Source organism: Dama dama, chromosome 7, assembly GCF_033118175.1.
Source record: "Dama dama isolate Ldn47 chromosome 7, ASM3311817v1, whole genome shotgun sequence".
Lineage (NCBI taxonomy): Eukaryota > Metazoa > Chordata > Mammalia > Artiodactyla > Cervidae > Dama > Dama dama.
Genome location: NC_083687.1, coordinates 17,962,403 through 18,225,130, shown reverse-complemented (window position 1 = coordinate 18,225,130; position 262,728 = coordinate 17,962,403). Strand labels below are relative to the sequence as shown.

The window sequence follows — 262,728 nt, the reverse complement described above, 5'->3', positions numbered from 1 at the left end:
CCCCAACCAGGGATTGAACCTGTGCCCCCTGCACTGGCAACGCAGTCTTAACCGCTGGACCACCCTGTGTGGGGGTCTTAAACTTAGTCCCAGACTTCTTTAAATAGCTGTTGAGAGCTATGCATCCTCACCCCAGAAAGATGCCCCCACATGCATTTTTACAGGTTATTTCAGGCACTCCACAAATCCCCCCAGACTGGGCTCCATGGACTTCACGGTGAGAACTCCTGATGAAATCGTGGTCATGGTAACCACCAACAGTGTACTTAATTTTGACAGTTTGGAAAATTCATTCCTTTGCTCGTTTACTCCTGACAGTTGTCTAAGGTGTGCTGGCCTTGTAATACACCTACTTCCATGTTGAGAAATTAGGGCTTCCGTGAGAAAATTAGAGCTCCAAGAAGAGTGAATTGTTCAGAATAGCCCACCTGCCTCCAGCCTCTGCTCCTCACCGCTGCCTGCCTCCCACCATTCCCACGTTTCATCCCTCTCCCAGTCATATCACGCCTCCCCCAAACTGTGTACCTGTCGGAGCAGGGCTGGGGAGGGCCTGAGGAGGGGAAAGCTAATAGGCAAAGTTAATGGGTGTAGGTGGCATAGGTGTTCCTGGATCGGGGTGGTCGCACCTTGGTTTCTGGAGCCTCCTCACTGCTTCCTGGACGTGGCCCAAGTCCCAGTACCCAGAACCACCATCCCCATCTCCCTTTGAGGTCTGGCCCAAAGCAGCAGCGGGTCAGGTCCTGGGGCCTGCAGTGATGTCTGAAGGGCCCTCTTCTCCCAAAGGAGAAAGCTCGGCTTTCTCCAGGGTGGGGTTTCCTGGAAGCAGAGAGGCCTCCTCCCACCCCTGCGGGAGGCTGCAGGAGAGAGAGATGCCTTCCACTGAGGGAGGAGCTCCCTCCATGCCAGGCGTCAGCCGGGCCTGCCCCCGCCTGCTCACCCCCCACCTGCCTCCCCTCTGCCTCCCCTCTGTGGCCACTTTCATCTCTGAAGCTCGAGGGCAGTGCTGGTTTCCCACCGTGAGTCAGTCAGCCGCCCACAATGGGCGGCTGCTGAGTCCAGGCAGAGAAGCTGGGCCTCCTCCTCCCGAAGGCCCAGGGCCGGCCGGCCGCTGCGGACCTGCTGCTGGGGCCTCTAGGGGCGCGTTTGGCCAAGAAGGTGAGAGAAGGAAGGTGCACTTCTGGGAGGGGGCGGAGACCCAGGCGGCGCCTTGCAGATGCGCCATCTTTACCTGGACGGTCCTGTGCTCCGGCCCAGGTCTCAGAGCTCTAGAACCGTTGTCAACACTTGGCACAGGGGAGCCCCTCCCTGCTCCGGTCCTTGAGAACTGCCCTCGGAATTCCTACAGATGGTTCTCTGAGATCTCCTGTCCTTCAGGAGACCTGTCTCCTTCCTTCCTCCGCCAGCCAGTCTTCCTTCTCCATAGCGTCCTTGTCAGGAGACTCAATGGCATCCCTGTCTGGCCTGCCCCCGAGGTCCCCATTTCTAACTTGAAAGTACTCTGCTCCCAGCCATTTCCCTGTGGATCCTGCCGGCCACTCAGATTCGGCCTCTCCTCTCCTCTTCCTTCCTTCTCACACAATCGTGAGGCCGGAGCAGCCAGACCGATGGCCTCACTATCCGCCCCCTCAGCTTCCTCAAGGCTGACTTGCTCTTCAAGGCCCAGACAGCCCTGCGCCGCTCGGAGACCCCTCCCTCCTCCACACCGCGGCACCCACTTCCCTTGGCTGGCTCATCCTTTGGGCCCCCCAAACATCCCTCACGCCCTCCAAACATCCCTCACGCCCTCCAAACATCCCTCACGCCCTCAGCCATCTCAGCTCCTGTTAAAGCTCCCCGGTTCCCCTCACACATCTCCCTCCCCAGCAGCCTGTTTTCTCCACAAGGATGCCTGTCTCATTCATCACATTATCCCCAGCATCTCGGGCTGCTCCTGGGTGCACCAGGTACTAATATGTGTTTGTTGAATGGCTACCTGTTAGTATGTAATCAGGTGCTATCATGCACTCTAAGTTCCTTGGGGGCAAAGGTGTCTCCTATGGACTCGTGATCACACAACCCTCTGGTGTTTTTTTTTTTTTGGCTGCACTGGGTCTTCGCTGCAGCATGCAGGATCTCCGTTGTATCACTGGGGCTCTTTCGTTACAGCACACAGACTCTCTAGTTGTGACACCTGGGCTTAGTTGCTCCACGACATGTGGGATCTTTCCGGACCAGCGATCGAACCCGCCTCCCTTGCATTGCAAGGCGGATTCTCAACCGCTGGACCACCAGGGAAATCCCAACCCTCTTATTTCTAGATGTCTGTGACCTGATCTAATACTGAGGTTCCTGCAGGATGTAAAGTAATGGTTTTAGGGACAGACCTCATGGGTTTCATCATAAAAGCGTCGAGATGCCTTGAAGAGGCTCCTGCCTGGTGCGCTGAGACCTGATGCCCTCTTAAGTGGAGGCAGAAGGAGCTGCGTACTACCAGGTGTGGTCCACCTGGTCCTCAGAGGGCTAGGTCATCCTCAGATGACCCTCATATCAGGTCAGAGCTGCTGCCCCCTGGAGCTGCCAGCACCAAGCAGCCCAACGACCTGCACTGCACGTTCACTCCCCTGCGGGCCTCCCATCCTCAGCGCTGTGATCGGTCTCCAGCCTGTCCCTGTGCTACCAGGGTCACCGGGAATGCTTCTGTCAAACGTGGGCCGGACAGTGAGAAGCAGCAGCACCTCCGGGGGCCAGGGTGGCAGAAGCCAGTCAGGATCAGCCTGTTCACTGTCCCCCCCGCCCCTCCTACAGAGCCCTCCCTCAGGAGGGAGCCTGACAGCTCAAGGGGTTCGGGTTTGTTTTTGCTTCCCCCCCACCCCCCCGTTAAACAGCGAGCTCCCTGCACAAGGTCTTCGGCCTTAGGAGGGACCCACACACAGAATGCGGACCCAGAGACACTGCCGTCTTCCCTTCTCCCGCCGCAGTGTGCCGCTGAGGCGGGATGTCGCTGGAAGCCCGTCTGTGGGGCATTCCCTTCTCATCCCTGAAAACTGTATTTCTTCAATCTGTCTTCCCCAGACCGAGCCTCCGGTCTCCTTTAAGACTTCCTCCCAGGAGAAGTCTGTCTCTTGACTTCTTGTCACTGTCATTTGTGTTCTGAGCCACTCAAAGAGGGTTTGGTGGGCGCCTGCTTCCTCTCTTTCTCTCTCTTACCATATCTGTGAGCTTCCTGCCTTTTGGTTCAAAACTTTCCAGCATTTGTTCCAAATGCCCGAGGCGGCACAAACCTGAGGCAGTTCCCTCCCACAGTGCTAGCGGGCTGCACAGTACAAGGCAAGGAGCCAACAGGAATTCCCTGGCGGTCCCGTGGTTAGGACTCCATCCTTTCACTGCCAAGGGCCTGGGTACGATCCCTGGGTAGGGAACTGAGATCCACAAGTCACCCAGTACAGCCAGAAAACAAACAAAGGCAAGGAGTCAGGCAAGAGGCTCACAGTCGAGTGCAGGACACACATACATACACACACACAAATAACTAGGCTATAAAGCAAGACATTTCAAAGCTCTCCCACCCAGGGGAGCTGGGTGGCCAAATAGAGCAGGTGGCCACACGGGTCACACTGCTGGCCTGGCACCACGGGTGGTCCCCTTTGCTGGCCTGTGACCAGGTCATCAAGGCCGCCCTCAGCCCTGTGACCCCAGTGGGAGTTCATGCATGAGTGGGCAGAGGAAGGAGGGCAGGCATCTCTTTACCTACTTCCTCTACAGATTCTGACACTCAAACCCTTGGGAAAGGGTACCTGTTATTGCTGATGCAAACATACACACTGCTGTCGTCTTCGATGACCTCTCCTGGCCATTTAAGGCTGCCCTTGACATTCACTTTAACCTGATTTCTCCAGGGAGAGTGGAGGGGAGCGAAGAGAGGAAGTTTGTGTCATAGCACTGCTGTCCTTGCCCCAGAGGTCTAGGCTGAGTCCCTCTGTGTGAACCTCATTTTACATGTGAGGTTGGCTGCGCATGTAACCAGCAGGTGGCGCTCTGCTCACAGGTACCTGACCTCAAGCCCAGAAAATGACGTTCCTGCTGAGGTTGACAGGGGTCCCCTTAGAATCCAGGCACAGAGCTAAGTGCTGCCCCATCTGCCAGTATTTCCCAAACTCGAGCTGCATTAGATATATTGGAGGATTTGTGAAAACACAGATCCCTGGGTCTCATTCCCAGCACTCCTGATTCAGTGAGTTTGCTGTGGGTCCTGAGAATTCACGTTTCTAGTCATGTACGGATGTGAGAGTTGGACCATAAACAAGGCTGAGTGCCAAAGAATTGATGTTTTTGAACTGTGGTGCAGGAGAAGACTCTTGAGAGTCCCTTGGGCAGCAAAGAGATCAAACCAGTCAATCCTAAAGGAAATCAACCCTGAATATTCTTTAGAAGGACTGATGCTGAAGCTCCAATACTTTGGCCACCTGATACAGAGTCAACTCATTGGAAAAACCCTGATGCTGGGATTGAGGGCAGGAGTAGAAGAGGATGACAGAGGATGAGGTGGTTGGATGGTATCACTGACTCAACAGACATGAGTTGGAGCAAACTCCAGGAGATAGTGAAGGACAGGGATGCCTGGGTGCTGCAGTTCATGGGGTCGTAAAGATTCAGACACAACTTAACAAATGAACAACAAAGTCCCCAGATGGGGCTGCCAGTCCTGATGACCCAAGGACCACACTTTGAGAACTGCTGCAGTGCAGTATCTTATTTAATCATCCCACTCCTCTCTGGGAAGGCAGTAACCAGTTATCAGTGAAGAAACTAAATTCCCAACAGGCCAAGAGACATGGCCTAAGCCACATGGCGGAGGACAGGGAAGATCCAACCACCCGGGGGCCCGCTCTCTGCCTCAGGCGCTGTGCCTGGGGTGGCCATGACATCACCCCTCCTGATTCCTGTAGGGCAGTAGGAAGAGAGAACAAGGGAAGGATAAGCAGGGTGCTGAAAGGAAGCATGAGGCGCTGTTAGGCTGGCAGGCATTCCTGGGGGTCCAGAGTGTTTTAAAAGCACTTTACTTCTATTGAAATATAGTCTGGGGGACTTATCTGGTACTCCAGTGGTTAACACTCCACACTGTCAATGCTGGGTTCAATTCCTGGCCAGGAAACTAGATCCCCCATGCCACAACTAAGACCTGGTACAGTCAAATAAATAAATATCTTAAAGAAGAAAGAGAGGAAAAAAAATATATATAGCCTCATAATACTGGCCAATGAGCACTCACATCGCGGACCCTGTGTGGCCACCCTGAACCCCTTCCTTTTCAGGACTGAAGCTCTGGCTCCCCCTGCTGGCAGAGATGCTGCATCTGTTCGTGCTCAGCTGGGTCCCTCCCCGTGGCCTTTCCATGTGACTGACTGACTGCCCTCTCCATGAGACAGCCACCTCACCCAAGGTCATGTCGGCTCCCTGGCGGCAGCCCACGTTCGCAGATGGCCCCTCCTTCCAAGTCAGGACAACTCTGAAGACTCCTCACAACTCCTGGGCGCCCCCCGGGGAGGCTGGCCTTCTCTCCCTGCCCTCCCTCACCCCTCCCTACTTGACAGGCATGCATCCTAAAGGCTCTCCCCAAACATGTCCTGTACACAAATCAGGGTGTCCCAGGAACCTGTCCTGCCACAACTTGTCACACACCACGCACTGTTCTGAGCATTTACACATGTTATTTCAAAGAATCCTCCCAATGACCCCAGGACGTAGGTATTTTTATCATCTCCGGTTTACAGATAAGAAAAGAGAGGGAAAGTAACTTGCCTAAGGTCACAGAGCCAGCACGCTGCACAGCCCGGATGCTATGCAAGCTCTGAAGTGTTACACACACTGTCTTCTAGAACATTTCTGTGGTCTAACTTCAAAGAAATTAAAGGAATCAGCCAAAGGAGATTTATTCTGATTTGAGAAGGAAAAAAAAGTCTTGACTGCTCCCAGTTCTTTTCAGACAGCTCTCTCCGGTGTCTGAATATGCAGCCCTGGTGCCTAATTTTAGTTCAGTGGTTCTTATGGCGAGGAGGGGGGTTGCTCCCTAGGGAACTTTGGCAATGTCTGGAGATATTTATTGTTGTTGTTGTTGCCAGATCTGGGAGAAGGGACTTCTTCCAGTCTTGGTCTAGTGGCCAAGACTCCATGTTCCCAATGCAGGGGGCCTGGGTTCAATCCCTGGTCAGGGAACTATTAGTAGATCCCACATGCCGCAACGAAGAGTTTGAATGCCACAACTAAAGATCCCACATGCCGCAACTAAGACCTGGGGCAACCAAATAAATAAACAACAACAACAAAAAAGACCCACGAGATCCTAAGGGCGTTTAGCAGGTGGAAGTCACAGTTACTATTAAATGTGCTACAATGCAATCTAGCCCCAAATATCAGTAGACTACAATTGTGTCTGTGTGTGTGTTTCTGTCCATGGGATTTCCCAGGAAAGAATTACTGGAGTGGGTTACCATTTCCTCCTTGAGGGGATCTTCCTGACCCAAGGATCGAACCCGTGTCTCCACATTGCAGACAGATTCTTTCCTGCTGAGCTATCAGGGAAGCCCAGACTGAGGTTGAGAAACTCCGTAATCTGGCTTTAAAGCCCAGTCTCCCAGCTGCTTTTACCCTCAAGGACTCCCAGTTTGATGACCACTAGAGAGCAGGCTTTGGTGGAGGTGGTCAGAGATGATTGAGCATGGGGGTGGAAAGAAGGTTGGGAAGGCAAACCTCCTACCTGCACATCCATCTAGCTAGTAGTCACATGCAATGAAATCCCAGAAGCACAAAGCCACTTATCACATTAATGCTTGAAATAGCAGGAGGAAGTTGGAAACTACCTATGTGTCCCTCCCCTTGGAATGCGTTAAATAAGTAAGCCATGGTAGAGCCATACAATGGGAATGGTGCGGCCATAAGACAGACAGAAGTAGCGTTTTATTATTAGCATGGAACCACCACCAAATACACACTGGGAAGTCGGGGGGTGGGGGGGAAACGTGGGTAGTTTATACAGCATCTCCCATTATATAAAAAGGGAAGAAAGTATATACAGGCATTTGTGTTTGATGCATAGACTATTTCTTGAAAAATACATCAGGTGATATTGACACTGACATATTGGAGGCCTCCAGGGAAGAGAACTGGGCGTCTGGGAGAGAGGGCAGAAGGGGGATGCTGAGTTATTACTTATATCTTTTTCTGTCTTTTAAATGTTATATTGTAGACATATATTTATTATCTATTCAAGATTAAATAACTTTTTAGTAAACTAAGAAAAAAACACCACCACCATAATAAAATAGAGATGACGGTGAGCCCCCTGCTCCAACAGGAAGGGAAAGCACCTTGAACCCAGTTCCAGGAGTGCGAGTGTCCACGGGAAATCTGTACCCTCAGGCCAGCTGCTCCCCACCTGTACCTGTGCACTGTCAGACGACATCAGAGAGTTAAAGACTTGTTTCAGTAGCAGCCTGAGTTAAACAGAAGCAGGGGAGACCCACTATCAGTAGTTGAAGAAAATGCATACACGAATGCCTGAAAATCCAAAAGAAATACCACTAGAATTTGGGGCCCCAGGGCTTTTTCGTGATGGCAAATAACTGACAAGGCCCGGGTCATCCCTCTGCTCACAACACAAGCACTTCTAAGAGCCTCCGAGGATCTTGGCCCTTCTATTTAAAAGCCTCCCGGATCATCAGCAATTCATCTGAGTAAAGGGGCTGGGCCAGGGCCCCTTCCAGCCCTGGACCCTGCCAGATCAGGTGACCCCTTTCCTGGGGCAAGGCTGGTACAGAGCCGGCAGACACGCTCCAAAACCCAACCTACCCCGCGGGGGTACAATCTCAGGGCCAGTGCCCGGGCAGGGTTGGGAGGACTTCCGCCAGCTCTACCAGGAGAAGTCTGGTTCCCGCTGACAGCAAACCTCACGGGAGAAGACCACGGGAGGGCAGCGCTAGGGCAGTTGAGTCCCCAAGGCCGGGTCACCTGCCTTCCCTCAAGCTCTCTCTGCCCTCCTCAAGCCTTACTCACCTCTTCCGGAAGCTTCACTTGCTCACACCCTCCCTGCCCATTCAGATCTCAGTGCCCCTTTATCCCTTAAGTCCGGCCCTCTATTGACCCTGGCTCCTCTGTCTTGGTGAATGGTGGTAAGCAGGTTCTGGTGTTTTATCTGTCTCCCTGACAACTCTGCAACAGCCCAGAGGAGGGAGTTGTATGAGTGTGTTTGTGTTTCCGCCTCTCCCCTAGGTACAGGACTCAGGATGCAGGGAGCAGTCCCCCTCGGCCTTGTTGGCTGTCCTGGGGCCAGGACTCGCTTCCCCCTAGCTTGATCGTGTTTGTTAAGTGCCAGACCACGGGAAAGTAACTGAAGAGAAATGGCAGCTCTCATGTCCTTCCAGCCAGAAGGCCACCCAGGAGCCAGAATGACCCTTTGACAAGTTAAGTCAACGGCTGTCACTGCCTGGTGATCCATCTCTGAATAGCACCGAAAGCCCTGACTCAGGCTGTGTGCTGTGTGGGCTCTGCTGCCCCCTGGCCCCCTGATCCTCCCCAGCGCCCTCTCCCACTGCTCTCCAGGGTCTAGGGGCCCACATCCTGCCTCAGAGCTCCTGTGTTTGCTCTTCCCTCTCCTCGGAATGCTTTTCCAGGCAGCTGACCCCATTAATGCAGGCAGGGCCCTGCTCTGACAGCTCTCCTTCCCCACCCTGACCTAGCCCTTTTCATTTGCCCCTCCTGATCTGATCTGCTCACTCTCCACCTCTCCACCCTGCATGGGCCCCGGGAGGCTGGCCGCTCTGCCTGCATGGATAGGCTCCATGCCCTCTGGCTTCCATTCAGCAGAGAACGGGCAGGATACAGGAAGGGAGGGGATAGGAGGCCAGGGTGTTAATCCCTGGATCGGGCAGGGTGGCCGCTGCCCACTGGCCCCCCTCAATGGCCTTGGACCCAGCTCCTGGCAGGAGGGTCTCACAAAAGCCTCTCTCCAGGTCTGGTAACTGCGCCCTCCCTTCCCTGTTCTCACCCAGGTCCGGCTACCTGTGTTGCGCTCCCCTGTTACCTCATCCACACCTTAGGAGGTAGTCCCTTGATTAAACCTTCCTCAAATTCCCCAGCCCGAGTATACTGTGTCTTTTCTTTCAGGACCTCGATTTACCACCCACTGCATGTCTATGGTTTGTGAGCTGTCTCACAAACCCCAGCTGGCCCCCAACTAGACCAGAAGGTCAGAGAATGTAGCAGTGTAGTTATCCTCTGCGGTATCCCAATGTCTGAGTCAGTGCCTGCGCATAGTAGCTCAGTATCTGTCGAATAAGTGAATGAAGGGAAGGATCCCTGTCATCTGGAGAAGGGCTATGGAGGCGGGAAGGACAGGCCGAGATTTTAGGAGGAGATGGGGAAGAAGAGCAGCAATGATGAGGATGTCGCCTCCCCGCCAGCATAAAGACCTCTGTGTATGTTCTTCTTAGCACTTCACCATCTGCGGTGATCATAGTTTTGTTTTCTTTGTATGTCTTCCCACTAGAATGGATTCCCTGGGGGCAGTGTCCATGTCTGTCTTGTTTACTCTGGTATCCTTAGAGCCTGGCGCTGTGCCTGACATACATAAAAGGCTCTAGATCCACACTTGTCAGATAAATGAAAGATACATGAGTTATCCAAAAGAAACAGTGAGTTGGCAGAGGACCTGGAAAGCCTGGTTGGGCAGTTTGGAAGTTGCATGCAGAGTGGTAGGGATGAACTTACAAGTCTAATGCAGGAGTGGGGGTGGGGATGACAAAGGTGGAGCTTACAGAAAGACTTACAAAGCTTACAGAAAGAAGGAACTTACAGAAAGCCTGGCGGGGGATGCAGGCTGGGGATGAGCAGGGAGGCTGCTGCAGCCTCCAGTGGGCAGGGAAGAAAGAGGTGGCAGAAACTGGTGAGTGATCAGATGCAGATGAAGGATGAAGAGTCCAGACCGTCTGGAGGATGAGATGATGCTGCAAAGCCGGTGGTCCTGGCCCAAGGTAAGTACTCTGGGCCCAGCTGCTACTAGCCTCGCTGATTCTATAACTTCTGCATCAAGTGGGAAAGCTGGGGAGCGGAAGTGGTTTGTGGGGCAGGGGGTGGTGGTGAGTGAATAAAATCCAATCTACCTTGTTGCTTTGAGGGTATAACCAGATAGCTCAGTGGAGAGCAACAGACAGACGTTGAGGACTCACAGGGTGGTGACAGCCGGGGGTGGAAGGGCAGATGAGCCACGTTCTATGTAAGCAGAGGGTGGTCTGGGATCACACCCAGCTGGTTGGGTTGGGGAGGGGAATAAGAGCCAGCAAAGAAAATGGAGGCCAAGAGGGAGAACAATCAGGAGACGGGGGCAATGTCCTGGAGCCAAAGGGACGACTCTGAAGAAGGAAGGGGCAGTCAGCAGGCCACTCATCAGAAGTGAGGCCGGGCTGGAGCTCACTGAGGGCCGCATCCTCGAGGAGCACCTTTCTGCTGCCTCTGGACTGGCTGGGGGCACCGACGGTGCCAAGCCAGGTGCGGCCAGTGCTGGAGAACAGTTTGCTGCCTGTCCCACCAAAGCCTTCCCGGGCACGTGTCCTAACCCTCACTGTGTCAGATAGCCGGCTGTCTGCCAAATCCATTCTTTCCTTGCTGACAAGCCCCCCACGTTTGTCCTAGGCACAGAGCCCAATTTCCTCAGTTGCTGGGCAACTCGGCAGGGCCTGGGAGGCGGGCAGCTTCTGGGCCCCGGGCTCCCTTCACACACACGCGTCCACCCCTCCCCTCCTCCCCACTGGAGTGTGGACCCAGAAGAAGGGGCGGCAGCACAGACGTGAGCGTCACCTGAGGTGACAGGGGAGCCATGAGACTGACGGAGCCTTGACATCATCAGGCCACCAAGCCGGCCTGGAACACCCACCTCGGCTTTCACAGGAGGCACGTAGTCTGTCTTAAGTGACTCCATTTGGGGGACTTTTTGTGAGAGCAGCCTAACTCAGGTTTGGAACATACCATTTAATCCAGCAGAAATACCACTTTGGATCAGACCAAAAGTCATTCCAGCCCATCTCTGCCAGGGGCCCCAAGGGGAGTGACAGGGGGCCACAGGCATGTCCCTTGACAAGACTCACGCTCTCCACATACCAGGAATTGTAAGTCTCCTTACCGATCTGTTACAGAGCCATTACTCAGAAACCACTCAAAATCCTTGATAGTAAACCTGCCACCTACTTCATCAAGGAACAAATAACAGTGACTAGAAGCCTCACCAACACTCTCTGCAACTGATTTCACTTCCAGCTCCCAGGGACAGTGTGGGTATGTGTGCGGGTGGACCCACGAGGCACACAGTAGTGGCAATGCCTTTGAGGAACAGAATCGTGTGGCCGTCAAGCAAGAGCATGAAAGGTGAACAAGTGTGGACTTGAACGGGATCCCTGTGGGCAGGACCACAGCTCTGCTCCTTATAGCCAAGCAGACTGAGGTGTTTCTGAGTTCTGGGGCCTCCAGACCCTCCACTGCAAGTGGGGACAGTAAGGGCATCTACACTTGAGGTGACTGTGAGGATTAAATGAATCCATATGTGGAAAACACCTATAACAGTGACTGACCAGCATTAAGTTCTCAATTAGTATTCGCTTGTATGTCATTTTTACAGCAACAGAGAAGAAAAAAGTCTGGCAACCCGAGTAACATTGTCACTTACAAAGCACAGGTACAGATGTTCTCATTAAATCTTCTTGATGAGGTATCATCATTATCCATTTTATGGAAACTGATTTGGACATTTAGGGAGTTGCCCTCCATCTCACATCTAATTTCCAGGTGGCTCGGTGGGTAAAGAACCCGCCTGCAATGCAGGAGACCTGGGTTCGATCTCTGGGTCGGGAAGATCCTCTGGAGGAGGGTATGGCAATCCACTCCAGTATTCTTGCCTGGAAAATCCCATAGACAGAGGAGCCTGGCGGGCTACAAGTCTATAGGGTTGCAAAGAGTCGGACATGACTGAAGCGGCTGAGCACGCATGCACACACAGTTGGTAGCTTGTGGTAGAGCCATAAATACAAGTAAGTGTCACTGAGTCTTGTTTTATAGAACCATCACCATTAAGTTGAGCAACTTAAGGTTACCAGAAAATCAAAGTTCAGGAAGGCTAGTTTCATTTAGGGTTGTCCCACCCAGCCGCCAAACCAGGCCACTTTGTATTAGTTTCTCAATTAACTCCACTGATCACCTTATTTAACTGCCTCATGACCAGAAAAGAAGAAAAGGACCTGCCCAGCATCTCACCCCCAGGCCAGAGCTGGGAGGGACTGTCATATACTTTCGAGATGTGAAAACCCAGGGCAATGTGTGGATCTTATTTTGGTCCTGATTCAAACCAGCCAACTATTAAAAAATAAAATAAAAACATCTTTGAGATAATAGGAAAAATTTGAGTATGAACTGGATATGAGAGGATATTATAAAATCACTGCTCAGGGTACTTCCCTGATGAAAGTGAAAGTGCTAGTTGCGCAGCTGTGTCTGACTCTGCGATCCCATGGACTAGCCCCCAGGCTCCTCTGTCCATGGGATTCTCCGGGCAAGCATACTGGAGTGTGCAGCCCTGCCCTCCTCCAGGGGATCTTCCTGACCCAGGGTCTCCTGCATTGCAAGCAGATTCTTTACCATCTGAGCCACCACTCTCATACAAAAACCTAATTTTTGACAAAGACACAAACATCATTCAGTGGAAGAAAGGTAACTTTTCCACAAAGGGTAACTGAATCAGTTACCTGACATCCTCAGGCAAAATAGTGAACTCAACCTAAACCTCAACCTCATAAAAAGTATATCAAAATAGATCAAGGCCTAATCATCAAAAAGTCTACAAACAATAAATGCTGGAGAGGGTGTGGGGAAAAAGGAATGTTTTTGCACTGTTGGTGGGAATGTAAATTGATACAGCCACTATGGAAGACAGTATGGAGATGCCTTAAACAACAAGGAATAAAACCACCATATGACCAGCAATTCCACTCCTAGGCATATACCCTGAGGAAACCAAAATTGAAAAAGACACATGTACCCCATTGTTCACTGCAGCACTATGCACAATAGCTAGAACATGGAAGCAACCTACATGTCCATCGACAGACGAATGGATAAAGTTGTGGTGCATAGTGGAATATTATTCAGCCACTAAGTAATACTGAGTAAATATTACTCAGCCACTGAGTAAAAAGGAATGCATCTGAGTCAGTTCTGATGAGGCAGATGAATCTAGAACCTATTACACAGAGTGAAGTGAGTCAGAAAGACAAATATCTTATTCTAATGCACATATACAGAATCTAGAAAAATGGTACTTAAGAATTTATTTACTATCAGCAGCTCTATGACAATAAAATGGACAACTTGGAAGAAATGGACAAATTCTTAGAAAAGTATAACTTTCCAAAACTGAACCAGGAAGAAATAGAAGATCTTAACAGACCCATCACAAGCATGGAAATCGAAACTGTAATCAGAAATCTTCCAGCAAACAAAAGCCCAGGACCAGATAGATGGCTGCACAGCTGAATTCTACCAAAAATTTAGAGAAGAGCTAACACCTATCTTACTCAAACTCTTCCAGAAAATTGCAAAAGAAGGCAAACTTCCAAACTCATTCTATGAGGCCACCATCACCCTAAACCAAAACCAGATAAGGATGCCACAAAAAAAGAAAACTACAGGCCAATATCACTGATGAATATAGATGCAAAAATCCTTAACAAAATGCTAGCAAACAGAATCCAACAACATATTAAAAAGATCATACATCATGACCAAGTGGGCTTTATCCCAGGAATGCAAGGACTCTTTAATATCCGCAAATCAATCAATGTAATACATCACATTAACAAATTGAAAGATAAAAACCATATGATTATCTCAATAGATGCAGAAAAAGCCTTTGACAAAATTCAAAATCCATTTATGATAAAAACTCTCCAGAAAGCAGCCATAGAAGGAACATACCTCAATATAATAAAAGCTATGTATGACAAACCCACAGTAAACATTATCCTCAATGGTGAAAAATTGAACGCATTTCCCTTAAAGTCAGGAACAAGACAAGGGTGTCCACTCTCCCCACTACTATTCAACATAGTTTTGGAAGTGTTGGCCACAGCAATCAGAGCAGAAAAAGAAATAAAAGAAATAAAAGGAATCCAGATAGGAAAAGAAGAAGTAAAACTCTCACTGTTTGCAGACGACATGATCCTCCACATAGAAAACCCTAAAGACTCTACCAGAAAATTACTACAGCTAATCAATGAATACAGTAATGTTGCAGGATATAAAATTAACACACAGAAATCCCTTGCATTCCTATATGCTAACAATGAGAAAACAGAAAGAGAAATTAAGGAAACAATACCATTCACCATTGCAACAAAAAGAATAAAATACTTAGGAGTATATCTACCTAAAGAAATGAAAGACCTTGAAATGTTGTGAAGTAATTAGCCTCCAACTAATAAAAAAAAAAAAAGACCTATATACAGAAAACTATAAAACACTGATGAAAGAAATCAAAGAGGACATAAATAGATGGAGAAATATACCGTGTTCATGGATTGGAAAACTCAATATTGTGAAAATAGCTATACTACACAAAGCAATCTGTAGATTCAATGCAATCCCTATCAAGCTACCAACGGTATTTTTCACAGAACTAGACCAAATAATTTCACAATTTGTATGGAAATACAAAAAACCTCGAATAGCCAAAGCAATCTTGAGAAAGAAGAATGGAACTGGAGGAATCAACCTGCCTGACTTCAGGCTCTACTACAAAGCCACAGTCATCAAGACAGTATGGTACTGGCACAAAGACAGAAATATAGATCAATGGAACAGAATTGAAAGCCCAGAGATAAATCCACATACCTATGGACACCTTATCTTCAACAAAGGAGGCAAGGATATACAATGGAAAAAAGACAACCTCTTTAACAAGTGGTGCTGGGAAAACTGGTCAACCACTTGTAAAAGAATGAAACTAGAACACCTTCTAACACCATACACAAAAATAAACTCAAAATGGATTAAAGATCTAAATGTAAGACCAGAAACTATAAAACTCCTAGAGGAGAACATAGGCAAAACACTCTCCGACATAAATCACAGCAGGATCCTCTATGACCCACCTCCCAGAATATTGGAAATAAAAGCAAAAATAAACAAATGGGACCTAATTAAACTTAAAAGCTTTTGCACAACCAAGGAAATTATAAGCAAGGTGAAAAGACAGCCCTCGGATTGGGAGAAAATAATAGCAAACGAAACAAGACAAAGGATTAATCTCAAAAAGAATACAAGCAGCTCCTGCAGCTCAATTCCAGAAAAATAAATGACCCAATCAAAAAATGGGCCAAAGAACTAAACAGACATTTCTCCAAAGAAGACATACAGATGGCTAACAAACACATGAAAAGATGCTCAACATCACTCATTATCAGAGAAATGCAAATCAAAACCACAATGAGGTACCATTACACGCCAGTCAGGATGGCTGCTATCCAAAAGTCTACAAGCAATAAATGCTGGAGAGGGTGTGGAGAAAAGGGAACCCTCTTACACTGTTGGTGGGAATGCAAACTAGTACAGCCACTATGGAGAACAGTGTGGAGATTCCTTAAAAAACTGGAAATAGAACTGCCATGTGACCCAGCAATCCCACTCCTGGGCATACACACCGAGGAAACCAGATCTGAAAGAGACATGTGCACCCCAATGTTCATCGCAGCACTGTTTATAATTGCCAGGACATGGAAGCAACCTAGATGCCCATCAGCAGACGAATGGATAAGGAAGCTGTGGTACATATACACCATGGAATATTACTCAGCCATGAAAAAGAATTCATTTGAATCAGTTCTAATGAGATGGATGAAACTGGAGCCCATTATACACAGTGAAGTAAGCCAGAAAGATAAAGACCAATATAGTATACTAATGCATATATATGGAATTTAAAAAGATGGTAATGATAACCCAATATGCAAAACAGAAAAAGAGACACAGATGTACAGAACAGACTTTTGGACTCTGTGGGAGAAGGCGAGGGTGGGATGTTGAGAGAATAGCATTGAAACAAGTATACTATCAAGGGTGAAACAGATCACCAGCCCAGGTTGGATGCATGAGACAAGCGCTTGGGGCTGGTGCACTGGGAAGACCCAGAGGGATGGGATGGGGAGGGAGGTGGGAGGGGGAATCAGGATGGGGAACACATGTAAATCCAAGGCTGATTCATGTCAATGTATGGTAAAAACCACTACAATATTGTAAAGTAATTAGCCTCCAACTAATAAAAATAAATGGAAAAAAAAAAAAAAAGTTGAATCTAAAGACAAAAAAAAAAATGAATTTATTTACAGGGCAACAAGGGAGAAACAGACATGGAGAATAGACTTATGGACATGGAGAGAGGGGAGGAGAGGGTGGGATGTATGAAAAGAGTAACATGGAAACTTACATCACCATATGTAAAATATGGCTCAGGAAACTCAAACAGGGACTCTGTATCAACCTAGAGGGGTGGGATGGGGTGAGAGATGGGAGGGAGGTTCAAAACAGAGGGGATATATGTATACCTATGACTAATTCATGTTGAGGTTTGACAGAAAAAAACAGAAGTCTGTAAAGCAATTATGCTTCAATAAAAAAATGAAAAGAAAAAACAGATCAAGGCCTAAAACATAAAACATGTATTTATTAAAATATTAGAAAAAATATGGAAAAAGATCTTCAGGACCTAGGACTCAATAAAGAGGTTTTAGGCCTGTCAACAGAAACAATCTATAAAAGAAAAAATAAGTTGGATTTCATGAAAATTAAAAACTTTTGCTCTCCAAAAGATCCCTGTGAAGCAAATGATAAGACCAGCTAGAGTGGGGGAAAGTATTTGCAAACCACATATCTGACAAAGTTCTTGTATCCAGAATAGATAAAGAAATCTAAAAACAAAGAAGCAATCCAGTTAGAAAATGGACAAAAGATTTAAATGGATAACTAACCAAAGAAGATATACAGACAGCAAAAAAACACATGAAACATGTTCAACATCTAGCCATCAGGGAGATGCAAATTAAGATCACAATGAGTTTTATCACATGCCTATCAGAATGGCTAAAAAAAACCTGTTTAAATGATAACATCAAATACCAGTGAGGATGTGGAGAAACTGGCTTATTCATACATTGCCAGTAGGAAGGCAAAATGATACAGGCCACTCTGGAATAGCTTTTTTTTTTTTAATGAAACATACAGTTACCATAGGACCCAGTGGTTGCATTACTGGGCGTTTATTGCAGAGAAGTGAAAATTTATGTTTACATAAAAACCTATACACAGCTGTTCACAGCTGCTTCAGCCATAACAGCCCCAAACTGGAAACAGCCGAATGGTTAAACAAACATGGTACATCCACACCCGGGAGACTGCTCAGCAATAAAGGAGCTACTGACACACACCACCTGGATGGCTCTCACTGCTTATGCTGAGTGAAAAGCCAATTTCAAAAGGTTACAAACCTTAAAATTCCACTTATATGATATTTTAAAAAAAAATTAAAGAAATGGAGAAAGTAGAGCAGTGGTTGCCAGAGGGGAGGGATGGGGAAGATGTGAGAGGTGGATATGGTTATAAGGAGACAACATGAAGGAACTTCATGGTTATGAGAATGTTCTATATTTTAAAAAAAATTTTATTGGGGCAAGTTGATTTACAATGTCGTGTTAGTTTCTGCCATACAACAAAGTGAATTGGTTATACATATACATATATCCACTTTTTTAGATTCTTTTCTCATATAGGTCACTATAGAGTATTGAGTAGAGTTCCCTGTGCTATAGAGTAGGTCCTTATTAGTTATCTATTTTATAACTTTTAGGGTGATTTTTTTGTTGTTGTTGTTATACTGGGTCTCCATTGCTGCATGCAGGATTTCTCTAGTTACTGCGAGCAGAGGGCTATCTTCATCGCTGTGCACAAGCTTCTCGTTGCGGTGGCTTCTCGTTGCGGAGCACAGGCTCTAGGCGCACGGGGTTCAGTAGTTGCAGCACATGGGCTCAGTAGTTGTGGCTTGCACGCTCCAGAGCTCAGGCTACTCTTGTTCTGGGACACGGGCTTAGTTATTCCTCTGCCTGTGGATACTTCCCAGACCAGGGACCAAACCCATGTCCTCTGCATGGGCAGGTGGATTCTTATCCACTATACCACCAGGGAAGTCCTATCTTTTTTATCTGTAGTAGTGTGTATGTCAATTCCAACCTCCCAGTTTATCCCTGCCTGCTCCCCAATGTTCGACATCTTGACTGTGAATTTACACAACATGATTACATAGAATTACACACACACAAAAAGATGAAATCTGGATATGCTCTGTGGATTATACCAATGTCATTTTCTTGGGTTTGATATTATACTGGTTATTTGAGATGCTACTACTATTTGAGATCCTTTGTAAAACATTTTTTTGGGGGGGAGGTAACATCCTCTCAATCTGTAATTACCTTAAAAAAAACTTTAAAAAGTCTATCAGAGATGCATAGCAACATATTTACAGATTACATGATACAGCTCTTAGGTGTGTTTTAAAATATATTCTAGGAATTAAAAAAATAAAACAGTAGAATACATAGATGAAACGGAATTGAAAAGATGTTGCTAAATGTTGAAGCTGGGTGAATACACAGGGAAAACACTAGTTTTGTGTTTGCAGACTTTCCAAATAAAAAGTTTTAAACAGCTTAGAAGGACTAAGCCTAACTTACACAGTCTTACTCGATGCTGTAACTTTTGCACACAAATTTGAGTTCAATGCTTGTAACTGTTTCATTCACAAAGTTTATTATGACCTTTTATTAAGAGCTCATAAATCACATGCTTAATCCAATTTCATTGACTACCTTTTCCCTCCACGCATTCTCCCTAAGTTATAAAAAATAAACATTTATAAATATACAGTGAGGATCATGCAGTTTTTACACAGTAAGAGTTGGGTCAATGTTTCAGGTTGTCCAAGCATCTCCCAGTGTCTCGTTCAGGGCAGATTTAGAGCAGCTTGGCCTCTGAAGTCTCAACAGCAGAAGGGCAATTCTTTTCCAAAGTTCACCTCATCACTCAGCATTACAGGATCAACAGGTACTTGTCTGGGAAGTATCAGGAGAAACTGCTAGGATGACCACTTCAGGAAGTAGAATTTTAGCCCTGTACCTGCCATGGCTCGACCCTGGGACTGTATTTAGACTTAACAAAGAGCCAAATGACAAGCTTGGAAGGGGTCAGCACAGGCCCGATCTGACGACTATAACTGGAAGGTTTTCAGATCACTACAGATGGGGGAAACTCTTATCTGGTCCAGAGCTGGGGAATCCGATTTTCTCATTCCGCTTCCCTTGTTCAGTTACTGATAGCAGCACTTTCCTTCCAGCCAGTGGGATGAAGTGTTTAGAGAACAGCGAGGCCTGCACATGGAGCCTGCTGCCTGCTGTCACCAGGTTTTTTGAGTTTTCAAATTCAACCAAGAGGATGGAGGACTAAGAGATGACTGTGGAGGCCGAGTATCAGGAGAGCTCAGGATGGACTAAGGACTTTACCCAGGATCTCGTGTTTTCCGTGTATTAACTTCCAGGTTTCACTGGCATTTCTCTTCCTCTTAGTTTGAAAACCTCTTCCTATGGAGACCAGTCAAAAAGGTATCAGCTTGTCCAGCATCTTCCTTTCTTGGTTTGTAGGCACATCAAGGATGAAGAGGCAAAGAGCCTGGGTAGATTCAGATGTGCAGGTTCTTCTTGGCCCACTTCTGCCGTAGGTGGGCACATGGCCTTCTATCCGTGCCAGCCTCCAGCAGACCTGTGAGGTTTCTCAGCCTTTGGACCATACGGCCAAGCCGGGCCTTCAAAATCTCATCCCCGCCACCTCCCAGTCCCATCGATCCTTTTCCTATTGCATAAAATCAATGATTCTGCTATCAAATCATAGCATAATACAGCCACTGATGTAGCCTCTTGCCAAAGAAAAATCTCTTCTCCCAGGATGGTGCAGAGCTTGGTCATTCCCAAGCACATGCTCCATGACGGGACAGTAAATGATAAATCTCTCAGGAGAGGGCACTGCCCTGCCTCAGGGAGATTTCATCAGATGCTGATGAGAGTCAGTGATGTCTTCCATTCTCCTCCCCATGAAGGCATCTGCTCACTCCTCCTGACTCCTGCTGGCCCCACAATGAAGCTGCAATCGGTGAGTCTCCTGCTTCCAACATGTTGAAGAAGAGCAAGTCACCTTCAAACAAATCAACAAGGCACTTGCAGCCCACGTGAGCAGAGAAATAAGGAGTTTCTAGGATGATAAATTTGTGCCACAAATTGTCGGCCAATGAAAGGGTCCAGATATCCTGAAACACTTTAAGCACATGGTCTTTCTGGCAATGAGCACAGCAGGCAGAGAGCCCTCTCTCTCTGCCACCTTCTCTGGTCTCCCAGGTTTCAAAGAATCAAGTTCCATGATTATAAATGAATTCATCATTCCTGTACCCCATGGTATGGCCAGCTGATTAAAAGTCTCATCATTTCATTTCTTCATCAATCCCAAAATCCAGTGAAAACAGGTAATCATAATAGAGAGTTGGCTATTAAAATCATGCCTGGTTCACACCCCACAGCCTCAGCTCGACCCCGAGACGACCACCTTCCTCTTCCCTTGAGGGGTTTTAACTCGACAAGCAGGGTGGAATCCACATCTCTGTACAAGGCAGGCTTCGTTCTCGGCTCAGGAGAGGGACCTAGAAAGAAGAGGAATCCTTGGAGCCCAGCTGGTGGGGGCTCCGCTAGCTCTCCTTCTGGTGAGGGGAACAAACTGCTGGGCTGTGAGGGCTGATCCCTGGGCTGCAGGATGCTCAACGTCCATGCAACAAGAAAGAGGTACATGCAGGAGACGAGGCTGGAGAGGAAGGGGGGGGAAGCATTTCCTCTCACCAAGTAGCTCTGCCCAAGGCTCAGACCCACCATGAGCCTCTCTTTTCTGCCCAGGAGCAGAGAAGACCACCTCAGTCGGCCGGGGAGGCCTCTCTGCACCCCAGCCTCCAACTCACTTCTTCCTGCGGATCTTGGGTTTCTTCACAGGCCGCAGGTAGGGGTTATCAATGATACTCTCCTCCCCGTTTCGGCTCCCCGACAAGGACGGATTCTGCTGCAGAACAGAGGTGTTCTCCTTCTCGGCTCCAGAATCATCCTTTGAGCAAAAACCGAAATAAAGCAAAACAACCAGCAGCGTGAGGAAAGAGATCATGCCTGTGGTTAAGAACTACTACAAGCACGCCTCTCATTGAGAAATCAGAAGCCGGGCTAATGTGCCTCTCTCTGCCCCAGAGGAGGCCAGGCAGTGGCTGCGATCAGAGGAAGGCGGGAGCACCAGCGGTGACACAGTGGAGCACAGAACACAAGACCCTGAGAAGGCAGGGACAGGAGTCAGAAGGGAACAGAGACCTGGGGGGCAGGGAGTCAGGGACCACAAGTCAGATGCTTCAGGGAGGCATGCTTCAGCCCGTGAGGAGATGAAGTAAAAGAGAAGTGGGGGGACGTCCCTGGCAGTCCAGTGGTTAAGACTCTGTGTTTCCAATGCAGAGGGCATGAGTTTGATCCCTGGCAAGGGAATGAAGATCCCACAGGCCATGGAGCATGGCCAAAAGAGGAAAAATAAATAAATGAAATATTAAAAAAAAAAAAGAGAGAGAAGTGGGACTTCCCTGGTGGCCCGGTGGCTAAGACTTCTTGCTCCCAAGGCAGGGGCTCAGGTTCAATCCCTGGTCAGGGAACTAGAATCCACATGCCACAACAAAGGTCAGAGATCCGGAGTGTCACAAGGAAGCCCAGCGCAATCAAATAAATAAATAATACTTTTTAAAACTTAGAGAGAGAGAGAGAAGAGGCCCTCAATCCCCTGCAGGACTGAGAGGGACAGGACCAGAACAGATGGTGTGCACAGAGCCCCTCCTGGAGCTAACCTCATGTAAATCATAATCTACTTTCCCACAAATTCTTAAGCATCTGGTACTTGCAACATGGTGCCAATGGTCATATCCTGGCAGAGGCCAGAAACTGCTGGAGCCCCGAGAGCTCCCATGAAGGCACCAACACGGGAACGTCATCCACCACCCCCATGTGTGGCCCATGGATCAGGCCTCTCACTGTTCATTTTTTGAGAAAAGTGATTTTTGGAGAAAAGTTTCTAAGTTTGAGTATAGTCAATATGATCTTGAAGATTTTTTAAAAAATCACAATTGGATATAGACATAGAAAACATTAGTGATACTGAAGTTTCACAAACTGCTTCTGGAAATATGGGTGACTGATTTTCCTTTCCTTTTTTACACTCTCTTCTATTTTCCAAGTTCTTTAAAATGAGCAGAAGCTGCAGGAGAGGTGTTGGGGGGAATCACACGAAGGGCTCAGGCCCAGGTGGCAGTAAGTGACCAGAAGTTGCTGGTTGGGCTGCAACCCTGGTGACAGGCTGAAGGCTCCATCACTGAGGTTCCTGTTCTGTACTTTTAGTGTGTTTTAGTCGCTCAGTCGTGTCCAACTCTTTGCGACCCCATGGACTGTAGCCTGCCAGGCTCCTCTGTCCATGGGATTCTCCAGCCAAGAATACTGGAGTGGGTTGCTGTTTCCTTCTCTAAGGGATCTCTCTGATCCAGGGATGAAACCGGGGTCTTCGGCATTGCAGACAGATTTTTTACCATTTGAGCCACCAGGTCAGCTGTTGTGCAACTTGAGGCAAAAGAGGATCTGACCTCAAGCAGGCGATGGCGCTGTCAGAAGACAGCAGAGCAGAGGATGCTGTCATTAGCAATAGGAGGAGTAGATGGAAGAAGTACTAAACTGACAGATTTGTAAAGAAGAGGTGGGAGTAAAAAGGTGTGTCAGGAATGACTTGGGTCCAGAAAAGCCAGATTCAGGCAACGCGTATGCTCTGTGTGAACCCCGGGCACCCAAGTGTGCTGCCTCCAGCCTCACAGGTTCCAACACCATTTCCACAGCAACATCTCCCACTTGAATCTTCCCGATTGTCACCTCTCCTGCACGGCTGCTGTCACTCGACCACCCGCCATCTCCGGGCATCTCAAATTCAATGTGCCTGAAACTGAACCCCAGGCACAAACAGCTCCTCTCACTGACATTGGTGACGGCAACTCCATCCTCCCATTGGTCCAAGCCCCAAAATCCGCAGTCACGCCTGCTTTTTTTCTTTCTCTGATATATCCCCCAGCCAATCTGTTAGGAAAACTTCTTGGCCTTACTTTCAGAATACAGGCAGAATCTACTTCCGTTATCTCTAGTGGAACCCCCTGGTAGGACCCCTTGCTGTCTCCCACCTGGATGAACAGCCGCCCCCAATGGCCATCCCGTCACAGTCCATCCTCTGCCGGCCCTGTGGTCACCAGCACGGCCAGTGCTCCTGGAGAAGCTCAGACCTGCCCCTCCTCCTCCCCACATCCTCTCATGACTCCCACTTCACCCCATGGGAAGACAGCTCTTCAAACTGCTCATAAGGCCCTCCCTGACCTGACCTCTCCCTCTCCCCCACGCCCATCCCACCTTCCTCAGTCACAGCCCTACTCGCCTCCCTACTGTTCCCTTTTCAGGACACTGCCCCAGAGAGCCCAAGGCTCAATCCTTCACCTCCTTCAGGACGGCTCGGATGTCACCTTCCCTGTGACGTGGACCCTGAGCACCCTATTTAAAACTGAAACCTCCCCGTTTTACTCTGGATCTTTCCCTACTCAGGGCCCCCCACCTCCACCCAGAGCACTTTTCATCTTTAACATACTATACAGTGACGGATTTATATACTATGCTTCATGGTCAAGCCCCCACTGCCAACACACGGGCTGCCAAGAGGCAGCTGTCGTCTTTGTGCTGGTCACTGATGTGCCCCCAGTACCCAGAACAATGTCTGGCACCTACCAGGTATTAAATAAGTACTTGTTGAATTAGTGAATGGTACATTGTTCAGAAAAGAGTAAAGGGTGAGGCACCGGGATTGCCTGCAGATGGCAGCTGGCTCAAATATAAGAGAAAATAATCATCTGACACACCAATTTAAAATGAATAGCCCCTTCATGTTCGTGGACAGAGAAACCAGAACCAAGCTCAACAAAGTTAACTACCTAGCAACAGTCCGTGAGAGCTTCGTCCTCCAGAGATAAAAGAACACTTTAACACACCAGTTAGTGAACTCACTGTTAACAACGTCTGTAAACACGAAAGACAGGAAACAACCTGAGTCCACAGGGGACTGGCTTGTAAAGTCCACACGAGAGGGGGCACTATGGGGAGGGGCGAACAGCTCTGCACACAAGGATGTGGAATGACCGCCAAGTAGCTCCACAAGGGAAGGAAGCAAGGGGTAAAACCTGTGATTTGCTGTGTACGTTCAAAACAACAACTAAAAAAGCATCTCTAAGGACTTCCCCGGCGGTCCAATGGTTAAGATTCCACATTTCCAATGCAGGGAGTACAGGTTTGCTCCCTGTTCGGAGAACTAAGATCCCACATGCTGCACGGTGTGGCCAAAAAATAAATTCAAACAAAGTCTCTAGAAGGATTCACAAGAGAGTGGGGACACTGGCTGCTCTGTAGGCAGGAAAGGGAGAATGATAGACGGTCACCACATATCTTTTTGTACATTCCAGATTTCAAATGTGTGATTGTGGCCAGTCCAACAAAATAACAAGCCCAATTGACTGTCCATAAATTGTTCCTGGAATCCTTCTCTTGAAGTTTTTTTATTTCTCTATTCTGTACAGAAGAGCACATGACCATACAATAGGGGCGGGGAGGGGGTGGGCAGGGGTGCCATGGGCTGCCGTATGCCAAGCACCCAACGTAGATGAGTTGATTTTATCTCAGGCTCCTCACTTCCCCTGGAAGTAGGTGTTCCCATTTGTGAGGAAACAGACTCAGATACTGGGTCAGGCAACCAACATCACTTAGCGGGAAAGCAGCCCGGTCTGGATTGGCAGCCAGGCCAGTCTGACTCTCAAGGCTCAGGTCTTTTCACTCTTTGCTGTCTGGCTTGGCCTCCAGGGATCCCGGAGTCCTCAGGCAGCTCCTGGCATCCAGTCCGCCTCGCTGCACTCACCGCCATGGCCTCACCTATGTCACTCCCCAGAGTGTTAGGTAACTCAACTGCAAGCCCTTGAGCTTACTTACAAAGGGATTGTGATGTCTGTTTAGAAGATTCCTCCTTCTCATAAGGTGAACCTCATCTTAGTCCATGACCCAATCACCATATCTCAGACCGACTTAACAGAGTCCAAAACAGAAGCGTAGGATAACAAGCTCCTCTGCTTTACGTAAAGCCATGGGCTGCCAGCCCTAATTCTGAAAGGAATAATTCAACATTAAAGAGGTATGTGATCAGGGAGACAGTCAGTAAATACTACAGTCAGAACTGGCACTCTCCACCTGCATCCCGGGGCTTCGGGCTGCCACCTGGGGCCTCACACCTGAGAGCCCTCAGTCTAGTTATGACCACTAAGCCATCCCTCGCTTAAAAGCCAAGGCCAGCTTTAAAGGATGGATGAATATGGCAACCTCACTCTAAGGGTCCAATAAGCCTTAAAGGCATTAAGAGCTTCTGGCAGGTCTGGGCCTCTACTTGGAACTTTCTCCCCTGATACATAAATAAGAGTGGGTCTTACCCTCTTACTTGCCGAGGACAATACATCATAACCAGAAAGGAACACCCACAAGTTCCCACAAGCATACTCCCCTCCTCAACCTTTGTCTCTGTCCACACTCTGTCTCCTATCCTGGCTTGGAAAAGCCCACGATCAGGCTAACCCCTTTTGGGTACTGGATTCCCTGCCCTACCAAAGATCATCATTCCAAAATGTTTTTCTCTCCTGAATCAACTTTACCAGATCACTCCCATCAGCACAGACATCTTGTTACACCTCTCTGACCTCCTTAATTCTTTCCCTTTAGTTACCACTCCATTTCTCAACTTCCCGTCACAGCAAAATTCCTTGAAACCACGGTCTACATTTAATGGAACTTTCTGTGATGCTTTAACTGTTCATATCTGCACTGCCCAGCAGGCTAGCAGGAGTCATAGGCGGCTACGGAATGTAGCTGGTGTGACTGAGGAACTGAATTTTTTGTTATATTTAATTTACATCAATTTAGACTTAGTTGCCTGTGGACTACTGGCCACTGTGAAGGACAACACAAGTCTGTACTCACTAACTCCAATTTCTCTCCTCCCATTCTCTTTGAATTCACTTGCTCTCATTCTTCCTGAAATGGCTGTTGCCAGATCTAAGGGACAAAGTCTCGGTCCTCACAAGGCTGGAACCAGCTGCAGCTGCAGAGAGAGCAGACCAAGCGAATCACTCTCCTTTTCCTGACACTTTCTTCCCTTGGCCTCCAGGACGCGCCACCTTTCCTGCTGTGCCTTCTTCACATCCGTGGCCGGTTCCCAGTCTCCTTACCTGCTGAACAGTGCAGAGCCCCGGGCTCACTCCTGGTACTTCTATTTTTTATCCTCATTGCTCCCTAGGTGCTCACCTGATCTCTCGTGGTTTTCAACACTGTCTACATGCTGAGGATTCCAAGACTTGCACTTTGAGCCCAAACAGCTCCCTGAACCCCAACTTGCCAATCCACCTTCCTACCTGACATCACCATGACTCTTTGTGACCCCACAGACTGTAGCCCACCAGGCTCCTCTGTTCACGGATTATCCGGGCAAGAATACTGGAGTAGGTTGCCACTTCCTTCTCCAGGGGATCTTCCCAACCCAGGGATCAAACCTGTGTCTCCTGCAGCTCCTGCACTGGCAGGAGGATTCTTTACCATGGAGCCACTAGGGAGGCCCCTACCTGATTTCACCACCCGGATATCTAACAAGCATCTCACACTTACCTCGGTACACCTCAACTCCTGGTCTCCCCCTACCCCTGTTCCACCCAAAAACCTCCCCTTTCTTGGCTGGAGGCAACTCCTTCTTTCCTACTGTTCAGGCAAAAAACCTTGCGTTTGTCTTTGACTCTCTTTCTCTCACATCTCACATCCACTCCATCAGTTGGTTCTTTTCTGAAAATTATCTAGAATTTGACCAAATCATCTACCTGACCATGTCTTTCCCTCTACCACCATCTCTGTTTCCTGCACCAGCCTCCCGACCAGTCTCTCTGCTCGGCCCTCACCCTGTGCAGTCCACCTCGACAACCTCACCACGTCACCGATCCCGAGACCCACCGCTGCTTAGCGGGTCCTGCGGCTCCCATCTCACTGACAAAAGGCCCAAGTGCTGGTGTCCCGTGAGGACCTGAGCCCCGGGAGCTCCCTGCTGCTGCCCTCTTACTCGCATCCCCTGGTCACCCCCATGGCCTCTGCCCTTCTTCAACATAGCGGCTCCCACCTGGGTGCCTTCACATCTGCCGTTCCCTCTGAGGGGAAGGCTCCCCTCCCAGATATGTGTAGCCTCGTTCCCTCAGGCCTTTGCTCACCTGTCACCTTCTTACTCACCCTGTCTAATACCACACCCCCCAGGCCCATACCTACTCCTGTCCCCTAACGTCTCATTTTTCCTTAGTTCTGTGAGGACAGGACATTTTGTCTATTTTGCCTTCTGCTAATTTCCCAGCACCCAACACATGCCTGACTCTGGCAGGGGCTCATTCAGGATTTGCTGGATGACTGAACGAATCCCCAGGGAACGAGAAATCCCGTCACCACAGGCCCATCATGCAAGTCCCTCACAAGAGGCCAGAGACTGAGGGGGTCCTGACCAACCCCCGGGGAGACAGGCAGCGAGCAGCACGGGCTACTGCGGGGGGTGGGGGTGGGGGGGTGCACTGAAGCGGACAGAAGGCTGGACCCACCGGGCTGATGTGAAGAGGGAGGTTCTCTGTGTCCGTCTGCTCGTCCTGCTCCGAGGAATCCGTCTCCTCCATCTGCTGCATCTCCAGCTCGGACGGAAGAAGAGCCGTCAGGTAGGGGATGGTGAAAGGCCTGGCAGCGATCACTAGGGGGTTGGAAGAGAGGCCGGGAGCCTTACGACAGATCAGCGAGCAGCACCGAGCGGCAGGAATAGCTAACATGCTCAGGCACTCACCATGGGCCAGGTAACACTTACGCGTTACCTTTAATCCTCGTCTCCACCATATTAAACAACTACAGTTACCAGCCTCACCTTACAGACAGGGAACCTGAGGAATGGAGGGGTTATGCGACCCCCTCAAACACACAGGAAGTGGTAGAGTGGGAATGAACCCGGGCAATATGACTTCAGAGCCTCATTTACCAAGCATCAGAGAGGACTGGGGCTGAATTCAAGCGAAGCATCAGCTTAGTGATCTTATACCCAAGGCAAGGACTCAAGTCCTGACAGTGGAACTGAGAACTCTGAGCCTAGAAGTATATCCGAGGAGCTAGAAGGCAGTTCAGGTAAAGGAGCAATCCAATTCCTCTAAAAAGCAATGAGGCTGAGGAGGAGAAATTATTGTTTAAAAATAAAAAATTGAAACAAAGTGTCTGTATATATTTCCATGATAGAATGTCATTAACAACAGACACTTGGAAGATTATTTTCAGCATGGCTCAGATGTGGGTCCTGCACACAGAGAGAACTAGGTCTGAATACCATCTACTCGCCATGTGACCTTCGGCAAATTACTCTGTTGCTTTTCTCTAGAAGCCTTGGCTTCCCGAAAGGGCAGTGGAAACAGTTCCTGACTCGGAGGCTCACTCAAGGAGCTCATGAGGTAAAAGAAGGGAAGTGATCAGCACAATTTCTGGACTTAGTAACCTAGCTGCTGTACATCTAGGGCCAGGAACACAGTGAGGATCCACCAGGAGCCTACAGAACCATCCAAGCCCATCACCCTCACTCCCCTAGGGAAACTCTGAGGCTGATGGACAGGAAGGAACTTGGTCTTGAGGAATGGAGGGGTTATGTGACCAGCGAAATGGTAGTGCTGAGATGAGAAATTCAGTGGTGGGCTCTGTGAGAGGACACCACGAAGGCGAAGCCTGGCAGAGGCTCTGTAACTGCCTGGCCCCTGACGCCAGGTCCTTCTACCACCAGGGCTGCCCTCTCACTGGATGAGCCTCTCTGATGCCCAGGGCTCAGTCACCCTCGAGGTGACTTCAATTCCACGAACCTCAAGCGCCCACTTCCAACACAGGTCATGACTATTTTGCAGTCATCAGTTAGAGACAGGCCCTGAAGATCTGGAAAAAGAGCCAGAAATCTGAAGAACAAGTTCCACCCAAGATAAGGACAAAGCTTACTTGTTTCTTCCAACCACAATGAGGGAGGGAAGAGGGGATGATGGCCTCAAGGACAAGGCAGGGTCCACAGAGGGGAGAGACTCACGTGGAAACGTGCTGACGTCATCTTTGAAAAGACTCTGGGTCTCGCCTGTCTTGGCCATGAAACGGGTGAGCGCCCGCTCCACATCGCGTCTCTGGGACGCGGCCTTCTCCCGCAGGACCTGGTAGTCTGACACGGGCTCGCGGTACGTCTAAAGGGAGAGCAGCAAAGACGCTAGAGAAATACCCATGATTGCACTGCTCTCCTCGGGTCCCTGCCTTGCTGTTGCTCTGTCCTCCCACCCTTTAAATGACCCTCTACCATCACCCAAAGCAGAGATCTCCAAGGGCAGTGGAAGGGCCGAAAGAAAAAATAAGACTATCATTAACATTTACTTTGAATCTTAAAAATTAAGAAATGTACAAATATTTATATAGTGATTGATCCTAGGCCTTCATTTAGCTCCCATGAGAGCTGCACTCAGGAGTAAGAAATGTATCCTCAATGGAGAGCGGGGAATCCTCACCCCCCAACCCCCTGCAAGCCCTGATGGGACCACCCTCGATGTAATGTGATGACAAGATTTTCTGACATGTTTGAAATCTTCCCCAAATGAAGAATTTGATGAAATTCTGAACACTCTGGTTAAAAACATTAAAAAGCAAGATCTTATGATTATTTTTAAGACAACTGCTTGACATTTATTATAAAAGTTAGAAATTTAATTAACAAAATTCTTCAAATAATTGGTAGGTAAGAATGAAAAAAAATTACTTTTATGGTTTATTAAGGACAAGTTTAAGATGTCACCTATCTTTGTAATGTATCTTTTTCAACTATGAGAGCTGTCAAAGTTTCAAAATAAACAGAACCTAGAATCAGACCTGTGACTTCGTATTCCATCAAGATTTAAACCAAGATTTCAAAAAACCCAAGAGTACAGGCTATCATGTAGTTGCCAATAAAAAGGAAACAACAGGTTTCCTGAACCTTGAATAAGGGTCAGATGATCTTCCAATGTACATTGTTTTTATATGGAATTACATTATACCATGCATGTAAACGAGCAAATAACGGAGCATTTAATACTTAGACAGAGACGCACTACAGAAGTTAAGACAGGGACTTCCCTAGTAGTCCTGGGACTAAGACTGCACTCCCAATGCAGGAGGCCTGGGTTTGATCCCTGGTTAGGGAACTAGATCCTTCATGTTGCAGCTAAGAGTTCGAATGCCACAACTAAAGATCCCTAGGACTTGAGGCAGCCAAATAAATAAATAAATGTTAAAAAAAAAAGAGAGAGAGAGAGATTGCTGTGGGTTGATTGTAGCGCTCTAAAGAAAGATGTGTCGAAGTCCCAACCTCAAGGGCCTCAGAATATGATCTTACAGTGTTTGGATACTTCCAGGGCAAGATGCACTCAGTGAACATGAAGTGTCATGCAGTAGGGCAGTACAAAGCCACATGACTGGTGTCCTTAACAGAAACGGTCACGTGAAGGCAGAGATACAGAGAGTGGGCCATGTGAGCACGGAAGATTGGAGTAATGCATCTATAAGCCGAAGGACCCCATGAACTGCCTGAAGCCACCAGAGGCTGAGAAGAGATTTCATAGGGAGCCTGCCGACACCTCGATTTTGAACTTCTGGCCTCTGGACTGTAAGACAATGCATTTCTGTTGTTCTGAGCCACCTAGTTTGTGGCACTTTGTTACAGCAGCCCTAGGACACTCATACAGAAACCACTGGTCAAGGGCAATGTCTGTGCTGCAGTGGTGGGTGACTACTTGCTCTTTTGCCCTCATATCTTGAGGTGTGGAAAAATCTCCCGGATGACTTGCTCTAACCCCGCATTGCAGCCATATTTGCACCAGGACACGGGGACACAGGAAATGAGCAGAACAGCCTCTGGAGACTCCTGGCCACCATGTGCCTTCTAAGGGAAGGAGAAATTGCTAGAAGGCAAATTAGGACATATCAAACCACAGAGGAAAACTATACTTGTCCCATATAGACCCAAAGCTCACAGTTATGGTAAGTTGCTGCTGCTGCTGCTGCTGCTAAGAAGCTTCAGTCGTGTCCGACTTGCTGGGACCCCATAGATGGCAGCCCTACCAGGCTCTGCCATCCCTGGGATTCTCCAGGCAAGAACACTAGAGTGGGTTGCCATTTCCTTCTCCAAGGCATGAAAGTGAAAAGTGAAAGTGAAGTCACTCAGTCGTGTCCGACTCTTAGCGACCCCACGGACTGCAGCCTATGAGGCTCCTCCATCCATGGGATTTTCCAGGCAAGAGTACTGGAGTGGGTTGCCATTGCCTTCTCCTATGATAAGTTACATTTCATATTACCAAGTTTTTTTTGGCTGTGCCACATGGCATGCAGGATCTTAGTTCCCTGACCTGAGATCGAATTCATGCCCCTGCAGTGGAAGAGTGGTCTTAACCACTGTACCACCAAGGAAGTCCCACCAAGTATGTTTTAAGTAACTTTTACCCTGATTTCAAAAATAACTCTTACCTATTATGGAAAATTTGGAAAACCCAGAAAAGCATACACAAAACAACAGTTAGCTACACTCTAACCAAGAATTACTACCAGAGTTTTGTGGAATAGGTCTTTTCTTTACATGGCTAGGTAGTTTTGTATCTAGAAAATATTAAGAAGTGATGGCAAGAATACACAGAAGAGCTATACAAAAAAGATCTTCATGACCCAGATAACCATAATGGTATGATCCTTCACCTAGAGCCAGACATCCTGGAATGTGAAGTCAAGTGTGCCTTAGCAAGCATCGCTATGAACAAAGCTAGTGGAGATGATGGAATTCCAGTTGAGCTATTTCAAATCCTAAAAGATGATGCTGTGAAAGTACTATACTCAATATGCCAGCAAATCTGGAAAACTTTGCAGTGGACACAGGCCTGGAAAAGGTCAGTTTTCACTCCAGTCCCAAAGAAAGGCAATGCCAAAGATGCTCAAACTACTGCACAACTGCACTCATCTCACATGCTAGCAAAGTAATGCTCAAAATTCTCCAAGCCAGGCTTCAACAGTATGTGAACCATGACCTTCCAGATACTCAAGCTGGATTTAGAAAAGGCAGAGGAACCAGAGATCAAATTGCCAACATCTGTTGGGTCATTGAAAATGTAAGAGTTCCAGAAAAACACCTACTTCTGCTTTATTGACTATGACAAAGCCTTTGGCTGTGTGGATCACAATGAAATGTGGAAAATTCTTCAAGAGATGGGAATAGCAGACCACCTGACCTGCCTCCTGAGAAATCTGTATGCAGGTCAAGAAGCAACAGTTAGAACCAGACATGAAACAAAAAACTGGTTCCAAATTGGGAAAGGAGCATGTTAAGGCTGTATACTGTCACCCTGTTTATTTAAATTATATGCAGAGTACATCATGTGAAACGCCAGGCTGGATGAAGCACAGCTGGAATCAAGATTGCCGGGAGAAATAGCAATAACCTCAGATATGCAGATGACACCACCCTTATGGCAGAGAGCAAAGAGAAACTAAAGAGCCTCTTAATGAAAGTGAAAGAGGAGAATGAAACAGTTGGCTTAAAACTCAACATTCAGAAAACTAAGATCATGGCATCCGGTCCCATCACTTCATGGCAAATAGATGGGGAAACAGTGGAAACAGTGGCAGACTTTTACTTTGGGGGGGCTCCAAAATCACTGCAGATGGTGATTACAGCCATGAAATTAAAAGACAGTTGCTCCTTGGAAGAAAAGCTAGGAGCAACCTAGACAGCATATTAAAAAGCAGAGACATTACTTTGTCAACAAAGGTCCGTCTAGTCAAAGCTATGGTTTTTCCAATAGTCATGTATGGATGTGAGAGTTGGACTATGAAGAAAGCTGAGTGCCAAAGAATTGATGCTTTTGAACTATGGTGTTGGAGAAGACTCTTGAGAGTCCCTTGGACTGCAAGGAGATACAACCAGTCTATCCTAAAGGAGATCAGTCCTGAATATTGATTGGAAAGACTGACACTGAATCTGAAACTCCAATACTCTGGCCACTTGATGGGAAGAACTGACTCATTGGGAAAGACCCTGATGCTGGGAAAGATTGAAGCCAGAGGGAGAAAGGAACGACAGAGGTTGAGATGGTTGGATGGCATCACCAACTTGATGGATGCGAGTTTGAGCAAGCTCTGGGAGCTGGTGATGGACAGGGAAGCCTGGCGTGCTGCAGTCCATGGGGTCGCAAAGAGTCAGACATGACTGAGCAACTGAACTGACTTTTGTGTCTGGATGGGACAGGCAAAATTGTGCCAGCTTCAATTTCTTCATTAACTCTATTTTTGCCAGCAAAGTGGAGAAAATAATTCTCCTTTGCCAAACTGGAGACATTTTGGAGGAGAGACATTCTGAGTTCTGAACTACCCTGTTACCAACAAACTTCTGGACTCCAGTCTGACAGCCAGGTAGAACTGAGTCTGCTTTTGCATCAGTCACAGCCTCTAGCGTGGCCTTGTCACTCACCGGTGTTTTGATGTAGGTGTGGGGGTCGGGAAACTCAGGGAAATGGCTGGGGATGTGTGGCGGGTGGGGTCGGTTCTGTCCTGCAGTGAGGGCCTTGGGGGTCACTGGCTGATTGGTCACCGGAGCTGCAACAGAGTCACGACTGGTCAGTCTTCCACCCGAGGTCTTGTGTCTCTAACCCACCCCTCCTTTTCTCAAAATAAGCGCTGGACCTCAGTGTTCTATGCAACAGGCACTTTGTACTTCTACCAATAAAAGGCGTTCGATGGCTTGAGGACCTGAAAGGGTACCCCTGCCCCCAACCTCTGCATAACCTGGGGTGACATTCCCATGTCCAATAATCTGCCTGCATGCCTCTCAGCTAGGTGAGTTGGTGGCTGTGACCAGTTAACTAGGCAAAAGAGAGGACTGAGGAACTAAGCAAGTTAGGTGGGCTGCTTGTTCTTTTCAAGAACTCAGGTAACAAAGACAAACATTGAGCCAGGGAAAGTTAAGTGAGGAGGGGATTAAAAACGGCACCTTCCACTGCTGCCTTGAGAGGTATTCCTTAAAAGATGCCAGCCTGAAGAGAGTGATGAAAAAAAAAACAAACTAGTGAACTCTTGCCAGGTTCCATAAGCCCAAACGAGTTTCTCCAACTCAGGTTATGGTACTCAGTGTATCTAAGGCAGAGATCATCAAACTTTTTGTATAAAGGGACAAAAAGTAAATATTTTAGGTTTCACAAGCCATGCAGTCTGTCACAACTACTGAACCCTGCCATTATAGCAAGAAAGCAACCATAGGTAATACGTAAATGTGGCTATGTGCCAACAAAGGTTTATTTGCAAAAATAGGTGGTGGGCCACAGTACCCATAGTTTACTGACGCTTGATCTAAGCAGGAATAAGAACTCTCATATTTTTCAAGTAGCATCGAGAGGGTTTGCCTTTGTGGTGAGTGAATTTCACAACCTAATTCAATTGGCCCAAATAAAGATTACACTGTAGGTAGCCCCAAATAACGGAAAGGAGCCTGCAGTGAGGCAGTAGCTACATACCAGTCCCTGCCCTATTCAATCAATTCACTCCACCAGCATTAATTGAGCACTACTGGATACCTCAGTTCACAGTCACTTACGGGCGGTGATGACCATCCTCTGAGACCGTTTTGCATATGCAGGGAGAGTGTCCACATTGAAACCTAAGAAACAGGAAAACAAAAATCACTGCCTAGGCCGCTAAACACGGAAGGGCAAGTCATGCTGTGGTGAAATAGTTTAAACTCCCGACTTTGCTGCCACTCAAAGGAAGCTCCAACAGAGTCCCCCAAAGGAGTTAAGAGGTCTCTTACAGGGCTTCAGAGGAACCCTCTTTTGATAACTGTCAAGTTGAAAGCAAAGCAGGAGACTCAAGAGGAGAGTCAAGGACATTCAGCAGACCGGGCTGCCTCCAGGGGACGCCTCTCTCTCTCATGTTCCCAACTCAGCCGCTCTGAAGAAATGGAAACTGGAGACGTACTCACCCATCTCGACAAGGGTGACCACAATATCTGACAGTGTGGGCTGGGTCCTGGCTGTGTGCTCACAGTAAGACTTGGCACTCCTTCCAATTTCTGAAATGTCTAAGAAAGGATCGAGAGCAGAAAGTCGTGTTCTTAGTTCCCAAACAGTTAAACACAGAACGATCACCTGAGCCAGCAATTCCACTCCTAGGTATACACCCAAGTGAAAGGGAAACAGGAACTCAAACAGATACTTGTGTGCGCATGCTCACAGCTGCACTATTCACAGTCGCCAAAAGATAGAAACAACCCAACGTCCACCCACAGAGGAATGGATCCAGAAAACGTGGTCTACACCTATACTGGAATGTTACCCAGCCTTCAAAAGGAATGACGTTCTGATACAAGATACAACATGAATGGACGTTTTGGTTTTTTTCTTAACTTTATATTTTATATTGGAGTATAGCCAAAACAATTAACAATATTCTGATAGTTTCAGGTAGACAGCAAAGGGACTCAGTCATAATATACATGTATCTATTCTCCTCCAAACTCCCTCCCATCTAGGTTTCCTGTGTTTTTTAAAAATATTTACATATTAATTTTTAAATTTTTGGCCGCGCTGGGTCTTGGTTGCTATGCGTAGGCTTTCTCTAGTTGCGGGGAGTGGGGGCTGCTCTTCCTTGTGGAGTGGGGGCGTCTCACTGTGGGGGCTTCTCTTATTGGGGAGCACGTGCTCTAGAGCTCACGGCCTTAGCTGCCCCACGGTATGTGGCATCTTCTTGAACCAGGGATTGTACCCGTGTCCCCTGCATTGCAAGGCAGATTCTTAACCACTGGACCACCAGAGAAGCCCATGAATGAACTCTGAAAACATCACGCTAAGTGAAATAAGCCAACCCGTCAAACATTTTAAGATTCCACTTATATGAGGTATATAGAAAAAAAGAAAATCCATAGAGACAAAAATTAGATTAGAGGTTACCAGGAGCTGGGAGGAAGGAGGGATGCGGGGCTACTGTTGATGGATACAGAGTTATTGTTCAGAACAGTGAAAAAGTAAAGTTCTGAAAACGGATAATGCTGATGGTTGACACCACTGTGACTATACTTAACACTACTGAATTTAACACTTGAAAATAATTAAAATGGTAATTTTGTGTTATGTATATTGTGCCACAAAAAAAAAAAAAAGGTCTTATTATTTGGGTGTCAAGTATTTTTTCTTCTACCTGAAGCTGAATCTCTTTTCAGTCACTCTGAAGTCCCTCAGGGGAAAGGGGAAACAGGAAGCTAGGCTCCATGAATGGGCTTCAGAGGTGGATGAGCAGTTTCAGAAAAATTCTGAAACTGTGCTCCATTTTACACAAACAAAAAGTCTGTGGACAAGTTCAAAGGTCAAAAGCATTTCCATAATAAAATGAGACGTTCTTTGACTTTTTTTTACTCTTATTCTCTGTCATGGTTTCCAGAAGCTATGTCACCTGTGATGACATCATGGCTCTGCTGGCTAATGGAATGTGTCCGTGTGCATCCTTATGTTTTAAGATGTTCTCAATTTCATTTTCTATTGTGGCAAAAATCTCTCCATATAAAGCCCATGTTGAGATTTCCCTCGTGGTCCAGTGGTTAAGAATCCACCTGCCAATGCAGAGAATACAAGTTCAATCCCTGGTCTAGGAAGATTTCAAATGCCGCAGGGCAAGTAAGTCCACATACCACAGCCCCCGAATCCACACTCTGCAACTACTGAAGCCCATGCACCCTAGGGCCTGTGCTCTGCAACAAGGGAAGCCACTGCAATGAGAAGCCTGTGCGCTGCAACTGGAGTAGTCCCTGCTCGCTGCATCTGGAGGTAGCCTGCACACAGCAACAAAGACCTAGCGCAGTTCCCCCCAAAATGTTTAACTTTTTTAAAAAAAGGAGAATATTAAGGAAAAAAAAAAAAAGCCCATGTATACAAAATTCCCTAGGACCCTCAATATTTAAGAATCTAGAGGTGTTTGAGATAGCTGCTTTAGGAAAACATTTGGTATTCTGAAGTCCCAAACATCAGCTGCAGAGAGTCATCTCACCCCAGATCACACCCTTCCTGGGGCAGCCCACATCCATGACTGATCAAGACTACAAAGGCAGGGCTTTGGGGGCCTGATGTCAGATACTCTGATGGGCAATAATCGCTCCAGGGCTCCCTGCTGAGCTGGCCAATTCTTTGTTTGAACTTTTCCCTCTCTGCCTAAACCTTTCTCTCACTTCCATTCACAGGGCTGATTCCTCCCAAAACACCTTAATGCCTCATCCCTCATCTCATCCTTCCCTTCCCTAACCAAGGCCCAAAGAGGGAAATACATTGACTATGCACAAGCCTATGTGAGACCATTCCAGGCTCCAAAATCTCAAGATACTTCCTTTTAAAAGCAGTGGTGATAAAAAATAAATAAATAAATAAAAGCACTGGTGGTTCCCCCCCCCCCCATTTTCTAAAACTTATTCACCCTCACTCTTTCAATCATATAATATAGCATTTGACTATATAACGTGTGGCATCTATTTCATGGGACTTAATCCTGACTCTTCAATAAAAGTGTAAATTATTTGAGCATAGAGAACAAACAGTAATAATAACACCACCTACAAGTCATTAAGGGCTTACATTTTTGACTGTTTTACATACATATCTCACTTATACTCAAAACTCCAAAATGTGCAAATTTTTACCCCTTTTCACAAATAAGGAAATTGAGATTCAGGAAGTTTAGTGGTTGACCCAAGCTATTAAGTGGCAGAGTGAGAACTTATACCTATCCTTACACCTAGACCTAATAAGGTCTATCTTGTTCTAAAGCCTGTAGGTCACTTAATAATGTCCTTCCTTTTTTTAAACATTTTCAACACTATCATGATGCAGAACACAGAACAGGTGTTTGTTTGACTGGAAGAGGGCCTACTGTTTCCTGTTGTTTCCAGGTACTTACAGCTCTGCAGCATCTCTGTCAGTGTTTCCACAGACGCTTTCTCTGCACTCTCAAACCCTGCCTCTGTCAGCAGGGAGCTCACAACCACTTGCAGGGTTCGCCTCCGGGCCAGATGGTAGTTATCAGCAGGGTTAGTGGACTGTTTACTTCCTGATCTCTGTGAATCAGCAGCCCAGAAAGAGAGAACATTTTTATTCACTGGACAGTGATGCAATTACAGAGCTCACATAGTGTCACTGGCAATCAAAGGTTCTTTTGCTAAATACTTATCGGTACTTTGGATTTATAGCTCTTGGCCAAATGAACAGTAACTGAGCACCCTAGGGGTTCTAAATTCGGAGACAGCCTTTCTGCCTACCTAACACTTAACAATTCCAGTAACACAAAGCGGCTGTTTTTTCTATTTTAGCAGATTTTCAGAATATATAGCTGAAGAAACATGCATGATGGGATTGGAACTCGTGTCCATCACCCAGGAAAAAAGTGATCTCTCTCTCTCTCTCGTTCTTCCCATCTCCACACCATTTCACTAACGAGGAGAGTCAAAGCAACAAACAACACATGATACTGAGAAGAGGACAGGAAAAAGTAGGAAACCTAAATTATTTTGAAATGGGAATCCCTCCCAACTTTAGCGGGCCAATAAGAAGGCGAAAGCGGCCTCGCTGGACCAATCAGGAGCTGTTCCGGGTTCACAACCCCTCCCACCCAACAAAGAATAGGCCAATCAGTACACAGGTCCACCGACTCCGGAGGCCGCCGCCAAGTCTCGAGAATGGCGGGGGCGGCGGGGGGGTTAGTCATGTACGTCTTGAAAGACCCTCCTCCACGCAGGGCTCAGGGTGGGGCTGGATTTCTGAGTATGGGCTCATAGCCCGGTAGAGGGAAAGTTGCCGAATGCCCCGACTGTCTCGGCTCCGGCCCCGCGCCTGCCTCCCGCCCTTACCGTTCCGGAGCCCGCAGCCCCGGCAGTGGCCGCCGCGTCGGCCATCTTGCCCTGCCGTAATGTGCGCGAGTGTGGGGCACGACGGGACTTGTAGTCAAGGGGCGGGGCGGGGCGGGGCGGGAGCCAGGGGGCGGGGCGGCGCGCGCCCCGCGGAGCTTTCGGAGGAGCTTTCCGAGGCTCTGCGAGGTCCGCAGGGTGACGCCCCCCACCCCCACCCCGGCTCACGTGACCTTTTGTGAGCGGTGGGTTCAGTGAGCCCCGGAAGTTTGCCCCGGAAAATAAGCCCACGGTTTCACACCTGTTTTGAAGTGAAATTGCTTTTTCATGAAAAGCACATCCCTGGGACGCTCCGAACTTGCCTGGATGGTTGTGTGGGGTCCCGCTGGGTCCCCATAATTTGCTTTCTAGGAGAGGGGCCTGGGAATCTGTATTCTTAAGTCTCCAGGTGATTCTCCTGAGCAGGAAACCCTGTTTTGTGCTGGCGTGCCCGCAGCCCCACTTGGAACTAGAGCTTCACAGACCCAATCCCGGTGTTCCGGTGCATCACGCTGCCCTCTCGCCCTGTGTGAATCTGCAGGTGTTTGCGGGCGAGCCCGAAGGCGCCGCTGGCTGGAGGCTGTTGCTTGCCCGTCTACCTCCCAGGCCGTTGTGTCCACGCGGTGCCTGTGGTTTTCTGTGGTTCGCTCGCGGGTCAGCCCCCTCCGGGTGGCGGGGGTGGGGGGGTGTCTTCCGTGCACCGCCCCGTTTGTGGGTGTTTAGCAGGACGCAGAGGCTGGATTTGAACCCCACAACTCGCCAGCTCTGGGGCTTCGGATACATTGCCTGACTTCACTGTGCCTGTTTCCTCTCTTGTAAAACTAGGATAGGATGAGATGGATGGCGGCGTGGGGGGTGAGCTAATACAGACGAATGATCTATGATTGTGCAGACGTAGAGTAAGAGGTCAAGCAGCAGCGCCTAATGTTTATTTCCTGCGTGGCGAACGGATGAGTGGAAAATGCTCAGAGGCTGATGTCTGGAAACCTGCGCCGCGCCTGCCCGCAGGGAGCACCTGTGCCTGGGGGGCACCCCCATCACCCCCTCACCTGGGGCGCGTGGGGCGGGGTCTGCGGGCCAGGGTCGCGGCGCCGGGCGACCGCCGGGAGGAGTCGGGGCCCAAACCTTCGCAGAGCGGAGCACCCAGCCCCTTTGTCTCCCCCGCCCCCTCTTCCCCACTTCCTGCCCAGCTTTAAACTCGGGATTGGCGGCGAGGCGCCGACTTTGTAAACACGCCGCGTCTGCGGCGGCGGAGGCTGGTTCTGTTTGGGCGCCTGGGGGAGGGGTGCACGCCCCTCCCCTAGGCTGGAGGTGGCGACCCCCCCCCCCCCCCCCCGCGACACACACACACACCTCCCCAGAGACAGAAGCCAGAGGCGGCGGCAGAGAGTGTGTGCGGCCACGGTCCGTGCTCCGGGGGGCTCACCTGCGGAGAAGGTAGGCTTGAGGGCTGGAGAAACCAAGATAGATGGGTGTCAGCGACACCCCGCTTTCCTGGAACCTCCAAGCTGAGACTGGCGGGGGATCGGGGTTGGGGGGTGGTGGTTAAACAGGTCACCGCGTCTCATCACCTCCCGGTTGTCTCTCAAAGCTCAACTCACTTTCTGTCTGAGTTGCACGTGGCTGAAGGACAGAGAAGCCCCCCCAAAGCTCTCCGCTTTCTGTGTGTCCGCACAATCCCCCTCCAAGCTGAACTGGAAGCCCAGTGACCTCACTGGGCTGTCTGTCGTCGTTTTGCATACCTCAGAGATGGGCTGGGAGGCGGAGGGAGGGCAGAACTAGGGTGGGCAGGGAGCCTTGGGGGTCCTCCTGCCATCCAGGGCCGGGGGAGCAGGCTGGAGGACAGGACCAGAAAGAGGGGTCTCGCAGTGGTGGTCTCTCTGGTGTCTGATGGGTAGATGGCATCTACCCACAAGAGATGGCTCTAGCCTCTTCTGTGTTTTTTAATGTGTCAACAAGAGGAATAACTGAAGACACTGGTTGCTGTTACTGAGGGAGCCTTAATATATTCATCTGCAGACGACTGATTGAGCACCTACTGTGTGTCTGGGATTTGGCTGGGATGCTGAGGGTACAATGGGGTTATTGTCTCGCCTGAGTCATAGAACAGCAGAGACAAGGTGCCAAGTTGGGGTGGCTGGGAAGGCTTCAGAGCGAAGAGGACATTTAAGTTGGGTTCTCAATGATGGAAAGGCAGCAGGCAGAAAAGTGGTGGGGTCTTTGTGGGCAACTTACTCATTCTACAGAGCTGGACTGAACCCTGACTGAGGTGTTGGGCATTGGGAAACAATGGGGACACAGAAACAGTTGCTGCTCTCTTTAACCCTGCTGTCTAGATACAAAGAAGTGATAGGAATGAACAGGATGGGTTCTGGGAAAGGCATGTTTCTGGGCTGGTTCCCAGGACCCCAGAAATTCCCAAGTAGGTGCAGCAGGGAGTCCACCCCAGGGGTGATATAAGAGTCCACACAATGCTGGGGTACCCACCCCCCATGCCTGGATACTAAGACTGTTTCCTGTAACAAATCTAAGCCCCCAGCTCAGTTCTCCTTGGCACTAGATGTAAGTGGAAAGAAGTGGATCTGCCATTGTTTTCCTGCCGCTGCTTCTGCATTTTCAATTCCCAGGCTCACTTGAGAGATGGCTGACTGAACAATTTATGAATTCATTCAGCTGTCTGCTGAGCCCACACTATCTGCACGGGCTAAATAGTGGGGACATAATGGCAAACAAGTCAGAACTTCTACTCCCCTGGAATTTAGGATCAGAAGCATCTCTGAGGATTCCGCCAAGATCCGTCTCTGCCCAGTGTTTGAGACCATGACCTCCACGGTCCCAAGTGCCTTCTCTTTCCCATTTCCTTCCCTCAAGGGTTCAGAATACTAGCTAAGGCTTATATAACATGCCAGGTACTCTTCTAGATGTTTTAGGTGTAATGTCTCCTTTAATCCTCCCAACAGTCCTGTAAAGTGAACACTAGTATTATCTCCATCTTTGTTGTTTACTTACTAAGTCATATCCAACTTTTTTGTGATCCCAAGGACTGTAGCCCGCCAGGTGCCTCTGTTCATGGGATATCCCGTCTTACAGATGAGGAAATTTAGGCAAGGAGGAGATAATTTTTCCAAAGAGGACAGGGTTGGGATTTAAACCCAAGTTACTTGACTTGGGAGGCCCTGTTCTTAACCACTTGGCTAGCCCACCTCCTTGACTAAACACATGGAATGTGCCCTTAAGCCAGGGGCTTAGGAATTTCCAAAAGGGTGTCTGTGCTCCTGTATCTCAAATGATGCAGAGGAGAGCACTTTGTTAGCTGAGTGTGGGTGCAGGTGCCATTTACAGGGAGCCCCGGCAGGCCTGGATCAGAGTTGTGGGGACTACACAGTGCTTGTATCCCTTCCTGATGACCCTGTGTGTGTGTGTGTGTGTGTGTGTGTGTTCTCCTGAGTAAGCCTCACTCACAAAGAGGGATAATGCAGGAAAGATGCATGGAGGTGATGTGCCAGAATCTAGGGAGATGGGAAACCAAGACACTTCTTTTGTTGGGAATCTTTAAGAAGAGCAGAAACCTTCATGTTCTGGACCCCAACTTGGTAGCTGAGTCAGGAAGATGGTCAGGGAGTGACCTTAGGCAATCTTAAGATGTGCACCTTTCTTCCTCACAGCTGCTGCATCCCAAAGCTGTGTCCCAAAACTGCATCTGCACATCTGAGATGCATCCGTCTAGGCAGACTGGGACTTGCCTATGATGCCAGCCAGGCCACAGGGCAGAGGGTCCATGGATTCCTGCTGTTTTTCCGTTATCTTTCTGAAACTAGATTTCTCACATGAGGCCTCTACACAGATCTGGGGAGGCCCAGAGGCTGTCCCTCTCTGCCTGCAGTCAGACTAGCTCTAGTGTCTGGGGCGGGGGGGCGGTGTTGATGCTGGGAGTTGAGGGTAGAGGGTGGTCACACCTCCATCACAGGTAAGCAGGATGTGAAGATCAGAACTGTGTGGACCTCCAGGCCGCTCCTCTGCGCACACACCCCCTCCTCCTCCTGTAGGGTGGGGTGTGATGGAAGCCTTGGCATGCCCCAGCCCACTGCCCCAGGCGCCGTTCTTTTGCTTGAGAACAGGTTGTACTCTTGAGAAACCACAAGAGGAAGTTTAGGGAGGGCTGGGGGTGAGGAAAGTTCTGGGGCCCCTGCCAAGTTTCCCTTTCTCGGCTGCGCGGAGGTGTGTTTGTTTTGGTGTGTTTCTCCTGCCCTCAAAGACATTTAAATTTTAAACCCTCTGAGTTTCAAAGAGCTGTCAAGGCCTGCTCCTGTACTCTGTGTGTGTGTGTGTGTGTGTGTGTGTGTTTGGTGTGTGTGTGTGTTTGGTGTGTGTGTGTGTGTGTAGGTGGGTTGGGGGGAATGTGGAGGTAGTCAGAGACATTTGTGTGTGTGTGTGTGTGTGTGTGTGTGTGTAGGTGGGTGGGGGGAATGTGGAGGTAGTCAGAGACACCCCTGGAAATGGGGTTGCAACGTGGTACTCATTTGTTGGATTTTGTGCTGGGATTTGTGTTGGTTGGCTAGCTAACTCCACAAAGTCTTCTTTTCTCCTCTGCCCTTTCACCTTACTCTTGCCCACAGCACTCCCTACAGCCCCAAATACTAGAAAAGTGGTTATAGTGGCCACTTAGGAGCTGAATGATGTTGCCAGGAGCTGTTCTACCTGCCTTATCTCATTTCACATTCACCATAATGCCAACTAGTAAATGCTTTTAGTCCCAATTTACAGATGAAGAAACTGAATTTCAGAAAGGCTTAGAAGCTTACCTGAGCTAGTAAGTGGCAGAGCCCAGATTTGAACCCTGGTCTGATTTCAGAGCCTGTGCTCTAGATGTCTGTTTAATCCTCAGATCAGAGCATCAACTTCCTGAACACAGACCCTGCACAGTAGGAGGTTGTGATCCCAAGGTTTTTTTTGTTGTTGTTTGCTGAGCTGCATGGCATGCAGAGATCTTAGTTCCTGACAAGGAATTGAACCTGTTCCCCCTGCTGTGGAACTTGGGTGTCTTAACCGCCAGACCACCAGGGAAGTCCCAATCCAAAAATGTTTTAAAATGGTTCTGCTAGTGTGGGGAGGGAGGTGGCCTGCATATAGAGTTGGAAAAGGGATTCTCTGGAAGTTAATATTAAAAAGGATGGAACTCCCTGGTGGTGGGTTAGGACTCGGCTCTCTCACTGCCAAGGGCCCAGATTCAATCCTTGGTCTGAGGAACAACTAAGATCTCACAGGCCTCTGTGCAGCCAAAAAGAAAAAAAGACAACTGTATAACTGAGGGAAAGGAAAGGAAGATTAAATGGATGCTAAACAACTCTGGAATTTTGAGGCAAATGGGGAGAAGATTTAGGAGGGTTATTGTAGCTGTCGTCAGACATTTGCAAGGTTGCCTTTGGAAGCCCCCAGGTAGGGGACTGGTAGAGGCAGATTTCCACAAAGCATAAACACTTTCTAACAAATAATTGCCTAATCTCTTTCTCCAGAAGTGATTTCCTCATCTAGGGGCATCTAGAGCACATGCTCAGTTGAGGCTTCTGCCAGGGGAAGCCCTCAAACCCCCTCTAAGCCTCTAAGCCTCCCATGCGATTATTGACTGGCTGATCTCCCCAGGGCTTCCCTGGTAGCTCAGCTGGTAAAGAATCCGCCTGCAATGCAGGAGACCCCGGCTCGATTCCTGGGTCGGGAAATGCCCTGGAGAATGGATAGGCTACCCACTCCAGTATTCTTGGGCTTCCCTGGTGGCTGAGATGGTGAAGAATCCGCCTGTAATGCGGGAGACCTAGTTTCGATCCCTGGGTTGGGAAGATCCCCTGGAGAAGGGAACGGCTCCCCACTCCAGTATTCTTGTCTGGAGAATCCCATGGACAGAGGAGCCTGGCGGGCTACAGTCCTTGGGGTTGCAGAGAGTCCGACGACTGAGCGACTTGCACTTCACTTACCTCCCCATGTGTCCACCAGGTGGCGCTGTTGCCCAGTGCGTGGCTCCAAGGCTGCTGGATGGGCTGAAGAGCGCCACCTGGTTCTTCAGCTACCGGCTTGGTTTCCTGGGGCCTTTCCCGATCCCATCCCCAGCTGTGAACACACCAGGGCCCAGAGAACCACTTTTGACCCAGCACCGTCCCCGTGAAATGTGCTGGCAGGTCTCGTGGCTCGGGCCAGAACGTGCGGGCCTGCGCTCCTGGGATAGACTCCCTTCCCGGCTAGGGCAGACTCCCTTCCCAGGTCCGGGGTGCCCTCCCTCCCCTCCTTCTCTTTCCTCTCCCTGGTCTTCCTTTGTCCTGAAGATAGAAGGACCCGCGTTAGGAGCCGAGGGCAAGTCCAGCAGCCCTTGTGAGCGTGGCCTTTCATAGCCTTCAAGGGCATGATACCCGGATCATGTCATCTTTTTTTAAGGTCCTCCAAAACCGCACCTCTCAGAAACTGTTTGCCCTCAGCAACCTGCCCAGTTCTCCCACCCTGCTGAGAACCACCCTAGAACAGACATTCCTAAGGAGAGCCAGCCGGGGCCCAGGCGTTGTCCCTAGGAAGCAGGGAGCAGCAGAGAGGTTGCCTGGTGCCTCGTTTGTTGGCCCAGATCTGCGTTCTAGCCTCTCGCCCAGAAGCACCGGGGTTCCCCGCCCCCTCAGGGCAGGCCGGCTCCGCTTGTGCCAGGGCAGAGCGTGCAGTTACAAACCTTGGGGCCAGGGGGCGCCATGGAGGCCACGCCCAGAGAGAGGGGCCTTAACCGGCCGGTTGCAAGCACTCCCCACCGCTGGCCACCACCCTGTGAGGCGGGAGGTCCATTGTATGGAAGGAGCGAGGCGAGGCGCGGAGGGTTCAGCAGGAGGACAGTTTCGGAGCTGGAAGTCTGTCGTGGCCCTGTGCCTGTCTGATTTGTGCACGTGACCACCTAACCCGTGCTTTCTCTCCTGGAGTGGCTCAGAGAGCCTGGGCTCAAGACAGAAACCACCCTGGTTTGAGTCCTCGCTTGGCCCCTTCCTGGCTGTGTGAAACTTTCCTTACCTGTCAAGTGGCGGTAAAGGTAGCCCCTTCCTCACCGAGTCATCGTGTGGATTTGTTGTCCTGACACTCTTGAGTGCTTTATAATATCCAGATTGGATCTTTTTGTGTCCTCGTAGCAGCTTTGTGAGGGACATGCTATCATGATGCCTTTTTTATTCTTTTGGCTGCACTGGGTATTCGCTGCTGCCCCTGGGTCTGGTTGCGGCGGGGGTAAGGGGCGCAGGTGGTGAGCTGGGGGCTACTCTCTAGTTGCGGTGCGCGAGCCTCTTGTTGTGGCTTCTCTTGTTGCGGAACGTGGGCTTTTTGGTGCCCAGGCTTCAGTGTTTGTGGCATACAAGCTAAGTTGCCCTGTGGCCCGTGGAGTTTTCCCGGACCAGGGATGGAACCTGTATCCCCTGCATTGGCAGGGGCATTCTTAACCACCAAGGAAGTCCCCCATGATGCCTTTTTGTAGACGAGAAAGCCGGGGCACAAAGTGGTTACCCAGAGTCAAGGGGCCGAGGCTTCCGGGCCCACGCTCTGCACCAGGTTTAGGAGATAATATGCTCAAAGCCCTGCCAACTACCAAGCAGGTCATACACCCTTACATGCGATACTTCTGTCACTATCATATCATCCTCATGATCATCCCCCAGCCTGAGCTCCAGGGACTGGGCGTGGGGGCCATCTAGCAATGAGAGGGCAGCCCTGGTATCTTGCCTCACCATCCCACCGATGACTTCATCTCATCCTCTTTTCTAGAATCAAAATCGGCCCACAGTTCTGGCCTGTGGTCAGACCGTTGGACAGAATACTTGAAATTGGGACTGTCCCAGAAACTCCCAGTTCTGGCCCCCGCACTGTCGGCTCCAGCTCCTCCTGCCTCCTCTTCTCTGTCCTCTCCCCTCCAGGCTGCACCTCCCAGCCCCTCCCCTGGGGGCCCCGAGTTCTGGGAAAGGAAGCCAGGAGCAGGGCCTCCGACAGATGCAGAGCTTGGACTCCAGCTGGGGGTGTTAGAGGCTGTGGGAGGAGGAGGAGAGGACGGGCCAGGGGCCGGGAGGATGGGGTACAGAGGGCACTCCCACCCAGGCCGCATGTCCCCCGGAAGGCATCTCTCTGCTCTTCACAGACGCTTCTTCCTAAGCTCCTGTTTATTAAGCTGACTCTGCTGGGTGCTGAGGAAACAGCCTGGAATAAGACCCTGGGGAGGATTTACTCCTCTCTGGCAAGTGGATATCACAAGCTGTCTTTGGATTATGGAGGGGAGAGTGTTTCCTCCTCGCACACGGCCCCAGCGGGTCAGGACTGCTTTTTGCTTTCCTTCCAGCCCTGTTCCCTTTTCTCTAAGCAGGATCTGAACCACAGACCCGGAGACTGTTCAGAGGTGGAATCTATTTTCATCACAGTGAGCAGGGATCTTAGGGTTACGCACTCTCAGATGTACTGGGTGGCCGAGCGTAGGCCAGAGTATAGAACATTCAAATGGTTTCCAGTCTTTTTCTTTCCAGTCAGCTGTTACCTGCTGGTCTTAGGGGTGGCCACCCTCTTTTCTTAGAATTCTGCCTCTAGGACCAGGCAGAGTTCTTCCTGTTGGAACAGTCTCTTGGTCTCCAAGGAAACAACAGTTTTTTTTCTGCCCAGGGCCCAACCTCTTGGGTTCTAACTCAAAACTCTCCTTATAGCTGCTGGACATAGCCTCCTGGGTGGTCCTCAGAAGTCTTGCACGTGGCCTGCTTCACCTCACTTGCAGCTCCTAGGAGTTGGGTATTTCTTGTAGGAATCTATCGTGTGGATTTTCTCTGAACCCTCATTTCTTTGCAGACAGGTGGCAGCGAAGATGTTGGGATAATAGAGCACATGTTTGCACAATACTTCCATGTGCTGGGGCCTGTGGGAAGTGCCTATGTATAATATGTACCATGTGTAAATAAATTTCTAATGTGCTGTGTGTGTGTATGCTCAGTAATATCCAACTATTTGCACCCTCATGGACGGTAGCTCACCAGGCTTCTTTGTCCATGGGACTCTCCAGGCAAGAATACAGGAGTGGGTTGCCATTTCCTCCTCCAAGGGATCTTCCCAATCCAGGGATTGAACCTGCATCTCTTACATCTCCTGCATTGGCAGGTGGATTCTTTACCACTGTGCCACCTGGGAAGCTCATGTAAATTGATAATAAATGTGGATATTTACTAACTTGTTTCTTACGTATTCCTCACAAGAATCTTCTGAGGTTTCCTTATTTTGCAGATAAGAGAAACTGAGGCACAGAGGTTAAATAACTTGCCCAAGATCATACAGCCAGTCAGTGTTGAGAGCCGAGTGGCTGAAAGAACTCTGACTGGAGTCAGACTTCTTTTTATATTTTTTAACTAAAAAAATTTTAAAAACTTGATATTGGGGTATAGCTGATTAAACATGTTGTGATAGTTTCAGGTGAGCAGCGAAGGAACTCAGCCATACTGGAGTCGGACCTTTCATGCACACTGTGTGTGTGTGTGTGTGTGTGTGTGTGTGTGTGTGTGTGTGTGAGAATGTGCACTTTGGAGGGCACTCCCACCAAGGAGTGTGAGTGGATCCCAGATTTCCTGTCGAGATGTCCTGAACACAGCATTAGGATGGGGGAGAACAGGCAGATCGGCCCCTGAGCTGCCTGTGTGTCCCAAAGCCTCCCCTGTCCTTCGGTGCTCCTGGCTAGAGCTGCAGGCGTGTCCCCTAAGCCAAGCAAGATGGCAGGGAAGGAACCAGGAGGACCCCGCCCTGCCCCAGCAGGCAGGTCAGGTGTTGCAGCTACCCAGGAAGCAGGGGTGGGTGGTGGCGATGTGAGCTCTGCTAGGTGGGGCTGGGGCCCTGACCTTTCTGGGGAGCCCTGGATGAATCAGCCCGACCACAGCCGCCCTAACTGCAACATGGTGCAAACAAGCTTTTCTTCCAGCTCCCTCCCCCCCCCCCCCATTTTCCTTTCTGTCCTTGGCAGGGGTGTGGCACCAGAGCAGTGGCTGCTGGCACACCTTTGGAGTTGGTGGTGAAGCTGGGTCCTAGTGCTGGGCCTGCAGCCTTCACCTTCCAGATGCTCCACCCCAGGATGGGCAGCAGCCCCAGCCCAGGGTGGCGGCCACGTACCCTGCCCAGAGGACAGGACTGGGAAGATGTAGGACTCAGGACACAGCCACCTGGCATGTCCCTGCAACAATATCTATGAGCCTCAGAGGGCTTGTCCATTCCTCATTTACAGTAGAACCGCATTTTATATATTTTTATTGTTGATTTCATCTTTGGTTGTCCTGGGTCTTCACTGTTGCTCAGGATTTTCTCCAGCTGCGGAGAGCGAGGGCTGCTCTCTCGTTGTGGTGCAGGGGCTATTCATTGTGGTGGCTTCTCCTGTCGTGGAGCATGGGCTGCAGGGCACAGGTTTTTCAGGAGTTGTGATGTGAGGGCTCAGTAGTTACATCCCCAGGATCTAGAGCTCAGACTCAAGAGCTGCGGCGCATGGCCTTAGCTCCTCCGTGGCGGCGGCATGTGGGATCTGCCTGACCCAGGGGTGGAACCCGTCTCCGGTATTTGGCAGGTGGATTCTTCTACTCCTGAGCCACCGGAGCAGCCCTGGAGCCACGTTTTGTGCTGTGTTGGGTTCACAGTCAGTGTAAAAGCAAAACACATCAACATTACTATTAAGGTCACCTTAAACTGCTCATAAAACACAGTGTGCATGGCTTGGACATTGTCTAAGGATCTCCAGCATAGCTGTTTTCATTGAGACAGATGGCCGCGTCTTTGGTGGAACATTATGCTGAGTTTGAGGAAGGGCTCACATTGTATGAAATCCATGTATGTGGTTTTCTGAGGCTGTTTGGGACCTCCTCCAGTGGACAGCACTGAATTTGTGATAGTTCAATGTGCGTATTTAGCAATTCAGTGTGCATTCACTTACGGACTCTTACTGGTTTCCTGGCTGGCAGGAAAGGTTGGAGTGACAGTGCTGTGGGAATCTGGAGGAAGGAACAGTTTCTTGTGTATGGATTTACTAGGAATGTCTCTGCATAGGTGCCATTTAAGAAGAATGAAAGAGGAGTGGCCTTGGTGGGAAGATACTCAGGAGCAGTTTTAAATGATGGTTGTTTCTGTATCTTTTTCTTCTCTGAATATCTGAGGTTTGTTTTTTTTTTTAACTGAAAGCCTATGGCAATTATTAGGCTTATTTATTCTTTATATATATATATATATATATATATATATATTTATTTATTTATTTATTTGGCTGCACCAAGTCTTAGTTGCAGCACACAGGATCTTTTTTTAAAAAGTTAATTTATTTTAATTGAAGACTAATTACAATATTGTGGTGTTCTTTTGCCATGCATTGACATGAATCAGCTACGGGTGTACATGTGTCCCCCTGTCCGGAATCCCCCTCCCACCTCCCTCCCATCCCATCCATCTGGGTTGTCCCAGCATACTGGCTTTGAGCGCCCTGTTTCATGTATCAAACTTGGACTGGCTATCTATTTCACATATGGTAATATACATGTTTCAATGTTGTTCTCTCAAATCATCACACCCTCACCTTCTCCCACAGAGTCCAAAAGTCTGTTCTTTACATCTGTGTCTCTTTTGCTGTCTTGCATACAGGGTCGTTGTTACCATCTTTCTGAACACACAGATCTTTAGTTGAGGCAAGCGAACTCTTAGTGGCAGTGTGTGGGATCTAATTCCCTGATCAGGGATCGAACCTGGGGCCCCCTGCGTCTTAGCCACCGAACCACCAGTAAAGTCCCCATTCTGTTTGTTGCTGTTGTATTTGACCACCCTGCATAACTTACGGGATCTTAGTTCCCCAACCAAGGTTGGAACTCATGCCCCCTGTTGTGGAAGTGCAGAGACCTCAACACTGGACCCCCAGGGAAGTCCCCAGGCTTATTTATTCTTTTTTTTTTTATTCTTTATATTATTATTGATTCTAGTACAGCTAATGATTGTTTCTATAGTCACTATTATTTCTGTAATAATAATTATTCTTCATAGGTTGTTCAGTCATGTCTGATTCTTTGTGACCTCATGGACTGCAGCACGCCAGGCTTCCCTGTTCTTCACCAGCTCCCGGAGCTTGCTCAAACTCATGTCCATCGAGTCACTGATGATGCCATCCAACCATCTCATCCTCTGTCGTCCCCTTCTCCTCCTCCCTTCTATCTTTCCCAACATCAGGTCTTTTCTAATGAGTTGGCTCTTCGAATCAGGTGGCCAAAGTATTGGAGCTTCAGTTTCAGCATCAGTATTTCCAATGAATATTCAGGGTTGATTTCCTTAGGATTGACTGGTTTGATCTCCTTGCCATCCAAGGGACTCTCAAGAGTCTTCTCCAACACCACAGTTCAAAAGCATCAATTCTTCGGTGCTCAGCTTTCTTTATAGTCCAACTCTCACATCCATACATGACTATTGGAAAAACCCTAGCTTTGACTATACGGACCTTTGTTGGCAAAACAATGTCTCTGCTTTTACCACTACTTATTTTTTTAATGGTTTAAAAACTCCAGCAACAGACTGGGGCAGGGAGTTAAAAAACATGAGTGAGGGGGAAGGCTGGGGCATTTCAGAGACCCCAGGTCTGCTTTAACTGACTTGTTAGATCTCAGGCAGCAGTTCTCAAGCTTTCTGATCTCAGCTCAGGATCACTTTACACCCTTAAAAATGGTTTAGAATCCCAAAGAGTTTTTGCTTTTCAAAGTGGTAGCTACCGACGTTTGACTTCTAATAAAAAGTGTCAAGTGCAAAATTTTAAAAATATTTATTAATTCCTTTAAAGTAACAATAAAAATCATTGCATGTTAACATAGCATCATATTTTTTATAAGATAACAACTGTATTTTCCAAAACAAAAAATTTGCAGTGTGGCCTTGTTTTACATTTTTCAAAAATCTTTTTAATGCCCAGCTTAATAGAGGACAGCTGGGTTCTCATATCTGCTGCCGCTTCAATCTGCTTCAGTATGTTGTTTTGATTGATTTGTATGAAGAAAATCAGGCCTCACACAGATATGTGGTTGGGAAGAGAGGACCTGATGGACTGTGGATTAGTGGACATGCAGCTAGAAAGAAACACTGGGGCAGTGGTGGAGAAGCCAAATCAACAATGTTGGGTTGGGGAGTTTGGACTCGTTTAGGAGGCTGTCTATGGGGTCGCACAGGGTCGGACACGACTGAAGCGACTTGGCAAGGAGGTAATGGGAAGCCACTGAAGACTTAGGCTGTGCTGGGGTTTTATTGCTGCTCACGGGCTTTCTGTAGTTGCGGCGAGTAGGAGCTTCTCTTTATTATGGTGCATGGGCTTCTCATTGTGACATCTTCTCTTGTTGTGGAGCACAGGCTCTTGGTACAAGGGTTCACTAGTGGTGCATGGGCTTCGTTGCCTCGTGGCATATGAAATCTTCCCGGACCAGGGACCAAACCCGTGTCCCCTGCATTGGCAGGTGGATTCTTAACCACTGGACCACCAGGAAAGTCCATCATTGAAAACTTGTGAGCAAAGAAGTGACATGATCAGAATAGATTTCGGTAGGGCAGTAGGCAAGAGAAAGCCTACACAAAATAAAAAGGATTGAAACTAGGGTGACGCAGTAGGAATGGAAATAAGGGGGCGATTTGGCAAAATATTTTGAAGGTAGAAGCAACAGAACTTAGCAGTTACTTGGTAGAAGGCATGAAGAGTCACTGGCTCTGTGAAATCGCTCTGCTCTTCCCTGTTAGGTACCACGTGTACTTTAAAGATGAAGTATGTGGCCATGTGTTACCGTTTGCTGCTCTCTCGTCTTCTGTCCTTCTAGGGTACAGTAGGTAGTCAGTAAATGAATGGAGGAGAGTTCAGGACTAGACTACTGCGAGATATTTCAGCCTAGGTGGGTGGCAGAATATTGGTGCCATTAACAGAAATTTAAAGACCAAGAGGAAAAGATGTCCATTATCATTAAGTATCAAAAAGTAAAGGGTGGGTGGAGATGTCAAGCTATTAATAGAGAGAAAATAGTGGGTGGACCTTGAAATATACTATTCTCTTGGAAAGGAAGTACATTTTCCTAAGTACTAAAGGTTTGGGGAGAAATAGATAATATATCTAGGAGAGATTGCTTTTGATGATTCTTTATTCTCAAGCTACTCAAGTTCAATAAGGGCAGTGTTTTTCAAAATTAGAAGTGTCTTCATTTTAACCTATTTCTTATGCACACATACACACACATATATGTATACATAAAACAAACAAGTTTCATTAACTAGACAATACTTCCCTTTACTTATCTTTTTTATTCTGTTGTTTCATTTTTTAAAAACGCTGGTCAAGATTAGCTTCATGACTTCATGACCCAGTAAAGCGTCCTGACTTGCAATTTGAAAAACAGTAAATTGGCGAGGTATCAATATTTTCAAGGTTCTGTTAGCAACAGAAACAGATTGTCCAATATAAGGCAAAAGGAATTTATTGGAAGAAGGTTGGGAACCCTTAGACTCATCAGAAAGGCTGGAAAACTAGTTTTGGAAATGAGCAGAAACTGACAAAGTGCCTCAGGGCTGAGCAGAAGGACGGACAGCATGGTTGGAATGGTCAGGCCAGACTCTCTGGTTTCCATGATGCAAGTCAGTCAGGTTGGCTCCTGGATTTGCACTAGGGGAGAGGTAACCTCCCAAAAGGAAGTGACAGTGCTGTTGGAAAGGGGACCAGCAGCCAGAAAAGAACAGTCTGCAAAAGGTAACATGACCTAGACATGAAAAAGATACCTAACAGGGACTTCATTGTGGTCCAGTGGTTAAGACTCCACTTCCACTGCAGGGGATGATGTTTGATCCCTAGTCAGGGAACTAAGATCCCGCATGCTGTGTGGTGCAGCCAAGAAAAAATAAGAGAGAGTGGTGTCCCTACATGGTAGTAGTGGATCTAAATGGGTGTGTTCTTGCCTGTTGATGACCTTGCCATGTGATAAATTCTCCCTTCAGAAAGCATCTTGGCTAAAGGTGTCAAATGAAATGGCTCCAGAATATTCTGACCCTCTGCTTTGGTCATCCCACTTTTCCAGGCTCTGTCCTAAATGTAGGGAAAAATTTTGTCCGTGATGATAGGCATATAGTGACACAAAACTGGAACAACTGAAACGTCTCCCAGTAGAGTATGGTTAAGCAAGATGTACTATATCTAGTACGTGGAATATTAGGTAGTCATTAAAAATGGCAATTGCAAAAACCGGTGATATCACAAAAATTACCTATATAGTAATGTTAAGGAGAAAATTAGGATGCAAAAGTGTTCATACAATACGTTTACTGGAGAAGAGAATGACAACCCACTCCAGAATTCTTGCTTGGAAAATTCCATGAACAGAGGAACCTGGCGGGCTACAGGCTATGGGGTCTCAAAATCAGTCAGACTGAGAGCCTGAGCACATTAGCAAAAACTGTGATCTAAAATGGTTGTTTCCTTTTGTATTCCTACCAGAAGAGTTTGGGGCTTCCAGTTATTCCATATCCTTGCCAATATGTTTAGTCCTTTTAAACTTTGGACCTTTTAAATAAATGTGTAGCATTAAAAAAACATTGACAACTGTTTGTTGCACACACATAGAGATATACACACACATAGAGAAAAGACTGGAAGAAACTATACCAGAATGTTAACAGCAGTTGTTTGGGGGAAGCAGTAGAACTATGGGTGATTTCTTTTTTACTTTTTCCCCTTTTTCTAAATGTTCCAGTTCTGTAATAACAAGAGAAATGCAAAACAAGTCATGAGTTGTGTTTCCATAAGTATGTAGAAAATCAGTCTTATTGTTTTCACATCATTGCATTGGAGACATAAGGTGCCAAGTAAAAAGTTGGCACAACGGGACTTCTCTGCTGGTCCAGTGGTTAAGAATCTGCCTGCCAGTACAGGGGACGTGGGTTCGATCCCTGATCCCACATGCTGCAGGGCAACTAAGCCCATGCGCCACAACTCTAGAGCCTGGGAGGTGGAACTCTTGAAGCCTGCGTGCCCTTGAGCCCATGCTCTGCAATGAGAAAAGCCACCGCAGTGAGAAGCACATGGACCACAACTCAAGAAAGCCCGCCCAGCAACGCAGACTCAGCACAACCAAAAATTAATTTTTTAAAAAAGTTGGCACAATGCAACTTTCCCAGCCGTCCAGTGGTTAGGACTCCACTCATCCAATGCAGTGGGTGTGAATTCGATCCCGGGTCAGGGAACTAAGATCCCCACTTGCTGGGTGGCACAGCCAAAAAAGGAAAAAATGTTTAAAAAAAAAAAAAAGTTGGCAGGAGTAGTAAGTGTGACAGCCCAGGGGATAGCCTGGTGTGGCTGGGAGGTGACAGCTGCCTTTGCCTCAAGTCCCCAACTCAGCCAGTACTATCTGCCAAACCTTTCAAGTCCAAGGCCACCACCTATAAAGCTGAAATACCCTGGCAAACCTAGGGTGACAGCTCAGGTTGTCCTGGCAGTTGGGGGGTGTGCCTTGACGTGAGCTGACTCACTTTCAAGAGCCAATTGCCGATGGTCGGTCACAGTGTGGTCTGAAGTATGGAGCAAGCATTTTTGGTTGTGGGGGGTGGGGGGTGCTGCTCTCTCTTCTCCCTTTTAGCAGCTTGGAGCGGGGAGGACTAAGGCGGTGAGAGCTGGGTGCGGGGCTGTGTCCCACAGTATCTGCCTTCCGCAGCTCAGCAACAGGGAAGGAGGTGGAGTCTGGATTGAGCCCTGAGATAAGGAATAGGCTGCAGCTGACTGCGAAGATCAAAATAAACAGCTGCACCCCCAGGAGAATGAACTCCACATTCCATTCTCTGGCCCCACCCCCGATTCCCACTTCGCTCTCTCTCCTTCCCCCCACCACATGCACACTCAGCACCCCCATCAGCCAGAAGGGCCTCCCCTCAGCCTTGGCTCAGATCCCTCAGAACCTTCCCACACTACCCCCCACCCCTTAACCAGAGGTTCCAGGGCCGCTCTCCAGCTGTCGGGAAGGGAGTGAGTGCTCCGGACAGGTGGCCGGAGGCAGATGGAGAGGGACCTCATCCAGGGCCGGACTCTACCTGCCAGACTGGGCCACCCTCAGACTCACACGGGGGCTACCCCAGAAAGGCCCGGGAACAGAAGAGGGTGGTGGTGATGGTGGTGGTGGCCAGTCTTGGGAAGCCAAGGCCGGCGTAGGGTGGCTGGGAGGAGGGGTGTGCAGGGGTCCTGATGGCCAGCTCTGCAAACATCTGGTCCTCGCTGTGGGTGGGCCTGGCCCCGGCCCTCCCGGAGCTCACAGTCCAGTCAGGGGAGGCAGCAGGTCCAAGATGTACCTCCGAGGTGGTCATTCCTCCCTGTAGTGCCAGGGGCAACCCCAGCCCTATGGAACCCCCTCCAAGGCTCCCTGACTCCTGAGGGTTCAAGTCACTACCCCAGGCCACTTTCTAAATGTGCTAACGTGGGACTTAAAATCAAGGAGACATGGGCTTTCCGGGTCGTCCAGTGGTTAAGAATCTGCCTTGCGATGCAGGGGACACAAGTTCGAGCCCTGGTTGGGGCACTAAGATCGCACATGCTGCAACTAAGCCCCAGCGCTGGAGCTACTGAGCCTGCCTGCTCTGGAGACTGTGCCACACACTGTTCCTACTGAGCCCACACAACACGGCTAGTCTTGTGCCACAACAAAAGATCTCGACTGGGGGTGGGGCGGGGAACACTTCCACACACCCCAAGGCCTAGGGAGGGTGTGCATAGGGTTCTCACCACCCTCTCAGTCCCTAACTGCAGGCAACCTTGCAGAGTCGTACATCCCTCTACTTAAATGACTCCCTTGAATTCCCCAAGGCCCTCTAATGTCCCACGTCTCCAGCAGATTGCTGGGCAACTGCCCCGCCCCACCCCAGGTCTAGTCCCCCCAGCCAGCAGACTCAGTGTATGCATGGGGATACTAGCCAGGACCAACGACATACTTTGCAGAGGCCCTTGTTAAAAAATTATTAAGAATTTCAAGATGGTGGCAACAGAGCATCGAACCAGGGGTGGAGCCCTTCTGAGTGAGGGCTCTGTGTGCCTGCATGAATCACACGGCTGTGAAGCCAGCCCTGGGGTCGCTACCCTTCACTGAACACTCGGTGATGCCAGACCCAGTGCTGGGTGCTCACCACGCATGATCTCATTCCTTCCTCTGAGCAGCCCTTTTCTCCCTATTGTGCAGACGAGGAAATTGAAGGATTAGACAAGCCGCATAACTTGCTGAGGTCATCAGCTCTTAAGGGCTCGAGCAGTGGGGGGAAAGAACCCAGCCTGTCTGTCTACAGAGCCTGGGCTCTTAACCACCCAGGAGCTGCTGCAGCCCACAGGGCTGGGGTGGTTGCTGGGCAAGGCAGCTGCTTCCCGTCCCCTTCTTCTGTCCTGTCAGGGCCAGGAAGGAAGATGAGGCAAGCAACAGCAGCTGACGGTGTGGCAACAGCGGCAGTGGCGGGGAGGGCAGCCAACCCAGACAGAAGTGCTGGGTGGAGACGGTGTGAGATGGGCCCGGGGACTGTGTGAGCTGGAGGCGGCTGATAGACACCACAGCTGTGCCCTCCACCCTCTCGCCCAGGGTGGGCATCGCTGAGCCTTTCCCCCACCTCTCCCCTGATGGCACCTCCAGCTCTGCCTGTCTCTCTTCCTCTTTCCCCCCGTGGTCTCTGCTCCCCAGCTCTCTCCTTCACACCCTTTCCAGCCAGCCTTCACTGGGGGTTTTGGGGCGAGCACCACTCAGGACTCTCCTCCAGCCCTGTCCTCAGTATCTCCATAGCAGCAACAACCGCGGTTTAGTGAGCACCTACTGCATGCCAGCTGCACTGCTAGGCACTTAATTTTTTTTTATTTTCATTAAAGAAACATTTATTTATTTATTTTGGCTGCAGTGGGTCTTAGTTGTGGCTCTTGGGATCTCTGCTGGGGCATGTGGACTTCTTAGTTGGGACAGGTGGAATCTAGTTCCCTGGCTAGGGGTCAAACCCGGGCCCCCTCCATTTCGAGCTCAGATTCTTGCCCACTGGCTGGACCACCAAGAAAGTCCCCTAGGTACTTTATAGATAAACTTGAATTCTTTCCACCAACCTATAAACAAGGATTATCATCCACATTTTATAAAGGAAGAAACCGAGGCTCAGAGGGGCTCAGAGATTTGTCCAGGGTTATGTAGGTGTTCTGCCCTTCCGCACTGCCTATCCCACAGGACCATGTTGGCCTGATAAGGTGAGGTGGTCCTGGACCATGGAGGAGTCTTTTCTCAGCGAGGAGGGAGTTTGAGAAATGGTCAGTTTGAGGGAGGAGTGAATTATGTATTGTGAGTGAGGGTGATGGTCGCCTCCTTTGAGTTGGCTGGGGTGGCGTGGCGAGGATTTGATTCCACTCTCTACCTGGAGGACCCGCTCTGACGCTTGGGAAAGCAGACCTGATGGCTTGAGGTGACAGGGAGCTGAAGGGCTGAGGACATGGATGAAGAGGAAGGTCCCTCTCAGATATTTTACCCATTGGCACCAGAGAATGGACTACGGTAGGCACTGGGAGAGGTTAGATTACTAGAATGCGTGCGTGTGCACTAAGTCACTTCAGTCGTGTCCAACTCTTTGTGACCCTATGGATTGTAGCCCGCCAGGCTCCTCTGTCCATGGGATTCTCCAGACAAGAATACTGGAGTGGATAGTCATGCCCTCCTCCAGCGGATCTTCCTGACCCAGGCATTAACCCACGTCTCCTGTGTCTTCTGCATTGGCAACCAGTTCTTTACCATTAGCCCCATCTGGCAAGCCTAGACTGCTGGAATAGAGACCCCCATATCAGGTGTCTAAACAAAATGGAAATTTCTCACGTACAAGTCCAGGTGGGCAATCTGACCCCTTGACAGGGTTGAGGACCCACGCTTCTCCCAGGCTGTTGTTCGTCCAGGCCCTCGGATGTTGAAGACAGCACACCACCCCATCCCCTGGGTCCATGACCCAGCCAGTGGGAAGGGAGAGGAGGGTAGGAGGGGGCACAGCTCTTCCTTTTCAGGACATGACTCCAAGTAGCCACATCCCTTATCCCATTAGCCAAAAGTTGGTCACCCACCATATTGAGCTACAGAGGGTCTTGGGGATCATACTGAGCAGAGCTTCTAGTATGAAAGGTGTAAGAAGGGGAAATGGATGCCGTGGGGGTAGTTAGGAACCTTTGTCCCAGGATCTCGACAGGCAGGGACCAGGAGCGCCTGTGTCACGTGCGTGAGGATGGTTTTTCTACGTGGAACCTCTGAGCACAGGGTTCCCAGATAGGCTTCTCTCTTGGGGAGGCCTAGGGCAGCAGGGCCAGCACCCACCTGGCTACTGCCCTCTCCCCTGGATACCTCAGTCCTGATCACAGGTAGAGGATTTGACTCCACTTGCTTTGACCAGAGCCCCGGTCTCAGGAGCACCATAGGATGTGGGGAGGAGGCTCAGTGAGGGCACCACTCTTGCCCCTTTGGGAGGCTCTGCTGTCCTCAGATAGGGTAGGGAAATGTCACGTTCCCTCACCTTAGTGAGCAGGTGGAATCATCTCAGCATCAGGAGATGGAGAGTTCCGGGGCTCTCAGGGCCAAGTCTCAGCCTCAGAGACAAAGTCCATGGAGTTGAGGCAGGAGGTCCAGCTTTGTCCAAAGGAGGGAAATGGTTCTCTTCCTCTGCGGTTGTGAATTTCTGGATGCAGTCTTCTGGGCCCATTGTTTGTTTGCTAATCCATTCATCCATTCATTTGTTCATTCATTCATTCATTCATCGTTATCTGTGTATTGAGCACCTACTGCACAGATGCTGTGTTCATTTCAGGTGAAAGAGAAAAGAACATGACAGGCACAGCCCCTGACCTCATGGATCTTACAAGCCCTCGGTGTCCCCTTGCTGCCTCCCCACGGAGGACAGACCAAGCCATCGCAGCTCTGAGAGCCACCCTTGTGGCTCAGAGCATGAAAGGCCCGCAGGTAGCTCCTGAAAGCACAGGGCAGGTTTCACCTGGGCGCTGTCCTGGGGCGGCTGGGTGGGACTGGGTGGGGGTGCGTGGGGGGAGGAGCAGGCATTGGAGTGGGTGTTTCACTTCCCCCTCACTTACTAGGCGTGGAATCTGCTTTTTCTCAGTTGGTGAGATTAGTGCCTTCTCTTCTGCTCCGGAGGGACACGTCCCCTCCCAGCCCCTCCTCCAGCGCCCTGGTCTGGGTGGGATCCTTCCTCCTATTACCTGTGACCCCAGGAAAGAGCACAGTATGGGGAGTGGAAATCTGTGTGGGGACACTTCCTCTGTGGGCCCTTTGGTTTCTGAGCTCCTCTCTGGGCCCCTCTTGCCCTGCAGTCCTCCCAGCTAGTCCAGGAAGAGAGGCTGTACACCCTGGCCTCCACAGAGGGCTCACTGGCTTCCTGCTTCCTCTGAGTGCCAGGCCCACACCCAGACCTGCCGTCCGCCTTCTCATGCTGGCGTCTCACTTTATTCCTTGAAGCACAGCCTTGCTCTGGACCCTGAGTGGCCTCTCAGTGTCACTTCATGCGCTCTTCTTACTACCTGGCAAAAGTTTGAGGCCCCAGCTGGAATGTAAACCCAGGGATTCAGGCCAAAGAAAGAAAGAAAACCTTCAGAGTCACGTGCCCCCATCTCTGCAGTTAAGATGGTCGATAGGAGGGCAGGGGTCCTGTTTGCATTACATATTTTTGGCTTTTAGTAGGATTTGCACTTCACAGGTGTTCAGTAGGTGCTGGATAGTGTATGGATGAGTAGATGCAGGCTGGCATTCACTGGAAGCCAAAGATAGGGCTGCCCCATTATTGTAACAATGAAATACAGTCCACTGTCATTATTCACAATACTTATGTTCTATAATGTTGCCGTGGGGTCTTCCCTGGTGGAGAATCCGCCTGCCGATGCAAGAGACACAGATTTGATCTCTGATCCTGAAAGATCCTACCTGCCTTGCAGGAGCTTAGTCCGTGCGCCACAACTGTTCAGCCTGTGCTCTAGAGCCCAGGAGCTGCAACTCCTGAAGCCTGCTTTCCCTAGAGCCTGTGCTCTGCAACAGAAGATGCTACTGCAAAGGGAAACCTACAACTGGAAAGTAACCCTGCTCTCTGCAGCTAGAGAAGAGCCCAGGTAGCAATGAAGACCCAGCACAGCCACAAATAAATAAATAAAATTATTAAAAAATAAAGTCACCATGAACTCTGAATTAAGTGAATCCATAGCCGTTGTTCCGAGGGAAATACAAGGCTGACTTCCTTTGAGCCTGTGGTCCCAACATTTTTCATCAACCAATCAACATGCTTGTTTTATGTGAGTTTCTGTTTTAAGACACTGTTTTTGATTTGTCGATTCATTAACACTGAACTCAGGGCCTAGTTCTGTAAGTCACTGTAAGTCACTGTAAATCATGCCCAAACGAAGCTTAGCTCACGCACACCCCAGCCTTTTTATAGTTAGCCGTGTAGCCATGCTTGGGAACCATTTTAAACAGTGAAATCAATAAAAAGGGCAAAGATGCTGGAAAGGTGGCCCTGAGTAGACTGAAAAGGACACTTGTTTACCGCACGAGAGATGCGGCAAGGAGGCAGAACGTCACCCTGTTCAGCCTCAGCTGAGAACATGCGCCTCAGGTGACTCGAATTTTTCACACCTCTGTGACTGTCCTCGGATGACCACAAAAGCAGCAGGAGCATTGATTTGGGAGTTTCAGAAAAATGTTAGCGAGTAGGCAGATTCACAAATGGAGAATCCGTGAACACAGAGGATGACTGTACCTCCACAGGGGTTGGTAGATACCTGATGCCCTCCCCGCAGCATTCAGCATCTAAGGATGGGCTGCCTTGCCCAGCATGGCTCTCCCTCACCCATACTGCACCACCGCGGCCTCTCTTGGAGGGGTGGGTGGATTTCACTGGCCTGGCCTGCGCTGGAGGGGGGGTGAAGAAGCCCTGCTCTGCCACCCTTCCCCCTTCCCCTACTTTCTCACTGCACATGAGGCCTCCCTGTGAACCAGACCCACACGTGCATAAAAGGAGGTGGGGTGACACGAGCAGGCAGCCACCTGTGACTTCTCCAAGCCCAGTGTTGCACCAACACCTGGGGAAGACCCCCTGGCGGTTTGGGGGAGCCTGTTTTGACCCGATCTTTATTTACCGCTCACAAAGGAAGTAAATAAATAGCTCTTTGTGTGTCTGTGTGGATGTGCGCGTGCCAGACTGTGTGTGTGCCTGCTGCACACCGTTAAAAACCATGGCCTGGCCCCAGAGGAAGTGGTAACAGAACAATTGTTTATTTTCCATTTACCCTCCTATTCCTCCCCACCTCCACCCTTTTAATGTGCACCCAGAGACACTCTTTGCCAGTCCAGGATCCAATCATTTGTTCATCCATTTTTTTTTAAGACCTTCTGCTTTATTTTTAAAAAATATTTATTTATTTGGCCGCGCGGTCTTAGTTGCAGCACTCGGGGTCTTCAGTCTTCCTTGTGGAATGCAGGAATGCAGATTGCATGTGGCACGCGAACTCTTAGTTGCGACATGTGGGACCTAGTTTTCTGACCAGGTATCAGACCTGGCCCCCTGCATTGGTGCATGGGAGTCTCAGCCACTGAACCACCGGGGAAGTCCCTGTTCATCCATTTCTTCATTCACTCATCCTGGTGTCCTCTGAAGCAACGTAGTGCCAGATGCTGGAGAATGTAAAAGACAGATATATAGAATGTATAGAAGGTGGGATGGGGAAAGGACGTTTTGGCCTGGAGGTGTGACTTCTTCCTTTAAGGACACACTCTGCACTTGGGAAGCAAGGGTTGTGGTATTCCCCACTGTGGCTCTTCTCTGCTCCTGTGGCTGCCTGCCTACCCCAGGCCTCCGTGAGCACTTGCCTGGATTACTGTGTGTTTCCATAGCATTGCTGCTCAAAGACCATCAGAGGCTTCCTTCTCTGGGCCTGTGAAATTAAATTCAACTTATGGTGCTCTGGGTCTCCTTGCATCTGGGCTCAACCCCCCTTTCCAGCCCTTTTACCCACAGTCAACCTCCATCACCTTATTCCTGGGCTTCCTAGGTAGCTCAGCTGGTAAAGAATCTGCCTGCAATGCAGGAGACCCCCAGTTCAATTCCTTGGTTGGGAAGTTCTCCTGGAGAAGGGATAGGCTACCCACTCCAGTATTCTTGGGCTTCCCTGGTGGCTCAGATGGTAAAGAATCCTCCTGAAATGCAGGAGACCTGGGTTTCGATCCCTGGGTTGGGAAGATCCCCAGGAGGAGGGCCTGGCAACCCACTCCAGTATTCTTGCATGGAGAATCCCCATGGACAGAGGAGCCTGGCGGGGTTCAGTCCGTGGGGGTCACAAAAAGTCGGACATGATTGAGTGGCTAAGCACAGCACACCTTACTTCTGCCCAACAGGTATGCTGAGACATCCTGGGGAGCCCCCATTTCCATCCCTCATCTCACACTGTCCCCCCTTCTTGGGATGCACCTTGTCCTCCTCTCATCCACTCCTGTCTGTCCCAACTTGGCTGTTCTTCACGTCCTAGTTTAAATCTACCTGGCTGCTCCCCCGACACATCCCAGCTTTTGGATGGCATATCCTCATGTACGTTGAGTGTGGGTGCAGCTCCTTGTCCTTACTAGACCGTGAATTCCTTGAGAACAGGGTCTGCATCTTAGTTAGCTTCCACCTTCTTTTTTTTTTTAAACTGCACCGCACAGCGTGCAGAATCTTAGTTCCCTGACCAAGGATTGAACCTGTACTCTCTGCATCGGCAGAGCCTTAACCACCAGACTGCCAGGGAAGTCCCTCCTTCTTTCTTTCATTCATTTAGCCCATATGAAGGGTGACTGTGCGTGTTGACTCCTGTCCTTGTTTCTGGGCTCCTGTCCTTGTTTCTCTAATGTACCCATCACTGCATATGATATCCTCTTGATCAATGCTGGTCCAACAGATGATGCTGCAAGTCAAAGTCTTGGGGTGCAAGTCTCTATGCTGTGGGCACTCCAAGGCAAGGGAAAGCAAGGAAGGCGGGGTTGAGGGGAGGGCTTCTGGGAGAGCTGAGCAGTCTCTGGAGTGGACAGGTGGAGTCTGGAGGGTTGGGACATGGAGACAAGGGCAGGGCAGGAGCCCTGCGCATCCTGACCAGAGCCCAGGATTCTTGCTCCCAGCTCTCACGACTGTGCCAGTGTCCAGATCTGGGGAGAGCACTGAGGAAGGAGGCTTGAACCATGCACATCTGTGGACAGAGTCCTTCTGAAGACCTGATCCGTATGGTGAAGCAAGGGAGGACAGAGAGACAGCCATGGATCTCTTGCATGTTGGGTCAGATTTAGGCACAGAGCAGGGCTTGGGAAAGTCATGCATTCATTCATTCAGCCTTTATTTTTAAGGTTTAAAAATTTATAAAATGAATACTTGCTCAGTATAGGAAATTTGGACAATATACAAAAATAGGAAAAAACTAGAAAAATCATATTACCATCCAAAGACAGCCTTAGTTTCCATTTTGTAAGCGTTCTCTCTATTATTTAAATAATTGCAGGTCAATTATTTAAATTGCCCTGCAATTATTTAAGCAGCTATTTAAGTAATTGTTAATTTTTGTATTTAATTTTTAAGGAAAAATTCATTAACTTGAATAGTAAGAAAGGTAATTGTGAAAGTAAAACTCCCTCATTTTAAAAACACCTTATAGACAGGAAGAAAATAGAGGTGCCCCACCCTTCAACTTCCATCCCCTGGGGAAAACCAGTGTTAAGGGCTAGTATGTGTCCTTCTGAACCTTTTTTTCTGTGTATATACACTCAGTTTTATTTTTTCCAAATAAGATTATAGGATACTGTTCATACGCACTTATTTTTCTTTTTACAAAGTTAAGATCATTTTGCACTCAATGTTGCATATTCTTTTTTTAAAAAACATTTTTTATGCCACATAAATTTAAATAAGTATCTGACATTATACAAAATGAATCCATACTGTTAATGCATTACATATGATACAGTTATATAGGTTATAATTTACACCACTGTTTGAAAATATGGAATAATTTGCTTGAAAACCCAAAAATATCTACTTTGTGCATTTCAGAACTTGATTGAAATAGCCCATTGATTAATCAAAATTATTTTATTTTTGTTTCTGTTTTTTTTGGCTGTGCCACTCTGCTTGTGGGATCTTAGTTCCCCCACTGGGATCAAACCCATGCTCCCTGCAGTAGAAGCTTGGAGCCTTAACCTCTGTACCACTATGGAAGTCCTGATTTTTTTTTTTTTAGGTAAGAAATAGATTTATTTAGAGAGAAACACACTTCACAGAGTGTGGGCCATCTCAGAAGGCAAGAGGCCCATACCATTTTAAGAAACAGCTTTTTCTATGTGAACATGCAGATTTTTGAATACTTCTATAACTGTCCACTCATATTTTATTCAGAATTCTCACAGTCGTTTCCTAGGCTCTGTGCTAGGCCCCTGAGACAAACTCTGCTCCCTGGAGCTCCCAGGCTGGTTGTGAGACGCCAGCACCTGAGCAGTTTCCACTTAATGAATACATGGCTGGAAGTGGCTTCTGTGCTGCTTGCAACGGAAGCTTGCAAGAGGTGGGGGTCGGGGTGCCATCAAGGAAGGCTTTGTGGAGAGATGATTTTGCTACACTGGGTCTTGACGACGAGTGGGAGGTCCCACTGTGCTGGAGGGCAGTGCAGGGGCCCCAGTAGTGATGTGACTTATTATCAGCCATCCTCCCGGCCCCAGAGGTTTCTTTCTACTTTTCCCTTGGAAATGACAGATTCTGCAAACAAGGGCTCCAGCTGTTTATCTGGGGCCATCCCAGGGCCAGGGGCTCCCACTCCCTGCTGCAGAGGCTGTGGGGCCCTGATTAAGGAAACAGCTGAGGCACAGGACTCAGGGCAGAGGGGGAGGGAGAACCGGAAGGAAGGGCGCTGGAGAGCCGGGGCGAAGGACAGGAACCAGCAAACCGTGCCCCTCTGTGCTTCTGGGGTGGGTCCCTGCCTTCCTCCACCTGGTAGACCCTCCCCCATCAAGGCCCCTTCCTTTCACACCTCCTCTTCAACTCCATTCTTTCATCACACGCGTCCCGATGGCGTCGATCAGAACTGATTCCTCTCTTGTGCTCACTGAGCAAGTCAGCTTGTTGCCATTAACGAGTGTGAACTTTGGAATCAAGAGTCATAGCTGGAGTAGCTCACATGTATGAAACGTTTCACTTAGGTTGGACACTGTGGTGAGGGTTTTTTCTTCTTCTTTATTTTTTGACTGTGCTGGGTCTTTGCTGCAACACATGGGCTTCTCTAGTTCTCTAGCTGTGGTGAACAGGCTTAGTTGCCCTGAGACAGTTGGGCCTTAGTTCCCTGCTAGGGATGCAACCCGAGTCCCCTGTACTGGAAGGCAGATTCTCAACCACTGGACCACCAGGGAAGTCCCATGTGATGAGAGTGTTTTGAATCTATTTTCTCATTTAATATTTTCCAACAGTCAGTGTGGTGGGAATTATGATCCCATGGAGTAGAAGAGGAAACTGGAGGCCAAAGGGGTTAGTAAGTGTGAAATATAACAGAGATTCACATCCCTGTATGAGTCTCGGTTTCCTCATTTATAACACAGAAAGGAAAATAGTACCTTTTCCTCAGGACAGTTTTAAGAACTAAATGAGTTAATACATATCAAGCACCTGGTACACCCAATAAATGGGGTCTCTCACCCTCCTCCTTCTAGCCTTTACCACTATCATTCTGGATCATCATTCTTTGGTTGGGGCTAGTTTGAGTTTATTTAACCTAGTAGAGGGCTTAAGAATATCCATTCTGGATTTGGGCTGCTTGGGTTCAAAATCGAGGCTCAGGGGGACTTCCCTGGTGGTCCAGTAGTTAAGAATCCATCTTTAAAAAAAAAAAAAAAAGAATCCATCTTGCAGTGCAGGGGACTTGGGTTCAATCCCTGGTCGGGGAACTAAGATTGCCACATGCCATGGGATGACTAAACCCACATACCACGATTACTAAGCCTGCATGCTCTGGAGCCCTCGAGCCACAACTAAGACCTGATGCAGCCAAATAAATAAATTAAATTAAAGAAAAACATCTAGGCTCAGCTCCATGACCGAACTCCATCCCGTAAATGACCTTGACCAAATTACTTTAACGTCTTTGAGCTCCAATTTCTTCATCTATAATACAGTAATGATAATGGTACTCTGTGTATATGTCTGTGCTGATGTTGACTAGGCTGGAAACTTCCTGAGGGCCAGTAAGATATCATCTGAGTTCTCACTGCCTTGATGATATGTGTGGGGGAGTAGTCCAGATAATGGTATGACAACAAGAATAACAAGTAGCTATATGTTGATCTTCCTCTCCCTATAGGAGAAATACTTGCTCATTGTAGACACTTTGAAAAACAAAAAGAAAAAATAAACCATGATCCCACTTCTCACAAATAATCACTGTGTTTTTTTGTTTGTTTTGTTTTTTGCTGCGCTGAGTGTTTGTTGTGGCATGTGGGCTTTTCTGGTTGTAAGCTAGTTTCCCCATGGCATGTGGGATCTTAGTTCCCCAACCAGGGATCAAACCCACGTCCCCTGCATTGGAAGGTGGAGTCTTAACTACTGGACCACATAATCACTGTTAACATTTTGGTATATTTCTTCTCAGTCTTATTTCTGTGTAGGTAGCTGTCTTCCTATAATTGGAACTGTTGGCTATCTTACTGACCATGTGCTATATTCTGTCTCCCACTGACGTGGTTGTATATCAAATGAGCCTTTTCGAATGCCATCAAAATATTTTTTGAAATAGTATTAATGGTATTTCATTTTATTTTGTTTTACTGATCCAAAGACAATACACTGAGGGAGTTGATGAATAAATGGATACTGTTCTGGAGGAAGGGAGGTCTGTTCCATCACATTTTTTCACCAGTGACTTGGGAGATAACATGAGTGGCATGTGATCAGCTGGCCTCTTGGTGTCTTATTCGTCTTGATGTCACATACATTCCTGGGTCCTGAGCAGTTGTTCTTTCATTCATTCTGGAAATATTTATTTCGTATCCATTATGTGCCAGGCATTGTTCTGTGTACTTTGGGATACATCAATGAACAAAACGGGCAAAAATTCCTTCCCTTGTATAGCAAGGGGCAGGATTGGTAGGGCAGAGAGCAAACACTACACACAAGAAATAAGCTAGCTTACAGAGCTCTTTGTTGTTGTTGTTGTTGAAGCCCTGATCCCCAGTGTGACTCTATTTGGAGGTAAGGCCTTGTTTGGCTGCTCCGAGTCTTGGTTGGCGGTGTGCAGGATCTAGTTCCCCAACCAGCAATGGAAACCAGGCCTCTTTCATTGGGAATGCAGAGTCTTAGCCCCTGGACTGCCAGGGAAGCCCCATCAGTCAGTCAGTTCAGTTGCTCAGTCGTGTCCGACTCTTTGCGACCCCATGGACTGCAGCACGCCAGGCCTCCCTGTCCATCACCAACTCCCGGAGCTTACTCAAACTCAAGTCCATCGAGTCGGTGATGCCATCCAACCATCTCATCCTCTGTCATCCCCTCTCCTCCCGCCTTCAGTCTTTCCCAGCATCAGGGTCTTTTCCAATGAGTCAGTTCTTCACATCAGGTGGCCAAAGTATTGGAATTTCAGCTTCGGCATCAGTCCTTCCAATGAATATTCAGGACTGATTTCCTTTAGGATGGACTCGTTGAATCTCCTTGCAGTCCAAGGGATTCTCAAAAGTCTTCTCCAACACCACAGTTCAAAAGCATCAATTCTTGGGCACTCAGCTTTCTTTATAGTCCAACTCTCACATCCATAAATGACTACTGGAAAAATCATAGCTTTGACTAGACGGACCTTTGTCGGCAAAGTAATATCTCTTGCTTTTTAATATGCTGTCTAGCTTGGTCATAACTTTTCTTCCAAGGAACAAGCATCTTATAATTTCATGGTTGCAGTCACCATCTTCAGTGATTTTGGAGCCCAAGAAAATAAAGTCTCTCACTGTTTACATTGTTTCCTCATCTATTTGCCATGAAGTGATGGGACCAGATGCCATTTCTGAATGTTGAGTTTTAAGCCAGCTTTTTCACTGTCTTCTTTCACTTTCATCAAGAGGCTCTTTAGTTCCTTTTCGCTTTCTGCCATAAGGATGGTGTCATCTGCATATCTGAGGTTATTGATATTTCTCCCGGCAATCTTGATTCCAGCTTGTGCTTCATCCAGTCTGGCATTTTGCATGATGTACTCTACATATAAGTTAAATAAGCAAGGTGACAGTATACAGCCTTGATGTGCTCCTTTCCCAATTTGGAACCAGTCTGTTGTTCCATGTCCAGTTCTAACTGTTGCTTCTTGACCTGCATACAGATTTCTCAGGAGGCAGGCCAGGTGGTCTGGTATTTCCAGCTCTTTAAATATTTTCCACAGTTTGTTGTGATCCACACAGTCAAAGGCTTTGGTGTAGTCAATAAAGCAGAAGTAGATGTTTTTCTGGAATTCTCTTGCTTTTTCGATGATCCAGTGGATGTTGGCAATTTGATCTCTGGTTCCTCTGCCTTTTCTAAATCCAGCTTGAACATCTGGAAGTTCACAGTTCACATAATGTTGAAGCCTGGCGTGGAGAATTTTGAGCATTACTTTGCTGGCATGTGAGATGAGTGCAATTGTGTGGTAGTTTGAACATTCTTTGGCATTGCCTTTCTTTGGGATTGGAATGAAAACTGACCTTTTCCAGTCCTGTGGCCACTGCTGAGTTTTCCAGATTTGCTGGCATATTGAGTGCAGCACTTTCACAGCATCATCTTTTAGGATTTGAAATAGCTCAACTGGAATTCCATCACCTCCACTAGCTTTGTTCGTAGCGATACTTCCTAAGTCCCATAAAGCTCATCAAAAGGTGATAAGCATTATGGACAACACAAAACTATGGAGCTGGGTAAGGATAGGACTGGAGAGGGGCTACATTTTGCAGTTTTAAGTAGGATGACCAGTGTCAGCCTTCCCGAGAAGGAAACATTTGAACAGTGACCTTAAGGAACTGGTGATATAACTATATGGGGGGTGGGTAGGAGTGGGGAAGGGGTTCCCCAGCAGAGGGTAGAGACAAAGCAAAGATCTTGGGAGTGTGTTTGAGCCTCTTAGAGTGTTTGAGGAATAGCAAGACCAGTGTGGCCGCAGTGGAATGAATGACTGGCTACTCAGAGAGGTAGCCAGTATGCTGGTTGAGAGCCAGGAGTTAGATCTCAACAGGCTGTAACTAATGATACAAATCTAATAAAATATAAACAAGAACAAAGTTTGTGGAATGTCCCTGGTGGTCCAGTGGCTAAGACTCCGAGCTCCCAATGCTGGGGGCACAGGTTTGATCCCTGGTCAGGGAACTAGATCCCACATGCTTCAACCAAGAGTTCACATGCCACAATGAAAGATTCCACGTGCTGTAACAAAGATCGGAGATCCCGGGTGCTGCAACTATGACCCAGTGCAGTTAAATTAGTTGATTTTTTTTTTAAAAGAACAAATTTGCTCTGAAGTTAAAAAGTCATGCAAAGCAAGTCATCTCAAATCCCTCTTGTTAGTAGACTGGGTGTGAATGATAAATAAATTTCACAAGTATAGAAAAAGTGAGATATGGCTTATATGTTATAAATATATATATTCATTTCTTTGGCGTGTATTTATTGAATATCCTTTATGGGTCTGGACCTGTCCTAGGTGTTGGAGATTCAGAACAAGACAAAGCCTCTGCTTTCATGAATCTTAACATTCTAGTGGGTAGAAACTGATGCTGAGCAAACTCAGAGAGACGCAAGGTGATGCTGGGTGGTGATAACTGCTGAAACCAAGAGCAGTGAACCATGGTTCACAAGAGAACTGTGGTTTGACTCTAAATTCATTGAGTCAACTGTGTGATGCAGTTGCCAAAAAGTTGAATTCTATCTGAAGCTGGGCAAACAGAATGCTCAGAACTAGAAAGGTCATGTTTGTCCTGCTTCTGATGGTCAAGCTGGACCTGGAGTGTTGCATTTATATTCTAGAAGGACACTGACAAACCTGAATTTAGGGTAGAATAACTAAGATCATGGGGGTGCAGATGTTGTAACACCATCCAGAAAACAGGATCAGGATCAGTGGGTAGAGGTTCCAGAAAGTAGGTTTCAACTCAGCAAGCTGAAGAATTTTCTAGTGGTCAGAACTGACCAGTAATGGAATGGGCTGTGTGAGAGGATCAGAGTCCATTTTCCAAATATATTTTTAAAAAGCCTGGATTCACCCATTTCAGGATATAAATAAGGATATAATGAGTCTGGTAGGAACTTGGACTTAATTGGTTTGGCTCCTTCGAGTTCCAGGTCGTAATGTGCGTGAGAAGAAGGAAGGATTTTCTGCATATAACTTGTAACATAGATAATTCCAACATCAGCCACATATTATTTCCACAATAGCCAACAACCACCAAGGCCGTAAGTAGAATCTCAACATGTAGAAATCCAAAGTTTCAAGAACTCTTTCACTCATCACTTTAGTTTGGTGTCCAGGTCTGGGCTCCAGAAACTTCAGAGGATTTCTTTAAAAAGTTAAACAGGAAGTCCATGGAATAGCATGGTAAGTGGACTTTTCCCCCTTTACCTTTTTAGTTTGATAATTTCAGATAAGGAAAAGTTGCAAGAATTGTACAGAAAATCCTCATATAGTCTACCCAGATTCCCCAAAAGTTAACGTTTTATCACATTTGTTTTGTCATTCTAACTCTCATATATATATATACACACACACACATACACATATTGTTTGAATGTAAATTGAAGACATAACAATGTCCCTTTACTCCTAAACACTAGTGTATATTCTTAAAACAAGGTCTTCTCTTACATAACCCCAATGGAATGATAAAAACCAGGAAAGTAATACTGATACAATGCTAGTATCTAATCTACAGACCTTATTCAAATGTCACAATAGTCTCAATGATAAGCTTGTAGCCGAAAAAGAAAGAAGTCCCGTATTACAGGTTGTATTTAGTTGTCGTGTCTCTTAAGGTTTCTTTTAACCTGAAGTGGTTACTTGATTTTTCTTTGTCCTTCATGACTTCGTTTTTGATGGGTAGGCAAGACTCTTAAGCAGCCTTTTTAAAAAATGAGCTGAGACTAGGAGAAGGTTTGGATATGGATCCTTAAGCTTCTTTGGTTTATTCATCAAGAATGACTTCCCTGTTCAAGATGCCACAGAGGTTCCATGTTGCTCACCACCAAGAATCCACATGCCCCCAGTATTCATTTCCTAGGGCTGACATAACAAAGGTCCACACACTGGGTGTCTTGAAACAACAGAAATATATTTTTCTCACAGTTCTGTAAGCCAGAAGTCTGAAATCAAGGTATCAGCAGGGCCATGCTCCCTCCGAAGGCTGTAGGAGAGATTCCTTATTTCTTCCATCCTCTGGTAACCCTAGCTGTTCCTTGGCTTGTATCTGGATCACCCCGGTCTTCCTCTGTCTTCACATGGCCATCTTCCTTCTCTTCTTATAAAGACACCAGTCATATCAGATTTAAAGGCTACTCTACTGTGATATGACATCATCTTAATTAAATTTGCAACCACTGTGTTTCCAAATAAGGTCACACTCTGAGGTACTGAGAGTCAGAAATGTCAACATACTGTTTTGGGGGACACAGTTCAAGCTGTAACACTTACCCCCCTCATCTTTCCAGCCTAATCCTGCATTTCCTCATACATGGTCCCTCTGCTGCAGCCACACTCCTCATCCTCAGGGGACATTTCTGACACCTCCTTTCTCCCAGACTCAAGGCTTTCTTCCTGCCTTCTCTGCTCATCTCTGCCAATCGGACCTCCACTTTTTCCTCGTGATGACAGCTTTCATTTGCCTAGCACTTATCCTGTGCCGGGCAGTGTTCTGAACTCTTTACTCAGAGTACACGTTCAACCCTACCTGGTGAAGACCATCATGAGCCCATTTTACGGATGAGAAAATGGAGGCACATAAATGTTAACTTGCTCAAGGCCTCTCAGCAAGAAGATTCTGACATTTTCCTAGCGTATTTCCCTCTTATTTTTGAGTCTTTGCTGGTTGCTGGAGAAAAAAGATCTCAGTGCCGGTGAGCCTTCTGGTTGGTGGCCTACCCCTCTGAGATGGTCAGGGCCTCAGTTTACATTGATCCATACTGTGTGTCCTCAGTTCTCGGGTGGGGATGAGGGATGGGATTTGGGTCTTTTATGTTCACTCTATTCTCCCTTCCCACTGGAGCCCCTGGACCCTTGCACCTTAAATCAAGCCCAAGCTCCTCAGAGTGGGGTCCAGCGTGTCAAATTGTGTCAAATTTATCAACATCTTTTGTGGGTTGTGTCAAAAATATACAAGCCGGGACCCCACTCCAGACCTTCTGAATCAAATCTTTGGTGGGGAGACCCATAGCCTGCCTTTCTAAGAGACTTCCCAGTAATTCTTACAAGTTTGAGAATTGCTGTTGAAAACCCTCATGGGATGTTTACAAAATGATGTTTTGACTGAATGACCCATTGACTGCTTAGATGAACCTCAGCGGTGTGCGTCTATGGGGGACAGACCGAGAGGAAAGTTAAAAGTTTTTCTCTGCACCTAAAACTGCCCCCCAAAATAAAGCCTACTCTTTTTCTTTTAAATGAAGGTCATTGCCCATAGAGTGAGTAAAGAATGTCGTGGGATGTTGTAGAACTGAAAAAACATGGGGCTATGGCTGGCAGGGACGATTTCTACTTAAAACCTCTCTGCAGCATGGCCCCCTTCAGAATCAGAGGGAAATCAGCAGGCCCCTGACCTGGTCTCACCACCCTCTCCTCACCCCTTGCCCGAAACTCGAAGAGCCTGGGGGTGACAGGAGACAGTTGCTGCACCCCCCAGAGGAGCCCAGCTGTTTCCGAGCCCCTCGGTTCAGCCACCTGAACCCATTCACAGTTTTCCTGTCAGTTAACCCGGCCGCGGGGCACTGTGGGAAGGGGCCCCTCTAGACCGGGTGGGGCCGCGTTCCATTTATGGGCGTCTTTCCTCCCGTCTCAGCTGAACAGGTGCAGGCAGAAGCAGCTGGGTGAAATGAGGACAGCCTTCCTCTCCTTTCCTTTCTCCTCTCCCTCCAGCTCCCTCCTCCAACCCAGCCACCCTGAAGCCACAACATCCCATTTCCTCCCCAACATTCAAAAGCATTTCTCCCGCTACCCCACCATCCTTCATTCATCAAAGGGCAGACACCCTCCCTCCACCGTGTGTGTGTGTGTGTGTGTGTGTGTGTGTGTGTGTGTGTGAAGGGGAGGGCTTGCTTTAAGCTGGGGGCGGTTCATGATCAAGGGAAAATGGGAAGCGGTTGGTTTGCACTGCCACCTCCCTTTCTGTTCTGGTGGGTTTTGTTTTGTTTTTCAGGAAGGTGGAGAGAGGGGAAATGGTGTCTTAGGAACCAGGGGAAGGAGGGGAGGGCAGTTGCGGGGCCTGGGTCGCTGACTTTACCTGTGGCCTCTCAGGCACCGAGAAGCCTTGGTTTTGAAGTTGGCCCACCTGTCTCCTTTGGACAGACTCCTCCCTGTCTCCTAAAAGAATGAGCGTGGTAGTGATGGGGAATCGGATCCATACTCACATTCACTAGAACAAAGGTACTCGAAGTTGAGTGTACGTTCACGTCTCCTGGAGGGCTTGTTCTACTGAGATTCTGACTCAGGACTGAGGTGGGACCGGACAATTTGCATTTCTGATTTGCTTCCCAGTTGATGGTGCTCCTGCCGGCTCAGGGGCCACACCACTCTAGAACTACTGTTCTAGAGCTCCCCTTAAGATTTCTGATAAATGGGCTCTGCAGAGACACCCCTGGGAGAACGGGTCACTCAAGGAAGTTGGGTCCCCAGCGGTGGCCTTATCACTCAGGCTCAAATCCCAGCCCTTCCCCCGTGCAATTCTGTGTGATTTAGCTCAGTTTGGGTGGGATTTCGGCTTAAGAGTACAGAAAGAAGACCCTCCCTGTGTGCCTTCTCCTCACTCCCATGGCCAGACCCTCTCCAAGCGATGCCTCCTGCCATCTTGAATCTTTTGTTTCTATATCTTCTTCCCTGCCAGTTGTAGGGAAAGAGATGCCCCTATATTCTCTGACGCTTACCCTTCAGCTATCTGCTATGGAATATTAGACAGCTCTTCCAATCATGAATTTAATCTCTTATATGGTGACTTTGGAGTGATCTACCATGACATATTGTAGAGTAGAAACTGCTCAAGTATAGGCAGAAAATATTCCTGATTTTGTAAAAAAAAAAACAGCCAATTTATAAAGTTATAAATGAACATATACATACTTACTTACATACACGCAGACCAGAAAAAAAAATCTGGAAGGACTCTTTGCAGATCACCATCAGAAGTTAGCTCAGGGACTTCTTTGGTGGCCCAGTGGCTAAGAATCCACCTTCCAATGCAAAGGAATTTGGGTTCCATCCTTGGTTGGGGAACTAAGATCCCACATGCTGTGGGGTGACTAAGACCCGATGCAGATAAATAAATAAACATTAAAAAAATAATAATAAAAAATTATAGAAAACAGCTCAGGAAGATGTGAAATTTCACCGTTTACTTTCTCTAATGCTATATTTTAACAAGCCCATCTCATGCTAATTAAAAGCCAGTGGACTGAACCTAGAGGGGTGGGATGGGGAAGGGGGTGGGAGGGATGTTCAGGTGGGAGGGGGACATGGGTAAACCTATGGCTGATTCATGTTGGTGTTGGGGAGAAACCAATGCAATAATGTAAAGCACTTATCCTTCAATTGAAAGAAAAAAATCCAGTGGACTGCAATAATAAAAAATGGTACAGCTCTGGAAAGCTGTACTGAACTATTAACAGTAGGGAGTAGGAAGTAGGACTGTGGGGTCTGTCACCACACACACAAACACACACTGGACTGTTTGAATTTGTTAAAAGGGGGATTATTTAGTTTTCTGTCCCTTAATTAAAAAAAAAAAAGGAAATATAGGCCTTAAAGGAAATAGATGGCCTCCCCGGCTCCCTCATCCTTTCTCTGGCAGCCCTTGGCTCACCCGCACCAGCTGCTGCCCCCAAGCCCTCCACACTCCTCCAGCTGCTGGGCCATCTCATTCCTTCCTGTCGCCGTCAGATTTCTCCACTGAGTGGCCTTCACTTGTTGCCTCCATTTCTTCCGCAGCCATTCTCTTGATTTTAAAGAAACATCACATGTTTTTGTTTGCTGATGACCAGCATCCCAAAAAAGAAAAAAAGAAAAATCCCATTGCCTTCAAACAGCATCCACAAACTGGACTCAATCCGGTCCAGTCCTATCTGCTTCTCACTGCACCCTCATGCTCTTTCATCATTGTAATCTGCACAAGTACTATTTTGTGTCCTGAAATGTTTTTACGTCACCTAATTTTGTAAGCCTGTCTGTGTATGGACACAGCATCATTTCTTCTCTGAATGGAACTATGGTTATTTCACCAGGCCTTGATTGTTAGGCCTTTGGGTGGTTTCCAGTTTTTTGCTATTTATTCATTCATGATTTCACCCCCTTCTTTTGGGCCCCGCCTCCTGCCAGCCTATAAAAACTGCCCTCTTAAAGGTCACTGCTTTCGGTCTTCCCTCCATATCTACCAGCTTCTTCTCAGTCCTTGACTGAGCCCTTGTCCTAATTTTAATTGGACTTGGCCTTGTTAACCATCCTCACTGCCACCCACCAGCCCATCCATCAAACCCTTCCTGAAATTCCAGTCTCCCTTCATTGGCTTTTTTTTTCTTTCTTTAATCTTATTTTCTTTTAAATACAGACATTTTAACATTTTCATTATTAAAAAAAAAAAACCAACATTAGTGAATGGATACTGTGGGAAATAAAAATACATTTATTTTACATTTCTTGGTTGAATTATGAATTATATTTATATATTTAAATATATATATGAAAAGTGAAAGTCGATCAATCGTGTCTGACTCTTTTCGACCCCATGGACCATACAGTCCATGGAATTCTCCAGGCCTGAATACTGGAGTTGGGGGTAGCCATTCCCGTCTCCCATTCTTCCCAACCCAGGAATCGAACCCAGGTCTCCCACATTGCAGAGACATTCTTAACCAGCTGAGCCACCAGGGAAGCCCATATATATATATAAACTGTGAAGCAGAAATACATAACCAGTTCCATGGAAGCTTCCTGTGTCCCCCTTTCTGGATCATTCATCTAAAAGCTGATAATATTCCACTGAAACACTCCAAAACTTTGTTTATTTTATCCTTCTCCTAATTAATTTTAAGAAGTTGTAAATTTGAAGGGGTTCTAGCTAGAAAAACCTATCATCTACCCATAATGATATTGTTTCTTTGCAATTCTATCCCTTTATTTTCCGTTGGTTTCTGCTTTTGCTAGGATCTCCAATTCACTGTCAACTAGAAGCAGGAATAGCAGACATCCTTGACTTGTTCCTGAATTGAAAGGAAATGCTTCTAATGTTTTCCCACTAATGATAAGGATTGCTCTACATTTTTGGTAGATGCTGTTTAACCGGTTAAGGAAGTTTCTTTTTATCTCTAGTCTATTGTTAAATTTTATGAAGTGCTTTTTCTACTTCTATTGAAATGATCTTTTTTTTAATTGAAATGATCTTATGGGTTTTCTTTTTTCATCTGCAAATGCTGTAAATTGCATTAATCTTTTTATGTTAAACTTTTTTGCATTTCTAGGATAAATTCATTTGGGACATAATATCTTTTTCATATGTGGCTGAGTTGTAGGAAGATCTTAAAGTACTGATTTAAATTTTGTTTATGGTTATATGTAAAGTTGGAGAAGGAAATGGCCACCTAGTCCAGTATTCTTGCCTGGAGAATTCCATGGACAGAGCAGCCTGGCCGGCTACAGTCCTGGGGGTTGCAAAGAGTCAGACACAACTGAGCTACTAACATTACATTATATATAAAGTAGATGACCATATGCAGGGACTTCCCTGACGGTCCAGTGGTTGAGACTCCACAGTTCCCCAGCAGGGTATGTGGGTTTGATCCCTGGTTAGGGACCTAAGATTCTGCATGCCACAGGGCGTGGCCAAAAAAATAACCATATGCATCCTGGTTTTTCTGGGCTAGTATCAGGTTACACCTATTCCCTGGCATATTTATTAATAATGCTCCCTTTCACTTTCAAAGATATCTTTGTTCACATAATAAAATATGTGAGTATTCTATGTATAGGACTATGTAGGTTTTGCTTTTTCTACTTGAGTTAGTTTAGGTAGATCATATTTTTCTGTAATGTTGTCTAGTTTGCTTCAAATTTATTGGCATAAAGTTGTTCATGCACACGTGCTAAGTCGCTTCAGTCATGTCCAACTCTGTGGACTGTCCAGGGATTCTCCAGGCAAGAATACTGTAATGGGTTGCCATGCCCTACTCCAGGGGATCTTCCCGATCCAGGGATCAAACCTGCATCTCTTATGTCTTCTGCATTGGCAGACTGGTTCTTTACCACTAGTGCTACCTGGAAGCCCAAAGTTGTTCACAGTTTTTTCATTTTTAAAACTCTGATGCAGTGTTAAAAATCTCACATGTTATTTATTTGCATCTTTTTTCTTGATCAATATTACCCAAGTTTTGTCTCTCTTACTAGTCTTTATGATGTGCAACTTTTGACCTTATTGATTTTCTCTGTTTATTTTCTATTTCATTTTGCCTTTATTCAGTTTTTGTTTTTCTACTTTATTTTTTTTTCTCTGTAGTTGATTTACAATGTTGTGTTAGTCTCATGTGTACTGCAAAGTGATTTGGATATATATATATGTATATATTCCTATATATTTATATTCTTGTATATGATGTGCTTAGTCGCTCAGTCGTGTCTGACTCTTTGTGACCCCATGGACTGTAGCCCCTGCCAGGCTCCTCTGTCCATGGGATTCTCCAGGCAAAAATACTGCAGTGGATTGCCATGCCCTCCTCCAGGGGATCTTCCCAAGCCAGGGATCAAACCCAGGTCTTCCATGTTGCAGGCGGATACTTTACCGTCTGAGCCACTAGGGAAGCCCATGTTCTTGTATATATGTGTAATGTTTTTCAAATTTTTTTCCATCATAGGTTATTACAATATATTGAATATAGTTCCCTGAGCTATACATTAAATCCTTGTTATTTATCTGTTTTTTATATAGTAGTGGGTAACTGTTAATTCTGTGATGCTAATTTATCCTACCCTCATCTTGTTGTTTTCATTTTTCTTCTCTTAGGGTTTATTCTGCTACTCTTTAACTTCCTAATTTCTATCCTTGATTTATCAATTTTGAATCCTTTTTCCCTTTTCTAATATATGCACTTAAAGCTATATATTTATCCCAATAAGTATTATTTAGGTTGTATCCTGTAAGTGTTTTTTTCTTTATTAACCATACATGCATGCATGCTAAGTCACTTCAGTCATGTCTGACTCTTTGCAACCTTATGGTTCGTAGCCTGCTAGGCTCCACTGTCCATAGAATTCTCCAGGCAAGAATACCGCAATGGGGTGCCATGCCCTCCTCCAGGGGATATTCCCGACCCAGGGGTTAAACCCACATCTGTTGCATCTCCTGCATTGGCAGACATACCTATCGTAAAATGCACATATCTTAATTATACAGTTTTGTGAGTTTTGGCACATGTAAACTTACATGTTAAAATCATCCAAATCAAGATCTAGGCTATTTGCCTTATCTAAGAAAGCTCCATCCAAGTGGGGCCCATTTCAGATCCATCTCCTTTTCACCACCAGAGTTAATCAGCATTAGAACTGTACTTGGCTAGAAGTTTATCTTCATGGAATCATACCATATATCCTCTTTTGTGTCCAATTTCTTTCACTCAGCATATGTTGTGTGTATTAGTTAATTTGTTCCTTTTTACTGCTGAATTTATTCTATTATATGGGAGGCTATACACTATTGTTTACCCATTTTCTATTGATTGATGTTTGGATTGTTTCCAGTTTTTGATTGTTGTGAATAAAGTACTGATGATCATCTCTGTATAAATCTTCTGTGGACATAAGCTTGTTATTGGCATTATTCAAATATTCCAAATGCTTTTTGATTTTTGTCTATTTGATTTGTCAATTACTAAAAAAAGATATATTAAAATCTCCTACCTGACTGATAAATGGTGAATTTATCAATTTCTCCTTATTGTTTTGTCAAATTTGGCTTTATATATTTTGAACCTTTGTTATTGGGGATGTATAGGTTTAGAATTATCATATATCATTCTAGCAAATAAAAAATTATTATTGTAGCAAATTTTTAAGTCATTCTATGGTGACTATCTCTTATAACATATTTTGCCCTAGAGCCCATTTTATCTCACATTATTATTTGGCATCAGCTTTCTTTCAGTTAGTTTTTATTCAGTATATTTTTACCATCATTTAACTTTCAGCCTCTTTGTATATTATTTCTTGTCTACCAATGCTTTTAATGAGGCCTAGGTTGGAAGTCAGAAGACCTCCCTTCTAATTTCATTGTTCAGTTGGGTGTAGGAATACTTGCCTTGGACTTACCTGGTGGTCCAGTGGTTAACACTCAAAATTATACTGCAAGGGGCACGGGTTCAATCCCTAGTTGGGAAACTAAGATCCTACATGCTATGTGGTACAGCCAAAAAAAAAAATTAAGAAAAAAAAACTACTTACCTTTCATGCTCCTCTTCACCAGTGTTATGAGATTCAAATGAGATAAAGTATGTGAAATCACTTTGCAAACTTTAAAGTATTTTGCAAATTATTGTCCTAGCCACCTAACAATGAGTGTCCTCAGAAGCTTGCCTAAAGCCATAGTGGTTAAGAACTTAGTTGGTTAACAGAGTCATGCTTTTGCACTTGCAAATACTATTTCATAGAGTGGTTGCAAGATTAAATGTATTAAAAGTACTAAAGTATCTGGAGCATAATAAGTGTTCAATAAATAGTAAGTCGGTATTTTTATGATTACGATTATTATGTTGTTTTTGCTATTACCTGAATTCTAGCTCCTTAACTTACCAGTGTATGACCATAGGCAAATTCTTGAACCTCTCTAAGCCTCAGCTTCCTCATCTTTGAAGCCAGAATAATAATAACTACTTCATAGTGTTGTTCTGAGAATGATGTAAAATGATGATGAAAAGAACTTGGCACCATCCTGAGTTTCCATGATCTTTATCTTGATGATTTCTTCTACTATTAGAAATCTTTTTATTGTTTTAATATTTATTTAAATTAATTTGTCTGTGCCAGGTCTTAGTTGCAGAACGTGGGATCTTTGATCTTCGTTTCGGCATGCAGAATCTTTAGTTGCAGCATGCAAACTCTTATTTGAGGCATGTGGGATCTAGTTCCCTGACCAGGGATTGAACCTGGGACCACTCCACACCCCCCATTGGGAGCTCAGAGTCTTAGTCACTGGATCAACAGGGAAGTCTCTAGAGTTCTTTTAAATGTTGGCACTTTTCTAACATCTCAAATTATCTCTAACCCCTTACTTGAGCTTGAAGCCCTTCTTTAAAATGCTAGCAGAGTAGGTCCACTTGAATATCTTACCATCAGTTTAAAGCCTTCTGTCTAAAGCTAAATTCTTTATCCTTTCTCCCCACCAAATCATCTCAGCTTCTTGAACACCAGAGTGATGGGCTTATGCCAACCTCCACCCTTAAGGAGCTCACCATAATAGAAGACTGACCCTAAAGCATCTGCTAGAAGTGCCATTGTAGAAATTCATACCAGGTGCTTCAGGAGACTCTACAGAAGAGATGAGCCCCGAGGGGATGAGGGTGGCCAAGTCTGGGAAAGCTTCCAGGACCAGGGGAAACTCATTTCCCCATTTCCAACAAGCATACCAGAAACATCATCTGAGTTTATTCCACTATACGGGAGGCTATACACTATTGTTTACCCATTTTCTATTGATTGATGTTTGGATTGTTCCCAGTTTTGGGCTGTTGTGAATAAAGCACTGATGAACATCTCTGTATAAATCTTCTGTCTGTCAATCTCCCAACATAACAGACTGGGATTCATAAAATTAAATATCTCTTCTCCCTTCATAACTCCCAAGCAGTTATCCCAGGTCAGAGATCCAGGCTTCTTACTTCTGTGGTGACACAGTGTCCATGTTCTGGAAGTCCTTGATTAGCTCTTCTGCATCCTACTCTGCTCAACTGAGCAACAGTGAGGACGGTGCCAGGTGTGTATGTGCCTGAAGAGGCAACATCATTGCTGCCCACGTTCACTCACTGGTCGAACGCAGTGGCTGGCTGTGGCCTAACCGCAAGGGATACTGGGAATTGTAGTTTCTTTGTGTACCCGGGAAGAGGAAAAGGGATTGGTGGACTTCTAATCAATCTTAGCCATAGCTGTCTCAGAGACAGATTTGACAGCAGCCACTCCTGACTTATTGGAAGGACTGATGCTGAAACTGAAGCTCCAATACTTTAGCCACCTGATGTGAAGAACTAATTCATTGGAAAAGACCCTGATGCTGGAAAAGATTGAAGGCAGGAGGAGAAAGGGACCACAGAAGATGAGAGGTTGGACGGCATCACCGACTCAATGGACATGAGTTTGAGCAAGCTCTGGGAGTTGGTGATGGACAGGGAAGCCGGGCGTGCTGCAGTCCATGGGGTCGCAAAGAGTTGGACACGACTGAGTGACTGAACTGACCTGAACTGAGTCCTGATTTGCACCCTTTGCTATGCTTGTCAAAACCCTGGCCGCAGAGCAGAGGGCCATCACCTTGGTAATCCCTGTGTTTAATCCCAGCTGGATAAGACCAAAAAAATTTTTTTCTACTCTCATAATCCTTCTAGCCAAGGAAAAGTCATTTTGGCACCTGGACCAGTGTTTGGCACCCAGTAGGTATGCAAGAAGTATTTTTGAAATGAGTGAATTTTCTCAGCTCTAGGAATTGCTTAGAGACTACTTATAAGTGTAAATTAAACTGAGCACTGGGGTGGGGTAAGAGAGAGCGAGAAATGGAGAGGGGGTGATGGGGAGATGAAGGGGGAGGGAGGAGAGCTTTTGAAAGCTGCATAATCATGGCTGGAAGGACCTCTTTTTTAAAAAAAAGAGCTTGTCTATTGGTCACAGCTGGGCTGCCCCTGAAGGCAAATGAAAACACTTCAGTGCTAGAGGCTTTCCAGCCTGGCTGCTTCCTACTGTAGAATCTGAAAGGATTCTACAGGGCAGAGCAGAGGCCCCAAGGGACTGGAAGTGGAAGAGAAGCTCTCACTGTGCCCTCTTGGCACTTGGCTCTGAAGGGAGCCCTCAGAGCGTGGCCAAGCGCCAAGCGCAGACTCTGATGGGTTACAGTCTACCTTGTCCACTGTGGAAACTTGGACAAGTCACTTAATTTTTTTGTGCCAGTTTCCTCATCTGTACCATAAAGGTAATAATACCTCCCTCCCTTGGTTTTTAGATTAAGCAGGTCAATATAATAAAAAGCATAGATCAGTGACTGGTCCAATTAAGTGCTCTGTAATGATAGATATTGTCATCGTTATTGACATCATTGTCATCATTCTGTCAGGGACAGAAAAGAAGTGGTCATAAGAAATCCTAAAATGATAGACTGGAAGGACTATTAGAAGGGACTTGATTTAGTCCCCAGCTCCATGGGCTGTTTTTGGTGTCTAGTTGGATTCTTGTGCTGCCTCTGGTTTTCAGCTCACACCATAGCTCTAAGCTCTTGGGTACAATAGGTGAAATTTATTTTAATGGCTTCCTAAGTCCAGGCTGCCCCAGCCCAATCCCTGTCCCCACCCTTTGCCTGTTTTGCCCCCAGTCTGCCTTTCCTACCCTGGAACACTGTTCCCCACCACCCAGATCTTCACTCTGCCGCCCCATCACCACCCCACCTTATGTTCTGCTAGATCTCTGGGCAGGGATCACGTTCTGTACATCAGTGCCAACTAGTTAATCTGATAAAAGGATTGCTCTGAAAGTGCTAATTAGAAATGGTGCAAAGGTTGCTGCTTCATACAAAGGTGCATTATGACTGGGGCCCTTCTGGAGCAAATGCCCCACCCTTTGTGTCCTGGTCTGTGGGAGGGAGAGATGGAACAGTGTTCCAGCTGGGAAGTTGGAAAGATTGAAGGCCATCAACATTCCCTGAAAGAAGACAGTTCCTCTCTGAGCTTCCTTCCTGTTGGCTGGGGCGGGAGTAGATGAGGATGTTGGCAGAGACATGGCAGGTGCACATGACCGGGACCTTTAATCAGTGGATTTCTAGACAGAGCTTGGTGCAGGAGTGGGTAGGGCAGGATATGGAAATGGCTCATACTTGTCCCTGCCTTCCAGGAGAGAGGGAAATGCGAGTACCCATTTAATAAGCCTACAGAGTAAACTATGTCACAGGGTAACACAGATACAAATCCGCGTATAGACCAAGGTGAGAGATCCATTCAAACTGGAGGTTCCTGATGATTCCATGAAAAGGCCAATGGTAGCCTTGAAACTGAGTCCCAAAGAGGACTTTAATTTTAAAGTATATTTAACTTTTTGCCAGTAAGTTTTATATGTTGAGTACTAGAAAATCTGTAAATGCTAGGGCACAGGAAGAAAGGAAAATCACCCATGGTCTCACAGTTCAAGGTGAGCTCTGTTATCTCCAGATAATGGGGTTATATGTGATTTTTGTTTACATTTCTGTATTTTTAAGTTTTCTATCATGAGTTTTGCAATTTAAAGGTAGACACTTATAAAAACAAGCAGAAAAATTAAAAACCCAAAGACAACTCAGGCTAACCTTTCAGTGTGTTATCCTCATAGTTGTTTTTCAATGTACAAATTTTTCATTCCATTCATACAATTATACATCCCTGCTTTTTTCAACATCTCAGCATTTGCCCTGCTGTTATAAATGCTTCGTAAATATAACTACATGGTTGTGGATGGAATTCCTATGGTCATTTCCTTCTGTTGAGCTGTAAGCTTGTTTATAAATTTTTTTGCTGTTCTGAATAGCCTTTCCTGTGCATAAGTCCTTTTTTTAAATTAATAAACTTTCTTATTTAGGTTGACAGCAAAACTGAATGGAAAATTCATAGAGTTCTCATATATTTTCAGTCCCCACACATATACAACCTCCTCCACTACCAACCCATCCTTTTTTTTCAACAGTTTTATTTATTTTTTGGCTGTGTTGGGTCTTTGTTGCTGCATGGGTTACTCTGCACCTGCGGTGCGCAGGCTTCTTTCACTGCGGTGGCTTCTCTTGTTGACGAGCCAGGCTGTAGGGCTCTGGAGCCACTCAGTAATTGCGGCTCCTAAGCTCTAGAGCACTGGCTCGGTAGTTGTGGCACATGGGCTTAGTTGCTCCAGGGCATGGGGGATCTTCCTGGATCAGGAATCAAACTGTGTGTCCTGCATTGGCAGCTGGATTCTTTACCACTGAGCCACGGGGGAAGCCCCCAACCCCCTTCTTGACATCCCCCACCAGAGGGTACATTTGTGATCATTGATGAACCTACAGTATTGCATCATTATCACTCAAAGTTCACAGTTTACATTAGGGTTCATTCTTGGGGTCATATATTCTATAGGTTTTGACATGTGTCCACCACTGTAGTATCATACAGAATAGTTTCACTGTCTTGAAAGTTCTCTGTACTCTGCCTGTTCATCCCTTTCTTCCTGCTGAACCCTGGCAACCACTGATCTTTTTTTCTGTCTGTGTGTGTGTGTGTCTGTGTGTTAGTCGCTTGCCACCCCGTAGACTGTAACCTGGAATTTTCCAGGCATGAATACTGGAGTGGGTTGCCATTCCCTTCTCCAGGCAATCTTCCCAACCCTGGGAGCGAACCCCGGTCTCGTGCATTGCAGGCAGATTCTTTACTGTCTCTGTAGTTTTGCATTTTTCAAAATGTCATATAGTTGGGATTACATAGTATGTGTAACCTTTTCAGATTGGCTTCTTTCATTTAGTAATATGCATCTAAGATTCCTTTGTTTTTCCATGACTTGATAATTCCATTTTTTTTGCACTGAATGTTGCATTGTCTGCCTGTACCACAGTTTATTTATCCATCCACCTACTGAGGGACATCTTGGTTTTTTCTAAGTTTGGGCAATTATGAATAAAGCTACTGTACACATCCATGTGCAGACATTTATGCGGACATAAGTTTTCAGTTCATTTGGGTAAATACCAAGTAGTACAACTGCTGGATCGTATAGCGAGAGTATGTTGAGTTTTGTAAGAAACCACCAAACTGACTCTGTGGGAGAAGGTGAGGGTGGGATGATTTGCGAGAATATCATTGAAACATGTATATTACCATGTGTAAAACAGATGACCAGTGCAAGTGTGATGCATGAAGCAGGGCACCCAAAGCTGGTGCTCTGGAACAACCCAGAGGGATGGTGTGGGGAGGGAGGTGGGGGGGTTCAGGCTGGGGGGACACATGTGTACCTATGGGTGATTCATGTTGATGTGTGGCAAAAACCATCACGATATTGTAAAGTAATTATCCTCCAATTAAAATAAATTGATTAATTTTAAAAAAGAAACCACCAAATTGTCTTCTGTGTGGTGGTACCATTTTGCATTTCCAACAGCGTTGAATGAGAGTTCCTGTTGCTTCACATCCTTGCCAGCATCTGGTGTTGTCGGTGTTCTGAATTAACTCATAGTGTATAGTGATGTGAAATAAAGAACAAATGTACACTGATATCTGCCCCAGGTTCCTGGCACAGAGGAAACCCTTGTAATTTCCTAAGTGATAAGAGCACTAGGAGCATCTTTTGTTCCAATATTTGGTCTTTGAACCGCCCCCCATTCCTGATGCAGTTCTTCTAAATCCCTTGGAATTTCCTAGGTGATAGCAGTCTTTTGTTCTAATAAGGTAGCTCTGAGTGGGCTCCTGGATGACCTCAGGATAGGAGTGGGCCACCAGAAAGACTACACCATGATTAGAAGCTTGGAATTTTCTATCCCGGTCTCTGGAGAGGAGAGAGTGACTGGAAATGGAGTTAATAATTGATTATGCCTACATCAGGAAGCCTCCATTAAAAATTCCAATAGCATGGGGTTGGAGGAGCTTCCAGGAGGATGAACAACTTCTCATACCAGGAGGATGATGAACACCAGCTCTGCTCGGGACCCTCCCAGACCTCACCCTATGTATCTCTTCATCTGGCTGCCCCTTTGTATCCCTTATTATATCTTTTAATAAACTGGTAAACTTTTTCCCTGAATTCTGTGAGTTGCTCTAGTGAATGAATTGAATCCAAGGAGGTCATGGGAACCTCTGATTTGTAGCCAAGTGGGACAGAAGTTGTGGGTAATATAGAGACCTGCTACTTGCAGTTGGCATCTCCATGTGGCAGTCTCGGGGGACTGAGTCCTGAACCTGTGGGATCCGATACTGCCTCCAGGTAGATTAGATAGTGTCAGAATTGACTTTGGTAGATGCTCTTTATCAAGTTCCCCTCTATTCCTAGTTTGCTGAGAGTCATAATTATTTTTTTTTTTAATCATGAATGGGTTTTAGGTTTCGTTGAATGCTTTTTCCATACCTATTGTCCTTATGTTAGTTTTCTTCTTTAGCCTGTTGATTTTGTTAGGTAGTTAGAATAGGGAAAAAGAGTCCAAAATGGCCGTGGCTAAAAGACCTGGAAGGGAAAGCCTGCGAAAATAGAACAAAGGAAGGTCCGAGGACTGGAGTGAGAACCTCAGGTAAAACAAACAACGCTCCTACCTAAGCCCAATTTACATAAGACAGGCCCAGGGACAGAGAAACATATAAAAAGAGGAACCAAAGCCCTCTTCTCCCCTTTTTGCTCCCTCTCTCTCCAGCGCGATGGGGCGATCTTCTCTTCGCGTCTTTGGATCGACGTGCCCTCACGCCTCAAAGATGGATTTTCCTGCTATTATCTAAATAAATAGAGCTGTAACACTGAGCTGTAACACTGATTTATTTAAGAGCTATAACACGGTCCCTTCCAGACCTGAGAGCTATAACATGGTCTGTCCTCCGAGAGCTGTGACCGGCCAAGGGGCTTTAATGTCCGTCACTCCAAATTTTTGTTGTGTCGAGACAAAGAACCAAGAAGCATACACTCGCGTGACAATTTGATGGATTATATTAGTTGATTTTGAATGTTGAACCAGCCTTGCACACCTGGAGTAAATCTCACTTGGTCATGGTATATAATTTTTTGTACAATTCTGTATTAGTGGATTCAATCTGCTAATATTTTGTTGAGGATTTTTGCATCTATATTCATGAGAGATTTGGTCTGTGGGTTTCTTTCTTTCTTTCTTTCTTTTTCGGTTATGCTGCCTGGCTAATGAGATTTTAGTTTACTAACCAGGGATTGAACCAGGCCCTGGGCAGTGGGAACGCAGAGTCTTAACCACTGGACTGCCAGGGAATTCTCTGATTTACGGTTTTGTTTTGTAATGTTTTTGTCTTGTTTTGATGTTAAGATAATACTAATGTAATTGAATAAGTTAGGATATATTTATTCTGTATCTATCTTCTGAAAGAGATTGTAGAGAATTTAATTTCTTCTTTGAATATTTAGTAGAATTTACCAGTGAACACATCTGGGCTTGGTGCTTTCTGATTTGGAAGGTTTTTAAGTATTGAATCAGTGTCTTTAATAGATATAGGGCTATTAAATTGTCCTTTAGTAATTTTTTTAAGGATATATTTCTAGAGGTGGGATTTCTTGTCAAGAGTTTAATGTGCGTGTGTGACTCTGAAAGTAGTACATGCCCATTGTTAAATAAATAAACTGGATAGAAATATACCGAGTAAAGAAGTAAAAGTTTCCCAACAACTCCCTTCAGCAGACAGACTCCACCGAAGTGATCACTATTAATGGTTTGCTGTGGATTTTTCCAGACTTTGTTTCTCCTCTTTGGCCATACTGCATGGCCTGTGGGATCTCCAGTTCCCTGACGAGAGATTGAACCTGGGCCATGCAAGTGAAAACATGGTATCCTAACAGTCTGCCACCAGGGAATTCCCTTTCCAAATATTTTCTCTGCCTGGTTTGAATATTTTAAAAAATCTTTGATGAAAAGTGAAAGTGAAGCTCAATCGTGTCCGACTCTTTGTGACCCCGTGGACCATAGCCCACCAGGCTCCTCCGTCCATGGGATTCTCCAGCCAAGAATACTGGAGTGGGTTGCCATTTCCTTCTCCAGGGGATCTTCCTGATCCAGGGATTGAACCCAGGTCTCCTGCATTGCAGGCAGACGCTTTAACCTCCGAGCCACCAGGGAAGCCCTACCTATTGATAAATTGCTTTCTAAAAGACCTGTAATAAGGTGTGACCATTTTTCAAAATATTTAATCATTTATTTACTTGGCTGTGCTGGATCATAGCTGTGGCATACAAAATCTTCCAGAGGTGGCTTGCGAACCCTTAATTGTGTCATGTGGAATTTAGTTCCCTGAGTAGGGATCAAACTTGGCCACCCTGCACTGGGAGCACAGAGTCTCAACCAGTCCTTTGCATGATTTTTTCTAACAGGAGTGAGGTTTACATTCCCCCCCCCCTTTTCCGTAAGTATAGAAATATAGCATATTATTATAGACAATAAAGAACATTTTTAAAGAAAAAACTCAGATCACCCATAATTCTGCTATGTATAAATGACATAGTAATGTCTTAGAATATTCCTCTCTGGGCATAGAACAGGAACACAAATCACAGGTTGTCTTGTGACAAGCACAATGCACCAGATCAGGAGATAGAACCCATCAGTGTCCCCCACCCCAAATTGTGCACTGATACTTTAGTATAGTCAGAATCATCTTCTCTAGCCAAGTTTGTTTATTTGTTTTTGTTTTTAACCATCTTAATCTTCTTTCTCAACTCAATTTTTCCCCCTGAGTTAATATAGTGAATATTTTTCCCTATCTTCAAAAATTCTGTAGAATCTTGGGATGATTATCCTGTTATATGTAAATATTTGTATCCTTCTGTGGCTTCTTTTGACCAGATTCCTGGAAGAATATGAATGCTTTTAAAATGTTTGGTACTAGGAATTCCCTGCTGGTCCAGTGGTGTTAGGACACCTTACTCTTCCTGCCTAGGACCTGGGTTCAATCGCTGGTCAGGGAACTAAAATTTCACGTTATGTGGCATGCCCCCCCAAATGTTTACTTAGCGTCCATTTATCTTCCAGAAGCATATCAGATTTATACTCTAGAGATAATATTTTAATGTGGAGGAAGTGGTGGGAGGAGGTAGGGGATGGCTAACATATGGTCATTATTCATGGTGACTTCACTGAAACATAGCTAGCTTGATGGCTGGTGGCTGCTTCCAGCAGACCAGGGCCCTCAGCTTCATGGATCCATGGCTTAAACATTCATTTATTCATTTAACCAATATTACTGAGCACTGTCTGCTTGCTGTGCATCGTTCTAGGTGCTGAACATGCTGCAAGGAGAAGGCAAACTTCTTGCCTTTGGATAGATGACTTTTTGATGAGTCAGTCAGAACATAAACATCTAAACAAATGAATGTGTAATATGTCTGACAGTGAGAGAGTTAAGAAAAGGAAAGCTGGGTCTGGGCATGGAGAACGACTGCCTGGGCATGTTGATGCCATTTGAATTGGACTGGGCAGGGAGGGCGGTAGCATTAAAGCTGAGACCTGAGTGAGGAACCACAGGAAAATTTAGAGCTGTGCTGAATCTCAGTTCCGGCTGGACATGAGAACCACCTGGGGGAGCTTTGGGGAGTTCCCTGGTTGTCCAGTGTGTGTACGCTATGGAGGAGGGTTCAATCCCTGGTCAGGGAATTAAGATCCTGCATGCTGCAAGGCGTTCCCTCCTCTCCCCGCAGAGAAATATGCCAGGCACCAGGCCCTCTGAACATGAACCTCTGGAGCACGGGCACCTGTATTTTTTTTAAGTTCCCTGAGTGATTCTGATGTGTAGCCAGAGTGGAGAACCAGTGGCATAGGGCAGCTCTGTCCAATAAAAATGCAATTCAAACCACATGTATAATTTTTTTAATTCACGCATTTTTTTGGACTTCTCTGGTTCTTTGTTGCGGTGCTCGGGCTTTCTCTAGTTGCAGTGGGTGGGGGCTCTGCTTTGGTGTGCGGGCTTCTCGTTGTGGTGCTTCTCTTACTGTGGCGCGCAGCCTCTAGGCGCGAGGGCTTCAGTTGCACCTTGCAGGCTCTAGAGTTTGGGCTCACTAGTTGTGGCTTATTAGTTTTTCCATGGCATGTGCAATCTTCCTGGCCCAGGCATTGAAACCATGTCCCCTGCATTGGCAGTGGAGTTTTTTGGCTGTGCAGGTCTTTATTGCTATGCACGGGCTCCTCTCTAGTTGTGTTGCATAGGCTTCTCACGGCAGTGACATCTCTTGTTATGGAGCACGGGCTCTAGGGCGTGTGGGCTCAGTAGTTGCAGCTCCTGGGCTCCAGAGCATAGGCTCAATAGTTGTGGCTTATGGGCTTGGCTGCCCTGTGGCATGTCGGATCTTCCCAGACCAAGGATCGAATCTGTGTCTCCTGCATTGGCAGGCAGATTCTTTACCACTGAGTCACCAGGCAAGCCTGGGAGGTAGATTTTTATATACTGCACCACCAAGGAAGTCCCACATGTATAGTTTTAAACAATCTAGTAGCCTTGTTTAGGGAGGAAAAGGGAACAGGTGACATTAATTGTGGGCTTCCCTAATTGCTTATGGGTAAGGAATCACCTGCCAATACAGGAGATATGGAATTGATTTCTAGGTCAGGAAGATCCCTAGAGAAGGAAATGGCAACCCCTCCAGTATCCTTGCCTGGGAAATCCCATGGACAGAGGAGCCTGGCAGGCTACATTCCATGGGATCACAAAGAGTCAGACACGACTTAGCGACTAAACAACAAGGACACTAATTGTAATAACATTTTAATTTACCTAATACATTGAAAATATTATTTCGCCATGTAACCAATATCAAAATTGATTTGTGTGATGTTTTACATCTTTTGTACTAAGTCTCTGAGACTCAGTATGTATTTTACATTCAGAAGTGCATCTCAGGACTTCCCTGGTGATCCAGTGGTTAAGAATCTGCCTGCCGGTGTACGGGACGTGGGTTCAGTCCCTGGTCTGGAAAGAGCCCACACGCCGTGGAGCAGCTAAGCCTGTGCACCACAACTGCTAAAGCCTGCACGCCCTAGGGCGCGTGCTCCACAACTAGAGCAATGAGAAACCCGTGCACCAAAACTAGAAAAAGGCTACTCACAACAGCGAAGACCCAGAACAGCCAAAAATAAATAAATAATTTAAAAAAAAAAAACCAGAAAAGTGCATCTCAGTTCAGATGAACCACATTGCAAGTGCTCGATAGAAGCTTGTGGCCACTGTATCGACCAGTACAGAGGAAGAGTTTTCTGAGCAAAAGATCGAGACAGATTCTTGAGTTTTAGGTACAACTAGGAGGCAAGTGAGCTGAAGGGGAGTAAAGGAGGGTGAGGGTGGTAACAGAGTCAGGGCATGGCGTTTTGGATTTTATTTCTAAATGTGGTGAAAAGCCGTTGGTCACTTTTAAGGCAAGACATGGTTTGCTGTAATTTACTTCTTTAAAAGACTCTTTGCTGCATTTGAAACAGTCTGCGTGGAGGCCAAAGTGCAGCAGAAAGGCTCAGATATAGGCTATTACATTGACTTGGGTGACAGATATAAGGCAGCAGGGATTTAAGAGGTCTTGGGGCAGGTCCTGAAAAGTGTCTGGATCCCCAGTAGATTTGCTGTTGCTGTTGTTGTTCAGTTGCTAAGTCATGTCTGACTTTTTGCGACTCCATGGACTGCAGCACTCCAGTCTCATCTGTCCTCCACTATCTCTCGCAATTTGCTCATTCTTGACCTTTAAGTTGGTGATGCTATCTAACCGTCTTATCTTCTGCCACCTCTGTCGCCTTTTACCTTCAAACTTTTCCAGCATCAAGGTCTTTTCCAATGAGTAGGCTCTGCACATCAGGTGGCCAGAGTATTGGAGCTTCAGCTTCAGTATCAGTCCTTCCAGTGAATATTTGGGGTTGATTTCCTTTAGAACTGCCCAGTAGATATTCCAATGCATAGCCCGTTGGAGCTGCTGATAGACTGGGTGCGTCACACATGAGGAAGAGAATAGTCAAAGATGACTCCGAGTTTTGTCATGAGCAAATGATGTGGAGCTAGATTTGGGGTAGGGGGTGGAACTGGGTTTAGGACGAAAATAAGAGTTAAATATAAGCATAGACCAATGAACATTGGATGGGTCCTCTAAAATCTAGAACAAATATGTCAGCAAAGACCCGGGGGTATGGAAAAATGCAGGAAGTGTTCCAACAATGGAGATCCTGAAAGCAAGACTATGTATGTATTGGAGCAGGTAGGGAAAGAACAGGAGATAAAAACTCACTGCCATAGATTATAGTGGGCCTTGAATGCCAGACTAAGGAATTTGAAATTTATTTGATAGGCAAGGGGGGAGCTATTGGAAATTTCTGAGCAATAACTAATATGATCAGAACTTAACATTAAAATGAAAATAAAATTATAAAAAAATAACTTTCCAATGACAATTCTATGTTTAATAACATGAAAAATGCCCATGAGATAATTTTCACTAAAATTTTAGATTTGGCTGATTAGAGCCCAGTATTTTTTTTTAAGTCTCATGTATGAATAAAAAGACTCACATATAAAAAAGGAAACTGGAAGGAACTTTATCTAAATGTTTAATACAGATGGTTTCAGTGGTTGGTAAGACTATAAATAGATTGGTTTTTTTTCCTTCTACTTTTCTATATTTTCCAGTTTTTTAAATTGGCCTGTATAACTTTAATTGAGCGCTATTTTTATAGTGCTCAATATATAACTAATTTTATAGTGAGAATAAGTTTAAACTAACAAATGTGTTCAGGACTGGAGGAGTATTTTGAATGGGGAGATTGAAGGTGGGGATGTGGGTTAGGTTCATTGCAGGAGTCCAATAGAAAGGGAAGGGGAGGATGAACTGGGGCAGGGACCACAGGAGGAGGAAAGGGGAAAATGTATTTTGCCATCAAATGGATACATATGGAAGCCTTACCTCAGACAAGTATAGTGGTTAAGAGAATGGGCCCTGGGGCCAGGCTGCTGGGGTTTGAGTCTGAACTTGGGTCATTTACTTGGGCAAATCACTCTCTGCTTGTTTACAATCTATAAATCGGAATAATAATTGTACCTACTACATAAGACTGTTCTAGGAAGTAACTGAGTGAATACGTATTAGCCACTTAGAGCGGTGTTCAGCTCATAGTAGGCGCTCAATATGTTAGCTCTCTTCTTGTTACTCCCAGGGTAACTAAGGCTGTTACCTCCAACCTTAGTGGGATTGGTGCTGAAGGTGGATGCAGAATGTGTATTGGAATGGAGTGGATGAATGAAGGTTATTGAAGCATTATTCCTAACAGCTTAATTTTTATAAGAATACATTTGTACATTATACATTATTTATTTTTATTTTTGGCTGTGCTAGGTCTTTGTTGCTACAAAGGCTCTTCTCTAATTGCGGTGATCGGGGTCTACTCTTCATTGTGGTGTGCCGGCTTCTCATTGCTGTGGCTTGTCTTGTGGAGCACGGGCTCTCGGGCAGGCAGGCTTCAGAAGGTGTGGTTCCCAGAAGTTCCCAGGCTCTAGAGAACAGGCTCTGTATTTGTGACACGCAGGCTTAGCTGCTCCTTTGCATGTGAGATCTTCCCAGACCAGGGATCGAACGTGTGTCTCTTGCATTTGGCTGCCAAATTCTTTACCAATGAACCACCAGGGAAGCCCTACATTATACAGTCTTCTAAAAATCTTAGTAAAGTTTTTTTGAAAATAGGTTGGGCCATCTCAGAAATTGTGAGTTCCCATCATTGAAGAAGTTCCCATAAGTACTACATAGATCATAGGGTTCAGGGACAGGACTGTGACTTCAAATTAGTTTTCATCAGAGGAGGTACTGGGTTTTTGTTTTTTTTTATATATATATATATAACTAGATTCATTCCATTAAAGGTACTGTCCTTTATTCTGAGCCCTCTCTAAGGGTTCAGTGTTCAGATAATCTTTATTTTATGAAATATGGTATATATAGACTAGGTTTTTCCCCTGATAACCTTGACAACTGTCTTACTTTTTGGTCTCCAAAATTTTGGGGGAAATTTTATTGGTCTTTGAAATGTAAATTTCTGGGAACTAGAGTTGTGGGGAAAGTGAATAATTTGGTTAGGCTCAATGAGGTGCCCCTGACTCCCCTTCTGACCCTGAGATTCTCTCATTTCAAGGTCCAGGCTGGACCCCTCATCCAATGAGTCATTCTGCAAATGTGAGCTTTGAGCTGGGAGGATTGGGTAAAGATGTGATTGGATCCACTCAGCTCTGCCACTACAGCTGAGTTCTAGTTCTTCAGACATACCCCCCTGGCAGAGACTGTTTTGGGGACAGGTACCATGTGGCCCTTGAGCAAATAATAGCCTCCGACAGCCTCATATTTGAACTAGCAAGTGGAAGAGGAAGGCTCCTGGTGGGGAGACTCTATGTGTTGTGGGGCCAGGTCAGTCCAACAGGCTCTCCACTCCAAGAAGCTGATAATATGATACCTTTCATGTACAAAAGACAGTTTTGTTTTCCCTACTTTTCAGAGCCTCAGTTTCCTCATATATAAAATGAGAGTAAAAGTGATAATAATACAATCTAGGGAACTTCTCCAGTCGGGTTGTCCAGTGGTTAAGACTCTAAGCTTCCAGTGCAAGGGTTGTGGGTTCAATCCCTGGTCAGGGGACTGAGATCCCACATGCAGTGTGGCTATATATATATATATAAATACATACAATCTAACAGCTTCAGAGATGCATCCCTTTCTACTTCCCTCACCTGCATCCAGAGCTGGAAAACAGAATCAGACTCTGAGACGTAGACATGGGTCAAAAGATAATGGATGGAGCAGAGGTGTACAGAGTTACCTTAAAGAGACAGAACAACTTCCAGACAAATAAGGCCTAATTGTCATGGGACCAGAAAACTAACACATCTACCTACTTTCTGAGAAAGGTCTGTTAGCCCTGGGGAGTTTGTTTGTTTTTTTTTTTTTCCTTTTGGCTATGCTGCATGGCTTATGGGATCTTAGTTCCCCGAGCAGGGATGGAACCCAGGACAGCGGTGAAAAGTGCTGAGTCCTAACGACCGGGCTGCCAGGGAATTCCCAGCCCTGGATACTTTTTCAAAGCGGCAAGGGGTCACTGAGGACACAGGTGGCCTGGCCAAGCCTGGTGATTATTCCCTACTGTGGATAAGAGTCACCACTCAGGCTGTGTGCCCAACACTGAAACCCCTTCCCTTAGTTCAGCCCTTCACCTGCCAAGTTCCTTCAGATTCCCCTCTGCCTGCCCCTGGGGAAGAGCCTCCTGGGAGCGAACGTGCTGACTGGGGGCCCCTGGGTGCTTCTGTCTTGTTCACTCAGCACACTGTGTCTCCCACTGTCAGTTAATACTTGGCTGTGTGGGGTGCACCGCTGTCTTGGAGTGCTGGTTCCTTGGTGTGCCCCCAGGAGTGGAGGCCCCCCTGGACATGCTGGCTGGGCATATTTTAGAGACTGAGGAGGCAGGTCCAGGCATGAAGTGCCCTCGCTGAGGTCACGCTGCCCATGTGGCCTTGAAGCTGCCTCCCCAGGCAACACCCGCTCCGTTCCCCTCGCTCCAGTTTCTCCAGTTCCGCTCCCAGTGTTCTTGTGAAGATGAAACCAGTGAGTGGAGGAGAAAGCCCTTTCTAACGTGGTTCAGCGTTGTACACACGTACATGACGATCGTCACTTTAAAATGGGATCATGTGTGCCTACATTATGAAAAGTGTAATGTGCCGTATGAATTACCGTGTTCTGCTGGAAGCCAAGAACAGTGGGAAACTGGCAGTTAAGCTCAAGAGCAATAGCAGATTGCCCCCCCTCCCGCCACCTCCCTGCCCCCTTTGCAGGGTTGCACTGATGACAGGGCCTGGGTTTACCCAGAGGAAGAGCTAAGGTGGGAACTGAACCGTGCTGTGGTTCAGCAGGTGGCTGCCCCCCTGTGACCCCGGCCGAGCCGGGCTGTTGTTGAGGGTAACGAGGGCGCTTGGGACCCTTCATCAGGAGCCCGCTGCAGCCAGCCGGCGAGCTTCCAGTTAAGCTCAAGGGCCGTGCGCCCCATCACGTGGCCCACCAGACCCTGAGCTCAGGCTGTTGATTTTCCGGACTGAACCCCAGCAGCCCCCAGCTGCTGCTGTCAGAGGGGAAGGGGCGAGGGTTAGTGCCTGCTCAGCCAGCGCGGACGGATGATGGAGGCCCCTGCCAAGGCTCCCCTCTGAGCTGGATGCACGCTGATGGCTGCTCAACTGGAGAGCCTCAGGTGTGCCTTTTTGAGGTGGCATCTTCTAAACGACTTGGATGTGCATTTATATTTAGAAATCACCTGGAGGGGCTTAGAGGAGGGGTGGGGGTGGGAAAAGACGGTATCTGATTAGCTGTGCTGAGTACTGTTCTCAGGGTTTTACATCTTTTCTTTAATTTGCACCTCCCCAAATCCTGGTGGTAGATTTCATTTACAGTTGAGGAAACTGAGGCACAGAAGGCTTAATTTGCCTGTCCAAGATAGTACAGCTGTTAGAATATGGCAGAACTGGGATTTAAACCAGGCAGGAAGTCCAACTGTGGAGTTGGAGCTCTTTTTTATTATTATTGTCCGTTTATTAGGTGTCAGCACACACCTAAGGCAGAGGGAGACTTGTCCAGGCCACACAACTTAGGTGGCAGACCTGGAGTCAGTCCACGGCCAGGGGTCACACTGCTAAATACCAGTCTATTCTACATCCACGGTTGATATTATAATATTCAACCATGATGTATATCCTATTATAGTATAGTATTTTATTGTAAGGTTATAACTTATTTAATGAATCCCCTATTGTTGGACATTTAGGTTGTTTCCATGTTTTAGCATTTTAAATAAATGCCAAGTTGTTTTTTTTTTTAAGAGAGAGAAATGGGAGGAATGTTGTTTGTTTTGCCAGTTTATTTGTTTGTTTTAAAGGATTTAGAGCAGATGGGCTGAGCTCCCTGAGGCTGAAGAGTTGGAGACTTTGAGTTGACTGCTTGAATGGAGAATGAAATTCTGATTAGGAATGGTGCCAGTGTGGAGAGAAGGAAAGAACAGACTCTGTGCTTGAGGCCAGGGACTTGGCATTGCCTCCTGAGATAGAAAATTTGGAATGCATTTCAGAAATATCTGTCATTCCCACTTTGGATATTTTCACGTTCTCTAGCATTTTCCAGCCCAACATCTCGTTGATGTTGTGCAGACACCCGTGGGTGGGGCTGGCAGAGGGTGAGGCCCTTCTTTCCCCCAGATCCTCCAGGTGCAGCCATCCGGAGCCTCACCATCTGTCCATCCCATATCCCTTGCTCCTTCTGCCCCTCTCCAACAATTCAGTCTCCTTTCTGGGGTACTCCGTTCAGTGTCTATGTGCGTGCTCAACTGATAAGTTGTGTCCAACTCTTGCGACCCCCTGGACTATAGCCTGGCAGGCTCCTCTGTCCATGGGATTTCCCCAGGCAAGAATACTGGAGTGGGTTGCCATTTCCATTTCCAGGGGAATCTTACTGACCTAGGGATGGAACTCGTGTCTCTTGCATCTCTTGCATTGGCAGGCAGATTCTTTATTACTGTGCCACCTGGGAGCCATATATCCCAGGTCAAAAACAGATAAGGAAGCTTGAGGACATCACTCACGGTAATTATTGTAATGGCCTTTATTGGTTGAGTCCTCCGTCTGGCACTGAGTGCTTTCCAGGCTCCATCGCTTTTATACTCACATCAACTTTATGGGATGGAATCTCTGTAATACCACCATTTTGTTTGTTTTTTAAAAAATGTTAGCCACACCCTTCAACATGTGGGACCTTATTTCACTGACCGGGAATGGAACCCATCCCTCCAGCATTGGAAGGCAATGTCTTAACCACTGGACCGCTGGGGAAATCCTGAGACCACCATTTTGTAGAGGAGGAAAAGGAGACTTCAAGAGGTTAAGGGCTTGCCCAAGACCATGTGGCCAGGGCCGGGGGCAGCCAGAACAAATCTCACTCTGCAGCCACATCGTGCTAAACACCATGTCTACTTTGTAACCTTCATGATGCACTGTAAATAGAGGACACTCTAGCTCTGGGAGGGAGGAATCTTCAGTAAATCAGCAAGAACACGTTCAGTTACCTACATACATGTACATCAGGTGGGCTCACTTGGAGAGTGTTGGAATTGCAGAGGATCTTGGGAGTCTCTTCCTACCTTATTTTAAAATTGTAGCAAAGGAGGTCCAGAGGTCCACTGACTTTCCTAAGGGCAAGATGGTAGCCCAACCAGATTAGAACTGGAGTCTTCTGATGCCTACCCCATAGCTCCTCAAGAGGCAGGCAGCCCTTGGCTCTACTCTGTGGGGAGGATTGGAGCGAAAGGATGAGTCAGGAGGCAGGTTGAGGGAGGAGGGAGTAGTTTGGCATCACTGGGCAAGGCTGGGGTTCAGGGGCCCTATGGAGGCACGGGGATTAAAATTCTCTAATTGTCCACTCCTGCCTCCAGGACACATCTGAGTTTCAGTTCCCTTGTCCTGAGAAATATGTCCCTGTGCGTGCTAAGTTGCTTCAGTTGTGTTCAACTCTTTGTGAACCTCTGGACTGTAGCCCGCCCACCAGGCTCCTCTGTCCATGGGATTTTCCAGGCAAGAATACTGGAGTAGGTTGCCTTGCCTTCCTCCAGGGGATCTTCCTGATGACCCAGGGATCAAACCTGCATCTCCTGCGGCTCCTGCATTGCAGGCTGATTCTTTACCACTGAGTCACCAGGAAAGCCAGCCGCCTGAGAAATACAGGAGGGGACAGCTGGCAGGAAGACAACGTGGCCTGAGGATGAAGAGCCTGAGCTCTGACGTTAGACAGACCAGGATCCATATCCAGGCAACGTGCTTCACCTCTCGGAGCCTCAGTTTCTTTTTCCACAAAATGGGACTAATAAGTATGGGGCCACTGTGAGAAATGAGATAATGCTGGTACAGAAACTGGCACAAGTTTGTGGAAAAAAGAGAAGAATCTTGGGGTTGTCTGAGTTGGTGGAAAAAAGAGAACATAAAACTGGTAACCAGCTATATGATTTCACCAAAAGGTCGAGTATTTCTTAATTTCATCTGATTCACGATTTTTCACAGGCAGTGTCAGGGGGGTGCTCATTCATGTTCCCCACGTGGAGGTGGGTGGTGCTGGTGGTGGGAAACAACTCTGACCTCTCTTTGGTGAAGAGGGATGGGTGAGTTTCCTGGGCTCAGGGATAACACAGGATTGCTTTTTACTTGCTGTCTTGAAAGGGGTGGGGGAGATGGAGAGGAAGGAGGATTGGTAATATAAACTTGAAATCAGATTTTTTTTTTTTTTTGTAAAGTACATGTCCTCAGCTGTGTGACCTCAAGTGAACCTCTCATGGTCTCAATTCTCTCTTTACCACAAGGTCATGGAAATGGCCACATAATAGCCAGTTTACATGCAGCATCTTATTTAATCCTTAAGACCAGCCTGTGAGATAGATGTTACCATCCCATTTTAGATAAAGGAGAAAACTGTGGTTCAGGGAGAGTTAACTAATTTGTCTAAGGCCTCACCGCACACAACCAGCAAGGGGTAGGTCTGTGATTTAAGCCCAGGACTGACACCAAAGCCCATGTACTTTCTGCCCAGGGTAGATTTGGATTTTTTTTTTTAATGTTTATTTTATTTATTACTTATTTATTTGGCTTCTCTGGATCTCAGTTGTGGCACGTGGGACATCTGGTTCCATGACAAGAAATTGAACCTGTGCCCCCTGCATTGGGAGCACGGGTCTTAGCCGTTGGACCATCAGGGAAGTCCCTAGATTCAGATTTTGTTTGGCCTAAAGCTTATATAATTTGGGGGGCCCGCTTTAAGAACAGTACAAATATCACAAATATAAATGGTACAAGAGTGAATATTTATTTAGATTTTAAAATGAAATCTTGACATACTAGAAAAAAATGTGAAGGCTCAAAAATGTCACAAACATCACAAAATCCAGAAAAATAACAGAACATTTGTGTTAACTACTTGATTCTCCTCTGTGTTACTTTTCCTTACGTCTTTTGGCTGCATCTTCCTTTTTTTGTGTCTTTTTATGACAGTCTCCAGAGAGAAAATAAAAAAGATAACCCAGTGTTATCTAGCACAGTTGATTGGAAGTTTTTTTAAAATTATCAATAGTTTAGAAGTTTATTTCGGCATTACAAGTGACTGGTAATGTCATATAAATATTAGGATTCGGTTCAATTCAGCTCATTCTCTCAGTCGTGTCTGACTCTGTGACCCCATGGACTGCAGCAACCAGGCTCCCCTGTAGTTTTCACATTTGGGAAAGTCTCCATCAGAATTCCTGCCGTATGTGAACCATATGATTTTAGGGCAATTTGTGTTTTCTGATGCAGTGATTTATCGAAAATAATCTTCAAATTAGTGATATGTCTTATGCTCTTTGCTGTCAGCTAAATGTTATCTTCGTCGATAATCACTGTTTATGACAAATCAGCAAAAAAATATTCTAATCTTTTTCAATAGCTTCCCCTTTCCTACTCCTTGAGATGGAATGAAAATTGTTTACATTAATTAAAAAAAAGGCTCATAATTAAACTTCTTTCTCCTAAATCTATGACCTTTTAAAGGGAATTCATTACAAAATACCGGATGTGAAAACATCTGAAGCATTTGGATGATCTGGCCTAGAAAGGGGGAAGGCTGGAGGAAGCAAATAAATAACCACCTTCAAGGATATGAACCTTAATGGACAAGAGTTAGCAGAGTGTGTCTGAGAATTTGATTCTGGGATCTGGGGAGGGGCTCAGGTTAACACATTCTGAAGGCACTTTGAGCAGGTGTCCTAAAATGGATGCGGAGAGTAGCAGAGGAATCTGCAAATGTGTGGACAGCTGTCAGCTGCCTTGTCGTGGACTCAAAGTTTGACCCCTGGTCCCCAGTTGCTGGGGTTGCTGGATAGAAATGCAGAATCTGGACTGCCCTGGTGATCCAGTGGATAAGAATCTGCCTGCCAGTGCAGGGGACACAGGTTCCATTCCTGGTCTGGGAAGATTCCACTTGGCGCAGGGCAGTTAAGCCCGTGTGCCACAACTACTGAAGCCCCTGCGCTTAGAGCCTGTGTTCTTCAACAGGAGAAGCCACTGCAATGAGAAGTCCCCACACTGCAACTAGAGAGTAGCCCCTGCTTGCTACAACTAGAGAAAGCCTGCATGCAGCAACAAAGACCCAGAACAGCCAATAAATAAATAAAAATTAAAATAAAAGAAATGCAGACTCTCAAGCTCCACCCTGAACTGCTGAATCTTAGTCGGCATCTTCACCAAGTCCTGGGTGATTCTGCACGGGGGATTGTCTGAGAAACCCTGCACCAGAGACTTTAGCAGAATCTCCCAGATTTACCCCCATCCCAACTTTGCAGCTGGTCTTTTTCCTCTCTGTGTCCTTCACCTTGGGACCTGGCCTGTCTTCTGGTACCCATTCGTTGTGTTGATTCACTGTATTTCTATTTCCTTTCCCACAGGCCGCCAACTAGAGGGCCGTGGGGGTATCCCTCTTTGATTTCCAGCCTCTCTCAGTGCCTGGCACACAAGAGTTACCATTATGCGATGTCCACTGGGTGCCAAGAACTTTGCCTGTCTTACCTCCTGTGGTGCTCTTCTCAAGCTTGTAGGCTGAAACAAATACCTTCTCCCCATTTAAAATACTTTTTTAGTTATTTATTTGGCTGCATTGGATGTTAGTTGCAGCCTGTGGGATCTAGTTTCCCCACCAGGGATCGAACCCAGGACCTGTGCATTGGGAGCTCCAGGTCACCAGTGGACCACCAGGGAAGTCCCCAAATACCCCTATTTTATGCATGAGGCCCCATCACCTGTCTAGGGTCATGAGTGGCAGAGCTGGAAACCAAGGAGTGTCTGATTCCAAGGCTTTCAGTAGGGGATCAGTAAATGTTACTTACTGACTTGATTATCCATTCAAGCATTCATACGTGTTTTAATTTATTCACTGAAGAGACTCAGGGGAAGACAAAGAAGAAGAGCATAGAAGCTACTTCCTCCTGGTGAACTATTTTTAGAACAGGTGCTGGGTGGTGTCAGCCTTCCAGGGGCAGGGAGTTGGGCTGCCCAGGAGGCCCCCAGCCAGTCCAGCCTTGGGAGAGGGGACATGCTACTCCACCACTGCCCCACCCCTTTCAATGTCCTCCATGACTCAGCAAAGAAACCATGGGTCTGAAATCAGAGATGAGGCCGAAAAACCCTCAAAAATGTTGTCTTTTCCTGGAGGAATGTCTTTTTCATGTTGCTCATTCCTCTGCCAGGGAATCCAGGAAGCCTTTGGCCTGTGGTCAGCTGTGACCACCCCCCTCCCCCCGTCTGATTTCCTGGGACTCACCCCTCCTCCTCCTGCCTTCTCCCCAGGCCTGGGGACAAGGTCAGTTCTTCTTCTTCTGTGGTCTCTGGTTTGAGGCTGCAGGGGTCTTGTCCAGTCCAAGTCTCCTTAGCTTGTCCTTGAATCGTTAAATCTAGATCCTAGGCACAGATTCCTTGGGTTCAAATTTGGCCTCCTCTTACTAGCTGTGTGACCTTGGGCAAGTCATTTCACTTCTCAGTGCCTCAGTTTCCTCCTCTGTAAAGTGAGGATAACAATAAATTTGAGAATTAAGATAATTAATTTATGTAAAACATCTAGAACCACAGTTGACATACAGTATATATAACTGTTGCTATGTAAATGTTGTTATCATGAATTACAAAGCAGATATTAATACCCGGAGGAGACATGGATGAACTCCTGCTAAACGTCTTTTCTTTGCATTGGTTCTAATCTCACCCCAGATGTGTGTGAACTCTGTTCGATCCCTGGGTCAGGAAGATCCCCTGGAGAAGGGAATGGCAACCCATTCCATGGAATGGAGAATTCCTGGAGAATTCCATGGACAGAGGAGCCTGGCGGGTTACAGTCCACGGGGTCACAAAGAGTCAGACACGACTGAGCGACTAAGGCAGAGAGCTAAAGGGGGCGACAGTAAATGAGGGAACATGTGAATACATTAGAAAGCTCCAAGGTGACCTCTGAAAATGAGCTTCTTGTAAACGGATAAGAGGCATGACTCAGTGGATTGTTGGTTTGGGAATAACCACATTCATCCTAGGAGGGGGTGGCCCTCTTCTGAGAATGTCCAATCTTGGGAGACAGACCTGCTTTCTAAGGGATAGTTCCCGGGTCGACTGAGAAATTCAGTGCGGAGGTATATTGGCATCAGGGGAAGAAGAGAGTAATTCCTGGGTGAAGGGGGACTTGTGGCTCTCAGCCCGGGAGGTGTTTTATAGCCACCTGGGGATTAACATACAAACCTGGGCCCCAAGCCTAGAGATTCGGGTCTCCAGGTCTTGGAGTGGAGCAGGGGTATCAGAGTTCTTCACAAGCCTGGGACTTCCCTGACAATCCAGTGAGTGGTTGGGGTTCGGCACTTTGACTCCTGTGGCTTGGGTTCAGCCTCCGGTCAGGGAACTGAGATCCCAACAGGCTGTGCAGAGTGGCCAAAAAAAAAAAAGAAAGAATTCTTCTCAGGCTCACCAGGTGATCAGGTGTGAGGCCAAGCAATAAACAGAGACAATGTAATAATGACAGGATATACTATAAACTGGACATCAGAGATACATTGCCCTGTCTCAGAACCACCCCTGCGAGCAGTTTATACCATCCCCATTTTATAGGTAAGAATACTGAGGGTCAAGGTCATACAGAAGAGCTTCTATTTAAATCTAGGTCTGAGTCGAAAGGCCTAATATAAATATTTATATATATTATAAATTGAGGTATAGTTGCTTTATAGTATTGTGCTAGTTTCTGCTGTCCAGCCAAATGAATCAGTTATGTATACATACATGTACATATATCCCCTCCCTTTTGAACCTCCCCCCACCCCATCCCACCCCATCCCACCCCTCTAGATCATCACAGAGCATGGAGCTGAGCTCCCTGCGATATGCAGCAGCTCCCCACTCCACTCTGCAGAAGGTCAGCCTGGGAGAAACTTCCCAGAAATTGACATTAAGATCCTCTGCTCTGATGTAAACTCTAAAATCCATAATAACGGTCAGAACAGAGGTTTAAACTGATTTAAAGAGATCCAGAGGCTTAGGGAGCCAAGGAAGTCTTGCCCTTAACCCTTGGCCTCTGTTAACATATCTACAGAAAGAATGCGTCAATGGAACTGGTGGGGATGGTGCTTAGGCTGAGGGAGAGGACCCACCCCTGCTGATCTCTGGGAGCATCCTGATCTGGCCTCAGCTTTCTTTAAAAAAAAGAAAAACGTGTTTATTTATTTGCACCTGGTCTTAGTTGTGGCACGTGGAATCTTTAGCTGTGGCATGTGGGATCTAGTTCCAAGACCAAGGATCGAACCTGAGCCCCCTGCACTGGGAATCTTAGCCATTGGACCACCAGGGAAGTCCCTGGCATCAGCTCTTCGCTTCTGCTTTCTTCCTTCTCATCCCACCTCTCTGGCTGTTATTTCCTTCAGAATCTCCTATTTCTCTACTTACCCTTGAAATGTGGCATATCTCTGCATTCCACTCCACCAGGTTTCCTAGGTGGCAGCTTCCAGTCCGAAGTTGGGCTGCCTGTGCTAAGGACTTCAGAGTTTTGTATCCCTGACGTCCAGACTCAAGACATCAAGGTCAAGGTCGAGGAGAGAGGACGGCATCATCAGCTAGGACCAGAGTTCACAGTCTAGCTGGGTGCATCTTGGCTGTGGACCTTAGAAGTTATTTTATTTTTTTTTTAGTCTCAGTCTCTTTACCTGTGAAATGGGATAGTAACACCTATCTTAAATGATTGTTGTGAGAATGAAAATAGACTTGGTATTCCAGGCACACAGTAAGAACTCTGTAAAGGGCATCTATTTATTATGTCCAGTCAGTGTGGGACTTTATGTGTGAGACTTCAAAGGGTCTTTCCCTCTAAATCTGTTCTTTCACATAGATTCCTAATCTGAAGAAATAGAAACACCTTTCATCAAATTGTCAAAGCCAGATTCCAGATGGTCAGCCTGGACTATTTCCCCGGCCACCATCCAAATGGCTACTGACTTTTAGTGTTTCTGTCTCCTGTATGTCTCCTGTTATCATAAGCTGTCCTTGCAATTTCTCACTAAGTTATTACAAGACCTCTTAACTGCTCACTCAGCTTGCTCCTTCCTAAACTCCGAATGCTTCTGTACTGAGGCTCCAGTCCAGATGAAAACCCTTTAATAGCTCTCCATTGCCTTTGGAGCACAACTCAGATACTGCTGCAGCCACAAGGCCCTTCATGGTCAGCCCTGCTTTCTGTCTAGCCTCTGTTCCTGCCGCCATCCTTTTTTGGGCTCTACCTGCTGGCTATGCTGAACCACATACCAAATATTCCAGTTTCACTAAGCATCACTAAGTCTTTGCTAGAAGACCGCACATAGACACACACACACACACACACACACACACACACACACACACACAGGCTGGAGCAGGTACGCTTCTCCTGAGGTTTCTGTCTGTTTTTCCAACAAGACCCTGAACCCCCAATTCCCCTTCAGCATCTCTGGGTACCTGGTACATGGCAGTTGGAGGCTCTCCTCATAAAGTGTGACACCGCTTGCTGTGGGCCACGCTCAGGTCTGTACACCTCACATCCTCATGCCTCCCTGAGGTCTGTATGCTTCTTTTATCCATTCTGTTAAATTTGTTGAGCACTTTCCTCTGGTCCAGCCCTGGTGCCTGCATGTGGCAGGGTTAGGAGGTAGGAATGCCCGGGGTGAGAGAAGGGGTTCCTATTTATCTAGAAAGGTCAGGAAATGTCTCTGAGAAGGTGAACAGTGAGACAAGTGGGGAAGGGAGCTGTGTGGGAATCTAGGGGAAAGGTGGTCCAGGCAGATGGAATAGCCAGGACAAAGAGATCCCTAGCCCCTTTGGACAGATGAGGAAGCCAAGAGTCTAGGTTAAGTCATCCAGAATCACAGAGTAACTGGCCGAGCTGGGTCTTAAACCCCAATTCAGTAACTCTTGACTCTCACTCTGGGCCATTACTCTACAGGGTCTTTTGGGGGGACAGTGGGCGCCTTGGCTGAGGGCGGGCTGCTCCGTTCACTGTGCCACACTCCGGCTGGAGTTCTGACTTCCCACAAGTACGGCTTGGGCAGATCGGCATCGGCTCATCTGCGGCTCTGTTTCTCTGTTTTGTCCATCCGTTTCTTTCTCTGGTATTTACTGGAGACAGTGCAGTTGTGTCTCCTCCCCCGGCAGCTTCAAAAAGCACACTTTCTCAATCATTTCCCTGGTGGTCCAGTGGCTGAGACACCAAACTTCCAACACAGGAGGCCTGGGTTCAATCCCTCGTCAGGGAACTAAATCCCATCTGCCCCAGCTAAAAGATCCTGCACTGAATCTAATAAATTGAAATGAAGACCTGGCACAGCCAAGTAAATAATAATAATAACAACGCTTTTTCCTGCAAAGGTGAGGACCAGACCCTGGATTATGGTAACTTGGCAAAAGCAAACTCCCCCTGGCTGGTCAGTAGTCAGAGTGGCCTCCGTGTCTCTGTATCTCATCCCACAGCTCCTTTCCGACTTCAGCAGAAGAACTGAGGCAGGTGTCTCTGCAGAGGTGGTGTACAAGCTGGCCTCGAAGGACATGGAGCATTTTAGGAGCAGTGGGGAGATGGGGTTTTAGACTAAAAGAAGTGTGTGAGCTAAGCAGAAGCATCCATGTTAGACCCTTCAGTGGCCCAGGAGTATAAGTGGGGGTGGGTGGAATGTGGGTGAGTGTTGTTGAAGGGGAGATAAGACTGGAGAGAGAATTTAGGGTATATCATGGCAAGCTTTTTTTTTTTTAAAATGGCTGACTTTGCCTGTCCATTTCAGATAAGAGATCTGGATTTTGCCCTGTAGACTTAGAGATTTTAAGGTTTAAAGAAGCAAAGGAAGTGTGTGTGCATTCCTGATGTTTTGAAAGAGTGCTTGGGCAATCCTGGGAACTCAGGCTGAGAGGGTGAATGGAGGTGGAGGACTGTGGGAAGAGAGCACTGCGGGAGTGCACAGCTTTGGCAAGCGGGCTGGAGGCTAGAGTGGAGGGACCAGATTCCAGAGACGGTTGGAAGAAGAGGTAACAGGATCGGCTGGTAGGTTGTTGTGGAGCCTCAGAGCCAGAGGAGCCGAGAAAGAATACTGTCCACATTTCAGCTTGGGTGAAACAGTGGGTCATGGTTCACGGAGGACAGGTTTTGAGCATCTTGTGTTTGAGGCGTCTGTGTGACATTGCGTAGGGGGTATGGGCTGGGAGTTTGGGATGGAGGTGAGAGCTGGAGAAGCGTGGGAGCTGAGGCTGAAGGAATGGAGTGAGGTCTAAGAGGTGTGCTAGGTGAGAAGAGAAAACCAGTACGGAAGAGAAAAAACCAGTACCAGGTAGTAAGCCCTGGAAGATGTTTGTACTTCCAGAGGCTGGTGAACGGAGGAGCCGGGGGTGGGGGACTGCATCCCTGGAACTGTTTGACACACCTCAGTGTCCGATGGTAGGTGATAGAGGACACATTTCAGGGACGGCACATGGACCAAGTCTGGGTTATCTGCTTAGAGGCACTCAGACCAGCCAGTGGTGCTTCCGGTCAGCCTGGGGTTATTTCCATGGCCTCTGTGCAGGCTGCCTCTTCCTCTGAACACACCCAGCTTCCCACTGCTGGGGGTGGGGGTGGGGGTGGGGGGTAAGTGGGGGGAGTGGGGGGGTGGGGGGGAGAAACTCCTGAAAGTGGGGATCCTGACCTCTCCCCCATTATTCTCCAGGAAGCTCAGCCCAGGGCTTTGCACCCTATAGAGCACCAGATGTGCATGCAGAATGACCAAGCAGAATGGGTGGCAGCGGGGAACCCAGTCTGCTGATTCTCCTTGAGTTCCTTTTTAAGAAAAACATACCATTTGTGGGATGAGTCTCCTGAATTTTGAGTTGCTTCAGGCTTGCTCCTCCCTTCGGTTCCTCCATCCATTCTAGATCAGATTTCCCCGTGTAAATAGCCACTAGAAGTTTAGGACTTTGAACATGGGATTGGGAGGCTTCCAGCCCTCTTCATGCATAACCTTATTTACATTACAACAAGTCTCCGAGGCTTTCTCCCAGGACACATAAGAAGTTAAGTGGCAGAGGTGGGTTTCAGGCCCAGGTCTAACTCAAAAGACCTTTTGCTCTCAATCATTCATGCTAAGGCCTCCCTAGGTAAAAGGTGACCATATAATTTATTATCCAATCGGAAACACCTTCTTTTCGTATCTATTTATTTTGGGGGGCTGTTGCAGGGCTTAGTTGCAGCATGCGGGATCTTCAGTCTTCATTACAGTATGTGGGATCTTTTAATTGCAGAATGCAAACTCTTAGTTGCAGCATGTGGGATCTAATTCCCTGACCAGGAATCAAACCCAGTCCCCTTGCACTGGGAGCGCAGAGTCTTAGCTAGTGGACCACCAGGGAAGTCCCAAGTCTAGAATGCTTTTTAAAAAGTTTTATTGAGATATAATTTTCATATCATAGAATTCACCTATATAAAGTGCACACCTCACTGGTTTTTAGGATATTTATAAACTTGTGCAATCATCACTATAATCTAATTTTAGAACATTTTCATCATCCCCAAAAGAAATGCAGTACCCATTAGCAGTCAGTCCTCATCAGCACCACCACCCCAGACCTAGGCTGACCACTGATCTATTTTCTGCCTCCATAGATTTGCCTATTCTAAACAATTCATATAAATGGAATCATACGATGCGTGGGGTTTTTGGTTGGCTTCCTTCTCTTACCATAATGCTTTCAGAGTTCATTCATGTTGTACTATGCATCAGTGCTTCATTCCTTTGTATGTTATTTAATTTAATTAATTAATTTATTTTTTGGCTGTGCTGCAGGGCATGCAAGAAGTTAGTTCTCCAGCCCTCACCCCCTGCAGTGGAAGCTGGATTCTTAATCACTGGCCCACCAAGGAGGTCCCTTCATTCCTTTTTATGAATGTCTCAGTGATCTTCCATTGTCTGAATACCACTCATTAGACCATTCTTGAATATGATTCATTATATCTGTTCATATGTTGATGGACGTTTGATTGCTTCCATTTTTTGGCTATCATGAATAATAATAATGCTCTGACATTTAAGTTTTTGTGTAGATGTATGTTTTCATTTTTTCTTGGGTATCTACCTAGGAGTGAAATCGCTAAGTTATATGGTAACAGTCTGTTTAACATTTTGAGGAACTGCCAAGTTGTCTTCCAAAGTGGCTACACCAGTTTATATTCCCATGGCAGTGTAGAGGGGCTCCACTTTCTCCATATCCTCAGCAACACTTGTTATTTCCAATCTGGGACACTTTTGAGAGTGAAAGGGTGCACCATTTATAATTACACTAGGACAAATGCTACTAACTGGAACATAGTCTACTTAGATACAAAAAAATTTAGAAGATTCAATTCCTGATTTCAGAGAACTTTCTGGCCACATGATGAGTCAAAGCCCCCAAAGCCACATACTTGAGTCAATTAAAGAATCAAGTAAAGGTAAATTATTAAGAAGGAAAGCAAAGTACATTTTGTTTCCCCCAGAAGATTGTGTTCCCTTTAAGAGGAAAGAGCTGTCTTTTATTTGTTCTTGTATTGGTCATGGCCTCAGGAGGTTCTTGGCATTTGATCGGGTGTCAGTGAAGATCTGTGGAATAAATGAATGAATGAGAGAATAAATGATACAAACACTCTTGGAGGAAATGTTTAGGAAAAAAAAAAAAAGGAAGAAAAGGTCACCTGGGGACTTCCCTGACGATCCAGTGGCTGAGACTACGAGCTCCCAATTCAGGGTACCCGTGTTCCATACCTTGTTAGGAAACTAGATCCTGCATGCCACAACTAAAATTCGACATAGTCAAATAAACAAATAATATTTTTAAAAAAGAAAAGTCACCTGGCTTGGATTTGTGTGTTTGGGGGAAGCGTGGATCTTTTCTGCTCATTAACAGCACTTGTTTAGTCCCTCAGACATATCCAACTCTTTGTGACCCCGTGAACTGCGGCACGCCAGGCTTCCCTGTCCTTCATTATCTCCCGGAGTTTGCTCAAACTCATGTCCAATGAGTAGGTAATGCCATCCAAGCATCTCATCCTCTGTCGTCCCCTTCTCCTCCCGCCCTCAGTCTTTCCTAGCATCAGTCTTTTCCAATGAGTTGGCTCTTTGCATCAGGTAGCCAAAGTATTGGAGCTTCAGCTTCAGCATCAGTTCTTCCAATGAACATTCAGGACTGATTTCCTTTAGGATGGACTGGTTTGATCTCCTTGCAGTCCAAGGGACTCTCAAAAGTCTCTAACACCACAGTTCAAAAGCATCAATTCTTTGGTGTTCAGCCTTCTTTATAGTCCAACTGTCACATCCATACATGACTACTGGAAAAACCATAGCTTTGACTAGATGGACCTTTGTCGGCAAAGTAGTCTCTGCTTTTTAATATGCTGTCTAACATAGCTTTTCTTCGGGGAGCAAGCATCTTTTATTTCATGGCTGCGGTCACCATCTGCAGTGATTTTGGAGCCCAAGAAAATAAAGTCTCTCACTGTTTCCATTGTTTCCCCATCTGTTTGTCTTGAAGTGATGGGACTGGATGCCATGATCTTAGTTTTTTGAATGTTGAGTTTTAAGCCAGCTTTTTCACTTTCCTCTTTCACCTTCATCAAGAGGCTCCTCAGTTCCTCTTCTCTTTCTGCCACAATGGTGGTGTCATCTGCATATCTGAGGTTATTGATTTTGGAATCTCAAACTGGATTTTGCCAGTGTGAATGACTGACAAGAGGTGAAGGAAAGGCCTTCCACGCAGGGGAGTTGCCTGAGCAGGAAGTCTGGAACCACAGCCATGTCTTTATCCTACAGGAGGTTAACAAACTTTAGGAATAAATGTGATACCTACTCCCAGGAGTTTCCGATCTTTGGGGAATGCAATGAGCACAGTTTGTTCAGTTCAGTAGCTCAGTCATGTCTGACTCTTTTGCAACCCCATGGACTGCAGCACACCAGGCTTCCCTGTTAATCACCAGCTCCCAGAGCTTGCTCAAACTCAAGTTCATCAAGTCGGTGATGCCATCCAACCATTTTGTCCTCTGCTGTCCCCATCTCCTCCTGCCTTCAATCTTAACCAGCATGAGGGTCTTTTCCAATGAGTCAGTTCTTGTATCAGGTTGCCAAAGTATTGGAGCTTCAACTTCAGCATCAGTCCTTCCAATGAATACTCCGGACTGATTTCCTTTAGGATTGATTGGTCTGATCTCCTTGTTGGCCAAGGGACTCTCAAGAGTCTTCTCCTGCACCACAGTTCAAAAGCATCAATTCTTCAGTGCTCGGCTTTCTTTATGGTCCAACTCTCCTATCCATACATGACTACTGGAAAAACCATAGCTTTGACTTTGTCAGCAAAATGATGTCTCCGCTTTTTCATATGCTGTCCAGGTTTGTCATAGCTTTTCTTCCAAGGAACAAGTATCTTTTAATTTCATGGCTGCAGTTGTAACACCCTTTTACTGGTTGTATGTCTTTGGTTAAGTCCATTCCCTCTCTGGGTGTCATCAACCTTTTTGGCTCAAAATTTCTGTGAATCTTTCAATCTTACGACCTTGGAAGTTTCTGGAATTGGTGGGCCAGGAGCTAGGCCTTAAAGGAAAGAGGTAGATTTGAAGGAAGGAGCAAGATGCCAGTGTTGGGTGATAAGGCTCTGAGGTGGGCTGGAGTGTTCCAACTGAGATAAAATGGGACAGGGTGCCTTGGCTCTCTCGAAGAACTTTAAAAGGCAGGCTGGTTGACTTTTAAATTTGACTGATAAGCAGGTCCTTGGACTAGAGACGAAAGGCGTGTCTGTGAGAGATTAATCTGATGGCTCTGGGCCATGGATCCTGAATCTATCTGGAAGCAGGGTAAAGACCTCGAGCCTCTGAGGGAGGCTTCTGTAATTTTAATGTAGCCCTGGCCTTTCAGAAGAAGGGTTTGAAACTCCTTCGGGGTCAGTCTTATGATATATATGGCTTCCATGGAGTTTCATTTTCTTTAACCATTAATAATTTAAGCCATTATTTTTATATTTTAGCAATTAGGACTGTATTATGGAGCTCATGCCAACTGTACATACATTTTAAAGACAGAGTATTAGACTTTGGGCTTCCCTAGTGGCTCAGTGGTAAAGAATCCACCTGCCAATGCAGGAGACTTGAGACTCGGGTTCGATCCCTAGGTCAGGAAGGTCCTCTGGAGGAGGAAATGGCAACCTGCTCCAGTAGTCTTGCCTGGACAATCGCATGCATAGAGGAGCCTGACAGGCTACAGTCCATGGGGTGGCAAAGAATCAGACATGATTGAGCAACTGAGCATGCATGCATTAGACTTCCAGGTTTGCAGAAAGCAGTTTTAGATTATGCAAACAGATTCTTCAGAGAGATGAATTCTCTCTGCTGTGAAGGGGGTTTGCTTTGGTTTTTTTTTTTTTTTTGGATGTGGACCATTTTTAAAGTCTTTATGGAATTTGTTACAGTACTGCTTCTGTTTTAGGTTTTGGACTTTTGGCCCTGAGACATGTGGCATCTTAGCTCCCCAACCAGGAATCAAACCAGCACCCCCTGCAATGGAAGGTGAAGTCTTGTTTTTTATTATTAATTAATTTATTTATTGGCTGTGCTGGGTCTTTATTGCTGGGAGAGGGCTTTCTCTAGTTGAGGAGAGCAGGAGCTGCTCTCTGGCTGTGATGCACGGACATCTCACTGTGGTGGTGGTCTCTTGTTTCGGAGGAGCTCAAATTCTAGGGCACTCGAGCCTCTGTAGGTGTGGTGCCTGGGCCCCACAGTTGGGCTGTTAGGCACTAGAACACTGTTAGGCTCAGTAGTTGGCACAGGGCATAGCTGCCTCGAGGCCTGTGGGATCTTCCTGACCCTGGGATTGAACCCATGTCCCCTGCATTGGCAGGCAGATTCTTAACCACTGGACTACTAGTGGCAAATTTTGAGAAATTTGCCAAAAGCCTACCAGAGGAATAGGAATAGTAGGATCTAAGTGAGCTTCAGGGAATGGTTTTATTGGACCAGGTAACTAATTGGATATAGGAAACTCAATAAAGGAAGAAATCTAAGATGGCACTAGAGCTTAAAGTCTGAGGACTCTGAAGAAAGATGATGCTATTCATTTAAGAAATGTGCAAGTTAAGGGGACTTCCCTGGCAGTCCAGTGGTTAAGATTCTGCATGGCCAGTGGAGGGGGTGCAAGTTTGATTCCTGGTCTGGGAACTGAGATCCCACATGCCACACCGTGTGGCCTAAATTAATTAATTAATTAATTAAAAGAGATAATTAATACCTTTAAAAAATGTACAAGAGAGGGGTGGGAAGATGATGATCTATCTTGAGAACACTGGGCACAGGTGGCCTTGAGAACACAGGATGGCCACGGAAAGGGAACCAGTAACCTTTGGTCTTTTTCAGCCTCTGCTAAAGCCTTCAGAGTTCTGTTCAGTGGCTTGGCATCCTTGGCACTTTGCCTAATTTACTTTCAGTGCATCACTACTAAATAAGATGTTCACTGTAGGATTTTATAGATGCCCTATATCAGACTAGAAAAGTTTCCATCTATCCCTACTTTGACAAGAGTTTTTTCTTTTTGTAAATGGATGTTGAATTTTATAAAAAACTTTTTTGGCATCTGTTGATATGATCATATGGTTTTTCCCCCTTTAATCTTTTAGTGTGATAAAATATAGTGATTCTATTCAAAATAAACTATGCATTTTTTGTATAAAGTCAATAACATATCACCTTTTTTATATATTGCTGGAGTCAGTTTGCTAATATCTTGCTTAGGGTTTTACATTCATGTTCATAAGTGTGATTGTCTTTTCTCATATTGCACTTGTTGGAATCAAAATTATACTAAAAATGAGTTGAGATGTGAACCCTCTTCTTATATTCTCTGAAAGAGTTTGTATTGAAATTACTGTTTTCTTGAATGTTTGGTGGAGCTCTTTGCCTATTTGTTATTGAAGAGTGTCCTATCGTGTGCATGAGAGTAGAGAAAGGAACTTTTATTTTGGGAGTGAAAGTAGCTTAAACAATGAGGAAAATTTACTATCTCACACATCACAAAAAGCCCAGTGGTAGGTGGTTCCAAGATTGGTTAAATCAGCACCTCAACAACATTAGGGAGAGAAATTCATTCTGATCTTTCAGCTGTCATTCTCAGGTGTCAGCTCCTTCCCTCATTGTTGCAAGATGGCTGCAGCTGCTCTGGACATCACAGCAACATGGCTAAGGGTGTGGGTTCTGTAGCCAAACCTGGTTTCAGATTCCATAGGTATCTGATATTGGGTAAATTGCTTAACCTGTCTGTCATATGGGATGGTAATAGTCCGTTACCTCAGAAGTTTAATATTATATGGATTAAATGAATTAGTTTTTTAAACTTTTAGAATCATGCACTTCGAATCATAGTAAGCACCCAATAAATTTTAGCATGCCTTACTCCATTTTCACATAAGGCAGAAATGAGTCTTTTTCTTTTGCACTGCATTTATTGAAGCCCCTTAGCACTTATTTCACACCTTATGGCCAGAATATGACAACAACTACCCATTCCTAAACCAGCTATGGAATTGTCTTGGTTTGGTTTAGAATAATTTAGGTTTAACCTCTGAGACAGAGGAGTGTCCAGCCTCTCCTGAAATAGTCATCTGATATCACAACAAAATCTGGGTTCTGTTTGCAAGGCTGAAGTTGGGGTGGTGATAGTGGGGGTTTTGGGGGTCACACAAAGAAGGGCAAGGTAAGATTCCCCATCCCTGCTGGTTCTCCATGATATTCCTTTGAATCACCCCTTAGATTTGCCTGGCACTTCACAGTTTACTTAGTAGGGTTTTTTTTTTGTTGGTGTTTTTTTACTTAGTAGGTTTTTTTTGTTTTCGTTTTTAACATTTATTTATTTGGATGTGCCAGGTCTTAGTTGTGGCATGCAGAATTTTTAGTTGGGGCATGTGGGATCTAGTTCCCTAACCAGGGATCAAACCCGGGTCCCCTGCATTGGGAACTCAAAGCCTTAGCCACTGGACCGCCAGGGAAGTCCCAACTTAAGTGTTTTTTAACCAGTGCTTTATTTCATCTGGTCTCAGAACCATCCCCTAAGCAGTTTGAGCTCTTGTTATCCCCTTTTATAGATGGGGAAACTAAGCTCCCAGAGTTAAAGCACTTGCTTGGTTCTGGGTTTATAGCTGGCACAGAACCAGGTCTAGGGACTTAAATTGAGGTCTTTGGGTTCAAAATTCTGCCTTTTTTTTTTTTTTTTGCCAGACCACAGGGCATGTGGGATCTTATTTCCTGCAACCAGGGATCAAACCCATACCTCCTGCAGTGAAAGCGAAGAGTCCTAACCACTGGACTGCCGGGGAATTACCAAAATCTGCTGTTTTCTTCCTCTTCCATGAATTCCCAGTTGTCTGTCATTCACATGGTGCCCTCACAACTGCCATATCCTACTTCATATTTTCAAAATTAATAGTTTTTCATTAAATAAATGTATCTTAAAAGGAAGCTTGATAAAGGCCCAGCTTTGATGTTCTGGTACACACACAACTTTTGAATGAGCACAAAACTGTTACAAATACATTTACTCAGGATTATAACTCGTGTTCTGGTGCCCGACTGCATTCGAATCCCCATTCTGATGAGGCAGCACGTGCAGCTACTTTCCACCTCGATGCCCGTGGACCTCACAGTTTAGGGTGCAGCAGTCCCCCTGGTCCAAGCCCCCAGCCTTGTGACTTTGCCTGATGGCTCTTTCCGTTGTCAGGACCCACTGTGCCCACTGCTGTCCAGGAAAGCTGGAAGTTCTCGTGCTTAATTCCAGACCTGCCTCCACGCGCAGCAGCCTTCAACCATGTGATTATTGTGCTGGTGTTTTTCTCACATCCAGTTTGTCTCATTCATGCATTCATTTATTCAGGCAAAAAAAAAAAATTTAAACACTTACTATGAACCAGGCACCGTTCTGTTTCGGTGGGGTGGAGTAGACAGACTGCAAACAGAACATGGAGGTGAGGTGTAGTCTATGTCAGTGATTAGTGGTAAGCAGAAAAATCGAACAGTGAAGGGGCCCAGGGGCAATCAGGGTTGGAGTAGGATGGCCAGGAAAGGCTGTAGGAGAAATGTGACTTTAGTCAAAGCCCAAAGGCAGGGCCGTGGGGGCCCGGGGGGCAGAACATGCCAGGCAGATGGAACAGCAAATACCAAGGGAACATGTATGCCTGGTATGGTCCAGGAGCAATAAGGAGACCAGTGTGGCCAGAGCAGGGTGAGTGAGAGACAATTATGTGAGTGAATGGAGAGCCCTGGGGGTTGAGATTAGACCGGAGTGGGCAAGGGTGGACCAGGGATGCCCGTTAGGAGCCACCATCCCAATCCAGGCAACAGATGATGCCGCTTAGACCAGGGTGGGAGAAGCAGAAATAGAGAAAAGGCAAGGACTGGAGATGTATTTTGGACATAGAACCAACCAGAAATGAGTAATGCTTTGGATGTGGGAGACCAGTCAGGACAAGGAAGAACTGAATTTGGACCAGGGAGGTAGGAGAGGAAGAGAAGAAAAGAGGGTGGAATTTTACAGATATTTTGAAAGTAGACTCTTCCATGGTCTGCCGATGGGTGGATGTGGGAGTTGAAAGAGAGTAGTCAAGAATGACACCCAAGTGTTCTGGCCTGAGCAGCTGGAAGGATGGAGTTGCCACGTGCTAATATGGGGGAAGCTGGTGGGAGAAGCAGGTTTGTTGGAGGAAAGCTGAGGATCTCCGTTTTGGAGAAGTTGGGTCTAGAGGTGCCTTCTGGACATCCGTGTGAAGTTGTCAAGAAGGCAGCCTCCTGAGTAAAACAGAAACAGCAAACAGGTCAGCTCCTGTGCCCGTTCTCATTTGGTAGCACTGCGCAGAGTGCTGTGTTGACATTTTTAAGGTCCGTCCGGGCTCACTGGGAGTGTTTTGATCAATAGTGAAGCCTGTCTCGGGAGCTGAGTAAACAAATCATGGTGAACACTGGTTGTAAGATGTTCCACTGTAGGGTGGGAAGAAAATGTGAAAAATTCTGATCTATGTATTTTTGTCTTATTCATATTTTTTTCGTGTGTTGTATAATGGACATAATATGTTAGAGCAGCAGGTTTGGACATAGTTTCTAAATTAAGTCTTCTATATCTACTGGAAGAGTATGCTCAGTTTTTACTGAGGAATGGATGAACAAGAACTTTTGAAGAGTACGGATCTAAAATATTGTACAGCAGATGCTGAAAATAGTGACCTTGATCACTGTAAGCTCTGAAGTGTCTCCTGAGTCCTCAAAAAAATTATGTTTGGGTTTTTTTTTTTAAATTTGTAAAATAATTCATTTATTTATTTTTGACTGTGCTGGGTCTTCCTTGCTGCTCGGGCTACTCTCTAGTTGCGGTGCACAGGCTTCTCATTATGGTGGCTTCTCTTGTTGCGGAGCATGGGCTCGAGGGCTCTCAGGCGTCTGTAGTTGCCGCATGTGGGCTCAATAGCTTCGGCTCCCAGACTCTAGAGCACAGGCTTGGTAGTTGTGGTATATGGGCTTAATTACTCTGCGGCATGTGGGATCCTCCCAGACCAGGGATCAAACCCATGTCTCCTTCATTGGCAGGAGGATTCTTTACCACGGAGCCACCCAGGAAGCCCCCAGTTTGGTTTAGTGCTTGATTTTTCCACTCAAAAATATACATTCAGAACACAACATCATTAGGCAATATTTCTACCAAAAATATATTTATTAATCTTCATTTAGTCAGGAGAAAACAATCAGATGCATCCAAATTGGAACACACTGTGTAAAACAACTGGCTTTCCAAAATACCAGTGTTATCAGACTTTTCCACCCCTCGGTCACAGCGCAAGGCATGTGGGATATTAGTTCCCTGACCAGGTATCAAACCTGTGCCCCTTGGAGCAGAAGCACAGTCCTAATCCTTGGACCACTGAGGAAGTACATCAAAAGCTTTTTAAAAAGGATCAGAAACTGTTCTAGAGTAAAGGAAATTAAAGAGGTTACATTGCAAACATGATCCTTGAATGGATCTAGGGTTGAGAAAGCGAAACACTATGAAGGGTTATTACCGGAACAGCTGGGGACCTTGGTATGCAGATTGTGGTATTGTATTAATATACATTTCTAATTGGGATCATTGTTTCATGGTTACGTGGGAGAGTTGCATTCTTAGGAGACCCAGACTGAAACATGTAGAGATGAGAAATCATGATGTCTGTAATTAGGTCTCAGATAGTTCAGCAGAATACACATAGGAATTTAGGTGAAAGGTGTGTTAGTGGTCACTGCTATCCTTGCAGCTTTCCTGTCGTTTTGAAATATTTCCAAGTAAAAAGTTGGAGGGGAGGGGATAGTGTGAATAGCATTCACATAAGTGTCTCCAGTTCTCCGAAAACTAGGATATCTGATAATAGCCCATCAGACCAGTTTTCATATGTTAGAATTTGCCAAATCTTCACCACCACTGCAGTAATCCCTGGCATTTTTATTTTCCATGTGCCTCCACATCTATTGTGTTACAGTTATTATCACAAATAGTCTGTACACATAAAGAAGTTTGTGTCTCTAAGTACCACAATCACAATGAACTTTTTAAAAATGGCTCACCATATGCCAGGCACTGTTTTATGTGTTTCACACGAATGAGTGCATTCCATCCTTCTAGCCACTCGAAGGGGAGGTATTACTCATAGAGACAGAGTAAAGGGACAAAGCAAGTAATTAAAAAGTTAATCCCACTAGGGGATTGTAAGTAGAGAAAAAAGTATAGGAGACCCCTGTAAGTTAATGATCACTCAAGAAAGCAGGTTTGCTTAACTACAAAACCCAGCAGGCTTGCTTAGCAACAGAACCATGCAACAGAAGCACAGTTTCATTACTGTCATTCTTGGTTTCAGAAAAGGAAACTGAGGCACAGAAAGGTGGTACAGTTTGCCCAAAGTCACACAGCCAGGGTCGGTGGAGGGACAGAGTGATGTGGCCTCAAGCCCTCCAGTGTTCGTCACCGTCCCCTTGACCACTCACTTTATTTACACTGTGAAATGTAATGGAGCTGCCATTCTAGAAGGATGGCTTCTGCTGCTCAAACTTTTACTTTTCTCTGAGGGGTTCTGGGTGTATGTTCATAGAGTAAAGGGTACTCCTTAAGAGAGGGAAAGATATTAATAGCAACAACAAACTACCATCTTTGAAGGCTCATAGGCATTCAACGGGCCAGGCACAGGCAAGATGCTTTCTGCCTGTTTAGTCCCCAGAACCCCTTTGCGGCTGAAACTATTCTTATTCTCACTGAACAAAAAAAGAAAAGGTAAGCCCCAGCTTTGAAGGCAAGCAGACTTGCCCCAGGCCCCACCCAGGCTGCCTCGCCTCTCTATCTGTCATCTGAATGGGTCCGAAGGTAACTGAGCCCCATAGAATGTAGCCCGTGGGGTGATGGGCCTCACCCGTCACCTTGTTCACCCCCTCAGTTCTAGGAGGGGGACATTTCAATGCTGAAGAGGAGGAGGAGTGGGAGAAGGAAGAAGAGGAAGAAAGCATTGTTTCCTTCCTCCTTGGGGCTTTTCATCTGGCTTGTGACATTCCATTCCCACCCCTCCTCTCATTTGCCATTTCATTGAGCAACTTGTTCTAATTGAATGCACCTGGGCAGAAACTCCTCCCCATATTGGCCCTGGTCAGTGCTTTGTCTTTTTTTTCCCCCTCTTCTTTTATAAAAAATGAGGGGAGCCCCTGTTCCTTTAAGATGGAGGTGCTTGGTGAAGTTCCCAGGCAGATCAGCCAACCCTCCAGGAACTCCTCTGCCCTGGCCTGGCACTGAGTTCACCTGCCTCCATGGGGGACAGCCAGCCGGCTTATATCTGATCTCGGCCTGAGGTCCCAGATGACTCAGCTCTGGGCATGTCAATCCCAGTCAAGGGCGAGGCAGAGGTATCCTTCAAAATGCCCAGCTTACCAGGGGCCCCCTTCCCCAGGGTGCAGGCTCACTCCCAAGCTTCCAGGACTGGATAGTTTCTGTGCCCCTTCCTCACTAAATCAACAACTAATAAATCAATTTGCCTTTATAGATCAGCACAAGAGGCAGTAGAATAAAGTAGTTAAGAGCATGGATTCTCCAGCCAGACTCACTAGATTGTATCTAGGCTTGACCACATAAGCTTTGTGACCTTGGGCAAATTATTTAGCCTCTTTGAAGTACTGGTTTCCCTTTCTATAAAATGGGGGGGGGAAATAATAGTATACTTATGGGGGAAAAATGATTTACTCCCTCATCAAAGATGCACCATCTTCTTAACAGAACAGTCCTACTCAATAATTCTGAAAGTAAAGAAACATCCAGGACAGAACTGGTTTTTGGTTATGTACTAACTTCAAAAGCTATGTTTTTAGTCCTCTGCACCCTAAAAGCCCTGTACGCTTCAACATGTTTGCCTCCCCTTAACTTCATATCTAATTTTCATAATTTTAAATACACTGTTCTCTTTAACAAAAGAGTGCAATGCAATGATTAGTTAGCTCAAGAAACTTCTTGCTTGTATTTTTGAAGACAGGAGTAGAAGACTTACAAGATCAGAGAAGGTACACAGCCCACATTCACACTGATACAACAAGAACTCTTGAATTTAAAAATTTATACACATTACTAATAAGTCACTTTTCATCTTGCCAGTTGGTAGTTTTTTTGTTTTTTTTTTTTTAAGTAGATATCTAATGTTTGTTCATTAGTTTGGTTCAGCCTTTCAGCAGGGAAATTTGGTAATAAGAACTGTATCAAAAGCCTTAGAATGTTTCATAACTTCAGATTGAGAAATTTCACTTCTAGAAATTAATTCACTTCTAGAAATAATCATGAGTGTGCACAAAAATACTACCACAAAAATATTTTACAGTATTATTTCTAATAGGGAGGAACTAGAAAATACCTAAATTTCCAATAATACAGCTTTGGTGAAATACATTATGCTATATTCACTTAATGGTTTACTAGGTAGTTATTTTAAGAAGTTATAGAATATTTAATGAGATGGAAAAGTGCTGACAGTATACTTTTTCTTGGGAAAAAAAAACAGCTTACAAAATAGTTTGTAATAATGTCATTCTTAAAAATATGTTTATTCATAGAACAATTTTAGAAAAATAAACAGTGTCATTTTAAAGAGTTATCTGGCCAGCTGATGCAAGGAGCCGACTCACTGGAAAAGACCCTAATGCTGGAAAGATTGAGGGCTGGAGGAGAAGGGGACAACAGAGGATGAGATGGTTGGATGGCATCACTGATTCAATGGACATGAATTTGAGCAAACTCTGGGAGATAGTGAAGCACAGGGAAGCCTGGCATGCTGCAGTCCATGGGGTCCCAAAGAGTTGGACACGACTTAGTGATTGAAGGACAACAACAATCTGGATGGTGAAACTGCCTGTACTTACTGTTTACTTTCTTGCGTGACATTGGTATTTTCTGTCTTCTACAATGCATTGAATATTTCCATGGTATGCAAACAACAAAAAATGTATAAAAAAGAACAATTCATTGGGACAATGCTTAGCGCAGGACTGATCTCTTTCTATAGAGTGTCATTTCTCTAGTAACTCACTTCCTAAGTGTCTCGCCTCCTTGGAGGACCCCAGGAGTGGCAGGGATCCCCATGGCCTCCTGCCATTTGGAGCATTCCTGGAGGCTTGTGGTGTGTTTGCCTCCTGGTCACGCAGAATCCAGCTTTGGAGACACTGCAAAGTCCCAAAGCTTGGGAGGTAAAAGTGGCCCCTGGAAGATTTGATAAAATCTGAGCAAGAAACTCCTCCAGAAAGGAGCTAATTTCTCCGCCCATCATTTCCTCACACGGAAACTAAGGCCAACGTCAGGGTTTGTCCAAGGCCACGCAGCTAACTTAATGACAGACAAGGTGAGGCCTTGAATCCTTGCCCCTTCCGCCCTGTTGAAGTTCTCAAGCTTGCGGATTTAGGACTGTGTCTTCTCACACTTTAATATGTACAGCAATCACCAGGGATCTTGTTAAAGGCAGATTTTGATCAAGTAGGTCAGGGGATGGGCCTGAGGTTCTGCTTTTCTGACCGGTTCTCAGGCGATGCAGATGTTGCTGGTTCGGGGATTAGTTTAAGTAGCCATGGGGTAGAGCAGAGATTCTGGAGGCGGACCGTCGGCTTCACAATCCTAGCTCTGCCGCAGACGAACTATTATTATAGTTACTGCTTCAGTTCTCTCAACTGCAAAATCAGTATAAGACCTAACCCGCAGCTTCTTCATTAAGATTTTCATAAGTGCTCAGACCAGTCTCACCTAAGATCTAGCTATTTTGTTATTATTTACTTTCCCTAGAGCAAGCAGCGGGTGAAGGAGGGTTTGACGAATGAATGAATAACCTTTGGGGGCGACTGGAGTCGGGAGAAGCAAAAATGGAAGGGCTCGGAGGTGGGGGGGAGCGGGGAGAGGCCCACCCCCAAAGCACACTCCTCTACCACCGGGTGGTCAGAAGGATCCGGAGCGCCCGGAAGCCGGCGGCCCGCGCCCAGCCGACCAATGCGGTCGCCCCGGGGGAGGGGGAGCGCCCGCCAGCCCTTTCCGTCCGGGCGCCGGAGGCCCCGCCCCCGGAGCGTCGCGACGTCTGAGCATTCCACGGTTGCTACTCGGTCGCGAGGGGCGGGGCGCCTGTCAGGGGAGCGGCGCGCGCGGCGGCGGGGGCGGGCTGAGGCTCGGCCGCTCAGTGCCAGCGCCAGCGCCAGCGCCAGCGCCACAGTCCCGCGCCCCGCGCTCTCCGGCCCGCCGCCTGCGTTCTGGCTCCCGAGCCCGCACTCCCGCCCTGCCCGCGCGCTGCCCGAGGATGGAGCTGCTGTGCTGCGAGGGCACTCGGCACGCGCCCCGGGCCGGGCCGGACCCGCGGCTGCTAGGGGACCAGCGTGTCCTGCAGAGCTTGCTCCGCCTGGAGGAGCGCTACGTGCCCCGCGCCTCTTACTTCCAGTGTGTGCAGAGGGAGATCAAGCCGCACATGCGGAAGATGCTGGCGTACTGGATGCTGGAGGTACCGCCCGGGCGGGTCTCCCCTCCCCCGTCACCCCCGCGTCCCGAGCTCCGGACATCCCGGGGCCGCCCTGTCGGGACATCCTGGTCCTCAGCAACAATCAGCAAGATGTTTCTGTGGCGCAGATCGCCGGGGCCTGGACTTTTCACTCGCGCGCCCTTAGCCGGCTGCCTCCGTGCTGTCTTTTTCTTGCCCTTCTCTGACCCTGACCCTGACCGCCAGACGTTTGGCACCCCCAAATAACCCTGTCTTCGGGCCGGGAAAGCGGGGGGAGGGCCCGCTGACTTCTCTCAAAAATCTCCCCCCACTCCACGCCCGGTCTTCTCGGGAGAGCGCGACTGGAAAACCCTGGGCCCGGCCGCCCCCGCCGCAGAGCCGGCTCCTCGTGTGTGTCGCGGGGGTTCTGGCGGGGAAGCCGATGGGGGTGGCGCGCTGTTCCGGCCGTCAGGGAAATGAAAAGTGCGGGAGGCAGCCGCTGGAGTCTCCTCCCTTCCTTTTGGGTGTGTGCGCTGGGTGGCAGTAATGGGGGTAAGGTCCCAGTTCTCTGGCTCCTATGGGTGACTCTTCCGAACCCCTCACCCTCGGTATTCGGAGGTGGGGATCAGCCTCAGTTTGGATTCCTGAAGGAAGGGAGCCTCTGGCGTATCCCGCTCCGCCCCCCCCCCCCTCCCACCGCCCGGGGAAAGGAGGCACCGCAGAGGAAGTGGGAGGGTGTCACCTTGGGGAAGGCGCATCCTGCGTGTTAGTCCTTGTCACTGCGAGTACACCTACCCCCTCCCGTGTCTTGCTCCCCATTCCACTTCCCTTCAGCGCACCGCACCGCCGCCCCCCCCCCCCCCCCCCCCCCGCCTTTAGTTGCTGCTGCGTTTCCTAAGCTTCTGCCCCCGAAGTGACTGTGCGCCCTCCCTCAGGTGTGTGAGGAGCAGCGCTGTGAAGAGGAAGTCTTCCCCCTGGCCATGAACTACCTGGATCGCTACCTGTCCTGCGTCCCCACCCGAAAGGCGCAGTTGCAGCTCCTGGGTGCGGTCTGCATGCTACTGGCCTCCAAGCTGCGCGAGACGACGCCCCTGACCATCGAAAAACTGTGCATCTACACCGACCACTCTGTCTCTCCCCGCCAGCTGCGGGTGCGTGCATACCCTCCCCACCCCCCAGCACCCCCTGCCTCCTTCCTCCCTTACCAGGAAGAGGAAAGCTAAGACCTCCGGAGGCTTCCTGCTCCTGGGCAGGGTAGCAGCTTTTTTTTTTTTTTTTTTTTTGCAAAAGATGGGGCAGTGTGGTGTGATGGTCAGGGTAGCCCCAGTTCAGGCTTGCCCTGCCAGCATGAACCAGATCCCCTTGTCTTGACCTCCAGGGGGTGCCACTCCTTCCTGGTCTCTCCCCCAGATAGCAACAAGTCAAACTGCATGTCTACACTCACTAGTACTTTGCCTCTGGGTTTACACAGCCAGCATGAGTTATTTATTGGCAGCAGCAGGACATGCCTGTGCACCCCCACTGGAGTGGGGGAGTGGAATGTGCTTCATGTGGGGGAAGGGGCCGCCCTGGTTGAGTCTTGTCTCCCAGTGTGTGGACTTTGTGATCAAAAAGCCTCCCAGAGCCGATTAAAGCCAGGCCCCAGCTGCTGTAAGGAAGGGCTGAGGAGTTCAATCCCACTTTGCTTCCTTCCTTCCTTTTATATCCCAGGAGAACCAGCTCCTTCCCTCATGCTCCATTCCCTAGTCTCACCCTGAGAAACTCTGCTCTCAGAAGCAGCTGCTTCAGGCCTGGTGGAATCATCTTTTCCCCTTTAGCCAAAGGCCAGTGCTGAGGCACAGACTGGGGCTGAACTGCAGCTGCTTCCGATGTGATAATGATGCCCTCTCCCCGGCCCACCCACCCTGACCAAGGTCTTTCATAACCCTGTGGGGAGCTGCTGTCACTCCTGTGGTTTGGGAAGTGGCTCCCTGGGCCTCTTGCTGGGAACTTGGGCTGGGTTCTTCCCGAGGCCGGGCAGGGGAGTCATGGTTCTCTTTCCCCACTGAGCCTGGAGAGGAGGTGGGGAGTTGCTTGGATCTGGAAGAGGTTATTTGGGGGCGTGCAGATCATCTCCTGGGGGACCCAGGGGAGAGGGGTGAGCTGGCACCTTCCTCCACCTTGCTCTACAGCGGTCGAGTCTTCTCTTGACCCGAGAGGCGTCTCTGGGCCCCATCTCCCGGGGAGGAGGGCAGCGTGCTGGCTGCTGTGATTGGCTGGCCAGGAAAGCCAGGGTACTGGGGCCCCTGAGTGCTGCTTGTCGGGGAACGGGATTCCTCTTCCTGCCAAGTAGCTCTCGGAGATGGGAGTAGGAGGCCAGAGTCGGGAATCTGGGAGGCTCCACAGCTCTCTGTGATGAATCTGGTAGTTTTGGGCAAGTCTGAAGGTGGAGCTGGATTCCAGGGCTAGAGAGCAAGATGTTTCTGGAGGGGTTTGGGCTGGTGGAAGGGGACGTCCTTTTTGCGAAAAGATTAGCATGGGATGTGTGCCTTTATGTGAGGGCAGTTTTTTCAGAACAGGCCAAAAGTCCTCTCCTCCCACTCCCCCTGCCTGAGCTGGGGGTGGAGCGCGCCGATCGATGACTTCCTAGGTCAGAGTTGGAAGGAACATCAGAGACCAGTCAGTCCAAATAATCCTGTGCCACAGAGAAGGTGGGGGCCCAGAGGAGGAAGGAAGGGTCGTGGCTCAGTGTTGCACTGAGGATGATGAGGTGTTCTAGGGCTCAGGTGGCCTAAGAAGTTAGGGATGGGGTGGAAGCTGCCAGGGGTGTGTTCTCTGTCAAGTGAGGACTGAGGTTCTCAGGGGCTGTCCAGATAGAGGGTAGGGTGGCCACTCTCCCCCCACGCAGGACCCTATGCCTCCCGACTCCGAGCTGCCTTTCAGATGGTTTCCTTGGATGCTGGATGCTTTTCTTTGCCTTCTGAGTTAGGAGTTTGACCCCTGGGACAAGCATGGGGAGTAGAATGCTAACTTCTCTGCCCAACTTCTTCTGGCTCCAGGCCAGGCTGATTTCTGTGAGGCTTTGCCAGATGCTGAAGATCATGACACTTAGGTGGGGGCCAGGAGAGGGGCAGCTGTGACAGGGGGCTGAAAAGAGATTGGGTGGGGTTGCCATTTCTACTCCACTAAGGGGTCAAACCCATGAGTTCCTTCCTGAGATAAAACAATGAAGAAATCCTCCTGTGTGCAACTCAGAAATGGGGCTAGGGCTGGGAACCCCAGAGGAGTGGATTGGGTGGGGCTCCCAGTCTCCTTCCAGGACCCAGCAGTTGTAGGGAGGCTGGGACCAATGGAGAGATGGTTTGGCCCCTCAGGGATCACCTGGACCCATCCTGTCTGCCTTGACCTCCACTTCTCCCCCTGAGACTCAAATGACACTAGGCCCTATGGGTTTCAGCCAGAGAGGTGGAATGGGTTGCTCTATTTCAGCCCCCCACCCCAGTGTCCCCCCCAAGGGGATGTGGGTTGGGTTGGGCAACCTCCACTTTGAGGAACCTCGGGGCTGGCCCAGGGGCTGTGTCAGAGGAGGAAGGGCCTCATGCTCACCCCAGTTTCTTCAAGAGGTGTGGACTTGGCGGGCATGCTGAGTTGGGGCAGAGGCTAGCAATCTCCCCTTTCACAAATCCTTGGGATTATGGAGTCTTTCTGCTTCACACCAGAAGAGCCTCCAGTTCCTGGTGATGGTGGTCTGCAGACTTTTCTTTCAACCACAACTGGAGGCCTGCTCAGTCTTGCAGGAAGTCGAGAGAAGGCCTGGACTGTTGTACCCCAAAAAGATAACCCAGCAGGATTAAAAGAGGCAATTTATGTAAGGCATGTAGTTCTGGCATCTAGGAAGATGATCAATGGATGCTCAAGGCAAGTGCCCTTAGCTATTCCCTGCCCTGGATTCCCCATTCCACAGTGCCAGTCCTGAAGTTCAAAAGCAGACCTGGAGTCTTGACCTTCAAGTGTGATGGGCTTGGCTCCCTGTGAGACTTCCACTTTACTTCCTCCCCTTCCCTTCTTCAGCCACTGACCCCGCCCTCTTCCTCCAGGATTGGGAGGTGCTGGTCTTGGGGAAGCTCAAGTGGGACCTGGCCGCAGTGATTGCCCATGATTTCCTGGCCCTGATTCTGCACCGGCTTTCTCTGCCCCGCGACCGACAGGCCTTGGTCAAGAAGCACGCCCAGACCTTTTTGGCCCTCTGTGCTACAGGTAAGAGTCCCACACACACATGTGCCAAGCCAGGGAAATCAGAAGACTTGGGAAGGTGAGAGGGAACTAGAAGATTTGGTTTATAACCTCAAAATTTGAGAAAATCCTATCCTCCCTGAGCCCCCAGTATCAATATGGAAAAGCAGCAGAGTTGTCTGGGATCTCGGGGACACCAAGGGCTTAGAGAGAAGTGACTTGCCCAGGCTCTCTTAGTGACTAAGCTGGGAATAGAACCCAGGTCTCTTAACCTTGTGTCCATACCAGGAAGAGACCCATTCCCTCTCTGGTTCCTGGCCTGGATCACTTACTACCCTGACCCTCTCCCCGGCTGCTGTCTCACACCACTCACTGCCGGGGTGTCCCAGTATACCCATGCTCTATTCAGACAGCCTGGCACTTTCTAGGAATTAGAAGGTGCACGCTGGTATTCATCCTTGCCTCACGGTCCCTTCTCTTTCCTAGACTACACCTTTGCCATGTACCCGCCATCCATGATTGCCACGGGCAGCATCGGCGCTGCAGTGCAAGGCCTGGGTGCTTGCTCCACGTCTGGGGACGAGCTCACGGAGCTGCTGGCAGGGATCACAGGCACTGAGGTGGTGAGTGCTGGGCAGCTGGGCGAACGGCCTCTGCTCACAAGGTAGCACTTTCCCCTGAGCTTCCAGCAGAGGGTGCTGTGGGCCACCCCCAACCTGGTCTCCACTCCAGGTTTCAAGTGCCCCACCTTTGCGGCTTCTGTGGTCTTTTATCTCCTGCCTTGGTCTGGAGAAGAGCAAGTGTTGCGGGTGGGCCGAAAGGCACTGCCCCTGAGTACCCTTTTCTTGCTAAGCAGTATGCAGGAGTGGGGGTGGGGGGTTCAGTGTCAGATGTCGGGCTGCTCTCACACCCTCTTGCCACATCCTCTTGCCAGTTTCTGAGAACTGAAGGCTGATTCCTGGGGTTGGGCTGTGGCCTAACCTCCCTAGACTTCCCTGTGTGCTGGGAGCTGTCCTCCTGTACCTGCTGCCAGATGCTGGGGGAGCGGGGGAGGCGGGGGTGGGAAGCGGATCTTCCTCACCACTCCCCCTTGTCCCCAGGACTGCCTGCGGGCCTGTCAGGAGCAGATTGAAGCTGCCCTCAGGGAGAGCCTCAGGGAAGCCGCCCAGACCTCTCCCAGCCCAGCACCCAAAGCCCCCAGAGGCTCCAGCAGCCAGGGGCCCAGCCAGACCAGCACTCCCACAGACGTCACAGCCATCCACCTGTAGCCCTGGAGAGGCCCCCTCGAGTGGCTGCGGACAGCTGGAGGGGACCCTGCCACCCACCTCCCTGGCTGCAGGAATGGTATCATGCCACAGCTGAAGCCTGAGGGGGCTCCTTCCCCTTGCCCCTCGCCAGCCACAGGGGTCAGGTCCTACCTATCCCTGCAGTGTGCACTAACGGGCCTGCCTGGCCACAGCTGGGGCCAGTCCGGCTCCTCCTCTTGCCTGCACCCAGCCAGCTCAGCTCTCCTGGGGGCGGGCCGGGCTGGCCAGAGATGACATTGAAGTGTAACACATGTACCAGCATTCCTTTCCAGGGGCTCCCTTATCTCTGGGGCTCTCAACTGCCAAAATTGAACCTGAGCCCCTGGCAGAGAAAGCTTGGAGTCCTAACCACTGGACCGCCAGGGGATTCCCTAATTACTGCATTTGGATTGGGGTCTTTCTGAAGACGACTCAGATGTCCTAGACACGCGTGAGGGGCAAGAATGGATATCCCCTCTCCGAGCACTTGGAGGCCCTGCATAATCCTAGCTGCTCCTAGGGAGGGGCCCCGCCACCGTCCAGGGGCAGGAACCAACCTCCTCGCTTTGCTTTCTGCTCAGCTTCTCCTGTGTGACTGGGGGGAGGGGGGTGTCAGTGCGGAAGGAAGTTGTTTTAATTTATTAATTACTTTGAGTACAACTGTATGAGGGTGCGGTGGGGCCCTTCTCCCCCCGCCGCAGGGGTGGTAACCCTGGTGGTTGCTGTATTCCTCCACTCTGCTACTCGCTAGAGGATCTCGTGGCCAAGGAGCTGCTATGCCTGGGGTGGGGCCATGCCCTCCTCTCCCTTTGGCCCTCTGCCCCATCCTCCAGGAGTGGGGGGCGTTGCGGAATGAAGCAGGGGATGACCTGGCCATGACCAAGCCCTTTATCCAGAGAGGGAGGCAGGCCCTGTTAACACAGGTCTTTCCTGAGGCCACAAGGTCCAGGCTGGTGGCTGAGGACCATCATGCTACCTTTATAATAAAGATTCTGGAATAAAACTGACTTTGGCTTCTTGGATTACAGGGCAGTCTGTGGGAAAGCCTGTTTCTAGACTGCATGGGGTAAAAGAGGATAAAAATCAAATGTCTGGAGCAGAGGTCGTCACACCTTTTCTGTCTTAGGCCAGAGTAGATACTTCAGGCTTTGTGAGCCATATGGTCTTTGCCTGTGATATCCTAAGTTCTGCTGTAGAACCTGATGTGCGCATTTCTAAAAATCACTGCACCATGCAAAATTGCACAATTAAAGCCACATGGCTTATGGGAAAATGGGGCTTGAGACACAATACTCAAATACTTAATGAAGGACACTTTTTTTTTTTAAAGATATAGTGTTTTTACACATTAAATGGCTAAGAAACACACACTGCAATAAATATGGCCCTTTATCTTGAAAAACAAACACCTGAAGTTGGCTGTGGAAGCGGAGGTCGGAAGGATGTGGAAGGCAGGTTGTGCCACCAGATGAGGGTGTGGTGCCAACCCACAAGGTGAGCTGGGGGCATTGGCACAGGTCTGAGGGATGTGCATTTTGTGTATCATCTGGCTTGGCTCAGTGGGGGTAGTTTTTTGCTTTCATCTAGCATCTCAAGACAAAATTGCATATGAATCAAATTTGCTTTATGACCAAATAGAGTAATTAGGTTGGAACAAACTCATTTGCAAAAGCAAGTAACAGGGTTCTAGCCAGACGGCCCTGGTCTCTGCTGCAGTGGCAATGAAAGCAGAGAACATGGAAGTGGATGGGTGTGGCTGTGTCCCAATAAAACTTTATTTAGGGACACTGAAATTTAAATTTCAAATAATCTTCCCCTATCACAAAATACTGTTGTTTCTTCTCTGCCTCCCCCGACAACCATTTAAGATGTAAAAATCACTTTTCTCTCATGGACTATAAGAAAACAGGCATACACAACCCTGGTTTGCCAACCCCTGGTTAAAAGCTTTCACTGGCTAAGAAAGTTAGAAAGGGAGCTGGTCTGGTGGTGACCCAGGGTCTGACCTTTCTCATCCTGAATTTCCACCTCCCTCTAGGTGCTTTCTTCTAGCTCTTCCAACCAATCTGAGACCTTCTCGTGTTTGAACAACCTCCTGGTTGCTGGCATTCTCCCCAAGTAGCTTGTGTCAGGGGAAGGCAAAGACTGTGCCCTCTAGAGGCTGGCAGGGTGGGTAGAGCCTAGAGAAGACTCGTAGAATAAGGTGGGGGAGGTGTGTGGCTCCCGTGTAAATAGGTAAGAATCCACTGCTATGCATGAGAGGGAAGCAGTGCCCACCTCCAGCGAAACAAGGAAAGCAAAGATCTCCATCCATCACATCAAAACACTGAACTTCAATAAACACCTGCCTTTTGTCTTTATCCACCTCCCAGCGACCTGCCACAATAGCTGGAGAGGAAGGACCCATTCCGACCCTCGCTGGGACCTGGGATTGCTGGCTGTGGGACCTCAAGTCAGGTCCCAGAACTGAGCAGGGATGCAGGCCTAGTACGCAAGAGGGAACCAGCCCTCCTCAGGGCCCCCTGTCGAGAACTGGGGAGTCAGAGGCCCGCGACCTGTCTTGGCCCTGATCCGGGTCTTCAGCTGTCAAGGCTCGGAGTCACCTCCAGTCACCAGCAGGGATCCTGGAGTCCTTCCACGCTCCGCAGACCCGGACAAGCGCTGTGTCCTCACTCCATGGTGACGGGAACATCTTCAACATCTCGGGGGACGGCACTCTGCAACTCACGCCTGATCTCCGGGGACAGCTGCGGGTGGGGCTGCAGCCGGAGCAGTTCCAGTAGGGCCTCCTTCTGCTCCGCGGCCAGGTCGGCCTTGTAGCGCTGGACCAGGGTCAGGAGGCACTGGTGCCACAGCACGGGCAGCTCCCGCTTCTCCGTCCGGAAGCCCAGGAAGTGGAAGACCAGGGCGTCCAGCACTCGGTAGGGCAGCGCGTACTTCTTGTCCAGCAGCAGCCGCAGGAAGATGCTGTTGGCCCCGCTGTACTCCATCTCGGCGATTTTCAGCATGGCCGCACTAGTTGGGAAGGGAGGCAGGGAAACGCTGGGGGAAAGCTCCTCCTTACCCCCGTCCCGTGCCCCTAAACTCTGCTGTCCCTCAGGGGAAATCTCTGCATTCTTCTCCCCTCCCCTAACTCCCTCGACCTGTTACCAGGGCTACGCTGACTCATGCCAAATCCCCACCTCTGGCTCAGGCTGCTTCTGTCTCAGAGTGTATCCAAATGTCTCCACCCCAACCTGCTTTCTTCCCATGTTCCCCATTCTCTCATTCATTCAACTCTTCACTGAGAATGTGCCAGGCTCTGGGACCTTGTTCCCACGGGACTGACACTCCTGTGGAGTTATCATATACCCATCGACTTAACTGAACTGCAAACCCAAGAGCTTATGTGTGACTCCTTCCCCCGACTGTGCCCCCATCCCACCCCAAGTGCACCTCTGCTGTCTGAAGATGGGCCAATCTGTGGCTCTGCAGCCCCCAACACTACCTGGAGTGCAGCACGGGGATGGAGCACTTGGTGATGATGCTGCCCACGATGATGGCTTCCCGGAGGGTACAGGTGCCCGACTCGCACAACGGGATCAGGATGCCTGGGGAGGGGCACAGAGGCACGGTCACCCGCAGTCCAGAGTGAGAGAAAGGAGGTAATGCAGGAGCTCCAGCCCCGCCCTTTCTTAATCGCCTCCTGGGTCCCCACCTTTAAACCAGGCTCCAGGCTTGAACAGGGCCTTCTTCAGGGCCATGTAGAGGTGGAAGTTGAGTCGTTTGTACTCAGCAATGTCATCTCGTACCCGGGGGAGCAGAACCAGGTTGTAGAAGCGCTGGGCCATCCGTTCCTTTAGGTTAGAGGCGAAAATCCTAGTGGTTTTGGAAGGAAGGGGGACAATCCCAGGTTACTTGACAGAGCTGGCTCTTCAAATATCACTGTGGATGGTATTTGCATGCAAGAGATCGGATGGTCCGGGGTGGGTGTGTGTAGCTCCCAGGTCAGATTAGAGGGAATAGGAGGGGGCTGCAAGATGTACCTGAATGGGGTGAATGCTGTCCGTCTTCGGGCGAGCCAGAGCTCTGCAGACAGACAGGAACCAGCTGTTCACCTTCCCCTCTCTATCAGGGGTCCCCTGTACCCTGCTGTGACTAGGGACCTGCACACGCCTGGGAAGCCACAGACTTTTGAGGCCACCCTGACACCGCAGAGTTGTGTCCCTGTAGTTAGGAGCCTCTCCCCTAGAAACTCATCACAGGACGTTCTTAACAGGATCTTGGCCCCAGAAAAGGAAACAGGAAAAGCTGAGGAAGTGATGCCATAAAGAAGCACAAGAGAGCGCTCTGGGAGGGAATGTAAAGACAGAGGGAGGGAAAGCCTGTTCTTCCCGCACCCAGCCCTTCCTACAGACCCAAGGCTGCCCCGACCCCCATCAGCCCTACCTCGTGGCCTGGTACATGGCAGCAGCGGTCCAGGCCTCAGGCTCTGTGATGTAGAGGATCTGCTCCCAGTTGGAGAGTGCAGGGATGATCTTAAAGGCCTTGGGCAGTTTCCCACTGCGGTACTTAGACAACACCTGGGCAGGAGAGAACAGAACCCTCATCTTCACTGACGTACACACTGCTTGTCAGGGCCCCATCTGAGGTCCTCGCGTCCATTAACTCACTTAATCCTCACAACCATCTTGTGACGAGGTTCTAGTATCATCCTCATTTTTCAGTGGGGAATTGAGACTAGAGTCATAAGCTGGGGAGCAGGACCCCTAAGCCCGCCCGCAGTCTACAAGAGATGTGGGCCCCAAGAGCCCTGGTGGGGGTATCCAGTCATGGCTCTCCTCAGTCCTTACTTACCTCCCGAACCCCTCTGTAGACCTCTAGGACGCGGGGGTCCAGCTGGGGCACAGGGAAGCCTGACACCTCGGACATGACCGTTTCGACTTCCGTCTGCTTCTCAGTTAACTTCTCCATGATGATGTCAGCCAGGGTGCGCCTGGGGGAACAGGAGGGAGGGAGGGGGCGGCAGGGCCGTGTTCTCAGTCTAGGGAGCTCTGGACGCCCCACACCGTCTATCGAGAGCCCTCATAAACCTGCAACCTTGCTGGGAAGCGTGACTGAGGTCTACTCCGCTGGGCCCACCCCCCCAGCAGAGAGTCCCTACAGAGCACAAAGGACCCGGCAGTCATTCAGCTGAGGATGGAGCTGCATGGAGGGGAGGAATCTGGGCTCTGAAGGCGACTGCTGGGTTCAGGTCGTGGCTCCTCGGCTCCCTGCGTGACCTTGGGCAGGCTACTCTGCCTCTCTAAGCCTCAGCTCCCTCCCCTATAAAACAGGGATGATAACATACCTACCCGCATAAAGGTAACACATGGAGTAAAACCCTGCTCTGACCTCTTCAGAGTGCCAGACACACCTCAGTGATATACCTGTGATATATTTCTGGGAGCTGGGATCATTAGGGAGAGAGCACGGCATACCCTTTCCCCTGTTTCAATTTATTAAAATTGATGGGGAGAGGTCCAAGATGATGATCTGTTTATTCCAACCTCCTTACACACAATCTGACTGTGATGATTCACAATTATCATTACATTGGGCTTCGGTACAATAAAGGCATCTTCAGGGGCTGCTGAAGTCTATTTAAAAACCAGTCTTTGGAGGGCAGGACTTCCCAGATGTCCCCTTCCACCACAGCACTATAAAGCAATGTATGGCAAAAACCAGACGTACCCTTGTACCAGCTGTGCAACAGACATGGTAACTGATAGGCAGAGGGGTCAGTAACCCACCCATGGTCTCTCAGCTCTTGAGTGGGGGAAATAGTCAAAGCCTGTCTTTCAAGGTCTGAAGGTCAGGTACCTTACAGTATACACGTGCCCCCAAGCTCAGCGGCCTCTGACTGCTGAGTCCATGTGGGTCTAGCCGGCTGTCACCCCTCAAGACTGCCAGGAGCCCCTGTTCCTAGCAGTTTTACTCTTCTGTTGAAAACCACCCTGGCAAGCTTGTCAGAATGAGCTGCCAAAGCAGAGTTACAGGTGCTGAATGAGAGCCTGAGAGCCTCTCTGGAGAGACCCGCACACGTGCCGTGATATCCCCCTCAGATCCTGGGCAGCAGGGCTGGGAAAGGGGCTCAGGCCTGCACTGTGCCCTCAAATACACAGCTGCAGAACTTGCTGTCCAGCCCCTCTTGTCTTTTCATAGCAATGATAGCAACGATACTAATATACTAATGATACTAGCATGCGTGAACCCACAAACAGCCTGAAGAACCAAGAACAGCATCAGAATGAAGTGGTTGAGGGCCCTTATCAGAGATGCCTCTCTCCTGGGCCAAAACCCATGGCCTCTGGAGCCTGACCATAGGAGCTTAAAAACCTACATGTTTTTGACCCAGCACTTACTGAAGATAAGAATAAATCAGTGGTTCTAATTTATTAGAACCACTAATTTATTATCTGGGGGATGATTTTGTCCTTTAGGGGACATCTGACAACGTCTGGTGACATTTCTGGTTATCACAGTGTCGGGGAGGGGATCACTACTGGTATCCAGTGGGTACAGGTCAGGAATGTTGTTTAATAGCCTACACTGCACAGGACAGCCTCCACAGAAGAGAACTATCCAGCCCCAAATACCAGTGGTGCAAGGGCTGGAAAACCCTGGATAAAATGACAGCTAGGGTATGAAAGAGATGTGGCCAAAGAAACCAAGCTTATTGCTAAGAAAACTGAGCATACCAAGACCAAATGCAATGGGACAGATTGCCCAGAGACAGAATAAGGCCTTGCAGCGATGTCACCAGGTAATCCAGACAGTTCAAAGACAGGTGGACAGAGGGGGAGGAGCTATTTTGAGTCTGCATCATTCTCGTTCAGAGCAGTCCTCAGAGGATGCGCCACTTTTGTCAAGGTGGCTCCCCAAACTGGCAATGCTCAGGCCCTTCCCAGAGATGGGGACTCAAAACTCTGCCAGAACACACTCTCCTCTGCATCTCAAGTTTCTTTCCTACATAGCTGCTACCAGGAGCTGCTCTCCCAAATCCCGGGCCGTGCCAGCTCTACCTGGCAGGAGGGTTCTTATTCATGAACATCTCAATGGCACGCTCATCCTCGGGGTCCACGACCACCTCTGCCTGGTAGCCCGGCCCTGCCATCGTGGCAGCCTTCTCCAGGGTGGGCCACTCTTCGTCATCTGATCCATCCTGCGGCACTCCTGGACCTGGAAGAGGGAGGTGAAATGGGTGAGCGTGGCCAAGCAGTGGGTGAGGAATTCAGAGGTCAACTCAACTTTAACCATTTTGGATTATGGTCTGGGCCTCACACATGCTTGTAATAAATGCACACTACCTTCCAGTCCCCATGGGTGTGCAATCCTGCTTGAGAACCAAAATATACATGTATGAACCAATGAGACAGTGACAGTAGGAAACGAGAGCGAACATACGAAACTGTTACATAACATACATAACCACCATAACCATAAGGAGTTGCTACTATTATTACACCCAGTTTCAGATGGGGATGCTGAAGCACAGGAAAGTTGACTGACTTGCCTACCGCAGGCAGTCTGGGTCTAGATTATACATTCACCACCTCTCTCTCACACGCATGGTGGGGCTTGATTAGTGTCACCATGTATATCATTGTGACATGTGTATCACAATGCAGAGACGATGTATACCACAGGCACTCAGAAGAGACGATGGATGCTAAGGATGCCTAGGCTCTGGATGGGCAGTATGGGAGCTGGAGGAGTGTGTTCTAGACCTGGGTACCACTGGCAGGAGGGCTTGTTGGGAAGCCCAAGAGTGTCTGCTAGGAATTCTCTGGTGGTCTAGTGGTTTGGACTCCATGCTTTCACTGCAGGAAGCGAGAAATACAATCCATGCCATGGTTGGGGAACCAAGATCCCACACGGCCTGGAGTGCAGCACACACACACACACAACCCCCAGAGATACTGTGTGATAAAAGCTAAATAAGGGGGGAGGGTTACACATACCAGATGTTCTGTCTCACATGCTAACAACTCCCAGATCTGTACCTGTAGGGTTACGATCTCTCTTTGCTCCAGACCCTAACGCCAGCTGCCTCTTGTACAGCTTGTTCATGGATGACCCGCAGGCACTTCAATCTTCAATCACTCCCTTTCCCTCCTGGGTCTACACTACTCACCGTGTTCCACATCTGAGTAAATGGAACCACCATCCAGTCAACACTAAGCCAGAACCTAGGCAGCAGACCTGCCTTGTCCACTGCCCCCGACTCCCAACACCCAGTCAACTACCAAGTCCTTTTCCACTGAACCTCACACAATCTCTCTTGAAGCTTTCACAGCCCTGTCTAAGCCTAGGTCAGTATCACCTCTTGTCTAGATTAATTCCACAGTCCCCAAACTGGTCTCCTTAGTCTCTATTGTTTCCCACTCTTCAGGGCAGCCACTGAGACTTCTGTAGCTTTTGCTCTTATCTACCTCACCATCATTCAGCAAACACTGAGAGTGTCTACCATATGTGAGGCACTGTTGTGGGTGCCAGCAAACAAGAGGAAAACATTTTGCCCTTACAGAACTTACGTTCTCATGGTGGACACAGACAATGAACTAATACGATATACGTTATGTTAAAAAAAAACAAATGCCACGACCAAGAAATACAGCAGAGTAGAGAAGTTGTGAGTGTGGAGACAGGGGTGATGTGTTGCAATTTTTAATGGAATGGTCAGGATAGGCCTCTCTGAGCAGGTGAAGAAATTAAGGGAGGAAACCAATAGGTGTATGAGGACAGAAGGACCTGCCAGGGTGAAGGCCCTAACTTGCCATGTTTAAGGAACAATGAAGCCTATGTGAATGGACTTGAGTTGATGATACCATCCAACCATCTCATCCTCTGTCGTCCCTTTCTCTTCCTGCCCTCAATCTTTCGCAGCATCAGTCTTTTCCAGTGAGTCAGCTCTTCACATCAGGTGGCCAAAGTATTGCAGCTTCAGCATCAGTCCTTCCAATGAATATTCAGGACTGATTTCCTTTAGAATTGACTGGTTTGATATGGATGGAGAGAAGAGGGCGGTGGGGGAAAGGAGTAGGAGAGGTCAGACTGACAACAGGTGCAGATCATACAGGTCTCTGTAGATGAGGTAATCCTCGAGTTGCTGAGCTGAGAGTACACTGTGGTCGATACGGGATACTCAGTAAGAGGCTACTGCAATCATCCAGGTGAGAGAGCACTGTGGTTTGAACAGGATGGTGTTCCAAGATGGTGCCAAGTGATCGGATTCTGGATATATTTTAAAGGTAAGAGTCAACAGGACTTCCTAATTGATTAGATATGGAGCGAGAAAGAGACAAGTCTGAGTTTTCTGTCTGGAGCAAATGGAAGGACATCGTGCCATTAATTGCGGTGAAGTGGATTGGGAGTGGAGCAGGTTTGGCAAGATGGTCAGGATTTCTGTTCTGGACATGCTAAATCTGAGATGTTTCTTAGACTTCAAATCAGAGAAGCTGAAGAGAGAGCTGAAATACAAGAATTTGGGTTTCATGGAAGAGATCTAGGCTGGAATATCAACTTGGAAGCAGTTAACAAATAGATAGGATTTAAACCTTGAACCTGATAATAGCACCAGAGAAGTCGTCAGAGGCCTTCAGAGAATAGCTCCAAGGATGGAACCCTATGGCGCTATAATAAGAGGTTGGTGACAAAAGAGGAGTCAGCAGAGGGAGTTCCCTGGTGGCCTAGTATAAGGATTCTGGGCTTTCACTGCTGGGGCTCAGGGTTCAATCCCTGGTGGGGGAACCAAGATCTCACCAGCCAGGTGTTGGGAGGCGGAGAATAGGAGCCAGCAAAGAATACTGAGAGGTGCGTGAGTGTACTCAGTCGTGTCTGACTCTTTGCGACCCTGTGGACTTTTCCTGACTGTAGTTCGCCAGGCTCCCCTGTCCATGGGATTCTCCAGGTGGGTTGCCATTTCCTTCTCCAGGGGATCTTCCTGACCCAGGGATCGAACCAGCATCTCTTGCATTGGCAGGTGGGTTCTTTACTACTGCACTACTTGGGAAGCCCACTGAGAGGTGAAAAACTAGTAAAACAGGGATGTGATGTCTTAGAAGCTGAGTACAGATACTGTAGCAAAGAGGCTAGTGTTTGTGAACACTGCTCTCAGACAAATGAAAGATGAGAGTTGACAAATAGATTAAGCAACTTGGAGGTCAACACTCTCAGCATAAAAACAAACAAACAAAATGACCATCTTTTAATTAATTTCTCTCCCTTTCTATTCCTTAAACAATATTGTTCTTTGTGCTCAGAGCACTCCCCACTTTTCAGTTCTCAGCACAAAGATCATGCAATCTAGGAAGCCTGACTCCCAAGACGAATGCTATCGTTATCAGGGAAACTATACTTTATCACGAGTGCATTATTCTAATTGCTTATTTAATTCCCCCTCTCTTGGGCTACACTGTAAGATCCTGTAGTCAAGTATACCTTTATCCTATTTACATTTTTTTACCTAAACTATCTAAACTCCTAGCACGGTGGGATGTGCGTAGTAGACATTCCATGATTACTTACAAAACATAAATAAATGCTAGGAGAACTTAGCGGCCTGAGTAACCACTTCCTGTTGGCCTAAACTCGGGGATGCCTAAAAGAGTGCCACTCTAAGGAGTGGGCGTGGAGGGCTCCGGCAACCCTCAATCTGCCCCAGAGCTGGGTCTCCCACCCCATTACCTTTGCCAAGGTCCTCATTTTTTTGTTTTATGTTTTTTTTAATTCCAAGTTAGTCCCCTGCCGGACACCTTTCAGCCGTCCACCCCAGCTACCCACCCTTCTCCTCGTACCCCATCCCCGCCACTCACCCAGCCGCGTGGTGCGCTCCCGCGGCGGCGCGGGCCTGTCCCCGCTCCCATGCTCAGCCTCGAGCTCCTCTTGCTGCTGCCGCGCTTGCTGCAAAATCCGTCGGGTCAGCCGGGGCCCGACGTACTCTTCCTCTTCGTCTCCGGTTCCGCGACCCCGCCGTTTTTCTCGGGCTCCTGCCCGCACCGCCTCCCCAGCCAGGATCTGCTCGGCCAGCGGCGCATGCTTTTCCTGACCCCCGGCCCCACGGGCCGCCTTGAACTTGGGCATTTTTTGCGAAAACCGGGCCGTAAAGTTTCCCACGTGGGTATGGAGGAGAAAAAAAAAAAAAAAAAAAGCCCTGCGTGCGCTTGCGCAGTAAACACCCAGCGTCCAAGAGCCCACCTGAGCTCACAGCGCCCCCTCGCGTCTGGAGGCCGGGTGTGCCAGAAGTCCCGTCCCATTCCCCAAAAAGAGCTCACGGGTCCTGGAGCTGGATCCTCCCGAATTTAACGTTGGCTTCTCTAAGTGGTTGTAGTCCGAGCTACACTTTCCTAGTTTCCTGGATCTGGGTGGGGGTGGGGGCGGAGTCGGACAGTGACGTCACCGAAGGACCTAGACACGCCCCCATTCCGCCTGAGCGCGTCGACTGGGCGCTGTGTTTTTACGTAAGTTCCGGAGCGCCTCCCTCCGTCGGAGCTCGCTTTAGCGAGGTGGTTTCACCTCGTGTGGGCTGCTGGAGCACACTGCGTTTCACTTGTTTGATCCTCCCATCCTCCTGGCCCGACACCATGGGAGTGACTTGGTAGGACTTCAAAGGACTTTGTGGGGCGGGGTTTGGGGGCTTGAAGGCCCCTGGAGCCTCGAATATACCCGGGAGGAGGATCCCGACCAGGGTCCGCAGTCCCCCGGAAGATGAGCAAAATATCCTCGGATTGTGTGGGTGAGGGGGCCACCGTGAGGGCTGCAGAATCTGCAGGCCCTTTTCCTCGGAGATTAGCCCCTTCTTCCTGGAAGGCGGCAGGTAAAAGGGTTTAAGAACCCGTTTAATGGTCGTGTACCTCCTTCCTTTTTTCTTGGTACAATTTCTTGACCTTGAAGCCCGGGGTAGAACTAGGGTTGAAAGTAGGATGTCGGGACTCGGACCCATCTGCAGGCAGGGCTTGGATGGGTAGGGGATAGGCAACAAGGAGATAGTTATCTTTTTTAGGTTTTTGCCTGCCCCTCCCTACAGCCACTAAATGCAGTTAGATCAGCATGTGTCCGGTTCTAGTTTGGCCCTCGTAAGATCTTGAGTCTGGAGGGAAAAAAGGAGCTGTTGGGAATTAGGAGACAGGAATTCCAAGCACATCACCTCTTCAGGGCCTGTTTCCTATTCTGTTTAATTACACGGTTGGTTTAGTTTCTGTGGACTTATTTCTAACATGTTATAAGTCAGTGTGGCAGGGAAAGGTATGGGCTTAATTCTCTTGGAGTCATTCGTTCCAAAATGCTAGATTTCAGGGCTTTAAAAAATATATGTCTTGAGCATCTCTCCCAGAGAGGGCTTAGAGGCCAGGTTATCTGAAGACAGTGGCTCTAGGATTCTCATTTAAGACCCTGTGGGATCTCCTCCTGGTAGCCCAGGTCTTGCAGATTTGTCAGTGTCTGCACATTTGCTTCCTGAAGTTGACATCATGAGCCTCTTTCAAAGTCCTGTACTGTAAGAGGGATGGGAAGAATGGGAATGAAAAGTTTGCTAGGGTCTTTTATGGCAGTCCAGTGGTTAACACTCCACGCTTCCACTGCGGGAGGCACCTTCTACTTCAGTGGGCACGGGTTCAATCCCTGATTGAGGAATTAGATCCTGCAGGGCTTGTGGCACAACCGAAAAAAAAAAAAATTTGCTGCAAAGAGGCATGAAACCCTGGAAGTACCTGTTCTTTCAGGGCAGAAGGCAAGCGGGGAAAGGGTTCTCTGTTGGGATGCTTCTCAACTTTTTCAGGCTTCTAGGACTTCTGACCGCAGTAGCATCACCTTAGGGATTCTCTTATATTTCAGAATAAGGCACATCATCATCATTACTTGTTAGTGCTTTTTCTGATGGAGATTAGAGACAGTTTTAGCAACAGTAGGACTCTATTGCTTCATTTAGTTTATTTTGGTTGATCATAAAAGTAATGCAGTGTCCCCCAACATTCAGCCACATATGATTGTACTTAAGATTTTTAAAAAGCCAGTCGCACTTGAACTATTATTTATTAACGTCTTGTTTTAATCCTCTTTCTTCTCCATAAAAGTATTTTAACAGACAACTGTATTCCTGGGGAAGCATTCTGGTAGAGTTAAGAGCACAGACGTGGAGCCAGCTTGCCTGGCTTTGACTCTTGGCCACACCACACCAAGCTTTGTGACCTTGTGCGAGTTATTCAACCCCTGTGTACTTCACTTTCCTCATTGGTAACAAAGAGATAATTGTATATCTTATGGGGCTGATGTGAGGATTCAAAGAGTTAGTTCATTGAAAGGTCTTTAGGTACTACCTGGCACATAGTTGGTCCTTGGTGATTGTTACCTGCCACTCTGTAAAGGGGGAGCCAGTTTCCCTCACCATAGAAGGAAATCTTGGAAATGACTTTTTGTTTTGTTGTTTTGGTTAAATTCGTGTACATGCTGTTGCCTTTCACTTCCAAGGATTAGAAACTTGAGGCTTGCTTTCTCTTTGCTCCCAGGATCCTTAAAACTTTCTGCCTTGATGGAAATGTTCTGTATTAGCACTGCTCCCAGCCACTTGTAGCTGCCAAGCCTTGAAATGTGGGTTTTGCAGCTGAGGAGTTGAGGTTTTAATTTGTTTTATTCATTTAAGTGTAAATAGTCGCATGTGGCTTGTGGCTACTGTGCTGGACAGCTTGCATGCAAAGTGTTAAAGAGAGTAATAATAATTGGAATAATAATTCCAAGTTGAGGCTTTCTTCTTAATGTAGTCAAAACTGAAAGAAACGCGGAAGAAATCCCTTTCTCATCGTGTGACTGTGTTACTGAACGCTCAGCCTGTGTGCCACCTAAAATCTTCTGTGGAATGTTGGCATGCTTGCCACACTCGGTAAACGGAGGTGCTCTAGACAGGAAGTTCAAAGCACTGGTATGCGTCCTGAGACCTGCTCTGGTTCTTAGTGGAGTTCTCTTAGTGGAGACTGTGGGCCTCTGTTTCCTTCTTTTTAAAATGAGAAGTTTCGGGTTAGTGGTGTCTATGCACATTCAGGCCCTGATGAGCTATGATTCTGCAGGCTCGTGAACGACTCATTGATGATTTTGGTCCTTTTCCGTCCAGTGTGTCCCAGATGCCCGTGGCTGAGGGCAAGAGTGTCCAGCAGACTGTGGAGCTCCTCACCCGGAAATTGGAGATGCTTGGAGCAGAGAAGCAAGGAACATTTTGTGTGGACTGTGAGACCTACCACACAGCTGCCTCTACCCTGGGCAGCCAAGGTCAGTGAGCGTTGGGCCTGTGGGATGGCTGGAACCTGTTTTGGAGTTAATAGATGTTCATGTTCATTGGAATCTTTCTGCTCTTCTGCTGAGGGTGGCGTTCTTGGATATGTGGTATATGTGTTTCTGAATTCATTAATTTTTCCCTTCATCTCTTAGTCTGGGCCTGTGTTATAGTCTTTTTGCACTTTTAAAGCAATTTTCATTTCTCAAAGTGTTGATCACTAATTTTCTCAGAATCATCTGGGTTGCTTGTTAGAGGTGCAGATTCCTGGCCCAGCTTACAGACTCACTGGTAATCAGTCATAATCTATATTATAGTAAGTTTCACAGGTGATCTGTATGCACTCCAAAGTTTGAAAAAGTCTCTTTTTAAGCTCAGAAGCCTTTGTATATGATTCTGTTGGAGCTTTAGAATTTGGGGAACTTTCTGTAGAAAAACTTCCTGTTTCCCACACCTCGCCAGTGGCCTTGGCTACCACCTTAGCATAACCTTGATAGATGAATTAACTTTTGTTTTAAATGTATTTCGAATTGAGATGTGTTGTGGCTGGTGGTGGTGGTGGTGGTAGGGAGGTAAAGAGGATCTCTGAATAGGAGCTAGGGAACCTGGGTTCTTTTAGTCTTGGCTCTTCAGTAACTTGACTTTGGATGGTTCCATAGCACAGTGAATAAGCCTAAACCATGGAACCAGGTAACGGAGTCCTGCCTGCCACAACTAACTGCATCTTTAGGTAATTCTGCAGTCTGTGACTGTTTCTGTGCAGGTCAGTTGCCTATTTCCCCAGGGATTTATTCCCTGCCCTGCTCCTATGAACTACATTTGCCCAGCCCCCATTTAGTTCCCTTTGGCCAGTGAAAGGCACTGGCAAAAATTGGAGGGAAAAAGAGAGACAGCCTCTTTCCCTGTCCCTCTGCCTTGGGCTGTGTCTCTGGCTGTGACTGTGTTTCTTCCCCCTGTTAGGCAACCCTTGTTCCTGGCTCTCAGAAGAGTGCATCTGCCCTTTTTCCTTCCAGCCCTAGGGATGGTAGCGGCTCCGTGTGTTAAATCTTTGGGTGACCTCACTATTCCATTGGATTTTTCAGTTCTACCAACTCCTGTATGTTGTTCCCTGTATTAAACCCCTTCTAAAGAAACTTACCTGTGTGGGCTCTGTTTTTTCACCCTTCCCAGTACAGTTGTCTGCAAAATGAAGATAATTCCAGTATTTATCTCCTAGTTAAATAAGGTAGTACACACAAAGCCCTTCGAACCAAGGTTGTCATGGAATAAATAGCTAATAAATGGTAGGTTAAGAGCTGTACTGAATTTCATGATCAGTGCAATTGCAATGTTAACATTTGTTTTGGCTGCAAAAAGCAGAATATAAGAATCAAAAGAGAGAACAGTTAATGAAAGCATCTGGAAAACAGAACACTAGTATACAGATAAAAGGTGACATGCTACTTCTGTAACACTCCCTGGCTTGGGCTCTGTTTTCCTGATCAGACCTTTGCTTTCAAGGAGCTACAGTCTAGTTGGAGAAACAGCAGGTTCTCAGCGGGCAGTGGGGTAGGATGGAAGGAGGTCAGGACGCCTGGATTAGAGTTCTAGTTCTGTCGCTTACCGGCTCTGTGCCTTTAAATCAGAAGTTCTCACACTGTCTATCTTTAGCATCACCTAGAGGGAAGGCTTGTTATCACACAGATGGATGGGTTCCCCTCTCCTCCCCACCCCCGCAGAGTTTCTGACCCAGTGGGTGTGGGGTGGGGTGGAGAATATACATTTCTAACAGATTCCCAGGTAGTGATGTGGGTGCTGGCTGGTTGGGGGCCAAAAGCTTTTCAGAATTTTTTCAAGAGAGTAAAAACACTTCCAGACTCCTGTAATATGAATTAAGTATGTAATCACAGTGAGTCTGCACAAGAACAGAATGACAGATTGGCTTTGGATATCTCTATTGGTGGATTAAAATGTTTGGAACTAGGCTTCCCAGGTAAAAGGTGTGAATATGCAGCAGGCAGTTGGGAGGATGTGGGGCGAGGTTGGTGCGGAGCCGATTGCGTTCAGGCAGTGGTAGCACAGTGGAGGCCTGCATAGAGGCCACATCACCCACCACCTGTCTCTGCACTCATTCCATTGCTGCACCCTCATCCCTGCCTGAATCCTACCCTCCCTTCGTATCTTACTTCAGGTCCTGTTTTTTCCATGAAGGTTCTTCCAACTGACTCTTGCCGCTTTGACACTTCCTTCCCTGAAGTCTTTCCTTCCCTCCAAAGACTTCTGGTCTATCATCAGGCAAACACTTTGGTTTCATGGTCTTTTTAAAAGTTTTCCACCTATCTTCAATGAAAGTGAAAGTCAGTCAGTCGTGTCTGACTCTTTGCAACCCCATGGACTATATAGTTTATGGAATTCTCCAGGCCGGAATACTGGAGTGGGGAGTTGTTCCTTTCTCCAGGTGATCTTCCCAGCCCAGGAATTGAACCTAGGTCTCCTGCATTGCAGGCAGATTCTTCACCAGCTGAGCCACAAGGGAAGTCCAAGAATACTGGAGTGGGTAGCCTATCCCTTCTCTAGCGGATCTTCCCGATCCAGGAATTGAACAGGGGTCTCCTGAACTGCAGGCGGATTCTTTACCAACTGAGCTATCAGGGAAGGACAATGACAGTTTTCAGTGAGATTGTCAGCTGCTTGAGGCCAGGGGCTAAGTCCTCTACTTACATGCCTCTTCAGCCCTAGCAGAGTGTCAGGGCTAGTTTAAAGACTTGGAAAACTCACTTCCCAGGGACTGGAACCGGTGAGCTGGGATTTAAAACTGGATCTTCTGATCTAGATTCCAAGTTCTTTCTGCTACAGTTGTACTGCTTGCTTCCTAAGTTGGCTAGATGTCTTAAAATTCTCCAAAGGCCCCCTGTTGTCTTTAGGATGAAGTCTAAACTTGGGCACAGAAGACAAGGCTCTGGCCTCCCGTCCAGCCTCGTGTTCAGATTCTCCCCTGTGCTGCTTCTGTGTGGCCATTTCCTCTGTTTCAAAGAGGGAGGAGGCCAAGGAAGGGAGTGATGGGCAAAGAAGAGAGCAGCTGCTTCGTGTGGTGTGCTCAAATGCTGTTACTTTTATTTTCCTTGTTATGTAATATAAGACTATACAGAAGACCATATGTAAATCTTGTGTGAGTTATTAATCATCATCGTTAATCATCCATCTGTGCATCACTCAACTTAAGAGTTAAACCAGGGACTTCCCTGGTGGTCCAGTGGTTAAGATTCTGTGCTTCAACTGCCGGGGGTGCAGGTTAGATCCCTGGCCAGGGAAATTCCACATGCTGTATGGTGTGGCTAAAAGAAAAAAGAGCAAGAGAGAAGAAAATAGAAACTAAAAACCAAAATGCATAACAACCAGGATGCAAAAATGCAGGGTTCACTACAAATAAGTGCAAAACTTACTCCCAACTATCAGAAATAAATATAAAAGCTGGAAAAAAAAAAAGTGAATTAAACCATTATCCGGACCGTCAAAAGTTCCAGTGTGCCCATCACCTTTTTCTGTAGATCGGGTGGGTTCTGCCACATGCTGCCTGGCCTCTGGTCCTCGCTGGAAAAGGCTGTTGGTGAGGGCCTTCCCTCCTCCACCCTCCAGGACTGCTGGGGCGATGCTGGATTGTCTCCTGGCCCCGTTCAGCACTTTGGCCTCTACTCCGGCATGTGCTGAGGAAGGTCTTGTCGCTGAGCAGGATCTCCATCCCTTGCAGGTCAGGCCGGGAAGCTGATGTATGTGATGCACAATTCCGAGTACCCTTTGAGCTGCTTCGCCCTCTTTGAGAATGGCCCTTGCCTGGTTGCCGACACCAACTTTGACGTGCTCATGGTGAAACTCAAGGGCTTTTTCCAGAGTGCCAAGGCCAGCAAGATCGAGACCCGGGGCACCCGTTACCAGTACTGTGACTTCCTAGTGAAGGTGGGCACGGTCACAATGGGGCCCAGTGCCCGAGGCATCTCCGTGGAGGTAAGACCTCGGTGAACTAGAGCAGATGTGGTGAAGGGCCTGGCTCTGCAGATTCCCGCGACCCTGAATGCAGGCAGAGGAGTCTGCCTCCCTGATTCCTGTCTGCAGAGCAGCTGCGCTTCCTTACCCTGCATTTTTTATCCTTTCTTTAATCACTTAGGGATGCTCTAGGCCAGGATGGGAATGGGGATCTGGATTCACAGCAGGTAGAAAGCTTAGGAAGGCTGGCTTGCTGGAGAAGAGGAGGGATGGTCAAGGAGGGGCAGGTAAACTATTACACAGAGGGACCACTCAAAGTTTTGAAGCAAAGATGTGCCCTTCCCTTTGACATGCTGTCTACTTTCTTTCATGGTATGTGTGATGATTTCATCTATGACATATATTGAAAATGACAGAGATGGAGTGTGACAGTAGCTGGCTTTGGGACCAGTGAGAGTCTGCACCATCTACCACAGTCCCAGCACTGTGTGAGATTAAAAAAAAAAAAAAAAAGAATAAACTACAGGGCCTTCCTTTTGAACATTTATGACTTAGTAAGAGAGCCAGGCCCAAACATGCGAGCTGTTTTTGAAGTTAGTCTGTAAGAAATGCCATAAAGGCAGCACAAATTGCTCTGGGAGTTCAGGGCAGAGAGCACTGCTGACTCAGAGGACTGTGATACCTCCTGCAGGAGTAGCCTTTAAGGAGGGATTTAAAATGTGGAGACCTGGGGATAGGTAAGTCCTCAAAAGCAGCACAGGTGGAGAAAAGGGCATTAGTGGTCATGACTACTGAGAAACTCCAGGGACCTCTAGAGCTAAGATGTCCTGACTCTTTTCATTCATAACACACAGAGAATTTGCCAAGACCCACGGGGTACCCAGTGTTTGTTTGTCCTCCACATTTTCTACTTTGTAACACAAATGCACCTGGCAGTTTCTTTATTTCTCCTTGTAGTTGCCGGTAATTTCCCCTGCCATCTCTCCAGTGAAAAACTGGGAGAGGAGAATGAGCAAGCCTAAGATCTGTATCCTTCAGCCCCTGTCACATGAGTTGGGAAATTGTTTCTTAGGGTCAGAGCCCAGGTTGTATCTACCTTGGGAGTAACGGTTGGTCTTGAAGTCACTTATGGGCCTATGTGGCTACTTTGCCCTCTTGTCAATTCCCCCAAATCACACACACTCACAGACTCTCCTGCTCTTCATTTTCTCTCATAAATTTTCCCGAGCTGTCCATGAATCTACACCCATCATAGCTGGGACTATAAAGTTCAGAGATAATTTGAAGGGACCGAGCTGTGCTTCTGGGTCTTGTGCGTAGGGCTGTGTGTTGATAATCCCAAGCTGAAAATGTTTGAGCTTAAAGGGTACAGTGCTGAGGGTTTCAAATTCCTGGTGTTTGAGCTGGATATTTCCTGCGGGGCAGTTGTGGGTTGGAAGGTGTGTGTCGTGGTCTCCGGGTTGGGGAAGATGGATGCAGAGGGCAGACGACCTGTCCTTGCCCTCACTCACCTTCCATCTCCCTTCTCTTGGTCCCCAGGTGGAGTATGGCCCCTGTGTGGTAGCTAGCGACTGCTGGAGCCTGTTGCTGGAGTTCCTGCAGAGCTTTCTAGGCAGCCACACCCCAGGGGCACCTGCTGTGTTTGGGAACAGACACGATGCGGTCTACAGCCCAGCGGACACCATGGTCCAGTACATGGAACTCTTCAACAAGATCCGCAAGCAGCAGCAGGTGCCGGTGGCGGGGATTCGTTAGCGACTGGCAGCTGCTGGGCTGAGCTCTGTCACTGGGGGGCGGGGGGGAGGGCGGGAGTGTCACAGAAGGAGCAGGAGCTGCACCCTCAGGCCTCAGGACCCTGGAAATCCTGGGCAGACGGCAAGGTGTCCCTCCCTGTCTAGTTCCCAGCTGTGGCTTTTGTTCTGGGGCGCTGGACTCCCCTCCACTGACCCTCACACACAGTCCCTCCTGCGCCTCCCCCACCACAGCTGTTTCAGCCCCTGCCTTGCTGGGCTTGGCCTATCCTCAGGAACAGTGATTATCCAGGGCGGAGACGTCTGGCGCTCTCCTGCTTTAGGGGAAAAGGTCGGATGGGGGTCCTGCTGAGTATCGGTGGGAAGGCAGTCTGTGTCACCAGCTCCTGAGGATTTGGTCCAGGTCCACAGTGGACTGTGTTGCGTTTGGGCTGCGCTCAGAGGATGTGGTTGGGCCTTTCCTGGAGAAGGAGCAGGAGGCCAAGCTTATTTGATGGCTGTCATTTTCTGACCTGTTTGCTGAGGTAAATCGTGAGTTCAGTTTTCTAGGGTGTTGCCTGAGTCCTCTGAAATCTCCAGTCTGGCCATCTTTCCCTTCTGTAGTGAATGATACCAAAGCACAGGCTAAGCGGCTATAAGGAGAACCTAAAGTACAGAGGCTCTTAGGAGTTTATTTTTCTCTTCTCTAATAGCACAGAGGGAATTAGATAGTCCAGGGCAGACTTAACTCCACAGGGTCATCAGGAACTTGGTTTCCTTTGAGCCTGCTGTTCAGCCACCCCTGGGGTGTTGCCCTTGGGCGGTTCAGCGCATCATCAGCTACATGTCCGGTTCCCCTGGGATAAGAGAGAGAGAACAGTTTTCTTTTATAAAGGCCATGACCTGGAGTTGCTCCAGTCACTCTGGCTACACCTGGCTGAGAGGAGCTCTGGGACGGAGAGCCTCTTATTTGGGTGGTCATGTGCCCAGTTAAAATGCCGGGGGTTCTGTGACTGAAAGGTGAAGGAGAAAATGGCTGTGGGGGCCCAGTTAGTAGCCTCTGCTCCAGGGAGCTCAATGGATGTGCCCAAGATTATTCTTGCTATTTTGCAAAGAGCACCCCTGTAAGTAAGCCATTTGTTTCTGAGTTGTATTGGGATGGGGCTGATGTCAGAGCCACCTTAGCTGGATTATTCACATGGGGATGTCACTTCTGCACCCCTTGAGTCAGTCTCAGCATCAAGACCTCTCCAGTTCTCGTGTGCCTAGAGCTTCAGGTTGACCTGAAGCTCACATTGCACTTCATGGTGTCCTGAACTCTTACTCCTCGTCTCCTGTGAGCCTCCAAGCTGCTCATTTGACCTCCATCGCCTGCCCACCGCCCTCCTGCTACAGAGATGTTGAGTCCAGCTAACACTGAGGTCACAGTCAGAGCTGGTCTTAGGAAACGAGTTCATGTATGTACTCTGGGTTGTCCTAGGATCTGTCTCTCATCGAAAACACATAAAGAGAAATCGTTTTCAGATCTAAGTATTCAGATCTAAGCCTCTGTAACAAGAATCTGTAACTCAGATCTAAGCCTCTGTAACAAGGTAGTGGTCACGTTTCCCTTTTAACTTTGGCTGGCAGGAAGCTCAGTTCAACTTTCTAACTGTAGACTCTGTCATCCGTGTTTTTGTTCTCACCTTCCTCTGGCTTCGTTTGTTTCTTTGTGTTTTTTTTTTTTTTACATTTTAAAATGGAGATATGTTTTAGATATTAATTTATACATAATAAAATACATAGATTTTTTAAATGTTTTTGGCCTTCTGATTTATGTTGGCTCTTGTCCAGACTTTACCTGTTTGTATTTTGCTGTAGACTGTTTTAAATATTCTATGAGATAAGATAGCATTTTGAGCATAATATGTTCCTGAAAATAAACAGAAATCGAATGTGGTAAATATGACTCTACATTTATGCATTATAAGGAGGGATTCCTATTACTGACTCCCTAACTGTGCTTTTAGATACAATCTTGGCTCATGAATTTCCAGAAAGTCTTCACTTTTGTTCTTTTCCCTTATTTTGAGCACAAATTTGACCAGATTTAAGTCCAGTGAACACCAGATCAATCTGTAAGAGTTGCCACCTCACATACTTTTGTCCATCTTTGTCCTTTGTGTCAGTTAAAGCTTATTACTTAAAAAAAAAAAAAAAAAAAAAAGTTAGTAATGCAGTACATTTCTTAATCTAACTCCACTAGCAAAGTTGCCAAGACTGAACTGGGAAAGGCCCAAATGTCATCCACCTTCTGTATGTAGGTCTGAATGGGACTTTCAGGAGTTAGTTTAGTATCATTGGCGTATAATTTTTGAAAGATGAGGTTGAGTGAAAGTTGAGGAGCTTTTGTATAAAGGGAAAGGGGGCATGGTTGGTCTTATTTTAAAAATAAAAAAAACTTAGACTCAGCTAGAAAGTGGGCATGCAGTATTTTGGGTTCAAGGCTGACATTCCTCCTTCTACACTAGGCTGCCGCCTTGTCCCTCCCTCCTTTTTTCCCAGATGTCTTACCCCCTCATCATCTGTGAGTGAGGGAGTGAAGTTGCTCAGTCGTGTCTGACTCTTTGCAACCCCATGGACTGTAGTCTACCAGGCTCTTTCGTCCATGGGATTTTCCAGGCAAGAATACTGGAGTGGGTTGCCATTTCCTTCTCCAAGAGATCTTCCCAACCCAGGGATTGAACCTGGGTCTCCCGCATTGTAGTCAGACTCTTTACTGTCTGAGCCACCAGGGAAGTCCAAGCTAACCCCAAAAGAGCAGAAACCAGGACGTTTCTAGGATCCTGCTAACATGTCACCTCGGTGGGTACCTTTGCCAGTCACAGAGAAATCCACTAACCTGCTGGAGCCATGCAAGGCAGCATTAAGATTTACCTGGCTCTCCTTCACTGTAAGAGCGGGGGATCATGCTAAGAGGTGAGGCTGGAGTCAGGACCAAACTTCAGACTCAGGACTCACGGCTCCCAGCATGTGTCAAAGACTGGCAGCTGGACCTCTGTGGGGCCAGGTGATTTTAAGTGGAATATGGGATACATTTTTATTTTAATACTTATGCTTTAATATATATTAGAAATATAACTGGCACTTTTGCCTTATATGATGAGGATAAATAAGTATTTTAAGAAGAGGCTTCTTAAAGGGAACTGTTAAGTTATACTACGGGTGATACCTACAAGTGGCAGAATCTGGAGGAGGAAGGTGGATGCTCGAATTTGGGGAAACGCTGTGTTCTCCTGTGTGCCGTCCGCTTGTGTCCCTTGATGGTTCCTGCCCTTCGCTCCTGTGCTGCGCTGGCCTCCTGTCTCTCCTGTGCTCTTCTGATTCTCTGTCCCCCTGTTGCCATGCTGCCTCCTGCTTGCTTGCTTTTCTTTGATCTTGAAAGACCAAGTCATCCCATGCCCCCACTGTGTATGAGTGTCACTGCGTCACTGAAGGAATACCCAGGGATTGATCACTCCTTCCCACCACCAGGTCTGCCCTAGCCCACTGTATCCAGTGTTCATTCCTGAGGCTTCAGGATGAGAGGGGTAGTGAGAAATTTTCTCCCCAAATCCTAGAAGGTGAGGGGAGTGGTTAGAAATTCCCACCTAAATGTGTCCTCTAGGTGTCAAAGTGAAGTCGCTCGGTTGTGTCTGACTCTTTGCGACCCTGTGGACTGTAGCCTACCAGGCTCCTCCGTCCATGGGATTCTCCAGGCAAGAATACTGGAGTGGGTTACCATTTTCTTCTCCAAAAGTTAAGACTTAAAACTTCCCCCAAGGTGAGTTTCTGCCATTGTGTGGAGTGATCCAAAATCAGTCTCTTGGGTTACAAGGGACCCTTGAGGTCACACAGTTTGACCGTCATTCACTACCTGTAACTTTATACGATCCCTCCCAGCGATCATGAAGCCTTGACTTGACCTCATCTAGGGAAGTCTCTTCCCTGTGTATTTCGCTTTTGTCACTACCTCTGAGACAAAAATCAAAACCTACCCGATCTTTCCCTCCCAGGTTGTGGACACCGTCTGGTACTTAATGAGGGAGCTGATCATTAGTTGGTGCTGCAGTATGAGAGGACTATGGTTCTAACTCTACTGCAGGTTCTCAACCCCTGAGGGAGCCTCAGAAAGCCTAAGATGCCTTGAAAGTGGACACAGCTTTGTGGAGAAGTGCAGTTCTCTGGGAATAGGATTTATAGGGTTCATTAAAGTATCTCAAAGAGCTGTGATCAAAAAAAAAAAAAAAAAAGAATCTCTGAAGGGAGAACATCCTGAAAGGAAAGAACAGGAAGGCGAAGATAAAGCAGGTGTGAGATACATTCAGCTGACTTACCACACAAGACCTTCCCCTGCCTTTCGGACCTTCGTCTCGGGTCCATCCCCTTCAGGGTTTTCCCTCCTTCATTTTTTATAGTCCTTCAGGCCTTTCAGTCGGTTTCTGGGAAGTTGCACTGTGTCCCTGCCCTTTTCTCACCTGTAGGTTCCTGCTTCTCTTTTCTCTGTACACACGACCTCTTAGAAGTGAGTAGGAGGAATTATGTCAGGAGCATCTTTTTTTTTTTTTTTTTTTGAACTGAACTTTCCTGGAAGACAGCGATTTTATTTATTTATTTATTTATTTATTTATTTATTTATTTTAAATAAAAAGTTTTATTGGAGAAAAATAGAACCACCACGTAACAAGGAAAAGAGCACAAAAATTCAACTGATACAGAACTGAAAGTCACAACTACCCAATGTTGTTTGCGATTACTTTTCAATTTCTTAAATGGCTTCCCTCAATTTTTTAAATAGTCTTGCTAATTTTCAGCTGAAATAGAATCAAGTTTTCAAAAAATTAAGAGCCTCAGCGAAGGGACCAGCTTTTAAGATAACAAAGGTGACACCAAGAGTCTCCTAATAGGACTAATTCTACTGAAAAATTCCTGAAGCACATAACTACTGAGTCTGGTAGAACAGTAGCTCAGAGACCATCAGGAATTAGTTAGAACACTGACTCAGACGGTCCAGTATGCAGAGAGGGCAAACAAAAAAGCTGCATTTCCCTGTCAGATGAGTTCACGTAAGAAAACCAAGGAGGTGCTAAGAATATACAGGCAATGGCTGCTCAAAATAATTAAGGCATTCTAAATACCACATATTATTAGACAACAGTGTGTAAAGTGATGCAATTAGAAAACAGGCAACTTAAAAAAAATATGGTCACAGGTCTTTGAGAACTCAAGAAAACAATCAATAGCAAACACAAAAGCTAAAAGTCGTCTCAGCTGAGGGTTGAAAGTGAAAGTGAAGTCGCTCAGTCATATCCGACTCTCTGCGACCCCGTGGACTGTAGCCCACCAGGCTCCTCCGTCCGTGGGATTCTCCAGGCAAGAATACTGGAGTGGGTTGCCATTTCCTTCTCCTGTCAGGAGCATCTTTATAGCCCACATTGTGGCCCAGGAATTACTCTTCCATGTGACTCAGCCCATGGGGTCTGAAGATTACCCTGTTGTAATGGCATCTGGCTTCATGAGCATATTTTCATTTTTCAGGATAGTGTGATCGATGAGGCGAGAAATAGTTCATCGCCTCTGAAATGAAATTAGTGAGTTGAAAAGATTCTTGGAACTCTCAGGGCAAAGATCCCTAATTCTCTTGTGGTCTCTGTTTTATTTACCAATATAGCCCTGCTCTGTCAGATGGCACAGACCTGTTTTTCAAGGTTAATATGAATTCTACTGAGTTTTCTTTGGAGGCTTTAAAAAAGAATTTAGGGGCTGCGTTTGTATATTCTAGATTGTATAAAGGCAGAATTCAGTATTGAACATCTTCTGTCATGTGGGAAAGGCAAGGCTAGGAATGTGGAGGTGACAGGACAGATATTCCGAGCAGCCTCCTAAAGGGAAGAGAACATGGCTTTAGGAGACAGATGGCTGCGTGCTTGCCACAGTACCGTCCCTAACCTGCCAGATAACTTCAGTCACGCTGGCCTTTCTGGGTCTCATCTGTAGTGGGAGTGATGATGCCCTTTGTATTTCATAGGCTTGTTGAGAGGCTCAGGGGAGAAGAGGTGTGAGAGTGCCTTGTAGGCAAGTGATGCTGCCTCTGCTCTTGCATCTTTTTAATGGCACTAAAGGGACTGTGTGTGTTAGGATGTTGAAGACGGGAAGCTACGGGGTCATTACTCTTTGGTGGCAGAATAAAATTCTGCTCCAGTGCAAAGGAAATAGTAATAGAGAATGAGCGATGTGGGGAGAGGGTCTGGAGAAAGCGTCCATCATACAGGTGTGTTTTTTTTTTTTTTTAAATATGGAACACTTCACGAATTTGCGTGTCATCCTTGCGCAGGGGCCATGCTAATCTTCTCTGTATCGTTCCAATTTTAGTATATGTGCTGCCGAAGCGAGCACCAGGTGTGTTTTTGTAACCAGATCAGTGAGCATATTTGTAGGGACTGTGATTTATACTCATAGGGTTGAGATGTTTACTTGTTCTTCTACAACCTAAAGGAAAAGAAGCTGAACTGACACCAAAAAAAGGCAGGGGGTAGAAATTACTGTATCTTCTTTGTGCAACACATCCATCCCTGTTTCTCCTCAGTTCCCAAGTCTTAGTTGTGCCTGCTTCTGAACTGTCTTTGATACGGATGTATGTGGTGGCTTTACTTGCAGCCAATGGTGTCTAAGTTCAGTGTTCCTGATTGTGTTTTCCGTTCCTCATTGATGAACCATCTAAGCCGTTAACTCTGAAGCTATAATAAAACCTTTTTGTTAGCTATCCTACATAAGCTTTTCCTATTTTAATTATCTAAAATAGTCTTTTTATTCTTTCTGCTTCCATCTGATGCACAATTCTCAAACTTGTTGGTATCAGGATTCCTTGATGCTCTTAAAAATTAACTGAGCTGATTCATATCAATGTATGACAAAACCCATTGAAATGTGAAGTGATTGGCCTCCAACTAATAAAAAAAAAAAAAAAAATTAACTGAGTACCCCAAAGAGCCTTAGTGTGGGTTGTATCATTGATACTTAATTAAAACTTATTTATAATGAAAAAAATGATTAATTAAATGATTAAAACTTATTTATAATGAAAAAGTATTAATTCCTTTAAAGGTAACAATAAACCCATCACATGTTAACATAAAATATTTTAATAAAAAGCAACTTTTTTCCAAAAAAATTTAGAAGAATGGCATTTATATTTTTGCAAATCTCTTGAATATCTGGCATAGTAGAAGACAATGGATCCTAGTGTCTGCCTTTTTAGTCAGTCTGTTGAAATTTGTTATTCAGTGTTGAAGAATGTGAAGAAATCCAACCTCACACATTCTGGGGCTTCCCAGGTGGCTCAGGGATAAAGAGTCCACCTGCCAAGCGGAAGATGCAGGAGCTACAGGTTCAAGCCGTGGGTCAGGAAGATCCCCTGGAGAAGGAAATGGCAACCTGCTCCAGTATTTTTGCCTGAGAAATCTCATGGACAGAGGGAGCTGGAGGGCTACAGTCCATGGGGTCACAAAAAGTTGGACATGACTGAGCGACTAAACCACCACCACCACAGTGATACTGTCTTCCAATAATTGGGGATGTTCTTTCATGCTCCATCACAACTCTGCTAAAGGTTAGTTGAAATGTGGAATCTCAAATTCTATCAGTGAGTTTTCTGTACTCTGTTATATTACATTGATTAGTTTATTTTGCACTGTGAAGGGCTCTTTTAACCATACATGATTTTGTAGCATGCACTGGTCATTTGGAAAATACAGCATATCTTTTAAATGTTGACACATTTCATTATACAATATCAAAAAATCATACTTGTTAATATCACCATCAGTCTCAACAGAAAAGTCTTGGGAAGCTATTAAGCTCACAGTGGTGGATATATTTTCAAAAATCCTAAGTTTTCCTTGAGAGCTTGAGTTTGATCATTACTAAGAAATGCTGTTGGGCTCAATTTGTTTATTTCTGAGGAAATATCTGTCAGATACCCAAGGCTGAATGACTGTTAGCTGTTTTTCCAAGTGAAAATGATATTGCATGAATTGCTAATTCAGCTCAAAATTCAGAGAAGTTGAACAAGTGCTTTTCCTCAAGAGAAACATTATAAGGCACCAAAGTGCTTTATGTCTCTATCTACTTAATCACAAACAACAATATTTTTGAAAAAACATGTTCTTATATAAAACAAAGTTTTTATTTTAGTGTTTCATCAAGCACTTCCTTAAAGTGACACAGGTATAATTCTTTTTTCCTGTGACTGGATGGCAGTGAAGACTACGTTGACTGCTAGTACAATTTAGTGCCAGTTCCTCGATTTGTTATGGAAGCAGCAATATTACCCATTGTTATTTTTGTATCATTAGTGCAAATGTCATCACAGTGACAAAGGCAAGTAGTATCTTACTACTATGAAAACAGTTTTGATTTCAGGGATCCTCCTGAAAGTCTCTGGGTCACCAGGGCTCCACAGGCCACACTTCGAGAACCACTGGTCTGATACATACAGTACTGAGAATTGCTTTTTTTGCAAGCACTTGTTACTTCAGAAGTCTTAAGTGACTCCAAAATCCTTCACTCAAAAAAGCACCTATAAATGTGTCAGGAACTTTATTAGAGAAATAACATTGAATAAAATACGATCTTTATTCTCCAGAAATTTTCTTGAGGGGTTGGGGAGCAGGAGGAGAAAATAGATAATTGAGGAGTTAAAATGTAAGATATGAATTCCTTAAAATTATGTTAAAGGTGTTAGCAAGGGGAGTGCTAAATTTTAGGTCTTAATTTGCGGGCTTCCCAGGTGATTAGGTGCAGGAGATGGAGGTTTGATCCCTGGGTGAAGAAGATCCCCTGGAGGAGGAAATGGCAACCCACTCCAGTATTCTTGCCTGAAAAATCCCATAGACAGAGGAGCCTGGAAGGTTACAGTCCATGGGGTGGCCAAGAGTCACACACTGAACAGGAACACTGAGCTCTTGAACCACATGGCAAATCCTCATCAAATCAATTAATCAGTCACTAGGTCTTTTTCATCAGAAGTTTTTAAAGTGTTTAAGTTAGTTACCTTTGGAAATTTCAGAGTTGACTCCAGGCGTTGTAGATTCCTGCTTACACATGCACATGCCCTTCCCCCTTCTTATTTTGTTTATTGTTGTTCTTTGGCTTCTGTTGCTTCTCTATTTCATATTTACATGTGTGTAGCTTTGAGCCAGTGTACGTAGTCAGAAATATGTTTCTTTTCCTTGCCCTTGTATTTAAACGTAAGCCTTTATCTGTTTCAGCCTTGCAGTTGGGTGATGTAACAGTGTTGGTCTTATTTGGAGGAACTCCCCCCCCCTCCCCCCAAACTATGTCAGGACAATGCACCCAAGAGGCTACTCGGGAAGGAAACTTTTTCTGAGGCTGAGAAGATTTGTAGAAATAGCTGCAGTTCTGTTTCCCTGGGGTCTCCACCCCCACCTTCTGCTGAACTTCAGTTTACAGCAGCAGCGAACCACTTCCTTAGGGGAATTTCCATAAAAAGGCGGAATCCCGACTGGGTCATCAGTGGCAAAAGTCAGACACTTGCTCACTCGCCTGGGGACCAATAGTAACTTCTTCAAAAGCTGCCTCCGGAAACCCCACAGTTCGGAAGCTACATCTTTCGGACACCGTAAAAACTGATAGTCTTATTTTTAACAGAACAAAACAAAAACCTAGACGGTATAATGAGGAAGGCTTTCCCGCTTGGCAGTGGGAAGAGATGTTAAAGACGCTCCATCCAAAAGGAGTGCGGGGAACTCCCGCAAGATTCCTTTACTGTTCCGCAGGCTGATGGGCTGCGGAGAAGGGGGTGGGGATGGGCTCTTGTGAGTCTCTGGTCCTTTAAGGAGGAGGGACGGCCGTGAGACCCTGTACCTTTAAGAGTCTTTGTCTGGAAACCTCCTTATTTACCCTCCTGTGCTTCAACCAAACTTCGACCCGCGATTCACAACGCCCCTCTACGCCGCCGCCCCTTACGCCAGGCTCAAGTCGCCCGCGCGTCGGTGGCTAACCCTAAACTTGGCGGCCGCCGCGCGAACCCCCGGACAGGATGTCTGTGCCGGGTCGGGGCCCTGCGCTGCGCCGTTGGCGCAATGCGGGGCCCGGGGGGCGGGGCTCCGGCGGGCGGGCCAATGGGCGGGAAGGGGGCGGGGCCGCGTTCGGTTGTCTCGCGCCCTGGTGACAGCTCGCGCGTGCTGATGATGGCGGTAAATAGAGGGGGGTCGGGGGAGGGGGCGGAGGAGGTGGGGCGGCCGCAAAGGGGGTAGCTCCAGGGGGTGGGGGGACGGGAACCGGGGAGGACGCGACGGCCAGGGATCCCATTCGGAGACTCGGAGGCGGGGACAAGAGTCTCCGGCACACTGGCCCTCCCCTTTAAAGAAGCAAAATCCTCACACACCGGGTGAGGGGCGACAAAGGCGGCGCGCGGCTAGCGGGCGGGAGGAGTGGCGGCAGGGGGCGGGACCGCGGCGCCGGCGGGCTGGGGGCGCCCGGGGCGGGGGCCCGCGGGAGGCGAGAGCCGGCTGTCCTGGCGCGCCGGCCCTTTATTTTGGCGGGGTGGGCGACCGCTGGGTTTGGGGTAAAAGCCTGGAGGGGAGAAGGGAAGGCAGGCTTGGGGGGCGTTTCGGGGGAACGGATCTGAGAATGAGATGAGGAGGATTAAGGGGAGAAGGGGGTAGAAGTCAGGGAGAGAAGGAGTGAGGAAAAGCCAGCCAAGGAGGTGGGAAGGAGGCAAAGCCCAGGCTGGGTGATAAGGAATCCGGGCCGGGAATGAGGTTAGGAGGACCGAGCCCGGGAAGAGGGTTCCCCGGGTTAGGTGTGAGAGCTGGGTTCTGGAGGGGAAAGCTTGGTAGGGGATGGTAGTGGGCCGAGGGTTACAGGGGTAAGAGTTGGAAGTGGAAGGCAAGGAGGGGCAGAGCTGGGGGAGTAGTTGGGAGTAGAGGGGAGAGAGTGATTAAGAGCCAGACGTGACAAGGGTGTGAACTAGTGCAGAGCGAGATGAGCTGAACGAGTAGGACCGGCGATGGGTGGGAACTGCGAGGTTCTGAGAAAGGTATGGGTTAGTGGATGGGCAGTGGGTATGAATTCTTGAAAGTGAGGAAGAGGGGAATTAAACACTGGACTAGTAACCAGGTGGAGTCAGGAATAAGTGTGGCCGAATTGGAAGGGTGAAAGGCAATGGACATGAGAGATGGGGCGTTTGTAGAACAATTCGGGGCCAGAAAAGCTGAAAGGAGAAGAGAGTGAGGGTGTGAGAAGTGATGGCGGTCTGGGACAGGGTAACTGGGGAATTGTGTTAATCGCCTAGGTTCAGCAAGATCCAAGGTCCAGACAGTGAGGTAAAGAGACAAGGCTGAAAGCAGAGGGTGAGAGGAGCAAGGAAGAAATGGACCCCAGGATTTAAAGGATGAGATGGGGAGTGAGGGAAGAGAACAGGGTTAAGGGAAGCTTGGGGAAGCCTGATGGATTTCAGCCTGGGGGAGACTGCACAGGGGTGGGGATCAAGTGTGCAGTTGGGGGAGAGGCTCCAGAAGGTCTGCATGGGTCAGGGCACAGACGCTGTAGTGAAGGATCAAGAGTAGGGAGCCTTTGGTGCAGAAGAGGAGGAACCATGGTGAGTGAAAAGAGACCTAGAGATAGGGGCAAAAACTAAAAAGTAACAGTGGAGGTGGGGGGTGCAGGAAAGGAATTCTTTGTTGAGAAGAGAACTGTTAGTGTATTGAAAGTGTGAGTCCTTTTGTCCATGAAAGTAGGAAATTCCAGAAACCTCTTTCTCTCTTCAAGGAATCTTGAATCTGCTTCCACCTTTCATGGTTTTTTTAAATCGACTTTTCATGTCCACTTTGAAAGGATGAGACCCATTTTGATTTTGTTCTTGTATGAATGATGAAGTGTCATCTGGGTGCTGAGAAGCTCTGCGTTTTACTGGTGTTGTGATCTTAGGAAACTGGGTTGTATTTCCAGTGTGGTTGTGCCTGTATGGTGTGACTGTGTTGTGCTGTAGCAGTGTGGTACCTGACAAGCGCTAGGCAGTGCTTTCTCGACAGCATTTTTATTTTCAGTGGAGAGCACCCTGTTGTTGAGATGGATAAAGATGAAAATCTTTTTGTTTTGTTTAATCACCCAAATTTCTGCCTACTTGTTTTTGATGGCTGGAGAATATTGAAATCATTTCAGAGAAAGGCAAATAGCCAACCAGGGGAGTTTGTAGGGGAAGAGATTTAAATCAGGGTGCTGAGGGTTTTAGTTGCCTTTAGCTTTGTGTGTGACTTTTTATACTGTAGTAGAGAACTCACCCATTTGACAAAAATGGAAGAAAGAAAGGGAGATTTAGAATAGTAGAGGATTTTACAGTGGGGTTTATCTTTCAGTTAGATAATGGGTTTATGAGTAATTTTTATCATGACCTCTAAGATGATGCATGCTGGAGCCTTGGACAGCTCCACCGCCTCTCCTGTTTTGTAGTTGTGAATAAAAAAATTACTATTTTTCTAGAATAAGTTTTTGATATTTAAGACACTTTTGGGAATTTAAAGGAAGACAAGAAATTTGGGACAAAATTTAGGTTATTCTTAACCAAGTATTTTGTTTTGATGATTTTTAATCCTGAAGCTTTTACATTTAGCTAAGAATATGAACTATTATTACTTTGCATTTGATGGTACCAAAGGATAGCATATAATTTACTTAAGAAAAAAACCACAAACTGTTCTTGAGACTCTCATATGGGGTTATTTCATTGGTGTACATTCAGATACACAAAGATGCTTTTCCAAAGTTGTGTAAATTTTGGATTGCCACTGTTTTCTGGGTATTTGGATAAATAGCAAAGATCACCTTTATGGCATCTGTGATAGTTAGCAAAGATTAGATTTTGATTAGTGGACATCAGAAACATTGGTTATTAATGCAGGTGAGTAATTTAGAATATTAAATTAAATTTCTGGATTCAGCTGTTGTGTTCATGGATTCCAGATTCTGTGGAGCAGGTGTTCAAGGTGACTAGATTGGTTTAGCAGTTTAACAGGATTTTTTAAAAATTACTATTTTTCCTGTTGTTTCAAGAGGATTAGTCTGAAATGTTAACTTTCAAACTGCAGAGTAACTTTGATATGAGGCACCTGTTTCTATGAAATGTGTGTGTGTGTGTTCCCTTCCTTTCTAGATGTGTTTGGCAGTGCTAGTAGGTTGTGTTTTGTGTGTGGTATTGCCATTTTATAATATAATTGTTTTGTACTTGATGTTTTAATATAAATTACTTTAGACTTACTTGGTAATGAGGAAGAAGAAAATATAAACCACAAGATAAACCAAAGGAAAGTCCATTTGGGCCTTAGCTGTTGTTTCTGTATGCTGCTGTAGTGTGTTAAATCTCCACTTCTCACTGTAAATGGTTATTTCTCAGTTGATATTTCTCTTTTAGTACAAATAATACTATTTGTCAGTAAGGAATTCAGTGATAAATTTAACTTTTATTTCCATTTTTTCATCAAGCAGAATTCTACTCAGTTTATTTTGGCTACAATCTTATTTGCTAAGCCGAAAACTTTAAAGTTTATTTATTCAACCAGTAGGTTGTATATAATTAAATGTTTTTCTGGTTAATTGTAGATTCTTTGGATGGGAAGAGACCTTGAAAGGACCTCTAGTTTATCCTGCAACTTCAGTCAATATCCCACTTAAATCATCCCAGGTAGATAAAAATTTATCCTCTTTGTGTAAATCTTCAGAGGTAATGTGGCAACCTTTGTAGGTAATAGTTTCCAGCATTTAATTATTTTCTCTAATAGAACAGTCTGTAATCTATGCAGAATACAGAACAAATGCAGAACAAAATTACAGTATTTGTGCTTGTTCTCTCTTGCCCCATTCTTAATACTATAGTAAGCATATATTTATACTCGAAAATCAAGATGACCTTAGTTCTTCGTAAACTCACTAATAGTAGCTCCCCATGTATAGTGCTTTCGTGCCAGGCACTGTTGTAAGCTCTTTGCAGACTGTAACTCATTTACTCCTTCCAGCAGTCCTATGAGGGCGGCACTGCTACTGTTCCCATTTTACATGTGATGAAATACAAGGTTCTGGAGATTAAATGACTTGCCCAAGGTTATATTCAGACATTTCTACAGCTACTTGTTTGATAGTTGATAATCTTGTAGTACAAATTATACTGCTTTTTTTTAAATCAGGTAATAACTAAAGGAAAGATTTAATCATTTAGTTTATAAGGTAGGGTGAGGTGGAATAGGGTTTGAACCTTGGCATTTTATGGGCAGTCTACCTTAGTATTACCTCTGCTTGACTGTTGTGAAGTGATCCAACCATGCTCGTCAGATTATTTTATCCCTGACCAGTCTTGTTTGCCAGTCCTTAAATTAGCCCTATGACTCTGTTATTAACCATTTCTCAGTTCCTTCCTAGATGGGGAACTTGGGACAGACACCATAAGGGCTGTGTTTGATGCAAAGATTGCATCAGGGTTCTTACATGGTTGTATATTTTTCCTTACGAAATTGTATTTTTAAAACAAAACAAATCCAAATCAATAAGATGCCTAATTGTATTTCAGATTGATTGTTGTCAACTTTTTTAGCTAGAAAGAGGCCCTTGGTGTTTCCTCAGTGGGTAACAGTCTCTCATCTGCAGACCTGTATGGTATATAAGAAGTTCACACAGGTTTGTAGATGAGAGATTGTTTGCCCACTGAGGAAAAAATGGAACTCAGGTTTCAGTGTGGATATCTATCCATAAGTAAAATCTGTTCAGATTCTTGCTGATTTTTTTTCCCTTTGTATGTGCCTATGCAAGCAACATGCTAAATACATTTATGCATGCTTTTTGTTGTTGTTTAGTCACTAAGTTGTGTCCAACTCTGCGACCCCATGGACTGTAGCCCACCAGGCTCCCCTGTCCATGGGATTTTCTAAGCAAGAATACTGGAGTGGGTTGCCATTTCCTACTCCAATGCGTGCTTTAGTTTGCTTGAATAATTGATCCCCTCTTTTTTTTGTTTGTTTTTTTAGAACAGTTTTAGCTTCACAGTAAAATTGAAGGGAAAGTACAGAGATTTCCCTGCCCCTACACCTGCATAACCTCCCCCCATTAATATCCCTCACCAAAGTGGTTTCTTACAATTGACATTTAAAAAAATAAGTAATAATTTTTTATTATTAGTGTTTTCTAAGTACCCAGTATGAGTTAAGTATGTGAATTGTTTGAAACTCAAAACAGCATTAGGAGAAAGCTTCTTTGTGGGGATCTTACTCAATTTTTTTTGTGACTTTGGATTTTTTACAGTTTTCAAATTTTATAGAAAAGTTGCAAAAATGATACAAGAAGTTTATATACACCTTTCTTAAAATCCAGGAATTGTTTTATCTTGCCCCGTTTGTTTTATCATTTTCTCTCACTTGCGTATTTTTTGTTTTATGTTGGGGTCTAGCCGATTAACAGTGTTGTGATAGGTTCAGGTGAACAGTAAGAGGGACTCAGCCACACATATCCTCACTTGTGTATTTTTAAAGAAGTAAGTTTGAAAGAAAAATGGATATGAAGGCCTTAATCTTAAGAAGAAAAGGGAAGAATGGTTTCAGTATATCAGCAAGTTGGTATGTGTTTGATTTCAGTCAAGCATGTGAAGCAGAAGAATCTCAAGATGGACTTTGAGTGGATTTTGTGGTTTCATGGTTTGTTGTCCTCATGATATTTTGAAAAACATTCCTCATCAGCAAAAGCTGTCCAGGTCTGCCCTTTTGTAGGGGCCCTCCTTAGTACATTGGATGGTCTGCTCACACAAGGAGGTCCTCAGCATACACCAGCTCTGGATGATGTGTGGGTGATTACTGTGTAAAAACAGGAGCCACAGTACCGTTCAACACCTTGACTGAGACATATTTAAGTGAAATACATATTTTACCTAAAGACCCTTCTGTTGCTTCGAGGAACTGGAAAAGATCTAAGTGTAAAATAGACTGCCTGAGAAACATTGCTTGCAGTTAATACAAGTAGGTTTGCCTTATGGTAAGGAGATGAATATAAATATCTTAACATTCTATTACCTCCCCCCAGATAAACCTAAATCTGGGGAGTCTTTTCAGTTGTTGTGATATGAAGGGATTTCACTGACCCTCTCCCCATTGCCACCGTCCAGCTCATCCTTCATCTTTATGAAAATGGTAGCCTGTCCATTTGATAAAGGCGTGACCTGCAGAATGAGGCCTGTCTGATTTCAGCGGAAAGGATTATGAACTGAATTCTAACCAATGTAAAATATAGCACTTGTAGCCAGCTCCCACCCCCTTCTCCATCCCTGTTAAGTGATCATCAAAGCTATAAAATATAGCTCTTACTAAAGCTGGTGATAATAATGAAAAACACTTTGCTTTTACAAGGATGAGAAAATTACAAATTATTGGAAAAGCTTTCTTTCCAGTCATGTGTTATTGTTTCTGAGTCATGGGCAGTTTTAAAGACTATACTACTGTTCCTTTGCCATTTACATGTTAATAGAAGTCTGAAAAGTAAGACACTCTTCTGAAATTTCCAGGGTTGTTTTTATTATGTGTCAAGTTGTAAACAGCATTCTGTGACAGGTATTTTCTCCCTTTGTCTTCTATTGAGCTAATTAGTAATTTACACTCTAGTAACATCTCTTTCAGCCTCGCATTTTCAGCGTGTGAAAATGCCTGCTATTCTGCGCCTTCCATGCAACCCGGGCTGGCAAATGATGGGGGGCAGATGTTGGTTAGCACATCAGAAGGATCACGGATAAAATTTATTTTTGTGTTGTGTTTTTATAAACATACAGGCTTTTTGTATCTGCCCATCCCCTGCCATGCTGCCCCTGCCCCTCCCCCATTCAAATAGAAATGTTATGACTTACAGTCCAGAGCTACTGCCCTTGCTTCAACTTTGGATTGTTTTCTATTGTGTCTCCCACCCTCACCCCCACCCCGTCCCACCCCCACCCCCACGCTGTAGGATTTAGGGGGGATTAGCAGGGCAGTCTGGCATAGTTTAGAGCCCAGGAAGCTGGTCTTCACTGCTCCGTCCCTTGGACAGAATACAGAGCTCCTTGTCATTGTCTCTAGGAGCCAGCAGTGCCTCTCTGGCCGGGCAACTTGTGTGAGGGGTGGGAGGACAGCACTGCTGCTAGGGAGTTAGGAACATGCTTTTATATGACACTTGATTCTCTCCAAAGCAAAGACAGGCCCTACCTTTCCATCAGTGTTTTCAAAATGCAGCCGCGAATGACCAGGAGACCATTTAGAGCTTGGCTTTAGCATTTTGTCACATTGGTGTTCCGCTCTTTCCTGGCCCCATGCTGTCTCTTTCAGTCTCTGACGTGGGAGTCTGACATGGATGTGTAGTGTCTGTCCTGTGTTCACTCGGATAGGTCTTGTGATGTGAGCATGGTAATGCAGCAGGAGCTTTGGACTTTGAAATAAAAGTCTTAAGGATCAGTTTGTTCTGTGAGGAATAGAAATTTAAATTGAGAATTAAAGGAAGGGTAGAGAGGGGTTTACTGATGTATCGGTTTTGAGTCAAAACCTTTCTAGAATGCTCGATAATTTGTGGTACTCATTTTTGCAGTTAGGAATCCTCATTTATCAGGATAATAAGGTCACAATCCCTGTTAGAGCTAACAAAAATTGTTACCTGGAGGTGACCACAAAGAAAACCAGGTAAGAAAATGTGTATAGCTCAGTTCAGCCATCGTTGCTAATAGCATTGTAATCATAGATGTCTAGCTTTTGACAGTGAATCGTGAACAGAGGACATCTCACTTATGTTAGCATTCACTGAGTATGTGGGGCTATGTTAGTATTTTGAATGTTTTTGTGGTTGGCCATTGCTAACATTTACTTTCTTTATTCTCCTTTTTCTGTGTTCTAGTATAACCACCTATAACCATTGTCTTATTTATATTAGATGTTCATGGCTAGATATTGATTACTCTTTTGTGCTTTCACCCCTAAAAGAGGTCAAAGGTCAGATTAATAACATGAAAAAATAAAATATCAAAGTGGCTTGATCACATGGGTATTGTGAGTTAAAAGTGAGAACGTGAATGTATGACTGTGGAATTGAATATATTCTTTTAAAAGAAACATTTCTACAATATATGGCATAGTGTGAAGAACTGATAACCGTATGTTTCAAGTGAAAGGTAAATAATTGTGCCGTAGTGAAGAGATCAAACTCATTTGTGGTGGCATCACTGTCTATTCCCAAAATGGTTAAACATTAACATTGTTCCTAGTTATACTGTTAATATACTTCTTGAATTCTTTTTTCTTCATAGGCCATTCAGCTTTGCCTACAGCTAACAAGTTCAAAACCTATTTAAGCTATAAATTCTAATTCTATTCCTTTAAATAAATATAACATAAAACACAATTACTACTTTTTTACCTGTTAGATTAAGAGATTAAACAAGTTGATGTAGCCAGTAGTAGATGAGGATGTGGGGAAATTGGAAGTCTTGCTTTTGATGGGAATGTAAGTTTCTCTGAAGATAAATTTGGCAGTGTCTGTTGAAATTTTTAAATGGAGTATAGTAGCTTTATAACGCAGTGTTAGCCTCCACTGCTCAGCAGAGTGAATCAGCCGTACGTGTACATACCCCTCAGTGTGTGTTCTCAGTCGTGTCCCCCTCTCTGCAACCCCATGGACTGTACACCTCCAGGCTCCTCTCTCCATGGGGTTATCCAGGCAAGAATACCGGAGTGGGTTGCCATTTCCTTCTTCAGGGGATCTTCCTGACCTGGCGACTGAACCCACGTCTGTTAGGTCTCCTGCACTGGCAGGCGGGTTCTTTACCACTGAGCCACCAGGGAAGCCCTGTTGGAATTCTGAATGTGCATATCTTGTGACCCAGAGATTTCACTTCTAGAAATTTGTCCTGTAAATATATTTATACACTTGCATGAAAAAAATGAGTATAAAATTTTTCTTTATAGCATTGTTTGTCCCTGCAAAAAGAGTGATGTCCATCAGCTAGGAACTGGCTAAATAATGTGTACTGAGTCCATACAATGGAATACCATTAAGCTATTAAGGAATGCAGTGAATCTCTTATTTGCTGATGTAGAAAGATGTCCATTTTTAAGTTTTTTTTTTTTAAGTCACGATATAGGACAATATAGGATATTCCTATTTTTGCAAGATGTTAAGGAGTGCTGTTAAGGTGTTGGTGTTTAGGAGGGAAAGTATTTACTTTTTGCACTTCCCTGGTGGCTCAGTGGTAAAGAATCCACCTGCCAATGCAGGAGCCGCAGGTTTAATCCCTGAGTAGGGAAGATTGCCTGGAGAAGGAAATGACAACCCACTTAAGTATTCTTGCCTAGGAGATCCTATGGACAGAGGAGCCTGGCGGACTACAGTCCATAGGGGTCGCAAAAGAGTCAGACATGACTTAGAGACTAAACAACAACAACAAATTGACTTTTTCCTCTATGTAGTGGTTGCTTTTTATAAGCAGGTGAGGAAGGGGTTAATTAAGAGCATTTTCATGAAGGAAATTTCCATGTTAGTAAGGGAGGAGTGAGAGGCTGGCCAGAGAAGAGAACTGCTCTGTTCATAAGAGATATATGAGGTATGTCAGTCAAGCTTTTAAGTAAGAAATGAGGACTGGATGGCAGGAAGAGGGGATATAGTGGAAGTCGAGAACATTTGGTGGAGATTTGAAAGGCAATGATAAAGAGCTTGCATTTGATTTGAAAAACAATCTATAAAATGGAGATGAGGATAGTACCTAGTCCTATTGAGTTGCTGTCGGGATTGAAGTAAATAATGCATATAAAATATTTGTTTTAATTAATTAATCAATTTTTGTCTTTGGCTCTGCTGGGTCTTCGTTACTGCATGGACTTTATCTAGTTGCAACAAGCAGGGGCTACGCTCCAGGTGTGGTGTACATGGTTCTTACTACAGTGGCTTCTCGTGTTGCAGAGCATGGGTTCTAGAACATGAGGACTCGGTAGCTATGGCACACGGGCTTAATTGCCCTGCAGGATGTGGAATCTTCCCAGACCGGGAATCGAACCTGTGTCCCCTGCATTGGTAGTCTGATTCTTAACCCATTGAACCACCAGGGAAGTCCTGTATAAAGTACTTAAAACAGTGACTGACACGTAGTAAGTGCTCAATGTTAGCTATTATTATTGAATGAAAATACCTCATCTTTTGTAAGCCTGAATAAATTTATGTGTCGTGTGTGGTGATAATTCTGCTAATCCCATTGACAGACATGTAGTTTGGATTTTTTCCCAGTAGTATTGATGGTTGGCCTAACCATTCCTATTCTTCACCTTTGGTCCTCCCACCTGCTAACACTTAGAATCAAAATCTGAAATCTGAATACAGTTCTAGAGCTTTAGACATATGATGTCCTACAAGTTGCTCTTGGGTTAGTTTACCAGTATTATCATGTATACTACCTAACATTTGGGGCCTGTAAAAAGATGGGAACAGATAATTTGGGGAGAAAAACATCATTTTCTATGCCCATGGGATGTGAAATAGATATGTCACTTTGCACCGAAAGTGTTAATCAGTTTTTGTTAGCAGTGCAATGTAATGAGTGTATTAGCTACAACACCTTCCTTGGCAGCCAGCAGTCTGCTTGTGAAATCTTTTAGGAAACAGAAGTCTGGTGAGAAGTATTCCTGAGCAATTGAAATATCTTTGTGGTGGGGGGCGGGGGGAGGGGGATTACAAAGAGCAGATAAAGTAGAAAAAAATTATCTACCAAAAAGCAATTGTTTCACCACTGAGAGCCATGAAAAAGATGTCCTACCTGTGGGCTAAAGATGTGACAGTGTAATTTTTTAGGGCTGTAAAGTGAATTCTTTTTGCATTTTGATTTTTCACTGAAGTCTGTCACTTAAAGAACTTCAAGGTATATTTCTATTTCATGAAAAATATTTATAAAATTTCTAAGAATGGTGGATTTCTCATTTTATACTATATATTCTAATGTAAGTTATTTTCCACTTCCAGTTAAAATGTATCTTAAAGCACTTATCTTTTTGAGGTTCAAAAAAGTCAGCAGAAATAACAAGAAAAATTTATATTTAAGCACAGCACTTCACACTTAAGAGGTGTTCTGTAAGTTTTTATTGAATAAATTAATACACGCATGAATGAAAAATATTATTCTGAATTTGGACTTCATACTCTGTGATTTGGGCACAGCCTAGCGTTGCTGTATAAAGGCCGTCTGTTCAGCTCCCGTCTCCATGCCCATGTTCCTCTCCTGCCCCAAAAACACCCTTTCTGATGTGTTTGATATTGGTCCTTGATTCTATATACATCTTTATAAAATACTTAGTGATGTGTTTTGTGTGTGTGTATTTAATTCTGAAATTGTTCATCATACCACACTGCTGTAGAACTTGGCTAGAGAATTCTCCCAGTAAAAATGCTGTAGATTTTACTCTAGTCTTGACTTTTTTGGTTAGCACCGTTTTAAGATTAAGATGTGTGTGTGTGTGTATGTTGGGCTAGATTAAGATGTGTGTGTGTGTGTGTGTGTGTTGGGCTGTACATTTAGCTAATTGCTCCTAACTGCAGCATAGTGTTCTGTGGTGTGCATCATTTCCATAGTGATAGATGCCTAGGCTACCACAAACAGTGCTACAATAAACAGTCTTGTCCATGTCCATTATGGACACATTTGAGAATTTCTTCAGGATGCAGACTCAGGAGTGGTGTTGTGGCATTCGTAATGTCAGGCTGCTGAACGGTTGTATCACTCTACACCCCACAGACACTGTGTTCCCACCCTCCCCAACATGTGGTATTGTCCACATTTCTAATTTTTGCCATTTAATAATGTCTCATTTTAATTTGTATTTTCTACTTACTAGTAAATTTGCGTGTTTCTTCATATTCTAATTAGCTGTTTCCTTTCTGTGAAATGAGCATAATAGATTGAACTTAGTATTTTATTAATGTTTTTAAGCTGGAGGAACTTTTGGTTACACATTATATTTTGCAAGATGTTAATATATTTTCTTAAACTTCAAAAAGGGAAGAGTGTCTTCCTTATGCTGAATCTTATTGTTTTTCTTCCTGGTTCCAAGAGATGATGAAACAAACCTTTTTCTAAGTATTCAACTTGAAAAGCCATAAAGTATGCTACAATTAAAGCATCTTGCTAATCTGTTCTCATTGTCTTCATGTATGCTGAACACTGACAGCAAGTGTTTTTGCCAGAACAGATTTGGTGGAAAAGCGCTTCATTGTGTTAGTTAAAGAAAATCACCCCTGGTCAGAAATCAGTGGATGATTATCAAAAAAAATTAGATCCAGCTGCTTCTCCCTTTACAATCTCCCTAGGTGTCAGAAAGCTGAGTTAATAGCAGGAAGCATCATCTCTTTGCCTGGAAAATTCCCTGGACAGAGGAGCCGGGCAGGCTATAGTGCATGGTGCTTAGTTGCTCAGTCATGTCTGACTCTTTGCGACCCCATGAACTGTAGCCCCCGCCAGGCTCCTCTGTCTGTGGGATTCTCCAGACAAGAATACTGGAGTGGGTTGCCATGCCCTCCTCCGGTATTGAACCCAGGTCTTCCGAATCTCAGGCAGATTCTTTGACAGCTGAACTACCAGGGAAGCCCTGAGTCAGACGCAACTGAGTACATGACACATCGTCTCTAACTTGCCTGTCTCTGAAGAGCTCAACACTTGATTGAGAAGTACTTCTTAGCACTCATTGAATATAAGCTGCTGCTGCTGCTGCTAAGTCACTTCAGTCATGTCTGACTCTTCGCGACCACATAGACTGCAGCCCACCAGGCTCCCCTGCCCTTGGTATTCTCCAGGCAAGAACACTGGAGTGGGTTGCCATTTCCTTCTCCAGTGCGTGAAAGTGAAAAGTGAAAGTGAAGTCGCTCAGTCGTGTCTGACTCTTAGCGACCCCATGACTGCAGCCCACCAGGCTCCTCCATCCATGGGATTCTCCAGGTAAGAGAACTGGAGTGGGGTGCCATTGCCTTCTCCATGTAGCAGATAACATTGAAAAAAGAACAAAAGTACCATATTATACTTCTCATTTTTCTATGAAACGGTATAGAAAGTATGTATGTGTGCTTAGTCACTTCAGTCGTGTCTGACCCTTTTTGACCCTGTGGACTACCAGGCTCCTCTGTCCATGGGATCACCTACTCAATGGACATGAGTTTGAACAAGTTCAGGAGTTGGTAATGGACATGGAAGCCTGGCGTGCAGCAGTCCATGGGGTCACACCCTACTGAACTGAACTGAGGCAAGAATAGTGGAGTGGGTTGTTGTGCTGTCCTCTAGGGGATCTTCCTGACCGAGGGATCAAACCTGAGTCTCTTATGTCTCCTGCGTTGGCAAGGCAAGTTCTTAACCACTAGTACCACCTGGGCAGAGAAGGCAATGGCACCCCACTCCAGTACTCTTACCTGGAAAATCCCATGGATGGAGGAGCCTGGTAGGCTGCGGTCATGGGGTCGCTAAGAGTCGGACACGACTGATCGACTTCACTTTCACTTTTCACTTTCACGCATTGGAGAAGGAAATAGCAACCCACTCCAGTGTTCTTGCCTGGAGAATCCCAGGGACGGGGGAGCCTGGTGGGCTGACGTCTGTGGGGTCTCACTGAGTCGGACACGACTGAATGACTTAGCAGCAGCAGCAGCACCTGGGAAGCCCAATAGAAAGTATGAATGTTTTGATTTTTAAAGTAGTATGGATGGAGAAAAGCATATTTCCTAATTGAGATGCCACTTCTTAGGGTCTTAGAGAAAGTTAAGCAGCAGTTTCAGATTTGCACATGATCTTATTCCTATTCATTTCAGGTCTCAGAAAAGGAGTGACTCTGATTCAAAATGCTCTTTCCTTGTTCCAACAGGTTTCCAGTATTTGTGCTTGCCTTTCTGAGGAAGCAGTACAGTTTTTTAAGTGTTTTCATTTCTGACCAAGATGTGATGCAATCAAATTTTTATGTTGACTTTGGTTTAGCATCTGCCTGACTGAGTGGAAAAGGAATTTTAATTTGTGATGTGATTGACAAAGCCATAAACTGTGAACTTTTCCCAATAACACCATAATATGATTAAAAAAAAAATTTTCTCCTTGTTCTGTTTTTGCTGATTTTTGTGGTTATGCCTCTTGAGTAAATTTCTATCAGCAAAACATTATTTTCTGCTCTTAATTTTTTTCAAACTAAGCTACACTCTATGCTAAGATATAGAGTTTTCCAAGGGTTTTGATTTTGTTCTTCCTTGAAGATGACAGTTTTTCTTTCATTATTTTTTCACTCAGAAATCTTGTTTGGAAAATTAGATTTTTAGATGTGATTTTAAAATACTCTTTTTAACCTTTTCAAGAATCTTTTAAAATTTAATATTTATCAGTGCTAAGTATGAATAGAGCATAAAAAATATCCTACCTGCTTTTCTTTTCCCCAACATTCTGCCTCTCCAGAGACCTCCATTTTCTACTCCTCCAGCTGTTCTTTTGGAATTTAATGCTATTTTTTTCTAAACAGCAGCCTTTATTGTTCAGTCACTAAGTCGTGTCCTATTCTTTGTGACCCCATGAACTGCAGCACACTAGGCTTTCCTGTCCTTCCCCATCTCCTGAAGTTTGCTCAAACTCATATCCATTGAGTCGATGATGCTATCTAACCATCTTATCCTCTGCTGCTCCCTTCTTTTCCTGCCCTCAATCTTTCCTAGCATCAAGGTCTTTTCCAGATATTAGGCTGCTGTGTTTAAAAATCCGTATGGGTTTTCTGTAGATCCGAACAGCTCTCATCCTGTGATCTACTTTCCTGAAGAGCCTAGGTATTTTCTTCACTTCCTATGTTGGAACTCCCTGTTTCCTGGACCCCATATCTTCCCCCTTCATTGTTTATACCTCAATTAAGCAATTCTTCCAGAAGGTTCCTAAGAAAAGGGTGCCTGAGATGTAAATCTGCATGTAAGAAAATGTCTTCATTTTCTCTCACACTTAATTTATTATCTAGTTCTAGAATTCTAGATTGGAGGATATTTTCTCTGAACTTAAGAAGCATTGCTGTGTTGATTTCTAGCTTCTATTATTGCTGTGAGAAACCCTGTGGTATTCTGATTGTTGATTTTTTCCCCCTCCTTGGTTACTTTCAGGGTCTGATCTTTGTCCCTGATGTTCTGAAATACTATGATAATCTTTGTCACCAAGGCCTTGTTTTCTGTGTTATACTGGGTACACTGAGAGCCTTTTCAATTTAGAAATAAGGATTTTTTTTTTCAGTTTTGGGAGATTTTCTTTAATTCTTAAGTTCTATCCAAATCCTCCCTTCCCCCCCACCCCTCCCCCAGTTTTCTTATTCTTTCTCTCTAAAACTCTTATTATTTGTGTTTGGAACTTGTGGACTGATGAGTCCTTTAATTTTACCATCTTATCTATTTCTTATTTTATTTTTTGGTCTCTGTTTTACTTTCTGGGAGATGTCTTGAACTTCATCTTCAGATTCTTCTAATTAGTTTTATATGTTCTGTCATATTTTTAATTTTCAAGATTTTTTTTCTCAATGTTGCTTTTAATAGTTTTCTATTTTTGTTTCATGGATGGAATAGCTCTTCTCTATATTAATTACAGTTTTTAAAGTTTTCTGCAGTTTCCAGTACATCTCTGTTTTCCTTAAAGTACCTTACTTTATCATTTGTTTTGGTCTTTCTTTTAGGGAATTTCCTTAAATGTATGGACCTGGCTGTCTTACTCATATTCCAGAATGAGATGCTGAAAAACTGAAAACTGAATTTGCCTGAGTGGGGGCTTCTAAAAGTTAACTGGTGGTCTTCATTATAAGGTGATTAACCCGGAACCATTTGTGTGTGTGTGTTGGTGGCGGTGGGGGGGTTGTGTGGAGCAGCGGGTCACCTCTAGCAATCCATGTTTGTAGGTGTTTTTCTTTTCTCTTAGCCAGGTTTTTCCCCAGACAGAATGCTTCAATCATTGGCATACATTCCTGCCTACAACATTTGGGGAGCTGAGTGGGAAAAGAGCTGGGGTTATCTGCCTTAAGGAACTCAGTCTTCTTTTAATCCCTGTCTTTTTAGACTGATAGGCCTGCGTCTAGTTGTGCCTAGGTCCAGAGGCTCTTTATTTTGCATAGAGTAAATTCCTTTCCTCTGACCAGTGGATGCTTGGAGTCAGGGTGGGAACCTTTGGTAGAACTTTCACCTTGTTTTCCTTTATTCAGCCCTGCCTGGTGTCCCCACTTTCAGATCATTCTGAGCTTTTCTGGTATATAAAGCAAGTTCGCTTTGCTCTGGGCTTCCCCTTAAGATGCTGTTCGTTTTGGTTTCTTTGCTGTGCTACATCAAGAAACTTACTAATCTTCTTTTTAGCTTCCAAAAACTTTGTTGTGGTCATTTCCTTTCCTAGTCTTTGTCCTTAGCAATTTTATGTTTTTAATGCCATTTTAGTGGAGTTTGGGAGGTAAATAAAGGTGTTCAACGGATCGTGTTTCAGTGAAGATCCAAATTTATTTCTCTGATGCCCTGTTTCAACACAAAACTTAATAGGCTTATGGTTTATAACCATTGCAAAATTTTGCTACAGTAACAGAATTGTACAGGATATAAATTAATTTGGTCTTTTGCTACTCTAATGAATTAATGCCTAACCTATAGCTTGCTATGAGAGCGTATATGCTTGCTTGGTTGCTTCAGTCGTCTCTGACTCTGCGACCCCATAGACTATAGTCCTCCAGGCTCCTCTGTCCGTAGGATTTTCCTGGCAAGAACACTGGAGTGAGTTGCCATGCCCACCTCCAGATGATCTTCCTGACCCAGGGATCTAACCCACATCTCCTGCATTGCAGGTGGATTCTTCACCACTGAGCCACCAGGGAAGCTTTGCTATGAAGAGCGACATCTAAATGACTTTGGGAAGTTTGCAGATAGTATAATAGAAATGTAGGTCATAAAGTAACTTAAACATTCCTTTTACAGATGTGGAAACTGAGACCCAGAGAACAGAGATGGCTTACCTATGTTCATTCATCCATCTAAAGCTAGAATTGAGTCTTCTCCAGTGTTCTTTTTTAACATATTTATTTAGATACTAATTTATTTGGCTGCACTGGCATTTAAGATCTTCAGTCTTCATTGTAATGTGTGGGATCTAATTCCTTGACCAAGGATCAAACCAAGGCCATGGAATCTTAGCCACTGGACCACCAGGGAAGTCCCTTCAGTGTTCTTTTCCTTGCCAGTGTGGTTCTGTCTTTTTTCATTAAAGTAGCTGGAAATAGGTGCTCTTTACCATGGTTTATGTCACCCAAATGTCCTGTTAATTTAGTGTCAGCTTTAAGTTGCAGTCATGGACTTTTTTTTTTTCCTCTTAAAGTTTGGGGTCTAGTTTTATTGGGGTGAACTTTAAAACTCAAGAAAATTTGTGTCGTACCCCTAAGACACAAAGAATTTATTGTTTTGTTTTGAAGAATTTATATTTACCATTTAAAAGTTTTCTTTTTTCTTCCTACTGTTCCCTTCTCAGTGGCCTCCAAAAGTTCTTTGTGGGGGAGGGCAGAAACTCTTTCCTAATTGTAATTATAGCAGATAAAATTATTTAGAACAAATTAGCACACCTGTTGCAATGTTTCAGTAATAGGAAAAGGAAACATGTTATTAATGTCAACTTTATTTGGAGAAATCCTAGAATGCTTGCTTTACCGAATTTTCAAAATGCAGTTCTTAGTTCTCTTCCAGGACCCCTTCTGCATTTTATCCCATGACGGAACTCTTCTGTCTTATTTTCCTTTCCCTCCTGTATTTTGTACTTTGTACACTTTGCCCCAGAATACCACCAAATTCATTTTTGTTGACTAGGATTCTTTGGTGATTTTCATTTCTATGTAGAATTCTTAGGGTCAGAAACCCTACTTTATGCTTTTGAATAAATTCCCTTCTACATATATTTATGGAGTGCCTTCATTGAGGCGTTGGGTTCCTCTGTAGGTGCCAGCATCGCTGGGGTCCATGTTAGGTCTTTGACAGATGCTGACGGTTGGTATAAAATACTCAGCTTTTCTCCGGTCACTATTACGAGCTGATTGAAAGAATGGGCTCTGCCCATCCCTCATGTCACATTGTGCTGTGCCGTGCTAATTCGCTTCAGTTTTGTCCAACTCTTGTGTGACCCCATGGACTGTCACCCATCAGGCTCCTCTGTCCATGGGATTTTCCAGGCAAGCATACTGGAGTGGGTTGCCATTTCCTCCTCCAGGGGATCATCCCAACCCAGGGATCAAACCCATAGCTCGAACCCACGTCTCCAGGCAAGAATACTGGAGTGGGTTGCCATTTCCTCCTCCAGGGGATCATCCCAACCCAGGGATCAAACCCATAGCTCGAACCCATGTCTCCAGGCAAGCATACTGGAGTGGGTTGCCATTTCCTCCTCCAGGGGATCATCCCGACCCAGGGATTGAACCCATAGCTTGAACCCATGTCTCCAGGCAAGAATACTGGAGTGGGTTGCCATTTCCTCCTCTTGGGGATCATCCTGACCGAGGGATCGAACCCATGTCTTGAACCCACGTCTCTTATGTTTCCTGCATTGGCAGGTGGGTTCTTTACCCACTAGTGCCACCTGAGAAGTTACATGTCACATTGGTGACTAGCAGTGATAGCTGGGAGTAGAGCAGGGACAGCCTGTTGCTGGAAGCTTAAAGAGTCAAATGTTTCCTCAACTGGAAAGTGACCACACTGAACTAGAAGCCCTCTGAGCTTCCTTACAACCTCCAGATATCAGGATCATAAAGAGGTGCTCCCAGTGAATCAGTGACACCCTTTAAAACAAATGACCCACAACGAAAAATGATGTCTCTTAGGATTGAGTGGAATTGGGTGAACATTGTTCCATGACTGAGCTAAGCTGTTACATACATAATCTGAGGTAACCTAGAACACTTAGAATGATAAAGCATTGTTTTCTTGTTGTTTTTTCTTTTCCTGTCATCCTCTTCTAAAGTTAAATAATGCTCTTTCATTATTATGCTTTGGAAATATATATATAACTTTTACTTTTTTCAATTTTTTAAAAATTGTGAAACATGAAATACACTTAAACATAGGTGTGTTTTATTAAAGACTAATGTAACAAAAGCTGGGGTAACATCCTACAAGTGTAAAATTCCCTTTGTGATTATTCCTTATGCCCTACTCCAGGTTAACCAGTATCCTACTATCAAGAAATTTAGTAGTTTGATTCTCTTTATTATGTTTAAAATTTCTACATTTGAAAAACAGCTCCGTAATGAAAGGCCTTCAGTGCTTTTACAGGTATATTTTATTTTTTACATGAGGTAATACTAGAGAAATAACAGGTAACATTTATTGATCACTTAGCCTCTTGCCATTGATTTTTCTGAACTCTGTACACATTGTAACTCCCCAATAATTGTATGAGATAGATGAGAAAATTGAGTCTTGGAGCTAGGAACTGGGTCCCACTGGGATTCTTATCTGGCCAGTCTGACTCCTAAATCTGCTCTCGAAGCCACTATACCTAATCAAGGTATTGTCTTATAATTTGATGCAATTTTATATTTTTAACACCTACATCTATGTCTTTTGTGTCTTTGAATACTCTAACCAGACCACAGAGTAACCATCAAGTTCTGTGCTGTTTCTGCTAAAACAAAGGAGTTGGAAAGCTCTGTAGGCTTTAATCTTATCCCAGTATCTTAACTTCTCATTGCTTGACACAGATATATAGTCCATCAATTTATTTAACCATATTATATCTTTACATTGTCCATTTCAGAGCGCTTCTAAAATGTTTATTTTATAAATATTATTTTTTATGGAAATTTCCAGGGAAAACCCCTAATCTCACATTTGTAGTGTAGTGAATAGTGATAGTTTGAGAACTAAGATCATGGCATCTGGTCCCATCCCATCATGGCAAATAGATGGGGAAACAATGAAAGCAGGGACAAATTTTCACCTAAACCTCATGTTCTTTGCCACTCATGTGGAATTACTGGCAACTTTAAGCAATTATCATGGGCCTGTGCTTAGTAGCTTAGCTGACTCTTTGCAACCCCATGGACTGTAGCCCACCAGGCTCCTCTGTCCATGGGATTTTCCAGGCAAGAATACCGAAGTGGGTTGCCCTGCCCTCCTCCAGGGGATCTTCCCAACTCAGGGATCGAACCCAGGTCTCCTGCATTGCAGGCGGATTCTTTACTGTCTGAGCCGCCAGGGAAGCCCAAGAATACTGGAGTGGGTAGCCTGTCCCTTCTCCGGGGGAACTTCCGACCCAGGAGTCAAAGTGGGGTCTCCTGCTTTGCAGACGAATTCTTTACCAACTGAGCTTCCCTGCGAAGCGCTGCTCTTTTCTTGCTATAAGATATTGGACTAGTCATCTAATCACCAATTTGAGTATCCATTTCTCATCTGTAAAATGCCACTGACACCTACCTCATTGTGAGAATTAACTAAGCAAATAATGTGGTCCCCCCCGACACACACACACAGCATGGTATCTAGTAAAAGTATGATGTTTTTACAAGTGTTCTCTTCCCATTATACATTGCTGTTCTATGCTGACAAAATTGTTGTATAGTATTTATGAAATGTGCTTGGTAATGACCAAACTAATGCTTTAAAAATGGCTTCTATTAATGCTGGCTGACTGAACTCTACCAATTAATAATATCTATCCTATGTGGGGATTATTAAAAAAACAGGGTTATATTTAAGCACAGTGATGCAATAGCAACTCCGGCATATGCTGTGTAGAAGGTGTCTTTTGTGGCTGACGCTGCTGCTCTACAAACTAAGTGGGTTTTGGTATTGCTTTTGTTTTCATATATGTATCTTACATAATTGAGGATGCATATTATGCTGTTGCTTAGGTCATTTTATTTTTCGGTGGAAAGGATTTCCCAATCTGGCTAAGGTTGTATGTTTTTTATTTCTTATCAAATACTTAATTAAGGCCAGAATGTCATTTAACTAAAATGAAGACCTGGATACCAAATACACTTTAAAATTCTTGAGCTCTGCATGAGTGACCAAACTCTTTTATCCTAGCATGCCCCCAAGTCCCTGGAACATTTGAATATCTGTGCCTCCTCTCACCAGAGTAGTGACCTAAAGCCTCTGCTTTCCTTGGTGGGAGGGGAAGAGAAGCCCACTCACGGGCAGCTCTCATCAGTTTACCGTGCACTTACATATGCATTTCCTTGTTTGATCTTCACAGCAGTCTTGGGAAGGAGCAGAGCTGATATTATATCCATTAACAAGTGAGGACATAGGGGTCCCAAGAAGTTCGTGAGTTGCCCAAGCTCACATTGCTAATAAGTGGATAACATGAGGCTTAAACCCAAGTCTTCTGATTCTAAATCTAAGGCTTTCTCACTCTCCCATGTTCTTATTCCTATTATAAATTAACAGATCCATTTAGTATCTTATCAGATATGAATGTCAATCAATAAGGCAGGTGGATTTCTAAAACCTTTTTGATTCTAACCACCACACAGGCATTTAGGGAAGAAAAATTTTAATGTGGTGCTTGCTAATCTTTCAATCTGAGACTCTGAATCTCTTGTACACCATATTGATCCCAAATTGTTTTTATTTAAGAAGGGTAAAACAACATGAAATGTTTTGTTCTAACACAGAAATGTATCCATGGAAAGATGATAAAGTTTGCAGTGGTAAATACCATGTGAAAATTTTAATTGAAAGTATGAATATTTTATTAATGTTAACAAGGTATTGCCAAGATGTCCCTGGTGGTCCAGTGATGGGACTTTGCTTTCCAATGCCAGGGGTGCAGGTTCCGTCTCTGGTCAGGGTTCTAGGATCCCACATGCCTTGTGGCCAATGGACCAAAACATAGAACAGAAACAATGCTTTAACAAATTGAACAGGGCCTTTGAAAATGGTCCACATTAAAAAAAAAAAAAAAAATCTTAAAGAAAAGTACTGCGTAAGAAGTAAAATTTGAGATAAACCTTCATTTTAAAACGGGGCAGCAGTGCGGGGCGGGGGGTGGGGAATTCTGTATATAAGATTCATTTTGTAAATGAACTTAGATTTTACCACCTAGATTATTCTGCATTAAGGTCAAAGAGTGTAAATGTGCTCCCAGCACCCTTTGCATTTCACATAAAATCATAAATCTGTCTGTTTTGCGTTTCTGTTCAGAGATTCTGAATTTGAACTTAAATTATCATGCCAGGGCCATTAATGGGTAAAGTGAAAGTGAAAGTTAACATCGCTCGGTCGTGTCAGACTCTTTGTGACCCCATGGACTATGTAGTCCATGGAATTCTCCAGGCCAGAATACTGGAGTGGGTAACCTTTCCCTTCTCCAGGGGATATTCCCAACCCAGGAATCAAACTGTGTCTCCTGCATTGCAGGTGGATTCTTTACCAACTGAGCTATCAGGGAAGCCCAATGGGTAAAATCCATGGCAAACTAATAACTTAGAACAGTAAAGTCAGCAGATCTTGAGCCCTTGTTCATGCTATCCATACTGTGCAATGTTTTATGTTTCTTTGAATGAAACTGGGAATCACATAGCTCTTCAGTGGCAGAGTGTGGACTGAAGCCCAGGCTCCCTGATACCTAATCTCTCTGTCTCTTCCCAACAGTCTGTACTGGGCTTCCTAACTTAGCAGCCAAGAGAGATTTAATTGTGCAGTACTTAAATTTTATATGAGGTCTCTTTATTTAGTTATGAAAAGTGAAAGTGAAGTCGCTCAGTCATGTCCGACTCTTTGCGACCCCATGGACTGTAGCTTACCAGGATCCTCAGTCCATGGGATTTTCCAGGCAAGAATACTGGAGTGGGTTGCCATTTCCTTCTCCAGGGGATCTTCCCGACCCAGGAATCAAACCTGGGTCTCCCGCATAAAGGCAGATGATTTACTGTCTGAGCTACCAGAGAAGCCCTTATTTAGTTGTAGATGCATGTAAAACTTTTCCTTATCTAGTTGTGTGAGTTTCCTCTGCCTTTGTATCTTCCAAGCCTTTTGGCCTCTTTTTACTTTAATTGGATATGACTGAACATTCATGACTTAAAAATGTATTTATGACATTATGACTTAAAAATATGTCACTCATAGACTTTGTACCCAATTACAGAGAAAACATCAAACTCAGGTTCTGAGCCATTGGTTCTTTGGCTCAGACATGAGACTACGTTTTCATTCCAAAGCAATCAGCATTGATGTAGCTTCCTGGATTATCATACCTTCTTTGTACTCTCAGGATTGTCTTGAGGCATCTCAGACGTGTGTGTGGAAGCATTTGAAAACCATAACAATATGTTACATGCTTGCATTCATGCATGAGTCTTCTGATTAATTGTATACTTGAGACTTTTTGTCATAAGACATTTTGCTACCTGAGCTCATAAGTTGGAATAGACCAAAAATGGAATAGACTGGGAAAACACTTAAATCCAGCAAAGTCTTGCAGATAAGGAGTGAATGGGTGGTGGGAAATAAGCCACCATGGAAATAACAGATGAACTTGAAAATTTTTTCTCAGTTTAATAACCACTCTCTTCATTCTTTCATCAGTATTTACTGAGCACCTAATGAGCACTAGGACACCACTGATGTCCACAATTAGTAAAATAAGATGCTACTGCTGTCCTCCAGGAGGTTAATAAATGTAAAACTATGAAATATGTAATAAAACATTTTGAGGCATATAAATGTAAAACTGTATTTTAATTATGTATAAATTATATAGTTTAGATAACTTTAATTACCTAAAATATGAATCTGTTCTACTTGGTAAACCATCTGAACATCCCCTACATTAATATTAGAGCGCCCTTAAAGAAAACACATTGCCGTTGTCACCTTGATGTTAGTCCCTGGTAGCTGGTATCTCTTAAGAGTAGAAACCTGGGTTGGAATCCTAGCTCTGCCACTTTTTAACAGTTGAACTTATTTGTACCTTGGTTTCTTTCTTTAAAATTTTTTTCATTGCATTTTTATTATTTATTTATTTATTTTTGGTTATACTGGGTCTTCATTGCTGTGCATGGGCTTTCTCTAGTTGCAGCAAGCAAGGGCTACTTTCTAGTTGCGGTACGCAGGCTTCTCTTTGTGGTGGCTTCTCTTGTTGCAGAGCATGGGCTCTAGGGCTCACAGGCTTCAGTAGTTGTGGCACACGGGCTTAGGAGTTGTAGTTCCTGGACTCTCAAGCACAGACTCAGTAGTTGTGGCACATGGGCTTAGTGGCCCCATTGCATATGGAATCTTCCCAGACCGGGGATCGAACCCATGCCCTCTGCATTGGCAGGCAGATTCTTAACCACTGGACCACCAGGAAAGTTCTGAATCTCAGTTTCAATGTCTGTGAAATGTGAATAAAGATAATACCTACCTCACAGTTATTGTGAGGACTGACTGAGTTAATATTGGGTTGGCCAAAAAGCTCACGTGGGTTTTTACATAACATTTTATAGAAAAGCCCGAACAAAACTTTTGGCCAACCCACTATATGTTAGAGTGCTTAGTTGAGTGTCTGGTACACTTTAAAGGCTATAGAAGAAGGATCCTCGGCAGCTATCATCATCATCATTATTGTTATTGTTTGGCAGGATAAAAGTAAGTTGAGTAAAGTTCTCAAGAAAGGATTTTCTCCTCAACCCCTGAAAATTACTGTAAATGTAGCAAGATAAAGGAAGGAAACTAAACTTTTCTTAGTCATCAGCTCTGTGGTAGGCTGGGCTTCCCAGGTGGCTTAGTTGTAAAGAATCTGTCTGTCAATGCAGGAGATGTGGGTTCACATCTCTGGGTTGGGAAGATCCCCTGAAGAAGGAAATGGCAACCCACTCTGGTGTTCTTGCCTGGAGAATCCCACGAACAGAGGAGCCTGGTGGGGTACAGTCCACGGGGTCACAAAGAGTCGGACTCGACTTAGCGACTAAGCAACAACAATGTGCCAGGCAGCTTACTAGGATTTTACCTGCATTTTTGTTTAATCCTTATGCCGGTGCTCTGACACAGATGAGAAAACAAGCTTAGAGAAATTAAATTGCTTGCGTAAGGTCTGGCACGGCCACTGTGATGATAACTGGTCTCTGTTACTCTGTATCCTATACTCTTCTTGCCTTGCACATGCCACAAAGCCTGAGAGTTCAGCAGGTTTCACTTATAATAGGTACAATTGGAATTTGCTTGTTTGGGAGTTTATCTCTAATAACAGAGACTTGAAAACTGGAAAATTATAATGGAATTGAAGAATTAACTTCAAACTATTAATAAGACTACCCTCATTCAAATATTTTCCATCTAGGTCCCATTTATATTGTTTATACTACTGTAATATAGTTTTGAATGGAGGGTGGTGGAAATTCAGATATATAGAACAAATCACTGCAATAGGACCTAATAGTTTTCAAGATCACCATCATAAGTATTGAAGTCACTGCTCGACAAATTAATAGCTATTTCTGTAACTTGGATTCAAGAGTAATTAAGTTAAGTTTTAATCATTTGCTGTTTTTATATTAAAAGTAGGGTTGAAAATTTGGACATGAAAGAGGGAAATTTTATGAGGAATTCCCTGGTGGTCCAGTGGTTAGGACCCTGTGCTTTCACCGCCAAGGGTGTGGGTTCAGTCTCTGGTTGGGAAACTAAGATCCCACAAGTGGCACGGTGTGTCCCTCCCCCCAGCTAAAGCAACAAGGGAAAGTGTATAGTTGTAAAACCCCCATCCATACAGTGTCAGCTTAGCTTCCTGAGTAAGATTGCCTCAAACCCCCAACCTAGAATGTGTGCAAATTGTAAGCTCTTCTCTTCCTAAAAATATTTGTGCATTTCCTGGATTTTACCATCATGCAATTGCTTCTGCCTCCTGGGCCCCTGTTTTTCTTGTCTTGTGCCTCTGACACACAGCATGATGTCCTCAGATGCGATACTGGGCTCCTTCTCTGATTCTCAGAAAGGCCCTGTCCATACAGGGCATTTGTGTTTTTAGTACACCTAACTGAAGAAAGGAGGTAAAACAGAGGTGGGTGAGCCCTATATTGCATTCATGCAACTTCCCATTAAGGCATCCTTGTTCTGAAAATGTTCCAGACCTCCCTTGACTAGAGAACTTCACTTCCCCCTCAATCCCAGCTTCATTCTGCTATACTATTCTTTTCTAATCTTCCTGTCCCTCTCATCATCCTTCTGTTTGTTCCTTTCAGAGATAAAACAACAAGTTCTCCTCATCTAATGTAAAGCAGTTCCCCTTTCTTGACCATCATTCTGGGATTTTGACAGCCATTCTGCAGGGAACCATCAACCCCAAGGGGACTGGACCTGAGTGGTGGGAGACCCTATTGAGGGAACATATTTTCACAAAGAGAGTGTCTTTTTTTTTTTCCTCTCATTTCTTTTTTCTTTTTTTTTTTTTTTTTTTGAGAGTGTCTTCTAAGAGGAATTATTGTGTTAGCTACTAGGATGGCAAAATAGAGAACTTTTCATCTTGTTACATGGTGGCAGACGGTGATTTAATCTCAAGCTTATTGAATCCTGTGTCCTGAATACAGTGTCAGAAACCTAAAAAGTGTTTGTGCACGTAATGTGTCCAAATTCTAGACGACTTAGACTAATACAGTGTTCTTGTGCATAGAATGTATGCTGCTTCCCTAAAAGTCATGAACCCACCTAACACAAAGACGTCACCTCTTGGCATCTGGCATCATTACCTGTTTCACTTACACAAAAAGAATTTGGGCTTTTGAAACACAATTATTTTTGTTGCCATGAATTTGTTTTGGTTTTTCTGACAGTTTCAAGTTATATGCCAAGGCAGTGTGTAATCTTTAAAACCTAAAATAAACACAGAAGTGCATCTTTTCAGGAAGTAAACCTTTCATACTTCCATCAGTCTATTCATAAATGACTTAATGTTTGATTGCTCTTAGCTGAAAAAAAAATTACAGCTTTTTCCCCCACTCTTTTACCTTGATTTTGAGGACTTATGGGGAGTTCACTAAACTGTATTGTAATATACTGATCCTGTTTTTGAATTTATAAATAAAATTCATGAAATTGCTTTTCTCTTGCTATATAGCAGCCTGACCTTACAGATTTTTCCCCCCTGTAGGTAATAGAGACGAGGAAACCTAACCAATGACTGTGGAGTAATATGGAAGAAGATGGGAAAAACTTGTTTAATGGGTAAGAAATAAAGCTGTAATAAAAAGTTGTTCGTGAAAACTATTCACAATAGCATTATGTAATACTAGGCTTCAGTAGGTGGCCAGGACTGGTGTCCTGTTAACGGGTGACTGCTCAGTCACTGTCTTTGTCTTATCACCTTCTTTCTTTCATCACCTTCTTTCTTCTTACCCTTGTGACTTTCTAAATGCTATGAATTAACTTAAGAGGAGACACAGCTATATTTGAAAATAAACGCAGGACCTGGAGACCAGCCCCCATGGTAAAACAGTCCTTGGGTAAGTCGTGAAGCTTACTGTTGGTTGGATAGAGACTGTATCTGTCATGACCTGTCAAGAGTGTTAGCAACCCCTTCTGCGCTCCAAATACTGCCAGCTGCCGTGATGTTAGGTTCACCCTGGGGATCCGTTCTTTAGCCAAGTGCAGATTGTGTGTCAGGTGGTAATCAAATAGAATTCCACGGAAAATCCAATAAAAAGGTGTTACTAAATTTATGATATCAAAAATTTAAATTATACAAGTCCATACATGCTTATTGTCAATAATTCAAACATTACAAATAACAAAAACATTCTGTCAGAATCTTAGCCACCCCCCCCAACCCCCACCCTGCCCCAGATATGTGAGTGCATGATGTGTCTTTTTCTTTGCCTACTGGTTAAAAACTTGGGCTTAGGAGCCAGACCTTTTTTGACTAGCCATTATTAGCTTGACATTTAGGCAGGTTAATTTCTCTGTGCCTCAGTTCCTTGGTTATAAGTGGGAACAATAAAATGCCATCTCATAGTGATGTTGAAGATTAATTAGTTAATCTATATTAAAAAAAAAACTTGGAATAATGCCCAAAACATAGTGAGTGTTCAGTAAATGTTAATTATAGTTTTCTTATGTATCCCAGTTAGCATTTTTATGTACCAGCCTTCCATAGATGAATCTTCTGATACACTGTGAGAGGTAAACCTTCTTGGATAAAGTCAACCCTGATGTCAAGGATTTTTAAATTTTTTCATGAATGTTTTCTTTTTTGGCTTCAAGCTTCATTTTTCTTAGAGTGGGCCACAAGACTGTGTGTGAGAACAGTCATACACCCTCATCTCTTACTACATGTCAGGTGGTGTAAATAGTGCTTACAGGTATGTATGAACTGACAAGCATCTTCGGGCTGTGATAGTTTTATCTTGTGCATAAAAGTATCTGTGTCAAAAAGGATGCACAGTTCTCTTGTTTCTAGATAGCTGTGTTACATTTTCTGTTAAGATTCCTTTCATCTATTTTGAAGGACAAGTCTTCTTGAGTAGTCTTTTCTCCTTGTTTCACAGAATCACAATAGTTTTGAAAATGTCTGGTATCTTTTCCATGGCTAGTCAGCACTTCCTTAGGTGATACAGGCAGCTACTTATTTTAAGAGAGAAGGACACCAAAACAGTCATTTCTTTTTAATATTTCCCTTTTGTATTGTTCCAGGGCTCTATTAGATTATAATGGACAATTTTTTTCTGTTGTGACTATTTTAGAAGACAAATATATAAAAACAGAGGTTGACATTCACTGAGTATTTATTCTGTGTCAGGCACCATTCTAAGTGCTTTGCTCATTTATTCATTAGTGAATTTAATCCTGTCATCCACTTATGAGGCAGATGCTGTTATTATCTTCATTTTAAAAGCTGAGAAAAATGAGGCATCGATTAACTTGCTCAAAGTCACATCACAAGTAGCAGCTTCAGGATTCAAACCCAGGTCCTCCACTCTGGAGCCTGTGCTGTTGACCATTGGGGTACTGGCCTAGTTTTTAATCAACTTAGAAGGTTTACTAAGGTGCACGTGGATTTAAATAAGATAATAAAGTCAAATACCACCTGACCAATAACCATAATACCATAACCAATCTGTTTCTGCTTGCTTGTGGGAAAGAAAATTTAAAATCATGCTTCTTCTTAAAGTTTGGGAAAAATAATGGTGTGAGATGATGTGAGATTCATAAATAATTACTTTTTTCTTGACCATACTTAAATGAATACAACTGTTTTACTTCTTCATGAATTGTTTGTAGTAGATAGAAATCACCTGAATCTAGCTAAGGAATGGTACATGTTAAGAAGTGAGTTGATTTGTAGATTACTATTTAATTGCTGTTCATGGAAACATGCAGACAGAAAGATTGAACTGTGCAGCAGTTTGGAACTGATTGGTAATTAGAAATTGTTCTTTTGTCCTGTTAAATAATATTTGACTGACAGTCATCAGGAAGTTGTTGAAGAGAAGAAAAGGCAGGAGAAAAAGCAACTTATGGGTCTCATAATTAGAGTGTCACTTATAAGTGATGGGCTAAATAGTAAATGTACATGAGCAGTCGACATTTGTATAGGAACTGGAAGGAGTTAGAGTCCGTGGTTTTTGGTTTTTGTTTTGTTTTGTCTTGTCAGAGAGAAATACTGGCTTTTCTTTTCTTCAAGTAACAATTTCATTTCCTGTTGAAATATGGTAAAGTACAAAGAGTAAGCAACATTTAAAGTAACACAAGCACACTTGAAATATTTCGGCTTTCCTGTAAAGTGTGGCTACAAGCAGTGATGCTTTCCCCCTCCATCTTTTTGAACTCTCTTTCCTTGTTTGAGAGTCCCTTCTGAATGTTCATCACAGTTCCGGCTCTTAGCATACTCTTTACCACACTTAGATGCTCTTTACCACAGTGTCTTAAAGGGTGGCCCAGGAGCCCCTGAAACTCTTTTGGGAGTCAAAGCTGTTTTCATAACAGTATTAAAACATACTTGCGTATGAGTGCAGTGGAGTTTCCCAAAGACAACATGATGTACAAAGAATGGAGGGAAGAGAGAGGGAGTGTGGGACCTACATGAATACTCTGCTATATTTAAAATGGATAGCCAGCAAGGACCTACTGTACCACACAGGGAACTCTGCTCAGCGTTATGTGGCAGCCTGGATGGGAGGGGAGGGGGAGTTTAGGGGAGAATGGGTACATGTGTGTGTGTGACTGAGTCCCTTTGCTGTGTACCTAAAATTACTACGACACTGTTAATTGGCTGTACTCCAATATAAAACAGAAAGTTTAAAAATAAATAAACACATTTCCTCTTCTTGGAAAGAAAGAAAGAAAAAAAGAAATAGCGGAATCCAGCTGTCTTACTTATTCCAGGCATTTAAAAGATTTGTAAAAATGTAACATACAACCACTTTTCTCACTAGATATATAATGATAATTACTGAGGTTTATTTCTACATTAGCGTATTACAATGACCCCAACATAGGCAAGAAAGTCATGGCGCTCTCTCCAGTGACTGGGCGGACTGTGCCTGCCCACAGCACCCCTATGCAGATTCTAGTGACATTCCAATTGAGTGCAGCTGTGTCCCCCAGGTTAGAAAAGTTAAAGTTCTGTTCCTTTTCCATAATTGTGCTAGAGGGTATGATTGAGATTATCAGGATCTGTGGAAACCTGCACTTAAAGGAAAAAGGAGGGTTTGGTTTTAAGAAAGCACACCATCCAACCTTGCCAATGACCCCACTGATATATCCCAGATTCCGAATGTTCTTTTATTTGTTGTTCCCAACTTTGGGAGGACCAGAAGGCCTTCCTGGACAGCCTTTTATTTTTCAGTATTAATTGAGCATCTGTGATGTCTCAGTCTTGTTCTAGGGCTGGAAATTTCAGTGAACAACAGCAAAAAAAAAACCCCTCTACCCTCATGGGGCTTCCATCTCAGCCTTTGAGTCTTTTGCTGTAGTGACAGCTTCCTCTTCAGGGCAGTCTGGGTTCATGGCAGTGTAGCTACTGTGGATCTTGAACACTGCTGTTTCTCTCTGGCTAAGAACTGAGAATAAAGTGGGAGCTGCTTGACATTTTGAAATTATTTTTTTTAAGGCACCAAACGGTTTGGGATTTTTCAATTCTTATCTAGAACCCCAATATAACAATAAAAGTGGGCCTATCCAGTCACCCGTATTGTGGTTGTTTTAATCTTATCTTGTTTTCAAAGTTAGCACCACTTTTGTCAAGAAGTGTAACTTTTTAAAAAATTCAGTACCAACTGATGTTAAATTTATTCTAATTGTTTTTTATTTGTTGAAGAAAAAAATGTTCAGATATGTGTGAGATTTTCATTGCCTGGTGAGTTGCTCCCAAGACTCTATAATTTGTTTAATAGACTTTTATACAGAAGGAGACTACTTAGCTCATTAGATGGAATCACTTAATAATGACTGTAAGGTTAACTAATGCGGCCATCAGACTCCTGCTCAGCATTTGGATGTCTCTTGTATCACTCACAACTTCAGCCATTTCTGAACGCACACGACTGGGAATACTATTAGAATATTAATGGAAAAAGAAGCTGACATGCAAAATGTGAATGGCCAAAAGTCATCTCTAAAGATTATTTTAACCTTTTTAATTTCCAGGAGTTCTGCATCAAACTTGGCCTTCCAACTTAAGAAATTCTCAATTATATCAGGAATGCCATGAAATAATTGCTTTCCAGCTGCTTCTGCTTCTTTTTGTTGCTTTTCTTCTCTTATAGTTTTAACTTGATCTGCCCTTTCACTTAAGTTTTATGCATAGCTGTCACTAAAGTAAAGAGCATCACTATACCAGCGCTTTCTTCTTGCCTGCAATGCTGATAATTTAATGTCTGTGACACCATTATCTTCTAGGTTTACCTGGGAGAATATTCCCCAGAGGGGCGCTTCATCCGGGTACTTCTCACTGTATATAGACTTGAGGATAGTCTGGACAGTTTCGTCACTTTCTTTGGCCTCAGATGTCACAGTAATGGTGAAGCTGGGTAGATTTTCCTGGGTAGCAGGACCTTGCCAAGTGAAGCACTACTGAAAGAGACTGTGGTCTCAGGAGAGTCCATTCATATTCTGGAAGACTCTTTGTTAGGGGGAGTTGCAAGCTATGAAGGAGTTATGGTAGATTGCATGGCTCCTTGCCATCATCTGTCCTGGGGACCCTTGATCATGTCCGTGAATTGCCTAGACATCCTGTCTGCTGTGGCATTGGCTAAGTGGGCTCAGATGCAAAGATCCAGGCTGCGAGGCCTGTGGCCCAAAGCCAGGCCAGGAGCAACACCCGACACTGGCCTCCACCACCTCCCTTGGCAGCCTTCTAAAAGAAGAAGGTAACTTCTGAATCCATGCCTTCTTCACTTACTGCCTGATCTGTGTGTAACGCTCCCTTCTACTTTCTTTCCTTTGGAAGTCCCTCAGACCCATCTTGCCAAGGAAAGCTTTGTTTACAGGCCCCTGAATGACCTTGCTTGTTCTTCCCCAGTATTCTATAGACTATAATAGCCAGAAGGGAACAACCACAAGGTCAGTTAATGAAACAAACAATATAAACAGGTTCATATATAGTAAAATAGAACTGTATAAATAGCTCTAAAAAGCAAGTGGCTTCTGTTCTGTAGATCAGCATTTCTCAAACTTATGACATGTGTATACCACTGCATGATTTTTACCACAGTCCGGTAACATCTGTTGAGTTAACTTAATGTTTTTCTGTAAACCAGATTACTTTTTTTTTTTTTTAAACCTAAAAGCCTACTTCCTCACCCTAAAAAAGATACCTACGGAGTTATGGATTTTCTATTATTTTATAAGACACACAACCATATTTGACTACTGCATTTAAAAATACTTGCCTCTGGAGAGTTCCATTTCTGGATAAGACGAAGTAAGCACACTCTGCCTAGTGTCTCCTGCTGAATGCAGCTAAAATCCTGGATAGAACTCATGGACCAGCAATTTAAGGACTCTGAGAAGTCAGTAGTAGCAGGTGGGTTAGAAAAGACCAGGATTTGAAGTACAGCCGTGAATATGCCCTGGCCTGGACAGAGTGCAGCCCACACCTGGAAGTGGGCATCAGGCGTGGAAAGAGAGCTCCAGGAGAAGCCCTCCAATCTTGACTTGATGGGGAAGGAGGCCTCTGACACTCAGAGAAAGAGGTGTAGACACGTCCTCCTTTAAGAAAGCCTCCCGCCCTTCTCCCAGGCCCCGGCCGCCAGGCAGTCCTGTGGCGTCCGTCCGTACTGGCAGTGACAGCAGCAGGGCCCACAATGGCCTGGAAGTCTTAAGGGAGGGGAGCCTTCCCCTCCAGTCGCTATTGCTATTCAGTCACCAAGTTGTGTCTGACACTTTGAGACCCCGTGAACTGCAGCACGCCAGGCCTCCCTGTCCTTCACTATCTCCTTGAGTCCCCTCCAGTTAGAGAAGCGATAGTCCTAAAAAGGACCCCTCACTTTTTTTTCTTTCTCTTTGTCTTCCTGCTCCCTAGCCCTCAAAATATGTGAGAGAACAAGATGACAAAGGCCTTGGCTTTCTGGCTGGAAGACAGAAAGGAACTGAAAGATACCTGGGAAGACAGTGGAGAAGGAGGAGCTCAGCAAACCAAGCCTGTAGAGTTATCTGTGAACTCCCGGGTCCCCTTCTCAACAGCACATTGCATGAATCTGGTCCTGAAGAGCACACAAAAACTATTAGAATTGATTGTGTGATAAATATCTGCCCAGGGCCTAGGCTGGCCACTGGCTAGCACTCATGCCAGACGATCCTAATATCTCTGCGTAGGCTTTCAATGAGGAGCTGATATTTAATTATTTATTTATAATTAAAAAAAATAATTTTATTTATTTATATATGGCTGTGCTGGGTCTTGTTGCTGCGAGGCTTCTTCTCATTGCTGTGGCTTCTCTTGTTGCAGAGCACAGGCTCTGGGACGTACGGGCTTCTGTAGTTGCGGCTCCCATACGCTGGCACACAGGCTCAATAGAAGAACTGATATTTAGACCATACCTCACAGAAGGGTTGATTGGGACTTGTGATCTGAATCCAACCAGGTTGATTACTTACTAAAGCAAATATCAACATTTTCCTTAGGATTTAAGCAAGACTCAATCTCAATATTCAAAATGTCCAAGATACAATACAGAATTATTCAACCTGCATGTGGATTAGGCCCTTCCCCTTCAGTTTGATTGACAAAGCTAGGCCACATGCCCACTGCTAGACTTGTGACCATTGCCCATGCACAAACTGGCTGAGACCTCACAGGACCCATCCCTGGATCTAGTGCTGAAGTCAGCTTCTGCTGAAGCACATGGCCCTGTGGAGGAAGAGTGGCTACTCCAGGTGCAAGCAAACAAAGACCAACTCCTACTTTTAGACTTCATTAGAGCTTATCAAACTTCCTTCTCAGATTTTAAGGGACTTTTCTATAATAAAGTACAGAGAGGAGTAAGAAGAGATGATCTATCATAGGACTAATTACAAATTTTATTAAGCCCTTTATATGTTTTCCCTTTGTGTATGATTCTATTTTTATTTTTTAGCAGATGGGTGAACATGCCTCGAGGCTAACCATCACTTTAGCTGTGAGGTAAATAACCAGTTGAAGAATACAGATGTAATGAGCTACACCTTAGCCTTTGTAGCTGAAGATGACTGACCAATAATTACCACCTAGCCAGCGGGTCCCCACCAGCTTCCCAGGCTGGTCCGTGATTTGCAGCTGTGCGGAGTTTGGCATAGTGTGCACCTGCCATCCTCTCTTCAGAAAGAAATACTCCAGGTGCTCGTCGATGCTCCCTAGGTTTATCAGCCGCTGTGATTTCTCTCGAGTCCCCAGTGGTGCTATATCATTTGAAGTCTTGCTTTAGCGTGTCTTCAAAGTGTTTCCTTTCCGTATTCTGCTTGAGCTATCTGTGCAGCTCATCACGCAGCAGCTACTTGAGAATGCAAAGCAGAGCATCTCAGAGAGCATGCTTGAGAGAGAGGCTCCTGAAAGTGGTGAAGTTGATTAATATTACATATTCTTAAAGCCGTAAGTGTGTCAGATTTCGAATTGGGCAAGCGTGTTTCATCCGAAAAATATCTAGGAGAAGGTGGTTTTAAATTGTAAACAAACCTGCCTCATTAAATTGGCAGGATCAGATTGTGAGGGACTAAGTTGGATTCTACTTGAAGAGGTGTGCAGTAATGTGATTTATAATATATATATATATATATTGACCATGCATATGACCAAAGTATGTTTCTCACGTATATTTGGTCTTTGTGCATAGTTCCTGGCTCACAGCTCCAAATCCCCATGGGATTTCCTAAGTGTTGCGTGATGGAGGTGTATTTTGCTATGTTAATGAAATGACTTTTGAAAAGCACTTAAGGACAGGGTCTGGTTGCCCACAGAACCACCTGTGTGATTAGAGGGTGGGAACTTTTCATTTCACCACCTGACCTCTGCAGTGGGGAGAGGGGTGGAGATTGAATCAGTCCCCAGTGCTCAGTGTTTTAAGAAATCATGCCTATGTAATAAAGCCACCATAAAAACCTAAAAGGTTTGGGTTCAAAGAGCTTCCATGCTGGGAAACCAGAATGTTTCCATGTGCCACTGTGCTGGGCCCTGAGTTCCATGAGAACAGAAGTCCCTTTAGGACTTCGCCCTTTGTATCTCTTCATCTAGTTGTTGATTCATATCCTTTATGATAAACTGGTAATACAGTAAGTAAACAGAGATTCCTAACTTCTGTGAGCCGTTCTAGCAAATTCATCAAACCCAAAGAGGGAGTCATGGGAACCTCTAATTAATAGCCAGTTGGTCAGAACAACAGGTCACAAATTGGGGTTTCAATTGGTGTCTGAAGCAGAGATGGTTTTGTAGGACTGAACCCTTTACCTGTGGAATCTGATTCCATCTCTGGGTAGATAGTGTCAGAATTCAGTTGAATTCTCAGACACGCTGATGGCGTCCAGGAATTAATTGCTCGTTGGTGTGGGGAAGCCTACACACACCACACAGACACACACAGACACACACACCCTTGAACTGAGTCCAGGAACCTAATGTAAGCTGACTGAGAAGAGCCCGGAGTAAGAATTTGCCCCCAGATACCTCTACATTACCTTTATATTATTGGACCAATGGGAAGAGGAGTTTGTGTGGGTAGTGGAAGGATTTCAGCAGACAGCATAATCCTAGTCATAATCCTCCCTTCGCTGGCAGTGCCAGTTTGTGATGTGGAGCAAGTTACAGGGTCGTTTTATATACTGACAGTCATTTCTTGAGCTCTGACTGTGTGCCGGACATTGCTGTAAGCATTTTACAGATGTTAACTCATTTAATTCTCACAACAACCCTATGAAATATAAACTGTTATTGTCTCCCTGTTACAGAGAAGGAAACTGAGGCCCAGAAAGATTATTTTCCCAAGGTCATATATAACTAATAATGATAGAGCTAGAACTCCAACCCCAGAAGTTTGGCTTTGAACATTTAAGTGCTATGCTATACTGCCTCTGGGGGCTTCCCAGGTGCTGCTAGTTGTAAAGAACCCCCCTGCCAATGCAGGAAACATAGACGTGGGTTTGATACCTGGGTTGGGAAGATCCTCTGGAGGAAGGCACAGCAAGCCACTCTAGTATTCTTGCCTGGAGAATCCCTTGGACAGAGGAGCCTGGCAGGCTGTAGTCCATAGCGCTGCAAAGAGTTGGACTTGACTAAAATGACTTAGCATGCACACACATATTGCCTCTAGTTTATTTGTAAATTACACATTAAAAATATGTGCCATAAATATTTTATAGGGTAGGAAGCTGAAGATGAAATAAAAGTACTTTTAATAAGGAAATAGTTCTTTGCAAAAGAAAACATAGTCAAGAGCCCAAAACCAATGTTGGCAATTGCCATGAGAAGCCTTTCTCTGTGCCATTTAGAATCATAGGCTTAGAAGGTTAGAAGGCTCTCCAAGGCTTTGGTCTAAGAGGACTTTATCTAAAACAGTAGTTCCCAGATTTTTTTTTTTATTTCATGGATCTATAAAATACACACTTGCATGCGCACATGTATGCCAACCCAAACTATCAATCTGTTATCACTGTAAAGAAGGGGACTTAACAACCAAGAACAACAATCTGTTATCACTGTAAAGAAGGGGACTCAACAACCAAGAACACTGGAGAGATGTAGTTTCTTAACAAAGAACAGTATTTCCCAAGAACAAAACAGATAGGAATCTTACCTTGGCCAGTGGAATTATTGGTCTGGAGAGCAGTTGGGGAATGTCTTCATCTGGACTGGTAGGTTTAGATCCATTTGTGGGGGTAAAAATTACCTTGGGGTAGAGTGAACTCCCAGGCGATTGCATCAGTCATATCAGTTGGAAGCACACTCAGGAAAATACCAGTTGAAGTGTAGTTTACCTTGCTTCTTAGTAAAACTTTTACTGTTTGCTTTGGCATCCTAATAAGGGGCCCTTACCTAGTCAGGCTCTATTTCTCATCTTCCATGTGAGATTGGGGACTCTTGAGTTCACAGGTCTCATTTGTGCTGAACAAATATCTTAATGGTTTTTCTTCAAAAAGGAAGAAACATATAAAAGTGTTATCTTAACCAGTTTGGTTAAAATGTGGTTAAAAAAAAAATGGCAAAAAAACTACTGAGATTTCACTGGTGGTCCAGTGGCTAAGACTCCTTGCTTTCAGTGCAGAGGGCCTGGGTTCGATCCCTTATAAGGGAACTAGATCCCACAGGCTGTAACTAAAAGATCCTGTGCGCCACAACTCAGAGCCAGGGCAGCTAAATAACGAAATGTTTTTAAAAACTACTCTTTTAGCCATTTCAGTAGTGTTAAGGATATTCACCTCGTTGTGAAACAGAACTTTTTCATCCTGCACATCCAAAACCCCATACATACCCTTTTCCTCCTCTCCTCAGTCCCTGGTAACCACCATCATACTTTCTGTTTTGAGGAATTTGACTCTCAATATTTTCCATACCTCATGTAAGTGGAATCACACTGTATTTGTCTTTTGGTGACTGGCATATTTCATTTAGCATAATGTTTTTAAGTTTCATCCATATTGTAGTATGTGTCAGAATTCCTTTTTAAGACTGAGTCTATGCCATTGTACATGTATCAGTTTATCTATTCATCCATTGATGGGCATTTCTCTGATGATTACTGATGTTGAACATCTTTTCAGTGCATGTTGGCCATTTGTATGTCATCTTTGGAGAAATGCCTGTTCAAGTCCTTTGGTTATTTGATTTATATTTAATTGTTTAATTGGGTTATTTGATTTTTTTTTTTGGTGTTGAGTTGTAGAAGTTCTTTATACATTTTGGTTATTAATTATTTAGAAGTATCTTTCCTATTCTATAGGCTGCCTTTCACTCTGTGATTGTATCCTTTGATGCACAGAGGTTTTTAAGTTTGATGTAGTCTTCTCTATTCTTGCTTTTGTTGCCTGTGTTTTTGGTATATATGTAAGAAATTGTTGCCAAGTCTAATGTAATGAAGATTTTTTTCCCCTATGTTTTCTTCTAGGGCTTGTATAGTTTTAGGTTTTATGGTTAGGTCTTTAATCCATTTTGGGTTAATTTTTGTATATGGTGTAAGGGTCAAAGCATTCCTTTACATGTGGATATTAATTTTCTAACACAATTTGTTGAAGAGACAGTTCTTTCTTCATTGAGTGGTCTTGGCACCCTTGCTGAAGTTCATCTCACCGTATACACAAGAATTTATTTCGGGTTTTTCTGTTCTAGTCCATTGGTGTATTTGTCTTTATGCCAGTACCATCCTGTTTTGATTACTGTAGCTTTGTGGTAGGTTTAGAAATGAGAACATGAGTGTGTTCTTCCAATGGTGTTCTTTTTCAAAATTGTTTTGACTCTTTGGAGTCCCTTGAGATCCTATATGAATTTTAGGATGTATTTTCTATTTCTGCAAAACAGAAATGCCATTGGAATTTTAATAGGGATTTCATTGAATCAGTAGATTGTTTTGGGTAATATTGACATCTTAACATATTAAGTTTTCCAGTCTGTGGACATGAGATGTCTTTTCATGTATTTGTGATTTCTTTCAGTGGTGTTTTGTAATTTTAAGTATACAAGTCTTTTACTTCCTTGGTGAGGTTTATTCCCAAGTATGTATTATTTTTTATTTTATTCTACTGTAAATGAAATTGTTTTCTTAGTTTCCTTCTCATATTTCATTGTTAGTGTATAGGAACACACTGAAGTTTATATGTTGATCTTGTATACTGCAACTTGGCTGAATTTATCAGTTTTAACTGTGTGTGTGTGTGTGCTATCTCTAGAGTTTTCTACATATAAGATCATGTCATCTATGAACAGAGGTAATTTTTTTTTTATTTTCATCACTGAGTATGATGTTAGCCCTGCCTGGGCTTTTCATAAATGGGTTTGAGGGGCCCCAGAACTCTGCAGTCATCCAGACCTCAGGATTTTAGTGTTTTTAACAGATGGATTATTGTGTCCACAACATTTTTCTTCTTTCAAACTTCAGCCTTAGAAGATAAAGCCTTATCTGCAGTTTTAGAGACATTCTGCATCATATTCATGTATGAACACAAAGTGAGGATTCCTTATTTCTTAAAGCTGTTTAATGACATCAATACCTTAATGTGTCCTGCCACACTTCCCACTAAATTCTATGAGATATTTTCTTTACTGGAAGACTCAGGTTGGCCTCTTAGAATAAATAATGCATTAAGTGGTCCCTCAGAAGACTGTTAATCGGTCTCTTGGAATATGTAATATCTGTTATTTAGCTTCTGCCAATATTAGATAAGATTTTTTTTTACTGACAGTTCCTTCAAAGTGGTTTAGTTATTAATTCTGATAAGTTCTTATGTGAGTGATAGGTGTAGTGATAATGTATATGTTTTGGTAAATTGGCTGTAGTGGAATTGGGTTGTTTGATGGGGACTTTACCTTTGACTGTAGGCTGTTAGTGACCAGTAACTTAAAAATAACAAACTGAAGTTTTCTGAGATGTCAGACTCAGAAAGCACATATTCAGAAATGAAAGGTTTAACTTGAGAAAAATTACCATTCTAGTTATTCATATGTATTAAAGGCTACAGGTAATGAGTAGCTTTTAATACATATGAATAACTAATTCTGGCCTGCCGGAATCTTGTTTTGTTATGCCTCACTGAGATTATAACTTGATGGGTATGGACAATGTTCAGCACAGTTACCATAGGCAAAATGGGAAGGATACAGGGGAAAAAAATGATGAAGTCAGTAAAGCTTATTTTCGGTTCTCGTATTGTTTTTAGGGACCTCCCTCCTTGTGGTCAAATACCCCTTAAGGCTCCAGTCCTCCTTCTCCAGGGTCTCACGCAGTGATCCATGCTTTTCTTTCACTCTCTAGTTTCTTCCTCCTTGCATTTCAGTTGTGCAGTATCTTGCCCCTTAGCACCAGCTTTCCACTTCCTGCTGTGGTAAATTAATCTACACTTAATTAAAAGCAGTTGGTTGGCTTTATGTGTTTCCCTTATAATATTCTCTATTTGCCATTAATGGGAGTGTCAGTGCCTTAATCTAAATGGTGGGACCCACTGGCAGGCCAGGCTATATTTAAAATAGGAGAAGAAGTGGCTGAGACTTGTGAGATTTAAACTACGTGAAGTTGGTTGCCTGGGTGTGCACTGGCCTTCTGTTCTCTTGTGCCAGCTCACTATAGTTGAGTTCCCAGAAGTACTTCTGCTTTATTCTTAACGAGAGATGAGGGTTCATGCACAGTTCATGTCTTTGAAATGCCTTCTATGCCTTATTTGAAAGAAGGCCCCCTTTATATTTTTGCCACGCAGCACATTCTGTTGGACCTGTAAGTATTCATTGGGCATACCCCCATTGGAGAGTGTTAGCTGAGACCGATTCTGCTTCTTTAATTCAATGGCATTTTATGGTGCTCTGAGTTTGTTTTTAACATCTTAATTGGACTTTTACTATCCTTGCTCTATGTTACTATTAAACACAATTTTTCAAAAACCTAAGAAAAAGAGATAATAAATAATAAAACTCCTTCATTTGTTTTGGAAAGGTAGTGATTTTTCTTATTTTTAATATGAAAGTATCCTCTATTTTCTTATTTAATAATATTTTAGTATGACGGGCTTATTGGATGAAACTATTGGTAAAGTCAAGGCCAGATAGTCAGTTACTGTAAGCTGCTATTGCCAGCCCAACTCTAAGCCCTGTGGAAGCAAAAATAACTTTTGGGGAATGAGTGACAAGGTAGCCAAGTCAGCCAGTACTTTGTTTCGAGTCAGCCACTTTCAGAAAGCAGTTACATGGCCATCTCATTTGCATCTCCCTCAGAACAACTCTTTGAAGTAGGTATTATTGCTCCTCAGTTTTACAGACTTAAGAAACTGAGGCTTATAATGTACCTTATGTACTTGGAGTGATACACAGGGAGGAGGCCTCCATCAGATTACCTTCCCCATTCCGACACACACCCACACTGTCACACTCAGGCTCCTTCAGAGAAGTGGGTTGGGTGTTGAGAGAATTACTTTGCTGCCCAGTAAACTGGAATAATGTTAGGAGCTGTCCATGAAGGAAATGAAGCTCTCTTGAGAGTTGGAAGAGTCTGCTCACAGAATTCCCTTCTATTGATAATTTTCGGTAGTGGCCTCTGGGGAAGCAGAGTAGAAATTACCTTGGTACCTTGGCTGATATGAAATTTCAAATGATTGACATGACTGACTTGAGGCTTCTGCAATAAGCCAAAGAGGTCTGCATTTTGCTGGTCATAAGCTTGTAGAAAAGAAGTGTGTGAGGGGGTTCCTTTTGTAATGTTTAGTGCTACTAGAATATAATTCCTTAGGTTCTCCATATGCCATAAATACCATCAGACTCTGTCCCCAAATCCTATTTTCTAATAAAGATATAATAAATCATGTATACTCTGTGCTTATCTTCTGCCATCTTGCTGATGCCTGACTTTTTAAGATTATTGAAGCAGTTTCCTCAGTGCTGTATCCTTTTGGAAAATAGATAACACATGATTTTTTTTTTCCCCAAAAAGTACACATGTTAGTGACTCTCTTTTTTTCCCCAGCTTTACTCCCCTCCACCCCAGTTTGCCGCTACAGGGCATGTGATAAAAGAGAGGGAGATTGTGCTTGTGTAGCTTTTTTCAGTCTTGATGGCATATTATATGCACTCTTCTACCCCTTTTCTCTTTCACATACTGTATTTTAAAGTGTTGTATACCTAGGCCTGCCTCTTTAAAAAACAAAACAAAATGAAAAACGACTGGTAGTTTCAGTTATGGCCGGTTTATAATTTATAACTTATTCTCAATTAAAGTGCCTGAGTGTTTTCTTTGTAGCTTCCAGTCTTCTCCTTTTGTGTGTATGTAACAAACACCACTTTGTATTTGGCCTTTCTCTTTGGACATTTGTCTTCTTTGCTCTTGAAATAAAGTGCTCAAAAGCTGTCTCTCCATTCATGCAAAATATGAAGGGCCTCCATCCTGACGGATGTGCCCTGGCATATCATCAGGAAAGCACCGGATTAAATATACTACCATCCTTTTTTAAGAAACAAGACATCAGCAAGATGGGGTTTCCTTTCCTTAGAGCAGCCACTGAAATTACCATCTCATCCGGATGATCCATGTCTAAATTCTAGTCAGATTTATTTTCTATTCACAGAAATTGTTCCTTTTTCTTCCTCTGCAGGCAGTTCCTAATGTATATATGTGTCTCCCATACAAATGGCCACGTGTGGAAAACCCGCCTCAGCCATGTGGGGAAAGTGGGAGGAGGGAGATTCCCAATTTCGCTGCCTGGGCTGCAGCTGGGAAGGCAGTTCTTGGCATTTCAAGTTGAAACTTTGAATAAATTTTCTCAGAATAATGCATTTGAGAGTTAACTTCCATAGTGGTATCACTGGTATTCTGGTATGATACCAAGGATTCATGATGGGCTCAACGATATGCCAGAGCACATCTGTCAGGACAGAGGTCCATCCTATTTTGCACGAATGAAAACACAACTTTTGAGCATTTTATTTCAAGAGCAAAGAAGACAAATGTCCAAAGATAAGGGGTCAAATACAAAGCAGTATGTTTGTGAATATTGAATTAATTCTGTGTGGCCACATTTTGCTTCCTCAAACATCACATGGACTGGGAGTAACCTTCATCTGATGGAGGTCAGAGGAACAGAAATATGTCTTGCGCTACTGTTTTTTCCTGTGACTACAGTGAAACTCAGAAAGCATAAGGTGAGCTCCTTGCCACCTGGATAAATCAGAGTTAGTGAGGGAGAAGCAGAATTTCAAAAAAAAGAAAAGAAAAAATTTTTCTTTCCCAATAAAGAAGTTTCATAAAGAGAGAAAACATTAGACTAAGCAAGAACACTTCAACAGATCCACTAAAGTGGCCTTGTGCCCCCTAAAGACAAATATCCTCTGAAAACTTTTGTGAGCAGAATTCTGATGAAGTTTTATGGGGAAGCTAGAGTTTGCCACCTGAGTCTAAAGGCTATTTTCTTTAGGCCCAGACCAAAGGACTATGCAAGCCATGTCTGTGACTAACACTGCCTCAAAAAACTCCTCCGCTTTGTTGGGTGTATCGTAGGGGGCAGGAGGGTACCCTACAGGGTGAAACTAGATATGTTGGTAAATGGCAGAGAGGAAAGGTGTCTCATAACTTGTCTATTTTGTGGACGGTTCATATCTCAAGGTCTTCTTTGCTATCAGAGAGTATATAATTTGCTTTTTTGTCTTTAAGTTTTTTTTTTCATGGAACTTTTCAGGCATATGCAAAAATAAAGGGACTATTTATAATGAACTCCATGTCCCCATCAATCAGCTTCAACAATTATGAACATTTTGACAATTGTGTTTCATTTATCTTCCTGCCACATTTTTCCCCTAGAGTATTTTAAAGCAAATTCCATACATTATCATATTTCACCTTTAAATACTTCAGAGATATCTCTAACATATAAAGACTTAAAAATACAGCCATCATGCTATTGTCACATCAAACTAATAACTACTTAGTATTATCTAATACTTAGTCTGTATTTAAATTTCTCCATTTTGGATTTAGGGTTTAGGGGAGGGCGTTAGTCTGTATTTAAATTTCTCCAATTTTGGACTTAGGGTTTAGGGGAGGGCAGCTGGGGGAAAGGACTGCAAAGGGGCATGAAACTTCTGGGGCTGATGGACATGTTCATTATTTTGGTTGTGGTGATTTCACAAGTACATACCATATGTCAAAATTTATCAAGTTGTAACTTTTAAATATGTGCAGTTCATTGTATGTCAGTTCTACTTCAACGAAATTGTTTAAAAAAAAAATAGAGTGGTCCAGTTAGAGACAAACAGTATTTTAAACATTTCCCCCAGTTTTCTCAAAAATACATTTTTATATTTGGCTTGTTCAAATTAGGCTCTAAAGAAGAACCACACATTGCATTTGGGTGATATGTTTCTAGGTTTCTTATGACCTGTAGCAGATCTGCTGCTGCTGCTGCTGCTAAGTTGCTTCAGTCTTGTCCGACTCTGTGCGACACCATAGACGGCAGCCCACCAGGCTCCCCCATCCCTGGGATTCTCCAGGTAAGAACACTGGAGTGGGTTACCATTTCCTTCTCCAATGTGTGAAAGTGAAAGTGAAGTCGCTCAGTCGTGTCTGACTAGTAGTGACCCCGTGGACTGCAGCTCACCAGGCTCCTCCGTCCATGGGATTTTCCAGGCAAGAGTACTGGAGTGGGGTGCCATTGCCTTCTCCAGTAGCAGATCTACCCACCCGCTTTTTTCCTCATGTTGTCTATTTGTTAAAGACTCCAGACCATTGATCCTGTAGCATTTGCTACACTCTGACTTGGTTCTTTGGCTAACTCCACCCTTGCAGCATGTTACTGTCACACATTGCTTATGATCTGGTGCCAGATCCAAAGGCTTTGGTGGACTCAGGTTCAGTTATTTTAGCAAGAGTACAGTAATAGGTGATATTCCTGTGGACTTCTTATTGCATTCTATCAGGAAAGCATATAATGTCTGGTTGTCCTATTTTCAATGTAAAATTGGTCAGTGGAGTCAGGTGCTGTCAGCCTTATGCATCCATTGTAAAGTTTCCTGTCAGCTTTCACCTAGTAGTTGACATAGCTACTGGCTAGATCTATTATTTCATTAGAGGTATGTGCATGTATGTGTATCTGTGCGTGGGTGTCTATGCGATTTTTAACAAATGTATTGAGATGTAATTTATGTACAATAAACTGCATGTATTTAAAGGGCACAGTTCAGGAAGTCTAACATATGTATACATTTTTGATGACTGCCCAGCTGCTCTAGAGACATAGTGCTTTAGAGGCACACCATAGGGACAAACCATAATTCCTGGTGGTCAGATATTTAAGGGGTAAATTCATTCTTTCAGCAGTAGCAATAGACTTTTTCCATGTGGCTGTGGAGTAGAAGGGCTTCCCCGGTGGCTCAGCGGTAAAGAATCCACCTGCAATGCAAGAAACTCAGGTTCGACCCCTGGGTTGGAAAGATACCCTGGATAAGGGCATGGCAACCCACTCTAGTATTCTTGTCTAGAGAATCCCATAGACAGAGGAACCTGGCAGGCTACAGTCTTAAGGTTGTGAACAGTTGGACACAACTGAGACTCACAGCACATGGAGCAGAAGAGGAAGCCTTTAGTTTGGACCTTGCTTGAACACTAGCTTGTCAGGGAGATCAAACTGAAAGCATCATCAGGTTTGATCTGGAAGCAGCATAAACGACTAATCCCGGAAACAGACGTGTTTAGTCCTTACAGCCAGTTTAGTTACTCCTCCTCTCTGGTGTGCCACTTCGCATAGAGTCACAGATAACATTTCCATGTGTGTGGGTGGGTGGGTGGGTATGCGTGTGCTCCCACTGTATTCAGAATTTCTCTGAATTTTGTATGTACAGTCTTCCTTGTGCCCAGTCTACTATCCTCCTGGGTTCAGTTCTAGGCACAGATCTCTTTGGCAAGAGTATTAGGCTAATGAATCAAAAAAATAGATCCCTTCAAGGGCAGCTACTTAGCTTTGTTCCACAGATGGCATCTCCTTAACCCCCTGTCTGTCATCTTATATGTCCTGATCATCAGGAGACTTGGATAATACAGTGTGTATAGCTCAATGTATGATTATCCCTGCTACCAAATGTTCAGAAGCTTCATCCTGCAAATAGCATTAACAGTAGTGTACCATAATGCGGGTATCAGAATGTGAAGATGCAACCTGAGACCAAGCCTCTGCAAGGAAATGGACAGATGTTATATGCAAGAGTATTTGTGGGGCTCTGTGAATGTACTAAAAATTACTGAGTTGTGTGCTCTAAATGAGTGAATTTTACAGTATGTCAACTATATCTCAATAAAATGGCTTTTTCTAAAGTGTGAGATTAAAATAAATTAATAGAAATGATACTTGATGTTCTGGGAACAGATGAAATCATCAAGAAGAAAGCTGAGGACAGAACCTTAAGGAGAGTTCACATTTCAAGGAAAAGAGACACACATGAAAACAAAAAAGGTGTATTTACAGATGCAGGAAGAAACCCAGAAGAGAGCAGTCGCCTAAAATGCAGAAGTGAGTGTGTGTTCAGTGTCGGGCAAAATAGATGTGGATGGGGACTGAGAAAAAGCCGATGGACTCAGCTCTGAGGAAAGTGCAAAGGCCTTTGAGGAAATAGTTTCTATGAAATAAAGGTGTGAAGGAGTGAGTTGTGAGAAACATGAAGCTGCACATTCCTCTTGCCAGAAATAAAGCGGACAGAAGGAGAAAGAGCCTAAAAATAGCATCAAGGAGGGTCCAGAAGCAGGGCAGACTTGGGCCTGTGTGTCTTTTAGACAGGAGAGACTTGGGCACGTTTGAACCTGGAGAGGACGGAGGCGAACAGAGAGCAGAGACTGAAGGTACAGAGGGCTTCCCTCAGTGCTGGCTCTTCAGACAGTCAGATCAGTTGGCACTTGGCACAGAGCGGAGCATCTACAGTGCTGGAGGTTCTGTCTGTGTCATCTCCTGGTGCTGTGGCAAGTCAGGCTTGTGTGCTGGCCGGCTCTCTAGATGAATTCTCCTCCTTTATCATCGAAGAGAGCAGATCCTAATGCAAGTGAGACATCATCACATGGACATAACCTTGAATCTGCTATAACGCGTGATTAGACAGACTCATTCTTGGACATCAGCACTCAGTTACTGATGAGTGATGGCCCACCTTGCAAGCCTCCGACACACCCAGCACATCAGCCAAGAGCTACTGCTCAAGTGGCCGGTCTACTTTCAGGTCTAAGAGCTCAAGAACACATTGACTTAGAGCTTCCAAACCCATCTCAGAGAATTCAGTCTCTGGGGGAGTCTCTGAGGGACACCCTGACCTACAGGTTATCTCTTACCCATCCACCCACCAGCACCCACATTCAGGAAGAATGGTAATGGAGAGGACAAGGGAAAGTGCAGTGGCTGTGAGGACTCTGCACCCCTTTAGCCATCATTCCCCCAGCGCCCCGCCAGTCTCCACACTGCACTTTGTCGTTGTTCAGTCACTAACTCATAGCCAACTCTCTGCGACACCATGGACTGCAGCAGCCCAGGCTCCTCTGTCTTCCAGTATCTTCTGGACTTTGCTCAAATCCATGTCCACTGCGTTAGTGATGCTATCTAACCATCTCATCCTCTGCCTCCCCTTTCTCCTTTTGCCTTTGTCTTTTCCAGTGAGTCAGCTCTTCACATCAAGTGGCCAAAGTATTGGAGCTTCAGCTTCAGCAACAATCCTTCCAATGAGTATTCAGGGTTGATTTCCTTTAGGGTTGACCGGTTTGATCTCCTTGCAGCCCAAGGGACTCTCAAGAATCTTCTCCAGCACCACAATTCAGAAGTATAGGTTTTTAGCGCTCAGCCTTCTTTATGGTCCAACCTCTCACATCCGAATATGACTACTGGAAAAACCATAGCTATGACTGTAGGGACCTTTGTTGGCAAAGTGATGTCTCTGCTTTTTAATACACTATCTAGGTTTGTTAGGATTTCCCTGGTGGCTCAGACGGTAAAGCGTCTGTCTACAATGCGGGAGACCCTGGTTCAATCCCTGGGTTGGGAAGATCTCCAGGAGAAGGAAATGGCAACCCACTCCAGTATTCTTCCCTGGGAAATCCCATGGACAGAGGAGCCTGGTAGGCTACAGTCCATGGGGTTGCAAAGAGTCAGACACAACTGAGCGACTTCACTTCACTAGGTTTGTTATAGTTGTCCTTCCAAAGAGCAAACGTCTTTTAATTTCCTGCTACAGTCACCGTCCACTATGATTTTGGAGCCCAAGAAAATAAAATCTGTCACTGCTTCCACTTTTTTCCCGTCTATTTGCTATGAAGTGATGGGACTGGATACCACGATCTTAGATTTTTTAATGTTGAGTCTCAAGCCAACACTGCACTTAGCCAGAGGCTAACCTCACCCTTCTCAGTTTTTGTTATTTTGTATCTATTTGTTTTATTTTTATTTTAGCCATAATTCACAAATTCAAAAGACTAGTTTCATTGTACTTAAAATACAACCTTTTAAAGCCCCACATAATACTCTAAAATGTAGCATTCTTCCCTTTTGGGTTATTCACTGTGTCTTAGTTATTTTATTTATTTTTATTTTTTGGCTGTGCCACACAGTATATGGGATCTTAGTTCCCTGACCAGGAATTAAACCCTTGCCCCCTACACTGTAAGCACAGAGTCTTAACCACTAGACCATCAGGGAATTCCAATTAACTGTATCTTAATGTGATGTCTACTTTGTTTTAAAAAAAAATCTTTTTCTTAATTGTATATTGATATTAAATTACATTTTCCAATATCTCTCAGAAATAAACTGTTAGCTGAAAATAAAATTCATTTTTAACGCTAGTTATTTGTAAAAACATGTTCACTGTGTTTTCAAGCACCCTTTGCAGGTTTTGTGGGACATGTCATGTAGGGTATGTGTAGTAATTTGAAGGGTTAAAATACCCTGCACTGTCGCATATGGCAGTGAGCAGAATCGCAGATGTTGATGATACCACGTAATTAGTATTCTTTTATGTAAATGAAGGCTGTCAGCATGTTACCATAGTGTCTACTCTCTCTGAAGCTGGAATTTATGCCACTTGGTCTCACCAAGACCAGGCAGGATTTTTCCACTATCCATAGTTAAGAACTGAGAAGAAATCAAAACAATGAGAGAGAAGAAATGGAAATCTCCCTAAAGTGGATTCTTTTAAATTTTTCCTATTTTATTTTTGTTGATTTTCTCCCCAGAAATTTTCTTTCTGGTGATGAGACGCTGTTATCCATTTCAGATTGGCTAAGAAATCTGCTAATTGAAAACAGGAATGTTCCAATTAAAAAATTGTATTTTCAAGCTATAAATTTTTGAAAGATTTTGTAACGTTCAGTCATCTCTCTCAAACGGGGACCTTTTAAAATAATCTAGAAGTTTCTCATCAGAACAAAAGGCTCACACTGAATAGATTTCATTAGCTTCTTTCACTATTTGGTGACATTAACTATAGTAGAATCCTTTAAATATTAATTATGGTTTTTATCTCGAGCTGATTCAGATTTTTAAATATAAAGCTATATAGTACTTGAAGAAGCAAAAGCCAGTATTTTGTCAGGTTTGCTTTCCCTGTATGCAGATCAATCCAAGGTGTCCTGGACATTTATTTACAGTTACTGATCTACTTAATGATGGAGAACTATTAAGGCACATCTTGTTAATTCCCAGTTACACTGGGAAACTGGGTGCCTGCACACTGGATGATATATTTTTTAATTGGAAATGTCAGGACTTTCATGGCCTTCAGTGATTATGAAGGAAAAGGGGTACATGTCAGAAAAATGTAAAAGAGATTTCCTCTTTGTGCCTATGAGCATGAGGCCTTGTTCCTAAAGTGGTCGGAGGTTGTATGAGGGGTGAGTGAAGCACATGGTCTTCCTTTTGGTGTTTTTTTTGTTTTTTGTATGCTGCAAACATTTTAATGATTATTGTTGAGCATACATTTTGGAAATTTTTTTTACTTTAAACTGCAACAAATTAAATAAATGTTTATAATATACAAAGAAAATACAACCAAAATTTTTTGAACTGAGTATACCCAAGATTGTGTTCTCTTTATTCTGTATTGTGTATTGGCTTTTGTGTCACTTTTGAGTGATTTCCATTTCATGCCTCAGATATGTCTTTCCTCTAGAGAAGCTAGTCTGCCTACTAGGTTAAATCAGTGTAGTGAGGTACGGAGTAGCCTCGTGTCTTCCTGAATGGATTTACTCTGCCATATGGCAGGTTAGTGAATCGCCACGACAGATTTGTAACGGGAAAAAGGCTGTGCAGGAAAGGATGTGCGTGCTCAGCAGATTTATGGATCAGAAAATGAAATCGGAAGAAAGAATTTCCAGAGTGCCCTTTCCATTTGACAGCATTCCATGCAGAGGGTGTGGAATGGTTTTTTAGTGTTTTTCTATTTTTTTTTTTTTCCTGTTGTTGTTGTTCCAACATGTTTTGTTTTGTTTTTTGTCTTTCTAGACAGAAGCTGATTTTATAAGGTATCAGTGTTCTGGGTGTTGTGTTGCTGTATTCCCATTCACAGATATACTTTCTTTTTATAGAATTTGTGCTGTTTCATGTGATAAGATCTCAGTAGCAATTAAATTTCTAAAGACACATCAAGGTTCCTCTTGGCTAAAGTGGGAATTTGCCAAGTTTTGAGTTATAAGCAGAGGCCATTCAAAAAAAAAAAAAAAAGGAGAAGAAGCTATTCAGACATGATTCAGTGAGTACAGAATCTTCTGGAGGGAGAAAACAAAAAGAAAAGCCAAGTGAGCTAAAGATAGTATGTCCTGGTGTATTTAAAGTTTTGCTATCTAATACATGTGGCTGTTTAAATTAAAATTAATTAAAAGTAAGCCCCTCTGTCTCACTGGCCACATATCAGGTGCTCAGGAGACACATGTGACAGTAGTGCAGTATTGGGCGATGCAGATAAAGAATGTTTCCATCATCGCAGAAAGTTCTATTGGACGTTTGTCTAAGTGAAAGATCTTGGGAAATAAAATTCTTTCTTTGATTTCTATGAGGTGTTCTTCATCGCCAAATAATTTCCTGGATTACATTCTAAGGTTTTAATGTAAAAGTGAGTAGAGCTTGTGAAAAATGGAGATTTTAGACCCCTCCCCCAAACCATCAAGTTTGGGGTCATCACCAGAAATCTGTACATATGACAAGTATCCTAAGGAATTTTGTTGCTGGTAGGTGGTTCAGCAACTACGTTTTGAAAAATATCAAGTTAATGACAAACTTGGGGGTTACCAATCTTTTGACTTCCCCTTTTCATTCTTTTTCTTTTGTGTCCCAGTAATTGGCTGTAAGCATCATGTGTATTCAACTTAAACTCTTGATTGGTAATAAGTAGCAAAAAGAAAATTCATTTATTGACCATCTTATCTTTCTAATATGTCTTTTTTAATTTGACTATGCCCTACAAAAAAGTAAACAAATGGTTATTTCAGTACTGTTCTGGGCTATGTGGAGAAGTAATTCTGACAGAATACCTTTGACCACTAAAGAGGTGAGCACACCCACAAGTCTTGAAATTATAAAGGTTAAAGAAAAAAAGAAATATAACATTTGATCTCCTTTCTGAAGGAGGTTATATCTAGTTATATGGAGAAATACATCCACAGACACGACTTAAAGGGCACTTAGCAAAAAGTCAATAGTTAGAAAAATAATATAGTAGAAACTAAATCCTGACAGTACTCAAAGGATGATCTGATTTGATGGAAGATAATCTCAGTTAGTTTCCTTTGTATGATGATTTAAGGATTTCTTATATAGGAATGGGCTGGAATGGGCAATTTAAAAATGAGAAAGGTCTGTGGTTGGTCCTGTGGTCTATTTGTGAGTTTCAGCCATAGGGCCAAGCCAGAAAGGAAAACCAACTGAAGGAACTACTTAGAGTGCTTTGGATTTAGAACTTCTCTTGGGTGACCCCATCATGATAGAACTGTATTTGCTCCCAGAAATGAGAGTGGACAAGAAATGAGGTGAAGGAAGTCTACTTTATAAGAGGAACTCCCTTCAGGCAATTTTAAATGCTGGTATTGCAGGGAGGTCAGCTTTCCAAAGAATAAAAGGTTTTCTTTTAAAATAGTCTCTTTCCCTTGAAGAAATTGCTTATTAGCCTTCTCTGATGAACAATATTGAAGAAGCAATGTTAGAAAGACCAAAAAAAAAAAAAAAAATGCTTAGTGAGTTACCACTGTTTTAAAAATAGAAAGCATTTTTGCATACATTATCTGGAAAGTTTGCTTTTTTTTTTTTTGGTCTCATAGTTTGGTTAGATACTGTAATAACCAGTAGCCACTATACCACTAAGTCAGATTTGTCTAGTTCTGTAGTTACTTATTCTTTCAGTAAGGAAGGTAAATGTTTTCCCATCCTTTTTACAAGATGTAAATATTGTTTACAAATAGACACTTTGGCTTAGTCCCTCAGAGTTACTGTAACAAAAATGCCATAGACTGGGTGGCTCATACATAACAGTTCTGAAGGCTGGGAAGGCCAAGATCATGGCACCAGATTCCATATCTGGTAAAGACTAATTGGTTCACAGACATATGGCTGGCTTTTCACTTGTGTTCTCACATGGAGGAAGGAGTGAGGGAGCTCTTTTTAGAAGCACTAATCCCATTCTTGAAGGCTCATCCCATGAGGGTCAACCCACTCATGACTTAAGCATCTTCCAAAGGCCTCACCTCCTAATACCATCACCTGGGGGAAGGGGGTTTAAGATTTTAGCATATGAAATGAAGCACAAACTTATAGACCACAGAGAACAAATAAAATGTTATATTGAGGCTCAGTCTACCTACTTAGCCAGGATCTTTGGACACAAGAAAATCTGCAAAGGACTTTCTCTTTCTTACCATTTCTCTTGTTCTCTTTAACCATATTTTGTTATCTTTACTTTGAAATACAGTGAAATTGACCTTTTTATTTGAGTGTCTTCATCTCTTGGGGTTTGTGATGAGGTCCCAGCATCATCATCTGGCATCACTGGTTTGTGAGCTCTCTGTCTCTCGTCGCCTTTCCTCTGCCCTGTCCCTTTTTGCATACAGCGAGGACCTTGTCACCATGAATCAGAGAGGCTTTCACTTCCAGGACATCATCAATTCAGAGATGGCTCAGAATACGGGCTGCTTTCCCCTAGTGGCCAGTTGGGTGCAACGTGAAATGAGGGTAATGACATTTCTAAATCAGTCTTACTTAGCTGATACTCAAGAACTAAAACAGCCTTAGAAAATGTAAAATTACACATTAGTGGTAAGGTCTGTCATTTAGTATTTTATGATTGTTCCTTTTTTTAAGGAATTTAACTGTCTTTCTATAATTCCCGGGCTATGCCGAAATTGCTTTTTCCTTTTATAAAACTTCCTTCCAAAGGAACCAATTTTGAATTGAAAACTAATGAATACTGAGTGGAAAATGCCGGTTGCAAGCCTTTTTCTAGAAAAATATTTTGCTGAAAGTTTTTTTTTTCTCTCTCTCTCTTTGGGGGCCCTTATCGTGCCAGGCTGAAAGAGTGGAGCCTTCCCTAAGACATGGATAGATGCAAACATGTAGGGCGGTTGCGGCTCGCCCAGGACCACTCCATCCTGAACCCGCAGAAGTGGTACTGCCGAGAGTGCGCCACCACCGAGTCGGTGTGGGCTTGTCTCAAGTGTTCGCACGTGGCCTGCGGCCGCTACATCGAAGATCACGCCCTCAAACACTTCGAAGAGACCGGACACCCGCTAGCCATGGAGGTCCGGGATCTCTACGTGTTCTGCTACCTGTGCAAGGACTACGTGCTCAACGACAACCCGGAGGGGGACCTGAAGCTGCTGAGAAGCTCCCTCCTGGCGGTCAGGGGCCAGACGCAGGACCCGCCGCTGAGGCGCGGGCGGACGCTGCGGTCCATGGCGGCGGGCGAGGACGCCGTCCAGCCGCAGCGCGCTCCTCAGGGACAGCCGCAGATGCTCACGGCTCTGTGGTACCGGCGCCAGCGCCTGCTGGCCAGGACGCTGCGGCTCTGGTTCGAGAAGACCTCGCGGGGCCAGGCCAAGCTGGAGCAGCGGCGGCGGGAAGAGGCGCTGGAGCGCAAGAAGGAGGCGGCGCGGCAGCGGCGGCTCGAGGTGAAGCGACGGCTGCTGGAGGAGCTGGCCAGCGCCCCTCCGCGCAAGAGCGCGCGCCTGCTGCTGCACGCGCCCCGCGCCGCCGCGCCGCGCGTGCCCGCCGCGCGCGCGCCCGCCGGGCCCCGTCCCCCGCCGCGCCGCGCGCCCGCCATGGCGCCCGGCGTCACGGGCCTGCGCAACCTGGGCAACACCTGCTACATGAACTCCATCCTGCAGGTGCTCAGCCACCTGCGCAAGTTCCGCGAGTGCTTTCTGAACCTCGACCCGTCCAAGACGGAGCAGCTGTTCCCCAGGGCCGCCAACGGCAAGGCCCCGCTCTCAGGCAGGCCGGCCAGCAGCTCAGCCCCCGAGCTGTCCTCGCCCGGGAGCGACGGGACCGAGGCCTGCGAGCGCGAGGGCCTCTGCTTGAACGGTGGGACCTCCCTCAGCAGGAGCCTAGAACTCATTCAGAACAAGGAGCCCAGCTCGAAGCACATCTCCCTCTGCCACGAACTGCACACCCTCTTTCGCGTCATGTGGTCGGGGAAGTGGGCCCTGGTGTCGCCCTTCGCCATGCTTCACTCGGTGTGGAGCCTGATCCCCGCCTTCCGCGGCTACGACCAGCAGGACGCGCAGGAGTTTCTCTGCGAGCTTTTGCACAAAGTGCAGCAGGAACTCGAGTCTGAGGGCACGACGCGCCGAATCCTCATCCCCTTCTCCCAGAGGAAGCTCACCAAGCAGGTCTTAAAGGTGGTGAACACCATATTTCACGGACAGCTACTTAGCCAGGTAGGTGTGCTCGGCACAGCCTTGACTGCCCACCAACGCTTTGAGTGGGGCTGGTATAGTTAGTATTAGGCTTCCCGTGAGTGCCTTCCCCAAGTTGTTGGCCTAACCAGGGTACGTTTGCTGTAACTATGCACAGTGGAGGGCGGCCGCGGTGCCTTTCACAGTACTGTGTGGGGGCTTCGTTGGTGAACTTGCCTCCTGTCTTTCCAGGCAGATTTTTAGTTTATCTTGCCAAATCACTTCACTTTCAGGAAATGTCTTTTAACCTATAATGATGATACGGTAATGTAATATTATCATTGTTACAATTAAGTACCCATTGCTGGCATCTCATCCCATTTGATCAGCTTTAGGAAATTGAAGAGTTTGCCTATAATCTTGGTTCCATGGTTGTTTGAAAGGGCATCACTCCTCCTAAAGCCTTTCTTCAACCTACAAGGGAGGGAGGTGGCTAGGAAGATGCCAAAGGCCTAAGCAATCCTCCCTCTGGTTCCCCACTACCTTTCGTTTCCTTAGCCATATAAGGATATGAGGGAAGACTCAGGTAAGGCTTTGTGAGAGCATGCAGAAAGAATTGATAGAGTTTAAAAAGTGGGCAACTGGAGAGATTCAGGTAAAACCTCTACACTATGCTACTGAGGTAGTTAGGATTTTAAAAGAATGATGAGTAGAAAAGTTTATTTCAGAAGAATGTTTCGGAAGAAAAGTTTATTTTGGCTTTTGTTTTTCAGCATGTGAAAAGGGAGTTTTTTCGGCACTTCCTCAACCTCCCTGAGAGTCTGTAGGAAGAAAGGTGCCTCTGGGAAGGTTATAGTGGGGGAGGAGGTCAAATCACAAGCTACTTCGAGGCTCTTGGAGCACTGGCATCAGTGTAGGGATGCTGCTGGAAACAAGGGCAAAAGTAGAGGAAAGCTGGATTGAATGGAAGGAGCAGAGTCTAGAGGAGGATAAGAGTATGAGGATGAGAGAAGCAGACAGGAATCTGCAAATTCTCCATCTCAGACTGTGCCTTGATGACTCCATGATAGCTTCTATCTGTAATACTGTGGCACTGAAGAAGAGAGAAAGGGGAGTAGGTAATACTGTCTGTGCTGTGTGGTTTTCCAGTTGCAGCTAGCATCATAGAGATACAGACCAGAAGTAATATGCTCTAATACTCTTAAAAGTTACATCTATCATTTAAATGCTAAATATTTTTTGAAAACGATACACTTAGCTTTGGTTGTTATGCGCTAGCAAACATGAATGTGGAAGCATGGAAGTTGCACAGCCCGTGAACTAACCTTCCGTCCTAGGTCACTTGCGTGTCGTGTGGTTACAAATCCAACACCGTCGAGCCTTTCTGGGATCTGTCGCTGGAGTTCCCTGAGCGCTATCACTGCGCAGAAAAGGGCTTTGTCCCTTTGAACCAGACCGAGTGCCTGCTCACCGAGATGCTGGCCAAGTTCACGGAGACAGAGGCCCTGGAAGGCAGAATCTACGCCTGTGACCAGTGTAACAGTGAGTGCTGGGGGAGGCTGTGGGTAACTGGAATATCAGTTTAAGGTATTTCATTTGCCCTTTTAATCAAAAATAACACTGTAATATTGAGTGGTTCTAAAGCATATTTTAAAGATTTTTTTCCTCCTATTTTCCTGAGAGAAAGCATATGGACATTATATATTAAAAAAATAAAACCAAGCCTAGGAGTTGGACCTCCTTGGATTCCTGCTGTGATTGAAGTTAGTTGTTATCTTGAGGGGCATTTGAAAGTATGGACCTTGAAATGGGGACTCCAAGAATGGGAGTATTTAGCTTTATAGGTTATGGGGGTCCTGCTTAAATTCATGAATAGAGTTTGACAGTTCTTATTTAGTCTAAATTCAGGTGGCATAGCCTGTTTGAGTGCTATGTATTAGAAAAGTGTGCTTTTATCCTGAATTAAAGTCTGTCTGAAGTGATGCTAAGGGTACAATGAGACCAAGAGAGGAAGTCATATGGTACATTGCTCCATGGCAACTTCATCATTATTTTCACATGCCTGAAGGATTCACATCTCAGAACGGGCAGAGGGAAGTATTTCTCTATCATGGCTTTAATTGTAAAGTGGAATTTTTTCCGTATGGTTCTGAGAGCACCTTATGTATCCCCCAACCCTTTGTCTTGCCACATTAACAGTGCTTTTGCTAACCCAGCATGTACACAGGAAATGCAGAGCAAATACTTTGAAGCTGATGTTTGGGGGTTTTGGCATATAGAGATGTGGAAACTAAGATAAATGGATTGTGCAGAGATCTGAGAACAATGTGCAGCCATGTTATAGTTCAGACTTCAAGTTTTGGTTTGGGAATAACAATTTTATGGTAGCCCTTTAATATTTTTGCATATGGTTTTTTAAAGTAGTGAATTGTGGAAAACCTGTTCTCTCTGAAGAATCAAGTCAAAAATCAAAAGTCACACCTGATACCATTTTGCCATTTTAAAACAAAATGTGAAATCCTGTACTTGGTTAAGCATAAACTCACCTATCCTGTTACATAGAGATATATAAAGGCAATGATTTAAATTATCTTATTAGAACAATATGTATTTTTTTTCTTTTTAAAATAGTGAATCATGAAGTTTTATACTTGTAGGGAACAGAAAGATGTTAACAGCCTTAGTCTATCATTCTCAGACCTGATAGATTAGGCAAGAAACACTTTTATTTATTTTTCCAAGAAAGGATTGTTTTTCTGGTTGCCAGATGTGCCCATTTATCAGTATTTCTGTAGACAGGTTCAAATAGCAAGGAAGGAAAGCTATAGTGAAGGGATGAGATGCACTGCTCTGTTGCTTGTGAAAGTTTCGAAACTATCAGTCTTTCACCTTTCTGTGTAGCCAGCTTAATCAAATGGGAGACAGAACTGATCAATCTCAACTGAATCAGTGATTTTTCTTCGTGAACTTCATTTTAGAGAAACAAAGCCAGATTCTATATTGTCTTCATTTTAGCTCACATACTCCCTCTGCTGAGAGCAGCAGTCACTGCAAGGATTCCCAGGCAGAGAGCTGCAGTAATTTTCAAAAATCTGCTGGTGAACAGGAATGTAAAATAAGGCCAGGCCCCTCTTTGAATTCTCTTTCTGCTCATGCCCTCACATATCATGACTGCCAGCCCTAGTAAAAGCTGCAGTCTAGTTGCTGCAATCTATCATGAGAAGCAACAGCTCCATTGTCAGAGAAAGCTCCTTGATACGTCATCTGCCTGTGATTTGCTATTTTTCACAAGTGGTACAGACAGGACTTCGAATCAGATGCCAGGCTCCTCAGACACTGAGACCATGGTATCAACAGCTCAGAGACAATTCGCAGACACCATAGTGGACCATGAATTTTATATTCCTATCCATTCATTGACTGAATTAATATAAAAGAGCAGTCATCAGTAAATGGTTATAGAGAAGGCTTCTGATGGAAATTAAGAGAACTTCATTTCCGTTTCCATGCTGTAATTTAGAAATGCATTTCACCCACAATTCAGTATCTTTAGAAACAAACTTGGAGTCCTGAGCATTGGTTTTGTTTTGAATGGGGTATATTTAGTCAGTTGTCAGCCTTGTTCTGCATGTCTAGCAGTGCTGTTACCAAGAAACATGTTTCAGAAAATAAGTATGGCATAAAAATATAAAACCAGTGAAGTTTATTTTCTAAATATTTGTATAGGCCACAAGCAAGTCATGTGGGGAAAAAATCTCTTTAAATACACTGTCCTAAAAAAATAAATAAATAAATAAATACACTGTCCTTTGGTAATTCTGTGCCTCTTGCATGCGTGCATGCTCAAATGCTAAGTTGTATCTGACTCTTTGTGACCCCATGGACTGTAGCCCACCAGGCTCCTCTGTTCATGGGATTTCCCAGGCAGAAATACTGGAGTGGGTTGCCATTTCCTCTTCTAGGGTATCTTCCCAACCCAGGGATTGAACCTGCATCTCCTGCCTTAGCAGGCGGATTGTTTAGCACTGGGAAAGCCCCTGTGTCCTCTTACCTTTTCCCTAAACCTGAAATACATGCATTATCCCCCATTTCACAGGAAAGGAAACTGAGATTCTTTTCAAACGGTGGGAAGGACAAAGGATGCCCCTTACAACTGCATCAGCCTTCTTTAAGCAGCCATCCCCAGAGTGCCACACAGTCATTTCTTTCATCTCAGCCAGAACTTCCGTGGCCATGCCACGTGGGCATGAGAGGCTGGGAAATGCAGTCTTAGAGAGAATCACTTTGCTGCCCAAATAAAACTGAGGTTGAAGTGCTGAGAAATTAGGAGAATGCATATTGGGTGGCAAGTCACTGTCTCTGCACAGCTCGGGAAGAATGAGTCTCCTCACGATCCATGTCTTATACCTTCCCAAACCATCTAGGCAAACGACGAAAATCCAATCCAAAACCCCTTGTTCTGAGTGAAGCTAGAAAGCAGTTAATGATCTACAGACTACCTCAGGTCCTCCGGCTGCATCTTAAAAGATTCAGGTGAGCTTGCTCTGGGGCATCCCAGGTGGCTGTGAGCTGTGGCAATAGCTCCTTCAGAGGCTTTGGTGAGGGCAGATGTCGCCTTTGGTGCTGGGGGGGAAAGCCTGCTCCCTGGAGTCCTTAGGCTTTCCATGGAGTGTATGGTTCCTGCCCGGGGAGGCAAGTGGATGCTTGGGGGCCGGGACAGGGCTTCTGCTCTCACGGCCCTATTACATCAGCTAGGCTGCAGTGGGTGTCTGTGCTTGAAGATTTAATAGCCTCACGTGGGCATATATAGAGCCATCTTCGGAATAAAGTATGAGATATTCTGTGAAAAGAAGGGTAGGAAGTAAACTACAAAGAGTATTGCCTGGATTGCTTGTTTAGGGATTTCTAGTTTCAGAGAACATCTGAATGTTCACAGGAAATATATGTGAACACTGAGTACCCCTACCTTGCTGTGAAAACCAAATCCAGGTTAAGTTTTCTCCACTTCTATTTTACCTACCTCTGCCTATGATCACACATGCCATTTCTTACTGGTAAGAAGTTTATATCCATGTTACAGGTGGTCTGGCCGTAATCACCGAGAGAAGATTGGGGTCCATGTCGTCTTTGACCAGGTATTAACCATGGAACCTTACTGCTGCAGGGACATGCTCTCCTCTCTTGACAAAGAGACCTTTGCCTATGATCTCTCCGCAGTGGTCATGCATCACGGGAAAGGGTTTGGCTCAGGACACTACACAGCCTATTGCTACAACACAGAGGGAGGTGCGTGCGCTTTACTCTGTGGGGTGGGGGACACCAAAAAGGGTTGGTTTGTCCACATTTCATTCCTCTCCTTTTATTTAATCTGTAGGGGGATATTACATACATTAAAATACAGTGGAAAGAATTATGAAAGATGGATTCAAATTTTGAATATATCACTAAGTGACAACATATAACTCTTCTAAGAATTGACGGGAACTAACATGTAAAAAGTGCTGAGCATGCTGCCTAGCACATAATGGTCAATTAATGCTAGAGGTTATAGCTGTTATTAATACTTCTGCTGCAGACCTGTTTCCTTCTTGGTTTTGCATAAACAGTATGACCTAGCTACTCCATGGTCATATTCATAGTGTATGAGTCTCACTAGCATCAGCCCATAGTAAAGCTGAGGACACTTTCTGAGCATTTACAAGTATTGTAACAGACATAGTATATGTCCTGATTACCTTCTTTAACATGGGAGGTGTGAGGATCCAAGGGCCCTTCCCAAGGAGCTTTCTTTCAGTCCTTGTCCCTCAGAGCAGAGCCTCCCAGCTACTGTGCTAAGGCAGGTGGGTTGTGGATGTGTTTTTAATAGTTGACCCATCTTGAACCCCTCAGCCCTTGGGGTGGCTACCAGAGTGAGCCTGTGAAAAATAACTTTATTCCTTCTAAGTTTTCCTTTCCTTCCATACCTATATCTATGTACATTTCCCCTCCCCTCCCCCTTTTTTTCATATCTCTTAGCCCCCAGTCTATCTTTGTATAAGTCCCTAATGGGCAGTGAAAAAGCCTGAATGAAATGAGGACAAAAATTAGTCAATACTGTAAGCAGTATTGTGGTGGGGCTTGTGGGGCTAAAACCAATGGTTTCAGGGAAGTCTGTTGGTTTCATTTACTTATCTCTTCCTCCATCACCACCAGTCAAAGGTTGGCTCTATTCAGAACTTCTCTGTCCCTTTTTTCATCTCCTCTTGTGCCTGCTGATTGAAATTTAAGTTGGGTAGTCATATTTTCTCTTTCTTTCATTTGGTTTCCTAGGTTTTTGGGTCCACTGCAATGACTCAAAGCTGAATGTATGCAGTGTCGAGGAAGTGTGCAAAACTCAAGCCTACATCCTTTTTTACACTCAGAGAACAGTTCAGGGCAATGCAAGAATCTCAGAAACCCAACTCCAAACTCAGGTGCATTCCAGCAACAACGATGAGGGCAGACCACGGACCTTCCCCTGAATGGGAGGAACATTATCAAGGACTGACTTGCTTTTAAACTCTTGGTATTGGTACATCTTTCCTCTTACAGGAAATAAGGTTTACTGCAGGAACAGATTACTAGGTTTGCCTCACTGGGTCTAGAGCAGAAGGTGCCGGGTGTCTGGTGTCCTATCACAAAATCTGTAGTCACTTTCTTTTAAATGGGTTTATAAAATTCCCTCCTTTGTTAAAGCAAATCAAAAGGAGTAACTTCTATGAAGATTCTTTCAACAGTTGCTTCTGAATATAGAGGGATCTGGGTGGAGGAAAGAGGGAGTGAGTTGGTCATATCCAGCTGTGTTTTCTTCCTATTATGTGATTCCCCTGCTAATCAGGACCCCTTGCAGCACCGGAAGAGCCTCCTGACGCGAGCAGCCTTCAGCAGAGCACTGGAGGGCACGGAGGGGCCCTGGGCTGGCAGCTTGCTGGACGGGATTGGTTCCAAGGCGGGAGGTGAAGTCAGGACTTTTTCCTACAGAGGAAGTAGTCCTCAAGGGTTGAAAATTTAGAGACTTCCTTTTTTAGGAGATAGCAGCTGAAGAATGGAAGGAGGTGCATGGAGCAAAGTTCTCCATGCAAAATGGAGGTTTTTCACATGTCGTATTCTGCCTGGCTGCTGCTGTCATTTAATCATTCCACATCTTCTGAGATGGCACGAACATCCCTTCATTCTAATGAAGGAGCAGTTCATATGGGGAAGCAAGAAACTGGCACATGACATGCTCTTTGTGGCACGCTGAGCCTAAGTGCACTCCTGGATACTCAATTCTGTAGCAAACTCCTGGTTTGGGTCTAGGGCAAGCATGCAGTTTGGTTTAAATTGGTCTTTTTAGGTCAGGTTTCTGAGGCTTTCTCAGAACTCAGAGGGTGGGGGTGGGGAGCCAGTGGTCCAGGGCTTATCGAAATGCCTGTCCCCCGTTCTCACCTTGGTGCAGCATGCAGCTTTTCTGAACCTGCAGCTTATTTCCTGTTCACAAGGTGTGGGAGCTTTTGCTTTTCGAAGGCTGAGGACTCTTCCTCCTATATGTCTGAACAGTTTATTGCTGACACCCCTGGCCGGTTTCCTCCAAAATCTGCTAATCCCTAATGTTTCTTTACCCACACACCCTCAGTCCATCAGAGAAAAAAAGCAAGTGCCCTGTCCTTCACTTCAGTGCTAGTAAGATATGTCTTTCTTTTTTAAACTGGGTCAGTTTCTAAGTGGTATGAAATTGCCCAGATAGAAGCCCTCTGCGCTGTCGGGCACCACTGAATTTCCCTCCTCGGTCCTTCACTTTGACTCACTAGTAAAAGTGAATGCGACCATAACTCTCACTGGGGAGTGCCACAGCGCCTCAGCCTGCCACTCGGAATGCTCGTCTTTTGACTGAGTAGGTCATATTAACGTTCAGGTAGAAGTACAGCTGTCACCTGAAGGGAGTAGATGTGAAGGAAGTTTGGGGAGGGGTGGGAAGTTGGGAAACGAGAGGCTAAAGAATGAGGGGCGTAGCTTTAGCAATGTTGAAGGACCACATTTCCCAAGCAGATCTGTATAGCATTTGCTGTTGACCTCTTTTGAGATGAATTCTCCCATAGGACCTGCCAGACAGCACTGAGATTTGGAGGAAATCAGACAGAAAATGGCTCACCGTGATAAGGAAAGGGAGTGACTATACTTTAAATTAAACTTGCTTTTTCCAACACTGTGAGGTTTCTGTAATATTTAGCTTTTATTTGGAAGCGATAGCGTATGGCATTTTTTATGCTATTTGGTTTATATTGTCTACTGCAGGCTTCTTTGTACAAGCTTGGCCCGGGCTTACCCTCACTTGGACACTGTTTTAAAGTGTCACAGCCGCCCATGCTGCCAGAGGCTCTGATATGAGGCTATAGTCTCTAGATCCACATTTTTAAGTTGGCATGATTGGTGATGACCTTTTGTGGCAAGAGAAAAGCTGATTTAAAAAAAAAAAAAGTAAAAAGGGAAGGAAAATATAAATTGTGCCTCATCTTTCACTGAATGCTATCTTTATTATTCTAGAAAAAGAGAACTGACAAATGAAGAAATACTATACAGCATCTACTAAATCCCTCAGGCTGTCTGGGGGATGGGGAATGAGAAAAACATCTCATGGAAAATTAAAACATCTTCCAATTTAATTTTTAAAAAGTTTTATACCAAAAGTTAAGAATTAAGCAGACTAAGGACTTTGTATTAGTAGGGTAAGTGCTTCAAATTAATAAAATCATTTGAAGTGAGTTGGAACAGAAACCAATACCAGAGTCCTCAAAGAGCTGCACACACTTGAAGGTGCCCCTGCAGTCAGACACCTCAGGAACCCAGAGGCAGCAGCAATAGACGCTGTTGAGAAGTTAGTATTTATGGAGATTTTTATTAAAGAAAAAGAGTTTCCTGCTGCATAAGCCAATGGCTGTTGTGAGGGAAATGTCCCTTTGCCTTTAATTTATTTACATACTGGAAGTAGATGAATTTCTTAGTTGCATCTTACTTTAAGTCAAAACATTGTAAAGAAAATAAGAACCAGGTGGAAGTTGACTAGATGCTGCCAAATCAAATCCAAGATCTCCTAACTGAACCTTACGGGCCTGCTCCTCTCCCAGACAAGTAGTTACAGCCCTGTTCTAGGAACCCTTTGTAGTTGGCTGGTGTGTTTACTTTCTGCTGTAGCCAGCCAAGATGAATGCACCCTGGCCCTCAAATTTTTACCTCAGTCTAGCTTGACTCTCATACTTGTGGTTGCCTCGGAGATAAGCATTCATGCTAGTGTTAAAAAAAAAAAAAAAAAATTAGGAATGCCCTCAATGGCTAGGAACTGAAGCTCTTATTCAAGATGGCAGACCTCTTGCCTGCTTTGATCCAGTTCCTCTCAGGCTGACGGGGACAGTGCCACACTGTAAAGAATTTCCAGATGTCTCTTAAAATGTCATGAATAAAATTGGGAACTATAGAAGTGTTAATGTGTCCTATGGACTCAATAGCAGAGTTTATTTTTGTTTTTAATGTCAAGGTTTCTAGAGTCAACGATTGTGCGTTTTCCACTCTGGCTATGATTACAGTTCCATCCAAGTGTAAGAACTAATGAGGTGGGTTGGCAGGCAGTGGGGCACAGCCCTAGCCAGGTCCCAGCATAAACGTGAGAGGTTGACAGTAGTACAGAATGAAGACTTGGTTGGGTGTGTGGGGGGTGGGGTGGGATATGGGTGGGCAGGGGGGGAGAAATGGAGTTTGTTTTACGTACTGATAAAGCTTTGTGAACTAATTTTATACAATTCATAAAATTTGGTGCCTTGTACCTAATTATGGTTTGCATGGGATTGAAAAGATTAAGGGAAAGGATTCTTTCTTGTCATTTCAAGTGGCAAATGGGTCTGTATAGTGTAAAGGACATTTGGTATCACTTTTTAAAAACATTTCGTATCTTGTGTGTGTGAAAGCAAATTATTACCAGCAAGTTCTGAAAATTCTACTGTAATGTCCAAAACCTTTGTGTTTGATTATTCATCAATGTCTCCTTTTCAAGGCAAACTATCTACCCTATCCTTTTATACCACCCCTTTTATGTTCCAAACATTAACTCAGGCCTTTTTAAAATCAGGCTGGGAGGGCTTCCCCTTCCTAAACATATCCCTATCTGAGGTTTTCTAAGTGGAAGGGTTACTTTTCCAGCTGGTTGGGAGAGCACAAATGTTCAGAAAAAGGTATTTTAGTTTTTCTAATGCTAGGCAACGTATGGTACAAGTCAAACAAAAACCGTTCCTCCTGAAGTGGTACCTTCATTAGTTCTGAAGTTCTTTTGCACAAAGTTTCAGGAAGCAGTGTAAAACACAATCCCCTATATGTGAACCTTTAGATTGTAAGGCAAGCCAGTGCACTGTGTAATATGCAAAAACGAAGGCTCAAAGAACCTGTCCCAGCAACCCAGTCCCACTGACGGGGATGGTACTGAGTAGCTGTGGAAGAGAAGACCCGGCCTACTCACCTGCAGGGCTGTAAACAGCGTGTTCCTTTTACTCTGACCTTTAAGGTTTCCACTGAGCTCCTGAGTCTTCACCAAAGGGTGTTCAAAAAGCTTACTCAAAGCACATTTGATAATTGGGTCCCTCAGCCTAAGGACTAGCCTAATTAGGTGAGGAGGTTGTATCTTTGGAATAAAACCTCCCATGGCCACTTAGTTTCCTTACCAGGTAAGTATGCATCTCCCTGGTGGTTGATTCTTTTTTGAAGTTAGCACTAAAGTTGAAAAGCGCCTTCTAAATATGACTGTGAGTTTAGTTTTTATCTTCCATGTTTAAATAACCATTTTCTTGGTCTAAGACTGACTTTAACCACTGTGTATTCAACCCAAACACTGCTCTAAGCACACCTCCGTCACTAGAGCACTGAAGTGAATGGTCATTTTTGCGGACTGTTTCCATGCTACTGCTGGCGTGTTTCTATTTCAGACCTAACTAGGGTAGTGTAGGAGATTTTCATAGTAGTGTTAACTAGCCTGGGCTAAACAGCTCATGACAGGATGTAAGACTGACTTCCCTTGAGGAAAAATGTTGTGTTGAAATGGTGAAAGCCAGGATTTTCATTTACAGAATTCATAATTATCCATCAAAATTTGGTGTAGATTTGGTAGCTTTAACCTGCTAAATTCTTATCATTTTCAGGAATTAAGCCAGTTGAAATGAAACTTTACCTTATCAGCTTATGGCTTTATAAACCAATAGCAACACTGTTTGTTACTTGAAGCTAAAACATTACATTTTAAGTGAAATTTGAATTATGCTTTTGGAAGCTGCCATGTCTTTAATTTTGGCCATGCTTTGAATTTTACCTTTGGAAATTGCTATCAAATAGAACTTTTCACAATTATGAGTAGCTCAGGTAGCAGACTTCAAGGATGTAAGTTTCACTCCTATAAACAACAGGTGCTGGTATTTCTAGGCTTAGCAGTGGTCTGATGCAGGCTGACAGGGCTTAAAAGTTTCCTTCCTGGTCACCATTTGGGGGGCAATGGCTTCAAACCCAAGCCTTACTTAATGTATGTTACTTTTCCTCATCTTAACAGCCTAGTAAGATATAAACTTGTCAGAGCATCCGTGATCCCTATGTAGATTCTTAAAGGATCCTGACCTCATGTTAAGCCAGCCACAGGCCTCAATTCATACAGGCTCAAACTCCTTTCTCCTAACAGACAGGACCTCCCTGATTAGAGCTCATAAGAAAATGGTGCTTTTCTTTAACATATAAAAAACCTAATTCTCTTAACAGCTTTCTTAACCAGATTTATGCCAGCAGGGTCAAGAAGGACCATTTTATTCTATTTACCTTTAGTGAACAGACTGCTAGAGATAACACCTGTCAACTTACAGTTAGGCCACTGTGGTACATTTATACTGACCCTCCTTCCCAATTCTTGTCCTTTAATCCCATACTAGTTCCAGAGGAGACTTGGCACAAAAAAGTAGTATGTATATTTTTTAAACACCTAGTAGAGCAAATCAACTAGAAAAAATTGCCAAGGGGAGCCTGTCTCTATGTCCACACCTTTCTAAGCCTACATCATTCTTTCCATGCCAGTTTCTTACATACTCCATTTCCAAAGAACCCCAAACTCCTGGACAGTGGCACTACCCTGAATTTTAGGGTCAGAAAATATCTCTTTACTTGTGAAGGAAGCAGCTTTCTCAAGCAGTTGCTTCAGAGCCCACTGCCCAGGCTTACTCACACCTTGCCTCCACCTGCACATTACTGCCCTCAAATCCCACTGTATTATAGCTACAATGCCTCCCTGGTGCCTGGAAAACCCACCTGGTGCACTGAAATGCTATGCAACACCAAATGGCTTCTTCCCATAGTCCTGCTCAAAAATGGAAATTCCTCAAGAATCAGCTATTACCTATGCTAACATCACTGTATGGTGGCTAGTTTCCATTTCTTTTTTTCTTTTACTATGAAGCAAACCATCTGTTAAAATCCATGTTTGGGACTTGTTCCTGTCTCTTTTGAGTGTGAAATATAAATCATGTTTTTATGATTTTTGTAAATCTTGACTTTTTACATCTTGTTTTTGTAAGCTGAAGTTTTCTTATTAAAAGAATAAAATGTCTTTGTGTACACGCTTTATTTGTTAAAATACCATTAGATTATTCCTCAGGACAAGAGCAAAGATAATCCCCTGCAGAAACTTAGTAACTATGTACAGCATTTTACAGAACAGAAGACAACACTTTAGCTGAAGGCTGCCTGCTGACCAGAGAAGGGTGTCCTGAGTGGACTCAGCAAAGAGAAGGAAGGCAGGGAAGGGAAGGTGCCCTCTGGATCAAACTTCAGCCGCCAGCAGGACAAGTCTTGTGATGGTCACAGATTGGAGGCTGTTTTTGAAGGGGTCGAGTACAGCACAGGGGTTCCATGTGTCTGCAATCAGACAATAGGTGGCATTAGAAACGTAATATTACTGGAGTAAAAATTGCTAAGAGACTCAAAGCCCTTGCAACATCTGGAAACATATCTAACTAGGAACAGCCAAGGGTCTTTTGTCAAGTCTCTTTCCTATTAGTCTGTGAACAGTTGATCTAAGTTATTTCTTCTCCCAGCCTCTAGGACTTCTGAAAGAACAGTGGTTAGTGCTTACCTTCACAGGCTAGAGCCCAGGCTGAGGTGCCATTAGGTCAATGTCACTCAAATTTCTGGCCAACCAAACTCCAGCAGCAAAGAGTCCCAAATTGAGAATCAAGTTCCTAGAAAAAGAACGCATCCCATTAACCCTGTGGTCACCGAGTCACGTGTCTTTGGTTAACAAGAGACTTGGGGGGTGGGGGTGGTTCCCATCACCACACAAGGAAGAAACCGTCCCCTCCTGAGGCAAAAGCACTTCAGAATCTTAGGAGCACTGATCGGTACATAATAGGTTGCCCAAGACCACATGGTTATTTAAGGTTCGTTTCTACGTCTAATAAGGGCAGGGTCAAACGCAAAGGCCAATTAAACACTTGTCCAGGGGCAAAAAGCCTGTTTGTTGGCGCCCGCTCCCCCAGGGTCCCCGTGAGCAGATTCTCTAGACAGAGCCCGGGGACTGAAAAGAGTGCTTCAGCAGCACGGACATCCTCCATCAAGGACCTCAGCAAAGCACAGCCAGAGCCACAAAGAGGCCAAGATGTGGGTGGTGTAAAAAAAAAAATCGGATTTACCAGCCCGGAGGAAGGGAAATCCAGGGGTACGCATAACGCGCGCGAAGGGCCGGAGAGGGACCGACCCCCGGGCCTCGGTTACCTCCGGAAGTCATTCCTGTCGGTGGCGAAGCGGTAGACGCCCCGAAGCCAGTCCCCCACGTTGTCTGGAATTTCGGGAGCTTCATTTGCTGAGCCCGCAGCTGTCACGCCTGTCCCACTGGAAGCCATGGCAGCAGCTCCGCGCTCCGTAGGAACGCTCACCAAGCACCGGGCGGGCGCCGACAGATTACGCAACTTCCGGCCTCACACTTCCGCCGGCTACCGGCCGACAGAGGGCGCCGCGGCTCGCGCTCCCACAGGCGCCTGCGGAACTTCCCGGGTGCGCGTCCGCCACCTCGGCCAGGGATGGAGCGCCGCCCCGCTCCAGTCTCCCTGGTCGGGTTCCACCTCCAGCTCCCTCCTGGCCTTCGGCTGGCGCACCCGCTCACAGTCCAGGTGTTCTCCGAGTGATCACTTCATTGGTTCGGGAGGAGGATGCTGGGGATGGGGCCGCCCAGCCTGTGGGGGTGGGGCAGGGGCACTCAGCTGGGGATGCGTAGCTTTGAGGAATGGGCTTCTCCGAGAGCCTCCATGAAGAGTCATAAAGTGCGCGGGCTGAGAGGAAGCACTCAAACCTGTCATCTCGCCGCCCCTCCCCAGACTTGGTCCTGATGGCATTCAGTCTAGGACTTAGAGGGGTAGGAGAGCCTCGCTCTCCGTCGCCTTACAGATCCCACCCACCCCCCACCCCCCAAGCCCCCCTTTCTCCAGGCTGCGCCACTAGCAAATGGTACAGTGCCTCCTGGAGGTGTCGCTGTCCTCAGTTCGGAAAGGGGCCGGGGGTCTCCCAAGGCCGGGGAAGGCGCTGGCCTAAGAAAAAGCCTTCGGGTTCCGACTCAGAGGAAGAGGAGCAGGTGGGACAGGGAGCATCCTCCTTGGGATCAAGGGGCGTCTCTAGGCGGCCCTGCGCTTGCCCTTGGCGTGACTCCGTGTGGTCCCCAGCTCGATACTCCTGCTCTGCGCTGGATCCAAGCATCCTGCTCCGTGTTTCCAGACTGGAGCTGGCGGCAGTGGCGAGAAGGGTTGCCCGGGAGATGATCGCGGTGTTCGGCTGGGCGCAGTCCGGATCTCCAACTCTGCAGAGCCCCTCCTCTCCTGTTCCGGGCGGGGTCAGAAACGCCCATCTCAGAGCCGCGAGTCTCCTTCTCCCAGATTCGGGCGGGGCAGTGGTCAGAAGCCAGTCCCAGTCCGGGCCCAGCCTCCCGCCCCGCCCCGAGCCGTGCGCGCCGCCGCTGTGGGTCCGCTCCCGGCTCCCGCCCCTCCCCGCCTCCGCCCAGCAGAGGGCGGCCGCGGCCCCAGCCCAGGAGCGAGTCCCGCGCCGCAGCCCCAACGGCGGCGCGGGGTGGGTTCTGGAGGCCCTCGGAGCGCGCCGGCCAGGGACGCGCGGTGAGAGCTGCGGGCCCCGAAGCTCGGGTCTGGGGGTGCGGTGGGGGGCGCGGGGGCGCTGCTGGAGGGGCGGGACGGCGTGGGACCGGGGTGAGGGTCCCAACCCGGGAGAACCACCCCCCTCAGCCCAGCCCAAGCCGCTGCCCCCTTCCCCTTTGATCTTCACCTTCTCTTCCCTTACCCGGGGACGCCCTGCTTTCCAGTGTCGGGGCCGGACTCGAACCCGCATCCGAATAGCGACGCTCAAAGCAGCTGGGGCAGCAGGGGCCGCCCCCCGGCAGGGCATAACGTCCCCCGCCCAAGGGCCCGGCGCAGTCCTGGCAGCAGAAGTGGTTTTCGTGCCAGTGCCGTCCCTCGGCCTCGGTGCAGCGCCGGGAGAAAATCAGCTGAGAGAGGGAGAGGGGAACGGTTCATTCATTCATTCACTCATTCATTCATCCAATAACCACGCCTTATACCCAGGTGACGCTAAAGCACGTCTACAGACATTCCCATTTGATCTACTCAAACACTCTCGGACGCGGGGAGGGCTGATTGGCTTAGCCAGGATCCCCCAGCTAGCAGGTGGCACATCCTGAAGAAGTGCGACCCGGGTCGCCTGGACGCCCAACCCAGGTTTCCATACTGCCTCTTGTGCAGACACTGAACGAGTTCCTCGCTGGACCAGGCACAGCACTAGCGTACTGAGATGATCGTCTATCCTAGAGTCCCTGCTCTGGAGGGGTTCAGCCCAAGAAAATTGGGGGGACTCTGCTTGCGGTGGGGGAGGGCAAAAAGGCAACGGGTCCCAGGTGCCCAGAGCTCAAAAGTCAGAGCAGGGCAAATACAGAAGTCCCAGGCTGGTTTCCAGTTCTCTGTTCCCGAGTCCGTGGTACTGAAAGAGGCGTCCCCTTGCACCCTGCCACTCTTAACCCTGGGCAGACCCCCTCCAGCCCCTCCCTTCAAGGTTGTACCTGGTCACAAGCCGGGCAGCGAGGCCGCAACAGCTCTGCGTGATGACGGCCACAGTAAAGACGCCCATTGTGGTAGAAGTAGATGAGGTTGATCAGGGCCTGGCCACAGGCCTGGCAGGCAAAGCAAGCCCGGTGCCAGCAGTGCCGCTTTCCTGCCCGAGCTGCAAACACTCCGTACTCCCCTGGCCTCAGCCGCTGCCTGCACTGCAGGGCGTGGGTGCTGGGCTGGTCACAGGCTGCATATGCACCCTCCAAGCTCTTCCATCCCAACCCCAAAACTAACTGTTCTTCCCACACCTCCAGCAAGCCCACCTCCACTGCAGGCTCCACCAAGAAGCCCTACATTTGGTTTCCCTTTTTCCTGAATGTTGCCAAACTGTCAATCCCCAAACCCCTTTTCCTCTCCAAAGTCCCCAAAACCATCCCCTTCTGCAGCAGTGAGAGGGCAAAGAGAGGAGGAAGGGGAATATGGTAGCCAGGTCGGGTGTTACATACATTTTCACAGGTGCATTCTTCAAGCTTGAGAGGTACCAGGCGGGCCACCCCCTGTCCCAGGGCCTCCCGCCTCCGTTGGGCACAGAAGAGCCGCAGCTCGGCCAGCTCCTCCTCCCCAAGGGCCAGGCAGTAGCGCTCCTGCAGAAATAGGTGTCCACGTAACTGGGAGAGCCCCAGCAGGCAAGATTGAAGTTTGACTGGAGAGAGGAGGTTTAGTTGTTTGGTCAAGGAAAGACTGTAAAACCTCAAGGAGCTGCAGGAAATAACAGCTCAGATGAGCACTGAGGAGATGGCAGAGAGGTGGAGTACATCTACCTCTCATTTCCCCATTTCCCAAAGGAATGGTGATCGCTCAGGTCCTGACGGCCCCTGCACTTAGCCCATCTTCCTGTACTGGGTTGGCCAAAATGTTCATTCAGGATTTTCCGTAACATCGAATGGAAGAACCCAAATGGACTTTTTGGCCAACCCAGTATTTAGATCCTGGCTCCCAATGAGCTGTAGCTCAATGTCACTTCCCACTGGATTTCCCCTATTCCATATTCTCCTGCCTGGCCTCCCCAACTGAATTGTAAGCCTTTAGGCTGGGCACACAGGGGCCTCAATAAATACTTAACCACCATACGCTCTACATTTGTACATTCCATTATCAGGTTCAAAAGCTGGTCATGTTCATTTTCTCATTTGCTCTTCAGCTAAGCATGGTGGTGGGAAGAGCGGATGTCACTGCCCACATTGTGTAGACCTGAAAGCTTAGGCCAGGGGTGGGGGGATGACTTCCCCCAATTAGTGGCATATCTTGGCCGTAAATTTGTGCCTCCCTCCCTTCTGTACCTTGCTTCTTCCCACAGTAAGTAAAGAGAGGGAGGCAAGAGAGAGGAAAGCTGGGGAGAGGGAGGCCCACATCGCTGTCCTGTGGAGGGAGCTGCTGCAGGAGGCTCCGGAGCCCAGGCCAACTGGGGGCTGGGGTGGTATCCAGGCCAGGGTGCCCCCAGCTCAGAACTTCAGGATCCTGAGGAAACACAGCAAAGGGAGAAGGGCAGAGCTTGGTTTGTCCTTCCCTCCCCTTCCGCCCTCCCGCCTTCATTGCCACCTCTTCATCAATCCAGAACAATGTCCACCCTCTCCTGAATTTGGAGAATCTTCCTTCAAGATCACAAAGACATTTGATCCATTCTCGTGTTTGTGGTCTCACTGAGGCAAGTTAGCGGGACACACCCCAAAACATCTTCCCTTCTTATGCTTGAAATCACCCCCTTCACTCCTTAGGGCCAAACCCCCTAGGTTCTGCTTTGGCAACATAAGCCCCGTAGGAAAGAATTCATGTATATGTGTGAATAAGTTTAAGGAAGTTGAAGAATTTCCTTGTGGTCCAGTGGTTAGGACTCTGCGCTTTCATTGCCAAGGTCCCAGGTTCAATCCCTGGTTGGGGAACTAAGATTCTACAAGCTGTACAGCACAACCAAATTGGAAAAAAAAAAATAAGACAGAGAAGTTGAACCCCTGTGTTCTGAGGGGGCTATAGGAACAGGGATTCCTGCAAAGGAAAAGGGCTGCAAGAAGCTGGACACAAAGGCCAACTACCTCCCACTGGGTGGAAATGGGAAGAGGTCCAAAGGATGAAGTGGATGTCAATCTCAGAGGGAAGGGCAGGACTCCTCCCACCTGAGCAGAAGTCTCCTCAGGATCCTCCTTGGGCATGTGGTCTGGGTTGCTGTCTGAGTTGACTGGTGGATTCAGCTCCGGAGAGTCCAGCCTCTTTACTCGGTGGGGCCAGCCAGAATTCAGCAGTGACATTGGTGGTAAAGTCTGCACAGAAAACAGCAAGAGGCCTCCCATTTATCTGACCATAACAATGCACTAGGCAGGCTACGTGCTTTACAGGCGTTATCTCCTTCAGTCCTCCCATCAACGACATGAGTTAGGTAGTATTCTGGTCACCATTTTACAGATGGCCCAACTGAGGCTCAGTAAGTGTAAGTGGTCTGCTCAAGGTCACAAAGCTAGTAAATGGCAGAGTCAGATCTTGAGGCCAAAGCTTTCAGCTCCGGAGTTTCTGAAGCTCCAACTCTAGGTCTCCCAGCATTGGGATGGAGGAAAGCAGAGGCCTATAATGGAAGAGGGAGACAAGCCGCTTTCTCCGTGAGCCTTTGGGTAGACTGGCCCCTGTTCCCCACCTCCCCAGTCATAACTCCCACTGTTCCTCACTGGGCACTCAGCACCCAGGAAGCCTGCTTCCTCATCTCTCCCCACTTCTACCGCTGTAGGCTTCAGCCAGATGAAAGAACCACTTCACCAGGAGACCCTTCTTAGCCTCTCCAGCCCATACCAGCTCACCTTCCCCTATGCTCCAGAAATAGGTACAGTGAGTGTCCCCAGATTTCTCACCTAATGTTCCTCTTTGCCCGCTGTGCCTCTCTCAGCTCCTCATCTGGTCTATCAGCTCTTCCAGGACATATGAAAATCCTATGCTTCTATCGTGTATCTCTAGTAGCAACTTCACTGGATAATTCTAAGTGCAATTCTTCAGCCCTCCTCTGGGTGAGCCCTGCTATGGCTACATTATCTTGGAGATGGGAGGTGACTACTGAAGTGGTAAAGGGATGAGCCCTGCCCACAACAAGCTCATTGTCTACTGGGTCAGGCATCGATGAAACCAGCCAGCAAGGGGCCAGGATTCTGGGCAGATAGACACAGCATCCTAGGAAGAAAAAAAAAAAAAACTTTTCTAGAATATTTACTCTGTGCCAGATACTTTTCTGGGGCTTCCAGGGTGGTGCTAGTGGTAAAGAAGCCCCTTGCCAATGCAGGAGTCAGAGGAGACTCGGGTCCAATCCCTGGGTGGGGAAGATCCCCTGGAGGAAGGCATGGCAACCCACTGAAGCGATTTAGCACCCACTGCATGCAGAGACTTTTCTAGCATCTTACATAATCCATCCTCACAACAATCCTGTGAAGTAGTTTCCATTATCCCATTTTGCGGTTGAAACAAACTGAGGTTAACTAACTTGCCTGAGAAGTTAGTTACATTAGAAATTAGTCACATGAGAAGGCTAAGGGAAGCTTTAGAGGAGGAAGTTGCGTTTGAGAGCTGGGATGGCAGCAGGGCACCAGAAGGGATCATCAAATACCTAGCCTCCGTAAGACCCAGCTTTAGGGCTGGGTACAGGGTTTGGACCATAAAAATTCTATGGCTTCCCAGCCCCGAGCCCTCCTGTCTGCCACCCTTCCCAGCTTCCTGGCCCCACACCCATCAGCTCCCTTCCTGTTCTTTCCCCCAGGTCAGCTTTCCTGTGGAAAGCAGCCAGGATGGGCTGTTCACACTCAGGGCCAGGAGGGGACTGAGACCCTCTTTTCCAGGTTCTAGTTTGCATGAAATCGTCTCACACAGGACCAACGCTCAGAAATCAGTCTTCACGCCTCACCCTCAGTCCCCACCCCAGGACTGCATAACTCCACGTTCACTTAGCACTGGACTCCATCTTACTAACATGCTGGATTCCTTCCAGAATTCTCCTCCCCCCTTTACAAATAAGACAAGACTGAACCCCCTCCCCGTCGGGCGCAGGTGTAAACGGGCTCAGGAGTTCTACTTTCCTGAAGGGCAGAGGCTAGGGATTGGGAAGTTGGGGGGTGGGGTGTAAGGGATGAAAGATTTCCCCGGACAGTGAGAGGAAGAAAGGTTCGAGAAGTTTCTGGCCCTGCCAAATGCCCTCTTGACAGATCCCCAAGTTTTTTCTTGGGTTTCTCGGGGCCCACCTCCGAAGCGGGACGCGGTGTGGTTCCCGTCAGTTGGGGTTCCCAGTCCGGCTGCTGAAGTTTAGGAGAGGGGACGGGACTCCGCTGGGGTCTCACCCTTGCTGAGCGCTGGTGTCTGGGCGGTTCTGGACAGACGCCGCGGTCGGGCCCCTCACCCAGTCTCCACCTCCAGATCTAGGCGCCCGCCTCTGCCCGCCCCCGGGAGCGCGGCCCTTCCTCTCCCAGCAACCCCCTCCCCGCCCCGCGGGCCCCGTCCACCTCTCCCGGGCTGGTAGGGCCCGACGGCTCGGGGAGGGGCCTAGAGCTGCTACGTGAAGGAAGGCATTTGAGGGATCTCGGGTGAAAACGGTGCAGGCTCCACTGCCCCCACGCCCGTCGGCTTAGTCCTGGAACCGCATCTCTGCGGGTGCTGAGCAGACACCCAGGAGCCATCGTTATGCCGGGTCCTCAAGCAATCGCTGAACAGAACACCTTTCGAAGCCTGCAGGTCCCCCCAGACCTTCCTTCTGGTCTCCTAGGCCCGCCCTTGTCTGTGTGTCCCCACCCCTACCTAGTTCCCTCCCCCTTGTCCCCAGCCCCTTTCTTGGGTCCCTTGTTCCATCCCTTCAAGTTCCTCCCCCATCCTTCGTGTTTCTCCCGGGTCCCGCCCCCGGCTCCGGTCCTTCTTCTGATCCTGGGAGTGGAAACCTTTGGTCCCACCTCTCGTCCCCTCAGCCCCGCCCTGAGCCCCGCCCCCGCCCCAGGCTCCGCCCCGCCCCCGCTAGGCCAGCTCTGCCGCTGGCCCGGAGCGCCCTCTGGCGTCTGCGCATGCTCCCTGCTCGGTACTGCAAAGTCCTCCAAAGGGACCTTCTAGGCTGCGCGCCGGTCGCCCCCGATCGGGTCCGCCTGCCCGCAGCGTCTCGTTGGTGCAGCCGGTGACCTCCGACCCCGCCGCCGCGGGGCGGGGAGGCCTTAGCTCCGGGCGGGCGGCGGCTGCTGCAGCGGGACCCGGGAGCGGGGCCCGGCGCCGCCCGGGCCGCGGGGCGATGTGAGTCGGGGTGCGGCGGGGCTGGGACGAGGCGGCTCCACCGAGGCCGCACCGCGCCTCGCCGCAGTCGCCGCTCCCTCCCGAGGAAGTACCGGGAGGGCGGGCGGTGGAGCCCCGGGGCTGGGGGCGGGGATCTAGGGACTACGCGCGGCCCTGACCTCCCCTATTCCTTCCCGGCATCTAGAAATTCCCGTCAACTCTGTTACCTAAATCTGCCTCTAACCTCCCAGAACCACCCTATCCCCACCCCCGACACACCTTCGCGTGTCCTGGAGTCCCGAGAACCCCTGTCTCCTGCAAATTCCCCTGCTACGCCCCCAGAACCACCATTCTCTCTGGGATGAATCCAGATGCTTCCACCGTCCTGAAATTCCTCTGAGTCTTCATGCTCCTCCATTCTCCTTGCACCGTGCTCAAATCCAAAGCATTTATCCACCTTTCCCCAATCCATCTCACACGTTTTGAACCGCCATAACCTCAAACTCCTACTCCCAGTCCACACCTGTCTCAGAGCAGAGCCTTCTCCTCCTGTCACCCGATGTCACCCCTTTAGCTGGGCTGTCATATGTCCTGGTATCTTTAAGAGCAGTGAAGGAAATAGGAAAAGATGCAGCGTCCTCCCTCATCTTGCACCCTGCCGTTCTTGGCTTCACCCCCAGACTCCCTGTTGGTGGCTCAAGCCCCAGTATTTACCCAGCTGCCCGTCTTTACCAAGCTGTGCACATCTTCCTCAGCCCGCTGCCCCTTCCAGAGAGTAGGCCAGACAGAGGGCAGGGGTCCTTTTACCTGGAAAGTACCCCAAGATGCAGAGCACCTGGGGCCCTGGGAAATGACCTTGTTTTTCCAGAGCAGGAGGGTGGGATTTCAGGGATCTCCAGGGTCCTGGCTTGTTGACTTGTCCACCTAGGGCTCACATTACTGAAATTTTGGGTGATAGCATTTGTGTTAAATTATAGGCCTTTTGGAGCTTGGAGAACAGAAAGTCTATCAAGGTTCCAAATGTGAGACTGAAGGAGCTTGTCCTAGAAGAGGAAAATGTTGATTTTAGTGGTGTTTGTCCTATGTACTTACTTCTAGAGGTGAAGCTCCATAGTTTACAGCTGTTTCCCGCAAAAACTGGAAAGCTGTTTCCCTTAAAGACGTTGGTGTGGGAGTTGTGGGTGGCGATGGAGGATCTGCTTGGCAGACTCTCTCTGATACTTAGCAGGAACATAAAAACTAGAATATTGGTTTCCTGAATCTTAAGCCATTGCGCTTTCCAATACATCTTCGTGTCTTCTTGAGAGAGCTCTCTGTAGAGTTCAAGTTCTCTGCAAAGGTAAGGTGATGATCTTGGTATTGGTTGTAACAGGATTCAGAGAGGGTCTAGAAGTGACTTAAAATGTTCTGGCCTCTCTCGGACTTCAAAGTCACTGTTTCCAGGGGAGTCTTTCCCTCTCAGGGCCTATGGGGCTTAGAATTTATGGTCCCTTTGGCCTTGATCTTTCTTCACTGGCATTTATATCCCGTTAGAGCCTGGAATGGATATCCCGGTGGGATGGACTGACAGCAAGTCAGTTTCATTAACAATTAAGGGGTGAGGCTAGAAATTTTCCACTAACCTGTGGTCTCTGTCTCCTGTGCTAGGTGAGCCCCAGGTGTATCCCAGGGAGATCCAAGTGACTTCTCTGCAGACTGCTTGCCATGCCACCCCACCAAGAACAGGGGGAATAAAGTGGGGGTCCTTCCCCATGCCCCTCCCATGGTCAGCTCTCCGATGGCCTGGGTGAGGTGAGACCTGTGTATAGGAGCCACTTTTCTAGAATTTCCCAAGTTGGGAGGAATTGAGGGTGCCGGTCAGGATTGTTCAAGACTTTACACTTTCAATGGGAGTTCTAGAAGGTATCTAGTCCTACTGATTCATTTCTTGCAGCAAGTTGCAAACCCATAATTTCTGGTTGGGATTGGTCCATGGGTTTGCTTGCTCCCTTAGGTCACTGTAGCCTGGTGGTGTCATCTCCATTCTAGCCACAGGCCCAAATGTTGTGACGTCTAATTTGAGTGCCGTAATCCGAGAGGGAAAAGCCAGATAATAAGGCCTCTGGTCTCCCGTTTGGACAAAGGGGAGCAAACTGAGTGTTTGTTTTTTTAATGAAGAAATGCCTACTCAAGGTTATGAAAATAGTGGTCTGTTTTCAATTTCTATCATCTGAATGTATCTCTTAACCATAACATAACATCTCATTTGAAGAGAACATCAAAAATAAATTTGAGATAGATGTTATAACCTCAGATATGCAGATGATGCCACCCTTATGGCAGAAAGTGAAGAGGAACTAAAGAGCCTCTTGATGAAAGTGCAACAGGAGAGTGAAAAAGTTGGCTTAAAATTCAACATTCACAAGACGAAGATCATGGCATCCAGTCCCATCATTTCATGGCAAATAGATGGGGAAACAGTAAAAACAGTGACAGACTTTATTTTCTTGGGCTCCAAAATCACTGCAGATGGAGACTGCAGCCATGAGATTAAAAGACACTTGCTCCTTGGAAGAAAAGCCTTGACCAACCTAGACAGCATATTAAAAAGCAGAGACATTACTTTGCCGACAAAGGTCCATCTAGTCAAAGCTGTGCTTTTTCCAGTAGTCATGTATGGATGTGAGAGTTGGATCGTAAAGAAAGCTGAGCACCGAAAAATTGATGCTTTTGAACTGTGGCGTTGGAGAAAACTCTTGAGAGTCCCTTGGACTGCAAGGAGATCAAATCAGTCAATCCTAAAGGATATCAACCCTGAATATTCATTGAAAGGACTGAAGCTGAAGCTCCAGTACTTTGGCCACCTGATGCAAAGAACTGACTCATTGGAAAAGACCCTGATGCTGGGAAAGATTGAAGGCAGGAGGAGAAGGGGATGACAAAAGTTAAGATGGTTGGATGCTATCACTGACTCAACGGACATGAGTTTGAGCAAGCTCTGGGAGTTGGTGATGGACAAGAAAGCCTGGCATGCTGCAGTCCATGGGGTCGCAAAGAGTCAGACACAACTGAGCAACTGAACTGAGATGTTGGGGTGGTGGTAGGAAAGGAAAAGAGAGGATCTGAGTGAGGTGGGACAGGAGGAACAGGAGAAAGTTCCAGGCCAAAGTGTCTGGGACTCCCCACCTACAGTTTCTTTGCTGAATCTGGATGAGGCCCCCGGCTGGCACCCAGCTCCTGATGCAGATCCGTTCCTCTAGGTCCCTCCTTTTAGCCATGTTTTTTATGCTGCCCAAGCTGCCCTTCGCTATCATACGTCAGTCAGAATCCTACATACTTCTCAAGGTCCAGGTCAAATGTTACCCCTGAGAAGCTCTCTCCATCCCCCCATCAGCATTAATCCTTAACACATGCTAACTTGAGTTAATGTTTATCCAGTGTGTGTCTGGCCCTGGATTGAGAGTGTGAATTCCTTGAGGAAGGGACTGTGAGTCTTGGACAGAGTAGGTGATCACAGCGGGTTGGTTCTGCCAGAGTTCTCCAGAGCAGGGCTTTGGGGAGCTGGCTGTGATGATTTTACTGTCCTTTGTTTTCCCCTAGGGCAGGCAGGCTGCTCTGACACCATGGGGAGCTGCTGCAGCTGCCTGAACCGAGACAGCGTCTCAGACAACCACCCCACCAAGTTCAAGGTACCCACAGCCCCCTCCTTTCCCGCATACCCAGAATGGCCTCCTGGGTTCTGCCCAAGCTGTCAAGTTGCCTGCCTAGAGAAGGTGGAATGACCTCCTGAGGCTGTGGGCTTTTTAAGACTTATTAAGAATTCTCAAGCTCAGGATCTCTGAGCAGGCCCAAGGAAAACAGGCTCAGTCCATTGCCGTTTTTGCAGCTCTTAGTCTTACTAAGAATGAAGAAATGCTGAGAGTAGTAAAGATTGTGCTTTCAGCACGATGTTCACTCCTGTCAGTGTATCTTTAAACAACAAAAGTCTGCAATGTTAAGTTTGCTGCTTGCTTTAGGAGGCTGAGGCCAGGCCCAATGGACCTGTGTGCACACCCCACTCCTTCCACTTCCTGTAGGGGGCGCCTCCTCCTCACCCCCACATCTTGAAGCCCAGGTTTCTCTCGCTCACCAGAAGAGGGAGCCCTCAGTAAGGTCCTTCAGTTGGGGGAGAGGGTGGAGGCCTTTGTATTTATTCTGCCTGGATTTGACTCTCCCCGGGACTTAGGATGTTTAATTCACAATGAAGCCTTTTCTCGCATTAACATCTGGTCCTTGTATACTAGCCATGGACCATTTGGAGTCATCTAACCTTGGATGTCTAACTATCTGACCTTAGGGGTCAACTCACTACCCCTCCCTGCACTGCCCAAATGACACAACTAAAGCCTAGAGAATTGTCTTGGGTCACTGACACTGCCTCATCCGTGTCCCAGTAATCGTGTGGCGTTCCTAGTGGCTTGCGGACCCAGACACACACTTGAGGGGCTCAGTCATTGACCCCTCTGTCCCTTGCCCCTGCCAGGTGACGAACGTGGATGATGAGGGCGTGGAGCTGGGCTCCGGAGTGATGGAGCTGACCCAGAGCGAGCTGGTGCTGCACCTGCATCGGCGCGAGGCTGTCCGCTGGCCTTACCTCTGCCTGCGGCGCTATGGCTACGACTCCAACCTCTTCTCTTTTGAGAGTGGCCGCCGGTGTCAGACTGGCCAGGGTGAGTACCAGCCCCTGCCCCACCCTGGGATGGGGACTTGTCCATGGGGAACAGGTTCTGTGGCCGGAAGTCGCAGCTGGAAGGTCAGTAGGGATGTCTGTTGACTTGGCAGGTGTTGCCCAAAGAAGGGAAGGGTCATGGCCAAGGGCGCACAGAACTAAGTGGACTCCCAGGCCAGTGCTTCTTCAGTCACTGTAGCTCCAGCCTGGGTGGCTTTGTGGGGGCATTTGTTGCACAACCCATGGGAAGCAGGCAGTGGTCCCAGGCAGTGCCTGAGTGGGAAAGCAAGCTCCTCCCTTCATTACTCTAGTTTCAGGGTCCCTGTTGCTCCCTCAGTAAGAGCAAACAGCCCCACATCATATGCCCAGGTCCCTGTGTATAATGAAAGGTCAGGCAGGAACACTTGCTGCCTTGGGCCTGCGCGGGGTGAGAATGATAAATTCGGAGAGGTCCACAGTGTACGGAGTAACCCTCACAAGGTTAATCTTTGTCTCCCGTCACCTGTGGGCAGTGGAGTGTGATATATTCAGCCTTCCTCCCCTTTCTCCCTGCAGCTGGAGGTCAGGGACGAGTGGGTTGTTCCATGATGTTAAGTCTGGGGCCAGCCATTGCTCTTTGAAGGGCGGGTATGGTCTGGGCTTGTCTTCGAGCTGAGCTGCCAGAAGGAATCCCCCCACGGGATTGTGTTCAGTGCAGTGTGGGGCTGTGATGGCAGTGATGGAACTAGCGAGCTCCTCCAATGAGGCCGCAAGCACAGCAGTGCGTCTCTGTGGCTGCAGTGGGCGGGGGAGCCCTCCCCTCCACGCACCTTACTGTAGAACTCAAGAGGCAGAGGCAGATAACACTGGCTGAGCAGCGAGAGGGGAGGAAGGGGCCTCTCTGCTCCTGGTAGGGTTTAATCCAAACTGGGGATCTCAAAGGAGCACCATAGATCCCAACACAGGGTTCTTCTAAAACTCCAGTCGTTCTCAGCCTTTTCTAAGCCCTTGACATATCTTGGAATGAGATGTAATAGAATAGAATGAGGAAAGAATAGTCCTGTTTCTTCTCCTCCCTTCTACCCTTTTCACTCCATTCCTGCAGACCTGACACCCCAGCTTAGTTTGTCTTTGTGTGGATACCCACATGCACATCCCAAGTAGCTTCCCTGAGTCCTGATCCCCACTGTTACAAAGGAGGATGCAGAATCCCAGGCTGGCCCAACACCCCAAGGACATCTTTGGATTCCTTGAGTCATGCATCCTCAGCCCAATCCTGCTGAGGACCATGCGTTGCTGCCTTGGAGTCTGAGGGACTGTAAGGTACCCGCATGGAGGAGCCACAATTGTTGCCATGCCATAGTTGTCCTTTAGCTAGATGGCCCATCCTTCCTTTCTATACCAGAGTTCAAGCTCTGTGAAGTCAGAAGCCCGTACACAGTAGTCACTGTCTGGCCAGGCACTGGGCTAAGTATACAGTGAACAGACAGTGAACAGGACAGACCCTCCCACCCTCAAAGAGCTTAGAGACTGTTGGGCATAGAGCTGAGGGCTGGGGCCCTGGCAGAGCCCTTTTTTTCTGGAGAGCAAGGGGTAGCAGGTGAGGTGGAGGGTCACTCATCTGACACCATTCTTTCCACTTTGATTTTTTACTTCACTTTCCTTCACCCCTGTGGACACACATCCTTATGAAAATGATTTAACCTCAGAGGAATATAGTTGAAGTACCAGATCTTATGGCTCAGACAGTAAAGAATCTGCTTGCAATGTGGGAAGCCTGGGTTCGATCCCTGGGTTGGGAAGATACCCTGGAGGAGGGTATGGCAACCCACTCCAGTATTCTTGCCTGGAGAATCCCCATGGACAGAGAGGCCAGGGGGGCTACAGTCCCTGGAGTCACAGAGTCGGACACAACTGAGCGACGAAGCACAGCGTGCTAGATCTTAAGATGATGGTAATGGATAGTGTGTGTTGGGGGAGGGGAGTGAAGGCCTTGGGCCGGCTCCTCCCAGGGCTCTTGGATGTTGGAGAGTGTGTGAAGAACAGTTGGTATGCTAACCCTAACCCCTCAGGCCTGGGACTGAAGTTCAGGGACATTTCCTGAACTCTGTGCATCCTTTAAGCCTCTCTGGTCCTCCCCTATAGGATGCAGGGTCAGAGGAGCCTCATTTCTTCTTCTCCTTCTTCAGGGATATTTGCATTTAAGTGCTCCAGGGCTGAGGAAATCTTCAACCTCCTCCAGGATCTGATGCAGTGCAACAGCATCAATGTGATGGAAGAGCCAGTCATCATCACCCGGAACAGTCACCCGGCTGAGCTTGACCTCCCTCGGGCCCCCCAGCCTCCCAATGGTGAGGAGACCCCTCTCCTCAGCACCCCAACACACACACAAGCATAGGTGCAGGGAGCGCTGGTCTTGGAGGCACGAGTCAGGCAGGCAGGTGGAGGGTGGCTGGGTGAGCCAGGCTTCCAGGACCATTATTCATCATTAGACAACTCCCAGGGATGGAGAAGTCCTGGCCTGGACCAATCAGGTGACTCAAGCTGAGGCTGGGAAGTCCAGAGCCTTGTATTGACGGATGGTCAGGGAGCAGACAGGAAGACATTGGGTTTCCATGGAAACGGCAGTCTGGAGCCGTTTTGCTTCCTTCCTTCTGTCTCCTGGGTCATACCCATATACCTTTCCTGACAGCTGGTGCAGCATCTCTGCCCACGGCTGTCTGGAGAGGTTCCCACAGTTTCTGCTTGTTCATTCACTGAATCACACTGAACACCTGCTCGGTGTCCTGCCCTCCATCGGCTGGCCCGTGAGGGACAGAAGAAATAGACACACGGTCCTTGATTTTGAGGAACTTCCCTGGAGCTCACTGGCAGAGCTGGAATGAAGTGTAGAGTCAGTTCAGTGACAGCAAGGTGTGCCTTAAGTGTTTCAGATAAGGCTGTGATGGGGGAAGTGGCGTTTAAGCTGAGCTTTCAGAAGAACGGCAGAAGTTGAAGATCAGACACAAGGTGAAGACAGTGGGGACTGCCAGTTCAGTGGGGTGGACCCGTGGGGATCCTGGGACTGTCTCCCTGTGAGAGTCCCAGGCTGCCACACACACGGCTGCAGGTAGCTGCCAGGTGGTTTAAGGACCGCTTGTCTCCTGTGTGCCCAGCTCTAGGCTATACCGTCTCCAGCTTCTCCAACGGCTTCCCTGGCTGCCCAGGAGAGGGTCCCCGATTCTCAGCACCCCGGCGCCCCTCAACGAGCAGCCTCCGACACCCCTCGCTTGGTGAAGAATCCACCCATGCCCTCATTGCCCCGGATGAGCAGGTGAGCAAGTGGCTGCCCAGGGTCTTCCTGTTGGTCTGGTGGGGGTGGAGGATGGGAAAATACAGCACCTCCTCCCGGTGAGGCTCATGGGAGGGAAGAAAGTGGATAGGACCCCTTCCTGTCCCAAGAAAAGGGAGGCCGCTTCCCTGAAAGGTTTGGAGGACAAGGAAGAGGAGGAGACTGCAGCCCTTTTCCCGCGTCCTTCTCTCATCCTGTCCCCTGTTCTCTGCTTCCTCCTTGCCCTTGGATTCTCCCGCCCTGGACTGTAACGCCCAGTCCCACACCTACGTCAACACGCCAGCCAGCGAGGAGGAGCAGCGCCGAAGCCGGCACTGCCTGCAACCCCTGCCTGAGGGCCGGGCGCCCTTCGCGCCGCAGGCCCGGGGCCCCGACCAGCGGGACCCACAGGTGTTCCTGCAGCCGGGCCAGGTGAAGTTCGTGTTGGGCCCCACCCCGGCTCGGCGGCACATGACCAAGTGCCAAGGCCTCTGCCCGAGCCTGCAGGACGCCCCCCACCACAACAATAACAACGAGGGCCCTTCGGAGTGCCAAGCCCAGCCCAAGTGCACCTATGAGAACGTCAGCGGGGGGTTGCGGCCGGGGGCGGGCTGGAGACTGAGCCCGGAGGAGCCGGGCTGGAACGGCCTGGCCCAGCGCCGGGCTGCACTGCTGCACTATGAAAACCTGCCCTCCCTGCCCCCTGTGTGGGAGAGCCAGGCCCCGCAGCCAGGGGAGGAGGCCGGGGATGACGGAGACTCCAGGGACGGGCTCACCCCTTCCTCCAACGGCTTCCCAGAAGGCGAGGAGGACGAGACCCCACTGCAGAAGCCCACCAGCACCCGGGCGGCCCTCCGCAGTCACGGCAGCTTCCCCATGCCGCTGACCCGGCGCCGAGGCTCCCCGAGGGTCTTCAACTTTGATTTCCGCCGGCCGGGCCCGGAGCCCCCAAGGCAGCTCAACTACATCCAGGTGGAGCTGAAGGGCTGGGGTGGAGACCGCCCCAAGGGGCCCCCGAACCCCTCCGCCCCCCGAGCCCCTGTGCCCACCACTCACCCGACCCGCAGCTCAGACTCCTACGCCGTGATCGACCTCAAAAAGACCGTGGCCATGTCCAACCTGCAGAGGGCGCTGCCCCGCGACGACGGGACCGCCCGGAAAACCCGGCACAACAGCACCGACCTGCCTCTGTAGGGGCGCCCCTCCTCCGCCCGGCCCAGCCTCCGCCTCCCGCTCCCGTGCCCCGAACCCCCACTCCGGGGTTCCGGGCTGCTTCGCAGAAGGGCACTGAGGTGGACCAGATGCTTTCCCGCACTGGCCAGAGTCCCCAAAGATATCAGCTGCAGAGTCCCCCGGTGTCCGAGCTGGGGACAGGAGAGGGTGACCAGGCGAGGAGGGAGCCGCGGTGTAAACTGTGAAGGGCCCCCCGACGGCAATTAGCACCCTCCCGTTCTGTCCTCTGTCGCGTCTGTCGTCTGTGTGTTTTTTTGGTTGAAATTTGGAAACATTTTGTACCTGTTGATTTTATTTATCAGTTTATTTTTCTATTTATTGTTTTAAATGTAATTTAACATATTTATTATTAATATAATTATTTTTAAATTCTGACGTGGTGGATGACGTCACCTTTTTAGGGAGTTTTTTTTCTGGCATGGTGCTGGGGTGGGAGTCCAGGAGGCCTCACAGAGGTAGGGTCTTCACTCTAGGGTGATCGTGGGTTTTGTGATAAGTAACAATGATTTCTTTTTCTCCTCTGAGAAGCCCTGGCCCGGGACTGAAAGTTGTCAGGGACGGCTGCTCCGTCAAAGTAAAGTGACAGGACAGCTGGGGTCCTTGATACCCAAGGGGGATCTGTAAGAAAAACTACCCTGACCCTCTGAGGTTGTAGTCGGTGGGAGTGGAATTGAGGGGTGGGGTGCTGCACCATATTCACCTTCTCTGGACTCCCTCACAGAGTCCCCCTTCTGCCCCCAGGTGGATACGATTGGGAACTGCCCTCCTTTCCCACCTTGGCCCTGAGGGGGACCGGGGATCTTCCTTCAGCACCATCCGCTTGGCAGGGTCAAGACTAGAACCTTTAAACAGGACTTTACTAAAAACCCAGGAAAAGCAAAGAAAATTAAAAAGGGAAAAACAGTAATATAGAACTAAATAGTCGGACTTACAAAGTGTGACTTTCCCAGGGAAGTCCTCCCTAGGAATGAGCTCTTTGGGGCATTTCTGACCGACTGCAGGGATGGGGCCCTCACAGAGCCAGCACATCCAAACTCCTGCCTGGGCCCCTCTGCCTGGGGCTGCACGCTCCCCCTGCCCGAGGCTGTGGTTGCGGAAGCTCCCTTTCCATAACCGGAGGCTGCCTCTTTCCTCTTCCTCCTCCCACCAGCCTCCCTGCCTCAAAATTTCCCTTTGTGTTTCAAACCCCTGAATGGTTAATCTCCAGAAAATCCAGTGGCTCTAATGAGGCACTCAGGGCCCTGTGGAGGAGAGGGAGTAGGGTTTGTCCAAGCCTTGGGGACAAGCCTTCTTGTCTCTGGTCACTGTTTGTGCCCCAGCTCCCTGCCCTGTGGAGTGAGCAGACCTGTCCTCCACGCCAAGGAAACAGGCCAGGGTGGGGCCCGCCCGCCTCCCTCCCCTGCTGCTGTTCAACCACTGCCCGCGGCCTCAGTTCTAGAAGTGCCCTTTTCCCGAGCAGGAATTAGACCAACCGGCTTCCAGAACCCCCTGACCTTGGGTGTCCCTCTCTGTGCAGGAAATGCACAAAGAGAACTGGCCACAGAAGGCGTGAGAGGCCCTTCACCTGGGGCCCAGTAGGATCCAAGGGTGCGCCTGGCTCTGAACACTTCTTTACACCCTTTTGATCTCTGGACCGGAGGGCTCACCCAGGCAGGCTGGGTTTCATGCACTTTTCCCACACTGCAGTAGGGCAGTGCTGTCCTCTCTCTGCTGCTCACCCAGGCAGCTCAATTCTGCTTTCTCTGTGTCCTCACACATGACATCTGCTCCTCCTTTTGGCCTCCACAGTCAGGAGCAGTGGACCCTTCAAACAGGATCACCAAGATTGAGGGGCAGACATGGCCGTGCCAGGACCAGGCCTAGGGCCCCTGGCTGTGCTAGTGACTCATGAGTGTGCTCAGGCCCCTCCTTACTTGTGAACTCTGTCATGGGGGAGTCAGGAGGCTGACTTGAGTCGAGGCTGCGTTCTGGTGCTGACTCGGCTGTCATCTCCGCTCTTTTGAGCATTTGGTCACCCCAAGTAGGCCTTGGATTTGCCCTTGGAAAACACAGAGCTAATTGTGAGAAGTAGCTAATGAGATGATGAAAATAGCACCACTTTGGCAAGCAGAGCCACCTGGGCAGGCTCTTGCCCCAGCCACTCCCCAGGGAACAAAAACCACTGGCCGTCATAACTCTTCAGCCCCAGAGACCGACCTCAGGCTTGCTGCTGCTCCTTTGCTGAAGGACTCACTCTCAGGGGTGGCCAGGTCTTGGTCAGGCCCAGAGCTTCCCCCAGAGTAAGCTGTAATCACTCTAGTCTACATATTTGTGGAGCATTGGGTGGGGGTCCAGGGCACATCCCAGGAATTGGCTCCCAGCCCAGTGTGGCCACCAAGCTTCCCTGTTCCCTCCCCAGGTCACTGCCTGTGACCCACGAGCCTGCGGCAGGAATTTTCCTCTGGTGTGGCGGGTGGGCTGTGAGTGGACAGCTTTCCTGGTGGGGAGGGGAAGGCTGGGGACGGAGTGATGCTCAGGAGGGCAACTGCAGCTCCTGTGTCTAAGCCTACCCTGCCAGCGTTCAGGGCGTGGTGTGCGGACCGAATCCGTTTCCATTGCCATCATCATCCAACCATCTCCACCAACATGGTGAATGTTTGCTGACTGCTCAATTCTCTTCTTTAGAATCAGGCCCTACCCACCCTCCGGACTGCCCTCAGGAAAGAACAGGAGCCAGCATCCTGTCCAGGAGTGACATTTCAGGTCAGACCAGGAGGGGCCCTCCCGGAGCCCACCCCTGGGTAATAATAGCACTTGACAACGGTATAAACATGGGCGGCTTATAGACGATTTATCTCTTTCAGCTCACTGGGCTGGATTGTTATCACCGCAGTGCAGAGGAGGAAACAGGTCAAGAGGTGAAGTGACTTGCCTGGGGCCGTGGAGTTAATTAGTGGCTGAGTGGGGGCTGCCTGCCAGTCGTGTGTCTTTTCCAGGCCCTTCTCCCAACCTGGCCTGCAGGTGCTGAGTTTCCTCAGGTGGGCTGTGGGGGGAGCGTGTTGGGTGCTGCCCCAGACAGACGCGGGCCAGATGGTGGTGGCGGCCGCATTCCAGTGTTCTCACTCAGGAATCCTGAATTCCAAGCCAGGGCTTTGCCTGGCTGACAGCAAGGTGAACCTGCTTTCCCCTCGGGTTGGCCTGACGCCCACCCACAGATCCTGCCTCTCTATTCTTTTATATATTTAAATTAAAAAAAATTTTTTAAATATATTTTTCTGGTTATACCTTGAGGCATGTGAAACTCCCCAAACAGGGATCAAACCTATGCTCCCTCCAGTGGCAATGCAGAGTCTTAACCACTGGACCACCAGGGAAGCCTTAATGCCCCTCAACTCTTTCAGTGCCTTAGAATGGCTCCCATTCTGTAGGTGAGTGTGCAGAAGGGGCTTGAACTCTCTCACCCCCACTGCCCTCTCCTCCAGGCATCTCAACCCCACAAGAGGCTTGTCAGGTCAGGCCAAGACTCCCCTGGGCTCTGACCAACACCTTAAAGAGGAGTCATACTCCCAGGTGAAGGAGGGTTTATAATGAGGGATCCCCGAGACTCCAGAAAGGCCATGGGCGGCTGAGGCCAGGTTGAAAGGGCCTGGGTGTACCCCTCAGGGTGCCATGTCTACAGAATCACAAAGTTAAGATGGAATCTTGTAGGTTGGCTAGGCTGGGACCCATCCAGTAGTCCCTTCTACAGGATTCCTCAGGATGCTTATCAGGTTTCTGTTGACACACTCCCTGAATGGGGAGCTCACTGCTTCACAAGTGCTCTCTCCAGGGGGGTCTTAGGATGTCCCTAAACCATCCATCGCTGGGCCCTAATTCTGCTCACAGACCCACACACAGTTAAGGCTAGTCTCTCTGCTGCGGGAGCCTGAATTTTGAAACCTGGCCTCATTGCTTACTAACAACTTGACGTCTCAGGCTTCGGTTTCCTCATCTGTGACACGGGGATTATAACAGTTCTTCCATCTTGAAACTGTGAGGATCAGCGAATTCCCTGGTGGTCCAGTGGTTAGGACTCCACCCTTTCACTGTCAAGGGTGTGGGTTCAATCCCTAGTTAGGGAACCAAGATCCCACAAGGCATGTGGTACGGCCAAAAAGAAAGAAGGAAAGAAATTGTGAGGCTCAAACAGGAGACTGTCTTCCCAGCATGAGCTGTGGCAGCTGCCCCATCGTAAGGGCTCAGTAAATGGCAGATGTTTTCATCTGAACATGATTCTTTCTGGCATAACCAGAAAGGTGTCTTCTGCTCTGTCCAGCCCTTCGTGCCCTAGTTTGACCCAAAACTACTGAATGCAGGGCTCAGGACTGACCTGCACCTTCCTTCAGCCCAATGTCATTGTTGTTCCAGGTGTTACACCTCTGCCTGAGTTTGCACTCACTCCATGGGTCCTGTTCTTGGGACCTCAGAGCTGGCCTGACACCGGGTCTTTCCACACAAACATCAGTAGCTACCTGATGTGGAGTCCTTGGTTTGTTAAATCAAAGTCCAGACCCTCCTGCTTATTCAGCTGACATCTCTTGTTGTTTGCTTGTGTCTGTCCTGGCATCTGGCCAGAGGCATCTGGCATTGCCTGGCATCCTGGCAATGGACCTGGAGGTGATGGGAAACCAGAGGTGGGGGTGGGAGGGGCTCTCCATGGGTGATAGATCACGAGGGATCTCCATGGCATCTGGGGTTCTCAGCCTAACTCTTCTGGAAGCTTCACTCTGCCTGCCAGTGGTTGGTAGGAAGCCTTGCCCCCACTTGCCTTGCTCGCAGGTGGACCCCTCTCCTGGCTTCTCTGGGGATGGATACTCCCACCCCAGGGCCCCGTGGATGCTTGTGGACAGGGGCTGGGGAGGTCAGGAAAGTAAGAGCATCACTCGTGATCCAGGTGGGTGCTGTCATTATGCTCATTCTTAAGGGGTTATTAGTATGATGACTGAGCTAATGAACACTGTGGGGGTGGGGAGGGGACACTTTAATCCCACCCGGTGCCTGCTGATTGATGGGGTTGTCTCCTCAGCCATCTCTTCAGCTCCTTTAGCTGGGGAGACCTGGCCCCTTGGGGGCCCCATTGCCTCCCTCCACTTGCCTCTCCTTTAGCCTGACCTGGTTCCCCTCTGGGTGAGAAGATCCCAGAAAGGGTGTGGCAGGGACAAGATGTGGGGGTGAGAGATGAGGGACTGGGGACTCTGGCTCTGGGGAAGGGAATGTAAAAGCAATGAAACCTCTGATCTTGACTGCATGCTGCCTGGGCTGGGGAAAGCCAGGCAGCTGAGTCTGAGGAGGGCTTGAGGGGAGATGGGAGCAGCCATGGAAGAAAGGGTGAGGGACATCAGGGTGGGAGTGAGGAAGTTTCCAGGTGTTCTTTGAGGCACCTTGCCTCTCTGGCCTGGACGGGCTGGTGCTGGCCAAAATCTTTCCTTTTAAGCGCCTTTCCTCTTGGGATTAAAGGGCTTGGGGAATCTCTCAGTGTATTGCTGTATCAGAGAGGGGGTGGGGGACCCCACAAACCTATGACTTGTGTACAGTCGTACAGGTGTGTGCTGAGCTGTGCTAAGCCGCTTCAGTTGTGTCCATCTCTTTGTGGCCCCAGGGACTGTAGCCCACAAGGCTCCTCTCCATGGGATTCTCCAGGCAAGAATACTGGAGTGGCTTGCCATGCCCTCCTCCAGGGGATCTTCCTGACCCAGGGATCAAACCCGCATCTCTTATGTCTCCTGCATCGGTGGGTAGGTTCTTTACCACTAGTGCCACCTGGGAGGCCTTGATTTCTCAAGCCACGGTTAGACACAGTGGGTCCAAGATTCAAAATCTGGGTCATGGGGGCTAAGTCCTGACAAAACCCCACCTCCCTGGAACTCACTGTCAAGTTGGAGAAGTGAGGCTCACGCAAGATAGGATTATGGACCATGTGCCTCTGCACATGGAGAGCTGTGTGACCTCAGACAGATCTCCCAACCTCTCTGAACCTGTTTCCTCATTTATTAAGGGAAGCTAATAATAACCTTCCAAAGTTGTTATGTCTTAAGTAAGAAAATGCACATAAAGTGCTCAGTGGGCCCTTGGCACAGAGCTCAAGCTTTCCTATGCTATGGTTGTCACAGCAACAGCAGGTGAAATGGGGAAGCTGGCTGAAGGGGGATCATGAATGGTGGGAAAGATTAGGGGAAAGAATTGGAAGTGTGGGCCTAGCAGTTAAGCTGGGGGCATGGGAGGAGAGGAGCCAGTGGGGTGGGAGCCTGATGGTTGGGGAGGAAGGAGAGGGAGGTGACTATACTTGATAGGCCGTGTACCCATGATTGGAGGGGGCAGCTATGGGGCTTAGACCAGATCAGGTGTGGGCATTCACCTGTCCAGTCACTCAACAAATATTTAGTGAGTGCCTGTTAGGTGCCAGGCACGGTGACGGGTGGGGACAAGGCAGCCATCAGGACAAATAGGGCACTGCCCTCCTGAGCTTACCTTTTCCTGACGGTGAGAGGATTAACCACCTAATTAATTACAATGAACAAGTTAAGTTCAGGGATGAATATTCCTTTGAAGAAACTACAGAAGGAGCAATGTGATTGAAGGGCAGGAAGGGGCCACATGTCAAGGAAGGTCTTGCTGGGGAGATGACCTCAGGGCAGAGGCGTGAAGAAGGCTGAGTGAACAGCCAAGGGAAGGAAGGTCCAGATGATGGGGACAGCATGTGCAAAGGACCTGCAGGAAAAGTGACAGGGTCCAAGGAGGCCTGTGTAGCTGGAAAGGGGTTAAGGAGTGGAGAGAGCGGGGGCAGGATCCAGGACACAGGGAGTCCTGTGGTCCAGGGGAGGCGACTGGACTAGCTGCTGGCGGGTTGGGAGCAGAGACCTGACTTGAGTTCTAATAGAGTGGCTCTGGCTGTGGCCTGGGGCGGGGGTGGGGCTGTTGGATAGAAAGGGCAGAAGTGGGGAGACATATGAGGAGGCTACTGCTGGAATCTAGGGAGACGTGCTGGGGAGCTCATTGGTGGCCATGAGAAAGGAGAGAAGAGGACATATTTGGGATCTATTCTGAAGTAGATCCAACGGAAGACTGGCAAAGGAAATGAGGTCTGGGGTCTGCTCCTTATCTAGGCCTGTGTGGAGGGATGCCTTCTACTGAATGGAAAAGGAATGTGGGGGGAGGATGGGCAGATTTCACTGGGAGGTCTGGGAGAATGCCCCCTGACAGTGACCCGTGCCTGGGACCAGAGGTTAAAGAGCTGGGTCCTCAGACACCATGACTCAGAGCTGAGGGCTCCACCACACACTCCTGGACCAGGCCAGGCCTGGCCGAGGCCCACCTTGCTGTTCCTTCCCCTGTGATTCTGCGTCTGTTCTCTGCTGGACCTGCAATCAGGGGAGACCTGGATGCTGAGCCCCCATCCTGCCCCCGGGACTTTGGGAGGTGAGGCTGCAGCGATACAGTGGGAGGGAGCACTGCTGTCCAGAGCAGGCCTGGGGGAGCTCGGCACACAGAGGGTGGCCCACGTAGGCTGAAAGTGCCCGGAGGATGAGCCACTGGAGGCTGGCCCTGACACGGAGCAGTGGTGACACCTTCTCCTACAAAGGGACAAAGGTGAGACCCTCAGAAATCCTCCTGGAGCCTCGGGATCATGGTCTCAGCTTCCTAGAATCTGAGCCAGCTATGGGGGGTGTGCCTGGACTTGGCAGGAAGCAGGGCCAAGGTCAGCCAGACTCCTTCCAGACAAGCTCAGAATCTGGAAAGCAATAGGGGTGGCTTTGGGGAGTGTCCAGGCATCTGGATGCCTCTTCTCTTCCATCTCTGCTGGGTGAGTGAGGACCCCCTGATGTTGTGGGTTTCTCTACAGTGGGCGGAGCCAGCCCTCCAGACACCAGGATGTGGGGAGAGCTGGGTAGACTGATGATACGTTCCAGGAGGGGTCCCTCCCGAGGTTGCCTGTCCCCAGCTGCCTACCCGGAACCCCCGGTCCCCACTTTGCCCCCAGGTGTCCCACACAAGGAGTGCTGAGCAGAGGGAAAGCCCTGGAAGACTCCACGCTGTAACTCACAGGTCCACCCTTCCAGAACCCAAACTTGATGGGCCGGGACCTGGGCTGGGGCCAGCTTTGGCTCCTCGGTCCTGGGACCATAACCACATCTCTCTGAGGCCCGATTAGGGGCCCTGAGTGAGAGAGGTGACGGAGCTTCCTGGATGCATTATCAGTGTTTGGTTTGGGACTTTCGGAACAGGTTCAGTTCCTGCTCCTTATCCAGGCCCTGATAATTAGAGTCTCTGGCCTTTGATATGCCTCAGTCTGGGACACGGGACTCTCAGCCCTGCCACCCAGCCCCAGCATTCACCACCCACTGAGACTGGTCTGTGGCCAAGGCCAGTTCCATCCAAATCAAACCCCTCCCCATGGCCTGTCTGACCTGCCCAGCCCCCGCAGAGTCTCAAGAGGACACGGGGCACAGGAGCATGGGTTCCTGGCTCCCCTGACAGGTCTAGGGACTTAAAGGCGAGACTGGTCAAGAACAGGAGGGAGTCTGGAAGTTTCCAGCCCCCACTGCCAAGTGGGTCACTCTCTCTGGGGGAGGAATTGAAGACAACAGTGTGGACCCATGGGGTAACCCATGGACTGACCCGAGGTTGACTCCCTCGTGCTAAAGCCAGACCCCTTGTCCTCATTTCCTCCTTGGGAGATGCAGTCACACAGAGGGGCTTTCTCCGGTCTGGATGCTGCACTGAGAGGAGGTCTTGGGCTTACCTTTCAGCAAGAGGTCAGGGGGGACATGGCCACTGTGGAGGCGAGGTGCGGAGAAGGGTGGGAAGGAGGAGGGAGAAGAGGAGAGTGGAGGGTCATATGGAGTAAGAGAAGGAAGGGTGGGGAAAGGAGAGGGGGACAGGGACAGGATGGAGGCAGCCTTCCTTGCTGCCCAGCTTAGAGAAAGGTGTGTCTGGGCACACGCGGAGATACACACAGTTGCCTCTTGGGGAGCAGGAGCTCGTGCACAGCCTGGGGCTGGGCATGAGCATGTAGATGGGCAAGCGTGTCCCTGCGTGTGCCTGTGTGTTTGTGCGTGGACATCCTGCACCGAGTGAGCGTGGGGCCTTTTCAGCATTTTGCATCATGAGCCAGGACACGCATAGACACACACACAGAACACTTATCTGAACAGGGCACTCTGATTTATTCTGTTCCAATTTGAAAAAGAGCCCTTTTTAGGACTTCACACAGCCCTGCCCTCAGGGAGCCCCACTCTGAGGAGAGACACAGCCTTGCACAGCGAGCCCCAGTCTGAAGGGAGACACAGCCCCGCCTCAGGGAGCCCCAGTCTGAGGGGAGACACAGCCCCGCCTCAGGGAGCCCCAGTCTGAGGGGAGACACAGCCCTGTCCTCAGGGAGCCCCAGTCTGAGGGAGACACGGTCCTGTCTCAGGGAGCCCCAGTCTGAGGGGAGACACAGCCCTGTCCTCAGGGAGCCCCAGTCTGAGGGAGACACGGTCCTGTCTCAGGGAGCCCCAGTCTGAGGGGAGACACAGCCCTGCCCTCAGGGAGCCCCAGTCTGAGGGGAGAAACAGCCCCACCTCAGGGAGCCCCGGTCTGAGGGGAGACACAGCCCCGCCTCAGGGAGCCCCGGTCTGAGGGGAGACACAGCCCCGCCTCAGGGAGCCCCGGTCTGAGGGGAGACACAGCCCCGCCTCAGGGAGCCCCAGTCTGAAGGGAGACACAGCCCCGCCTCAGGGAGCCCCAGTCTGAAGGGAGACACAGCCCTGCCTCAGGGAGCCCCGGTCTAAGGGGAGACACAGCCTTGCACAGGGAGCCCCAGTCTGAGGGGAGACACAGCCCCACCTCAGGGAGCCCCGGTCTGAGGGGAGACACAGCCTTGCACAGGGAGCCCCAGTCTGAGGGGAGACACAGCCCTGCCCTCAGGGAGCCCCAGTCTGAGGGGAGACACAGCCCCGTCCTCAGGGAGCCCCGGTCTGAGGGGAGACACAGCCTTGCACAGGGAGCCCCAGTCTGAGGGGAGACACAGCCCTGCCCTCAGGGAGCCCCAGTCTGAGGGGAGACACAGCCCCGCCTCAGGGAGCCCCAGTCTGAGGGGAGACACAGCCCTGCCTCAGGGAGCCCCAGTCTGAGGGGAGACACAGCCCCGCCTCAGGGAGCCCCGGTCTGAGGGGAGACACAGCCTTGCACAGGGAGCCCCAGTCTGAGGGGAGACACAGCCCTGCCCTCAGGGAGCCCCAGTCTGAGGGGAGACACAGACCAGCCCTCACGGAGCCCCAGTCTGAGGAGACACCGCAGAGTCAGATTGATTGGGCAGTCATGTATAAGAGTCCAAGTCAGACCTTCAGGGAGCTGTTGGAAGCCAGAGGCTATAGGTCCCTGGGGGCCTGAGGTCCAACATCCTCAATGACAGAATTTCCCTCTTGGATGTACTACTATGGAGATATCAGTGTGAGGACCCCTCCTCAGAATTTCACGATCTCTGACACAGGCTCCGCCAATCTGCGGGTGTCCAATTTCCTGTGAAAGTCCAGCCTGCTGTGAATATCACAGGGAGGTCACAGGAGGTCCCTGTGACCAGGTGGGGTCTAGGTCATTGCAGAGGGGGTGACAGAAGTGAGGAGAGAGGGAAGGAGCAAAGGGCCCTGCTCTCCATTCCTTGCTCCAGATGCACACACACCTCCAGCCCGGAGAGTCGTTTGTGGACTAACTCCTCGCGGAGCCCACTGCTTCTTTGCCACACGGGACCCAGGTTCTCACCAAGTCCTAGGGTGGGAGTTGAACCTCCTTCTTGCTGAGGGAGGCTGCTGGACCCCAGCCTCCAGAGGACCACTCCCAGGGGCTTTCTCTCCTGTCACCAGGCAGATTCAGGGTTTGCCCATCACCAACCAGGGGTTTGGCCTGAACCAGATGGAGCTGGGCACCACCTTCAAAAGCACCCACTTTGATGGCATAATGGACCTGGCTTCCTCTTCCGTGTCTGCCGTGGGGCTGGCTGGCTTTTTCCATGGGCCTGCGTGGCTTTTGGAGCCTGACACAAGAGCCCGTGGTCAGTTTCTATCTCACCACGAGAGAGGACCCCACGCCTGGGAGCTCCCTCTGTGCTGCAAATGGTCAACCCATGACTGGACAGGGCCTTTTGGAGGCCTGGCTGGAAACCTTGCCCCGAGCCAGGGGCTGGGGGGGGGGGGGTGGGTGGTGCAAGAGGAGCAGGAAGGTGGTACCGGGGATCAGGCCCACTGGGCTGACTCAGAGAGTAGGCTCCAGAAATAGGGGTCCAGTCACCCCGCAGCTGCCTCCTCCACAGTCTGACTATGTCTCTGGTCCCTGGTTGACAGGATGACATCATCATGGGAGAAGTCACCTTTGGGGGCAAGAATAGCCAGCTGTACACAGGCGAGGTCTCCTGGAGCCCTGTGGTTGCCTAGGTTACTGGCAGATCACCTTCCAGGGGTGGGGAGATTCAAATCCCATACCCTGCTAAGGGAGGAGGCCTGGGGGGCTTCCTTTGGGAAAAATATAGGGCTTTTCCCAGCCCGGGGCAGACCTGCGGATTGCTCTGAAGGAGAGCCTGCATGGAGGCTGGAGGAAGACTGGAATGACCTCTGACCTCTAATGGCTCCTGCAAGTTATCCATAGGGGAACGAACCACTGACTGGTGCCCCCAGGGCTGCCTGGCTGTCATGGACACAGGTACCTCCCTCATCATTATCCTTGAACAGATTTGTGGTCAGCTTATCGGGGTCCCAGGGAGCAACTGAGGAAAAGGAGGCACCCCAACCCACTGTCCCTGGGAAGTCAAAGGATACTGACCCGAGGGGCTCCTCCTGAGGATTTGCATGCCATTTCCCTGTCAGGTGTCTTGTGCCAGGTACACTGGGATCTCCCTGCCCTTCCCCCCAACCCCCTCTTCCTCAAAGACTTCCCCAGCAACAGCCCTTTGCTCATATTTCACTCCTACCAGCTTGGACTCCATCTTGGCGTCTTCACTGGGGCATTCGATCTGGAGTGGGGACTTATCTGCAGTGGAGCCGGGAGAGGAAGGTTGGGAGGTTGAGGGACCAGGGGGAAGGATTTGGGCGCAGGATGGATTTCCAAGTTGTGAGACCAGCCACCTCTGTCCCCTGGAGCCCTGAGGGAACAGGTTCTGACTCCCTGTCTCAGTTCAGTTCAGTTGCTCAGTCGTGTCCGACTCTTTGCAACCCGAAGGACTGCAGCATGCCAGGCTTTCTTGTCCATCGCCAACTCCCAGAGTTTACTGAAACTCATGTCCGTTGAGTCGGTGATGCCATCCAACCATCTCATCCTCTGTCGTCCCCTTCTCCTCCTGCCTTCAATCTTTCCCAGCATCAGCTACCTGTCTCCGCCTCCCTTTTTATTTCTCCAGCTTGTCACCAACTGCAGTAGTTGCCAGAGCCCACCTATCATTCCCTTCACCATCAGTAGCATCCACTTTCTCTGCTGAGCACTCAGCACCTCCTCCCCGTGATTCTCCACGTCTCTCTCCCCTTTCTCTTTCATACCTGGGCACTGGGGAGCCCTGGAAGCTGGGTGGGAAGGAAGCTCATAGAGGTCTGGGGTGTCTGATTTGCATAAGACTTTAAGGGTCATCTTATTGACTTCTTCCACAACATAATACCAGGAACTGCCATTTATCCAGAGCTTCCTGAGATGCTGTATGTGCAGTGGTTGAGGTTCCATCCGTCTGCGCTAGGATCCTTGTTCTGCTGCTTCTGGGCCTTGTAACCTTGGGCAAGTCACTGAACTTCTCTGAGCCTCTATTTCCTTATCTGTAAAATAGGGACAAGACAGTGTTTCCCTTATAAGGTCCTGGTGAGATTTACTAGACTGGCAGATGTAGAGTGATTAGAGGGGGTTCGGGCACATGCTGAACACCCCATAAGCGCTGGTGGTACTTCCTGGTTCAGATGCTGAGCTGAGGGTTCTGTGTATGTTTGCTCTTAAAATCCTCCAGATAATTCCAGAAGTGGGTACCACCATCACCCCCTCCCTGACAGGGGGATCTCTCAACCTCCTCTTAAACCTGAGACATGGCCTTTACCACATTTAAGCAGTGCCCATTCCATTTGCCCAAGAGGGATGATGGTCACAGGGTCCTCTCCAAATATTCAATTGCAATGGGCTGGGCCCCCTTCTCTCCCAGCCTTCCACCCTGCTCCTGACTAACAAATATGCATTGAATACCCTCTGTGCTGCTACTGCAGGGGACCAAAGGAAGGAGGAGACACTATCCTGTTCTCAGAACACTTGTGATTAATAGTTCATGTGACAAATGACAGCTAAGAGTGCGAAATTGTATGCGTGCGTGTGCACACATGGGCTCAATGTCATAGAGATGAGTGTTTTTCAAATCGAAGCTCATGGACTTCCCTGGTGCTCCAACAGTTAAGAATCCACCTGCCAATGCTGAGGATATGCACTCCATCTCTAGTCCAAGAAGGTTCCTCATGCGGCGGGGCAGCTAAGCTTGTGTGCCACAACTACTGAACCTGTGCACGCTATAGCCTGTACTCCACAACAAGAGGAGCCACCACAATGAGAAGCCCAAGCACCACAGTTAGAGAGTAGTCCTGGCTTGTTACAACTAGAGAAAGCCCGTGCACAGCAAAGAAGACCCAACACAGCCAAAAATAAATAAACATATAGATACATATATTAAAAAAAAAAAATCACAGCTCACAAACAACACATTAGAAGTCAATTCAGTTGACTGGAACCAGCACTTAAGAAACAATTAAATAGAAGAGAAAAACTAGAGTGCATCCCATGTATTATGGACTAGAATTTTATGAGGGGGAGGGTGAAGCTTTTGTTTTAATTAGACTTTGTATGTATGTGTACATAAGGTCATGGTGTGAAATATATTTCTAATTGTGAGTTGTGGTTAAAAAAAACCCCAAAGGCCTCAGTTCAGTGATTGGGCCTTTGTCTCCTTCAGGGGACCCCTCTTCTTGCTACACTCCAGCCTCGCTGGCCTCATCACTTCCTCTTTCCTACCTCAGGCCCTTTGCACATGCTATTTTGCTGCCAGAAATGTTCTTTCCTCACTCCCTTCACCTACCTGACTTGTGTTCGTCATGCAGAACAGAGCAATGGGTCATATTACCCCCGTCTCTCAATTGATGGAGAAGCTGAAACTCAGAGAGATTAAGTGACTTGCGCAAGGTCACGCAGCCAGGCAGAGGTGGGCTGGGATTTGAATACAGGCTTCTCTGATTTCAGAGCTCAGGTTCTTTCCTTAACCCATGAGACCTGCCTGCGGACAGCTTCAACTCCTTTTCCTCCAGGTCAGCGCAGTAATGGCCTCCTCGGGTTTTAGCCCATACTCTTGCTCTTGAAGAACCGCCAGCCCCCAGGGCTCCCTGAAGATGTCTTCTTAAGGACCTGCTACTCCATCCTCTTGCAGGCAACAGCAAGGTGGGTGTGGCTGCTGTTGTACCGACTGTTTCCTGGTCTGTTTTCTGTTTTCTGCCTGTTTCCTGCAGAGGGATTCCGTCTGGGTCTCATGGAAGCTGAGAAGCGTCCACTTTCACTCACTCCAGCCAAACTCTCCTTCTCAGGGCTGAGAGCTGGGAGACCCCAAATAAAGCAGCTGTAGGCCTGGCTTTGGGGAACAAGGTGGGTGGCTGGGGAGTTAAATAGGAGGTTGAGATCAGTTCCACTCTCATGCCCACTCAATATAGGTCAGTGGGTCCCAAATCTGTCATTCAAATACCACCCTCATGATCTCTGCCCTAGCTGTGTGTGGCCGCTGGTTAGAATCTGCTGATGTGGGAATGGGGGGGACGCCAGGTCTGGTTTCCCCGCCAGTTCTCTGGCTTGTGTAAGGTGCCGTTTCTGGAGATGTGGGACAGTAGTTGGGGAGGAAGCTGAGCCGGTGGTGTGGACAGACGCACAGACACGGAGTCTCCAATTTGGCAGGACGGCTGACCCTGAGACGCTCACAGTTGTCCTGCCTGTCAAATGGACAGGGCCACCTCCCAGCAGTGCCTTGTCGGCGGGCGACAAGCTCTGGGAGTTCCTGGCTGGATTTCACATGTAGGAGGCTGTCTGTCCCTCCCCATGGGGCCCAGGGCTGGAGTAGGGGGAGAAGAGAAATCGAACACCTAGATTCCAGGGCTGGGGCCCCCAGGCCCTCGGCTTTGCCCCTCTGCGAGGTGGCTGGCCTTGTCATTCCTTGGTGACAAGGATTTCAGGCTGCAATTCTGCTGTTTCCTGGCATTCCTCAGTTAAAAGTGTGTCCCGAACTCCCATAGTCCATGAAATCATGGGTGAGATGAGTCTGATATGTGTGCTAAAATATACAACAGTAAACACAGCTACATATAAAAGACATGCTCATCCTCATTGCACCTAAAGTCATTTCTTCTTCTCATTTCTTGTGGACAGTGTCAGCCCAGGTGAATGCATGCTTTTCCCACCAGTTCGGGACTCCCTGGACAGGGGCTACCTCCCTGCTTCATCTTTGGCTGGGGCGGGGTGGTGATGGGTCTCTGATGACAGGTGTTCTGTCTCTCTCTCTCTCTCTTTTTTAGTTTCAAGTATATAATATAATGATTCAATATTTTTATATATTGCAAAATTATCATCACAATCATTCTAATTAACATCCATCTTCACACACAGTTACACATTTTTTTCATGATGAACTTTTAAGATTTACTCTCTTACAGATTTTCAAATGTATAACACAATATTATTAACTATAGGCAACATGCTATACATTACAAACCCGTTACTTATTAGTATTTATAACTAGAAATTTGCATCTTTTAAGCCTCTTCACCCATTTTGCCCAACTCTCATGCTTTGCCTCTGGCAATAACAAATCTGTTCTCTGTACCTATGAGCTTTTTCTTTTTTTGTTGTTTAGATTTAGTATTTATTTTTCTCTGAATTATTTTATTAGCATAATACTATCAAGTTCCATCTATGTTGCCTCAAATGGCAACATTTTATTTTATATATATATATGTATGTGTGTATGTTGTCATATGTGGTTGCTGTTTAGTCGCTAAGTTGTGTCTGACTCTTTGGGACACTATGGACTATAGCCTGCCAGGCTCCTCTGTCCATGGATTTCCTAGGCAAGAATACTGGAGTGGGTTGCCTTTTCCTTCTCCAGGGTGTTCTGTCTCTTTATTCCTCCTTTTCCTCCTTTTTTGGCCATACCACATGGCTTGCAGGGTCTTAGTTCCCCAACTAGGGGTTAAACCTGCACCCTCAGCAGTGAAAGCTAGGTCTTAACCACTGGACCACCAGGGAATTCCCTTCCTTCTTCTTTTTAAAATGTGACTTTATAAGATTATAGTTGATGTTTAATATACATACATACAGAAAGGTGCACATACCATGAGTATCCAGCTTTGACGTCTCAAAGACCCACATGACCCAAACACACGTCCAGAAGCAGAACATCATCAGCCCTCTCCAGATGTTTCTTTGCCTCTTCAGCTCTGGCCCAATGTAAAGAAAAAGATTCTGACTTGGTTGACAGTTATTGAGGGCTTGCTCTGTGCTGCCACTTTAATAACTGGATTTTATTGGATAATTCCAGCAACCCTGAGGGGCAGATGATTATCCCTGTTTTACAATCAGGGAAATTCAGGGTTGAAAGGGTGAATGAGTTGTCAGGGTCAAGTGGTCAACGAGTGGTGAAGACTGGTCTCCCAAGTGAATCCATATCACACACTGGTGTCATATTTTTTTTAACTTTTTATTTTATGTTGGAATATAGGCTATTAACAATCCTGTGATAAGCTCAGGTGTTCAGCAGAGGGATTCAGCCATACATATACATGTATCCATTCTCCCCCAAACTTCCCTGCCATCCAGGTTACCACATAACATTGAGCAGAGTTCCCTGTGCTGTACAGTAGGACTTTGTTGGTTATCCATTTTAAATATAGCAGAGCATCACATTCTTAAAAATGTGCAAAGAGAGGTGAATGAAGAGTTCAAAGTAGGGTCTATAGGTCATAAGAAATAATCTGCATGGACATCTGTCTGCTCAGACATCAATCTGCCCTTACTCATTCTGGGGACTACTGTCTACACTCTTTAAAAGGCTTCCTGAGGGAGCCCCCAACTTCTTTAAGGGCTCTGCTGCTGACCACAATTGGTTGCT

The 262,728-nt window shown here is 46.7% G+C and overlaps 8 protein-coding genes and 1 non-coding gene across 19 annotated transcripts; 4 read left to right on the top strand and 5 right to left on the bottom strand.

Moving 5' to 3' along the window:
- Window positions 1–18,854: 18,854 nt before the first annotated feature.
- Window positions 18,855–39,311, bottom strand: TAF8 (TATA-box binding protein associated factor 8). 2 transcript variants are annotated; one of them, XM_061146703.1, is made up of 9 exons: window positions 39,256–39,311; window positions 38,310–38,466; window positions 35,353–35,451; window positions 34,969–35,031; window positions 33,850–33,974; window positions 29,407–29,554; window positions 27,911–28,053; window positions 21,113–21,252; window positions 18,855–20,803 (listed from the first exon to the last, which is right to left on the bottom strand). In XM_061146703.1, the coding sequence occupies exons 1-9, from the start codon at window positions 39,298–39,300 to the stop codon at window positions 20,791–20,793; spliced, it is 933 nt and encodes a 310-aa protein (XP_061002686.1). In that variant the 5' UTR covers window positions 39,301–39,311; the 3' UTR covers window positions 18,855–20,790. The 2 variants fall into 2 exon arrangements, with proteins under 2 accessions (XP_061002686.1, XP_061002687.1); XM_061146704.1 differs by lacking the exons at window positions 18,855–20,803; window positions 21,113–21,252 and adding an exon at window positions 23,636–25,403.
- Window positions 39,312–40,571: 1,260 nt separating this feature from the next.
- Window positions 40,572–131,059, top strand: CCND3 (cyclin D3). Of its 4 annotated transcripts, XM_061146699.1 has the most exons (6): window positions 40,573–40,728; window positions 114,012–114,091; window positions 125,490–125,705; window positions 128,631–128,790; window positions 129,253–129,389; window positions 129,867–131,059. In XM_061146699.1, exons 3-6 carry the CDS (start codon window positions 125,535–125,537, stop codon window positions 130,032–130,034), a joined length of 636 nt encoding a protein of 211 aa, XP_061002682.1. In that variant the 5' UTR covers window positions 40,573–40,728; window positions 114,012–114,091; window positions 125,490–125,534; the 3' UTR covers window positions 130,035–131,059. The 4 variants fall into 4 exon arrangements, with proteins under 4 accessions (XP_061002684.1, XP_061002682.1, XP_061002683.1 ...); XM_061146701.1 differs by lacking the exon at window positions 125,490–125,705 and having other exon boundaries at window positions 40,572–40,728; XM_061146700.1 differs by lacking the exon at window positions 114,012–114,091 and having other exon boundaries at window positions 40,591–40,728.
- A 364-nt stretch (window positions 131,060–131,423) lies between these two features.
- BYSL (bystin like) lies at window positions 131,424–141,434 on the bottom strand. The gene is made up of 7 exons (XM_061146697.1): window positions 140,888–141,434; window positions 137,096–137,252; window positions 134,889–135,027; window positions 134,481–134,614; window positions 133,750–133,910; window positions 133,540–133,642; window positions 131,424–133,067 (listed from the first exon to the last, which is right to left on the bottom strand). Exons 1-7 carry the CDS (start codon window positions 141,153–141,155, stop codon window positions 132,722–132,724), a joined length of 1,308 nt encoding a protein of 435 aa, XP_061002680.1. The 5' UTR covers window positions 141,156–141,434; the 3' UTR covers window positions 131,424–132,721.
- A 108-nt stretch (window positions 141,435–141,542) lies between these two features.
- Window positions 141,543–193,835, top strand: MED20 (mediator complex subunit 20). 3 transcript variants are annotated; one of them, XM_061146696.1, is made up of 6 exons: window positions 141,543–141,669; window positions 144,175–144,329; window positions 148,061–148,314; window positions 149,833–150,024; window positions 187,156–187,229; window positions 193,525–193,835. In XM_061146696.1, exons 1-5 carry the CDS (start codon window positions 141,656–141,658, stop codon window positions 187,183–187,185), a joined length of 645 nt encoding a protein of 214 aa, XP_061002679.1. In that variant the 5' UTR covers window positions 141,543–141,655; the 3' UTR covers window positions 187,186–187,229; window positions 193,525–193,835. The 3 variants fall into 3 exon arrangements, with proteins under 3 accessions (XP_061002679.1, XP_061002678.1, XP_061002677.1); XM_061146695.1 differs by lacking the exons at window positions 187,156–187,229; window positions 193,525–193,835 and adding an exon at window positions 175,754–175,853; XM_061146694.1 differs by lacking the exons at window positions 187,156–187,229; window positions 193,525–193,835 and adding an exon at window positions 163,662–163,740.
- On the bottom strand, window positions 156,331–156,437 carry LOC133060071 (U6 spliceosomal RNA). Its single transcript, XR_009693733.1, has one exon. It is a non-coding gene; the product is annotated as a U6 spliceosomal RNA (small nuclear RNA).
- A 19,859-nt stretch (window positions 193,836–213,694) lies between the features above and the next one.
- Window positions 213,695–224,685, top strand: USP49 (ubiquitin specific peptidase 49). The gene is made up of 5 exons (XM_061146693.1): window positions 213,695–215,035; window positions 216,331–216,535; window positions 219,418–219,526; window positions 220,074–220,279; window positions 221,303–224,685. Exons 1-5 carry the CDS (start codon window positions 213,695–213,697, stop codon window positions 221,491–221,493), a joined length of 2,052 nt encoding a protein of 683 aa, XP_061002676.1. The 3' UTR covers window positions 221,494–224,685.
- A 2,925-nt stretch (window positions 224,686–227,610) lies between these two features.
- Window positions 227,611–228,986, bottom strand: TOMM6 (translocase of outer mitochondrial membrane 6). Its single transcript, XM_061146692.1, has 3 exons — window positions 228,776–228,986; window positions 228,138–228,243; window positions 227,611–227,920 (listed from the first exon to the last, which is right to left on the bottom strand). The coding sequence occupies exons 1-2, from the start codon at window positions 228,901–228,903 to the stop codon at window positions 228,147–228,149; spliced, it is 225 nt and encodes a 74-aa protein (XP_061002675.1). The 5' UTR covers window positions 228,904–228,986; the 3' UTR covers window positions 227,611–227,920; window positions 228,138–228,146.
- Window positions 228,987–229,468: 482 nt separating this feature from the next.
- PRICKLE4 (prickle planar cell polarity protein 4) lies at window positions 229,469–235,858 on the bottom strand. The gene is made up of 7 exons (XM_061146691.1): window positions 235,368–235,858; window positions 233,274–233,417; window positions 232,513–232,620; window positions 231,609–231,746; window positions 231,114–231,317; window positions 230,342–230,546; window positions 229,469–229,869 (listed from the first exon to the last, which is right to left on the bottom strand). Exons 2-7 carry the CDS (start codon window positions 233,403–233,405, stop codon window positions 229,535–229,537), a joined length of 1,122 nt encoding a protein of 373 aa, XP_061002674.1. The 5' UTR covers window positions 233,406–233,417; window positions 235,368–235,858; the 3' UTR covers window positions 229,469–229,534.
- Window positions 235,859–236,334: 476 nt separating this feature from the next.
- Window positions 236,335–245,957, top strand: FRS3 (fibroblast growth factor receptor substrate 3). Of its 5 annotated transcripts, none has more exons than XM_061146686.1 (7): window positions 236,335–236,394; window positions 238,021–238,164; window positions 239,953–240,041; window positions 240,875–241,061; window positions 243,229–243,390; window positions 244,195–244,352; window positions 244,629–245,957. In XM_061146686.1, the coding sequence occupies exons 3-7, from the start codon at window positions 239,976–239,978 to the stop codon at window positions 245,541–245,543; spliced, it is 1,488 nt and encodes a 495-aa protein (XP_061002669.1). In that variant the 5' UTR covers window positions 236,335–236,394; window positions 238,021–238,164; window positions 239,953–239,975; the 3' UTR covers window positions 245,544–245,957. The 5 variants fall into 5 exon arrangements, with proteins under 5 accessions (XP_061002669.1, XP_061002670.1, XP_061002671.1 ...); XM_061146688.1 differs by lacking the exon at window positions 236,335–236,394 and adding an exon at window positions 236,555–237,712 and having other exon boundaries at window positions 238,021–238,159; XM_061146685.1 differs by lacking the exon at window positions 236,335–236,394 and adding an exon at window positions 236,555–237,712.
- Window positions 245,958–262,728: the final 16,771 nt, after the last annotated feature.

What these genes read in the sequence shown, in the direction of transcription:
- TAF8 (XM_061146703.1), bottom strand. Translation starts at nt 39,300, where the DNA reads ATGGCCGACGCGGCGGCCACTGCCGGGGCTGCGGGCTCCGGAACG. An exon ending in GGGCTGCGGGCTCCGGAACG is followed by an intron (nt 38,467 to 39,255) that starts GTAAGGGCGGGA and finishes GCTGATTCACAG; the next exon opens with AGATCAGGAAGTAAACAGTC. An exon ending in GAGGATGGTCATCACCGCCC is followed by an intron (nt 33,975 to 34,968) that starts GTAAGTGACTGT and finishes ACTCTGTTGCAG; the next exon opens with CTCCGGTGACCAATCAGCCA.
- CCND3 (XM_061146698.1), top strand. Translation starts at nt 124,381, where the DNA reads ATGGAGCTGCTGTGCTGCGAGGGCACTCGGCACGCGCCCCGGGCCGGG. An exon ending in TGGCGTACTGGATGCTGGAG is followed by an intron (nt 124,579 to 125,489) that starts GTACCGCCCGGG and finishes GCCCTCCCTCAG; the next exon opens with GTGTGTGAGGAGCAGCGCTG. An exon ending in GGATCACAGGCACTGAGGTG is followed by an intron (nt 129,390 to 129,866) that starts GTGAGTGCTGGG and finishes CCTTGTCCCCAG; the next exon opens with GACTGCCTGCGGGCCTGTCA.
- BYSL (XM_061146697.1), bottom strand. Translation starts at nt 141,155, where the DNA reads ATGCCCAAGTTCAAGGCGGCCCGTGGGGCCGGGGGTCAGGAAAAGCAT. An exon ending in GCCTGGAGCCTGGTTTAAAG is followed by an intron (nt 133,643 to 133,749) that starts GTGGGGACCCAG and finishes GCCCCTCCCCAG; the next exon opens with GCATCCTGATCCCGTTGTGC. An exon ending in ATCCCCGTGCTGCACTCCAG is followed by an intron (nt 133,068 to 133,539) that starts GTAGTGTTGGGG and finishes CTTCCCAACTAG; the next exon opens with TGCGGCCATGCTGAAAATCG.
- MED20 (XM_061146694.1), top strand. An exon ending in CTCTACCCTGGGCAGCCAAG is followed by an intron (nt 144,330 to 148,060) that starts GTCAGTGAGCGT and finishes CATCCCTTGCAG; the next exon opens with GTCAGGCCGGGAAGCTGATG. An exon ending in CCCGAGGCATCTCCGTGGAG is followed by an intron (nt 148,315 to 149,832) that starts GTAAGACCTCGG and finishes CTTGGTCCCCAG; the next exon opens with GTGGAGTATGGCCCCTGTGT.
- USP49 (XM_061146693.1), top strand. Translation starts at nt 213,695, where the DNA reads ATGGATAGATGCAAACATGTAGGGCGGTTGCGGCTCGCCCAGGACCAC. An exon ending in CTGCATCTTAAAAGATTCAG is followed by an intron (nt 219,527 to 220,073) that starts GTGAGCTTGCTC and finishes TCCATGTTACAG; the next exon opens with GTGGTCTGGCCGTAATCACC. An exon ending in TTGCTACAACACAGAGGGAG is followed by an intron (nt 220,280 to 221,302) that starts GTGCGTGCGCTT and finishes TTGGTTTCCTAG; the next exon opens with GTTTTTGGGTCCACTGCAAT.
- TOMM6 (XM_061146692.1), bottom strand. Translation starts at nt 228,903, where the DNA reads ATGGCTTCCAGTGGGACAGGCGTGACAGCTGCGGGCTCAGCAAATGAA. An exon ending in GACAGGAATGACTTCCGGAG is followed by an intron (nt 228,244 to 228,775) that starts GTAACCGAGGCC and finishes TTCTTTTTCTAG; the next exon opens with GAACTTGATTCTCAATTTGG.
- PRICKLE4 (XM_061146691.1), bottom strand. Translation starts at nt 233,405, where the DNA reads ATGTCACTGCTGAATTCTGGCTGGCCCCACCGAGTAAAGAGGCTGGAC. An exon ending in TCCCTCCACAGGACAGCGAT is followed by an intron (nt 231,747 to 232,512) that starts GTGGGCCTCCCT and finishes CTATTTCTGCAG; the next exon opens with GAGCGCTACTGCCTGGCCCT. An exon ending in AAGAATGCACCTGTGAAAAT is followed by an intron (nt 231,318 to 231,608) that starts GTATGTAACACC and finishes CACGCCCTGCAG; the next exon opens with TGCAGGCAGCGGCTGAGGCC.
- FRS3 (XM_061146686.1), top strand. Translation starts at nt 239,976, where the DNA reads ATGGGGAGCTGCTGCAGCTGCCTGAACCGAGACAGCGTCTCAGACAAC. An exon ending in ACCACCCCACCAAGTTCAAG is followed by an intron (nt 240,042 to 240,874) that starts GTACCCACAGCC and finishes TGCCCCTGCCAG; the next exon opens with GTGACGAACGTGGATGATGA. An exon ending in CCGGTGTCAGACTGGCCAGG is followed by an intron (nt 241,062 to 243,228) that starts GTGAGTACCAGC and finishes CTCCTTCTTCAG; the next exon opens with GGATATTTGCATTTAAGTGC.